This window comes from Vipera berus (genome assembly GCF_964194415.1).
Source record: "Vipera berus genome assembly, chromosome: 2".
Classification (NCBI taxonomy): Eukaryota; Metazoa; Chordata; class Lepidosauria; order Squamata; family Viperidae; genus Vipera; species Vipera berus.
This window is the reverse complement of record NC_138203.1, coordinates 28,038,009-28,326,366: the sequence shown is the minus strand read 5'-3', so window position 1 is coordinate 28,326,366 and position 288,358 is coordinate 28,038,009. Positions and strand designations below refer to the sequence as shown.

The following is a 288,358-nucleotide window of genomic DNA, read 5'->3' as shown; positions in this document are numbered from 1 at the left end:
TGTTCAGCTATTGCTGGCCTGCTCAAAGGGGGCAGCTCCCAGTCAAATTGACTGTGTTGTTGTTGATTAGCTGTGGATGGACTGGTTTGCATTTCTGCTTCCCCACTAACTGGCGGGTTGTTATCCATGAGCCATGATGCAATGTTCCCCCCATGTATACTTTGATCCCCATCAACTGGCATGCAACCAATAGTTCTCTTCCTTAGCTGATCTATATGTCTTTTGCTAACCCTATTCCCTTCCCCCTCAATAGTGTAAGACAAAGGTCCTAATATCTCAGTGACCACCCCCGGGACCCATTTGTCCCCTTGTGCATAATTCCTGGCCCAGACTAGGTCCCCAATTTTGAATGATCTGTTTGGAATGTCCGGTTCCGCACTTGATGGTAGTCTGTCAGGATGTAACCTGTCCAGTTTGGTGGTTAATCTTTTTCCCCACCTCATTTCTGCTGGGCTTTTTCCGGTAGCCGTGCACGGGGTCGTATGTTGGGTCAGCAAGAATTCTGCCAGTCTTTGGTGCCAATCGCCACGGATGATCCTCTTTAATGCATCTTTAGTGGTCCTCACGTTTCGTTCAGCCAAGCCGTTGGTGGACGGGTGGAAGGGTGCTGATGTCGTGTGTTTAATCAAGTTGACCCTGAGGAAATCCTGGAATTCAACAGAGGTGAATTGGGGCCCATTATCTGACACAATTACATCAGGTAACCCGTGAGTGGCAAAGAGGCCCCTTAAAACTTGTATTGTTTTACCAGAAGTCATTGAACTGACGGGTACTACCTCTAGCCATCTAGAGAAACTGTCCACTACTACTAGAAAGGTTAACCCTTGGAAAGGTCCAGCAAAATCAATATGAATCCTGGACCAAGGATTCCTGGCTAACTCCCACTTATGAGTACGTGTGTGTTGCAGCTCAGGTCTAGAACGTTGACACAAATAGCAATTAGAAACACATTCTTCAATGTCCTTGTCAAGTCCTGGCCACCATAAGTGACTCCTAGCCAATGCCTTCATACGTACTATTCCAGGGTGACCCTCGTGTAGTTCTAATAAAATTGTAGGTCTGTGGATTTCAGGAATGACAACGCGGTTTCCCCACAGAACACATCCCAAATGGGATGACAGTTCATCCTTTCTTCTAAAATATGGAATGTACTTGGCATCCGGGTTAGTACTAGGCCACCCACTAAGGACCCAGGCCATAATCCTTTTTAGGATATGGTCATTATTTGTTGCCACAGCTATATCCTTAGCGGTTAAGGGGCAATCAGGAATGTCCTGTAAAGACATTATTTGTCCCGCAGGGGCAGGGTCTTCCTCAGTGTTATTTAATGGCAGTCTGCTAAGGGCGTCTGCATGTCCCATTTCCTTGCCCGGTCTGTGTTGAAGGGAGAATGAATATGCTGAGAGGAAAATTGACCACCTCAGCATTCTGGGTGACATTATTTGGGGTGTCTGTTTATCAGTGGTAAACAGTCCCAATAGTGGTTTATGGTCAGTGAGTATGGTAAAGTTCCTACCATAAAGGTAATCATGGAACTTTTTGACTCCTGCCACGATTGCTAATGCTTCCCTATCAATCTGTGCATAATTCCGCTCTGCTTTAGTAAGCGTCCTGGAATAATATGCGATTGGCTTTTGAACACCATGACTGTCCAAGTGGCTGATAACAGCCCCCACACCATAAGGTGAAGCATCGCAAGCTAAATAAATTGGTTTATTTTCAATAAAATGGGTTACTGTTGATTGGCTAGAAAGAATGTCTTTTAATGTTTGGAAACTAACTCTATGTTTGTTAAGCCACTGCCACGGGGTTTTTTTATCTAAAAGTCTATGAAGAGGTTCTGCTATGGCAGCTTTGTGTGGCACAAATGTGTGGTAAAAATTAACTAAGCCAAGGAAGGCTTGTAATTCAGCCTTGTTTTTAGGTTCTGGTGCCAATTTAATTGCCTTGATTTTATCAGGGGTAGGATGAATTCCATTTTTGTCTATTCTAAATCCTAGAAATTCAGTGGACTTAACCCCAATGCAACATTTTTCCTTTTTTAATTTCAGTCCAGCCCTCCTAAACCTTACCAATACCTGTTCCAGACGCTCTGCTAATATTTCTTCATTTCTTCCAGCTATCAGGACATCATCAAAATAAGGGCATACACCAGGTATGCCCTTTAAGGTTCTCTCCATCACTTCTTGGAAGATGCCTGGAGCTGCTGCAATACCAAATTGCAGTCTATGGACTCGGAACGCCCCCTTGTGGGTAACTATCGTCTGAGCTTCAGCAGCCTCTTCAGAAACAGTTAATTGCAAGTACGCCTGCGCCAAGTCTAACTTGGCAAATATGGCGCCGTCCTGTATCGTGGCGAGGACCTGCTTCACCGTCGGGACCGGGTAAGCGTGTTTTTTCATTCCAAGGTTCAGGGTGGCCTTGTAGTCAGCGCAGATCCTCACATCCCCATTAGGTTTAAGGGGTGTGACGATCGGCGTTTCCCACAAACCACCCTCGACTGGTTCTAGGACGCCTTGGCCTACAAGCTTATCGAGCTCGGCCTCGATTTTTTGCTTCAGGGCGAAAGGCACCCTTTGGGCCTTAAGCCTGATGGGTTTAACCGACGGGTCTAGATTAAATTTAATTGGGGGCCCTTTGTATTTACCTAAAGACCCATCGAATACGTCTGCGAATTCATCGCAGACTGATTCGAGGGTCTTATTTTTAATAACTGTGTTTATTCCCCCTATCCAAATGCCCAGGGCAGGAAACCAGTTAAGGCCTATCAGACTAGTCCTCTGGCCTTCAGTAACTATTAAATCTAAAGCTCCCTTAAACCCCTTAAATTTAACACTAAGGGTAATTTTCCCTTTAATTTTTATTGGGGTTTTTTGGAAGTCGGTCAATTGGATTTTGGTTGAACTAAGGGGAATTTTTCTGCCACTTATTTGTTCAATCTTTTTCAGGGTTTCACTGGATATTATGGACACTGAGGCCCCTGAATCTATTTCCATTTTGCAAGGAACCCCTTGCAATTGGACTATGATTTTTAATTTTCCTTCCGGAAAATTATTAATCTTTCCCTTCCTACTGTGATTAACTCGCGCCACCTCCCCGCGGTTCAGAAATTTAGCCCACAGTCTAGGGGTCTCTTTGCCACTATAGTAAGGGGTTACCTTACCTTCGGGCCAAACGTCGACTTCATGTAGGCGATTGTCGCGTGCACGACCCCTGCAGATGGCTTGGAGGTGGCCGGTCTTCCCACACGATCTACATCTGGCGGTACGAAATCTGCAAGTTGCGCGGGGATGGTTGCCCCCGCAGCTGCCACACCGGTTGTCGTTGTCGCGCAGTCTCGTTGCGGTGTCTCTCCATTGTCGTTGGGTCGCAGTTACTTGTCGTTGTGGTGTTGCGGTTTGGAATCGGCGGTTCGTTTCAGGCCCGTCGCTTCGGGATGGTTTTGGCGCCATTTTCCCAAATCGTCTGGAGACTTCGGCGATGTCCTCTTCCCATTGCTGGTCCACCTCCCCGCAGTCCACAAGGCCTTCTTGATTGATTTCGGCAGATGCAGCCATGCTACTATGGGGGGGGTCGCGATACCCGGTGGATTCGTACGTTAATAGTTCGTCCAGTACTTCTTGCAAATCGCCGGTGGGCTTGGCGATTATTCTATTTTGTAGATGCTCGTCTCGCAAGCCCAGTACTACTCGGTCCCGAATTCTGATTTCCAAGTTGTCATACTTGCATCGTACTGCGGCTTCTCTGACTGCAGCAACGAACTTTTGAATTGATTCGCCCGGCCTCTGGTTTCTTTTTTCGAAAATACGACGCCAAAAGAGTTCGGATCTCCTTGGCGTGAAATGTACTTTTAGTTTAGCTAACAGATCGGCATACGGAACACTTGAGACCGGCTGTGGTTGACAAAGTCCTACAGCGATCCGATATACTGGTGTGCCGCAAATTGTCAGTAACGCTGCCGCCTTTTTCCGGTCGTCCGTTATCCCGTTAACAAGCAGGAATCCTTCGACCTGCCCTACATATTCTTCCCAGTCCTCTGGGAAACTTGGGTCGAATTCTTTTAAGGACCCGATTTGCGCCATTCAGAGGATTGTTGAATTCCGCCGCGGCCGCTTGTGGTTGACTATGACTTCTTTTCAAATTTGCCACCTTTGCGCAGCTGTTCCGACGAACCTTCTCTGGTCTGCCGTCTATCCCACCTTCGTCGCCAGTTGTTTGGTTCAGGTAGACAATGACTCAGAGTGGTTCACAATGAAAAGAGTTTATTCAATACACATAAGTCAACTGTCAACTGTCAAATGTTTCAAGCTTTTATAGTGGAACTGTTCAAACTGTAACCAATCATCAATCGCTATTTTCCCGCTTCTTTGCAACTTTAACCAATGGTTGCACCAGAATCTCCCACTTAAAGAACCTTCTTTTGCAACCTGCTATTTGCATGTTTGCAACTATTTACAGACACAACAGTGGGGTTTGCTTTATTTCAAACTATTGTGCTCCTTTGGATCTGTTCTCTAAGACCTTGTAGTAGTCCTACTCTTTCAAAGACGTTTTAGGGTTCTCCTGAGACTTTTCTCTCCATGAAGGCCTGAAAACACATCCACAGGGCTGGCTCTTCATTTGATAGTGCTTGAATATTTTGCACACAAATAAATACAAAATATACACAACTCTGCTGTTGGAATTTTTGAAACTTATTAGGTTTTAAAGAAATGCAAGGAGTGTCCTCTTTGGCATCCAATGACCTGGAGAGTCATGTTGCAAGGGGGTGCCAGAAAAGGTCTTCTTTTCTGTACCATGCAGGATTTAGAATTCCAGAGTTTGAGGATGTTTGTCCATCTTTTGTTTACCATTACTTGCTTATCATTTAGTGTTTGAAATGGTGTGTCTACAGCCAATTTATTTTTTAATTTATTTGATTTTATGATTTCACCCTCTTTTTTATGATTTCACCTTGAGATTGTAACCCTCCATGGGATCCTGTAGGAAATGGCTGGACTATCAGTGTTATAAACAAACAAACAAACAAACCAGCAATTGTCCCATTCATACCAAATGTAGCTTGACTGTCTGTTTTACAACAGCACACAAATTATTTATGGAGTATTATGAGGACATTTGTAGATACAACATATTTATCACTGAAGTTAGAGACCTTTGTGCTGAATGCAGTTCTTCCTAGTTTTTATATACTTACCAGGTATGATTATTGAAGTGTTTAAAGCCAAGAGAAAGAATGCAACCTCTGGCAATAATTGAAAAGTATACAGATTTTACAATCGGAAAGAAAAGAAGAAAGTACAGTACAGTAATTGGGTACTATTGGGAATATATGTAATGGTATGTGAGAACGACCTTGGGAGATGGGTGAAGAGATACTGCCTAGGGAACGCTCAGATAAGAGGGAACATAGTACATAGCTGCATAATGGGAGGACAAGAGGCTCAGGAGGGATCCTCCCTAAGTTATTGGGCTGTAAAGGAGATGGCAGGAGAACTGTACTTTGAGATTTGGAAGATTGAGGCCAGCCTTCCCAGATAGGCCAGACAGGAAACACGATCAGATGAGCTAATTCTACTTTATTGTAAGGCTACTTTAACATAATATTGCCTGACAATTCTCAGGCAGAATATCAATATCAGTCTTCCTGGCATCCCTCAGATGAGATTGCAGCTCCTAGCATTCCCACCCAACTCTCTTGCAGTCTCGAGAGACTTGCAGATTGCCAGATTGGGAAAGGCTTATGCATTCTTAAACAGAGAGCAAAGAAACAGCACAGAAACAGCTTGATTACAAAACATCTACTGACAAAGACCAGTGAGATACAATATAAAATACAACTTTGGATAAGAGCAATGGAATAGAAACTGGTTCTTGCCATTATGCAGAAAGCTCTGCCATAACCTGCACCATTTCATCATGGCACACACTAACCGAGAATGGCACTACTGCAGCCAGAGGGCAGTGGAAGGGTAAAACAGGTTTGCCATGTGAAATTTGACTGCCAAATCTTCAGGGAACAATTAAGAGCAAACAGCAGTCAAGATAAAGAGGATGGCAAAAAAAAAAATCCTTCAGTATGAAAATGCATGACACAAGAGTTGCTCAATGTATCAGATAATACTTCTGAAATATGAAAGAATACATGTCAGCAAATATACTATGTTCTAATCAATTGTCAAGCTTCTGCTATTGATTAGCATGTTTCTATACCTATAGTTTGGTGTAATAAAATTAACCAGTGTAACTCAATAAACACAGTCTTTGCCAACGGTATTCACTTTTCCTATAAATATATAAATAAATATACAAGAGGAATTTACCACCAGGCACTTTCACCATGCTCAATGGAGCACCAAGGATTTGGAGTTTAGGACAAATACTCAGGACCCCATGGCCAATAAGAATGGCAGATGATCAGGGCAGTAGCAAACAGATCCACTGCCCTAGGCTGATATAATGATGCCATAGCATATGCATACCTTCTCCTTCTCGTTCTCGTTCTCTTCTTCTTCCTCCTTCTTCCCACTCCCCTTCTCCCACAGTTAATAAAAGGAACATCTTGTGAAGCATGTGCATAATTATTGATGCTTGTTTTATAATTTTAATTTAAGATTACAATAAATATTAATAATAAACATTGTACATAGTGTAAATATTGTCTTTATATAATAAATGTTTATCAGTATTATGAATTATAAATATAATAAATAAAATAATAGTATTATAATAAGAATGTTCTCTTTCTTAAAGAATAGTTTTATTTAAGAATAACATAAGGGTGAGGAGAGAAGTATGATCCTGTGCCACTTTATTTTCATCTATTCATGAAAGGGAGATTGGGATGCAGTTAAGGTGACATAAATGCAGATGAGAGGGTCAAGTCTCCTCAGAATTTGTGGAGACAAATCAACTTCTTTGTTGGTGACTGACATTTTTCCCCTTTAAAAGTGTAGTGTGAGGATGCGCTTTCCTCCATTTTTAATGTTAATAGTGATCACATTTCATGGTCACTTCATTTGTTCATGATCAGAGGGAGGGAGGAAAGAAGAAAGAGAGAAAGAGAAAGAGAAAGAGAGAAAAAGAAAGAAAGAAAGAAAGAAAGAAAGAAAGAAAGAAAGAAAGAAAGAAAGAAAGAAAGAAAAAGGAAGGAAGGAAGGAAGGAAGGAAGGAAGGAAGGGAGGGAGGGAGGGAGGGAGGGTTACATTGCTGAAGTATATACTTAATAATAATAATAAAAAGAAAAGGATCAACAGCATATATCAGCTGATGATCTCCCATTCCTCACTGAATTAGTTCTGATAGTTGAGTACTGCCTCTAGTCTAGAAGAGTCAAGAAAAACATTTAGAGGGAATTACTTGGCATTGGTTTACGGTATATTATTTCCCTCATTGCCTCAGCTTTAGACTTATATATGCTAGAAGCTGCTCAGGTGATCAAAAGGTCTCAGTTGCACAATTGCCCCATCCTCCATGTGATTCCTACAGGTAAGCAAGAAAGGTCTTTTACAACTATTGACTTGGTACAATAAATATGCTCTTGCTGTTCACTTGCATTTTACTGTAGACAGTACTTATGTTACAGAGTCCTGCATTTACCTCAAATTGCAATTTTCTGTTGTTTGGAAGAACTCATGTCGTAGTTGTCATTATAATCCCCACCATCATGTTCTCTATGTTCCTCAAGTTTCTTTACCTTCACTATGTTCTCTCCAGAAAGGAATTTATCAGCAAAAGAAATCAAAGATCACTTCAGACACACCAAGAATAACCTTAGGTAAAAACAGCTTTATTGTGATCAATATAAAATGGTCCCAACTCTTTTTTTATACCAATTCAATACAAACATTAACTAATGCCTGGTATATTCAGGGATAAACAGTCGTTGTGAAGAGACTCTTTTAATTTCATCTGATGGTTGTCCATATTTTTTGCAGCCCTGTTCAGATATCCCTAATGCATATTCCAATTATTCAGCTTTTTAGTTCCAAAAGCAGAATCTAAGTTCAGTCCAGCTAGATTATCAATGCCTAAGGGAAACTGTAGCCTAAAGTTAAGAGCAAGTAGCAAGACTCTGGCTGTGTTAGCAAAACATCTTAATCCTTCTTTTACAAAATAAATCCAATTTCTTAGCTTTGCAGAACATACTATATCTACTGTAATCACAGTGCCTGGATTCATATACTGATCCACACACCAGCCAACAATGTTTACACTTGGTTCACCTATTCTCCTGCCCTGTTTGCATGACTCAGTTATAGCAAACTTGGGGGTTGGTATGCTTGCAACACCCTCTAACCCTTTTAATCAACCCCTAGTTTGGTGGCATAGGGTAGTTGAAACATACACATTTTAGAAGTTCAGTTCCTGAAGTTTCTTTGCTAGTTTAAAAATCTCTTCTTTTATGAACCTATTTTCCATTACAGCAGAAACAGCTCAAGCCACAGACAAGCCAAACCAGGAGCAATGTGTATTGAAATTAATAAGTGCCAGGGAGCAAAATGCCAAGGCCCAGTTTAATAACCTCATGCCATGTGCTGTCAAAAGGGAAATGTGGTTTCCATTAGTCTCCTTGGGTTATTTGCTTTAAGACTACAAGCTTCATGAAGGTAATCATCATAGGTCTCCAGGGGAAACTGCAATTCACAAAGGCTCTTTTGCACCCAGCCTCTGCAATGCTTCAGCATATACTTTCACTCTTTAAAGCCTGATTCTTTACTGATGCAGGGATAGAAAGCAGGGAGATTGGATTAAATGGAGAAAAGTGTTGAAAAATGACTCTCCTAGGACCAAAGAGCTTTCAACACTGGAATGCCTTATCTGAGAAGTTAAAGAGAGAAAATTGGTTTGTTTCTCTTACTTAGAGCTTATCCACAGAACCAACAATTTGCTTGCTGAGAATCTGAGTTGAATAGAGTTATGCTTATCTGCTCAATCATGCCAAAATCTTTTTCATTTAATATTCCTAGACAGAAGCATCAATGCAGCTATTTAGACACCAGACAACATGCAGCAATATCTGCAGCTTCCTTGGAAAGTTATAAAAGATGTTAGGGAAGACCTTTCTGAAAACACTTTATAATCTCAGGGGCACAATCAGCAAAATAGCTGCAAATTAGTCTTGTTTCCATAAAGTTGTACAGTAGCTTTTCTGGGTATGTATTTTACAAGCAATTCATCATTCTAGGTATCCTAATCTGTGTCCAATGTTATGTTGGAATTCAGTACCTGTCTGTTCCAACTAGCAGGGTCATGAGACTATCAGGTTAGGAAACAGTCATATCACTGTTACAGAATTTGTATGCTAGTGTGCAGAGTTAGATATACATCAAATGTCCTCCTGAATGTAAATTAATTCAAGTAATTGTTCAAGAAGGCATCAAAATGACAGGTGACATTGACAACTGAGATCTAGAGGAAGCATAATTTTGCCACTGATGTTCTGTTAAGAGACTGGGTTGGATTAGTCACTGGACTAGCTGGACATTTTATGTTATCCAGAATAGTTCTTTGTGTATTTTATGAATGTTGCTGACATGGATTGGAAATAGCAGTAACACCCAGATTTATATACGGCTTCACAGTGTTTTACAGCCCTCTCTAACCAGTTTACAGAGTCAGCATGAGGGAGAAATCATTGTGTAATGTCTCTACTACTTGATGAATTCTAATGGAAGATGTTGAGCACTTACTTTGTATTCAAACAGGAGCGTGTTCAATTTCATCTGGCAACTCAAATTCCAAGAAGACAATGTAGGCAGTGCTGAACTAAATGGTCCAGAGCTCTGACAGGGTAACTCATTAAAGTGACATCAAGCTGTTGCTTGAACTGAAGAAGTAAATGTTGGCTACAAATTTACATTTCTAAATCTACAATGGGATGCAATTTATTTATTTCTACAATATGTATTTAAGTTTAATTATTTTATTTTTGTATTATTTTAAAATATCTTTTCTATTTGCAGAATAAATCATTTCTCACTATTTTATATGTGAATGTCTCTGTCTATGTCTGTAAAATATTGTTTGCATCTAAAAACAGTATATTAGTTACTGTATGAAACCCTGTTTATATTATCATTATACACTTATCTTGCCCTTTTTCCAAATTAAACTCTGAACCTACTTTGAGGGGTTTGCCCATTTCCACACAGCAAAATCTTAAGTAAATAGGTGGGAAAGAAGTCAGCTCTCAAAAGAAACCAGCATGGCTGCGTAAAGAACTCTCTGATAAATTGAAAGATAAAAAGGACAAGTATAAAAAGTGGAAAGAGGGACACATAACTAAGGCACAATATCAGCAAATAGCCCGAGCCTGCAAAGATGAAGTGAGGAAAGCTAAGGCTCAAAATGAACTAAGCCTTGCAACCAAAGTCATAAATAACAAAAAAGCTTCTTTCAACATGTAAGAAACAAGAAAAAAGTTAAGGAAATTATTGGTCCATTAGTGGGGGAAAGGGCAAGAAGGTGACAAGCAACAGGGAGAAAGCAGAACTATTTAACTCGTTTTTTGCATCTGTCTTTACACAAAGGGTAAAACAGCCCAACCTATCAAAACCAGTGCCATAAAAAACAGAACAGAAACACAAGTTAAGATAGGCAAGAAAATGGTAAGTGAGCACCTGTCCAGCCTAGATGAGTTCAAATCACCAGGACCAGATGGATTACACCCCAACGTTCTCAAGGAACTGGCAGTTGTGATCTCAGAACTACTGAACTATATTTTTAAAGATCCTGGAGCACTGGGGAACTACCAGAGAACTGGAAAAGACCTGATGTAGTTCCCATCTTCAGAAAAGGGAAAAAAATAGATCCAGGAAACTACAAACCTATCAGCCTGACCTCAATAGGACAGGATTATGGGGAGGCTGAGCTCTACCACCTGTTTATTGGACCCGTGCCCCTCCTGGCTGGTTTATTCAGCTCGGGAGGAGACACGAGGCTGGTTCCAGGCAGTGATATCTGCTTCTTTGAGTGAGGGTGTCTTCCCTGCCGCCTTGAAGGAAGCGGTGGTGAGACCCCTTCTCAAGAAGCCTGCCCTGGATCCAGCTATTCTGAATAACTATCATCCAGTCTCCAACCTTCGCTTTTTGGCGAAGGTTGTTGAGAGTGTGGTAGCACATCAGCTTCCTCTGTTCCTGGAGGAAACTGATTATCTTGACCTGTACCAATCGTGCTTCAGGCCCGGGTACAGCACGGAGAAAGCATTGGTCGTACTGATGAATGATGTCTGGCGGGCTCGGGACAGGGGTTGTTCCTCTGTCCTAGTCCTATTAGATCTCTCAGTGGCTTTTGATACCATCAACCATGGTATCCTGCTGCAACGTCTCAGGGGGTTGGGAGGGGGGGCACTGTTTTACGGTGGTTCTCCTCCTACCTCCAAGGCCGTTCGCAGTCGGTGTTGATGGGAGGGCAGAGGTCCGCCCCGAGGCCTCTCGTTTGTGGAGTTCCTCAGGGGTCGGTCCTCTCTCCCCTCCTGTTCAACATCTATATGAAGCCGCTGGGTGAGATCATTCGTGGTTTTGGGGTGGGGTATCATCAGTACGCTGATGATACCCAACTTTTTCTTTCCACCCCGAACCAATTCAGTGATGCCCTCGACATGATGTCCCGTTGCCTGGAGGCGGTTCGGGTTTGGATGGGGAGAAACAGGCTCCGACTCAATCCTGCCAAGACTGAGTGGCTGTGCATACTGGCATCTCAAGTGAACCATTCTTCTCCATCTTTAATGATGAGGGGGTGAGGTGTTACCCCCTGTCGATAGGGCTCGTAACTTGGGTGTCCTCCTGGATTCACGGCTCAGTTTGGAAGATCATATAGGAGCCGTGACCAGGGGGGCTTTTGCCCAGGTTTGCCTGGTGCGCCAGTTGCGGCCCTATCTGGACCGAGATGCCCTACGCACAGTCACTCATGTGCTTGTGACCTCCCTGTTAGACTACTGCAATGCTCTCTACATGGGGCTGCCCTTGAGGACCACTCGGAGGCTTCAGCTGGTGCAGAATGCAGCTGTGCAAATAGTAATGGGAGTTTCCCAATACTCTCATGTAACACCTCTTCTCCGCGAGCTGCATTGGCTTCCAGTTGCCCTCCGGGTGAGATTCAAGGTGCTGGTGATGACCTATAAAGCCCTAAATGGCATGGGTCCGGATTACCTTAGGGAGCACCTAAGCATCAGCTTCCCATTGTCCTGTGCACGCCCACAGGGAGGGCTTCCTCAGGGTTCCGCTGGTTAGAGATTCCCAGCGGGTGATTCCCAGGGGGAGGGTGTTCTCTGTGGGTGCGCCTGCCCTTTGGAATGAACTGCCGATGGAACTTCAGACTGCCCCCGACCTTCGCTCGTTTCGCCGGGACTTAAAAACCTGGTTGTTTGAATTGTCTGGCCTGGACTGAGGGATTTTAAATTATATTATTAAATTAAATTAAATTAAATTAAATTAAATTAAATTAAATTAAATTAAATTAAATTAAATTAAATTAAATTAAATTTAAATTTCAATTTTAATGTTATCTTAATTTTGTGGGCTTGTATTAATTTAATCTTATTTTATTCTCTCTTTTTGTATTGTTTTTAACTTGCCCTGTGAACCGCCCTGAGTCCTTCGGGAATAGGGCGGTATATAAATTCAATAAATAAATAAATAAATACCTGAGAAGATTCTGGAAAAGATAATCAAACAACAAATGAGCGAACACCGAGAGGCAAACAAAGTCATTACTAAAAGCCAATATGGGTTTGTCAAAAACAGATCATGCCAGACAAATCTTATTGCATTCTTTGACCAGGTGACAAAATTAGCAGACCAGATGAATGCTGTGGATATAATTTACTTGGAATTCACCAACAAACTCGGAGTGCTTGTGTATGGTTAGGAGGGCACTTACTTTTCTAGGCTGCCCTATCTATGTTTCCTGGTAAAATGCATGTTAAAATCCCATTGGAGGAAAATTCCACTTAGGGTTAGGTTTAGGTCACCATGAACTCATAGAGCAAAATGGACATTGCTATCAAACCCGGAGTCCTTGGGTACGGTTAGGGGGACACTTACTTTTCTACGCTGCCCTATCTATGTTTCCTGGTAAAATGCATGGGGAAATCCCATTGGAGGAAAATTCCACTTTGGGTTAGGGTTAGGTCACCATGAACTCATAGAGCAAAATGGACATCGCCAACAAACTCAGAGTGCGTGGGGATGGTTAGGAGGGCACTTACTTTTCTAGGCTGCTCTATCTATGTTTCCTGGTAAAATACATAGGAAAATCCCATTTGAGGAAAATCCCATTTACCTTCTAACCCTAAGTCCATGATGGTGAACCTATGGGACATGTGCCACAGGTGGCTCTCAGAGCCCTCTCTGTGTGCATGCGCACCATCGCCCCAGTCCTAGGCCTTCAGCTGGCTTTTATAAAACCTTTTCACTTTAGGCCTCCGTCGCCGTGTGCAAAAAAAAGAAATGTTCAATCAATCAATTTTGACTTCTCGCTGGGAAAAAAAAATATCTCGCAATGTTGGAATTAATTGATTGAACTTTTTAGTCCCACCAGGTTTGCCTTTACCACCGCAACCACACCCACCCAATGGGCCAGGCCCACCTGGCACCCCACGATACATAAGTGGGTTTTGTGTTGCAGTTTGGGCACTCGGTCTCTAAAAGGTTTGCAATGATTGGTATAGGGTTTACTGCCTGAGCAGGGGCTTGGACTAGATGACCTCCAAGTTCCCTTCCATCATCATCATCATCATCATCATCATCATCATCATCATCATCATCATCATCATCATTATTATTATTATTATTATTATTATTATTATTATTATTATTATTATTATTATTATTATTAGTCTTTCTGGTTGGAAAATGCTCTCTATGGCATCATAAAAAGGAACAACTTTGAAGTGCAGTCTCTCTTTATTTAATTGGGTGTTTATTACATGATACTAGTAGAATTTGCATTTCTTTATGCCGTGATGGCAGCTGTGATTTACAACGTACCAACTTTGATAGATTCACTTAAAGCTTTGGGCTACATGTCCAGGAAATGAATATTTTGATAGCAAATAACTTTTAGTTAACAAAAACTTTGAACTTATGTGCTCTTGACTGGCACAAGCAGTTCTAAGTTCAAAAACTCTTGAGATATGTCAATAGGTATTTGATCCAAGTAGCGATTGATAGCTTCTCCTTCTCCTCCTTCTGTCATATTATTTTAGTATCCCAACTTTTTCTGGATCTTCAGATGGCACATGTAGTAATCTCTTACATTTGATTCCTTCTGTGACAGTGTTTTAAGGCAGATTGAATAGAAAAATATGTGACTGGCCCAAAGACACCAAGTGAGCTCCATGGTTCTTCTGGGATCAGTCCTACCAATTATTAACTCCAACTCTGCACTAATTCTCTAACATTTGACACTAAGAGGCACATCTTTTTTGGTACAACAGGGAAGAGCTACCTGAAATAAAAAGAAAAATACAATAACATTTCTCTATTTTCTACAATAATAAAAATGCTAATGCTATGATTATGCAAATCACTAAAGAAATGAACAAAAAAAAACCCATACAGAATCACGTTTTCCATTCTTAATGTTGCCACTGATAGAGAGCCAGTTCTGGTTGGCGTTTTGGCTTACTTCATAAGCCAACATGCACATATCCTTCCAGGAATACATAATCACATTTTTTGTAACAGTGATTCCAAGCACAATTTATCTGAATGTCTTCATAACTGAATGAGTTCCAAATTTGGGGAAAATAATTTAACAATATTATACCATCTTCAAGCCTTCAGTTCCTTCTATTACGTGGTTCACCACTGTAGTTCCTGAGCAAAATGGAACTACTAGTGGACTTAAGCATTGCAAACAATTAATATTCTTTTAAACTTTTTTACCTTTTCATCCTGGCAAGGATGATAACCAACCTTTTTCAAATACCCATTGAGGAATCCAGCAAGCATCACAGGACCAAAAGATCTTAACCTAGTCTACTTCTTAAATCCTAAGAACCTTGCTTAATGTGCCTTAAAGCCTCAGTCCATTGATTTTATAATGTAGGTTTGAACAATAAAGTAGCTAAAAAATATGGCTAGCTACTTTGTGCCCCAGCCACTTTGGTAAATTTGGGGTTTGATACATTATCCTGAGAATGGGTTAAATCAGTAACCAGGGTTATTGTATGAATGTAGCCAGTTGCTGTGCAAATGGAATCAGTTTTATTAATTCCTTAAGTGCAGTTAATAATAGAGTTAGCATGCACCATGAATACAGCCTATTGCGTGCTTCTGTGCATAATGGCTAATTTAACCAAGTTGCTACAATTTGTTAAACAGAAGCAATGAATTTCTCTGTTCACCCATTTGTTCTCCCCTCCAACTTATTTTCCTTTTTAAAAGGTCGCTGGGTAGATGGATGAACTTCTAGAAATGTTCTTTAAATGTGATTAGGCTAAAAGTGTTTAATAACAGATGGTTTGAAAAAGAAATAAGCACCATTTCACATTTCTTGTTGGTGTACATCCTAGCAGTAATTGCAAGTACGTGCTGTACGCTGGCACTTTACTCAGCCAAAATTCCAGTGGATCTAATATGAAAAGAAAGCTAGCAAGTTTATACTTAACAAAAATACAAGAACCCTAGTTATAAGATTTTAGCATGCCTTATGGTGTGTTGAATGGAAGAAAAGGGTTTTATAATGCTTTTATGCTGCAAATTTTATACCCACAAGCTTCAGAGTAACATTAAATTCAGTGTGACTTCTGCCTGGATACATTTAGTAGTGCTACCATATTTGGAAAGTTAAACTCCAGATAGCCACTCAATATTTTTTCTTTTTGTTGTCATCACATTTTTTTTTTGCAGTCCAGATCAGGTAGCACAAGCCTTTATGTGTATAATTATTTGTATAATTGTATAATTATTTGCCAGTGCTGAAAAATTTTGTGTTTATGTGTTTATTTTGGCTATGGACAAAAGTTAAAGACTTCCTCCCTTCTGAATTACTTATGTAAGTTGGTTAGGTAGGTAGGTTAATCATTTATTAAAATTCTGAATGGTTACTTTTCACTTTCCTTGGTTTGAATAATGAATAGCAACACCAAATCAAATTTAGTCTGCTTTCTTTCTAACCAGGAAATGGAAATCTATCTCACGGAGTTTCATATTACACAGGAATATCCAATAGTTGCTGAGTATTTTCAGCAGGATTGTCTACATCATTCTCAAATGTGCAGTTAATAGTTAATATCAACAGGGAGAAAATAGTGAAAAACGGAAGTAATCAAATGCCCTATAGAAATAACATCAAGAATCTGGATGAATTTCACTACAAATACTTGGGCACCCCTCACATCCAGCACACTGAAGTCAAAAGAAAGTTAGCAGTGGAAACATCAAGAGAGTGAAGTTCCAAGTCCAAACTCAGTGGAGTAAATGCCAACAAGGCAATTAACACCCAGGCAATTCCAATCATTAGCTACACAGCCAGTATAATAGACTAAACTCAAGCTGAGATATAAGCCCTAGATAGGAAGACCAGGAAAATAATGACAATCATGCCCTTCATCCACACCCCAAGAAGAATAGGTTAGTGTGAAAGTTGCAAGTACACCAGAAAGCTGAAGAAGAAAAAAGGGCATTTGAAGAAGGAAAGTGAACTGGTCTACAAGAAAGACCAAATGAAGTACAGAAAAAAGACATGGTGAGGCAAAGTATTACACAGTCAGTACACAAAAAAAACCTAGTAGGCAAAGCAGTTAACAAAAAGACCTGGCAATGGCTAAGAGCAGGAAACTTGAAGAAAGAGCCAGAGGGACTAATTTTGGCTCTACAAGACCAGGCCTTAAGGGCAAATATATACAGAGCCAGAATTGAGAAGAGAACAATAAACAGCAAATTCTGCCTCTGCAAAAAAGCTAAATAAATAATGGACCACCAAGTTAGCTGCTGCAAGAAGATCACAGGGACTGGCCACAAACAATGGCCATGACATAGTAGCAATAGTGATGCATTGGACTACTTGCAAGAATTATCACTTGCCTGCAAGAACATAGTTTGGGATTTTAGATTTCAAACAGACAAGCATCTGCCACATAACACTGGACTTAACAACTGTTGTAAGAAAGATAAAAAAGCCTGAATAGTGGACATTGCAATGCAAGTAGTCCTTGACTTAGAACAGTTTATTTAGGGACCATTCAAAGTTACAACTGCACTTAAAAAAATGACTTATGCAGCCTCCCCATGGTCACATGATCAAAATTCAGACGCTTAGCAATTAACTCATATTTATGAAGGTTGCAGTGTTCCAGGTCATATGATCACCTTTTGTGACCTTCTGACAAGCAAAGTCAATGGGAAAGCTAGATTCACTTAACAGCTAAGTTACCAAGTTACTACCAGCATTGTGGCAAGAAATGTAAAATGGGGCAACTCACAACTGTCTCACTTAGCAAGCAAAATTTTGGGTGCAATTATGGTCATAAGTTGAGGACCACCTGTACCCGGAGATAGCAAAATAGAAGAGAAAGAACTGGAGAAAAACATAAAATATACTAGCATTACAATACTGTGGCAAAAGAAAGCAAAGGTAGTACCAAATGTAATAGGTGCCTTGGATGAAATATCAAAATTCTACCAAGAGCCTTGGTGGAGCAGTGGGCTAATGCCTCCTTAAGTAACACCAGCTGCCTGCAATTAGTGCAGGTTCGAGTCCCACCAGGCTCAAGGTTGACTCAGCCTTCCATCCTTCCGAGGTAGGTAAAATGAGGACCCAGATTGTTGGGGGCAATAAGCTGTCTTTGTAATAATGCCACTGGGGGGGAGTGAAAGCCCTAATAAGCAGGCATATACATAGAATGAAGGCTATTGCTAAGCACATTGATTTGTGCTTTAGACTGTAAGCCGCCCTGAGTCTTCGGAGAAGGGCGGGATATAAATGGGATTTTTTAAAAATGATTGGAGCAGTACTTGGACACCACCAGCATTGACGAAATCACCATCAGTCAATTGCAAAAGGCAGCTTTACTTGGAACAGCTTACAACTTGTGACGATACCTTTAAGGCCATCAAACAATGACATCTGCCTATCCCAGGGCCTTGGGAAGGACTCGATAGGTAGATAAAATTGCCAAATCCAGTCTAATGATCTTGCTGACTATGTGATCAACCATAATAATAATACCTTAAGCATACAGAGCAGTGTTTTTCAAATTTGGCCACCTGGAGATATGTAGACTTCAACCAGCAGAACTCTGAGAGGACTTCTGGGAGATGAAATCCACCTTCAAGTGGCCAAGCTTGAAAAACACTGATGTAGAGGAATGATCAGCACCTTTATATTCTACCTTGCCTGCATCCTCAACTGTCTGGAGACTTTTTACTGTGTCAGTAGGCATATGAGTAGAGGTAATAGTATAATTGGAGTCAGGAAAAATATTTTAAATTATATACAGCTTGTGAAAATCAATCTAAAATAAACATGATTCGACTTCCGGTGGCGATGCGACGCTGAAAGACAGCCGTTTTTGGGCTGCCCGCTCCGCAGCTGTGTTTTTCCATCGTAAACAGTGTCGATCAGCTGTTTAGATGGATTTGAAGCCCCCTCCTCGGGAGAAGAGGAGGGGGTGAGGCCCCAGGTAGGGGTTGAGCTCTCCGGGGCCGCCTGAGATGAGAGCTTGGGCGGCTGAAGGATGAGCCCCCCCGAAGCCTGGGTTGCTCCGAGCTGCGCAGTGCCTCTGCTCTGGGATTTTTGGAGCAGAGCCAGGCGTTAGCAACCACCCCTGCCAAAAGGAAATACTTTTGATTATCAAGATGCAGGCAGAGCGGTACAGGAGGTCAAGGTGAAGTGGACTCTTTATTTTTACTCTCTAGCTCAATGGATTTTATAGCTTTAAAGTGAAAGTGCGTAATAAGTGAAAGTGGGGGAAGATGGCGGCTAAAACTTCTAAAGCTCTTCGGAATGCGGGGTCTTCCCTGGTGCAAGAGACCTCATTGCAAGCTTTGCTTCCTCCTGCATCTCCCCCGGTATTGACGCTTAAGGATTTACAAGACGCTCTTGGAAAGCATGCACAATTGATGTCTGATATGATGGATGAAAAGTTGAAAAAGCTGGAGGAGAAAATGGAGGAGAAAATGGAGAAATTGGAGAAGAAGATGGAAGAGAAGCTGAGAGCAATGAGGGTGGACATCTTGTCTATGGTTGAATCCGTAGCTGAATGTGTGCTACAGCTGGATATAAAAGTGGAGGACCTCAGGCAAAAGAACTCTATATTAGAAGCAAAGGTATTAGAAAATGAAAATATAAGGGATAAAATGGACGAAGAATTGAGCCTTGTTCAGTATAATCAGATGCAGTATGCTATTAGAATTAGGGGTTTAAAGGAGAATGGTAAAGAAGATTTAAAGCAGCTGATTTCTGAGGCTCTGGAAGGGGTACTGGGCCAGTCAGCATCTGAAATTGAGGGAAATATGGACAAAGTTTTTCGTGTAAATTCATGGATTGCAAGACAGAGGAAGTTACCCAGAGATGTGGTGGTCTATTTTACAAAGAGAGTAATTAGAGATGAAGTCATTCAAGCTGCTTATGATACTAATTTGGTAGTGGCTGAGCAAGAAGTTTTGGTTTTAAAAGAGATCCCTCCGAAGATCCTAAGGAGAAGGAAAGATTTTGCATTTCTAGTACAGGAACTTAAGAAACGTGATATTAAGTTTAGATGGGAGATTCCAGTTGGATTGGTGGCGACGCACGAAGGTAAAAGACATCGTTTGGTTACTGTGGCTCAGGCACGTGATTTTTATAGTAATGTGTTAAAAGCAACCCCCCTATCATTTTTGGAAGCTGCAAAAGGATACGGTGTGGGAAAGCTTCAAGATGTTGCAGATAGACAGACAGAGGACAAATGGTTTTGGAGGGGATCAAGTCACAGTCTCATCGGTTGCTGCAGGAGGCCAGAAGATGACGCGTGCCGCCCTAAGAAGAGCGAGACGAGAGCAAGAGCAAGACCAGCAGAAAGTTATGGAATCTTCAAAGTGCTTACAGTGAAGATGTAGGAGAAGAGCGGTCTAAAGAAGTTTTGGGGGTCATGACAGAGGTGCTCCAAAAGTTTTGGGGCATTAAGATTGCTGATTAAATTTTTAGATTAGAATGTCAATGGAGTAAAATTATTATAGAGGAGAAAGAAAGTTTTTTTTTAAAATATTTTACACAATTTAAGATTGATGTTATTTGCTTGCTAGAAAAGTATATTAAGGTTATGGACTTAAAGTATGTGTTGAACTAAGAATGGGTATGTAAGCTCCTAATTAACAACAAGTTGTCTTAGAGATTGCCTAAATCTTTTTTTATATACTCTTTTTATTTGAACTTTTATTTGAACTTAAGGATGATTTGGAACTGCGAGACATTTGGCGTGATACATGCAAGAACTATTTTTGATCATAGTTTAGTTTGGTCGGAGATTATTAAGATTAACAGAGATAGGCGCTTTTGGCGCGTAACTGAGAATTTGTTTGGAAATTAGAGAAAGGTGGGAGAATGCAAATAGCAGGTGAAAGTTTTTTTTTCTTTTTTTTTTTGAAATTAATATGAATAAGGACTGGGATTAAGAAAATTTATTTTGAGTAAAGCTCCTTTTCTGTTTTCCTCTTTTTCTTTTCTACTTTATTTGTAATATTAATATTGTTTGTACTCATTTTATATGAGCTAGAGAGAGATAGAATTTATAGTTTATTGTTGATAACATAGGGGTGTTTATGTTTGTTTTTCGATTTTATGCCCTGTATTTAGCTCTGGGAAGTCGGGGGGGGAGGGAGTGGGGGAGAGGGATAGGGAGGGTTGGATAGGGGTGGGGGAGGGGGGATTAAAGTTAAAATGTATTGTAAAACTTTTTAAATAAAAAAAAATAAAATAAACATGATTCTTGTTTACTGCTTCCTTCCATTTTTTTTAAAAGAGATAGAAAAAAATGAAAAAGAAAAATTGGCTGAATATCTCATGGCTCATGTGGGATGTTTCTGCATGTATTTAGTGGTAAAGGGGCTGGTATGAATATCCTATTTTTCCACTGGACAATAATATTGCCAACTGTCTGCTGCCTCAAAGTACTGTCCAAGGCACAAACTAGCCAGGCCTTCATAGCTGACTAATTACTATCGGTATTACATTGCTACTATTATGGACTACATCCATAACTACTATAGCACAATAAAATTGTTGTATTTCAGAAATATGACAATAAAAAATCCTTCACAAAATGAAGCTAGCAAGCATTACAGTATTGGCTTCCTTAGAAAGATAAGAGTAACTACCATGGCCAGAAGCAGAAACAGGGTGAAGTTCATTGATTTCAGTCAATGGGATTTATCATGCTCTAATTTTATAAGGGTTTGTGGAAATCCATTTCTGATGATGTGATAGGAAAAACAACACTTTTTGTATGAAACAAAGCAAAAAGTGTGGGGTGGAAAGGGTAGCAGAGCTAATCCTGTCATGATTGCCTACGGGTATTACATTTGGAAGTTAGTGGAAAATTTCAAATTGAGTTTGAAACTTTCCCATCCAGGAATTAAATATACACAGCCTAAAGGGAGTGTTGCTTGAAATTTCAAATCATACCAGACATAATGAAGGGCTATATTTGATCCATGGGAAAAGGTCAGAAATGCTGTAAATGTTTATTTCAACCAGGATCAAGAGAAAGCTTTCAATCCTTAATTTACAGTTCCATGTATATATCCTATTTCAGGCAGGGCACTGGGAACATTTTTAATTCAGTTCTGTTTCTGAAAGAGCAGTCATGATGTACACATAATTGGAAGAAAACCTACTGGAACCTGCCCTCTGAAAGGCTTAGATAAGAGTCTGCTTTGAAGGTAAAAGGATCTGATTAACTCTTTCAGGTCAGGGGCCATGAGATTATCATTGGCTTAGATGGCTTATAAAAGGATTATTGCATCCACTCAGGAATGAATAATATAATCTGGTGCACATTCACTTGGAGGTCAGCCCCCATAGATGTCAATGAAGCATCTTTCCAGGTAAGTGTATATTTGTTTGATCATCAGTATTCGCCAACATGGTGCAATATTTCTTAATTATTGCATTTATATTTTACTTTTCCTTGGAAAATCTAGGAGCACTTACACAAGTATTTTCTCTAATTTTATATCTACATTGATAAATTGGATACTTAGACTCAGATATAATTGAAGTCATTCAGGAAGATTTTATGAGTGAGGACAGATTTGATCCTAGGAATCTAAGGCCTTAACTATTATTCTATATTAATGTTTCTCAACCTTAGAGAGATCAGTGGACCAGCTCCCAGACTTCTCCAGCCAGCATGGGGAAATATCTTAAAGTTGCTAAGGTTGAGAAACATTGTTCTATGCCATCAGTAGTAAAGACGAAGGAGTTTTTTTAACAATTAATTACAATACTTTGGGAATAACATTGAAGCAATGTTATTCCAGTAGTCCCTTGGTTCAAATATTGAATGTCAGTGATCCTGGGAGGTTTCTCAGCCTTATCTGTAAATACCAAGGATTATTGTTGCCATCTTTGATATAAAGATGGCTCTTTCTATATCATGGGTGTCAAACTCGATCGCGTCACATGATATATCTTGACGTATCGTGACCTTTTTTTGCCTTTGTGGAACTGGGATGGGCATGGCCTGTGAGCCGCCAGTTTGACACCCCTGTTCTAGATTAAAACACAATCTAATCATTTGGATTTACCAGATGATTGGATTGGGGTTGGACTAGAAGAGCTCAAGGTCTTCTAGTCCAACCCCCTGCTCAAGCAGGAGAACCTATACTCAGGGCTTTTTTTCCTCATAGAACGCTCAGAACGGAGTTCCGGCACCTTTTTTGGATGGAACCTTGTAGGGTAGGCAAGGCAGGTTGTGTGACATGTGTGTTTCTTTTTTAAAAATTGCAGTGATGAAGCATCCACAATGTCTAAAGGCAAGCTGTTCCACTGGTTAATTGTTCTCACAGTTAGGAAGTTTCTCTTTAATTACAGGTTGCTTCTCTCCTTGATTAGTTTCCATCCATTGTTTCTTGTCCTGCCCTCTGGTGCTTTGGAAAATATGTTGACCCCCTCCTCTTTGTGGCAATGTCTCAAATACCAGAATACTGCTATCATGAAACCCTTAGTCCTCTTTTCTCTAGATTAGCCAAACCTAAATCCTGCAAACGTTCTTCATATGTTTTAGTCTCTAGGCCTTTAATCGTCTTAGTTGCTCTTCTTTTCTTCTTTCTCTTCTCTACCAATTGAACACGAAGTGCATGAGGTGATCTTGAGCCGGTCAGTTTCTCTTACACACCAGGGCGGAGGTGTGTGTGGGGGGGAGAGATTAAAATATCTGAAAAAACAGAAGCCATGCTTGGAATAATTTTTGGCAAATCATTGCATTACCATAATGACTCTTTTCCCCATAAATAAAATGAAAATTTAAGAACAAATGAAATGGTTTTTTTTTATTTTATTATTATTATTATTATTATTATTATTATTATTATTATTATTATTATTATTATTATTATTATTATTATTATTATTATTATTATTATTATTATTATTATTATTATTATTATTTTAAAAAGCCCTCTTTTGAAATTAGGAGAAATTCACACTTTTGACTGTGGGCAGATTAAAAACATCTGACATTATGATGAACTGCTTTTTTCCATTTTTCCAACTGTCCATAGTAAAGGAAAGATGAAAATTATATTCCTACAGTAAAGCTTGTGAAGGAATTCAGCTTCAGAAAAACTATCCTATTCCAGGATTTCTTGAAATAAAGCTATGAGGTGAATTTTAATTAATGTAGGATTAAAAGGTATGCCATAGATCAGTTCAAAACTAAATGCAATGATTTCAATGAAACTAGATACAAAGAATGGGGTAGTAGTTATGGGCATATACAAATGTTCCATCAAAAAACTATATTTCTGAATGGCCATTGTAATACAGAGAAGGCTTATCATCCCTGCCTTCAGACTCTTGCATTTAAAATGGTTGTGCTGCTCCTTTAGTTTGGTGTTTTAAGGGTCTATGAACTTTGGTATTTATAATCTAAAAATGGAGGCAGACTTGCTGTACTTGAGCATAGCTCTACTCTCTTGACATCTAACATCAAACAGTGCCATTTTTCAAAAGGAAAATTCAGGTCCAACATTTGCCTCTGTGTGTATTTTATCTTAATCCAACTGCTTGCAGAACAAAGAGTAAACCTTCCTTGGGGTATGTTGCTATTTGACTTTATATTTCTCTCAGTGCTTCCAATAAATCATGAAGTGCTTCGGAGATATCTGAGGGCATCCCTTTTCTTCAACTACAGTGACACATTATTAATAATAAATAGTGCCAGTCTCTCTCTCTCTCTCTCTCTCTCTCTCTCTCTCTCTCTCTCTCTCTCTCTCTCTCTCTCTCTCTCTCTCTGTGTGTGTGTGTGTGTCATTCTCCATAACTGATCAAATGGATAGTTAATAGAACATGCTCTGTCTTTGAAGACTTTCATTAGCATGGTGTCATGTTGTTTTTAGCATCTTCAAATATATATTTTCAGGAGAGATTACATTACTGGGAACTTTCCACTAACCAAAACAGGTGATATATGATTGAGAAAAGAAGAAATATGCAATGCTTAAGTTGGACAACAAGCAGGATACAAACCACAGTTCTAACCAAGAAAATAGAAGAGATGGACCATGTCTTTGTAATACTAGACTGGGAGAAGCAAGATGCCTTGGTAATGAATTAGCTAATTGTTGTGTTCATTGTCTGTGGCCCATAAATAATCATTCTGAAACTTCAGCAACAAGGTTTGCATGTTACACTAGGTGAAATCAAAACAAACAACACCCCCTTCAAAAAAATACATATATGTTTTATGGCTTAGTTTTATTATGTTTTATGCTCGACTCAGGCTACCTTGTAGATCACTCAACCTCAGCCACTTGAAGATATGTGGACTTCAATTCCCAGAATACTCCAGTCAGCTGTACTCGATAGGGAATTCTGAGAGTTGAAGTCCACATTTCTTAAAGTGGCTGAGGTTGAGAAACACTGTTGTAGATTATTAAGAATTCTGACAAATCTGAAAAGCATCAGTTTAGGGAAAACTATTTCCAGCTTATTTTTTTCTAATTCTTAGGACAAGCAACCAGAACTCAGTGTACAGAGCAAAGTAGCTTTCCTTATTGTTGACCACCTATTTACAAGAATCTCACCAGACTGTCTGCCTTTCCTTGGGAAATGGTAGATATAGACCTAGTGGTTTGATTTCTTCCCCAAATGGAATCCAAGCTGGAGTGTCTTTTTACTCCCCCAGATGGTGCCTCCTCTATTTCAGCTGGTGGTTCCACCACACTTTTCTAGCTAGAAAGCCAAATAAAACATGATTTGAATAGATTACTAATGTCTGTCAATTAAAGATTGACCACTGTTCATATCTCAGTAATGCATCATCTACTTAGAGTCATTTGAGTAGGTAACATGCAAATGCTGTTGCTGCTGTTGTTGATGAAGATAAGCAAGCAGCAATTTCCAGGAATTTCCAGTTTAAAAAGGTCAGGTGGCAGGTGATGAGTGGAATCCCAATGCCCTAGATTGTTACTGTCAGCTGTGAGTTAGATACACAATCCTAGGCATCCAAAAGCCACAGTGATGACATGTGTATCAGGATGTTACTGTATAAGTGTCACAAACTATAATTTGTATCATTTGCATGATGGTCTCAACACAACAAGACGTCACTTGTCACCGCTGCTAATGCTCATGTAGACTAAACTGGGCTAGATATGTCAATAATTTAACACTTTCTATATGCCAATTAGCTTAGTACAAGAAGATGTTTGCATGAATTGGATTTTCTACATTATAAGATCCATGTCCAAACAACAATAAAGTAAGCTAAAGCAGATAAATCTCTCCTGGTTTTGAACTCATCCCATTTTTCTATGGTTGTCCTTGCCAACTTATATTCTAATGTTGGCCTTTGTGAAGATGGAGCAGGATGAGCTATGTTAAATAGATGCCTTGCAGTAGCTCAGACTCACAATAAATGACTAGGACAGTCATGTGGAAAAAGAAAGATTCTGGGCAGCTGCATCTGGAAAAGGAAGGTAGATGTGTTATTTAGGCTATAATTCTCTGGTGACTTTTTATGTAACATTTGGATACTGCAAAAAAGGAGGGAAATGACGACTTGAGAATTTGCCAAGGAGCTGTTGCAAGATTTGTTGGTTTATATGTGTGTGTGTGTGTATGCACACCCTGTGTCAGCCTTCCAAAGATCTTTTCCGCAGAAGCACAATGGAAGTGACAGGCATTTTGAAATCCTAAAAGAAATATTTTGACAGAAGTTAAATACAGAAAACCTCAATAGCTTCATCCAAAGTCACAAGATTGCCAAAGTCTAGCTTAGATCAGCAGAACTTCAGTCTACAAAAATGCATACAACTCATTTGGCCAAGGACTACTTAAATTTAAACAAATTTGAGCTTCACGTTTTCAGATTGTATGGATTATGTTTTTTCCTGTCAATATATTCTGTGATAACCCAGTACAGATTTTGGCTTTTACCTTGGCTTCTGTATTGGAAGGGATACAAACCAACCTCTACCCCCACACACACACACACCCAAAGTAGTTAAGCTGACTTAAATGCCATAAGGAAAAACACCAGCTTCCAGAATCTTTTTTTTTTACAATAATGAATCTAGATCTCATAAATACATGCTTTGTGCCTGGTTGCCTATGTGCCCTTGGTCGATATTGTGTGAACTGCCAAGCCTCTTCTCAGCAATTATTTTGCAAGACCACTCTTCTGTTCCCAACATTTCAAGTGTGCCAAGCAGCCCAAGATGTCTCCCCAGCTGGGGAATTCTAAGCCCTTCTTCCAAGAATTGCTCTCTTCAGCTGAGTTCTAAGAAAAATAGAAAGAGAAATGCTTTAGATTTTTCTGCTTAGAGTCCAGAACTTAGTAAGTCTTGTAATATGTTAGGAAGAGCTGGTGAGATGTGGCAGAAGAGGGCTGCCTGAAGGTTCAGCATTGCTTGCTGCTCCTCAACTTCTTTTCTGTAGCCTCCAGTGCTATCTCCAAACACATCTTCAGAAAAATTGTATGGTTTCCCACCATTTTGAGACAGGAAGGATAAAAACAGAAGCCAAGGAGTTCCAATAAGATAAAGAAATTTCTAAACCTCTCACAAACCACAAAGAAAACTGGTCTGGGACCTGCCCGGATGTGCTTGCTCTGTCAGTGCTTCTTTCGTTTTTATGTAGCTACATAACAGCTAATATCATGCCCTGGCTTCCCAAGAGTCTTCACTTTGGACTTTCCTTTACTGAAGATTTAAAAGTTTATTTTCTAACTCTATTTCATTTCTTTCTTGTCATTTCTGAACATTTCTCTGCTGGGGTCTTTGTAAAATATGCTCTGTCAGAAACTGGAACTTTCTCTGGTAAGAGTTTGCTTTTACTCATCAGCTGTCGTGCATAGAGGCTCACCTAGTTTTAAAGTGATCAAAGGAAGCTTTTTCCTAAGTATGAATCATAAATCTAGATTCCAGCACATCTAACAGTTATTATCCATTGTACAAATGATGGTCATGCTGGAATATACCACAAAAGATGCATATTCGATCTAAAAAGATTGGAGATCTAGATACCTGCTTGTCACATAAATTCTAGAAGAACAAACCCAACTTTTCTTCCCATTTTTCTTTCTCAGTGTGAGAGTACACACTACTCACATTAAATTAAACTAAAAGTCAGAGAAATATTTCCCAAATCAAGGACCCCAATAGGTCCTTTTGAAATAATTACTACAAAGAGAGCTGGAATGCAAAAATCTGGATCACCAATAGATTGTAGCCAAGAGACACAGAATGCAGGCCAGATCTGGCTGACCTTGAGTAAGGTTCAGCCAAAAGAAGGAGATGGAAAAGGATTTATAAAATCCTTTGAACAAATCCCACTGCAAAAATTATAGTGTGGGAGAGGGGGAAAAACAAAGGGGCTTTATAACAAAGTAAAGGTTAAGCAGCATGACTGGAAAGATAAGAGGGAAGTGAAATGAAGTAAAGTGTTCTGGGAGAAAGTTGCAATTATAAAAAAAAAGACCCAGGGGGAAATAGGTGAAGTTGCTAAAGGCAGGAAAAGAGTTGAAAGTGAATTAAAGTTGATTGAGTTAAAAGAGAGGAGACAAAGGTAGTGAGAGAAATGCTGATAGGATAGGATATTATTAAAATTTTCCACCCACCCCATCCTAAAGGTAGACAGGCACTATTTCTTAAAGTGACATACATTAGGTGTGAAGCAATGCCATTAGGATCCTTGAATAAAATCCATGGGAAGAAACAAGTTGATACTTGATAGCAACCACTATAGGGTGGATGCAGGAGAGCAATTTGCATCTCTTGGGGTTGGAATTATGAATAGTAGCGCTCAAGGATAGAAAGTCAAAGAATGCAGGAAGATGGAACAGTAAGAAACCCTAGGCACAAATGCCAAGAGATGACACTGCATATATTCACTCCAAAATTGAATGGGCCAAAGTGCAGCCTGAAATATTTTAGTCACTGGAAAAACTGCAGTAGTTTGTGGGATTATGAGGTACAGAATGTGTGCAATGTCCAGCTGAGTAATACAATACTTATGGGTACCTATTTATCCAGGGAGATGTTCTGTACTTCTTAATAGTCTTCTTGCTCTACCTTACTTTACTTTTTTAAAATGTTCATTAAAATCAGTTAAATGAGAAGCCAACATACTGCATTGCAGAGCACCAGCCATCTGCCTCTGGTATCACTTTTATATGTCAAATGTCTTTGTAACCATTAATTAGAAATCTAACAATAATGGGTGTATACTCCTCAATCTTATGAAAATATGCTCAAAAAAGTTGTGGTGAAACAGAGCCTGCTGGAGGGTTGGGGGTACTGGATGGCAGCAAGCCATTTCAGCAATTTACCTTGGAATAAACAGTTGTTTTGTGGTTATTCAAGGCTCCATTCTGTACTTTCACTATATCTGGCCTTTGAGATCCCATCTTACATGCAGGACGGTTATTGAACTTCCTTGCTCTTCTAGTAGGTTTGGTGCTGGTTCTCTTCAGTCATCAGTTTCAATCCAATTGCAGCCCCAGGTCAAATTACTCTCACCACCTTGATGTAGGTCTACTGGATTTGCCTGAAGAGCTTGTGGGAGGAGGCACATGGGCAACTTTTACTGATGCAGCCAAGGTTGGGGGTTGTCATGTGTCTAGACCAGGGCTATCAAACTTGCAACATCACATGACATGTCGCGACATATCATGACTTTTTTCCATTGCCAGCAATGGTGTGGGTGCGGTTTTGGCATGACGCATTTGGCCCAGAGGCCAGCAGTTTGACACCCCTGGTCTAGACTATTGGGAAGTGTTTTCTTTTAAAAACCACCACACCCAATCCTCCTACTGCTCTGTTACTATTACAGTTCATCAGCTAGCATCAAGAAACTAGTTGGTCAGATTGTCCGCCTGCTGACTCCCAAACATTTTTAATTATGCAAAAGAACTGGCCAAGCAAAGTTTAAAGAACTTAAATGGAGGGCATGTCTGGGAAAAACTAGGTATGACATAACCATATTACTGCAACGATTATGGAGAGTGCTACAATAACAGAATAACACAGTTGGAAGGGACCTTGAAGTCTTCTAATCCAACCCACTGCTCAAGCAGTAGACCTTATACCATTTCAGACAAATGGCTGTCCAATCTTTTCTAAAATATCTCCTGTAATGGAGCACCCACAACTTCTGAAGGCAAGTGATTCGTTGTTCTGTCAGGAAATTTCTCCTTATTTCAAGGTTAGTTCTTTCATTCATTAGTTTCCATCCAGGAATTTTGCAGAATAGGATGACCCCTGCCCCTCTTCTTTGTGGCAGCCCCTCAAATAGTGGAACATTGCTATCATGTCACCCCTAATCCTTCTTTTGATTAGAATAGACATACCCAGTTCCTGCAACCATTCTTCATGTTTTTACCTCCAGTCCCCTAATCATCTTTGTTGTTTTCAGAAATCCAAATATGCACGACAGCCCCAATAATTTGTTTTTACTTGATCTAAATTTCCCCAAACCAATGCCTTCCAAACATACAGCCAATGCAATTCACAGAATTCCCAACTAGTATGTAGATAATCTCATGATCTTGATCTACTGGACAATATGGGAGTTTGCAATATTCAAATTTTCCAGTATTGGGTTTCTTTAGCTGAGGTCAGGAAATGTTTACCTAAGCTTTGACTACCTAAGTATGCAAAAGCTGGTGGGCAAAAGTGATGGTGATATATTCTGGGGAAGTGTCTAGCAGACATCTAGGGGAAAAACAATGATTGAATCTGGCCAGCACTCAAGTCCCATAGAAGCAAACATGAATCAAAAGGTTCATTCAAGAATCAAAACAAAGAAGAATTTAGTTACAGAGCAGGAAAGAATTCATGTCCCTGATTAATGGCACTGTTCTGTTCCTGGAGTTCTTTTACAAATCAGCTTTCAGCTAGATTAGTAAACATTTTGCACATGCATAAATGGTAGCTTTTTTCTGCATGGATGAATGTGGACTAGCTGCCATATTGGCATGTTTCCAAAAAAGGAAATCACAATTTATAGAAATACATTGCTGCCACTGTGTGTTATATTCCTTGTATACAATTGAATTCACATGATGTATCTTGCATGACTAAGGGACCACCTGCTTTTTATTAAAAGATCAGATGGGATTCAAGATCTTAAGCTGTAATTGCAGCTTGAAACAACTTTTTAAAAAACACCTAGAAAACTATGGGGCCACCCATATTTTCTGTGATTATGGAAAATATTTTCTTTTAGAAAACAGAAAAGTTGTTTGGGAACTGTCATTATTGACATCAAGTAGTCCTTCACTGGAGACATTGTAGAACAGGGGTGTCGAACTGCCGGACCGTGGACCAGATGCGTCATGCCGAAACCACGCCCACCCCATTGCTGGCAATGGGAAAAAAGTCACGATACATCACGCCACATCATGTGACGTTGTGAGTTTGACACCCCTGTTGTAGAAGATCAAAATGGCAGCTCCCAATACTGAACTAAGCACTGCTGCTGGCCATTACTAAGGAATACTAATGGGGATCACTCATATAAAGGGGGATGGGTAGGGGACACTGACCTTAAAATAAACATTTTGCCAAAAGTCTCTTGAAAAGTGAATGCACCTTGAGGAATGGGCTTTTAGCAATGTTCTTCCTTCACTTAGTCTTGACTCAGCCTTCCATCCTTCCGAGGTAGGTAAAATGAGGACCCAGATTGTTGGGGGCAATTAAGCTGACTTTGTAATAATGCCGCTTGGGGTGTGTGTGAAAGCCCTAATAAGCAGGCATATACATAGAATGAAGGCTACTGCTAAGCTTGTAAGCCGCCCTGAGTCTTCGGAGAAGGGCGGGATATAAATGAAAATAAAATAAAAAATAAAAAATAAAAAAATAAAACTGATCAATAAACTCTGCAGCAAGAACTTTATAGCTTTTGGTGGACAGAGACTGGTCCTTGAGGCTCAGCTGACTAAATGGCCTTGGAGTAAAAAGCTTAGCCTCTCAAGGAGCTTGCAGAATCCACCTAGAACAAGCAACAACAGTCCGGTCCCAAAAGAGGACTTCAATTTAAGGATTATTTGTTGACTCCTACCATCCCATCAGTTCCATATACTCAGGGCAGAAAAGACTGCCTTACCCAGCGGCATCTTGGACATTGATTGATTTATTTATATTATTTCTCTTTCATATTGATATTCTCATATTGGTATTCTCAAGGTGGATAGCAAAATACATTTTTTATAAAGCAATTACAACAAATCAGGCAAAAATAGCCAGATCAGGAAATTGACCACAACTTTCCACTTGATTACTATATGCAGCACTGTTTATATTATTTAAATTTTAATTGAGTTTTAACAATTTATAATATTGAACTGTTCCCCCCCCCACCTAACAATTTATAAAGGGGAACAAATGAAAGCCTTTTGATGTGTGTAGTGCTAAAATGAAAAGAAACCCTTAAAAAACAAGTCTAGATTGGCTTTCCCTCATCTGGCAGCCACTGGATATGGTAGATTACAACTTTGATCATCCTTATTTATAACAGCCACCAGGTTGGAGGGTCAGGATCAGGATACAATGTTATACATAGTTTTGATTTATTGATGAAACTCTTACTTGTTTTCTCAAATTCTCTTTGTTCTTCTAAATCCTGTTATGATAAATGTGTCAACTCTATGAAGAGCTTTTTCTGCTGTGGAACCTACCCTCTGGAACATCACCCCCTCAAGATGAAGCATGCCCCTATACTAATGACCTTTAAAAAAGCTTCAAATTGTGTGTGTTTTTCCCCCCAATGGGCCTGGGAATCCCACATGCTAGTTGCACCTTGTGCAATTTTCTGATGCACTCTCGCCCTCCCTGATTGCTTTTATCTGTGTTTGTTGTTAAGTGGTTTTAATTGCTGGTTTTATATATGCCACTCAGAATCACTTTGTGTGAGATCGGAAGCCATATAGAATTGAGAAATAAATGAATAAATAATAAGCAATAACAATACGATCTTCCATATGCATGGGGATCTAGCAACATTAAATTTCTTTGAGGAGTTAATGTATCAAAAAAGTTAGTTTCTAGTCTACAACACCATATGCAAGGTAACTTCTATCAACTTCATCAGGGAGACCACTGGATGAAAGAATAATTAAAATATTCTATGGAGCCATTGAAGGGGATGATATTTCAGTAGATTGTCAACCAAGGCTTGCTCTACCATTACCGGTAGTCAGGGCTTTTTTTCTCATAGAACGCTCAGAACGGAGTTCCAGCACCTTTTTTGGGTGGAACCTTGTAGGGTAGGCAAGGTGGGTTGTATGACATGTGTGAGTTCCGGCACCTTTTTCTTTTACAAAAAAAGCACTGCCGGTAGTCCTTGACATATGACAAAAACTGAATCCAAAATTACAGGTATAAGCCATTAAATGGGTCACTGTATAACCATGCCCCATTTTATAACCTGTTTTACAGCAGCCGTTAAGCAAACACCATTGTCATTAAGCAAATCTATTATCTGCAATGGGTGTTTTTTGCCAGAAACCAAAAGTAAATGCTGTTTTACAACAAAAAACATTGTTACAATCATGTGGCCACAGGATACTACAAAACACCATAAATGCAAACCAGTTGCTGAGTATCCAAAATGCAATCAAATGACTCCCAGTGGCTTCTCACTCTGGGGAGGTCCATCATCAGTTTGAATGGGTGCTAAGTTACCGTTTATAAGTTGAGGAGTACCTGTCCAGTCACAAACACATAGAGGTAGAGAGGCTAACACACTGGTGATTGAGGTAGATTCCCAGTTGTTTCTCCCAAGTTACCATGTGTTCTTCATTTTGGAGGGCAAAACTATATATGGCACTTAGCCTATCTAGTACCTTTTAACTCAGAGGTGGGGAACTGTGGTCCCTTTATGACATGTATTTCAACTCCTAGAATTCCGGAGCCAGCATGGGAGTTGAAGTCCGCAAGTCATAAAAAGGCCATATTTCCCCACCCCTGCTTTAACTTCTGTGCTGCTACCAAGGGGAGTAGAAAACAATGTCCAGTTTGCTAACATTGCCTTTACATGATTTCATCCTTTAAAAATAATATATTAAAGAAAACTATGGAAGAACAAAGTAATTTTTAAAAGGCATGTCCTGGCAAGGATAGCATTAGACAAAATCACTTCTCCATTCTGAATTGGGAATGCTCACCATTCTACTGGCAATTTATTTTTCACATGAAGATGCAAAACAATGTTTGTCTGGCTGAAGCCTAACACTAAGTGAAATCATTATAACACATTAGTAGTGAGGTTCTGTGCATTAATCACATGCTGTATAAGTTGGCTGAAATGCTGTGCTCCCTTGGTAAATATTGCTAGGCAGCAGGCAAAAACTATTCAAAAGGAAGTATTGCTGATAGATACGTCAAAGCAGGAAGAACAATAAATGGAGGAAAGATGAATTACCATAGTCGATGATCCATTTTTTGGCCAGATGTTTATAAGGGAGGGGGCAAATGACAACATGTACATTGTAGTGCTGTTTGTGTGAGTCACATAGTCATATCATTTGCACAATGATGTCATTGTGGTTTCTATTAGATGCTGCTGCCATTGACTGGTATACTGAGAATCATACTCCAGAAAGTTGGTAAGTCTGAACCAATTTAATTTTAATTTCACTGGCATGAAAACTACAACAAATAATTAAGCCAATGAAAAGTAGCATTGCCCATAGATATTATATATTTTAGTTATAAGTGAAAATGATAGGGGGGAAAAACCCCTCCAAACTTTTATTTTTTCTAAACAAATATCCTCTTATATACCATGACTTTCTGAACTGGGGCTGTGCACACTTTGAGAAAGTTTCAGAAGAATTACTTCAGATTTCATGTGAACACAGCACCTCTCTGCTTTTTGTTGGAACAACTTGATTTTCTGTCAAGACTTCTGGGCAAGTCTTTTTTTTAAAAAAAATGAGGTGCTGCTGCTTTAAGAATTAAATTAATTTAAATGAACTGCATTCATTGATTCCTAAAAACTTTTTTTTACATAGACTCTAATTTAGCATAAGTTGAATTATTTTATGTCCACAGAATCCCATACAGAAGCCCTTTTAAAAATGACTTGTTCCTTGTAGGGAGAGAACAGCCGCAGAGCCATCTGTATGGCTGTTGTGAGGGATAGTCTCTAGATGAATGAAACTAAGTTGGAGGACCTCTTTGCCATAACATCTGCCCTTTGGAGTAATATCTCCCCAGAGCTTCATAAGTTCCCACCACGATCTTGTTGGAAAAAGACTTACAACTTGGCTCTGTCTATAGACCTAGATTGTGGGTTTTTTCCCCATATGTTTGATTTTATTTTTATTTTGTCTTTTAATTTTTTTACTACTTGTATGCTACCCAGAGTCATGATGAAATCAGACAGCCTTTGCCAAGTAGTGGGAGGTGGGAAAAGATTTGGGTGAGGAATGTAAAATTTATATAAGTTTGAAATCTAAGAGAGAATTTTTACAAAATGTTTTATAGATGGTATTTAGACTTTAAAAAGCTAAGCATGTATCTGAATTATTAGCCTAAATGTTGGAGGTGCGGTGATAAAGACGTAATATATTTTCATATTTTCATATATGGTAGACTTGTAAAAAGGTTAAGGCTTTTTGGATAAAAGTCTGATGGAATATACTAAGTTGATGTTGAATTTAATTACGGCAGCAAGACTTTTGATAGGATAGTACTGGAAAGAGGAACTGCCGACCATAGAAGAGTGGATTTTAAAGGTTTCTGACCTGGTCGAAATGGTGAAGATTTCGGCCTATTTGAAAGATTACTCGCAGGAACGCTATATTATGGAAGGGAGAAAATGGCTTGAGATTATTCAGAATAAGTATAGGGTTAAGAAGTTTTATATTTGAATATCCTATATAAGCTAGAGAGTGATAGATTTTAGAGTTTATGGTTGTTAGTATATGGTTGTTTATGATTGTTTTTTTTATATATACCTTGTATTTAGCTCTGGGAAGTCGGGGGGGAGGGGGGGAGGGGGGAGAGGAAGGGGGGGAGGGAGAAGGGGGGGAGGGGGATTTTTTAAGGGAAAAATTGTATGTTAAAACTTTTTAATAAAAAAAAAGAAATCAGACAGCCTACAAATTTAATAAATAATAAATAAACAAATAGTAAAAAATGTTACTTTTCTTCCATCATAATACCACATGCCTATATTTCATGGTCCAGTGTTATATTTTGAGCTGCACAGGTCCAGTTAACTCACCAATTTCTTCTTAAACAGAATGCATGAATGTTCAGTAAAAACCTAATGCATAAATATTCAGTAAAATAATAACTGTATTGAATTAGTCACAAATCTGAATCTGTAAAAATGTGGTAAATAGATTCCCTTGGTTTCCCCCCCCCCATAAATTCTATATGCAATATTAAATGCAGTTTTAGTTTCTTTCAAAAGGGGCAATGGGGCAAAAGATGATTATTTGCTTGTTACACTTCTATCCCACCTTCTCTACAAAAGCTTAAAATTGCACAAATAGTTTTCTCTTCTCCAATTTTATTCCCACAACTATTCTGTGAGCCTGCATAGCTTGAGAGAGAGGGATTTGTCAAAAGTCATCTAAGGAAGTTTTTCTCTTGGTGAGGATCCATGCTAATCAGACAACATAACACCATCCTTTTGATGTTAGCAATATTTGTCCCTTTTGCCCTTTTTCACACGTGGGGAAGGTGTTTACTTTCTTTATTCTTACTCATTTAACATGGCACTTTGAGACAAGTTGATGATACAAACCAAGGAATTTAGGCTGCTGCTTGCTTAGATGAGAAAAGTTTACTAACAACTTTTCAGAGAAAAAGCTTCTGTAACATACATACTCATTTATGACATACATACATACATACATACATACATACAGTGCTTTTTTGTAAAAAAAAACCCAAAACAAAACAGTGCCGGAACTCACACATGTCATACAACCTGTCTTGCCTACCCTACAAGTTTCCATCAAAAAAGGTGCTGGAACTCCATTCTGGGCATTCTATGACAAAAAAGCCCTACATACATACATACATACATACATACATACATACATACATACGCCAAATCTTCTTCCACCTTCAGAAAAATATAATTCTAATGCTTGAGAAAAGGCAAGGATGCATAATAATGCATGATGGGCTTAATCATTGTCAAGGAAAACACTATATAAACAGCTTTACTGCATTGTGTGGGATTAACAGAGGGATAGAATCAATTCCACTTTATAATGCCTTGGTAAGGCCACAGTTGGAATACTGCATTCAGTTTTGGTCATCACAATGTAAAAAAGATGTTGAGACTCTAGAAAGAGTGCAGAGAAGAGCAACAAAATGATTAGGGGACTGGAGGCTAAAACATACAAGGAACGGTTGCTTGAATTGGGTATCGCTGGTTTAATGAAAAGAAGAACTAAGGGTGACATGATAGCAGTGTTCCAATATCTCAGGGGTTGCCACAAAGAAGAAGGAGTCAAGCTATTCTCCAAAGCACCTGAAGGCAGGACAAGAAACAATGGATGGAAACTAATCAAAGAGATAAGCAACCTAGAACAAAGGAGAAATTTCCTGAGAGTTAAAACAACCTGCCTCCAGAAGTTGTGAATGCTCCAACACTGGAAGTTTCTAAGAAGAGGCTGGACAGCCATTTGTCTGAAATGGTATAGAGTTTTCTGCCTGAGCAGGGGGTTAGACTAGAAAACCTCTAAGGTCCCTTCCAACTCTATTATTGTTAATGTTATTGCAATATAAATTTGAGCTTCATGCAGCAGTCAGAGAACTATAATTTAAAAAAGAGAGACAATATTATTTGTGAACCAAACTTAGCAAAAATGATGCAAGATAGACTGAAAACAGATGAATGCAAAACTGGCTGGCTCTGCTGCAGCCTCCTATCCACTTCTGCTGGGACAATCCATTTATTTCTCCCTGTCAAACGAGGACAAAGTGGCAGGAGTCCCAAGTATCAGAACTAGTGCAATAGGCTAAAACCAAATGTCTTCTGCCAGTATTGGGTCACTTGGTATCTGTGGTTCAGACCAAACCAGATCAGGTGACTCCCATGATCATGTCTACTGATCATTGTCTTCATCATATTAGGTATGCTGCAAAAGTAAACTCCAGCTTGTCCATGTGTGTCTGGCTAATTAGAAAATACTTTACAATTCTGAAGACCACTTTCATATTCACTCCATGCAGCTTAGGTAGAAGATAACACTGTGAAAGTGCTTATGGAAGCTAAGAATGGTTTGCAATGAATAATTTAGTCAAAAAATTGAGTCCTTTTTAATGAATTAGCCATTTGATTTCCAACTATATTACCATTTCTCAATATCTTTACCTGGGGGCATCATTATGCCAATGACTGCTTAGAGACAAGATCCACCCAAGATAGAATTCCTGCTTGAAAGATTGCATTCTCCCCTCAGAGCAACAGCCTATGGGAATGGAGCTGGAAGACCAAGGAAATAATTTTCCTAAGGCCAGAGAAATGAAACATGACATGCTGATTATATTCAGAACAGTATTTCCTGACATATTGATTTATTTGTGATGTCTTGACCTCTTTGAGTACTGAATAATTTTTGCATCAGTGACTGCCAAATATTAGTGTTTCATGCTTCAATTCAAATGGGGCATTGGCCAGTTAACCCGCATAGTGGTTTATCTCTGAGTAATATTGCATAACAATGACCTGCATAATAATTAAAATAGGTCTTAACCTCATATTTAATAGTTTACATGAAAAACACTGAACAAATAACATGAACAAATAACCAATTGGTTATTCTGTCCTGCCAGCACCATATTATTAGATACTATGACCCCCCTCCCCCCACCCATGAATTGTCTTCTGTAGGGGAGGCACAACAGGCTGAGATTGATCCCAAAATGTCAGAATACAACACTAACCTTATGACAGAAGCAATTTCCACCCCCTTTAATTCCATGGTTTTGTACTTCAGCTCTAGTTGAACTTACATCTTACTAGGGCATCAGCAATATTGAATTGCTAACCAAAGAAAAGTAAAACAGAACACCAGGTTTCAATATCTATGGAGATTCTCAGTCATCCAGGTCATAGTTATCCCAAAGGTGCTTTTTCACGAGACAACTGGACTTTCTTGTTTTTCTTTGAAGACATTTCGTTTCTTATCCAAGAAGCATCTTCAGCTCTGACTGGATGGTGGGGAATGGAAGGATTTATATTCCTTGCAGAAAGATGGTCATTTGCATTCCTTTAGAACATTGTTGAGGCCAGCTGGAGGTTTATCTGTGTCTACAAGGTCAACTGAGTAGTGCAAATGGGTGTGGAGCCTTCTTGGAACTGCTGAAAGGACTGTGTTATAGACTGGAGATAGATGATGTCTTATTTCTCCCTCTGTTGAGAGAGGGCTGTTCAGTTTTGAGATAGGTGGTCTCTTTCACCCCTCTTTCAAACTAGTTATCCTTGTCCAAAATGTGGACTTTGCTGTCTTCGAAAGAGTGGCCTTTGTCTTTTAAATGCAGATGGACTGCTGAATATGGTCCTGATGGTTTTATTCTCCTATGTTATGTCATGCATTTATGAAGTGGTTGTTTTGTTTCCCCAATGTACAGATCTGCACATGACTCACTGCACTGTATTGCATATACCACATTGTTCAGTTTATGTCTGAGTGTTTTATCCTTGGGGTGGTCAAGCTTCTGCCTTAGTGTATTCATGAGCTTGAAGTGTGCAGGTTGGCTGAAGATTCTCCTGAGCTGTTCTGATATTCCTGCTACATATGGAATGATAATTTTGCTTCATTTATTGTTTTCTTCTTTGTCTGTTATGGAGGAGCTGGGTCTTTTTTGGGATCTGATGAAGACCCACTTGGGATAGCCACATGTTCTGAGGGTTCCTTTAATGTGTTTTAGTTCTTTTTCTTTCCTGTCTTTGCTAGTAGGCAGACCTTCAGCTCGGTGGTGTAGGGTTCTGATAACTCCCATTTTGCTCCAGTGGGTGATGAGAATAAAAATGTAAGTTTCAGTGTTAAGGCTTCTGTCTTCCTTAATGTGTATTGCACAATCCAGGAAGGCCAGACTATTTTCCTTAACATCTTCCTGTGTGAATTTGATGCGTCTGTCTACAGAGTTGATGTGTTTGGTGAACACTTCCAATTCCTGTATTTTGATCTTGACCCAAGTATCGTCCACATATATATACCAGTGAATGAGTGGAATTCCTGTGAAGGAGTTTAGAGCTTTGGTTTCTACCTCTCCCATGTAGAGATTGGCCACAATGGGTGAAACAGGTGAACCCATGGTACTGCCGTGTTTCTGTCTGTAGAAACCTTCATTGTATTTAAAATATGTAGTGGTCAGGCAGAGGTCCAGCATGGCACATATGTGTTCTGGGCTGAGGTTGGTTCTGTCACCTAAGGTGCTGTCTTGTAGTAGTCATTTCTTTACTACTGTGTCAGCTTCAGTTGTTGGAATGCAGGTGAAGACGGACGTCAAATCATAGGAAACCATAATCTCATCCAGGTCTAGGTTTCAAGAAAGAAAGCATTGAATGTAACACTGTATTTGGGATTTTAGAGTTTCTTTTAATTTGTGCTGTATCCTGATCCATAATATGTAATACCACTGGATGCAGGTAGAAGCTAAATAAAAAAAACAAATAAATGCCAAAACAATATCAGTAACAACCTTGGACCCTGTTACTGATCCTGGACAGCCTGCACTTCTGTATTGTTATTGTGCCTTATTGTTCTGTTCCAAGCCTACAACCGGCCCTGTTTGAATGTCAGGGACAACCCCTTTTTATAATTAACAGGCTGGAAAAACCAAACCAAATTTATTTACAAAGAAATCAAAAATTCAAACAAGAGTTAAACCAAAAGTTCAAACAAGAGTTAAATAGGAATAATAGACCAGGACTCTAGCAGAAGATCTTCAAACAGTTGCCTTCAGCAACCTCCCACACCTTCCCCTTTTATCAGCAGTCCTAAGGTGTGGCTTCTCATTGCCTTCTCCTCGTCTCATCGAATTGCCTCATGGCCTTTCTCTGTTCTACTCTGTTGGATTGCCTCCTGCTCCTAGCATCCCTGAATAGATCCAGCTGTGAATCATCTATGTCCAATACCTCGTGCTCACATGGCTGAGTCTGATGAGGAACATGATGGGAGGGGCCAGGCTGAGAGTCCTGCAGTGCATCAGAGCCTCCCTCTGACACCAAAGGCTCTCCAAACCCATCCTCCTCCTCCTCTTCAGAATCAATCATCAGACTCAGCTGCTGGTATCGCAGGCTGACACTGAATCACAACACATATATTCTATTTTATCTGCATAGTATAAATAATATAAACTTTAGAGTGTTTCTTGTTCACATCTGAAATTCACTCTCAAAAAACTACCTCAGTTAGACTAAACTGACTTTATTTCTTTATTTGCCCTTATTATGACTGGTTGTTCATTATAAAGGTATATTTTGGGTAATACTATAAAACCATGCAAAAAAAGACAAAAAAGTAAGATCAGTGAGCCAACATCAAAATAAAAGTTACAATTAAAAGCATACCACCAAAATGTAAAAGAAAGATTAGATCCAAGGAAATTTTAAAATGATTGTGTATAGTACCTAAATGTATTTATATTTCACAAGTGGGATGCCCCAACCCCAAAGCCTGTTCTTCCAGTTATTACCCTTCTCATTTCAGATAAGATGCCTTGAAGATTATCTTAGTACAGGATAGTTACATATTCAACATTACATGGATTTCCTGTGTTTGAAGACATTTTCAAGACTGCTTTGAAGCCAAAGTAGGGAAAATAGCTCGTATTAAAGTTATCCATCATCAAGTTGTACCTTGATGACAGAATGAGCAGTGTACAGCCCACCTGGTCATACTCTTCCTTATTACAGTGTATTGCACTTCTACTTAAATTATTTTAGTTTCTTCTAATTATGCATCTCCACACATTCATTAGGTATGCTAATTGAATGCAAAATGCTGTCACTTTTGCCCTTAATTTTTTTAGTCATGTGTCAAATGGCCCTTCTATGTAGAGTGCAGATGGGCTCATGTGGATGTTAGTAAGCCTTCTGGGATTTAAATCCATTTAAGCACTAACACTTGTTATACATAAAACAGAGCCAGGGACATATTTAACCAAACTTTGCCTGCTCCCATAACTATTTAACATTTCTCCTTTTCATTTTAAAAAGAATGTATCCATTGATTTATACATTCATTCATTTTTATTAGGAGCACTTGATCTTTGATACTCATTGCCTGTCTAGATTCAAATGAATCAGTCCATTCTTCTCTTTGCCTGAAAATGCATCCTTTATTTTCAAGCTTTCTCTTAATATGCTGAGTTTTAAGATGATCTCTCTTCCTTTTCAATTTTCCTTTAGCCTACCCTAAGGTAGCTGTTCATTTTCACTGGAAGTCTACAGTGGGAAGAATATTATATGCAGGAAAGTGCCACATATAAGATATTTGAGATATATTGTGTTCATTATATTCCATTACAGATTGGCCAGCCTGAAATACATTCCAGATAAATTATGGGATATGTACTGCTATTTTCATGCCTTAGGGTTGTGGGTTTTTTTTCTTGTTCAACAATCGCCATCCTAAGGCCTTTTCCCCACCCACTATCATGACTTCTGAACTGAAGATGGCCTTTCCTATTTGCAGTAATTGATCACTGCCAGGGCTAAAATTATCTCATGCTGTTGGCCTTCCCTCCCCTTGATCTGAATCATCCATTCATCCATTTTATTCTCTGTGGCTTTGTGAATTAGGTTAGACATAGAGAAATGACTTACCCCTACCTGAATGGCTGAAAAGAACTTCCACAAGCTTACTTGAATGCCCAAACCCTGTCTTCCAGAATCAGGTGCTCTTCTTAGGCATTTACAGTTGTAATCTCTACCCAACACAGCAATAGCAATAGCACATAGACTTATATACCACCCCATAGTGCTTTTCAGCACTCTCTGGGCAGTTTACAATGTCAACATATTGCCCCCAACAATCTGAGTCCTCATTTTACCAAGTTTGGAAGGATGAAAGGCTGACCCAAAGGTGCTTTTTCAAAAGGCTACTGGACTTTCTTTGTTTTTCCTGGAAGATGTTCACTTCTCATCCAAGAAGCTTCTTCAGTTCTGACTGAATGGTGGGAATGGAAGGATTTGAAAAACAAAGAAAGTCCAATTGCCTTTTGAAAAAAGCACTATTGGGATAACCATGACTTAGGTGACTGAGAATCTTCATAGACAGGTGGAAAGCTGAGTCAACCTTGAACCACATCAGGATCAAACTCCAGGCTGTGGGAAGAGTTTGCCTGCAATATTGCATTCTAACCACTGAGCCACCAGGGTCATGACTGTTGAGATAATGAGAGTTGATTTCCAATATATCCAAAAGATATGCAAAGTGTTTGACAATTACATCTGGTTGAAGTTGTTCATTGAGAACTCCTACAATATTTTGATATACTGTAACAGACAAAGAATCTGAAAACATGTAGTGATTAGGATTAAACAATATCTTAATCTAAGCTACCATTGTCTTAGTCTCTTGTGTTGAACCACTCTGATAAGCAGTATAATGGTTTAGTTTTTTGATCAAGCATATGTGAGCACAGCAATTTTGATTTGCTAAGCCAAGTAGAGAAGGCTGAGAATTTTGAAGAACCAAGTGGGAGACCATTACAAAGAAAATCATGAACTACAAAAAAAACCAATAAAAGATCCAGTAAAGATTGACTGTTTCATTGAGGCAGCGATCAAGTAGCAGAAACATTCTCTTTGCTTATTTCATCATCTTTCCAAACTTTTTTTTCAGTTGCAGTACAAAACACACTACAGAAATATTCTTCCAGTTTCCTTTTAATGGATCCAAAGGTTCTCTTAAGTTGCTTCCATTGTTGTTGTTAGCTGCAAAGTCGTGTCCGACCCATCGCGACCCTATGGACGTTCCTCCAGGCCTTCCTGTCCTCTACCATCTCCTGGAGTCCATTTAAGCTCACGCCTACTGCTTCAGTGACTCCATCCAGCCACCTCATTCTCTGTCGTCCCCTTCTTCTCTTGCCCTCAATCTTTCCCAGCATTAGGCTCTTCTCCAGTGAGTCCTTCCTTCTCATTAGGTGGCCAAAGTATTTGAGTTTTAGCTTCAGGATCTGGCCTTCTAAAGAGCAGTCAGGGTTGATCTCCTCTAAGACTGACCGGTTTGATCGTCTTGCAGTCCAAGGGACTCGCAGGAGTCTTCTCCAGCACCATAGTTCAAAGGCCTCAATTCTTTGGCACTCAGCCTTTCTTATGGTCCAGCTTTCACTGCCATACATTGCAACTGGGAAGACCATAGCCTTGACTATACACACTTTTGTTGACAGGGTGATGTCTCTGCTTTTTAGTGTGCTGTCTAGATTTGCCATGGCTTTCCTCCCCAGGAGCAAGCATCTTTTAATTTCTTGGCTACAGTCCCCATCTGCAGTGATCTTGGAGCCCAGGAAAATAAAATCTGTCACTACCTCCATTTCTTCCCCATCTATTTGCCCGGAATTGAGAGGGCTGGATGTCATGATCTTGGTTTTCTTAATGTTAAGTTTCAACCCAACTTTTGCACTCTCCTTCTTTACCCGCAACACGAGGCTCTTTAGTTCTTCTTCACTTTCTGCCATTAGAGTGGTATCATCTGCATATCTTAGGTGGTTGATATTTCTTCCGGCAATCTTAATTCCAACTTTTGATTCATCTAACCCTGCCTTTCTCATGATGTGCTCTGCATATAAGTTAAATAGGCAGGGTGACAGTATACAGCCTTGCCGGACTCCTTTCCCAATTTTGAACCAATCAGTGGTTCCGTGTCCAGTTCTCACTGTTGCTTCTTGGCCCACATATAGGTTTCTCAAGAGACAAATAAGATGGTCTGGTATGCCCATCTCTTTAAGGACTTGCCAGAGTTTGTTATGATCCACACAATCAAAGGCTTTAGCATAGTCAATGAAGCAGAAGTAGATGTTTTTCTGGAACTCTCTAGCTTTCTCCATGATCCAGCGTATGTTAGCAATTTGATCTCTAGTTCCTCTGCCTCTTCAAAATCCTGCCTGTACTTCTGGTAGTTCTCGATCCACATACTGCTGGAGTCTAGCTTGTAGAATTTTAAGCATAACTTTACTAGCATGAGAAATGAGTGCAATGGTGCGATAGTTTGAACATTCTTTGGCACTGCCTTTCTTTGGAATTGGAATGTAAACTGATCTTTTCCAATCCTGTGGCCACTGTTGAGTTTTCCAAATTTGCTGGCAGATTGAGTGTAGCACTTTTACTGCATCATCTTTTAAGATTTTGAATAGCTCAGCTGGAATACTGTCACCTCCACTAGCTTTGTTGTTGCTCAGCTTTTCTAAGGCCCACTTCACTTCACATTCTAGGATGCCTGGCTCGAGGTCAGTGACCACCTCATTGTGATTATCAGGGACATTAAGCTCATTCTTGTATAGTTCTTCTGTGTAATTTTGCCATCTCTTTTTAATCTCTTCTGCCTCTGTTAGGTCCCTGCCATTTTGGTCCTTTATCATGCCCATTTTTGCATGAAACGTTCCCTTCATCTCACCAATTTTCTTGAAAAGATCTCTGATCCTCCCTATTCTATTGTTTTCTTCTATTTCTTTGCACTGTTCATTTAAGAAGGCATTCTTATCTTTTCTAGCTATTCTCTGGAATTCTGCATTCATTTGGGGGTATCTTTCTTTTTCTCCCTTGCCTTTTGCTTCCCTCCATTCCTCAGCTATTTGCAAAGCTTCCTCAGACAGCCATTTTGCTTTCTTGCATTTCTTTTTCTTTGGGATGGTTTTAGTTGCTACCTCTTGTACAATGTTGCGAACCTCTGTCCATAGTTCTTCAGGCACTCTGTCTATCAGATCTAATTCCTTAAATCTATTTGTCACCTCTACTGTATATTCAACAGGGATATGATTTAATTCATACCTAGAGATCAAATTGCCAACATACGCTGGATCATAGAGAAAGCTAGAGAGTTCCAGAAAAAAATCTACTTTTGCTTCATTGACTATGCTAAAGCATTTGATTGTGTGGATCATAACAAACTGTGGCAAGTTCTTAAAGAGATGGGCGTACCAGACCATCTTATTTGTCTCTTGAGAAACCTATGTGTGGGCCAAGAAGCAACAGTGAGAACTGGACACGGAACCACTGAGGTTTCAACAATTATTGAAGCTTTGGTGGTTGTTACAGCTCCTGCTTTGTATCTTTTAATGCGATCCATTAGTTTCTTTTATTTTTTAATTTGCTTTTATGAAAAAAGCTAAAAGTTTTATCATTACTGTAACAGGCAGTGGTTTTTAAGGTATGTTAAAACTTTTTATATGATATGTTTGAATTTTTGTATTCTGCTATGCCCATAAAAATTTGCATGGGATCTATGCTTCTTTATTAATTATATTTATTTACAGAATTTATATACGACTAGTTCCCACAAGGATTCCCAGTGGTTTACAAAAAGCTGAGTGTACAAACTATAACAAATTTTTCACAGCCCCAAATCAATTGTTCGAAAGCAACTTCCTGAATATCTCTATTTCATTAAAAACTCTGTGGAGTGTTCTGAAAAACTATTTGGGAGGGCACTTTGCTAATCTCTGGAGGTAAGCAATTCCATAGTAAAAATACATATCTGGAGACACTTAGGCTTGTGAATTTCTAGATGACCTACACAACATAGATCATGACTTATTTTCCTTAGTTGTAAATGTTGTTTGCACAGTCTCTTCAAGGGCTCCCTATTTAACTGCTGTATTTTAAGATTATAACTAAAGCAACCTATTTTCCACATAATTTTCTGAAGGCAAATCCAAACAGCATTCTTACCATAGTGTGAGAACACTCCAGCCATCATAATCTATCTAAGGGAACACCTGCTGCCGGCATCATCTTCCCATCGTCCTGTGCGCTCCCACAGGGAGGGCCTTCTCAGGGTATTGCCGGTTAATGAACGCCTACGGGTCATTCCCAGGGGAAGGGTGTTCTCTGTGGGTGCGCCTGCCCTATGGAACCAACTACCTACGCAACTTAGGACTGCCCCCGACCTTCGCTCATTTCGCCGGGACCTGAAAACTTGGCACTTTGAGCTGTTTGGCCCAGACTGAGGGGTTTTTAATTTTAATTGGGTTTTAGATTTACTTTTGGGGCTTAAATTTAATTACCGGTAATTGTTTTAATTTATTTTAATTTTTGTATTTTATGGTTTTTAACTGCCCTGCAAACCGCCCTGAGTCCTACGGGAATAGGGCAGTATACAAATTCAATAAATAAATAAATAAATAAATAAATAAATAAATAAATAAATAAATAAATAAATAATCTGGCCACCTGTCTGGACGTTCTCACCTATACCTTGAGACAAATCAGAGTCTGAGGCAACCTCAGGTTAAGTTTAGGTGTTCCACAACTCAGGTAGTGTTTTTCAATTTATTGTAGCTTAAGTGGCTACATGTAGTCAACTTGGGGTACATAGATGTCATGGGAGATCATATTGTCTGTGTCAACCTCTATGCCAATAGCTCCTGCACTTCTGTGCTTCTACTCTCGTGTCCTTGGTAACTCTGCCTGTTGCTCATTCTTTTTTTTTTTCTCAGTTTTAACAATATTTTGGATAAAGTGAGTGACTGGTCAAATCTATGATGAGAAGTTTCTGGATAAGATCTTATATGATGCAAGGCAGAACTGAGGAGCACATTTATTGTCATTATTATTAATAATTAGATCATCAAGGAATATAGATCACCAAATCCCAAGGATTCTTGGAACTGTACAATATACAAAAAATAAATAAATTAGAAGCATAAGAAATGAAATATACAATAAACAAGAAGCCTATAAATACATGACAAATAGGAATACAACAGGAATCTATTATAAAAATGCTCTTAGTTACTCCTAGTCTCTTTTGACTCAGAAACCTCTTAGGCCTCCTCTCAAAGATTAATGAATAATCTTTTGAAAACTGTAGGACAGAGTCATCTGTAGTACCTTCAGTATAGACAACCATTAAAACATTTAACATCTGTCTTTAACAGTATAAGCTTGGCACAGTTAACAAACATAAAGAAAGTTCTTTGGAAATTCATTTTATGCAGGATCATATAATTAATTGAAGCATTGGAAGTGACCATAAAGGTCAACACCTGCTCAGTGCAAGAGTCTTAGAGCATCTCTGAGAGACGATCATCTAGCTTCTGTATGAAAATCTTCAACAAAAGGGAATTCACCAATTCATGACTTCCTGATGTCTAATCTGAACCTACAGTCTTGTAATTTTAACCTACTGGCTCTGGTCTTGCCTTCTAGGGTATTGTAGAAACACTCAATTTCCTCTTGCGTCTGACAACCTTCATTTGAATTTGAAAGACTTCTATAATATTCCCCTTTAATAACCATTTCTGTAGATGAGATATACCTAGTTCCTTTTACCATTTCTTACAGGGTTTGCTTTCCAGATCACTCACTTGTCTGAATATCCTCCTTGTCACTATCCTTTTGGAACTGTGTTGCCCTGAACAGGACACAATATTCTATGCGGTTTTTATCCAGGTCAGAGGAACAATTATTTCTTGTGATTTAGACATTATGCTTCCATTAATTTACCAAATATAGCATTTGCCTTTTTAGCAGTTGCATCATACTCCTGGCCGATGTATAACTTGTGCTCAACTTTAAAGGACACCCAGATTATTTCACATGTGCTATTGCTAAATCAGGTCTCCCCCCCCACATCTTATATTTTTGCCTTTTATTTTTCATACTTAGATGCAGAGTTTTATATTCATCTCTGTTTAATTCTATCCTAGGTTTTAAAGTTGACCATGGAAACGTTATATCACTGATGGCTAAATAGTTCACTATATATCCGTGGGAGACGAGTATAATAGTTTTGGTACCTAGCAAATTATTATGTCTTATTTTGAATCCATTGCAACTTTTATTGCAAATCTTAAAGAGATCATACCTACCCTTTCCCCATACATTTTTTTAAACTCTTTCCCTGTTTTTAAGCTGTGTTGGCCAGAGTCGTTAGTTTCTTTTTCATCAGTTAAATTCACTGGAAGATTAAAAAGAGTGCTATTATCCAAACTAATATGTTCCTCCTAGCACCCAAATTATATTTGGTATGTTTTTGAGATATTGAAAGTAATGTAAGGTAACTTACAATTTAGCAATTAACAAGAAAAAAGGACTCCTTGTTGGAAGGAAGATCATTAACATTTTCTTCTTCATTCAGTATTATAGCTTTGTTCAAATTACATACACAACAGTTCTCACTCCATGACAACAGGATAACAACAAACTAATTTTAGTGGCAAGATCAGCAGTTAGTAGCTACTGGCATAACACACTTCAATAGCTTTAGCAGAAGAATAGTACACATTTAATGTGCAAGATAGCCAATTAGCATCTAACCCTGGAGATTTCAGTGACTACTTGCTGACTGAAGAAGTTTTACCACTCTCTTTCTCTGTTTTCCTACCCCCACTTTCTTTCTTTTAATGTGATAGTTGCTTTGCATAAGAATAATGGTCAGGAAATCCATAACTCTTTATTTAAAAAAAAAGGATGAGGGCATTAGGAAGGCACCATTCATTTTTCTCCAGTGTGGAATAAATTATAGCCAGATTTACCTATTCTCAATTGAACATAATGATTAAAACTGTAAAATCTTTAAAAACAAAACTGTGAGCAAAAACTGGGGTGGCGAAGAAAGAAGAATGAAGGGAATTCATAAGGCTTCTACATCTAAAGGTTCAATGGATTTATTACAGGGAGATGAACTGAGGTCCCAGGATGTTTGATTTGGCCTCCCAAGTCCCTTGTTTGCTTGCAGCCTTTGGACATCCTCTCCTTTACAACTAATATTCATGAACTTGGCAAATATATAGGTCCCTGACATTTGAACTAGGAAACACACAAAAAAATTAATATAGACCATAAAATATGCTTTTAAAACAAATATTTTTTTCTATTTTCCCACCCAACAACCAGAAAAGTTATTATTTCCACCCACATAATTTGTGTCATTATTTCAATAGTTCTATAGCCCCAACCATCAAATAATGAAACAAAATGGAAATATGAAATGCAGCAACTGTGAACCTTTCTGTACTTGCCTTTAATCCAGCTACGTCTTTTCTCTGTCACATTCTCATCATGTTGTCTTCATCTTCTTCCCAGCCCATACCTGAGGCAGCCTTAAGTCTTAGCTGTTCCAGTTTTGAAGTTGTCTTTTTCCCCTTAAGCAGCCAACAAGCCAAGGCAGCTTTACTGTTTGTTTAATCTGATATGCTTCATTAACTATTCTCTTGGTGGCACAATAAAGGGATTGCTAGGGAATGAGATCGATCCAGGTTCTCTCAAGGAGACTGGGGAATCTTTAGCTGGTGGGGCATTCCCTGCCCATTCAAGTCCCTAGACAGTATCCTCCAGGATGACCTCCAGTATCCAGGGACCTCAAACCACCTGAATGACAGCTGACCAACACTGAGGAATACTCAGGGCTTTTTTTGTCATAGAACGCTCAGAACGGAGTTCCGGCACCTTTTTTGGATGGAACCTTTTATGGTAGGCAAGGTGGGTTGTATGACATGTGTGAGTTCCAGCACCTTTTCCTTTTACAAAAAAAGCACTGGGAATACTGCAGGAGTGGGAGAAAGGTAGTTGACTCTCTCTCTCTCTCTCTCTCTCTCCATATGGAAACAACATCTACTGTACTTGTCAATTTTTACTATTTGATCTGCTTTTGAACATAGGCTTAGGACTCTTCAGAAAAACTGCTGAAGTCATATCCAGCTTTTTAAATAACATGAATATAATACTACAGAAGAATGCTATAACCTTTTCACTCCTTTTGAACATAGTGCAACTCCCACCACTCCCACCATCAACAAAAGAAGTCTAACTATCAACCAATGTCAGCTGGTAGTAGGTCTCTCTTTGAATACAAAATGCTTGGGTGACAACAGCATGAATTCTGACAGATAGAAGGTCTAGGAGGTTGCAGACAACTGGAGAGCATATCACCCAATGAAAAAAGGGACATTCATACACACAAAACTAATTTCAGTAGGACTACATTCCACCTACAAGAATGTCTCTGAAATTTGTTTTCCTTTTGAAATATTTCTTTTTAAAAATGAGTGTTCTTCCTTCAAATTGAATGAGATCTGTTACATAAAAATGCAGGAACATTAATGCCATACAGTTAATACCCCTGATACTCTTCAAATTACCACACATCTCTTTGTTGTTTACTCTTTATCTTTCCATCTTCCCTAAGCTCTTGATACTATATGCATACTAAAATTGTTAGATCTACAGCTGAGACTATGTGAGTAGGAGTTCCACTCATTTTTGAGACTTTCTGCTGTCCTCTTATCCTAGAGTTACCAGATATCTGGACAGATAAAGGAGGAAATGGAGAGAAAAGGAGGAGACATTTTTTAACTTTCTTGGCATCCATGACAAAAATTACAGCAAAAAACAGCAAAGCCATGTACTTGGGTCAACATGTAATTTCCAGCATCAGAAAAAACTGGTTTTTCAATTGAAATATTTTCCAACAGGTCTGTATGTTCAAGAACATATGCCAGTGATAATACAAAACTGACAACAATGCTCTTTTCAAATTTTACCATAGAAATAAATGATGGGTCATATGGTCTACAGAACACAGCGCTGCTAGATTTCAAGGTGCTGGGTTGAAGCCAATTGCTGGAATCAGGAAATAAACAACATAAATCTAGTCTGTTGATGGGTGTGGAAAAGAATGAAGCAGACTATTTACAAGATCACATTACACAAAAATGTAAATGGCTACTGTTGTAAAAAAACAGTCCAAAATAATAATTAAAAAATAGTGGAAAAGCCAGACAATATATGCCTGGCAGTTTGAGATCATGAGGAAGAAAAGGTCATGACCTCCTTTTCCCAGACATTTAGTAATTCTAACTTATTCTCTTCACCTCTCTGCATATCCTCCAGCTTTGCTCTAGAAAACCTTCAAATATTTGTCTAGTGCACGGGTCGGCAAACCACAGCTCTGGAGCCGCATGCGGCTCTTTCAGCCTTCTACTGCAGTTCTAGTCCTCCTCCACCATTTACAGAGACAGAGAGAGGAACTTGCCCTTTGCTTTCCCCCCCTCTCTCTCTCTCTGTTCCTGATTGGCCCTGAGCCTGGGCGCCCCACCCCACCAGGAAGTCCCTTTCCTGGGCTGGCATCATACAAGGTGCATGTGGCCGGGGAGCCATGTGGGGCAGCCCCGGGATCCCCCCTGGGAGTGGCCCACTGGAGCCTTCGCTGATTGGGCCAGCCCTCCCGCAAGCCACAGCCCTGAGGGAGTGCAGCCCCTGCGATCCCCAGCCAGTGCTACCATTGGCCCTACTGGCTGGGAAGGCACGCTGGAGTCCTGGCTGCTGGGAAAGCAATTGGCCTGCTCCTCTCCCATCGCCCGGAAAAGGTGAACAACTAGTCCCCAATGGTGGGTTTTCCTTGCATACAGGGCTTACATTGTGGCGGAGAAGCAGCAAGGGAGGGAGGGGGAGAGAGAGAGGGAGAGGGGAGAGAGAGAGAGAGGCTCCTTTGGACTAACAGACTGCCTGCTAGCTAAGCACTTGAAGCTGGCAGCCTGGCGAGCAAGTCTGACTGCCACCCCCATTTCTCCTCTGCTGCTTGCAGCAGAGCTGCCTTCTGCTACTGGCGCAATGCCCATGGCACCTGCTCCCTCCTCGGCCTGCTTGCCTTTCCCTTGTTTCCCCTCACCCAGGTCCCGCTTCTTCAGCAGCGCCTCCATCTCCCGCAGTCGGGACACCACTGCCTCATCTGGAAGAGGCAAGTGAGAGAGCTCATGAGGCTGTCCTGGGAAGGGCAAGTGGCAGGCTAGGAGAGTGAGCCCTGCCTGCTCCATCCGCTGCCTCTGTTTGCCTTCAATGCCAGCGTAACACTGCTTTATCTGCATATTCCGATTGCAGCTATTTTGGCTACAGCCCGGGGACCTCAGCAAGATACAGAGCATTTGATTGGAAAGAGAGAGAGAGAGAGAGAGAGAGAGAGAGAGAGAGAGAGAGAGAGAGAGAGAGAGAGAGAGAGAGAGAGAGAGAGAGAGAGAGAGAGAGAGAGAGAGAGAGAGAGAGAGAGAGAGAGAGAGAGAGAGAGAGAGAGAGAGAGAGACAAAGGCACTGAGTGGGGGAAGAGGACTGGCAGACCAAGGGCAGAAAGAGAGAGAGGGAGAGGGAGGGAGAGGGAAGGAGGGAGAGAGAAAGGAAGAGAGGGAGAGAGAGAGAAAAATATATATGAATATATGTGGTTGTCCTTACTGGACTTTTAGTAAAGAAGGTTTAATGAAATATTTTGATGTTGTTTTTTTTTTTAAATTAAGAAATGAGATATGTGGATAATTATGCTGTATTTAAAGATGGTAGATAAGCTACTAAAATTGTTTTCACCTGTTGAGATGAAGGATAAAGGGTTTTTTCCCTCTTTCTCCTGCATAAAAATTTGTTTTCTTTGTAGCAGATCATTGATTTTATAAATGCAACACACTATAGTTTTTTTTTTTATTGAAAAGTTTTAAAAATACAGTTTTCCTTTAAAAAACCCCCTTCCCCCTCCCTCCTCCCCTCCCTACCTCCCCCCTTCCCCCCCTCCCCCCCTCCCTCCTCCCCCCCTCCCTCCTCCCCCCCCACCTCCCCCTAACCCCCCTCCCCCCCCGGACTTCCCAGAGCTAAATACAAGGTATATATATATAAAAAAGCAATCATAAACAACCATATACTAACAACTATAAATTCTAAAATCCATCACTCTCTAACTTATATAGGATCAAACAAAACTTAGCATTATTAAATATATATAGAAGACAAAATAAAAAAAGAAAAAAGAAAACGAAAGAAGACTTATTCAAATGCTAGATAAAACTTCTTGACCCTATACTTATTCTGGATAAACTCAATCCATTTTCTCCATTCCATAATATAATGTTCTTGCGAGTAATCTTTCAAATAGGCCGAAATCTTCGCCATCTCTGCCAAGTCGGAAACCTTTAAAATCCACTCTTGTATAGTCGGCAGTTCCTCTTTCTTCCAATATTGACCTATCAAAAGTCTTGCTGCCGTAACTAAATTCAACATCAACTTAGAGTCCACAACTGTAGCGTCAACAATTATTCCCAACAAAAAAAATTGCGGACAAAACTTTATCCTCCGTTTAAAAATCTTCTGCATATTCCACCAGACTTTTATCCAAAAAGCCTTGACCTTTTTACATGTCCACCATATGTGAAAATATGTTGCCTCTTCATCACCACACCTCCAACATTTAGGCTGATAATTCGGATACATACTTGCAAGCTTTTTAGGATCTAGATGCCATCTATAAAACATTTTGTAAAAGTTCTCTCTTAAACTTTGAGCTTGAGTGAATTTTACATTCCTCACCCAGATCTTTTCCCACATGTCCATTGTAATAACTTCCTGAATGTTTTGGGCCCATTTTATCATACAATCCTTAACAAGCTCTGTTTCTGAATCGATCTCTATCAATGCAAGATATATCCGTTTAATATGTGCTGGTCCTTGATTTCTAATTTGCTTTATCAAATTTTCATCAGTCGTTGCAAATCCATTTTTTTGGTCTTCTTTCCACCTGGCCTGTAACTGAATATATTGAAACCAAGTCTGAACAACCTTCTCTTCTCGCAAGAAACTATATGATTTCAAGCACCAAATATTCCTTTCCAAACTTAAAATTTCCTTGTAAGTAGTCTCATCATGTTTGAAACCAGCATGTATATTTTCTATTGCGTGTTTTGGGATTGCCCACAATGGTATCTTGCTGCTTAACTTATGTCTATACCTCTTCCAAACTCTCAGCAATGCCTGTCTTAAAATATGCATCCTAAACACAGTATCTACCTTCTTATCATACAACAAATATGCATGCCAGCCAAACAACAGATCATGGCCCTCAAGATTTAATAACCTCGATTGTGTCAAATTAATCCAATCACTTATTCCTACTAGTGCAGCAGCTTCATAATATAATTTAAAATTAGGCATTTTAAGGCCACCTCTCTCACGAGTATCCTGCATAATCTTAAGTTTAACTCGTGGCTTTTTCCCTGCCCACACAGATTTATTGATACCACGCTGCCATTCCTCCAAGTTAGAGTCTTTCTTAAGAATCGGTATCATTTGAAATAAGAATAAAAATTTGGGCAGGACATTCATTTTCACTGCTGCAATCCGTCCCAACAAAGACAATTGCAATTTTTCCCAACTCTCCAGTTCTTTTTGAATTTTCCCCCATAACTTTTCATAATTATTTTTATATAGCTTTGTATTAGAGGGCGACAAAATCACCCCCAAATATTTAACCCTTTTAACAATCTCAAATCCAGTTAATCCTTCTAGGAGAGCCTTCTGCGAAACTGTCATATTTCTAGCCAAAATTTTAGTTTTCTGTATATTTACTTTAAATCCAGAAACCTTCCCATATTGTGTTATTATCTCCATCAGGTCCACAACAGAGTTCTCTGGCTGGGTCACTGTAACAACCAGATCATCTGCAAATGCTCTCAATCTGTAATCCTGATCTCCAACTTGTATCCCCTTAATTTTTTCCGAATTCCGAATCTTAACCAATAATATCTCTAATGTTAATATAAATAACAAGGGCGATAGCGGACAGCCTTGCCTTGTGCCCTTCTCAATATTACATACTGTTGTCAAACTATTGTTAACTATAATTCGGGCAGTTTGTTTTTGGTATAATGCCCTAATCGGTTGTAAAAATTTTTCCCCAAAATCCATTTTGTCTAAAACTTTCAACAAAAATTGCCAGTTCAATTGATCAAAAGCCTTTTCAGCATCTAAAAAGATTAGCGCAGCAGAGATCTGGTTGTGCCTTTCCAAAAACTCTAACACATCAACTATATGTCTCACATTAGTTTTCATTTGTCTTCCACTAATAAACCCCGTTTGATCCCCATGAATCACCTGTTGCAGAACCCTCATCAGTCTATTAGCCAAAACCTTAGCAAATATCTTATAATCTGTATTTAAAAGCGATATCGGTCTGTAATTTTTAACTAAAGTAGCATCCTGGTCTTCCTTCGGAATCAAAGAGATAAAAGCTGTTCTCCAAGACGGGGGCACCTTTCCCCCCCTCTGGATTGTCTGGAACAGTTCCTTTAACGGTTTTATCATCTCTAATTGTAAGTTTTTATAATAGGCCGCAGTCAAGCCATCAGTGCCTGGTGATTTATCCACCTTCAGTTCCTTAATAGCTGTAAAAATTTCTTCTTCTGTAATCAGTTGGTTAATCCCCTCTTTTTGTACTTGCGTAAGAACCGGGATGCTAGCCTTCTCCAAATACGTATCAATATCTTTTGCATTAATGTCCTCTTTAGTATATAATTTCGAATAAAAATCCACAAAGGCATCCTTAATAAGATTCTGTTGATACACAACCCTTCCTTTATGCTCAATCTTATCTATATTAGATGCCCTTTGTTTTTTCCTCAGTCTATAAGCCAACCATCTGCCTGGCTTATTAGCATTGCAAAAAGTATTATGCCTAGCAAACCGCAGATTGGTCGCCACTTGATCAGCCATTAATTTATCAAATTGTCCTCGTAACAGTCTAATAGCCTCCTTGATCTTCACCTCCTCTGGGTTCAAAATCAAAGCCTTTTCTTTTTCCTTTATTTCATTCTCCAGTTCTTTCCTTCTAGTTTCCACTGCACGTCTATGTCTATTATTCATATATATCAACACCCCTCTCATATAGGCCTTGCTAGCATCCCAAACCATATCCATAGAGGTACCCTTATTCATATTCATCTCAAAAAAATCCTTCATCCGCTGTTTGCATTCTTCCACATTTCTCTGATTTCTAAACAAATTCTCATTTACGCGCCATGAGCGTCTATCTCCTCTTTCCTTATCAATCTCCAACCACACTGGACTGTGATCAGAGATAATTCTTGCGCAGATTTTCACCTTTTTAGTTCTCAAAAGAAGATCATTAGTCAACAAAATAAAATCAATCCTCGAAAAAGATTGGTGTCTATCAGAATAAAATGTATAATCCTTCTCCCGCAAATGTCTCTCACGCCAAATATCTCGCAATTCCAGGTCATCCTTCATTTCAAAAAAAGATTTAGGCAGTCTAGCGTGACTTGGAATGCGTTTAAAGGCTCCAGCCTTATCCAACTGTACATCCATAACTCCATTCCAGTCCCCCATAAAAATAAAGGATTTATAATCCAACTGGGTAAGCTTTGTATGAAGTAAACTAAAAAAGTCAGCTTGTTGTTGATTTGGAGCATATAATCCAACTAAAAGCGTCTTTTTACCTTCAAACAACAGCTCGATCATAACATATCTTCCATGCTTATCTGCTTCAATTAGGTCCGCTGTTAAGGCACTTTTAACATAAACAACCACTCCATTTTTCTTATTCTCTGCAGAAGCAACAAATTGCGTACCCAGCCTCGAGTTCAATAAATACTTTTGATCCAAAACTCTAATATGCGTTTCTTGCAGGCATATAACATCTATCTTAAATTGTTTTAAATATTGAAAAACTTTCTTCCTCTTCTGCGGTGAGTTTAGTCCATTAACATTCCAGGTTAAAAATTTAGTTGCCATGTATATCCTCGAGAAGCTCTTGGACCACAGCTTTGATAGGACTGGTTACTTTAGGCCGTGCTCCTCCCACAGCTTGGCTATGAATGCGATGTGAAGAATCTGAAGACTTTTGCTGATCTTGTTCTTTTATTTTCTTTGCTCGTTTTAAAGCAGCACGCGTCACTCTTTGCTCTCTAGGATCATCCAAAGAGATTGTAGCTTGATCTCCTCCAGCACCATTTTCCTCTGTTTCCTCCTCTTGTTGTTCTTCTTCTCCAGATCCCTTTCCAGCTTCCAGGAGCGTTAATGGGGTTGCTTTTAAGACATTATTGTAGAAATCACGTGCTTGTTTCACAGTAATCAGCCTATACCTTTTACCTTCATACATCACCATCAGCCCCTCTGGAATCTCCCATCTAAACCTTATATCTCTTTGCTTGAGCTCTTGCACAAGAAATGTATAGTCCTTTCTTCCCCTTAAAATCCTTGGAGGAATTTCTTTTAAAACCAAGACTTCTTGTTCAGCAATCACAACCTTAGCATCATAGGCAGCTTGTATAACTTGATCTCTAATTTCTCTTTTTGCAAAATAAACCACCACATCTCTAGGCAACTTTCTCTGTCTGGCAATCCATGAATTCACCCGAAACACTTTATCCATAGCTGCTCTTATTTCAGATGCTGGCTGGTTCAATACCCCTTCGAGAGCCTCAGAGATCAGCTGCTTTAAATCTTCTTTAACATTCTCTTTTAAGCCTCTAATTCTGACAGCAAACTGCATCTGGTAATATTGGGCATGGCTTAACTCCCTTTCCAACTTGCCTCTTTCAATTTCATTCTCCCGTGCTTTTACTTCTAGTATAGCATTCCTTTGAGCCAAATCATCCACTTTTTCATCTAAATCTTCCACACATTCCGCCACTTTATGCACTGAAGTCAAAATGTCTACCTTCATCACGCTGTACTTCTGTTCCATCCTCTCTTCCATTCTTTCCTCAAATTTCTCCAATTTCTCCTCCATCTGTGCAAATTTATCAGCAATTGATTGATTAATTGATTCCAAAAGTACCTGGGCATGTTTATCCAAGGCATCTCGCAAATCCTTCGATGTCAGCACTTCAGGAGGGTGCAATGCCTGTAGTGATGATTGTTGCACCGGCGAGGATCCTCCACTCCGAAGAGTTTTAGAGGGAGGTTTAGCCGCCATCTTTTAATCCTCAATTATGACGCACTTTCAATTAAAGTTTAAAAAGTCCAACAAGTTAGAGAGTACAGTAAAATAGTCCTCTTCACCTTTTCCTCTTGTACCGCTCTGCCTGCTCCTTTAAATCATAGTCCTTTCTTCAGGCAGGGATGGTTCGCAGACGCCTGGCTCTGCTCCAAGAAGTTCGGAGCAGAGACGACGGCCAGCTGGGAGCAACCCAGGCTTCGGGGGAGTTCGATCCTTCAGCCGCCCAAGCTCGAAGCTCAGGCGGCCTCGGAGAACTCTACCCCTACCTGGGGCCTCACCCCCTCCTCTTCTCCCGAGGAGGGGGCTTCAATTTCGCCCGAACAGCTGATCGGCGCTGTTTCGGGCGAAAAAACAAACAGCTGAGCCGCGGGCAGCCAGGGGAGGCTGTCTTCAGCGCCGCGCCACCAGCGGAAGTCAACACACTATAGTTTTTTATACACAGCATAAAGGTAAAAAAGGATAAGTGCAGTGTTATCTTCATTGTAGATGTCAAAAGGGTTTTGCGGCTCCCAGTGTTTTCTTTTCTGTGGGAAACGGGTCCAAGTGGCTCTTTGAGTGTTTAAGGTTGCCGACCCCTGGTCTAGTGGAACAAGAAAGAAGGAACTTGGTGGCTATCAGAAGATATTCTTAGTCTTTAAGGGACTACTGAGAATTTTTGCTGGTTTGAAATAATATTTCCTTTCAGAATTATAGCAAATCTGTTATTCCCATTTTAAAAAAAGAAATGATGAAAAGAAATTGCCAATAAAATTGCTTCAAATTTACTGGCCCTATCTAAATCTTTTATTTTGCCCAGGAAAGCAGAAAATATAAATTAGAAATCAATCCATTGGGAAAGCAGAAAGAAAAAATATATATACTTGAACTGAATATAGTTGTAAAGGAAGGCTGGGCAACATTCTGCATTCCAAGGTGTTTAACCACAACTGTATTCCATCATCATTATTGATACCAATAAAGGTGCAGGCCGCTAATAAATCTAGAGAAAGTATAAAGAAGCAGTGTCATAATTCAGCTACAGTTCTTTTGCTACTACTGGGCCAAAGTAATAATAATAATAATAATAATAATAATAATAATAATAATAATAATAATAATAATAATAATAATAATAATAATAATAATAATAAGTTGGAAGGGACCTTGGAGGTCATCTAGTCCAACCCTCTGCTCAGGCAGGAAACCCTATACCATTTCAGACAAGTGGCTGGCCACTCTCTTCTTAAAAACTTCCAGTGTTGGAGCATTCACCACTTCTGGAGGCAGGTTGTTCCACTGGTTAATTGTTCTAACTGTCAGGAAGTTTCTCCTTAGTTCTAGGTTGCTTCTCTCCTTGACTAGTTTCCATCCGTTGCTTCTTGTCCTGCCTTCAGGCACTTTGGAGAATAGCTTGACTCCCTCTTCTTTGTGGCAGCCCCTGAGATATTGGAACACTGCTATCATGTCACCCCTTACCCTTCTCTTCGTTAAACTACACATACCCAATTCCAGCAACCGTTCCCTATATGTTTTAGCCTCCAGTCCCCCAATCATCTTTGTTGCTCTTCTCTGTACTCTTTCTAGAGTCTCAACATCTTTTTTCCATCGTGGTGACCAAAACTGGATGCAGTTTTCCAGGTGTGGCCTTACCAAGGCATTGTAAAGTGGTATTAGTACTTCACGCGATCTTGATTCTATCCCTCTGTTAATGCAGCCTAGCACTGTGTTGGCTTTTTTGGCAGCTGCAGCACACTGCTGGCTCATATTTAACTGATTGTCCACTAAGACTCCGAGATCTCTCTCACAGTTGCTACTATTGATCAAGGTACCTCTTATACTATACCTGTGCATTTGATTTTTCCTGCCTAAATGTAGAACCTTACTTTTTTCACCATTGAATTTCATTTTGTTAGATAGTGCCCAGTGTTCGAGTCTGTCCAGATCCTCCTGTATCTTAAGCCTATCTTCTGGAGTATTGGCTATTCCTGCCAACTTGGTGTTGTCTGCAAATTTGATGAGTTCCCCATCTATCCCCTAATCCAAATCATTGATGAAGATGTTGAAGAGCACTGGGCCCAGAACAGAGCCCTGGGGCACCCCACTACACACTCCCTTCCATGTAGATGCAGTTCCATTGAGGACCACACACTGAGTACGGCCTGTCAGCCAGCTACGAATCCATCTGGTGGTGATGCTATCTAACCCACATTTTTTCTATCTTATCAAGTAGTAGGTTGTGATCTACTTTATCAAATGCCTTACTGAAGTCCAAGTAAATTATATCTACAGCATTCCTCTGGTCCACTAGTTTTGTCACTTGGTCAAAGAATGCAATAAGATTTGTCTGGCATGATCTGTTTTTGACAAACCCATGTTGGCTTTTAGTGATAACTTTGTTCGCATCAAGGTGTTCGCTGATTTGTTGTTTGATTATCTTTTCCAGAATCTTCCCAGGTATTGAGGTCAGGCTGATAGGTCTGTAGTTTCCTGGATCTATTTTTTCCCTTTTTTGAAGATGGGAACTACATCAGCTCTCTTCCAGTCCTCTGGTAGTTCCCCAGTGCTCCAGGATCTTTGAAAAATATAGTTCAGTGGTTCTGAGATCACGTCTGCCACCACCCTTCTTGAGTCAGCACAAAACAGGGGCAGCATTGCCAATCTCTACCCTGCCTCTATTGACATCACTTCCAAATACTGTATGTGATGTCCTCATTTGTTTGTGTGTTAATGGATTGTCACTGCAGTTTTGCAGCTACAGTACTCCTTTTCAGCCTGATATCAGCCTCTTGAAAGAATGTGAAGCAATGGGGAGGGGTGTATGTGTGTCAATTTGAAGGAGATGGGTGTGATTTCACAAACCTGACCTGCGTTCATTCCGCCGGGACCTGAAGACTTGGCTCTTTGAGCTCTCTGGCCCAGGCTGAGAATTTTAACTGGGGTTTTATTTTCAGGGATAATTTAATCTTTTTAATTGTCTTTTAACTTTTGTATTTTGTATTGGTGTGATTTTAAAATGCCCTGTAAACCGCCCTGAGTCCTTCGGGAAAGGGCGGTATATAAATCTAATAAAATTAAATTAAAATTAAAATTAAACCCATGCTTTTCTAGAGTGATTAGTCTGGCCTTTCTCTACACCCATTTTCACATCTTTAAATGATTAAAATGATATAAAATAAAGAAATTTTGAGAAAAACTACATCAGAAATAGCCCCAGAGAGGAGAGAAGGTGATCTTGTCAGGATTTTGCAACTAAATAACCACTTCTTTTTGCATTCAAATCAGTCTTGACTCCTGACATCCTGTCTGAACTAGTCCCTGCAGTTTTCTTGGCAAAATTTTCAGAAGTGGTTTGCCTTTGTTTTCTTCCTAGGGCTAAGAGAAAGTGACTGTCCCAAAACCATTTAGCTATTTTCATACCTAATTCCTGGTTTCTATTCCCATGTCTTAACATCAAACTGGCTTTCTGATGGCTACTCTAAAGCCAGAGAAAATTGTACCTGACTAGCTGCTGAACAATCGCTTCTTGCATTCTTTGACTAAAGCTTTCTTTTTATTTTCTACTTCAGGGCACTCAAAAAGTGTACACTGAACATCATGTGCTGCTCTTTGAAGACTAATGGAATAGTTTCAGATAAATGCCTCCTGCATGAAAAGGGAGTCCTGTTTAAACATCTCTTTGCTCACACCTATAGCAGTTTTATTTTCCTGATAATACTGACTATGTTATATTACCTGAAGAGAGGAATAGTTTTGTGCCAATGGGCACATCTAGAATTTTGAATTGATGTTATGGGCTTTATCACAAAATGGCTGCCATGGTATGTCAATCCAGTTACAGAACATGTTGAGGGAATGCTCTCTATCACAAGCATTAATTTAGGCGAGGAGGTATCAAAAAGTTCAAAGCAATAATCACAACATTTTTTAAAAATGCATTGTACATGTAACACAAGTAGAAAAGAGATTGGGTTTCAGCCATTCCAATCCTCTAGCTTCCCAGGATACCTGCTACTCCACTTATTCTGTTGTGTTGTTTTTTTCTGAAGAAGGGGCCACTCTTTTAAACAAAGGCCCTGGCCTGTAATCATGCAGCATATTTATTTTTAATACTATTGGCTAATATGGGACCCAGATGCATTCTCAGAAATCAGGATGATAAGCCAGGTTGGTGCTGTGGCCCTCTTTGCAGGATACTCATTTCTAATTTGAAAAGAAATTAAAGGATATAAAGTAAATTAATGTCAAGCATAGGCAGGAATGTGTAGATAATGGAAAGTATCTGCAGACATCACACTGCTTAACCCTAGTATTTAAAAATGGCCTACGAAATGGCAGTGCTGGGGACAAATGGAGATTAGCTGACATCTGGTACAGTTGTTCTCCACTGATGAGATTCCACATAACAGACGAGACTTGCACAATAGCATTTCCTTTGCAGATGTCTTCTTTTGCTGTGTCATTCACTGGTGAGATGTGACAGTGGTGATTGAACACTGAGGACAGGGACAGAAGGTTCTACTGCACTTACCCATCCATCAAATTGTTAATTGTACATGGTTTCTGTATGTTCCTATAATGAAGGTAACATTTATCAAGAACATTGCTGCCCCAAGAAACTGCCTTTGTTTGCCCGCTCTGATTTCATCACCTAAGAGTCCCTCCATGTGCAAGGAACACAGTCTGGAATTGGTACAGCCTTTGCATGTCCCGTAATGCTGTATGGCTTGTGGCAGTTTTTACATGTGGAGTCAATTAATCTTAGAAGTTAATGAGCTGTACAACTGCTCCATAGAAAATTCAGCAAGGACAAATTGACTTCATGAAGGGGTCATTCTGCCATCATAGGGGGCAATCCACAGGGGAGACGTCATAAAAGATGATAAGGCAGTCATATCGCCACACAATCATTTCTCTGTCCCTTTTATATATATATTGACAGGGCTTTTTTTCTAAAAAAAAAAAAGGTGCCGGAACTCTCATCTTGGTGGGTGCAGGAGGCGGGGGGGGGGCAGCGCTGCTGCGGTCATGGGCATGAGGGGTGTTGGCGGCGGACTATCCCCTGGGGCCAGAGCCGGCGTGGCTGGTGCAGTGGGAGCAGCGGAGCCTGCTCTATATGGTGGGGCTGCGCGGGGCGGGTGGCGGAGGCGTGGCAGGCCAGGCAATGCAGGGTGGCCACAGGCACGCAGGGCGAGGCGATGGTGGCGCAGGTCCAGCACTGGGTAGGCCACCAGCCTGGCTGACACAGGTGAGCACAAGGAAGGAGTGCACATGGACTCCGCAGAACCCACCTCCCAATTCTTGTCCTCTCTTACTTACCTACTTGAGATGGTGTAGTTGGGCAGCAGGGAGGGATGCAAACTTCCTGCCAACTCACCTTCGCTGCAGACAACTTGCCGGTGCAATGTTTGCCGGCTGGGTCTTTGGGCGATCTCAGCAGCAATTCCTATTGGCTTTCGAGTAGCATAGCTTGTGGGAGGGAGGGAGTAGCATAGCTTGTGGAAAGGTTTTTTTTTTTGTGCAAAAAAAAAAGGTGCCGGAATGCCATTCAGAGCGTTCAATGAGAAAAAAAGCCCTGCTTTTATGTTTTAATCTTATGGTTTTAAAAATATTTTTTTTCTATTGTAAGTTGCCCCAAACCTCGCCATGTGGATTGCATACAAATGTTATATAATCGGTAAATAAAGGTAGAACATATGTTAAATATACATCAAATGATAATATGCTTCCCTACAAAGTCAATTCTTGCTCAGTGACAAACCAAGGAGTTAACTCGGAAAGGCAAGAGGGAAATCTAGAAGAGGTCTGTGCAACTTGTAGAAGGGAAAGGCCCACACTGATAAATGAAAAATCTTTGTGGTCTGCAAAGGAATGCTGGTTGGCTAATCAATGATTTGGTGACTAGAGGAGCATCTACAGTGTTGGAGCTCGTGGTCATGGTAAGCCATGGAGACACTAGGCAACATGACTTTTAGGGCAGTGGTGGTGATTTTATTACTTTAAAAAAAAAGTCTGTGCTCTGTCCAAGGGTGCTTTGTAGGCTGCATGTACAGGCCTGGTCTAGAATTTATTTTGGAGCATTCAACTATCTAGAGCAGGCATGTCAAACTCATTTTGTTTGAGGCAACTTCTTATAAAAGAATTGCCATTAATTTGTTTTAATAAACTAATTTAAATCAATTTTTCACTTGATTTGAAATTAAATGAATTATATTCATTGACAATGAGGGGTTTTTTAGTACAATTGCCAAATGCAATAAACTGGTTTTAGGTATATGTTACTGGAAGGAAAAAGCAATCCCTGCTGCGTTACTGATCCCAGAGAAGCATTTGCATGTATGCAGGTATCCTTAGGGTGCCATAGTTATGGATGAGAAATATTGGTTGCAAAGTTGGCATTTCTGGATGTAATACAGATATTTTGGACTTATTTTTGTTTCTTTGCATGTTTGATATTTTTAAAAAGGCATATGCTACTGATTTGATATTTTTTAAAAGGCATATGCTACTGACTATGCATATGCACATATGTAACATCTTTTGCTAGAATACATGACCACTGCTTTTCCAGAATGTGAAAAGTGAAAGATTGTGACTAAACAAAATTTTAATGTACAGATAATACCATCAGAAATTATTTTAGCCTTTTTAATAAATGTTGTTATTGATGTTAAGCTCACCATGGAAAACATCATATATTGTTATGTACATACTAGGTTAATTATTTAATGACTGAAGTGCAACATAACTAGATTCTAAATAATCTGTTTTTCAAAATACACAACAGTCCAAACAGTAAAAGTAAAGTCCAAATTAAGAATATTTCATTGTTAAGAATTGTTTAATTTAAAGTAGTTTAGTTGTAATAGATGGTTAGATTCAAAATAGTTTTCAACAGTACAAAATAGTACAAAAGATACTATTTTTTTCTAGCATCAGCTAAATTAGACATATTAAATTGAGAAAAATGTTTCTCATTTCTTTCCTGTTAACTTTATGAAATCATCATTGCAGAGATGTTAACATAGGAAATAGATTATTTTGTTATCTAATTTTACCTTCCAAAAGACAGAAGCAGATGAAAAATCTGAGGTTCTTTCCTGTTGGCTTTTTTGAATTAGCTGCTTTAGATTCTAAAAGTTTAGTTCCTAAAGAAGTAACCCTGTAAATAATTTTAATGTCCTCCTCTAGTGCAGGGGTAAGCAATCTTGGCTCTTTTATGACTCGTGGACTTCAACTCCCAGAATTCTTGAGCCAGCATGGCTCAGCTTGGAAACCTCCTCCTTTCCCCTCAGCGTGGCTGGCTCAGGATTTCTGGGAGTTGAAGTCCACGAGTCATAAAAAAGAGCCAAAATTGCCTAGCCCTGCAATAGGCTTAGGAAAGCCAATAGAGGGAGCCTTTTTTATTGCAAAAAAAGGTGCCAGAACGCCGTTCTGAGCATTCTATGAGAAAAAAAGCCCTGTATATTGAATTTCCAGTCATGTAACACAGGGATAGGGTTTCAACCACACAGTTGTGGCTGCTGTCATGGTTCCAACAGATGAAACTCTTTAAAAGAAATTTGAGGCATTGTTTACTTTAAAGAATCTTTTATTCCAGAAAACAAAGTATCGGCACTACATAGTTAAAGCCAAAAACTGAATTCCCCTCCCCTGGGCACAAAGCAGCAAAGCACAATTCTCTCCTCCAATTAACAGTCATAAATCACATTCCCCAATTAGCTTGAAGTGCAGGCTTTCTCCCCAGCTCTCCAGCCCGCCAAATCTTTATCAGCTCTGGGTACAATAACCTTGATTCCCACGGCTGAGTTACTGTTGTTATGACTAATTGGAGTCTCATCCCCCTCCCCCCTCCCAGCATCATCTAACTCTAAAAGTGAAAGAGAAAAGATGGCTACATTTCCATCTGTTGTCAAAGCAAGAACATCCGATGTTAGCAGCGTTGACATACGCCCCTCCCTTACAAAAAGGACAAATCCTGTAATGTAAACAAAAGCACAGGTTAGGGGTTGCCTCTTGGTTTATTAGGGTGTTTCTTATAGAACCTATCTGTCAGCCTTTACATCACTAGACTTCACCCAGGTGGCCTCAGAGAACAAATATCCCTTCCATTGCACTAAGTAATGCAATTTTCCCTTAAAAATTCTAGAATCAAGAATACGCTTTACTTCATATTGAGTCTGTCCTGCCATCACAAGGGGTCCAGTTGCCTTCTTTGGGGGAGGTCTTAAAGTGGAAACCCAAAAAAGTTTCAACAGGCTACAATGGAAAACAGGGTGAACTTTTCCTAAGAGCCTAGGAAGTTTTAATTCCACTGTGACCAGGTTAATGTTCTTTACAATGGGCAAGGGTCCTAAGTACTTCGGTCCTAACTTCTTACTAGGTAACTTAAGCTGTAAATATTTAGTTGACAGTTAAACCTTTTCCACAACTTGGAATGTTCTTTGAGGAGCCCTTTTTTATCTACCTGTTTTTTGTATGTCTCAGAAGCCTTTTTCAAAGCAGTTTTTGTGGTTTTCCAAACTTTTTCCCACCCCCTTTTACCATTGATCAAGAGTCTGGGAAGTGGAGGGTGCTTGGGAGTATTCAGGTATTGGGCTGAACTCTTTTCCTGTGGCCACTTTAAAAGGCGTGAAGCCGGTGCTGCTGTGAACAGAGTTATTGTAAGCACCTCTGCGAAAGGGAGGAGGTCAGTCCAATTCATTTGTTGATAATCAACATAGCATCTGAGATACTGCTGGACCATTGAGTTCGTGGATTCAGCCACCCCATTAGTAAACGGGTGGAAAGCAGATGATAGTTCTTGAGATGAGCCAATTAGTTTAAGAAAACTCCTCCAAAACTTAGCTGTGAACTGCACCTCCCTGTCAGAGATTGTTTAGGTGTGCCATGCAGTCTGTAGATGTGTTTCAGGAATATTTTGGTTAGTCATTGGGCAGACAGGAGCCCTTTGCAGGCAATGAAGTGAGCCTGCTTTGAGAACAGATCTATCACAGTCCAGATGACTGTATTTCCCCTACTTTCAGGTAGATCTACTAAAAAATCCATAGTAATTTCTTCCCATGGTTGGGAAGGGTCTACCACTGGTTGCAATAACCAGAGGGTTTCCCCAGAATTCTTTTCATGTGGCACATACAGCACAACTCCGGACATAGTTTTCCATGTCCTGTTTCAATCCCAGCCACCAGAATTGACGGTGGATGAGGCGTAGTGTTTTTAAATATCCAAAGTGCTCAGCCTGTTTTAATACTTGGCCATTTTGGAGCACATGAAGGTGGAGGGTCTCTGGCAAATATAGTTTTCCATCTTTGTAAGCCAATCCATCCCCGCATGTTAGGGAGGTTTAACTGTCCTTGAACCAGTGGTTGGTGAGGAGCTCTTGTTTTATTTTCTTTGCCCCAGGTTCATTGGGATTAGGGGCTCTTGGAGGTGCGACTCTGTGCGGCGTAAGGTTTATTTATTTATTTTTATTTTTCTATTTCTTCCACAAACAAGTCAACACATATACCGCAATACATAAATACATACCGTACTCGTAAGTTTGGGTGCTGCTCACCCATTTCCCCTTTCATTGTATCTACCCTCCATCTCTCTCTTTCCTCTTCTCTACTTTCTTTTTCCCTTTCTCCTTTCTTTCCTACTTCCCTCTTCTTCCTCTCCTCTCCTCTTTCCTTCACCACTCCCCTCCCATTTCTCCCCACTTCTCCTCTTTTCCTCTAACCTTTCTACTTCCTTCCCCCTCCTCTACTCTCTTCCCTCTCTCCTCTCCTTTCTTCCCTCCCATTCCTCTTCCGATACAATTCAGGGGTGATGTTCGAGCAGCTCCTCTCCTTAGATTTCCAATATCTATATTAGATATGATAACATTAATTTTCTATTACATCAATATTTCTATAAATCTGGCCTTCTCGGTATATACTTATATAAATTTTTATACTACCTCTGGTTATGGAATACAGTGTTGCCTGGGTCTCCCTCCTTATCTCCTCCTTTTTCTTCCATCTAAATTAGTATTAGCCATCTTTTAGGCATATTCTCTTTTTCACCCACTCATAAAAATTTCCCCAGATTTCATAATACTCTGACTCTGTCTTATCTTTAATTATCATTGTTAATCTGTTCATTTCTGCACATTCCATTATTTTCCCAATCACCTCTTCTTCTGGAGGAGCTTTCAGTGCCTTCCAGTTTTGTGCAAACACAATCCTAGCTGCAGTGGCTATATGAATAATCAAATATGTGTTCTCTTTACTATATTTCTCCGGTAAAATACCCAACAGGAATATTTCTGGTCTTAGTTCTATACGTTGTTTTATCATCTTTTCTATCCATGTTCTAATTATATTCCAATAGGTTTTAGCTTCTACACACATCCACCAGATATAATAGAAAGAGCCTGGTATTTGATGACATTTCCAACATTTCATAGATCTGTCCTTGAACATTTTAGCTAGTCTTTCTGGGGACATATGCCATCTGTAGAACATCTTGTACATATTTTCTTTATACGCTGTTGCCATTGTCAGTTTATAATTTCTTTCCCATAATTGCTGCCATCTATCTAATTCAATCGTATATCCAAAGTTTCTTGTCCATTTTATCATTGACTCCTTAACTTGCTCCTCTTCTAATTCCCTATATAGTAAGTAGCTATACATTTTTAATCCATTTTTCTTCAGTTCCCATAAGTATTTCACCTAACTCTGTTCTCCCCAAATTAAAACCATCTATTTTAGCATCTTTTTCATATCTAGATTGTATTTGTGTTCTCATGTACCTGTCCATCTTTATTCCTTGTTCCTCTAATTTTTGTTTGGTTTTCAGCTCCCCTGTGTCTGTTAGTAGGTCTTTATATCTTATAATGTTTCCCATGTTAAACATGTTGGGGTGTATTAATGCTTCCATAGTTGAGAGCCAATCTGGAATCTTCAAGTAATGCTTTCTCTTTATTTTCTCCCAAACCATCAATAAAGAATTCCTAATATGATGTCTCTGGAAATAGCTGTGTATTCTATTTTTCCCATACCATATGAAAACATGCCATCCCAACTGTAAGTCATGTCCCTCTAATGTCAATAATCTAGAATTCCTCAGTAAGATCCATTCTCTCATCCACGATAATGCTGCAGCCTGATAATATAGTTCCCAAGTAGGTAAACCAAATCCACCTCTGAGTCTTGCACCCTGTAACATTTTTAAATTAATCCTTGCTTTTTCCCCCTGCCAAATATATTTCAAAAGTATTTTATTTAGCCCCTCAAAATATTTCTTTTCCAATCTTATTGGTATTGTTGAAAACAAAAACAACAATCGTGGTAGTATATTCATTTTGATTATTGCAATCCTACCCATTAATGATAATTGTACTTTTTTCCATTTATCTAAATCTACTTCAATTTGTCTTTTCAATTTGTAATAGTTATCTTCTTTAATTGTTATACATCTTGCTGTCAGGTGAATTCCCAGATATTTTACCTTCTTTACAATCTGTATATCTAACTTTCCCATCAATTCTTTTTTTGTTTTTCAGTCATATTTTCAGTCAACATTTTTGTTTTGTGTATCCTTCTTTAATTCTTTCTCAAGTGTCTTATATTCTTCTTCCAGTTTTTTCCTATTTTGTCTTTTCTGTTTATTCTTTTTCCACAAATAAGTTATAGCAAGTCCTTTCATGTACGCTTTCACCGTGTCCCAGACATTTTGAAGTGAGGTATCTTCTTTTTTGTTTTCCTTAAAGAAAAAAATATATTGCTGAAAGTCTTTTTCATTCAATACGGTTTGGTTTAATGTCCATCTTGTTCTTTTTTTTTTGTCCTTTCCATATAATTGTGACTGGGTTGTGGTCCGCCCATGTGTTTGTTTCTATGGTTATATTTTGTGTATTTATGAATAAGTCTATTGACGTCCATATCATATCTATTCTCAACCAGGACAGGTGTCTGTTAGAATAGAATGTCTATTGCTTCTTTTCTGGGTATTTTTCTCTCCAAACATCTAATATATTTAATTCGTCCACCATATTATGAAAAGATTTTGGAAGTGTTCTCCTTAGAGTCTTTTTTGTTTTTGTTTTTTTTTTGTCGTATTATAATCCAGCTCAGCCTTTATGATAGCATTGAAATCTCCAATCATACATATGCTTTCAAATTCCATTTCTACTATTTTCTGGTGTAATTTTGAATAGAAATTTTCTTGGTTTTGATTTGGGGTGTAAATCGCTACCAATAAAGTTTTTTTTACAATTCATACTTATTTCCACCATTAGAATTCGCCCTTCTTCATCTGAATATATCAGTGTAAATTGTATTGCTTTTTGAATATATAATACCACACCTCTTTTACTCTGATCTGCAAGTGAGGTATATAATTCTCCCAATTTTGGATATTCTAATAGATTTTTATGTTGTTTTCTAATATGAACTTCTTGCAAGCAAATTATGTCCATTTTTAATTTCCCTAATTTATTTAGTGTTCTTTTTCTTTTTATAGCCGAATTTAGTCCATTTACATTTATCGAAATTGCTTTTATCTCTTCCTCCATGATTATTTATTCAGTTTTACTTGCTCTCGTTATTCTCATCTCTCTTTGCTCTTTTGCCTCTTTTGCTCTTGTTCCTTCTCTCAACACCTTTTCCTCCTGTTCTATACTATACCTACTCCGTTGCTTCTCTGTCTCGTCTCCCTGCTGTCTGATTACTCTTTCCCCTCTCAGCCTTTCTTCTTCTTGCTGCCCAAAGTATTGATCATAGAAAAGTTCTGCTTTCTCTAATGTGTCCAGTCTATGTTTCTGTTCTTGCCAATTTATCATTACTCCTTCTGGTATTAACCATCTAAAATTTATCCTTTTTTTAATTAAGCATTTTGTCAAAAATTGATACTCCTTTCTCAGGTCTCTCACTCTTCTTGGGATCTGTTTTAATATCACTATCTCTCTTCCTTTGTATTTTATTGTAGCATTTCTTAGCTTCTGTAATATATCTGCCCTTAATGCTTTTTCAGTAAATCTTATATGCACCTCTCTGGGGAGAGTATTTCTCGTTGCATATCTAGTATGTATTCTAAATATCTCATCTATATCATTAATTACCTTTTCCTTGCTTTCCTCCAATGCTTCTGCTAATATTCTCGCCATTACATCTGCTAGGTTCTCTCCCTTTTCTTCTTCAACATTTTGGAATCTTAAATAATAATCAGCTCTATCCATCTCTAAGGAGATAATCATTTTTTCCTGATTCCTGTCTGTTGATGTAAGTCGGTTCTCAATCTCCTCTAATCTCTTATCTGTTAGTTCAATTCTTTCTTCAGCTTGTTGCAATCTTTGTTCATTTTTCTCCATCAGATCTTTGACCTCTTTTAAGTCCTCTTCTAGTTTGCCTATCTCTTCCTTGAAGTCTGTGTGTAGAGCCAGTATCATATTTTTCAATTCCATGTTAGATCTATCTTGCTGCGTTATAGTGTCCAGTGTTTTCTGTGCCACCGGACTCTGTGATATTGGGGCAGCTGTTGCTGTGTGTATTGTAGTCTTCTTCATTTCCTCCAATAATTTGTAATCCAAATGTCAATGGAGTATTATAATCCGAATGTGCTCCAAAAAAAAAAGGTGCGAAGGATTTCAATGACAAGAAAAGGGGAGAGCAAATGAAGAAGGGGAAAAAAAGAAAAGGAAAAAGCCAAATATCCTTATATCAGAAAAAAGAGGGGGAAAAATTAATCCATACAGGTTACACTCTTTATTCATTTCAAGTTCTCCGTGCCTTAATCCAAAAGAAGAGAAAACCCAAAAATATTGTCTCCAAAGTAGAAAAACAATCCACCATTCAGCAAACCAAAAGACAGACTCTGTAAGCTTCTTATCAGTGAGTCCAGCAGATATCATTCAAGGTCACTTACTCTCCATTATTTTTTATAATAGCTTCAAGAGTATTCTCAGCTGAGATACTTAATTCATTGCCTTCTTTTGCCTTCCATTGTTTTCTGCTGCTACAATTCTGGAGGAGGAGCAGTTTGAACGTCCACTCCCCCCCTACACACTTCTCCACGACTTCAAAATCTTCTTATTTTGCCCCCACAATTTCCAGTATTTAAGGTCTCTCAATTGTCTCACCCAGACAATCCTCCAAACTTACTTTCCAGATCTTCCAACTGGCCGCCCCAGCTTGTGATGGCTCGCAATGGCCATCTGACAGCTGCTGGTCCGGGAAGCTTCCATCGGCTCTCCAGGAGGTTGCGATCCCTCCTGTGTTTCCAAACTGTGCTTCCCCTCTTCACCGTCCCTACAGGATGGCTCTGATCTGTCTGGAACTCAGACAGACCCCCCCAAACAGCTGAAAAGCGACAATCCTTCAGGAGCTCCCAAGGGATGTGTTGTCCCACCACGGTGCTGGCCTCCTGTGCGGCATAAGTTGAGAAGCAGTTTATGGATTGGAGATAATTGCCTCATTAACCTCTTCATGCTGGCCTTTGTACTGGGGCAGTCTGGATAATCAGCTAAGACCATTTTTCCTCCCGGTATGTACTTTAAGGTGAAGTTAAAATGGTTAAAGTACTGCACCCATTGTACTTGTTTTGGGGACAATTTGTGGGGAGTCTTTAGTGCTTCTAGGTTTTTGTGATCAGTCCATACCTCGAAAGGCACCTTACTCCCCTCTAGTGTCACCAGTTTAATAGAGCCCAGAGGATTGCGAAAGCTTCCTTTTCCCACACAGCCCACCTCCTCTCACAGTCAGTGAACTTTTTTAAGGTGTAGGTGCAGGGTTGTAGGATCCCACTCTGGTTCTTTTGCAGTAGCACACCTTCGATGGCCATATCTCTGGCATCGGCTTGAATCACAAAGGGCTTCCCTGGGCAAGGATGTTTTAAGAGCAGTTTGAGTGCAAATAGTCTTTTAAAATTTTCAAAAGCAGTTTGACAATTCGTAGTCCATGCTAGTGGTTGGCCTGGATGCAGCTTTCCTCCCCCTTTACCTGTTTTTAGTAATTCCATAAGGGGCAGGGCAATTTCAGCAAATAAAGGGATGAATTGATGGTAGAAGTTGGCAAATCCCAGAAAGCTCTGGAGCTGTTTGTGAGTCTTTGGGGTTGCCATTCAATTATGGCTTTTACTTTGGTCAGGTCCATTTCAATGCCCTCACTGGAAATTCTGTAGCCAAGATAATCCAGTTGGGTCTGGTGAAACTCACACTTTGATAGTTTAACATAAAGTTTGGCATTAAACAGTTTCTTTAGCACTTCTCTCACTAGTTTTATGTGGTCAGCCATATTCATGCTGTATATCAGGATGTCATCAAGGTACACCAAAACCCTTTTGTACAAATGGTCATGTAGTACCTGATTAATCAGCTGCATGAAGACAGCTGGATCCCCTTGCAGTCCAAAAGGCATGACTTTAAATTGACTATATGCTCAGCAGCCAAAGATGGAGAAGCTCTATACAGTCAGTAAAAACAAGACCAGGAGCTGACTGTGGCTCAGACCATGAGCTTCTCATTGAAAAGTTTAGGCTTAAACTGAAGAAAGTAGGGAAAAGCACTAAGCCACTCAGGTATGAATTAAATCATATCCCTATTGAATATACAGTAGAGGTGACAAATAGATTTAAGGAATTAGATCTGATAGACAGAGTGCCTGAAGAACTATGGACAGAGGTTTGCAACATTGTACAAGAGGTAGCAACCAAAACCATCCCAAAGAAAAAGAAATGCAAGAAAGCAAAATGGCTGTCTGAGGAAGCTTTGCAAATAGCTGAGGAAAGGAGGGAAGCACAAGGCAAGGGAGAAAAAGAAAGATACGCCCAAATGAATGCAGAATTCCAGAGAATAGCTAGAAAAGATAAGAATGCCTTCTTAAATGAACAATGCAAAGAAATAGAAGAAAACAATAGAATAGGCAGGACCAGAGATCTTTTCAAGAAAATTGGAGAGATGAAGGGAACATTTCATGCAAAAATGGGCATGATAAAGGACCAAAATGGCAGGGACCTAACAGAGGCAGAAGAGATTAAGAAGAGGTGGCAAAATTACACAGAAGAACTATACAAGAATGAGCTTAATGTCCCTGATAATCACAATGAGGTGCTCACTGACCTCGAGCCAGACATCCTAGAATGTGAAGTGAAGTGGGCCTTAGAAAAGCTGAGCAAAAACAAAGCTAGTGGAGGTGACAGTATTCTAGCTGAGCTATTCAAAATCTTAAAAGACAATGCAGTAAAAGTGCTACACTCAATTTGCCAGCAAATTTGGAAAACTCAACAGTGGCCACAGGATTGGAAAAGATCAGTTTACATTCCAATTCCAAAGAAAGGCAGTGCCAAAGAATGTTCAAACTATCGTACCATTGCACTCATTTCTCATGCTAGTAAAGTTATGCTTAAAATCCTACAAGCTAGACTCCAGCAATATGTGGATCGAGAACTACCAGAAGTACAGGCAGGATTTCGAAGAGGCAGAGGAACTAGAGATCAAATTGCCAACATACGCTGGATCATGGAGAAAGCTAGAGAGTTCCAGAAAAACATCTACTTCTGCTTCATTGGCTATGCTAAAGCCTTTGGTTGTGTGGATCATAACAAACTGTGGCAAATTCTTAAAGAGATGGGCGTACCAGACCATCTTATTTGTCTCTTGAGAAACCTATATGTGGGCCAAGAAGCAACAGTGAGAACTGGACACAGAACCACTGATTGGTTCAAAATTGGGAAATGAGTCCGGCAAGGCTGTATACTGTCGCCCTGCCTATTTAACTTATATGCAGAGCACATCATGAGAAAGGCAGGGCTAGATGAATCAAAAGTTGGAATTAAGATTGCCGGAAGAAATATCAACAACCTAAGATATGCAGATGATACCCTCAGGGCTTTTTTTCTCATAGAATGCTCAGAACGGAGTTCCAGCACCTTTTTTGGATGGAACCTTGTAGGGTAGCCAAGGCGGGTTGTATGACATGTGTGAGTTCCGGCACCTTTTTCTCTTACAAAAAAAGCACTGGATACCGTCTAATGACAGAAAGTGAAGAAGAACTAAAGAGCCTCTTGTTGCGGGTGAAGAAGGAGAGTGCAAAAGTTGGGTTGAAACTTAACATTAAGAAAACCAAGATCATGGCATCCAGCCCTCTCAATTCCTGGCTAATAGATGGGGAAGAAATGGAGGTAGTGACAGATTTTATTTTCCTGGGCTCCAAGATCACCACAGATGGGGACTGTAGCCAAGTAATCAAAAGACGCTTGCTCCTTGGGAGGAAAGCCATGGCAAATCTAGACAGCACAATAAAAAGCAGAGACATCACCCTGTCAACAAAAGTGCGTATAGTCAAGGCTATGGTCTTCCCAGCTGCAATGTATGGCAGTGAAAGCTGGACCATAAAAAAGGCAGAGCGCCAAAGAATGGAGGCCTTTGAACTATGGTGCTGGAGAAGACTCCTGCGAGTCCCTTGGACTGCAAGCTGATCAAACCGGTCAGTCCTAGAGGAGATCAACCCTGACTGCTCTTTAGAAGGCCAGATCCTGATGCTAAAACTCAAATACTTTGGCCACCTAATGAGGAGGAAGGACTCACTGGAGAAGAGCCTAATGCTGGGAAAGATTGAGGGCAATAGAAGAAGGGGACGACAGAGAATGAGGTTGCTGGATGGAGTCACTGAAGCAGTAGGCGTGAGCTTAAATGGACTCCAGAAGATGGTAGAGGACAGGAAGGCCTGGAGGAACGTTGTCCATGGGGTCACGATGGGTCACACACGACTTCACAGCTAACAACAACAACAAAGTTTAATAGAGCAATCATTGGGTTGGTGAGGAGGCAGGATGTCTCATTCCTTCTCACTAAATGCCTCCACTAGGTCCCAGTATTCAGTGGGGATGAGTGGCATATGTGCTAGCTCATTGGGTGGGCTAAAATCTCCTGTAACATCCGTCAAGTTAAGGGGGGGCTTGGGTCCTATAGGTAACCTCACAGACCTCATTCCCTTCTCCCACGAGATAAACAGCTTCCATTTGTCCAACCAGGCTAGCCCTAGGATCACAGCCTCATTCATCTTTTGAGCCACCATGAAACAAATGAACTCCCAGTACTCACCTATTTCTAAGTGTAGGGGTTCAGTCAATTGCATGACTAAAGTTCCTCCCATTAGGGAGCCATCAGCTTGCTCAAACCTCACGGGTTTGGAGAGTAGCCTTGCTTGTATGACCATCTTCAGAGCACGTGACAAGCTAATAATGCACCAGGAGCATCCGGAATCAACTACTACTTTTAAATCTACCTGTGCCCTCATCTTAGGGATTATGAGTTTGGCAGGTAGTGAGAAAGGTGGAACACGTCAACTCACCATTGGGTCATTCTTTCCTTCGTCATCGCTGTCATAGGAAGGTAGAACAGAGGCAAGTCCGGCTGGGGACGTGACTTGGGCAATGGGTTTCTGCATGATCCAGTTGGATTTCTCTTATGTTGACTGCTGGGCTGGTTTCTTTCTCGCTGGTGGTCCCGGTCTATTCTGCTGCTGTGGGTAAGGGACTGGGCAATTCACTGCTCAATGTCTCTGTTGTCCACATCTGAAACACTTCATCAGTGGGCCAGCAGGCGGTCTGGGATTTTCAGTAGCCACAGCGGTTGGAGTCTTTCAGGGGGGTGGCTGTCATTTGGGTTGCTTTGGCCTCAACTTGGCTTCCTGTGGGGGTGGCTTCTTATAGCGGGCAAGCTGAACATCTAGTTTTACTGTTACATGGTACCACTCTTGCTGCTGATCAGGGACTGCTCGATAGATACAAGCCTGGGAGAGGTGGTCATCTAGTCCCTCCTTGAAGTGATGGGCTAGGGATTGCTCAGGCCACCTCTGTATTCAGCTGGCTATTTTGCAAAACTCTTGTATGTATTCCAGTGCAGGCCTGCCGGCTTGTTTTATTTTGTGGACTTGCTCCTCCACTTTGAGGGCAATGGATGGGTCCTCAAACCTTGCTCTCAGTCCTAGGAGGAAGATATGGGGGTCCTCTAACTTGGGTACTTGCTTGTTATATAAATTGTTCAGCCACTCAGATGCTTCTCCTTTCAAGCTGGATGCAATCACGTTGACTATAGCGGCTGAGTTCGGATAGAAATAGGCACAGCGGTTCAAGTGAGAGTGCACCTGATTGAGGAAAAAGATTAGCTTCTCCGGGTCTCCATCGAAGGTGGCTCTAAGAGGTGGCACCATCAGTGGTTGCTGGCCTCCCCACTGTGGATGTTGCATCCCCAACTGTTGCTGGCCCACCCATGGTGGCTGCCACATCCCCAGTTGCTGAAAGCCTCCCAGCGGTTGTTGCGCACCCAGGGGCTGTTGCCACCCCCACGGCTGTTGTTGCATTGCCAGCAGCTGTGGCACCCCCAATTGCTGTATGACCCCACTGGTCTCAGCAGCTGCTGTAATGGCACCCCCAGCTGCTGTGCATGGATGGGGGCTGCTGCCATCCCCACTGCTGCTGGCCTGCAGGGGGTTGTGGTGACCCCAGTTGCTGCAGGCCCCCCTGCAGCCCCGGAGGCGGTTGTTGCTGGATCCCCATCGATTGCAGGCCCCTCAGCAGTTGCTACACATTTGGAGGCAGCAGTCAGCCCCACTGCTGCTGCAGTGTTTGTATTTATATACCAGCTTTATCTCCATAAATAACTTCAAGCAACAGATATACACAATACTCCTTCCTCCTCCTATTTTTCCCACAGCAACAACCCTGTAAGATGAATTGGGCTGAGAGAGAGAATGACCCAGCTGGTTTTCATGCCTAGAACTAGAACTCACAGTCTCTTGATTTCTATCCTGGTTCCATAATTCCTGGACCAGACTTGGCTCTCTTTGTAATAGTAGTAATTGTTCCCTTTTTATTATTGTTTATTTCCCTTGTTCATGTGAAAAGAGGAAAAAAAATAAGGAAGGAAAAGTCATGCCCACTCCATCACTCCCAAATTTGTCAGCTAGTGAGAATTTTATTTATTTATTTATTTATTTGTTCTTATATACCGCCCTTCTCCCGAGGGACTCGGGGCGGTGTACAGAGTAAGGTAGGTATACAGATTGAACAATAGTGAAAAACAATAGTAAAAACAACTGAGACCCCAAGAGCTATCAGGCCAGGCCGGACTGCTGGAACAGGTAAGTTTTTAAATCGCGCCGGAAGGTGCGGAGGTCGGGGGCCATCCGGATTTCAGTAGGCAAGCAGTTCCAGAGGGCTGGCGCACCCACTGAGAATGCCCTCCCCCTGGGGGCCACCAGCCGACATTCCTTGAGCGGTGGCACCCTGAGGAGGCCCTCTCTGTGGGAGCGCACAGGACGGAGGGGTGTTGACGTTGGCAGAAGGTGCTCCCGTAGGTAGTCCGGACCCATGCCATGTAGGGTTTTGTATGTCATTGTTAGCACCTTGAATTTCACTCGGAAGGCAACCGGAAGCCAGTGCAGCTCACGGAGGAGAGGTGTGATATGGGAGTATCGGGAGGCCCCCAAAAGTGTCCGTGCAGCTGCACTTTGCACCAGTTGAAGCTTCCGAGTGGCTCTCAAGGGCAGCCCCATGTAGAGAGCGTTACAGTAGTCTAGGCGAGAGGTCACAAGTGCATGGGTGACTGTATGTAAGGCATCCAGGTCCAGATAAGGTCGTAGTTGGCGCACTAGTCGAACCCAGGAGAAGGCCCCCTTGGTCACAGCTCCTATGTGATCTTCCAGGGAGAGCTGCGAGTCTAGGAGGACACCCAGGTTGAAGGCCCTATCAACAGGGGGTAATAACTCATCCCCGATGTTAAGGGATGGAATGATCTGAGTATTCTGGCTTGCCGGTACGTACAGCCATTCAGTCTTGTCCGGGTTGAGTTGAAGCCTGTTCCTCCCCATCCATTCCCGGACCGCTTTCAGGCAGCGGGACATCACGTCGAGGGCATCACTGATGCTGTTTGGAGTTGAGATGAAAAGCTGGGTGTCATCAGCATACTGATGGTACCCTACTCCAAAACCACGAATGATCTCACCCAGCGGTTTCATGTAGATGTTGAACAGGAGAGGCGAGAGGACCGACCCCTGAGGGACTCCGCAAATGAGAGGCCTCGGGGTCGACCTCTGTCCCCCTGCCAGCACCGACTGCGAGTGACCCTGGAGAAAGGAGGAGAACCACCGCAGAACCGTGCCTCCCACTCCCAGTCCCCTGAGGCGCCGCAGCAAGATACCATGGTCGATGGTATCGAAAGCCGCCGAAAGGTCTAATAAGACTAGGACAGAGGAATGGCCCCTGTCCCGGGCTCTCCAGAGATCATTCATCAGAGCGACCAATGCCGTCTCCGTGCTGTAGCCCGGCCTGAAGCCCGATTGGCACGGGTCTAGATAAACCGCTTCATCCAGGACCTGAGGAAGTTGATGCGCCACCACGCTCTCAACAACCTTCGCAAGGAAGCGAAGGTTGGAGACTGGACAAAAGTTATTCAATGAGGTTGGGTCCAAGGTGGGCTTCTTGAGGAGAGGTCTCACCACCGCCTCCTTCAAGGCGGTGGGGAAGTGACCCTCACTCAGAGAAGCAGAGATGACCGCCAGAAACCAGCCTCGTGTCCCCTCTCGAGCTGCATAAGCCAGCCAGGAAGGGCACGAGTCCAGTAAGCATGTGGAGGAGCTCAACCTCCTCATAATCCTGTCCACTTCCTTCGGAGTCACAGGATCAAATTCCTCCCAGACGACGTCGACAAGACTGTCCATGTTCTGTTCCTCCAACTCTGCCCAGTTGGAGTCCAGGCCGGTTCGAATCCGAGCGATTTTATCCAACAGATATTGACCGAATTCCTCGGCTCGTCCCTGTAAGGGTTCCTCCCTCACCTCTTGGTTCAGTAGGGAGCGAGTCACTCTGAACAAGGCAGCCGGGTGATTATCTGCGGACGCGATGAGGGTGGAAAAGTAGTTGGATTTCGCCACCCTTATCGCTGCGAGATAAGACCTGGTGAGGATTCTTAGTCGCAATCGGTCGGATTCGGATCGACTGGATCTCCAACGGCTCTCTAGGCCCCGTCTCCGACGCTTCATCTCCCGGAGCTCCGCAGTGAACCATGGGGCTCGCTGGGATCTGCGCCGGGTCAGGGGCCGCAGGGGTACAACTCGGTCCAGAGCCTCCATGGCTGCCCTTTCCCAGGCTTCCACTAAGGCGTCTGCCGAGCTGTGAGCAGGGAGTGCATGTGGGTTCCCAAGCGCTGCCTGGAACCTATCAGGGTCCATTAGGCGCCTGGGGCGGTACCATCTGGTTGGCACCGTGCACCCATGGCGGGGGGTGGCAAAGGGGAAGTCTAGCTGTAGGAGGTGATGATCAGTCCATGACAGGGGCGTAACGGTCGTGGCGCCCCCACCGATATCATCACGCCACCGTCCAGACAAGAACACCAAGTCGGGGGTGTGGCCTCCCTCATGAGTCGGTCCAGAAATTATTTGCGACAGGTCCATGGCCGCCATGGAAGCCATGAACTCCCGAGCTAGTTCGGACAATCCTCCCAGGGACGGTAGGTTAAAGTCGCCCAAGACCATGAGTTTTGGGAATTCAACCACCAACCCTGAGAGGACATCGAGTAGCTTGGGCAGGGCTGCCGCTGCACGATTAGGTGGTAGGTACGCCAGCAGCAGGCCCAACTGCGCCCCTGGGCCGTATCTCAGAAGGAGAGACTCACACCCGGCTATCTGAGGGACGGTGGTCTCTCGCGGGCTAAGGGTCTCCCTGATGATTACTGCCACTCCTCCGCCCCTCCCATGGGCCCGAGGCTGGTGCAGCACCTGGAAACCTGGCGGGCAGAGGTCAACCAGAGGGACACCACCCTCTGGGCCCAGCCAGGTTTCCGTGATGCAAGCCAGGTCCGCGTGCTCACTCTCCACTAGGTCACGAACAAGGTGAGCCTTGTTAGCTATGGACCTGGCATTTAGGTAGACCAGCCTGAGCATAGGAGGCTGCACACCTTCGTTCCCGGGTCCTCGGGGGAAGTACAGAGGGTCGGAGCGTCTCACCGCTTGTACAGAGTGGAGATGACTCTCCCGGTGACGATACGGCCCTCTGCTTGTGCACCTTCTGCCGTTCCCCACCATCCTGGGAATTGGCTGTTCGTCAGCTCGCCACTGGGCTTTGTCGGCGACTGGTCCTCGTTCTTCACCTTCGTGAACGGTCGTAGACCTGGCCTGCGCTATGGTAGTTGGAAGGCCCCCCTTCGCCGAACAACCATAGTCTTTTCCCGCCCCCCTCCCTAACCCGACAAAGAACTTAGCTAGGAACGTAACCAGGGGCCTCTTGTTGGACTTGTGCTGGAGGCCCCTGACCCTGCCTGGCCATCTCTCAGAGGCCCAATGGTTGGGCCCGTCATCGAGATTCGATGTATTGTAGGCGGGACGCACCCAGGAGAGGGGGGAACTCCTGAGGGCGTGTAGGTCTGTGCTCGAATATTGGAGAAGCATAGAGTCACAGGGTTTTTTTTGGGAAAGCGGTCCCCTGGGTGGAGAATTGGAAGGAGGGTCGAGTTGGGTAGGTGGGTATCTGGACCGTCACCCAGCCACTGCCACTTGGCTGGGTGAACCCCAGAAGCAGGCCACTCCCCATCCTCTCACGATGGGTTGTGACTCTGTTTCCGGGGGTGGTCCAGGACCCACTCTGGGTGAAGCATACCCCATAGAGCTCTCACCTCTATGGGGCTGCAGGTGTAAGGTCAAGCCACTCTGCCACCGTGGCTTGCACCCAGGCCCATCATGTCCTGTGGGGTGAGGGTGGGCAGGGGGGTTGAGAGTTGGTAGAGGCAAGATGATGATGGCCTCGGTGGTCCAGTCGCCGCTGTCTCCACTGATCAGCTGCATCGTGGCGTCTTTTGGTTGAAGATCGGCACGGAGACATCGTCGGCACCCAGGGTGCGGGCCGGAGACGCCACGCCGCGTCTAGTAGTGCTGCCGTCGAGGGTTCTTGGCAAAGGTGGTCGACCGGGGTCTGGAGAAGCTTTCGCTGATGACGCTTTCTCTGCTGCTCCGTTGCATAGCTGCTCCCCTGATCCGCTGGTCCGCGGCGCCTCCTTGGTGTAGATCGGAAGTGCCACCGCCTAGGGCTAGGTCAAGGTGGTCGAGGAAGGACGAGGCGCTGGCCCTCACTCAAGATGGCTGCAGCGGTTCAGGGGGTGGGCTGGAGACGCCAGGCCATTGCTGCTAGCGCCGCTGTCAAAGGCCCCTCGGAGGTGGTCGATCGGGCCCGCATAGCCGGTCTGCGGCGTCTCCTTGATCCCATGGAGACGCCGCCGCTATTTAGGAGCAGGCCAGGAGGCCGAGGCAGAGCAGCGACTCCGGTCCTGCTCAGGGTAGCTGCAACGGCTGCCACTTCCGCCGCCCAGCTGATCCAGCTGATCCGTGGCGCCTTTCTTGATCTTCGGAGACGCCGCCATTGCCCAGGGGCATATCAGGGAGCCGAGGAAGGGCGGAGACGCCGGCCTCACTCCAGATGGCTGCAGCAGCTGCAGCGGCTCAGGGGCGGGTCGGAGGCGCCACACCGCCACTGCCTCCGCTGGTGTTCAGGCCCGTGGGGAGACGTCCGACTAGGGCCCCGTGGAGCTCTCACCGTCGCCATTGTTGCCGCTGCCGCTGCCTCTGCCACCCAGCTGGTCCGCGGCACCTCCGTTGATCGCTCGGAGATGCCGCCGTTGCCCGGAGTCGATCAGGGGGCCGGGGCAGAGCAGAGCTGCCGGCCCCTCTCGGATGGCTGCAATGGCTGTAGTGGCTTAGGGGGCGGGCCGGAGACGCCTCGCCGCCACTGCCACCATCGCTGTTAGGCTCCTGGGAGAGATGATCCGACTGGGGGCTGGAGAGCTGTCGCCGCCGATGTTGTTGTCCACGTTGTCGGCGCCTCCGCCACACAGCTGATCTGCGGAGACGCCGCCCTCACCTGGCAGTAGATCAAGCGGTTGAGGCAGGGCGGAGGCGTTGGCCCCATTTACAACGGCCGCCAACGGCCCAGGCGGCGGGGCGGAGATGTCCCGGCGCCCCTACAGCTGATTCGGGAGGCAGCGGGCGGCACAATTGCCCAGCTCATCTGCCCAAACTTCTGACCCCACCCCAGGGGTCAGATGACATCCCTGGGGGGCTCCTGGGGGGACGCCTTACCACTGGGGGCTACGGAGCTCTCCCCAGCACGTCCGCCATCTTTGGAGCCGGCAAAAAAAAAAAAAGCTAAATTGCTCAAGGGGAAGAAATGTGAATACATTCAAAGAGCATCACAGTTGTGCAAAAACTGTTACTGGGAGACAAAAGTAGCAACCATATGGAAACAGCCTGGATTTCTTTAGCAATGAAAGTGTCGGGCCTCGGGAGCCCGACACTCAAAGGGGGGTCCCTCCACCCCCTCGGCACACCCTGCCTCCCTCCCGCCGATCCTACCCGGCACCAAAACGGCTCGGAAGGCCCCGGGATCCACGCCGCCACTCCCGCCGCCTCCGGACGCGCCGCGGCTGCTGGCCTCGCCCGGCGGCGCGTCAGCTCACGGCTCCCCGGCTTGGAGGGCTCCGAGATCCGCGCCGCCTCTTCTGCCGCCTCCGGACGCGCCGCGGCTGCTGGCTTCGCTCGGCGGCGCGTCGGCGCAGGGTTCCCCGGCTTCGGAGGCTCCGGGGCCCGCGCCGCCTCATCTACCGCCTCCGGACGCGCCGCGGCTGCTGCCCTCGCCCGGCGGCGCGTCGGCGCAGGGTTCCCTGGCCTGCGGCCTGCCCGGTGGAGGCTCGGGCCGGCTCAGCGTCCCAGCGGCCTGGGAGGCTTCGGGAGCCTCGGCCTCGCGGCGGATTGTTACAGAGGCTCCGCCGTTGCAGTCGCCTTCTCTGGCCGACGTCATGCCTGCACGGGACTGTGTGGATTGGGAGCCGGCGCTGCCATTAGGGGATGGGACCTTCCCCGCTGCGGTGACCGGGTGGCTGGGGGCCTCGGGCGTGAACAACGACAGGGGGGCACGGAGTTGGGCGCGGCAGGGAGTGGGTGAGGGGGAGGAGCACGGTGGCGGAAACACACGGGAGGGGGCTTACCTGTCAGGCCGACGGGCGAAAGGCCTTGTAGGGGAGGGGTGGGGAAGATATAGAGAGTGGGAGGGCGGGGGCGTGTTTGGGTGGAGTATGGGTGGGGTTTTTGGGTGTGTATATAGTAGCGTTGGCTGCAAGTAGCGGCCAACGCTGGCTTTGTTCCCTGTTGTGGCTGCTGCCTTGAAGAATAAAGTGTTTGCAGATCGCATCGGTTGTCTCCCGTTCCTGTGTTCAGCATACTGCCCTGCTTGCTGCAGGACGGGTTTTGACAGAAAGCCAGCGTTTTCCCCTTAGCATCGTGGCCTGACTGCCCTTCTGCTGTGTTCCGTTAATGCGCCATGGCAGAGGGCACGCAAGGGGCTGCTTTGGAGACTGTATCGGAGGAGGCTGGCGTGGCCGGGGCGGAGGCGACAGCCCCTGCGGAGAGGGGCGTGGAGGACGTCCAGCCTGCTGTGAGGCCTAAAGTGCGGGATGTACCACCAGCAGACCCCGTGGTGGAATCCCTGGGTGCTGGTAGCCAGTCCCAGGGGGGGGAGTGGTGGCTGAGCTCGATCCTGGGGCGCACAGGGGTCGAGCAAGGACGAACGGGCCGGCCCAGTGGGGCTCCACTGGGCTGGAGGGAGCGTCGGCTGACTGACGAAGACGGAGAGGATTACAGTTATTCAACCGCACCCGGGAGCCAAACCATGGACATGCTGCGCGATAGGTTCGGAGAAGTCGGGGCTCGTGACGGCGGTTCCTGGGTGGCCATGGGCCCCGACGATGACACGGGACAGTGGTCTCTTGGGGGGGCTCCCAGTCAGCCAGCAACGTCCCGTTTCCGACTGGCCAGCCCAAAGTTCAAGGTGCCTGGGGAGGGTGGCGTTCGGGCCCCATCCACACGAGCACAAGGAGGGCGTGATGTCTGGCCAACGCCTGATCGAGGCCCTGGCCGTCCGGCACCCAGATCGGTGGGGGTGTCCCAGGCTCAGACCCGTCCACCTGTTGGACATTGGGGTCCGGGTGTGGTGTGGGGACCCCCACCGCTTACCACAACCTATGACGGGCATCCCGACCGCCTGGCCATGTTCCTAGGGCAGGTGATTAACCATCTGGACGGGTATGCCCATGCCTATCCATCACAGTGGGCGATGGTGGTGGCGGTCACCGCGTGCCTTCAGGGAGAGGCTGCAACCTGGGCAGCGGACCTTTACAGTGACCACGCCCGTGAACTCGGGGACGTGGGGCTGTTCTTGGAAGCTCTGCGCGTCCGCTTTGAAGATGTGTCCCGCTTACATCGCGCGGAGGCTGAAGTGTTAGCCATCAGGCAGCGAGGACGACCGGCAGAGGAGTATGTGCTCGAGTTCCGAAGGGTTGCGGGCAGGTTACGCTCGTGGCCCGAGCGCTTGTTGGTGCACCACTTCCGGGCCGGTCTGGATGGGGCTCTCCGACGGGCATGTGTGGTGCGGGGGGTTCCTGCACGGCTTCAGGATTGGTTCCGGGTGGCGGTGGAGCTAGATATTGGGTTGCAGGACACCCGGGGCAGGCCAGTAGTGGGTCCTGGAACCTGGAGGGCCCCGGAGGGGCCGAAGACCGGGAGCCGGAAGCCCGAGCCGGTGGCGACACAACCCGGCCCCCTACCAGCATCCCGTCCAACGATCCGCTGTTTCCGCTGTGACCAACCGGGCCATCGGGCGGTGGACTGCCCGTTACCTCCGCTACGACCAAGCTCCAACCCTCCGGTGGCGCGGGTCCCGACCCCCAGGAGGGCTGCGGAACGCTCCAGAACGGCGTACCAGGTGGCCGACAAGACACCCCGAACATCAACACCGGTGCGTCCAGTGGGCCCGGCGGACGGACGGACTGACACATCCGATGGGTCTGAGGATCACGAGTACGAAGAGGACCCGATGGTAAGCGCTCCGGTGTGCCCTTTTGTGCTGCCTGTGGTGTTGATAAGCCCACGAACGGGTGAGAGGAGGGAGTGTAAGGCCTTGGTTGATACAGGCAGCACGCGCTGCCTCATTAGCCTGGTGATGGCAAGGGAGGCCGGTATCCCCCTTCAACGGCTCCCCAAACCTATCCGATTTCAGCAGGTAGACGGGTCCCTTTTGGGTGGAGCACCTATTACGCATGTAACGGCACCGGTGAGAATGGAATTGGGTACACACTGGGAGACTCTCCGGTTTGTCGTGGTGCCGTCTATGACGGAGGCGGTTATCTTGGGGCTCACGTGGTTGGACAGGTGGGGCCCCACGGTTTGGTGGGAGGGGGGATGCCGACACCTCCGTCTCGGGACAGGGCCCCAGCCTCCTGCAAAGCATTCCTTCATGGGTCCGGAGGGGATTGGTGGGCCAGAGGGGGCCGCTGGGGTGGGGACTGAGTTTGAGACACAGGTGCCACGGGAGTACAGCGATCTCGCAGATGTGTTCAACGAGAAGGAGTGCGATGTTTTGCCACCCCACCGCCCGACGGACTGCGCTATTGAACTGGAGCCGGGGGCAAAACTGCCGAAACCCCGTATGTACGCAATGGCACCCCGGGAGATGCAGGAGCTCCGTCAATACATTGACAAGAACCTGCGGAGGGGGTTCATCCAGCCCGCTCGGTCTAAGATGGCGGCCCCTGTCTTGTTCAGGGAGAAGAAAGATGGGACTCTAAGACTGTGTGTTGATTATCGGGGGGTCAACGCGGTATGTGTAGAGCACTTGTACCCCCTCCCTTTGGTGAAGGACCTTTTAGCTCATTTGGCTACGGGCCGGGTGTTCACCAAGTTAGACCTCAGAGAGGCGTACTACCGTGTTCGGATTAAAGCTGGTGACGAATGGAAGACGGCTTTCAACTGCCCGCTGGGGAGCTTTCAGTTTAGGGTAATGCCGTTTGGACTGCAAGGAGCCCCCGCGGTCTTCATGCAGTTGATCAACCAAGTCCTGCATGACCATTTGTACCGGGGGGTCCTAGTTTATCTTGACGACATCCTCATATATTCGTCAACGTTGGAGGAGCATGTCGCCTTAGTCCGGAGTGTGCTGACCAAGCTGAGGGACGCCCAGTTATATGTGAAGCTCTCTAAATGTGAGTTTCACAAACCCCGGCTGGACTATTTGGGATATCGGGTGTCCTCCAACGGGGTGGAGATGGACCCGGGGAAGGTGGAGGCTATCCAACAGTGGCAGGCCCCACGGACCCGGAAACAATTGCAGAGCTTTCTAGGCTTTGCTAACTTTTATCGACAATTTATTCCACACTTCGCTTCCATCGCCCTACCGCTCACGGATCTACTACGGACTAAACAGTTGGCAACGTTGCCGCGGCCAGGGCAGAAGCTTGTATGGACCACTACATGCCAGCGGGCTTTCGAGGCGCTCAAGGCGCAATTTGCTAAGGAGCCCGTCCTACAACACCCGAACCCTGACCTGCCCTACGTAGTACAGGCTGACGCAAGCGATGTGGCTGTTGGAGCTGTCCTTTTGCAACGGCATGCAATGGGAGGATTACGGCCCTGCGCTTACGCCTCCAAGAAGCTAACAACCGCGGAGAGGGCTTGGGCTATCTGGGAGAAAGAAGCCTTCGCGGTCCGCTGGGCCTTGGGGACTTGGAGACATCTTCTGGAGGGGGCTAGTCAGGAGTTCGAGGTTTGGACGGACCATAAAAACTTAGAAGCCCTGCAGACACCCCGCCGTCTGTCTCCGAAACACGTACGGTGGGCCCAATATTTCCACCGCTTCCGGTTCCGCCTCAAGTATGTGCCCGGGGGTAGAAATTTTCTGGCGGATGCCTTATCTCGGCTACCACAGTACGATTGTCGAAAAGAGGAGGTAGTACAGGCACTGGTACCACCGCCCCGCCCGGTAGAGGAAACGGAGCACAAGGCCAATGTTGTGACAGACGGGTTTCTGCGGACCTGTAAGGGGGTTTTGGCGACTGATGAATGGGCACAGGCGCACCCCGACACCCTCTCGTTGCGGGATGGCTTAGCTTGGCACGGGGCCAGGCTGTATGTGCCTGCGGCGGCACGGGACCAGGCGCTCTATCAATGCCATGATGCCAGGCAGGCGGGTCATTACGGGTTCGTGAAGACCCTGCATCTGGCCCGCCGCCAGTTCTGGTGGCCGACCATGAGACGAGACATCGAGAGCTATGTGCAGAAGTGCCGCATTTGCGCAACCACCAAGCCCTCTACTAAGAAACCGGCGGGCCTGCTACAACAGGTGGCAGATCCCGTACGACCTTGGCAGGACATCGCCATGGACTTTGTGGTCGAGCTACCGGAAAGCAGGGGATATAACGTTTTGTGGACGGTAGTGGACCTGTTCTCGAAACAAGCCCACTTTATCCCGTGCAAGGGATTGCCTTCAGCCCGTCGGCTGGCCTGGTTGTTTGTTCAACACATTTATCGTCTCCACGGGGTGCCACGACGTATCATCTCCGACCGTGGAGTACAGTTCACGGCCCGGTTCTGGAGGGACTTCGTGCGTTGTATCGGAGCAACACAGGGCCTGAGCTCGGCGTACCACCCAAGCACAAATGGAGCCGCGGAACGTGCAAATGCGGCGGTGGAGCGATACCTGCGTTGTTATGTTTCATACCAACAGTCTGAATGGGTAGACCTGCTATCCCTCGCGGAAGTAGCCTACAACAACGCAGTGCATAGCAGTACCGGGTTCTCCCCCTTTAAAGTGGTCTCTGGTTACGAGTTCGTTCCTATCGCGGGATGTGACCAGGGGGCCCCGGCTTCCTGCACACCTGGGGAGTGGATGCACCGGTTGGAGGGGGTGTGGGGGATAGCTAAGAAGGCGCTAGAGCGAGCTGCAGGGTCATACAAAGAGCAGGCGGACAGGAAGAGACGGCCGTTTGCACCTCCCAAAGTAGGTGATCTTGTCTACCTCTCCACGAAATACCTGCGGCTACAGGTGCCGTGTAGAAAGCTAGGGCCCAAATACCTCGGGCCCTTCCGGGTTATACAGGTAATAAATCCTGTCACCGTCAGACTTCGGCTACCCCCCCTACTTGGAAAGATACACCCCGTCTTCCACAGTAGCCTGCTGAAGCCTGCTACAACCGCCTCTGTGGCGGTGGGGGAGGGCGGCCCGGGGCCTATACACGGCAACCACTATGAGATACAGGAGATCCTGGACTCCCGGAAACGGAGGGGGCGGGTGCAATACTTGGTGCTCTGGAAGGGGTACCCCATGGAGGAGGCCACCTGGGTACGGGATGGGGATGTGTGCGCACCACGCCTTCTCCGTGCTTTCCACCGGAAACACCCGGGGAAGCCGGGGGGGACCCAGGGGGGGATTGCTGGTCATGTTACAGACTGCTCACCTCTCTCTCCTTGCATTCCAGGTGGACCCCTGGTAGAGGGGGCAGCATGTCGGGCCTCGGGAGCCCGACACTCAAAGGGGGGTCCCTCCACCCCCTCGGCACACCCTGCCTCCCTCCCGCCGATCCTACCCGGCACCAAAACGGCTCGGAAGGCCCCGGGATCCACGCCGCCACTCCCGCCGCCTCCGGACGCGCCGCGGCTGCTGGCCTCGCCCGGCGGCGCGTCAGCTCACGGCTCCCCGGCTTGGAGGGCTCCGAGATCCGCGCCGCCTCTTCTGCCGCCTCCGGACGCGCCGCGGCTGCTGGCTTCGCTCGGCGGCGCGTCGGCGCAGGGTTCCCCGGCTTCGGAGGCTCCGGGGCCCGCGCCGCCTCATCTACCGCCTCCGGACGCGCCGCGGCTGCTGCCCTCGCCCGGCGGCGCGTCGGCGCAGGGTTCCCTGGCCTGCGGCCTGCCCGGTGGAGGCTCGGGCCGGCTCAGCGTCCCAGCGGCCTGGGAGGCTTCGGGAGCCTCGGCCTCGCGGCGGATTGTTACAGAGGCTCCGCCGTTGCAGTCGCCTTCTCTGGCCGACGTCATGCCTGCACGGGACTGTGTGGATTGGGAGCCGGCGCTGCCATTAGGGGATGGGACCTTCCCCGCTGCGGTGACCGGGTGGCTGGGGGCCTCGGGCGTGAACAACGACAGGGGGGCACGGAGTTGGGCGCGGCAGGGAGTGGGTGAGGGGGAGGAGCACGGTGGCGGAAACACACGGGAGGGGGCTTACCTGTCAGGCCGACGGGCGAAAGGCCTTGTAGGGGAGGGGTGGGGAAGATATAGAGAGTGGGAGGGCGGGGGCGTGTTTGGGTGGAGTATGGGTGGGGTTTTTGGGTGTGTATATAGTAGCGTTGGCTGCAAGTAGCGGCCAACGCTGGCTTTGTTCCCTGTTGTGGCTGCTGCCTTGAAGAATAAAGTGTTTGCAGATCGCATCGGTTGTCTCCCGTTCCTGTGTTCAGCATACTGCCCTGCTTGCTGCAGGACGGGTTTTGACAGAAAGTTTACTATTAGTGGAATATAAAACAATTTCCTTGAATTACAAGTGCAAAACAAACTATGTAAAAAAAATCCTTGCAAAATAAGAAAATAAGCAGCAAGTGTGCTGTCTACATTTCAGAAAATGTTTTTCTTATTATTGTTACTTTAATTCATTTTTAGAATGCATAGTTGCAACATAAATATTTCATCCCATTCTGCCTACACTTCAGATACACCATGTAGAGCAGACATGTCAAACACAAGGCCCGTGGTTTCATGTGGCCCGCGAAGCCATCCTGGAAACAGTGAGGGAACGGCCCCCACTGCCTTGGCCCTGGCCCAGAGACCCTCCTTCTGCCAGAGACCCTCAGATCTGTCCCTCTCCTGCCCAGGCCTCCATAGGCACCCTTGATGCGAACGATGTAGAGCTGGCCACGCCCACCCAGTAGGCCATACGCACTCTAGCCACGCCCACCCAGTAAGCCACGCCCACCCTGGCCATACCCACCCGGCCCCCTGAGGGCAACCACAATGCTGATGCGGCCCTCAATGAAATTGAGTTTGACACCCCTGATGTAGAGAATGCCAACATAAAGCTAAAAAAAAACCTCAACTATTACAAATAGATGAAAATTCAGAACAGGCTTGTTTGACAGCCAAGCAATTCATCTAACAAAACTTGTTTTCGTATGCAGCTTTGATTGCCATACAGGAAAGTAAGATAACAAATTCCACACATACACATACTCCTCCCATAAAATAAGAGAAAGAAAATGTCTATGTTAATCAGCAGGTTTTTCCCACCTTGTATATCTTTTGTGCATATTTAGATAACACAGACAACCATTGTTGTCATCTCTGCCAAAATGCATCTGTAAGAGATATGTGATTTTATATTGTTCATTCATTTATTCAATTTAGAGGCTGTAGAACATTAAAAGCAAGAAGACAATAAAACCAAAGGGAATAAAGATCATGTGAAAGCAGAAGAAAGAAGATAGTGAAACTGATAAAATTCTATAGCAGCTTGATGCCACTATATCCCCAGGTTGGGGGAACAGCTAAGGTTTCAAGATCTTTTGAACATCACTGGGATGGGTGGTCTGTGGGGAGATGCTGTTCCACAGGCAGCCACTGTAACAAAGAAGACATGCTATCTAGGTCCAGAGAGATGATGCTGTTTGATTGAAAGGAACTGGGGCACACCTACTATGCTCAGTCTTACAGAACAGGCAGAAACTATCAGAGAAGCAGTTCTTAAGAGGGCTTGATCCTACGCCATGAAGAGCTTTGAAGATAATAAATACTTTTGATTGCACCCAGCAACCAACCTGCAAAAAATGCAACATGTGGAGCAGTAGTATCCTATGGGCATCCTGAGACATGCCCATTATTCTCTGTGCAACTGCACTCTTCTAGTAGCCATGATATAGTTGTTGTTAGTTGTTCTAACAACTATCTGATAGTTGTTCTTCCCTGTGCACATCAATTGGAAATGCTCAGGAAGGAGAGCAACTCTTGTAGAGCAGTCTTTCCCTGCCCCAACTGTTATGGACTTGTCTGATAAATCAGACTCTGGATTGGAGGAGCAGGGATTAACAGTTTCTAACCTTGCAGCTCAGAGATGTTAGGCTCTTGGATACCTCCAAATGAACATCAGAAAGAGTAGGTCTTGTTGTAGGATGAGTTTGCAGGGCTGGAACCAACTGTTACATCAGGCTAGATCAATTGACCTGAAGTCTGAGAAAGAAAATATTCTAAGCCCTCATTAAATAAAAAGAAAAATCAAATAAATAGTTTTAATGAGGCTATGCAAAATAAAGATGCATCATCAGAAAAGTTAGAGCAATAAGTTGAGAGTCAGTTACAAACAACTTATAACCTTGGACCTGATTTCTTCAATCTGTTCCTCTTCTGATTCCATGACTGATTTTTGGAATGATACATTATTTCTAGATCTTGGAATGAATTTCATGGAACTTTGGCTTTTGAAATAAGCTTGTCTGTTTTTCCTTAGCTCTCATATTCCAGCACTGTGATAAGATTTATAGCTACTATGGAAAAGTCTTATCTTTGTCTGGCCTCCTGCACTTGTAATTGTTGGCACGGAACATCAACACTTGTGGACAATCCCTAAAGGTACCTTGACTGATGACACTGAAGGTCCAAAAACACCAAGAAGCATGCACCAGATTCCAATGAATGTCATCCAGAGTGACCAAAGCCGTATCTGTCTGTATTCAGTTCTGAATCTGGACTGCAAGAATTTAGGAAATCCTTTTCAACTAATATCTTTTACAGTAGATTTCCTACCATCTTTCCTACTCCCCTGGCCTTTCAGAAGATGTGAAAACCTGGCTCGGCCAACTTCTGTGGGTTACAGAGTGTTATGCAATTCTGTGGGTGGTTAGCTCTCTCCATATTTTAATTTTTAACTTATTCTGTTCTTGCTTTTACATGGATAATGATGATGATGATGGAAGGGACCTTGGAGGTCATCTAGTCTTGCTCAGGCAGGAAACCCTATACCATTTCAGAAAAATGGCTGTCCAGTCTCTTCTCAAAAACTTCCAGTGTTGGAACATTCACCGCTTCTGGAGGCAGGTTGTTCCACTGGTTAATTGTTCTAACTGTCAGGAAGTTTCTCCTTAGTTCTAAGTTGCTTCTCTTCTTGATTAGTTTCTATCCATAGGCTCTTGTCCTGCCTTCAGGTGCTTTGGAAAATAGCTTGACTCCCTCTTCTTTGTGGCAGCCCCTGAGATATTGGAATACTGCTATCATTTCACCCCTCACCCTTCTTTTCTTTAAACTAGACAAACCCAATTCCAGCAACTGTTCCTTATATGTTTTAGCCTCCAGTCCCCTAGTCATCTTTGTTGCTCTTCTCTGTACTCTTTCTAGACTCTCAACATCTTTTTTACATCATGATGACCATTTTACTTATGTATTGTTTTTATATACTTTTAAGCTTTTAGCCATAAACTACATATTGTCACTTGATGGGCAGATAGATAGGTAGATGGTTAGATCAATTGATCGATTGGTAGGTAGGTAGGTAAGTAGGTATGTATGTATGTAGATAGATAGATAGATAGATAGATAGATAGATAGATAGATAGATAGATAGATAGATAGATAGATACATAGAGACATAGAGACATAGAGACATAGAGACATAGAGATATACAAATAGGTATCGATAGAATCTCATCTACAACCTTTTCTCAAAAGGAGAAATTGAAGATCAACCAATATTTGACTTGAATGGCTTGACTGAGAGGTGGATCGTCCTTGTCCTTCAAGGCCCCTTGGCACATTACTGCTTTAATAAAGCATTGATCATTTCCCAAATTAGGCAATATGTGCCCCTCACAGTTATCTCAATGAGCTAGGTGAGATATAGATCAATCTTACAGGTTGCAGATATCATGCCAAAGACAGTCCTTTAACCTTGCAAAACATTGTACCATTCATTTTGTCAAATTCTGCCCAAGTGAAGTCAACCTCAGAGCAAATGTGAATGACTTTATTTGTAAAACCTTCATTACATTTGGCAGAATGATGCAAACAGACATGATAAGAGAATAATCAATATTTTTCTTGGTTTCTCAAATATAAGAAGAATAGTATGGGCATCTTGGTTTGTTTTAATTAGGAGACATCATGCTGGGTCCAACCCCGAATGGACAAATGCTTGACATTTCAATTTATCTCAAAAGATAATTCATGTATCCTGTTAAGATAAATTGCAGCCTTTCCACTGGTCATCTTGATCCTATCAATCCTTTATCCATTAACCTTCCCTTCTACTTCCCTCAACTCTATCAAGGTTAGTTGCGGTAGATAGAGATGGGGATGGGGTTTCTAGTCCATCATCTGCTTATCCAGGACCTCAGAGTTTAAGTCAGTCATTACGTTTTCCAGGATTCATTGGATCACCTCGAAATCCATGGAACTTTCAAAATTCATAATTTGATGGTATTTCCAGAACTGCATTTTTTCCCACAAAGGTACTTTTTCACACACAACCCCCCTGTTCCCCTTATTTATTTATTTATATGTTTATGAACCTGGCTAATCTTCCTCTCTAAAATTAACCTGATTTTTATTCGAGGGTGCTATCACAAATTACAGAATTCCAATTGCACAAAGGTCTGGAATGCATGGAAATCTTTGCTGTAATGGTAACCTCTGTTAATGCTTTTATTCATGTTCCATCCACACACACACACACACACACACAAAAACAGGGGTATAAGAACATATTGTACATGCATGTGTCCACTATTAAATTTAGCTGACTCTTTTGTACTGGTAGTCTCTTCTATTATTACCTGAAGCAGTTTATGGGACTCTTGTATCTTCAGAGTTACATATTTGGAGATTTCCAGGAGATCTGTTAATCTTTTATTTAGGCTCTCTCATTCAGCTTTAGATGCCTAGGTTTCAGCTCTCTGATTTTTGTCCTATTTGTGTATCAGTTTTTCCCCATCCTATTTCATTCATGCATATTCCTGTCCCAAATTTCACTACTTGCAACACTTTTCATTCTCCTTTGCTGCACTTGATCCATGACTCAATAGATGTGCAGACCGTTGGCCTGGCGTCATGTATCTAACATGCTTAGACAAATACTGCTTGTAGCCCCTTTGCTGACATCTGCTGTTTTAAGATTACTCTCTCTGGTTATTTTGCCATTGCATATAGGTGGGTTTTGTTGTTGTTTTTTGTTTTTTTGCTATCCTTGCAGAATGTCTTTTTGATCTTACATAGTTTGGTATTCTATCATGATATTGCTAAATTTTAGATAGGATTCATTCTTCTGTTCCAGGGGAAGCTAGCTGAAAAAGATGTTCCTGACAGGCATTGTCTTCTGTGTGTCTTCTCTCTGTAATTATTTGGGGAAAGAGGATTGTACATCATAAGAGTATAGCATAATAAGATAGCATGTATTTGTGTTTGCATTAACTGAAACTTTGGGGCTCAGACATCCTGATATAGATTTATATAGAGCAATCCATAGGATGGGTTGCATAATAGAAAATGCTGTAGGGAATGTCATTGCCAGGAAGCCTGGGGCTGGACTTTTTCTATTGCTGCCCCCCTTTTCTAGAATAATAACGTTCCCCCAATATCAGACAGACCTGGCAGTTCCAGGAGGCCTTTTGGGGGGGGGCTAAGGGATTCGTGATAGCCTCTCCCAATGAGAATGGTATTATGATTTTCTTGGTACATGCTATGCTAATTGTTATTTTATTCTGTATCTACTGTTCTGTGTATTTTTAATTTTATAGCTACTATGGAGGCCTATAAGCTGCTCAGGATTAAACACTGGCATATAAACCTAGTAAACAAGTAAATAAATGTGCTGTGGAACTTCACCCTTCATATATGAAACAAAATGGCCTTTTTTGTGAACTTTTTTCTAAATCCCATTTATATCCTGCCCTTCTCCGAAGACTCAGGGTGGCTTACAATCTAAGCACAAATCAATGTGCTTAGCAATAGCCTTCATTCTATGTATATGCCTGCTTATTAGGGCTTTCGCCCCCCCCCCCAAAGCGGCATTATTACAAAGTCAGCTTAATTGCCCCCAACAATCTGGGTCCTCATTTTACCTACCTCGGAAGGATGGAAGGCTGAGTCAACCTTGAGCCTGGTGGGATGTGAACCTGCACTAATTGCAGGCAGCTGGTGTTACTTAAGGAGGCATTAGCCCATTGCTCCACCAAGGCTACTTCCCTGCAGAGTTTTGTGACTTTGTGCAATCTGGATACTTGTCAACAAAATCCAAGGGGAGACAAATTCTTGAGAGGCAGACCAACCTATAAGTTTGCCCATGCCAGAAGCTAGAGTTTACAGACCTTCCTTTTCCTGAATAGCAAAACTACATACTTAAATGTTTTATTTGACAAATCTGGATAATGGAGTGTTAATAACTGTCTGAATTAGTAAGACAACCCATGCCAACACTTTAAAAGTTTATGCTATGGTTTGCATTGTTGAGGTCTTACTCTTAGTCCCCCTCATCCCCAAAACATTGACAACTGAACTATAAAAATTGCATGCCAAAGTTTCATAACTGCTGGAGCAGAGTAATGTTCTTTTTTCCAGCCCATACCTTCCAACTGCTGGCAGACTGAGTTTCTTTTTAAAAACAATCCATTTATAACTTATTGCTCTTCTAATCTACAGTGGCTGCCTTAAATGTGGTAGCCTCCAGATTGAAGGCATGAAATTGGAGAAAAAGTGATCTAGGTGGACAGTTCATAAATCCCAAATACATGAGTAGAACAGTTAGCCCTTCAATATTTTCCTTTCAGGTGTTCCTTCATGTTATGAATTCCCAATAGCAGGTTAAATTGTGCAATTGGGAAAATGAAAAAAAAGTACTCATAGGATGAATTTGGGCAGTATTGGGCAGTGATACAAGAGACGATTGTATCTCTCACCTCTTTTATGAGTTTATGAGAATCGTTTGGAACAGCCATGTGAAGAAAACCCATAGCTGGTTTTCTTCATCCATTCCCATTTCATATTAATAAAGCTGATTGCCAACCCTGATTAAAAACAGGTTTCACTTGTGCAGTTTTCATTTGAATTCCTTTAGATCATTAATACCACCTTCTGCTATTAATGATCTAAAGGATCTTTCTTTTCATCAGGAAGAAGTATTGGTTGTAGAAAAAAGATGAAGAAGTTGTGGGTGCTCCAGCACTGAGGATTTTAAAGAAGAGATTAGACAATCATTTGTCTGAAATGAGCAGGGGGTTGGACTAGAAGACCTCCAAGGTCTCTCCCAACTCTGTTATTATGTTAATTTATATTTTTAATACATACCCAGGTATTCCATGCCTATAAAATACTGTACATCATTTTAAAGGATGTTGTAGTAGGACAACGGCACCACTGATTTCTAGCCTACTCATATCAGCTGAAAAAGAACTATTGTTACCTATTTCTCCTCCCCACCCCACCCCCTTTTTTCGGTCTTTCTTAAATGCAGGACGTGAAATTCAGTCCTAGCTGGATACTGAAAGCAGCCAGTGGGGCAAGAACCATTTTCCCCTTCAAAACAAAAGCAACAGACATTTCAAGGAGGGATCACTGCTTCCCAATTTGGCTGCTGCTTAAACAAGTTTGGCATGGGCTTTCAAAACCCTGCACTGTTTTAAATGCTTGCAAAACCAGTTTGCATAGGATGACACCATGACTAAAGGTATACAGTATGTAGCCACAGTAATGGAAGCTCTTGCAGACAACTTGGATTCTCAATCTTTCCCCATTTCAAGTAGTAAAAGATCTACAAGGTCTGGTTAAACATAGCGTAAAAGAAAATAATCTTTCCTTTCACATGTCCTTTCTTAATTCCGAGTTTATTTAGCTTAAAGTAGCAACTTTAAGATGTGTGGACTTCAATTTCTAGAATGCTCACTGGGAAATTCTGAGAATTGAAGCCCACACTTCTTTAAAGTTGCCACTTTTGAAAAACACTGTTTTAGACTGAAAGTCTGGACCCAGTCCTTGCCTTTGCTCTGGAATGCAATGCACAGCTCCAGGTTTCTTTGGAGCATTGATGTCATCTGCAAACTTCTCTACCACTAAAATTGGTTAATAAAAACTCTTGATATTTGATACCTTGTAAATTTCTTGTGTTAACGTTTTGTACTGGATTGTCACTGTGGTCTTACAATTAAGAAGCCAAACTCAGATGTATATTGTGGGGTGGGATGGTAACATGTTTGTGATTAACAAAACAACAAAATACTACTCCAGAATGGTATATGCTCCATCCCCAGTACTATTTTCAAACATAATACTGCCATTTTCATTCAAAATTTATCCATGCATGGAAACTATTTTGATCTACAATTCAATTCTCTGGATCTGGATTTTAAGGGACTTCCAATGTGTCACTTTGGAGCACCCATGAACCTGCAGAAATTTTGCTTGGCATTTGCTGACTTCTTTCCTCTTCTGACATGTGACAGGTAATGTTAATTAAGAAAATCAGGAACTATATGAGGTAACAGACCAAGCAAAACAGCAGCTAGCATCATTATTTTCCATAATGCCCCTGTGCAGCTAAGTTTTCTTAGGAAATATAATGAAGAACACTACTGCAGCTGAATGTTTATTTGGAAATATGTCTATCATTCCAGAAAGGATAAAATAGGTGTAGAAGTAAGCATCCTTTGGAATGGGAGTAAAGGGAATATCTGGGAACATTTTGATAAATTGATGCTTTATAAACAGCGTTCCGTGCGCCTTTGGCGTCTAGTCATGCCGGCCACATGACCACGGAGACGTCCTCGGAAAAGCGCTGGCTCTTCGGCTTTGAAACGGAGATGAGCACCGGCCCCTAGAGTTGGAAACGACTAGCATGCATGTGTGGGGGAACCTTTAAACCAATAGAAAATTGAAGAGAGAATCCATAACATATTCCAGTGGGCTCATGAAAGAAACTGCTTCAGGATTCTTAGTTATCTTCACCTCTTCTCTGTAATGTAACCCATTTGTCCCACTATCCATCAATGTTGAAAAATGTGAAAGTGATCTTTTGCAATGCATGGGAGCTTGTACAAAGTACCACTTCTTTTGTACAGCTGCTTTAGAAGCCATTTAGGCCTGTTGCTGTGTAAATGCATGCACATCTGGATTGCAAACTGGGAAAGAAAATCCAAGGGCAGAACCTTAAGAGCTATTGCAAAAGTACTGCACAGCTTTAAACTGGAAGGCTTTTGGTAGCAGATTTCCCAACTAACAATTTTTATTATGAGCTTTTGTGAGCTGAGCTTACTTCATGAAAGCTTATGCATTTTAATAACAATGGTTGGAGGAGCTGCTACCACAAACTAATGTTTTTTTCTCCTACAATGGCTGCATAACGCTATGCAGTTGTAGAGAGCTGACAAAGATTATTGGCCTCTGGGAGTTCCAAAACTCCCAGATGAAGATAAAAAACAGTTAAGATTATTTTATCATAAGGAATTTGAACTTTTCTCAAAGTCTAAATAAAGAAGTGCATTTATAGCAATGGTTGTTTTATTGATTTAATGATGGCGTTTCTATAGAGCGTATCTATAGAGATAAGTGAAAGGGTTGGATTTAATGTTTGCATATCCATAAAGGAGAATAGTTGTAGCTCAGGATTGAAATGATGGGTCCTTGGTGCTCTCTAAGCTTGGATGTTTTCTTGCAGATGTTTCATTACCAGAACTAGGTAACATCATCAATGTGGAAAACAACTTATTTTCAGAAGTTATAGATGCCAACTCTATTTCCATTGGATATTCGTCTTTTCTTTTAAATCCTCCCAGAATTCAATGGCATGAGATAGGAAAAGAGATCCAAAAAAGGAAAAGTAATATACAATACAGTATGTCTGTATCATTTCAGGCTCTTTTCTATATCTGATGTTAAATTGTAGTTTCCATTGGTTTAAATGGGATCAAGATACATCAATATTCATCCTCAGCTGTTGTTTTATATTGATTTTCAGATAAACATAGTTTTCATGGACATTTTTATACTTTTTTTATAATTCTTGTAAAATGGAGTGAAATCCACATCAGTGGGTATATTTGTGTAGTCCAGTAAAATAGTAGGAACACAATAATGTTGTTCTGCAATATTGTTCTAGGGTTCCTCACCTACAACTGAGAATCAGTCAAAAACTTGCAACTAAAAGTAGAGTACATATAGGAAAAGCAGTACAACGTTTTGGTGTAGGTTTGGAGAAAAACTTCACATTGCAGGTTCTGTTACAGTGTTGTAGAGGAGAATGAGAAGGAAATTGAAGAGTTCCATTCTAGGTGGATAAAGTTATAAAAATTGTCTGCAAAGGACTTGTTCCAGGAAGACAGGGCTGGTAACATAAAGTGTAAAAAGTGCAGACAAAAGGCAAAAAGTCTGAAAGTTTGCCCAACAGAAAGCACTTCAAAGCAGATGACAAAATGGCTATATTTTGGATTAGCAACCAAGAAAACAAGATAGAGCCAATAGTGAAATTGCATCTTAGAATTCATGGTAAGCAATGAAGTCAGATATATTATGGACCAGAGTCCCTTGTTACTAAAGAGTGTAAAAAGTACCTTTCATAAAGTATGGGAAACAACATCAGTATGAAACACAAAGAAGATTGCCAAGCTACTATTTGTCTCCTAATCTGTTTTTCACATCCATTTATCTAATTTTCCTGCTACCATTATAATATTTATTTCAAGTATTTTGTCTGTGTGAAAATATGGGCATCCTTGAAATCAGTCTTGACTCCTGGAGACTGCCTGGACAATTCCCTGCAGTTTTCTTGGCAAGGTTTTTCAGAAGTGGTTCTTGATTTACCCCTTCCTAAGGCTGAGAGACAGAAACTGGTCCAAGGTCACTCAGCTGGCTTCCTGCCTAAGGTGAGAGAGAACTCATAGTCTCACGGCTCTTAACCTAACATCTTTAACCACTGCACAAAACTGGCTGTCAACATATTATTTTAGATTTGTCCAAATCATGGTTGGTGACATTTTTTTATTAGAAACAATCAAATTAACCCAGAAGACTGTACCATATTTCAGGTTACTCGGAATTATACTTTTTATTTATACTTTCAAAGTTGGAGGGTACTAATATTACCTTTATCCTTTGCAATCAGGTATAATCTTACAAGGACACCAAATCAACGTCGTGTTCAATCTACTGTCTCCATTTCAGCACTTATAAATAGCATGGTTTTAAGTATCCGAATTTATTTTTTTTCTTCACTATATTGCATAATATTGTGGGCTATTAAATAATGCTTGAGAATCGAAAGCCTACCCACCCTTTAAAAAAACAAACAAAACTGAACTATTTTCTGCTGAGGCACTGTCAACACAAAACATTTGGCAATGTAAACTCCTCCAAAGATTTACAAGAGTATTGGTTGTTAATTGGCAGAAAATAAGTGATTTTTTTTCCAATAAAAAAACATTTTGTTTCCATATACTGTACAGAGGTTTGCAGGTAAACAGAAGTTTTTACTACATTGCTGCATCTTTCTTGTCATTTTAATTATAAGCATGTTTATCTCATCAATTAAAGTAGGGAAATCTGGGCGAGATTTGTGGGTGCTTAAAATTTCACAAAATTAAATTGGAATAATAGATGTCTCTTGCTCCACTCCATGAAAAAAACAAACACTTTTTTTTCTTTTCCTAATCACTATAGTACATAGAAAAAGCCACATCATTTAACTGATTTTTTTAAAAATGATACAGCAATTGATGAAAACCTGAGGTTTTGATCCTCAATGTTTCACATGATAAAGCTGTTTTAATGCTTAACTGCATCAAAATATTCAAAAATTTGGAAGCTCCATTGATGTGCTTATTCTTGAATTAAGATGCTGTACATTGAATTTTGCATTATCAATAAAAAAAATTCTTGTGTCTTTGTATCAGTGTTGACTCCTGGTGATGGTGTGTGGTCAAGGCACCTAGTTCGGTTTTTGCCTAAGACAGGACTAGAACTCAAGTCTCCCACTTTGTAGCCTGATGCCTTACCCACTAGACCCCTGCACTAGACTATACTGCTGATATTGTTCTACTGCACTTGTTTTTATATTTACCTCTATATGTCTGTGTCAGTTATATAATTCCAAATGAATTTGTATTTGAATAAAAAGGTGTACATGTAAAGTACTGACTGCAAAATAAATTAATCATGGATCTTGTGTTTGTCCAATACAGATTTTATTGATAAATGAATGGATTATGTCTCCAAACAATTTGCTAGTGCATTTGTTATGCACTAGCTCTACTTGTAATGCATGAGAAGACTACAGAAACCATGATTCAGGTAAAATATGGTTTCTATCCTATAAACCCTGTGCTAGCAGCTTACGTGTGTGTGTGTGTGTGTGTGCTTGCATGTGCGCATGTATTTCACATATGTACAAAAAAAGCACTGAGCATTAACTATGAAATATCTCATTGGTGATAAGGCTGTACTTACATGTTACACTTAGCAACAGTTTATGGAACCATGACTTACACAAGTCATTTTTTTTCTGGCTTTCCAAGACATAGTCAAAATAAACCACACTAAGTTCATACAACATACTAAGTCAAAATGCATGTTACTAATTTGTGGTTATAGCTTCTAAGTTAGGAAAATAAAGTGTCTATTCAGAAAAATGTTTTCAGTATCCATTCCCAAGCAACAGACACATAAAGGAGTCTAAAATCAACTTTCAAAAAACTAATTTTAATCAAAACAAAAGAATCATTGATCATTAACAAGTTTATAAAACAGTGATTTAGTTACATAAATAAATTGATATCAGTGTATCAAATCTTAATTACTTTCAACTTCATGAGGATGTTTACATGGGTGAGGAAGTACAACCTTTTTTCCTAGTATAATAAATAAAATGGAGAGCATGGAACATTTTTTTCCCTCTAAATAAAAAAAAAATCTACAAACATACTCTAGCATGTTCTCTAGTGAAAAGAACAAGAGACACGGGACAACTTTTGCACCAAAACGTTTAAAAAAAATGTATTAAATGCACAAAGGTACAGAACCATCAGCTAAAGTAAAAGACACTATACTGTAACCAAAATGGTAATAAGAATATAATGAACAGTTTGGTAGTTAGATCTCCAGTTTGGTTATTTTAAAGCATTAAGACAAGGCAAAGATAGAAGGCTGCTTTTCTTCAGAAGTAATTCTAGAGGAAATAAAAATACTTCGTTGGTTTTGTTTGTTTAAAAAAAAAAGCTAACTGAAAAGTAGAACAGTCATACCAACTTTCTGTCCTGCACAAAGTCAAATACCTATGCAGAATAAAATGAGCTTATTAATAGCTCCTGCAAAGGCGTAATGTATCATGTCAATCATTTGGAAAACACTGCAGGTAGCTACAGACAAGGATGTACTACACGGCTACCACCAACGACGGAAGGGCAACGCACACAAATCACGTGGGATAACCAGGTCCTTGCAACAACTGGCTAGATGCTGCAGCCATTTTCACTATACTGTTGCTTCTGGAATATACTTTATGAGAAGTGGTTAAATAAATTGTTTCAACAAAATAGCCAGGCGTTTCAGGGACTGGAATCCAATATAATTTGCACGCACACTGCTAAGTTTAGAAGTAGTAACAATGTGGTCCATTATTATCCATAGCCATCCCATGATATGAAAAAAAGGGATATTTTAAGTTTTCTAGGCTAGGAGGCACAAACCCCAAATCTGGCATACTGTATTCTTAATGCTAAGGCTTGCTGCTCTGGCTGTGTTGTCCCCTCTTTACTAGAGTGCCTGTTACAAGTGCACAAGTGTGTATACATATACATATGCATACACGCATCTGTATAAATATATATATATATACGTATAGTTTTCCCCTAATTTCCATCCAAGAATGCAATCCAAAAGGTGGCTCTGCATAGATGCCCAGCATATTCAGTTCGTCACCTGAGCCAACCCTTGAAGCTAGGCGCACTTGAGTCTTTTTAACGTTTCCTTATTGTTTGTTTAAAACCAAGCTACTGCAGCTTCAAGTATTTCGCATTATAGATTTTTTAAATAAATTAGTTAACGTTATATTTTTTCAATATTCCGACATATACTATAATATATATATATACAGTACAATAAATGCTCTCATTCTTTAATTTTATTTCATTTTTTTCAGATAAATCCCTGAGAATGTATGTTGACAGTCGCTAAGTTTCCACATGCGCAAGCGTTGTGTGTGCCATGCTTCTGGATGAACAAGCACTGCAAAGCCACGTGGGTCAGCCTTAAGAACTATTAGTTATTTGGGAGGTTGGTTCATTTAAATAAGCTGAAATGTCAGGATGAGTTACAAAAGAGTAAAGCTGGAGCCATTCGAGGTACTTATCACAGGATGGAGGTGTTTTTGTTTGGTTTTTTTTTAAAGCCATTGCAATATATTTTTTTTTCTTTTTTCTCTCTTTCTCTCTCTCTCTCTCTCTCTCTTTGATTTGAGGCTGTGAATTAGACAGAAAGAATGGGAGAGCTTGGTGGACTTTTGCCACTTGACAACATAGACTCAGTGTAAACCAAACTTCTCTTTTAAGCCTCTCAATCTTTCATACAAAACAGAAAAGGAAAGGGCGGGGGGAACACACATACTTTCACAATGTGACATTTTAGTTTTGCAAACTTAGTATAGAACTATACACAAATAATACCAGCGTGGCTCTGTTTAAGTTAAAAAGGATACAAAGGCAGGCTCAAGTAAAAATGTATTGCCCTCCCACCCCCTTCCCTATCCATTCACACTTTTTCTCTTTTTGTCAACCAAATCGTTCACGAACCAACATCATCAGTTTCTTTTTGCCTTTGTAGATTTGTTTTAGGTTGTCAATGAACTGGGTAAACTGAATGTGTCCATCATGAGCCATCAAAAAAGTCTCACGGGCCTTACTCAGGAATTCTATAAACTCGCTGTAATGCCGTGGACTGATGTGCGTGAGCCGAGAGTGTGTTGTGTTAATATATGCTCCAATTGTGGCATCTAGGAGTTGCCTTAATGGGGCTTTGTCCAAGGACATGAGCTTACCAGAGTTCCTCCTTCCATGAAGTCCCACCATTCCAGGAGTGGTCAAAGTACATCTACGCAAGATATCGGACAGTACTGTTGCACATTTGACACTTTTGACCACCAGAGGTATTATAGCCGCCAATTCATTCTTTCCAAGAGAGTGACTGAGTGCACAAGCCCATAAAACATCATTAATGGCAGGGTGTGTATCCTGATTGTAACTCAGGTTGAGATGTGTCATGGCCAATGTGGCCAGTTTATAGGCCCGCACAGGGTAACCTCGATGTTCCATGTATCGTGCTATGGTGAAAAGCTGTGTATAGCTCATGCCAGTTGCAGCGGCGTCAAGAACAATTTGGTAAGCAGTCTCAAAAGCTATGTGATCCTTTTCACATAAGGTCAGTGCAGAGAGGGCACAGTTCTGAGGATCCTTCATGGCACACTGTAGAGCAAGCGTCCTAGCACTGCTGGCCAGTTTCTCCTGCTGATGGCAGTCTAGATGCAAGCGGACTATAGTGCTGTTGGACATTACTGTGGTAGCAACAATACTAGTAGCTTCAGTTGGAGTGAAAAGTGTAAACCAGCTTTGCATGATGCTGTCCAGTGCATACACACCTATAAGACACAGAAAAATATTTGTCACACAGAGGGATGCAAACAGAAGACTGAAGAAAGAGCCAGATACTTGGGAGAACCACTTAGAGGCTTCCAAAGGTACCTGCACTTTGAAAACACAGTGTGCTCTGCACCAAAGATTGAATTCAGCATCAGAGTATCTTATCTTTCTTCTTTAAAACAGAAATATCCTGTTTTTTTCACAAAGGTCCTTTCGGAATATGTTGGCAAACCCAACTAGCTTCATTAAACATCCCCGAGCCTGCTCTAAATCAAATAATAAGCTGAAATAGGATATTTCTATCAAATTCATGGCTGTCTGAAGCAAAGCAGAGTTAACTTGAATGGAAAACTTTATGAGCGATTTGGTACTTTTGGGTCCTAAAGAGACACAAATGCTGCACCATCAAAATAAACATTCTTTTTTTTCCTTTCTCTATAAAAAGCCAATTTGAAAAGAGCAATGGGACCAAGTGGCCAACAGAACTACCTGTTAATAACAGGAAGTGGTTTGCCCAGCAACTGCTTCTGGCATCTGTGGCAGCAGATACAGCAACACCCTGCATATCACAAGGCCAATAGCACTGTCTTTTATGCACTGTACAGCTCTCTCCAATATACTATAGTATTTGATAAACTTGCCATCTCTCCCACCTTCTACTCATCTCCAAGAGCTTAGCTGCCTTCTGTTGCCTTAATGGATAGGACACAGCTGAAAAAATTCTGTAAAGATTCCCATTGCACAAAACTCCTTTACCTATTTGTCTGAAGGGTTTATCCTGCAATTTGTTTAGAAAGTGGTACCTGCAATTCTAATCTAATTCTGCCTAAAACATAAAAGGGAAATCCACTTTAAAAATCAGAACTCAAAAGAGCCTTGCTCTAAAACCCTTTCACCTATTTCTGTGTAATAATTTTCATCATTATTCATTTCCTTTCATAATTTTCTTGCAATTTTCATTTTATACTGTTGAAAAACAAAATTACAGCATTCTGCTTTTCCCTCCTATAGTAGTAATATGGGAGTACAAAAAAAATCACATTCAAAAGAAATGTTTTGATCATTCTGCAAATGTTTCCTTGACACAGCTATGAATTGGAAACAGGAATTTTCAGCTTCCAAAGGGACTGTTCAAGAGTGAAACATTTCTAAAATGATTTGAACAACCTGTTTTGCACATCCCTGCATGCTGATCAATGGAAGGTATAAATCAGTCTCAAAGTTGAAGTGGATAATCTCCCTGGCTCCCTTTCGCCCATCCCATACTCTCTGTCCCATTATTATGTGTATTCCACACAGGCATTAATACAGAAGCAGGATTGTAGGTATTCTTGCATAGTTTATGCAGGTTAAAAAACTTGATTGCTTGAAGGTGAACTGTATTCTCAGTGTGACACACACAGAATCTGGATATTTAAGAATGGATAGTGATGTGTCAGTATATCTTCAGAAGACCCAGGAGGAAGTGAATTATGCAGACTACTCCAGTTGGTATTCAGACTGGGGAACAGTATTGAGAATTCTGTATCTCTTCATGGCTTTTGATACCATCCACCATAGCATTCGTCTATGCTGGCTGAGGGTGCTGGGTATGAAGGGCACAGCTTTGTAGTGCCTCTCTTCCACCAAGGCCACTTCCAGGGAGGTGTCAAGTCGCAGTCACTGCTTCATAGGCCTCCCCCCCACCCCCAGGTATCACAGGTAGAGGCTGTGAGGGCCTGAATGGGGAAAAATAGGGTTATGGGTCCAGGAAATGGAGTGTTTACATCTTTGGTTTTGATGGAACAGCACTGCCCCATTCAGAACTTATGAGCAACCTGGGAGTGAGTCCTCCTGGATTCACAGCTCCTGCTCAACAAGCAGATGGCAGCTGTGGCCAGGAGGCTGTTGTAAAACAACCTCTTCATGCCATTTGTGCTTATTTCTGGACCAGGAGGCCATGCTCATATTTAACCTTGCTTTAAATACTACTAAACTGGACTATTGCATGGGGCTGCCCTTCAGGTTTCAGTTGGTCCAGAATTCAGTCATGTGGACTGGAGTTATGGCCACATCATGTTAAGCCTGTGTCACTGCTACTCTATGGCAGTATTTTCATGTGAGACTCAAGGCACTGGTTATCATCTTCATAGCCCTCATGTCATAGGCTGGGTTATTTGCAGGATTGCCTTTTTACAAGTAATTTGTGTGTCCCGTTTGCTCCCATATAGAAAATATGCTCCAGTTTTCTTCAGTTAAACCCTACCATCTTATGAGACCTAGGAAGTTGCTTTTTTGTAGCTGCCCTTATGCTCTAAACACACCCACACTTCCTCCCTTCCAATATATTGCAGAGCTCAACTCTGCTTGCTATTAGAAAAGCTATTAAGGCCTGCTTTTCCCAAAATATTTGGGTCCGCTTGAGTGGAGTCCCCCTTTGATTGTTTAATTATTGTGTTCAGTTACCATGTAACATGATGGGTTTGGGTCTTTTAATATAAGGTGGCTATTGTGATGGTTTATTATTTGTTTTTTGTTGTTCGCTGTCTTGAGTCACTTTATTTGAGTTGGCAGCGCCCATAAATCCATAAAATAAAACAATAAAAATAAGGGAACTTGTGACCCTCTAGATTCTGCCAAATGACAACTACCAGCAACATAATCAATGGACTTTTATGATTTTCACTGAATTCAGGCAATTGGCATTAACATGTAAAGCCACAGTACCTGAAGAAATAAGTCTATGGAAATTCTCACTCATGCAGGTCACAGTTGTCTCAAAAAGGTACTTTTTCAAAAGGCAACTGAACTGATTTTCCTTGAGGAAGAAGAAGGTGTTTCACTTCTAATCCAAGAAGCTTCATCAGTTATGGCTGAATGGGGGGAGAGAGAATCTATAGGAGTACCTATCCTTCCATCCCCCATTATCTAGTCACAACTGATGAAGCTTCTTGGATGAGAAGCAAAATATCTTCTTCTTTTTCCTCAAGGAGACAGTCCAGCTACCTTTTGAAAAAGTACCTTTGAGACATCTGAAGAAATACTCCACCTATATCTTCCTAAACATTTCTTAAGTTAACCTTTGGCGGCCCTACTCTGGCTGCTCCCCCTCCCCAATGCTGAGGTGCAGAAAATGGCTTCACAGTAATGAGTCTTTTCAGTGATAGTCTTGTCAGCCCTTCAAGATAGGCAAGGTCAAATAATATGGCATGGCAGAAATTTCAAGAATAATCTCTATTTTGTGGGATAGAATAACAGAATCTTGACAGAGTTTCTATCTAACCTTGTGTGTAGCAAAGAAAATCAAGGTTGAATTATTTTAACTTTCTTTCCTACCTTTTTCTCTTTCTCAGGACTTTTTCTCTGAAATTCTCCCCTTAACAGCTCACTTAGTCCTTCCCCATTTCTGAGACCAAGTCTACATTCCTTCATACCACCTATTGTGGAATATTCTTCCTGATAAGTGTGCCTGCTGCACTTCTTGATGGCAAGCAAGATATGTTTTCTTCTGCCAGACATTTTAATCAATTTATCAGTATCCATCTATTGCTCTTAAGTGCTTCACCACTGGTATACTAGGTAGCTTATATGAGCCTATTATTTATTTTACCTCATTACATTGCCTTTGGTTGTTTCTATGGATTGTGAAGTGTTTCTCTTCCAAATTTTTATCATGTAATTTCCATGTGCTATCCTGAAAAAACTTGATTTTGAAGGGTGGCTAATAATTGTAAAAATAATTTAATTAATCCAGCAATCTCAACAGTGACTAGCTATCCCCCTCTGTTCAAACCTGAAGATGTTTCAAAATGTTTGAATTCTCTAAGCAGATATGGCAGCTCTTTCCCGATTGCCCTCAATAGAAAAAAAGCAATTTACAGCCTCAGTCTCCTTGATTTGTCACAGATTGTTGCTTGTTGCTACTTTAGCCTATACCCCATTTGAAGATGAAGGCTTCATGTAGATATGAATGGCTACAGATTAAAAAAAAACCACCTCAAGACTATAATAAACTCTCAATCTAGCACTGCACATTTCTACAAACAAGTCCTAGCATCCAACATATTCCCCAAGGAACGGGCATCCTTTTACACCATTCCATCCCCCAAATAAGATAGAAGATGTCTATATAGCGCTGAATATAAGCTCAGCAGGAAAATAGAAATTTGTGTCTTGACTGAAATACCTTCGCCTATAGTCACAGCCAGATTCCCTGTTTGAAATGAGCTGGTTTCTTTAGTGCCCTTTTGTTGTTCATATGAGGTCAAACAATGACTGATAGGGTCTATAAACCGAAACTTACAGGCAGCTTGAGTGCCTCATTATTGCTTGAAATAATTTGCACACATCTGTGCGCTCAGCTAACCACACCCAAACGTCCTCATTTTACTCATCTGGGTCCTGTTGTACTATGCGCTTGCATATACATGTACACCTTTCTCCTGCACCATTCAATGCTTTCCTTCATTTACATAAACAAACACATCCTCATTTATTTATAAGCTTATGTATGTCTCAAAAGTGATCTTTGCATTGCATCATAGTTTTCTTATGGAAGTGACACATACACACACAAATGTACCACAAACAAAAAAAGCAATTTGCTTAGCAATGGGATACTATTAAATCACCAGATATACCTCCTTTGGTATGAAGATTAGGAAAGGTAAATCTTAGAAAGGAGAAAGTGAAATCCTAACAAGCTACTGTTTTTCAGCCACAGATTAGTCAATAAGAGCAATTCATTTTAGGGAAAGTTTACAGTTACAATTAAAAATTTACAGACCAAATGAAATGTGGACTGATTTGGGTTTCTTAGAAATTACTTGCAGCTGATGAGTCTAAACTTTTATGGCCATTAACAAATTTTAAATATTTCAAGAAAAGCAACTGTAAGTTTTGGATACATTAATACTATGTTCAGGGGTTTGGACTAGTTAGAAACTTCAGCAGAATTTGTGGAGAATGCAAATCCTTTCTCAAATTAAATTTACTTTGAGAACTTGCCTATTCTTGGGAACACTTCTTTTACATTAGAACATCAGAGACCTATCATAAATTCCTCTGTATTAACACCCTGGTTCTTATAGCAAATCCAAACATTATCTTTTAGGTGTTGTTTTCAAACAAATTATAACAAATAAGTTCTCCTTATAACTATAAATGCACTGTGGATAAAATTCTATACAGTGGTACCTCAGTCTTTGTCCTTAGTTGGTCCCAGGAGATGCGATGAGTACCAAAAACTATAAGTATCAAACTATTTTTTCCCCATAAGGAATAACATAGTGAGTCAAGGCAGCTGACACTGACACGTTCTAGCTTATGCGTTGATTACCAAACAAACGATGAGTACCAGGACAAAATTTTCACATCAAAATGTGTTGAGTAACAAATGTGATGAGTTTCAAAACAGTTGAATACCAAGGTACCACTGCAGTCTCATGAACTGCATTCTTAGCAATTTGTGCTATCTTAAATAGAAAAGGTAGTGAATAAATTTCCTTCACATAATTAAAAAAAGACTAGGGTTACATTTCTGTATAAAATGCTACCATTTTGTACCCCCAATTTATGTGACATTACTGGACAGAGCCCAAAATATCAAACCAGCATATTGTTTTATGTACGGCTGCTACAATTTTCAGGAAATCTATATGGCAATCAGGAGAAAATACCATGCAAATTCTTGTGTACCAGAACTGATTATATTGTTTACCACACAAATTAAATCAGGATTCTGCAGAGATCAGTGACAACACATACCTACTTCTGTTGCACATGTCACCAACCACCTCACCATTTCCCGCCGCCGCCAATTTAATGTTGACAATGTCATGCGCATCACCTATTAAAAAAGAGAAATATTCCCTTGAGACATTTGTGTTGTTTTAAGATAGGTTAGCTCTGAATAGCCAAACACACTGTGGTGAGTATGTAAAAATATTTATCCAGATCAGCTGCAAAAATTATATCTGTAATCAATGTATCTTATGTCATGCATCAGCACTGCAAAAGAAATGAGAGGAAGGAAATAATACCCTAATATTTGTACCTCTTTGTGCTGTATTCTTTCACCTGAGTTGTGTAATATTACCTCATACTCATTTTCTAGTTATTTCCTGAAACGGAATCAAAGTAAATCTTACAATTCAGTTTCTAGAATGAATGAGATGGGGATATACCACAAAATTTCACATTCCTTTCTCTTTGACACAATCATACCTTTTCTAAAGCAATTAAATATCGTCCAGAGTGGGAAAGACTCAGAAAAGGTAAATCACACCCTACAGCAGTCAATTTTATATTTTGTTATATCACACATTCTGTTTTAATTTGCTTGTTCTTCCCAGATGCCATTTTTATGGCTGCTAGGTGAATAGCTTCTGAGTATTTTCCACATTCTGGTATTATCTGTAAACCCATTAAAAACATTCTCTTATTTATGAACTGAAATTACAAAATACACATAACTTTATTAATGTCCATTGCTATCCACCTATGTTCTTTGTATTAAGAAGAAATAGTCCTCGATTTATGACCACAATTGAGCCCAACATTTCCATTGCTAAACAAGACAGTTGTTAAGTGAGGTTTGCCCCATTTTTAGGACCTTTCTTGCCACCGTTAAGTAAATTCTTGCCGTTGTTAATTCAATAACATTGTTGTTAAATGAATCTGGCTTTCCCATTGACTTTGCTTGTGAGAAGATCACAAAAGACAATCACATGACCCTGGGACACTGCAACTATCGTAAGTACATGCCAGTTGTCAAGTGTCTGAATTTTCATCACGTGACCACGAGATGCTGCAACGATGGTAAGTGTGAAAAACTGTCATACATCACTTTTTTCAGTCTGTTGCAACTCTGAACGGTTTCTAAACAAATGACTGTAGGTCAGGAACTACCCGTACAGTGTCACTTGAATGTCCAAAAGGTGGCATTCAATAAAGCCCATTCATCAGCAAAAATCCATCCATGACCATTTTCCTCCTGTATTTCTTCAAACTCTGAACACGACAGTTGTGTGGAAACTGTCCCATTCCTCCAATGCAGTGTTTCTCAACCTCAGCAACATTAAGATGTGTGGGCTTCAAGTCCCAGAATCACTAGGTAGCATCTGGGAACATTGCTCCAATGGGAGACGGTGACCAACTAATCTCATTCATTTCTAGGTTTAATTCTATTTTACTCTATTGCAAGCAGCAACTTATTGATCCCACACAGATTAAGACAATTTCAATTCCAAAGTAGATGTGTGTGTGTGTGTGTGTTTATATGTACATATGTATATATGTAAATATATGCCAAAGATTAATCCAAGCAGCTATAATTCTTGCTGCAATATCAGCCAATTATGCCTGGCCTCAAAAGATAAGCAGTTTTGGACTTTGGACACTAGACAGCACCAGGAAACCCCAAAGTTGTAGAAAAATTGAAAAAAAGCCCACATATTAGAAGAAAGCAATAGCAAACCAGATCTGAATACGTATAAGTATTTTGTTTTCTAATTACAGCATTAAAATGCCATTATAGAAAAATACCTGAAGACCCAGCTCCAGAGAGACTTTTAGAAGGGTAATATCTGGCAAACTGTCCATTAGTGTTGCTATTTTAAAAGCATCTTGGGCAAGCTTGAAAATATGTGATGAGGAGTGAATATTTTTCTGAATAGATTCTAACACTGTTTCAAGCCTTCGAACATCACCTGCAAGAACAGCAAAAGCAAGATGAAATGAAATAACTGTGAATGCTACTTTTATGGCATGAAAATAAATAAAGCTGACAGATACTGTAATGTATATTTTATGTACTTATTTCAGGGATTCTGCATATAATGTATCACTGGTAAATAAGATAGTTCATAATGTGCAGCCAGTGTATCCAGTCCGGAAAAGGGAAATGAAATTAGTAATGAGGGAAGCATGTGTATGAATAAAAAAGGCAACTAATAGATCTTTTAAAAATATTTTTTATGAATAGATATAAAAGCTTAAATAATCTAGATTTATATTTGCAGTTTCTAAACATATATCTATATAAATGTTGTGATATATGGTGGAAGGGTTACAGATAATTGTGACAAAAAGGCTTCCTAACATATTTGCTAAAGTATGGTTCAATGAAAACAAATTCAGCCATTTTACAAAGGATACAATAAACCCAGCTGTACTGTAGTGGATCAGTATCTGCACTACGTACAGGCGTGCTATCATTAGCAAATAAAAGGAAAATTTAAGGCTAAGCTGAAGTTAACAAATCAAAACCTTTCTTCATTCATAAGGTCAGTGGACTAGCATACTTCTTCCTTAATCAAACTTCCTGTATAGAATCTGAAGAGAAGAATTCTGAGGGTATACACTTTAATGTAAAGAAATTTATACTAAAATACGAAAGGAATGGAGAAATTAATAATGTGCTAAGTAGGTAGATTTGATTATTGTTTCACAGCCTCAGAGATATTAGTGCAAAGAACTAGTCTGTTTGCTTTTAACTATGTATCTGTGATTGATCATCTATGTCAGGGGTGTCAAACTCAATTTCATTGAGGGCCACATCAGCATTGCGGTTGCCCTCAGGGGGCCGGGTGGGTATGGCCATGGTGGGTGTGGCCTACTGGGTGTGGCTAGAGTGCGTATGGCCTACTGGGTGGGCGTGGCCAGCTCTACATCGTTCACATCAAGGGTGCCTATGGGGGCCTGGGCAGGAGTGGGACAGATCTGAGGGTCTCTGGCAGGAGGAGGGTCTCTGGGCCAGGGCCAAGGCAGTGGGGGCCGTTCCCTCACTGTTTCCAGGATGGCTTCGCGGGCTGCATGAAACCACTTCGCGGGCCGGATCTGGCCCCCGGGCCTTGTGTTTGACATGTCTGATCTATGCACTCAAACATATCCCTCTTTGAGGGAGATGGGGCGTTCAGAAATGTGAAAAATAAATAAATATACATTCTACCCTGCATGGAAGTAGCATTTGGGAATTTCCTAATCTGAACCTTTTGACTGGAATCCTCTTCCACCCTATTAAACAGATTGAGAAGGCGTGGTATCCTTGTTAGTTGGCAAAATTCAGTGCAGAGGCCAGCAGGAAAGATCTCTATAAACACTAAAAGAAGTGATAATGTATTAGGTGAATATAGTTGCTTCCTGGTCAAGCAACAATTTCCAACAAAATAATTTCATCCTTTCTCAATGGACTTCATGGATTAACAAGCACATTTTTTGGCAGTTAAGCTGTGTCTTACAATAATGAGAAATGAACAGTATGCTCAAGAAAGGTGGATATACTTTTATATGAAATGTGGGGAAAGAATGTGGACTGCATTTATTTGTGCAAAATATTATTCTAGTGTTGCCTGATAAATACTAAAACAGCTCAGTAAGAGAGAAGAGTTTTTCATTGTGGTTAGCTAATATACAATTTCCATGTTTTAAGGATTCCATTTTTCATATCCGAAAAGTGATTTCTGAAGGTGTTTACAGCAGTAATCCTAGTTTACCAGGGACACATTGTCAGTCGATTGATATATTGGTAGAACACTGGTGCTCTTAAGGAGGTAAATATGATTAATCCATCACTGAAAACCCATGCTTTCTGAAGCATCCTTTGAATGATTGCCACAGCCTTGGTAAGGACAATGTAAGACAGCCAACTGCTAAATAAAATACATTGTATTCAGGCATGTGTTTGCCTTTTAAGTTGGCGTATCTGCTGATGTTGGTCTTAACTAAATATACTTTTTTAAAATTCATGTGTCAGTTAGCCTAAACTATGCTTACAGAGATTTCCAAATTATAGAAGCAACTATCCTGAAGGCTCCCCATGTGTTCCTATCAAGATGATATGTAGACATGTGACTCTTGGGAGTCCAGGTTATATTAAAACTGGGCGGACTCATATAAGGGAATTGGTTTTTTTAATAGCCCATACCCAAGTTGTGAAGTGATTAATTATAAACAACAATGAATGATGGCCAAAAATAGAGCTAATAGCTTTGAAATAAATGGAGGTGTGTAACCCTATATACAATCTTGTTTAATAATCCAACTGATTATTGTTTGACTAGTTTCAACTAGCTGAATTTTTTAATTACTATTCTAAGGCAGTCAGTCCCATTTACAGTGCTTTAGAAAACTCCAAAAATGGATTGTAACTAAGGCAGGTGTTACCACAGTAAGATCTAACACCTTTAGGATAGAACAGACTTGGTGCACTAAAAAGACTGTACAAAAATAATTCAGGGTTGAAGTTCAGAATACATTCAAACTGCAACTTTGAATTTTATAGGGAAAAGTAATCTCATCCAAGATGGTTCTGCTTCTATTCTGAGCTACCATTGTATTGACCAAGTACCCGGCAATCTTGCTTTGATAAGCTGTGCTGCTTTTTACTAGAAAAAAGAAAGAATTGGTTTCCTCAACGTATCGATCTTTTGACATGCCTCTAAACATGCCTTCCTTCAGCTTTGATTGTGTTTTAATAGTTGGGCTTTTTTCTGGCATTTGGTTGTTGTCATTGTTTTTAAAAAATTGCATTTTATGATTGTTTTTACTCTATGCTGCCCAGAGTTGTTGTAGAGTTTGGCAGCCTTATATATTTTTAAAACAAACAACCTGTCAAAAAACTATGTTCCTTTTGTTTTAAATATATATGGTCTGGCTTGGACGTTGTGCAAACTCTCACAACTTTCTTTCCCTTGTCAGAAATTTCTACTTTAACTTTTTGCTGAGTGTATCTCTTGTCCTGAATTTACTCCTACCAACTATGGCCCTCGTTTTGAGCTCTGTGATCTGGGAAGAGGAAACTGAAGCCAGGAGCTACTCATCTTGGTTTAAGGAAACAAGGCAGTTACATCATTTACATACTGCCCTATATGGTTAAAACATAAAATGTGTCTAAACTCATATAAACCTTCTAATCTCTCTGGGGATGCAACAGAAGAAGAGGGAAATTGACAAACTGAAAAAAAATACACTTATCAACTAAATTTGTTACACTGATCAACTAAACACAAATTAAATTTTAGTAAACTAAAATTTCAAATTGCTTCATTGTCAGGATTGTACCTTTGGCTGCTGTTAGCATAGTTGATGCTAACTCACACTGCTGAGATTCAATGTGACTCAGAGTGAACCAACGGGGATACCGGTTTGGAACAACTGATGCTATGTGATGAGGACGAGTCATATCTCCTGCCGGAGCTGTTGATTCCAATACCAGTAACCTGCAAGTAAAAAATATATACTCTTACTGATCATGCAAACCTGTAGCCTAGTTGATCACAAGTACGATTTTCCTTCTACAGAAACTCAATATCCAAAAGCCACATAGTTTGACCATTTCAACCTTCTTTAAAATTTACCACAGTTAAAATAGCATGGTTTCTCCCAACATATGGGAAGGGAAAAGTGAGTGCCTAATGTAAGGGTCTTCAAACTTGGCCCTTTTATGACTTGTGGACTTCAACTCCCAGAATTCCTCAGCCAGCATGCCTAGATCATGTAGATCATCAAAGTACAACATTTATTTTTCCTCTACAACTAATCAATTCATTCACTTTAGACAGAAAAACCTTGAACTTCTATATATGTAATTTTCCTTAATATGATTTTGAACAGCAAGTTTCTGCAAATGTGAACGTAAACAAGTGACAAACCAGAGAAACAGTAGAATTGTAGTACAGGTGGTCCTTGGTTAAATGATCATTCATTCAGTTACCATTCACAATTACAATGGTACTTACAACTACTTTTCAAATGCCTGTGCAGCATTCTCATGGTCATGTGATCACCATTTGTGAGCTTACTGCCAGCTTCGAACTAATAAAGTCAATGGGGAAACCGCTGAGTCATTTTTCAGAGTGAGAAGGCAGCATGTAAATTTAATAAATAAATGATGATGACATGACATTGCAAATAAAAACTGCATGGGATTTGCCTAATGGCTGCACCTGGAACTGCAATTGTAAGTCAGCAGTCACATGGCATCACACTTTATGATTGCTTTACTTAGTGACAGAATTTCCAGTCTCACTTACCATTGTTAACCAAGGACAATGCTACTATAAGCCTTTCTTCATATGTGCAGTATAAACAGGCCTTGGCAACTTCTTTTTTCTACTGAGTCCTGATAACACTGCCTTCATATCACCCTCTGAAGTAGGGTAGCACCATCATTAGATTTTCCTAATTAATTTCCTAATTAAATAGCATTTTCTCCTCCATCTCCAAAAAAGTTCTGGTCTGGAAACCATTTAATACACCTCACTGACCAGTTTGCTCGTGGGTGATCAAATGACCATTCCCCCCATGATGGTGGCATCAGTCTTGCATTTATTGGCTATGATCGCTTGGTGTAGGCATTATCTTTGGCTTCTGGGCATAGCCTTCCATGATCATTCTATTCTTGAGCAGCAGGACAGTCCATTTCTTTAAAACCAGGCTGCCCCCCCACCCCACTGTAATTCTGGGACTTCAAGCCAATCCCTAGTTCAGTATGACAATCTGTTGAAAAGGAAGAGAGAATGAAGTGAGAGACAGAAAAGAGTCTCCCTCTCTGTTCTGCTCCATGGTGCATCTCTCCCTGGTTTTTCCAGCTCTTGATCAGGCTGGATCAACAGTCAATCTTTGGAACAGCCATGACCTAAGGAAACCTTGTTATCAGTTGAGAATGGGGCTTCTTTGGAACATGAATTGGACATTATGGCACTATTCCCAAAAAGCCCCATTCTGAAAGAACACAAGTTTGAAACAAAGCTATATCTACCATTCTGAACATCTGACCAACCTTGCCTCCTCCTCAGCATATGTATGAAGACTGACAGGTCAACATTCTTCCACTGGTGTATGATATTTGATGGGAGGGAAGGGAACAAAGTTGGAGGGGTTCTCTAACCTCTGCTTAATTTGCCCTATAACCTAAAGATTCACCAATAGGGACATCACATTTTATACTACCAACTTTTTCTGCCAACTCAAGGGTGAGTGGGCCATGAGGAAGAACCCCATACTGAGCAAGCTATATATGTTAAAATTCAATGTAACCATAACATTGTGGTAAGGTCCTTATATAATATATTCTCTGAATTATTTTGTTTCTCCTGTGCTTCCTATTCATATTGCACACTAAGAAAAGCTGATAATTATCAACACACACAGACACACACATATGCTTATGGTATGTAAAGGTAAACGTGGCATCCCATTCTAAATGGGATTATTATTAGAGATTTGGACTGTGAATTATACTCTTAATAATTAATGATATATTGACCCAGTTCTGTGTTTCTATTTTTCTGTACAGTTACTATGACATTTGCAACCAGATTCTCTGCATTATTTTTAAAAAAGCAAGCATCACTAAATATAACGGGGTTCATTCCCAATGAAATGTGCATAAGATTGCAACCTGTAAAGATTGACACACTTACTGTGTCTGTTTACAATAGTATGCTGATATTATTTCTATAAATTACACACACACACATATATCATAAATATAATATATATAATATATGTTTCATAAATCAATATATTAGCTTCTATCTCAGACTTTTCCATGCAAATGGTACAGCATCTCTGAAATAATATGCACTCAGCACTGGATTTTAAGAGACATGGGCGGACAATGTATATATAAAATCATCTCACAGTATGCAAAGAAGTTATCTCAATAACCTTTGCATTCCACCATAGCTATTATTAGAGATATCAATCCCACCAATTGCACTGGAATGTTAACAGCTATTTAGTAAAAAGAGTTGAGATGCCAAACAATACTGTCATATTAAACAAATGCTGGTTTAAAATCTCAAAATATAGACTATTGTAATAGAGCAAGCAGCCGTTCATTTGCTTCATTATACTTGCAGAGGCAAGTCTATCAAAAGTAATTCCATGCAAGATAAAAAAATAAATATGAGACCAAGCCTACATTCAAACAGTGGTTTAAAGAGATACTACAGCTGTACAGAAATAGTTGCTTTTTTGCTGATAAGTTATTTCTATCCCTCCTACAGGGCTATTATTAGAAGAGACTACACTGTAATCTACTTGAATGAAAATAGGATGGTTGATTTTGTTTTTGTTTTTTTGCATATGAGCTTCGTACCATGATGATTCAGAGCAGCTTCAGCATTTGAAAGGTCAAAAGTGATGATACAGGGCATTTCCATACAACCAGCCTCCCCATTGCTCAAGTTCTCTGATTTCACAATGAACATTCAGAAAGGCTTGACTGGTTTTTCCCCTACTATTTAATATCACTAGTACATCACAAGAGCAGGCATGTTTACTTTGTGAACTGTGAGATGAGCAGTATATAAATTAGATAAAAGTTGGATGGATGGATGGATGGATGGATGGATGGATGGAAGGAAAGAGAAAGAAAGAAAGAAAGAAAGAGAGAGAGAGAGAGAGAGAGAGAGAGAGAGAGAGAGAGAGAGAGAGAAAGAAAGAAAGAAAGAAAGAAAGAAAGAAAGAAAGAAAGAAAGAAAGAAAGAAAGAAAGAAAGAAAGAAAGAAAGAAAGAAAACCTATCATACTCACTGAAAACTGCCAGCCTATCTCAGCTTACCCTTTCTAGCAGGGTGATTAAAAAAAGCTTAACCCACCCCCAGGGTTTCTTTCCTTCTTTAAAATAAGTTTTAAAAATTGCAGGCATTTTTGATATTCATCAGGGTGGCAAATTCCAGATGCCTTATTCTGTTTCCGCAGTTCTTCTACTAGCCCTGACTTCCTGACACAGGGCTGAGACACTGGGAGTTAGAAGCTGGGACAAGCTGAGCATCCTTGCCAATCACTGTCCTGTCAACATAATCCCATACAATCGCGCTGCTTCTGCAGTGACCCACAATGCCTAAAAAGAGAAGGACTGTACCCGGTTTACAACAAGCCTCATAACTGCAGCTGGAAGAAACTCAGAAAAAGGCAATCAGCAAGTACTGAGCAAAAAAATCAGCTAATCAGCAGGGGATTCCATTCACATTAAACTTGTCTCTACAACTCTATCTGGAAAAACCCATTGAAAATCAGCTGGAAAAGGAATTTATAAGCTTTTTGTGTTTGTTTGGGGAGGACATCACTGTCATTTGTATTGATCTCTACAACTAACAATGGAACTTTTACAGTCATTCAGATAACAGATTTGAAAAATAGTCACCACACTTAGATGGAGGCAAGCCTCTCCATTCTGAAATTATCAGAGAAACTTTGGAAGATCTTTCTCCATCAAGTCAATCCAGATGTCTCTTTTATGAATTTCATCATATCATATATATAGCATGGCAACTAAAACACCGAAATATGATTTGTATAGCGCTGAGTTGGAATCTCAGTTCTGATAGCCCTTCCAAATTTGGAAAAGCTCTTTGTGATGGCAATAGAGAACAAGACCTCTTCTGTAATACTGGTAGGACCTTTTTCCAATCTTATATGTTGAACTGCACTTTCCATAAACTTGCTGGGTGAAGATCAAAGAAAAGTGTGTACTTCAAACGATCCAGACATTACCAGGTTGAGGAAGGCTGCGCTAAATAGTCTAAATAGACCTCTCCAAAAATCAATACCTTAATCCACCCAGTAGCAAAAGTTTTCAAAGCAAATGATATTCTTGATCTGCCTCCTTCTATATCCCTCTGCACATGCATGCAAAGAGAACACTTTGTATTCTATCTTCAAAACATCTGTTATTGGGTGAAAATATAAAAAATGAGAAGCAAGGAATAAAAGACAAAATAATTATGCACAGGGAAGAAACATGAATATGCAAAAGCAGCTATCTCAACACTGTGCAGTGCTTAAAAATTCAACTCTTACAAATTCAAAATGTCTGGAAGAGATAAGTGTGGCACTAAAAATATAGCAGCAAGTATCCTTTGGGAGGAGAAATTTCATCAACCACTTTGGAGGATACCTAACAATCAGAAAAATTGAAATCTGATTTTACCTGAAAAGAAGCTTACATATAAGCTGGAAGGCAAGAGAAGATCTCACTGCATAAAAAGCTAACCAACTGCTCTTTTGTCTTTTCCTCTCTCTCTCTCTTTAGTTTTGGGCGAATGGCAATTTTATCTAATCATATCAATGCAGAAGAAAAAAAAACTGGACATAAGGTTATAGCCATTAATTGGACAATTCTATATACTAGGACTGTGCAAAACATTCCAATGGATGGGGGAGGCTTCACTAATTATATGAGTGTGTAGTAGTACCCCCTTCAAGGCATTAAAGCAACTGCTTTAATTTTGTGTGTACATGCATAAACTTTCCTGCAGAGACTGCCAATCAAGCCAAGTAGCTGTGCATTTGCGCTCAAATGCAGCCAGTCATGAAAAGCTTTCTAGAGGACAGGACAATTTCAGTGCTTTAAAATGCTTGTCACAGCCTGTCTGTACCACTGTCATCAGGTAACATTTCTATGTCTCCTTTCAGTTGCAACTAATACTTAAATTTGGTAGATTTATGCTACCTCAAATATTTTGAAAGCTATATACAAACTCTAGAACAGGGATGTCAAACTCAATTTCATTGAGGGCCGCATCAGCATTGCGGTTGCCATCAGGGGGCCGGGTGGGTGTGGCCAGGGTGGGCGCAGCCTACTGGGTGGGCGTGGCTGGAGTGTGTGCGGCCTACTGGGTGGGCATGGCCAGCTATACATCTTTCATGTCAAGGGTGCCTTTGGGGGCCTGGGCAGGAGTGGGGCAGATCTGAGGGTTTCTGGCAGAAGGAGATGGGACCGGGTCAAGTGCCAAGTCATGGTCCACTGGAGGAGCCTCACTGTTCCTCTCAGGACATGGGGGGGTTGGACGGTGGCGTGGAGGTCAAATGCCCAGCCCAGTCCTCAAACACCCACAGCACTAAGCCCAGCCCCACTTCCCCAAGGGGGTGCCCAGGTGCACTTATTCTTCAAGGTTGCTGCTGCTGTGCTTGCTCTCCTTAGCCAGATTGCTCATGGGTACGAGGGCAAAATCAAGAGGGAGTCCCACTCCCTCTCCATGTGAGGAGACCTGGCTTTGTATCCAAAGGTTCCTTAGCAATAGGATGGGAGACACCCCAGGATAGGCTAGCAGGAGGGGGCAAGGGGATGGTGAAAGGGCAACAGGGAAGGACTAAGGCAGGACTTCCCTCAGACCCTCCCCTCCCTCCCTCCCTCCCTCCCTTCCTTCCTTCCTTCCTTCCTTCCTTCCTTCCTTCCTTCCTTCCTTCCTTCCTTCCTTCCTTCCTTCCTTCCTTCCTTCCTAAGAGTAGTGGGAAAATATTTGAGATGAGGGAGGGAGAAAAACAGGCAAGAAACACAGCTGGTGAAGTGTCATCCTTCGTGAGGAATGAAGAAAATGCACCATTGCCTGGAAGTGGCCAGCACATGGCCCTCGCCTTCTTCACATATCCGGCTTGGTGGGCTCTGGGGGAGGGGATGCCATGAGCAGCACGAGAGTCAATGTTACCTGTGCAGTGCTGCCCAGCCCCCAGCTTTCTGGGTTTTGGCAGGCAGCAGGGTGCTCTCCTCACAGTGCTGAGAGGCTGAGCCGGGTGGCATGAATCTGAAGAGAAGTGCAATGCTGCCCATCCCCTAGCCTGCCTGAAGTAGGCAGGGCCATGTGCTGGCCACTTCCAGGCAATGGTGCATTTCTTCATTCCTCACAAAGGGTGATACCTCCCCAGCACGTGCCCAGTGGGTGGGGCCGACACGGCAGGGGCTGGTCCCTTGCTGTTTCCAGACGGCCTTGTGGAGCTAAGACTGAATGCGTTTCAGCATAGATGGCCACCACAAAATTGTACATTGGCTCCCAGCTGGCCTGGGTCAGGGCCAAGGCACCGGGGGCTGTTCCCTCACTGTTTCCAGGATGGGTTCTCGGGCCACATGAAACCACTTCACGGGCTGGATCTGTCCCCCGGGCCTTGTGTTTGACATGTCTGCTCTAGAAGAATGCAGAAAGCAGTAGAGGTAGTTCTCAATTTACAGGTGTAACTGAGTCTAGCAATTTGGTCGTTAAGTCATGATGGTTCTAAAATGCGTCATCACATGACCAGAACCAATATTATGATCTTTGTGGTGATCATTAGGTGGACCCATTGCTTGCTGTAGGATGTTTTCTTTTTCCTGGATACTGACTGTGGGGCGCTGCAAATGGCCGTAAATGCAAACTTGTTGCAAGGGTCCAAAATGTGGTCATGTGACCATGGGGGGAAGAGTCATCATAACTTCAGAACTGGGTTCAGTCATAAGTCAAGGACTATCTATGTTAGACACTGTAAAAATAGTCTTCAACTCACAACCCATGACAATTTGAATTAATGACAGCCTCTAAAAATTCTATTATGACCTAAAATTGAACTTATGATCATCACCCTGCCTCCATGGACATATGATTGCATTTAGAGTTAGGGTGGCAACAGGCTCATTGTTTTTAATGTCACTTTTGTTTTTATAAATAATTCAAGGTGGCAATCATATCTAATAATAAAACTCCTTAATCTCACAACACATAGACAGGCTCAACCACAGTTTCATCCAGGATACTCTGAGCATCCTAGAGTAAACTAAATCCAAAAACTCTAGCCAATTTCTGGAAGCTTGGCATTTAGACAAATCTGCCATCAATACAAACATAGAGATAAACCACATTTGCACATCATTTAAAAGAGACAATAAAAAACAAAAAAGAAACAAAAGGTCCAGACCACATTCTCCTCAGCAGTTAACAACCAGGTAAGCAGAGATTAACACCAGACAAACATGCAGAACTACCAAAGAGAAAACTATCCCCTCACCAACATTGGCAGGGGAAGGGTATATAAACAAAGAGCAAGCCCCACACTCTTTAGCACATGATATTACACAGTTGGCTAATGAAATGTCTGCAAGTAAACAAAGCTCAGAGAGTACCAAGGACTCCTCAGTTCAACTCCGAGCTACATATATTTTCTTCTATTCTGAAAGCTCTGCAGTGTCCTACACAGAACTGATTTCTTCCCAATTTGTATAAACAGACTGTTTCATGAAGAATTATAAAGTATGACACAGTTTGGTTAGCCTAATCACATGATGGCAATGGGGAAATGGGTTTATATTTGTGTGCACTCTCTCTGTCAACACATAAACCTTATGTTGTGCAAAACTTTGGAATCCAACTAAGAAATGTTATTTTGTACCCCCGTAACATCTGCTGGAGACACTTTAAAGCATCTGTGACTTCCCTCCTCCTCCCCCCAGCTTGTACGGCTGCTCTTCACAGCTGCAACTTTATCCTGGAAAAGATGCATTTGGTTTAAGGCATTTCCAACAAGTTCTCTGTGCATGCCTATGGAAACTCCAAATCACATTTCTCCCTTTGATTCTGAAGTGCACTTCAGCCCTAACAGACATGAATGAAGACCTAAACTTTCAATGAATGTATTATGAAATTCTTCCTCTTTGATATAAACCTGTATTATACCGATCACTGCTTCACTCCAGTGAAGTTGACTCTGGTAATGCTTTCTAATTTATTTCTAGAAATCATCCACTGAAGCCAAGAATGTGCACAAGATTGGGGGGAGGGGGGGGGAGAGAGTTCAAGAAGGCAATCACAACCATGGGGTCAAAGCCCTGTTTTACATGCAATATCCATAAAAAGGGACAGGGCTTTAATCCCATGGTTACAGGTGCCATCTTGCTTTTTTGCACACACCCTTGCACTCCCTTGGTTCCAGTGGATGATTTTCTGAAATAAATTATAAAGCATTAGAGAAGGCAACCTTCCCCAACTCAGCACTCAGTTATGTTGGAAATCACCTAGAAATCACCTAGACAATATTGGTTCTCCCTTGCTTTTCCAAGAGGACAGATTTTTTTCACACTAGATATACTGAACTAGTTGTACCCACAGTTGCCTGCATGAGTAAAGCTCAACTGAGATTATGGATTCCCTTGGGGGCAGTTGAACTCCCAAGTGCTGAAAGAAGGAGGGGGGTCAATCAGCTGTGTTAACAGCATGACACACCTCATTTATTTCCAATTTTCTATCCTGGTTGTCCTATGATGACAGGTAATGAGGCAGACATAAGAACTGGACTGACTTGTACAGTAGCACAGAAGCAATTGCCTTGAAAATGAAAGGGAAAAGAAACTATGGCGGGACAAAAAATCAGTTTAGACAGCACAGCAGAACAGAGTATAGTTTGAGGATTTATTTCCAGTGCTTGAGAGAATATTCTGAAAAAAACCCCTTAATTCTGTATTCCCAACATTATAGCGTATGCTTCAGTCAACATACATAGGCAACCCTCTCAAGAGTCAGATATAATTTCCACCAGGAAGTATGTCAAGCATCTTTTAGAGAGGGACCAAACTCAGAGCTCCTTCTGAAATGATTGAATCTTCTGATGGGGAATTAAAATGAAAGGCTTGGGTCAGAAAGGGTGTGTGTTAGACAAACATAAGTCTTGCAACTCTTGCAGGTTATTCATTCACCCAGATATCACACCTCGTGATCAGACTTCCAGGATGGCACGCTTCAAATACAAACTTTTATTTCCTCAATTTGATAGTTTCTAAAGGTGTTGAGTTTGTAACTTGCATAAATCCCAGGGGGCAAGCAGTGCTTCTTACTTGGGCACTCTCCAATCATGCTGGAATTGCAGGTCCCAGAATTCCCTAGAGCAGCACATCTAGCATAGGGAGGGTTGTACTATAATACATATAAAAATCAATTGTATACTATGTACTATCAAAACCACTCTGGCAGTGGTTTTCCAAAATTGAAGTTATGGTCCACTTTTCTAAAAGACAAGGTTCTTATCTGATAAGAAGAGGCCACCCACAGAAAAGGTCTTATTTCCCCTCCACCATGTTTTTAACCTCTGAAGGACCACATGTTTGGAGCGAGGCCTCTGCGGTGACTTTAAGGATTTGAAGGGAAAACCGGGCTGGCAATTGGAATTGGGCTTCCTTTACAAATGAGTTTAAAAATACGTACCGCATTGCTCTCAGTGCAGTTTTGTATGCTAGTTCAGCATCATGAGGTAGGAGAGAGGTGAAAAGATACTTGGCAAAGGTATGCATTGGAATACTCTCCCGATGGATGATTTCACCTAGACCGCTATAGGGTCCAGCTATTGGAGAGGGGAGGCAAAAGAACAGAAAATCTTATAATGAACACTATAATGTTATTGAACATAAAATTAAAAACTTATCAAAATGCCAGACATTTTGCATTAATCTTTGCCAAAAAAAGAAAACACCCACTGTAAAGTAAAAACTGTCTCTGGTGAGGAGCCCTCTCCAAAAACTGCAAGAATACCAAGTAGAAAATATTGTATTGAAGCAAAGAACTGAATCTTGTATAGATTTTTGAATCGTATTTTAAAATACGTTTTAGCAGAATAGAGTTTGCAGCTCAAGAAAGTATTTGAAAGCGAGCAATATTCCAACGCAGATCTCTCAATCTATATGCAGTCACCGAAAATGTGTATTTTTCCCTAGAGTGTCGTGCATGTTAAGGCAGGTCACTGTAAGAAATGCTTGTATCCTTGGATCACTCACCCAAATTCACAATAAGTGCAAATACAGGAACAGAACATTTTAGGTGTGGCATACCAAGTCAGCCTACTCAAGGAACTATATCCTTGGAAGCAGCTTTCCATGACTCTGTAGGATCTGTATATAATGAAGATCTTCTCAAGATCTGAACATATATGACACTAGATATATGATCTACTACTACAATAATGATAGTGCATAGTTGCCCTTAAATATAAACTTTTATATACCGGAAAGCATCTCTGGTATCTTTGAGTATTTTTTTAGGAAAAGATCTCTCTCTTAAATCCTGGGGAACTATTGTCAGTGAGTGCAGTTGAGCTCCCCAAACTGCTAGTATAAATCAGTATAAGCTACTTTTCTATAAATCTTATTTTAAAAAGAAAAGGGAGATAATCACTCTTAGAATTGGATTTCGTAGAATACATCAGTCATGCAAGTTTTTATCAGTTTTTACCTATTAATCCCATTACATTTTTCCTGACTTAGGTGAACCTGAATAGCCTTCTAAAAGAAGCTTGTGACCACAGTATACTGAAAAACTGTAGCAGAAAAATACGAATGATTGTGCTTGAAAGATCCTTAATGAAAATAAACTATCTTTTATTTTTTTTCTCAATGAAATCTCCAGAACTATTACTTTACACAAATTAACAAACATTTTGCATTTGAACCATTTCAAGGAGTTTCCTTTCAGTACGTATTTAACTGCTTCTACTCTTAGCCAATGAAATAATGGAAAGTGTTTTCAGATGTTACAGTTTTAATCATTTAAACCTTTGTCATTATAACTGAGGGCTACAGTATTGCAGAGAGATAATATCTTGTAAAATTATCTGGGACTTATGAAGTGGGTAGGTTCTTCGGTGGAATAAGTTTGGTCATCTGCATTTTAAATCTGTGCACAGTTGAATCCCAGAAAGACAAAGCTGCTGTTAAAAAGGGCTTTCTGGATCCATAAAGATTCATTCCACCAGTCCTGATGGAGTTGTGCTGCCCATGACAAAGCAGGAATATTAACAAATTTTGGGGGCTCATAATTCTTGCTGGAGTGTGCATTTAAACTAAGACAAGAGCAACGAGCAGTTCTCTTGGATTAAAAAGGTAAAGGTTCCCCTGCACATGCGTGCTAGTCGTTTCCAACTCTAGGGGCCAGTGCTCATCTCCGTTTCAAAGCCGAAGAGCCAGCGCTTGTCCGAGGACGTCTCCGTGGTCATGTGGCCAGCATGACTAGACGCCAAAGGCGCACAGAACGCTGTTACCTTCCCACCGGAGTGGTCCCTATTTTTCTACTTGCATTTTTACGTGCTTTCGAACTGCTAGGTTGGCAGAAGCTGGGACGAGTAACAGACGCTCACTCTCTTGGATTAGGAAGCATTAAAAACATACCACTATAATCTTACAGTTAGACTACCGCAATTTGATCTATGGGTTGGGGAAACGTACTTGAACACAATCCTGAAGCTATAGCTGCCCCAAAACACAGCTACCTGACTACTGAATGGATAGTAGAACAATATCATTGGTTGGCAATAGCTCCTCAGCCCAATACAAAGTGCTGATGATTACTTCTAAAGCTCTGTATGGTTTGGGCTTTTGATATCTTTGGGACAGTCTGGTCCTCATAGAATCTGCCTGCCCACTGGGAGGGGTACTTTGAGTTTCCTTCCTCCAAAAGATCAAACAAGCAGTAGCAAAAACTTGCAAGGATGATCTTCTTGGCAACAGCTGCCTCACTTTGGAATACTCTATCCACTTTGATCCCCAGAATGGCATCAAAGTGAAAACTAACCTCTTTTGCAAGGCTCTTCAAAGCTCCTCAATCCTGAAGTTAGTTTTGATGTGGAAAATAAATTTTATCTTGATTTTATTCAGTGTACTGAATTTTTATCACTTCTATCTTTTTATTATTTATAAATTGCCTAGCAATTTTGTAAATATACAAGCCCCAAAAGGATAGAAACCTTGAAAGGTGTGACTACAGTCTAATTCAATAAGATTCATTATATCATTAATGATTTTAATGCACAACTGTATTTTTTGATATTCATCAGTATAAAAATACTCACGCAACAAGCCTAAACAGAATAAATACAGTTCTCAGGGCTCTGCCCTACATTTAGGCAATACTAAGTTTAGGTCAGAGGTCTCTAAAAATTGATACAACCCTATCCTTGTTACTGCACCAGGTTCCTCAAAGAAAACTCAATACCTGAGTTTTGATTCTTGTACTTATCTACAGAAAGTGCTTTTCCTTGGAAAGGTAAGAAAGATGCCCACTCTTATATTTACTTGACTTGAATTTTTGTATTTGTTGTTGTATCCATGAAGGGACAATGCATTTTAATTCTGCCCTCACAAAGTTTCAAGTATTATCCATCCTTCTTAATTTAGGTAATATTTGCTTCCAGAAAAACTTCATTAATAAAAGTTATTTCAATCATTACAAAAATCTCCATACACTTCTGGGTGAAGTTCCACATAAGATGGTCATAGAAAAGCACGACTAGAGAAAGAAACTTCTTGTATAAGAAGCAAAATCTTTTCAAAGGAAAAAAACACCCAGAAAGTCCAGTTGCCTTTTGGAAAAAGCATCTTTAGGATAACCATGACTTGGATCAGTGGTGGGATTCAGATATGTGAATAACCAGTTCTCTATGTGGATGCATCTTCCGCAAATCCATTTTGGGCCTGGGCAACAAAAATTTAGCTACTGGTTCTGCTGAAGTGGTGCGAACTGTCTGAATCCCACCACTGACTTGGATGATTGAGAATCTCCATGACTAGAGAAAGCTTAACTGTATGTGTTTTAAGTTTCATCTGAAAGCGATAGTGATGACTATAAGAATTTCATAATTTCACAATGTGAGATTGAAATTTTCCATGCTCGCTTCAAATAGTTAGAATTACAACAAAATAAACAAACTATTTTAATTTCCATTCTGTAGAATCAAGGATAACTATCTCTTCATATGTGCAATATTTAAATTTGTAGATTGGGAATAGTTAGAAGCTCTCCAAACAGTCATTAGATTTGTAAGAGCTTGTTGATTATGAAATGAACCTACTTAGGAACCTGCCTCCTATTTTTGTTAAAAGCTGTTAAGAAAGAAAGTTATCGTCAGTAATCAGCTACCTTCTAACAGGAAGACTGCTTGCTTTTGGAAAATCTTCACCAGAGTGTCATCCAATTCTATTTCATGTAGCTTGGAAATTAGCTGTTCCTCATTTCGACAAACCTTCTCTTGCGCATACAAGCCATCAGGCATTATCCTCTGCTGACCCAATCCTATCAATGCCACTTCCACTGCTAGCGTTAAGTAAGATTCTCCTTCTTCTAAGAATTTGTGGGTAGGCAAGTGATAGTATTCCAGAGATTTGCATGGGCCCATGTTCTCTAGAACAAAAAGTTACAAAATAAAAACAATAAAGCCACTGAAAATGGTTTCTCTGAAATTATATGCCTTATTTATTCCTATTCTTTATCATTCATAAGCTTCCTATAAATGTAGCAAAAACTGGGATAGTTACATTTTAAGTCTCTTTTGTACATCACACTAAGCCAAATATTTGTTTTTGCTTCAGCATTTTCTATGAATATAGCAATGTAGTTTGTAAATCATGGCTTATGTCATATAATGTAACATTAACCAAGTCAATTATGTTTTATCCAATAAACCATAGATAAATAAAATATGGTTGAGGTGTGATATGAGAATCCTGTCTTACAATAAGCCAATCAGAACACAAAATTTCAAAACATACAAAACAGCATTTTTGTAAAATGTATTAATAGCAATTTGAAAGGAGTCAAATGCTGTCTACTCAAAGCTTAAATAAAAACAGCAAAAGACTGAACAATGAATTAAGAAATCCTTACTTCTGTCATGAGCTCACTATATATGGTTGTAAGGAAATCTCTGTTTCCTATTCTTTGTCATCCTTCATCTGCAATATGCACGATAACAATACTGACTAAATCATAGCAAAGTAGTAAAATCATTTTGGGAGCCACCCAGATTTCAATATAAGATGGGCAGTTATGTAAATGTTTAATATAAATAAATTATATTAAATAATTTAAAATAAAAATAAATTATAATTAAATTATTTACAATATGAACAGATAAACATGCAATGCAATATTAATATTCTTAATATCGTCAAGTAATAAAGACCACTTGCTCTGAATTCAGAAAAGATCTCAAATTCAGTCCAACATCCTAAACTAAAAAAGGATTAGCTAGATACATTTTTCCTTAAATTGGTATTCTACAGATTTGCTGGGGTTATAACTCTCTGAAATCTTTTCAGCCATGTTGGCTGGGTACCAACACATTTGGAAGGCATCAGTTGGGTGAACTTATACCTCTCTTGCTATCAGACAGCTTGATACATTCAGTCAGTAAGATAAGGCACTGATTACTCAGAACAATCTTCTATTTCCTGAATTTCCCTTTCCTAAGCATTTTCAATATCCCGTTTCAAGGAATGTTTTAATTATGAAATATTTTGGCTCAAATTGACTAACAGTTCCAGATCTAGTTCTTTCGTTAACATGCAATAAATAATAAAATGAAACTTGTCTGAAAATGCTGAATCCACATACACAGCTAGTATAAGATCAGATTTTACCTGTGAAATCTGAGAACACATGGAAGCTTTCATCATCCACCCTGCAGGCTTCCATAAGGCTACTGAAAAGAGTGCCAATTGGATCCAATGGATGCCCAACCCAACCTTCTAGATTTGTAATAGAGGTAACACCTTTGTGAAGAAGTTCTACATAAAAAAACAAGCACACATATTGATTATATGATAATAATTGTACTGATATTGTTTACAGCATTTTAAAATGCAGAACACACGTTTCTTTTTCTTATCAGTTAGACTTTTCCAAATCAGTAAAGTAAATACTAGGAACTACTGGTCATAAATGAGCTAGAAGCTAAATTCAGATCTCTAAAATGCCCATCAGAGGTTCGCAATGGATGAATTGTGACAATGCCAGTAGCCGAAATTTTGATTAACTACAACACTGCTTAGCTTTTTCAAACTCCAGCAATGAAGAGGAATCCTGGTCAGTTGGAAATCATCAAGATCAAGCAATGTCTCATTTCCTAGGAATCAAAAATGTTGACTCTACTAACAACAGCAACAAAAACTGTCTAACGTTTTTACAGTTGTTGTTGTTAATAGTCTATCCAAACTATCTTTAGGGCTATTTCTACAGAATTTATAAACAGGAAGCATATTTATACTATTCACAGAAGAGATATTTATTTTAGTTTCTGCATTTAAAAAATGTTCTCTATTTTAATTAAGAATTCTTTAGAACTGAAACCAAGAATGGATAACTTCCAAGAGAATTTGTGTCGCATGGAATAGAAGAGGTACATTATGGATAGTTCACTGACAGTAAATGACAAAAACCACTTCCTGAGCCCCCAACAATCTGCAAAGGGTTGACTATCTACTCAAGATTCCAGAAAATACTAAAATAAAATTTGATTTTACATAAAGGGAAGAAAACTAGAACTGGAGGCAATAGCAGCAAATGGAACAGTAATATGGGATACTACAGATAAGTTACTCAGCTCAAGCAGCTCCTATAAATTTTTTGCTTCAGGCTCACAGCAATCTGCAGAACATTTTAGGTGGAAAAGAATGAAGCCCATAAACACAGCTCCAGCCTCACTGTCTGAATACCTCCATGTATTCAGGTGGGAAGTCTGAGAGGCAGATGAACTTGTGTTCAGTTTTCTACATGAGCTAGGTCTGGAATAAAGCTGGGCTCTTGATCACACTGCCATATGAACTTATTACAAGTCAACATTAATACAGATCATTCAGACCTCTCACCTGAATGAGTGGAGGCTGGAGAAAGACAGAAGAGTGGCTATGTGGTCGGTTAGTACTCTCCCCACTTTTAGCTTTCTAGACATTCAAGCAAATGTCTGAATGAGCAGCAGGTGTTCTATCACTAATGTCTTCAAGCAAATTCTTAAAAGAATAAACTCACAAACAGATTTCCAAAATTTTATTAAACAAAATATTAGAGTGTGGGCATCATGCCTGTGTTCTCAGTAAGGGAAAAACAACATTAAAGTAACTCAGATGGGTTAAAGAAACAAAGGGCAAATGGAGAAAAGTCATCCTGCCCCAAACCCTTAACTGTAGTTGGTGAAATTCTTTGGCCATGGTTTCCTACTTTCTCTAATAATTTTTCTGTAGTTCTTGCATTTCTCATGATCTGCCTATATAGTTCATTTGTGACTGGGAAAGTGGGTGAAGTCTAGTGCATGATTATAAGGGGAAAAATGCACAAGCAAGGCTGGGTGCATTGGATTCTATCTTATGTCTCCAAGCAGTTCCACCCAATGCTGTCCACATTAGGGAGAGGGGGGGCTGTCATCCCAAAAGTGAACAGGTCTACAGAAACCAATCCTACAGCCCTAATCTTCTGCAGACATGTAAAAATGTATAGATGGAAGTAGAGGAAGGGCTCATCATATACATCTCCCTATTTTTTCTCTGTACCATATTAATAGCATTATACACACCCTCTTCAATTTTAAAAGACAGCTTTATTTCCATTTTCCCTATAAACAAGAATCCTTACTTGGTAGATTTCTGATCTTGTAGATAGGGTGTTATTCAAAACTGGGTTAGAGCCCATCTCTTGGACTTACTAGGCAGGACCTCACCCAGTGCTGATTGATAAGAAAGAAAGAAAGAAAGAAAGAAAGAAAGAAAGAAAGAAAGAAAGAAAGAAAGAAAGAAAGAAAGAAAGAAAGAAAGAAAGAAAGAAAGAAAGAAAGAAAGAAAGAAAGAAAGAAAGAAAGAAAGAAAGAAAGAAAGAAAGTGTACATCTAAACTACAATAAGTATAGAAGCATGGGAATGAGCTTCATAGTTACACATACATACTTTCAGTGAGAGGGCAGAGATCTTATCTTTTTATCCAAGGACATTCATATATTATTTCACTTATGAGCAAGTGAGCAATGTACTAACAAAGAGGGTAAACTGACCATGGTTTCACAAACCCAATTTTTTTGCTCAGCTTACGTGAGGCAACTTTTCCGGAACTCATGCGAGAATCTGTCTGATTTATGGATACAGCCGCTTCCCACAATCACATTTTTAAACTGTTAAATGAATAATCTTAACTACCCACCTAAATAAATCAGTATTTAAAAAGCCCTGAATAAAAGTGCAGATGATGGTTCTGCTATTAATTAGCTTGTTTCAGGAATATTTTCTATATAACGTTTTTCACCTTAAATTTAAGATTAAGAGAAGAGAATGAAAGAGCTCTTTGTACCGTTGTTTTACTAAGAGATACAGAGAAGCAGCTTTATTCCTATCAGACATTTGACAGTGAACTGGCTCTTAACACACACACACACACACACACACACACACACACACACACACACACACACAGAGCTACAGTCACTGCAAACCTGCAGTGCTATACGTTCAACCAGCACTTGCTTATTCTTAGTCTCATTCCAGATTTTTTCTCACCATGCTGTGTCCTTTGGCCTTTCCTCCTGCCCACATTTACCTTTCTTCTGGAACCGGAACATTTCCTGCTGCTTCTGCTGCTGCCTCCTTAGAGTATTAACAATAGCAATTGCCAGCTGCAGTGCTTCTCTTGGGTAGCCATGAGATCGGAGTGCATCTACTCGCGCACAAGCTGTAGGCACATGCTCTGACAAAGGGAAAGGGAAGGCATTGTTAAGTCCATCTGGGTCTGGAATAAGACCATTAAATAATTTTAGGAATCTACAGGAAAAAACCAATCGAGCAGCCCATCTGAAAGGAAGCTCTGTTGGTCTCTCCAGATGTTTCTGTCTTTTCTCTTCAACAACAACAACAAAAGCATTGAAATCAGGGACACGTATTTCCTGCTAAGCCACTTACCATGCCAGAGGGGCCACCCATGAGAATCAAAGAGTGAGTTTTGAGCTTCTTCATGGTAACAGTAGTTGATATACAGATCACTGTTAATAATGTGCTGTAAGTGACTGTCCTGCCAATGGAGATCGCATGCCTCAATAGCTCGTGTGAACACTGTTCGATGAGACCTGTTTGATGAATCTGCCAGCCCAAAGAGTTCAAAGAATTATATATTTTTAAATGTTCATATGGCCCCAATCCTCCACATTCATCCCCTACTTTCCATTTTCTCTTATTACCATCATTTTCACATATATTCCATAATTTTGGATGGAACTGAAGTTCCCCTACATCAGCTTTCCCCAAACTGGTTTCCTCTAATGACTTAACTCTCACAATTCCCAGTCAACATCTGGGGATCATGAAGTTTGGAATAGTTGCTTTATACACTCAGTTCACCAAGTTCGGTTAAGACTGAGGAGACAATATTCCACTTTTATGATTCTACTACAAGTTAGTCCACCAATGATTAGTTTGCAGCATAGCTTCAAATCACACACACAAACAATGTATATTTAATATTCAGTTTCAAACAGGAACAATTATAGATATACAAGAATAATCATTTCTTTGATAGAGGAGAGGTTGAAGATTCATACCAAGGATACACAGATTTAAATTAATACAAAAGCTGCTGAGGTACTGAGTTTTCTTTTTACTGTACAATGCCAACTTGGCATTCAAATGCTAACTTGGCATTTAACTACACCCCTTCAAACCACACAACCAGGAATTTGCAATGTGGTTTTAAGTAGCTGGAAGATGCACTCTCTGCAATTATAATTTTAATCTGTTAGAAAGTGCAGCAGTACTGTCAACATCCTAAAGTAATTTTCGTTGGGGGTGTCACACAGCAGGAAAGGTTGGTAAATTAAATGAAATAGTATGAGTGATCTGAGAAAAATATATTAAAGGAATTATGGACTGAATGCTTCAACCCAAATACTAGTATTGGGAGAAGCTGGGAAGCAGGGCTGCTTTGTATAACATTTGAACAAAAAAATGAACTATAGGCATTAGCCTCAAATTAATTACTTTCATCTGTTTTATAAGGCACCAACATATACATCACGATATAAAAATACTGATATTTTATATATTGATTTTGGGGAAAATGTTTGATTTAAAACATTTCCGTGATACTGCAACACCAGCAACTAAAATACACATAGTTCCTATTTAGTACAGCATACTGTGTTTACATTGGAAGGACATCTACACAATGAAAAGCAATTCAGAACTAAATGTCAACCCAACATTCTATTAGCTGAAATATAGTCCTTGAAATGACCAAAAGAAAATAACATGACTCACATTACTGAAAATGGCTTGAGGTGTTGTCAGTGACTATACATATAGCCAGCAAAACCTGTACACTTCACAAACAAACCATCTTTTAGTTAATCTTTTTTACCAAAGGCTTGAAAAATCCAGAAAAACAGCATTAAAATATTATTATGCTTTTACAAAATGGTAAAGGCACAGCAGCTTCAATTAAACCAAACCAAAGTTCACCTTGTATTCCATTTGCACCCTGAGGCAGAGCATTGGTTAGACTTGGCAGGTCATTTCCATGGTTCCCATCTTCCCAGGGACACACATCAACACTATTCCATTTCTTAAGCTGTTTCAGCCAACTGGCCTTTTGTTCCAACTTGCAATGGGGATTTAATACTATGCACATCCAAAGAGCACCTACAGAGAGACAGACAATATCCAGTTGGGCTGGATACCTTGAAAGTAATGAAAAGAACTATACATACATGTTTTTTAAATGGATGCAATAACAAAGCTCTGTAGCAGGTCATGCAAAATGCACCTTTGAGAGCTTGCATGAAATTTTACCTTATTTATCTAATTTATATAACTACTCCCCCCATCTTACAAACCAGTGACTCTTGCCAGCTTTCAACAAAAACCAAACAAATTAACCAAAAGAATCACCTTGAAAATAGGCCCCCAATCTGATTAAAATCTCTGAAAATGTTTGATTCCCACTATTAATTTATATTGATCTTTATTTTATATAAATTCTATACTGATCTTTATTTTCAAATCTAAAAGTATTTGAATGTGCAGATGTTCTGTACTTCTCTGCATAACATGAGGGAGAATAAGCAACTTCTGATTTTTTGCAAGTATTTTTTGCCTTTTGTTAACCAAGGACAGAAGTATACTTCATAAATATTGCTGCAATTATATATGAGAAATCCTTCATTGAAATTTACAGATCTAATTTTCTGCTGACATTTAAGTCTGAACCAATCCAGGACCTCTATCTCTGACACTGCATGCTAATCGAGACATGAATAAATCAGGCACTGTTGGAACATTTTTAAATATAAAGATATTGCTCTTAAAATCGGCTGTTGCAGACTCTTGACAAGCACAGAGAAGACGTCTACAAGTACTATTTAGCAACACTTCATTTGTTCATCAAGGAAGAGTTTTACATAGACTTTTACAGAGGCCTTCAGAATCTGTTAAAATGAATGACAGCCTTTCAGAAAAGACATGCAACTGAATATGACTGATAAAGAATGCAAATGGGAGTTGGCAACTAAGCCACAATCTATGCCGTACTGTACCAATCTTTGAAAGCAGTTCAAATGATTTTATTTCTCAACAATTTGGAAAGTATCATTTTTTAGTAGCAGCAAAATGAAGCAAGCCAAAAGCTCATGCTAGCCTTCCTTATATATCTTTATTTTACAAAATGTACAGCATTTGGTTCCAAGAGAAGCTGGTAGATGTTTAACACACAAAATACCTACTATTGTTTCACAGTTGAGGGAGAAACATATTTACTGAAATATGCATTCAGAGAGCTGCACTAAGACAGACTGGTTTTGTGCACTGCATGAAATCATAGTTTTTGCTTAACATTTTCTATGACCATGGCATTGCAGTGGTGAGCAATGAGTGGGTCTAAAATCTGGCTTCTGGAGCTCTCTCTTGCCATTTTGAGTTGAGAATCCCATAAATGAGTGTAAACCCTAAAGTAGCCATATAATTAAAACAAAGAAAGCTCTCCCATTCACTACCAACTCCAAAACAATCCTGTCCAAATATGCAATGTGGCCACACTCATTCTGTGATCAGATCAGTTTTACATTAAATACTACAGTCCATGAATTCAAGATGATTCGGTCTATTGACAGTTTAAAAGGTTTTTTTTCCCCTCTTCCTGGCAACTGGTAAATTCAGTCCATGTATTCTTTCTTCAATAAATAATAGATGTTCAATTTCAGTGCATTTTGACATTTTTAACATACAAGGGTTCAGTGACAAAGCTAAAATGGTAATTCCTTCTTAATCTTAATATAACTGTAAAAAATTTCAAGAGCACAGAAATTTATTGTGGGCTCAAGCTTGGTTATATAAGGTACAGACACATATACAGTATGTATAGATTTTTTTCCCTTAATATTGCTGCAACTCACCCTGCTAAGAGATTTTCCTGGTACAAAGATAAACACATATCATAAATCAATATGCAAATTCCATATTTCCCTGAAGATAATTAGAAGACTCATCATGCTGCAACTGCAATTTGGTATTAATTTCACACAAGAGAAAGAATATTAAAACTGTCACATCTTCGTGAGGCATTGTCAATTCTAGTTTCACAATTATTATCTTGCTCTGAATTAGAGGTGGCTTTACTTCATCAAATCTTGTTTCAATACAGACATTACAAAACCTATTGGACACTAGTGTTTTATCCCCATCAGATAAACAGAATATAATCAGTAATCAGAAATTACTTAAACAAATATTATTAAAGTCCTGCATTATATTGCAGTAGGTGCTGTTATGCGTACATTTCTCCACCACATATAAGCTATTAAGCATATATGCAGTTCCTGTTTTATGATTGTTTCCCATAAATATTAGGATATCCCAAAGGAGCTATTTCCAAAAGGCAACTGGAATTTCTTGGCTATTTCCTTTGAAAACATTTCACTTCTCACCCCAAAAGTTTCTTCAGTTCTGAACTGAAGAAGCTTCTCAGATGAGAAGCAAAATATTTTCAAAGGAAATAATTTTCAAAGTCCAGTTGCCTTTTTGAGACAACCGTCACCTGGATGATTGAGAATTTCCACAGACACAGATTAAGATATTTGGCTTGTCATAAAAGAGTATTATCTAAGTTAATTTACATCTTCTCCTCCCATCCAAAGATAACCAATGGAGTTACTGAGAAAAAATAAAAGATTTACTTAGATTAAAGAATAAATGAAACAAAGCATTAATTGAAAAAAAAAATGAGATAAACAAAGATTTGGCTCTTAGATACTCCCAGGACCCCTTCTTCCATATGGAGCTTAGTCCATCCTGTTTTCTAATTTCAGATGGATAGGCTAGGTGACAGGAGGGATAAATCAAGCATAACATTTCTCCATGACAAACTCCCTTAGAAGGTGATTGGCACCTATTCTGACATTTTTTCTGGAATTGCTTTTTTAATTGGTCAGCCTTACAAATTCAACATTTTTCCATAGACCATACTTTCTGGAATGAAATCCCGCTGAATCCATATCTGTTTGTGGAACTGCCTCTCCCCGAGGGCATCTGCACATCCTATTAATTTAGATAAGACTAGATACACTCCAGGTCCCGTTCTTTAAATGTTACCACCTGATGGGACCTCAGAGGTCAGCTTCTTGGTGACCATCCCAGCCCTTTGGAAAAGCTTCTTACCCGAGATCTGAGGGATCCCTATACTTTTAGCCTTCTGAAGAGCCATGAAGATCTGGCTCTTTTCCCCCAAAATTGCTATGAGATTGAGATTGATCTAGGAGGCTGTTTGGTCTTGCACCTCAGGGTAAGGATACTTTTCTTTGTATCATTATTTTTATGGATTATTTTGAGCTTCCTAGAGTCATTATATGAGATAGGTGGCCACATAAGTCCAGAAAGTCAGTCAGTCAGTCAATCAATCCATCAGTCTCTCACTCTGTTGACATTCTTTAAGGCTGAACACTTGGCTATTCTTTTAGGGGATGGGTTAGGTATGAACCTCCTCACTTAATATGGGTTTTTTTCCATGTTTTTGTACAAAGTGACTGAATCCCATCTTGTTTTATTCTGTAATGTGTTTTTATGGTTTATTATATTGTGAGGTACCCTAGAGTTTGGTTTGAAGTGTTTTTCTAATTATTAATCAAATTAAACTAATTTAAATTAAAAATAAATAAATAAGGCTTTTGAGGATTAGCTATTCCCGGTTGTTTGATATTTAGGTTAGGTGCCAATGATTTTTTTTATTACTATTTTTTAATTTAGTGCGTGTTTATACTGTTTATGCTATGCTGTACACTGCTAGGACTTAGAGCTTATAATAATAAGCTTCCCCTCTGGAATAATATCCCACAAGAGATCTGGATAGCTCCCAGTCCGATGATGTTACGGAAACTATTAAACATTTTCTGTTCTTCCAGCTTTGGAGCAGGGTGATGGTGAACCCTTGTCAGATATAGTATGGTTTACGTGTTTATCATTGGGCTGCTCATGAGTTGTCTCTTTTGTTATACTGTTCCTAGTTTTTTAATTGAAAGCTGCCCAGAGTCAGGTGACCTCTAAATTGTAAATCTAATCTAATCTAATCTAATCTAATCTAATCTAATCTAATCTAATCTAATCTAATCTAATCTATCTAATCTAATCTAATCTAATCTAACGTAATCTAATCTTTTTTTAAAAAAAAACTGCTACTGGAACAGAAACATCATCCAAAAAAAAGCAAATATTCCATAAACTCACCTCCATGTAATCCAACAATCTTAAAGGGGCTCTTTACACATTAGGGACAAGAAGTAGTAGAAAATTATTATTCTGCAATATGGAGCATGATGCAGTCAGTATGCATCCTAAAATCCTATATTAATGGGGGGAAATATTAATAATGAAATGCCAAGTTAAGTTTAATACAGCATTTTTAAAAAAAATTCTATAAAGCACAGACTTTTTCATAAGTCCAAAACACAATTTATTCAAACTACAACTTTTGTTATGGCAGATTTTTTTTTCAAAATGTTATTTTACCACAGCCTGTTATAGAGGTAGATACTAGAAAAGTATCAAGAAGGTGAATATTTGTTCATGTAGACACCTGATGACCCAAGCTTTAAACCGGTCTAGATCTTTTAACACCATCATGGTAATACTGACAACTAATTTGGTATAGTGGTTAAAGGGACCAAACTAGAAACCAGAAACTGTGAATCAATGTCTTGAAAGCACCAAAAAAAAGTATTTTTGGTGTTCTGAAATATAGATGACATTTCTGAAAATAAGGAAATATTGCTATTATAAGGCAGATCTTATTCAATAAATCCCTTCCTCCTTCAAAGATGAATACTCACAATTGTTACCAAAACAAATTCAGCCCATTAGAGATGCATTAGTGCTAAAAGTAAATCCAAGGTCCCAATGGCTAACAATCTAATTAGATCAGTATTATCATGAACAGAATATATAAGTACTCTTGTACTGTTTAATTCATAAAATCTCTCTAGGATATGAGCATACAGTGGGGAAAAATTATTTGATCCCCTGCTGATTTGTACGTTTGCCCACTGACAAAGAAATGATCAGTCTATAATTTTAAAGGTAGGTTTATTTTAACAGTGAGAGACAGAATAACAACAAAAAATCCAGAAAAACGCATTTATAAACTGATTTGCATTTTAATGAGTGAAATAAGTATTTGACTTAGTACTTGGTGGCAAACCCCTTGTTGGGAATCACAGAGGTCAGAAATTTCCTGTAGTTGGCCACTAGGTTTGTACACTTCTTAGGAGGGATTTTGTCCCACTACTCGTTTCAGATCCTCTTTAAGTCATTAAGGTTTTGGGGCTGACATTTGACAGTTCGAACCTTCAGCTCCCTCCATAGATTTTCTATGGGATTAAGGTCTGGAGATTGGCTAGCCACTCCAGGACCTTAATGTGCTTCTTATTGAGCCACTCATTTGTTGCTTTGGCTGTGTGTTTTGGGTCATTGCCATGCTGGAATACCCATTCATGACCCATTTTCAATGCCCTGGCTGAGGGAAGGAGGTTCTCACTCAAGATTTGACAGTACATGGCCCCGTCCATGGTCCCTTTAATGTGGTTAAGTTGTCCTATCCCCTTAGCAGAAAAACACCCCCAAGCATAATGTTTCCACCTCCATGTTTGATGGTGGGGATGGTGTTCTTGGGGTCATAGGCAGCATTCCTCCTCCTCCAAACACGGCGAGGTGAGTTGATGCCAAAGAGCTTGATTTTGATCTCATCTGACCACAACACTTTCACTCAGTTCTCCTCTGAATCATTCAGATGTTCACTGGCAAATATCAGATGGGCCTGTAGATGTGCTTTCTTGAGCAGGGGGACCTTGCAGGTGCTGCAGGATTTCAGTCCTTCACATTGTAGTGTGTTACCAATTGTTTTCTTGGTGACTATGGTTCCAGCTGCCTTGAGATCATAGACAAGATCCTTCCATGTAGTTCTGGACTGATTCCTCACCATTCTCATGATCATTGAAACTCCACGAGGTGAGATTTTGTATGGAGCCCCAGACTGAGGGAGATTGACAGTTATTTTGTGTTTCTCCCATTTGTGAATAATCGCACCAACTGTTGTCACCTTCTCATCAATCTGCTTGGCGATAGTCTTGTAGCCCATTCAAGCCTTGTGTAGGTCTACAAACATGTCCCTGACATCCTTGGACAGCTCTTTGGTCTTGGCCATGGTGGAGAGTTTGGAATCTGATTGATTGATTGCTTCTGTAGACAGGTATCTTTTATACAGGTAACAAGTTGTGATTAGGAGCACTCCCTTTAAGAAAGGGCTCCTAATCTCAGCTCAGTACCTGTATAAAAGATACCTGGGAGCCTGAAATCTTGCTGAATGATAGGGGATCAAATACTTATTTCACTCATTAAAATGCAAATCAATTTATAACTTTTTTAAAATGTGTTTTTCTGGATTGTTTTGTTGTTATTCTGTCTCTCAGTGTTAAAATAAACTTACCTTTAAAATTATAGACTGATCATTTCTTTGTCAGTGGGCAACATACAAAATCAGCAGGGGATCAAATAATGTTTCCCCCCCCCCACTGTATATTACCAAGTTTGAGGGCTCCAGCTTTTATTCATGAACATAGTCTCAGTAAAATCCAAATCACTTACACAGTATCAACTTCTCATAGTACTGAAGTTCTTGGATTACTGAATGCTTTATCTTGTTCTAATTCATTCTGTTACTGATTCAAACTTTGATATATTGGTTTTGACAAGTGCTTCACTGTGTATGATAGTATAATCACTCCCTGTGCATTTCATACTAGATGGCTGATTAATGTAATAGATTACTTGCAGTAGTTATGGAAAAGGAAAATGATGTAGTTTCCATAAACTATATTCTGTATAAGGTGATAGAGGAAAGATATGACAAAGGGACACAAGTATAAAGACTTCCTTGAAGAATTTTGAAGAATTATGAAGATTTTTTTTTCTTTCACGAGAAAACATTCCATTTCAACTTAGACAGTTATGTCAAGAGATTTAATAAGGCCATGAAAACTAGTACTTAGGTGGTATATAGGTGTCTATGAAATGCAAAGGCAAATAAAGAATTAAAACTTCAAAATTCTATTTTCTAGACTTGAGGTATCTTTCTTGTACAAATTGTGAACCAGAAATGCTCTAAATTTGATGGTGTGTTGACTCAAGTGACATTTTTTTCATTATTCAGGCCAATGCAATGTCATTTCAATTTTATTCTGCCTCACATCAAATTATTCACAATACAATAAGGCTACAATGACATCCCGTTTGGTCTTGTGGTAAAGCCATTGGCTAAAAACCAGGAGACTGAGATATAGTCCTGCCTTAGGCATGAAAGCCAGCTGGATGGCTTTTGGCCACTCACTCTTTTTCCCCATGCAATGTCAGACTCAGACAACAAACTAGTGGGTCAATTTCTGTTGCAACAATCAATCAATACTTGGTTGATCCAGGAAAAAAAGATCCTGCATTTGCAGGAAAATGCTAGGAAGGGAGGAAAAAAACAATAAGACTATAATGAAAGCAAGTCTTCAGGTTATTTATCATGCTGTATCTTAGCTCATTTGCTTAGTGTAGAAGGACTGGATGCTACCATTCTGTAAAGCTCAATAACAATGTCAAAAGCAACATGGATACTCAGATTTTGCTTTAGTTACAAGTATTTTAATGATTGCAGATATACCATTATTGGAAAAGGGGCTTTGAAGTTTAATCCAGACACCAGGGAGTAATGCTTTGTGCATGGGTTGATTACTTCAGCTTTGTAAACAATCAACCAACAATAGGAAATACTTAGGGAAACTGTTTCAGACAAGCCTAGAATAAGCAACTGCAAATATATAAAAGGCAAAAAAATAAAGGGAACAATAATGGGTCAAGAAATTATGATATATGGGATAAGAGTTTATGGTCTAATTCCCAAAGGAATAATCTTCACTAACTCAAAATACAATCTGAACAGTCCACTTATCATTGTCATTAGAGTTCAACATATATTTTCTTTTTCCTTTTTTTAATTCCATTTAATTCCATTTATATCCTGCCCTTCTCCAAAGACTCAGGGCGGCTTACAAGCTTAGCAGTAGCCTTCATTCTATGTATATGCCTGCTTATTAGGGCTTTCATACACCCCCCAAGCGGCATTATTACAAAGTTAGCTTAATTGCCCCAACAATCTGGGTCCTCATTTTACCTACCTCGGAAGGATGGAAGGCTGAGTCAACCTTGAGCCTGGTGGGATGCAAACCTGCACTAATTTTTGAACCTCAAGGCAATGTAGAAAATAGACTAGTTATTAATTAGACTGCAAAAAAACCAATCAAGTTCAGAGAGCACCAAGGACCCCAGTTCCTGTACAAGGTGACAGTTTTGAATCTTGTCCTGGCTTTTTGTTCTATAATCCCCTCCCCCTTCCCACTACCAATCTAAGACCTTTATATATTTTGAAGTAGAGTGTGCAGCCTGTGTGGCATATTGTCATTTGACAAAATGTATTTCTAGATATGACTGTAACAAAGAACCAAAACTGACTATAGATCCCTACCATAAACACAGCTCAGCAAAAATGAGATTAGTACTCTTTGATGAACAGCAGCTCTCTGCCCTTTGGCTTCAAGCTTTCCCTGCATTTCTAGATTTGTGTGCGTGGCTCAGAACAACAAATCTGTATAATGCTAGAAGCCCAGAGCTTTCAGAAATGATCAGCACATACTCACACACAAATATACATATTCCCAAAACACATTGTTCTATTCATTTTTCAAAATATTTTAAATGGGTTTAAAGAGGGGAATCTCTTAAGGTTCAGTAGGTACAAAAGACAATAATATTCAAAGCTCGAAACTGAAGCCACTGTTTTATATTGTTTTTAAAATAAGGTGTGTGTGTGTGTGTGTGTGTGTGTGTGTGTGTGTGTGTGTGTGTGTCCTAAGGGTTAGAACAATTGCCTAATGTGCAATCAGCCCAGGTTCGAATCTCAGAAGGGTGTGGTTGACTGATGAAAACAAATAAGTTTGAAATAGCTATATCAGTCTCCCTTTAATTCTTTGTTAGCAATCCAAAAAAACCAAACAAATTTACACACACACACACACACACACACACATATATATATATAGTTAACATATGACACATATCTCTCCCCTTGCAGAAAGCTAACAGAGCGAGAGAGAACCTGTAGCTCAAGAGGTAAATACACTGCCTAATGTGCAATCAGCCCAGGTTCGAATCTCAGAAGGGTATGTCTGACTGATGAAGACTAATGAGTCAGAAATGCATCTCAGCCTCCCTTAAGTCGATGCTCTGGTGGAGGCCTGGGAAACGGCTGCCACCAGGGCACTTGACTGCGTTGTACCCATGCGACCTCTGACCCGGCGCAGATCCCGTTGGGCCCCATGGTTCTCTGTGGAGCTCCGGGAGATGAAGCGTCGGAGACGAGGTCTAGAGAGCGGTTGGAGATCCAGCCGATCCGAATCCGACCGATTGCAGTTAAGAACCTTTATAAGGTCTTATCTTGCGGCGATAAGGACGGCGAAGTCTAACTACTTTGCCGCCCTTATCGCGTCCGCAGATAATCGCCCGGCCGCCCTGTTTAGGGTGACTCGCTCCCTCCTTAACCAGGAGGTGAGAGAGGATCCGTTGCAGGGACGAGCCGAGGAGTTTAGTCATCATCTGGCGGACAAAATCGCTCGGATCCGGACCGGCCTGGACTCTGACTGGGCAGAGTCTGATGTGGAGGAATCAGGCGGTCTTGAGCACGTTATCTGGACTGAGTTCGACCCTGTTTCCCCTGATGATGTGGACAGGATCATGGGGAGACTGAGCACCACCACCTGTTTGTTGGATCCATGCCCCTCCTGGCTAGCTTATGCGGCTCGGGAGGGAACACGAGGCTGGTTCCATGCAGTAATAACTGCTTCTTTGAAGGAGGGTGTCTTCCCTGCCGCCTTGAAGGAGGCGGTGGTGAGACCCCTTCTCAAGAAGCCTGCTTTGGACCCGGCTGCTTTAAACAACTATCATCCAGTCTCCAACCTTCGCTTTCTGGCGAAGGTTGTTGAGAGTGTGGTGGTGCACCAGCTCCCTCTGTTCCTGGAGGAAACTGATTATCTGGACCCGTACCAATCGGGCTTCAGGCCCGGACACAGCACGGAGACGGCATTGGTCGCGCTGGTGAATGATCTCTGGAGGGCAAGGGACAGGGGTTGCTCCTCTGTCCTGGTCCTATTAGATCTCTCAGCGGCTTTCGATACCATCGACCATGGTATCCTGCTGCGGCGTCTCAGTGGGTTGGGAGTGGGAGGCACCGTTCTACGGTGGTTCTCCTCCTACCTCCAGGGCCGCTCGCAGTCGGTGTTGACAGGAGGGCAGAGATCCGCCCCGAGGCCTCTCATTTGTGGAATTCCTCAGGGGTCGGTTCTCTCGCCTCTCCTGTTCGACATCTATATGAAGCCGCTGGGCGAGATCATTCGTGGTTTCGGGGTGGGGTATCACCAGTACGCTGATGATACCCAACTTTTTCTTTCCACCCCGAACCAACCCAGTGATACCCTCTCCGTGATGTCCCGGTGCCTGGAGGCGGTTCAGGTCTGGATGGGGAGAAACAGGCTTCGTCTCAATCCCGCCAAGACTGAGTGGCTGTGCATATCGGCATCTCGGGTTAACCAGACTATTCCACCTCTAACGATGGGGGGTGAGGTGTTACCCCCCGTTGATAGGGCTCGCAACTTGGGCGTCCTCCTGGATTCACGGCTCAATTTTGAAGATCACATAGGAGCCGTGACCAGGGGGGCTTTTGCACAGGTTCGCCTGGTGCGCCAGTTGCGTCCCTATCTGGACCGAGACGCCCTACGCACAGTTACTCATGCGCTTGTGACCTCCTGTTTGGACTACTGTAACGCTCTCTACATGGGGCTGCCCTTGAAGACCACTCGGAGGCTTCAACTGGTGCAGAATGCGGCCGCGCGAGTTGTAATGGGGGTTTCCCGATACTCCCATGTAACACCTCTACTCCGCGAGCTGCATTGGCTTCCGGTTGCCCTCCGGGTGAAATTCAAGGTGCTGGTTATTACCTATAAAGCCCTACATGGCCTGGGTCCGGGGTATTTGAGGGAACACCTGCTGCCGGCATCAAACGCCCTTCACCCAGTGCGCTCCCACAGGGAGGGTCTGCTCAGGGTTCCGCCGGTAAGAGATTGCCGGCGGGTGACACCCAGGGATAGGGCCTTCTCAGTGGGAGCGCCTGCCCTCTGGAACCAGCTGCCGGTGGAGCTGAGGACTGCCCCGACCTCCGATCATTCCGCCGGGGCCTGAAGACCTGGCTCTTTGAGCTCTCGGGCCCAGGCTGAGGAGAAAATTATTTTAATTGGGGTTTTTAATAGTACAGGGTTGATTTAATATTTTTTAACTTGGTTTTTAACTTTTGTATGTTTGATTTTTAACTCCCTGTAAACCGCCCTGAGTCCTCAGGGAAAGGGCGGTATATAAATGCAATAAAATAAATAAATAAAATAAATAAATAATTCTTTGTTAGTAATTTACACACACACACACTAGTGCGCATGTGCGGGGGAACCTTTACCTTTTACATATATATATATATATATATATATATATATATATATATATATATATATATATATATATATATATATATATATATATATATATATATATATATATATATATATATATATATATATATATATATATATATGTATATATATATATATATATATGTATATATATATATGTAAAAGGTAAAGGTTCCCCCGCACATGCGCACTAGTCGTTTCCAACTCTAGGAGGCGGTGCTCATCTCCGTTTCAAAGCCGAAGAGCCAGCGCTTGTCTGAGGATGTCTCTGTGGTCATGTGGCCGGCATGACTAGACGCCAAAGGATACGCACACACACATACACACACACAAGCAACAATTAAATTTATAAAATTCAGTATTAAAAATAAGTCTTTCTGATCTTGTGGAAGATAACTGCTATCATTCCACAACCACTGATCCTACTGGATAAAGCTCATGGAAACTGAGGTGGGTCAGACTGTCTTAAACAATACATAACCACAGTTTATCCTTGTCTTGACATAAGTATTTGTGGTTAACTAAAAGTGAAATAAAAAGCATTTTATATGATTATACTTAGTGGTGGGATTCAAATATGTGAACAACTGGTTCTCTGTGTGGATGCCACTTCCGGAAATCCATTCTGGGCCTGGATTAGAAAAAATTAGCTACCAGTTCTGCCGAATCAGTGCAAACCAGCTGAATCCCACCACTGTTATACTGGAGAAAGAGGTCATAGAGGAGGCTACATAAATTCATGTTTTGTATATAACATTAACAAACTATTTAGCATTATAGGTGAAGCGGACCTGTCTAAAGAATTATTTTTATTTATTTATTTTTATTTTAATTCCATTTATATCCTGCCCTTCTCCGAAGACTCAGGGCGGCTTACAAGCTTAGCAGTAGCCTTCATTCTATGTATATGCCTGCTTATTAGGGCTTTCACACACACCCCAAGCGGCATTATTACAAAGTCAGCTTAATTGCCCCCAACAATCTGGGTCCTCATTTTACCTACCTCGGAAGGATGGAAGGCTGAGTCAACCTTGAGCCTGGTGGGATGCGAACCTGCACTAATTGCAGGCAGCTGGTGTTACTTAAGGAGGCATTAGCCCACTGCTCCACCAAGGCTACTTGGAGATAGCCAACAGCAATTAATGAGTTTTAAGGATACATTTGTCCCATGCCAACATTCTTCGTCTAACTCCCAAGAAAGTCCATAACTTTGCTCAATTTAATGATTTGCTCTCCTCACTGGTGGAAGGAAACTCCAGCAACAGCTTTGTACAAAAGTAAATTCCTTCCTGTCTATTGTATAATCAGTTTACATGAGCTTTGCACTGCTGTTTTTATATGCCGTGGTGAACTGCATAACTATATTATACTAACTCATAGTTGTGGTACTTAGAAGAGAATGGTCTTCTCTTAGCTGAGAACCTCATAGCTAAATTGTTAAATTGTATTCCACCACTATTTCTGCTTGACCCTGCAATGTGTAGTAACTTTCATGATTTTTGTTATAAATCTGTATTTTTAATTTATTATTTTAGTTTATGCTATTTGGTTCGTATAACATTTTGCTTTGGTTTGGCTTTGGTCTGGCATGGTTTCCCAGTGAGCCTGAATGGGCCATTGTATAAACTGTTGCCAAGTTACATCTTTAAACATGATTCTATTCTGCAGGAACTCCACATTGACTGGGAAACTAAAGCACTAACTACTATATATTATTAACAGTGTCTCCCATCTTCTATAATGAGAAATCAATGAACAATCATTGCAAAGGCCATGGCAATCTAATTAGCTCTTTTTTCTCTGTGCAGGAAAAAAATAAAGTTCCTTGGGAAAGTTGGGAAAACTGGAGTACTTCTATAATACAAAAGGACAAACCTCATGTCAATAATGGGAAACAAAGCTGAGGAATTTTAAATAAGCTGGTCAACAATCCATTTCTGTCTTAGATGCACAAGGACGTTTGTTGTCAATGGTTTCCACTCATTCTTAAGAGAGCTGATTGATGCTGGATGCACATTTTTAATTTTAAAAAGCTCTCTTATAAGTATGTTGAGGGAGTTGACATGAGCATTTTGAAATACAAGATCTATGTGATAATAGCTAGCATAGGAGACATTATAGGATGGGAGAAGATAGGAAGGGGTAATGAAAAACAGAAACTGTGGGGAAACCACGCATACATCTGGACCTGTAATCTATATGTTGACAAGTTGCTGGGCTCCATCACTCTACCAGGCATAGATACTTGTCTCACAGATTCTTCTGCTTGACTGCACTTATCAGATAAAGCCTCAGAAATTTAATTTAATAGTTTCAGCTTTATTAAGCTGTCACAAGAGCAACCCTACTTCGATAACAGTAACTGTGCCAATTACAGTTTGGTTTAGGTTGATACATTTAGTTAGGCTGTTTTGCATTTCAGTTTTTTTATGTAGACTTATTTTCAATTAATTTTGCACTTAGCTTTTGCTAATGGGACATCTAAATTATATTCAAGGGCTTAATTATATTCGGGCTTAGTTTAAAACTGTGATACTTGTATTTAAAACGGTCAGTAATTCAGCTTTTGAATAGGGAACACTATTTGTGTCGCTCCTGATAAGTGATATGTAACAATTGTACTCAGGGCCTGCATCTTTCAAGGTGCCAAAGGGCTTCCAATTCCATATCACAGCCAGGAATAAACAGAAAACACCAATTAACTTGCAGATCCCATGTGCTGACAAAACTTTTCTCTATAACTAGTAGCTCTCGGAATTTAATTCTAAAGCAAGCCTGCAGCAATGTAGTACTTACAGAGGGCCAGAAATGCCCAAGTCATTCAATAATTTTGGATCAAGTAACTGAAAATATACAACACTGATTTAGTAAATCTAAGTGACATACAGCAAACTCACCTAATAGCTCTGCATACACAGCTAACTGACCATTAAAATAAGCCTATAAAGTATAGAAAGGAACAGCAAATACTTTTATAAAAGACTGAAAAGGCTTTATGGACTTTTTGCTGAAAATGGATAAAAATGAAATAGTGATTTTGGGATTTACCAATTAATAAAGGTTGATAGGAAGAGAAGGGAACTACGTTGTATAATTTAGAAGGGGGAAAACAGATTCAGGTATGTTTATAATTGCTGTAAAAAAGATTGAAATCTGATTCTTTAAGGGTTTCTGTTTTTATTTTATTTTGATTTTCTTTCTTTACTTTCCATTTTTAATACTTTTTCTTTATTTCATTTTTATTTTACATTTTTATCATATTTATCTAATTTTGTAAAACATTTCCTTAATAAAAATGTTATACATATGCACCTGTAGTCTTATTCACTGTCCTATTCATAAGACCCAACAACACAATAGGCACAGGAAACAGGAATGTCATAATATAGAACCAGAATATTAGCCTTCTCACTATATATATTACAGTGGGTTTTTAAAGAGCTAGTTATTTAAACATGTTTGCCTAACTAGAACTTTATCCAAGCTCTAAAATGCAAAGTTTTAGAATTATTACTTATTTTAAGTGGTATAAATTGTGCATAAATTGTTCAGACTGTGATTGATATGCAAAATAGTCTCAGTTCCATGCTTAGGCCTGAAACCACATGAAAAATATCCATATAACCTGTTCATCCAGGATCTTCTATAACTGGAGAGATATCACCTTTTCCACTACCTTGGAGTCAGGCTGGTAGTTTTCCAAAACATCTAATCAGGTGATGGCTACTTGAAGAAGAGACTTAACACTGCCTTCTTTAAGCTGGTAGTAAAAGTCCCTACCTAAAGGATGCATTAACTTCCACTCTAATCCAGCTTCCTGTTACTGCCCTGAAGGTGTTCATCAGCACAAGGGGCAGAGATCCAGTCTACAAGCAGTAGATAAAATACAAAAACTCTTCTTACTTCCTCATAATTATATACTGTATTCAAAATCATTCCGGAGTACTTTACAAATCATAACCTTGGTCCCATGTATAGGACATGCTTTATCTTCCAGATGCCTAGTAAATTCTTCACAACTTTAAAGTGGAATATGTATGTTGTTGTTAGCTGCGAAGTCGTGTCCGACCCATCGCGACCCCATGGACAATGTTCCTCCAGGCCTTCCTGTCCTCTACTATCTTCTGGAGCGTGTGAAATAAGTGCAATGGTACGATAGTTTGAACATTCTTTGGCACTGCCTTTCTTTGGAATTGGAATGTAAACTGATCTTTTCCAATCCTGTGGCCACTGTTGAGTTTTCCAAATTTGTTGGCAAATTGAGTGTAGCACTTTTACTGCATCGTCTTTTAAGATTTTGAATAGCTCAGCTGGAATACTGTCACCTCGACTAGCTTTGTTGTTGTTCAGCTTTGTTGCCCACTTCACTTCACATTCTAGGATGTCTGGCTCGAGGTCAGTGACCACCTCATTGTGATTATCAGGGACGTTAAGCTCATTCTTGTATAGTTCTTCTGTGTAATTTTGCCACCTCTTCTTAATCTCTTCTGCCTCTGTTAGGTCCCTGCCATTTTGGTCCTTTATCATGCCCATTTTTGCATGAAACGTTCCCTTCATCTTTCCAATTTTCTTGAAGAGATCTCTGGTCCTCCATATTCTATTGTTTTCTTCTATTTCTTTGCACTGTTCATTTAAGAAGGCATTCTTATCTCTTCTAGCTATTCTCTGGAATTCTGCATTCAGCTGGGTGTATCTTTCTTTTTCTCCCTTGCCTTTCGCTTCCCTCCTTTCCTCAGCTATTTCCAAAGCTTCCTCAGATAGCCATTTTGCTTTCTTGCATTTCTTTTTCTTTGGGATGGTTTTAGTTGCTACTTCTTGTACAATATTGCATACCTTCGCCCATAGTTCTTCAGGCATTCTGTCTATCAGATCTAATTCCTTAAATCTATTTGTCACCTGTACAGTGGATTCGTCAGGGATATGATTTAATTCATACCTGAGTGACCTAGTGTTTTTCCCTACTTTCTTCAGTTTAAGCCTAAATTTTGCAACGAGAAGCTCATGGTCTGAGCCACAGTCAGCTCCTGGTCTTATTTTTACTGACTGTATAGAGCTTCTCCATCTTTGGCTGCAGAGCATATAGTCAATCTGATTTCTTTGTTGACCGTCTGGTGATGTCCATGTGTAGAGCCGTTTCTTGGGTTGTTGGAAAAGAGTGTTTGCTGTGACCATCGTATTCTCTTGACAAAATTCTATCAGCCTGTGCCCTGCTTTATTTTGTACTCCAAGCCCAAACTTGCCTGTTATTCCAGTTATCTTTTGGCTTCCTACTTTAGCATTCCAATTCCCCATGATGATAAGAACATCATTTTTTGGTGTTAGTTCTATATGGTGCTGTAGGGCTTCATAGAACCGGTCAATTTCATCCTCTTCAGCACCGGTGGTTGGGGAATAGACTTGGACTACTGTGATATTGAATGGTTTGCCTTGGATTCAAACTGAGATCATTCTGTCATTTTGGGGATTGTATTCCAGTACTGCTTTTCCTACTCTTTTATTGACTATGAAAGCTATTCCATTTGTTCTGAGGGATTCTTGCCCGCAGTAGTATACCTGATGGTCATCTGAATTCACCCATTCCTGTCCATTTTAGTTCGCTGATACCTAAGATGTTGATGTTCAGTCTTGTCATCTCTTGTTTGACCACGTCCAGCTTTCCTTGATTCATGGATCTTACATTCCAGGTTCCTATGGATAAAAAATCTTTACAGCATTGGACTTTCCTTTCACCACCAGATACATCCACAGCTGAGCATCCTTTCGGCTTTGGCCCAGTCGCTTCATTCTTTCTGGCGCTACTAGTATTAGCTCTCTGCTCTTCCCCAGTAGCATATTGGACACCTTCCAACTGAGGGACTCATCTTCCAGTGTCATATCGTTTTGCCTTTTGGTACTGTCCATGGGGTTTCCATGGCAAAGATAATGAACTGGGTTGCCATTTCCTTCTCCAGTGGATCTTGTTTTCTCAGAACTCTCTGCTATGACCTGTCCGTCTTGGGTGGCCCTGCACGGCATAGCTCATAGCTTCATTGAATTACGCAAGCCCCTTCGCCACGACAAAGCAGTAATCCATGAAGGGGGGAATATCCATATAAAATCTAAATTGAGCCATCATCTGCAAAAGATCCCCCAGTATGTATGAATGCCACACATAAAGCAAATATAACATAGCATCAAAAAGAATCCAATTTTTAAAGAATTTAGAATCTAAATTCAGTTTAATTCACATTAAATTTTAACTTTAACTTTTACTTGCTCTAAAAATGAAAGCAAATTCAGTATCAATGCATATGTCCTTTGACAGAGTATTCAAAAAACTGAGATATTGTGTCTGGTGTTTTGACAGAAAAGCACTTCCATGACCCAAACTCATCTACAAACTAAATTGATTATTAATAAGGGCAAGCTGACCAAATCACATGTTTGCTATATAAACATGTCCTGCCACTTCTAGGAATAATTAATACCCCCTCCCTGGCTTGTTTGGTGATTCAAATGTAAATGTATGTCTCCTGTCAAAATAGCAACTCTTGATTTTTACAGGCCACCCTGCCAGCTAACCTCTTTAGTCTTATAAAGGAAAAGCTGGAAATTCTTTTTACTCATTATTAACATATTAAGTGAATGTTACCTTCAAAAGAAGTATTCTCATAGCCCTCATGACTGTGGGAATCTCGCAAACATTGGCTGAACTTCAATTAGCATCTTGTTACTTTAGCCTTTCTGCAAACATATTGTTCCTACAAGCAGAATACTTCTTTAACATCCTTTTATAAAAGGTGGCCTCTTCCCAAGGGAGGAAAGGCAGTGAAACCTGTCTGATCTTGGGAAATTTCTGCCACCTGAGAACTTGCTTAAGAAAGCTTAGTAGCTAGTTGACTTTAGGGCTAACCTGTAAACAGGTGTAAACCTGCAAATGAAAGTGAGCTTTTATTTCACTTTTTATACGTGCTCAAATTGCCCAATGACTTTCATTCTGCATTTGCAGGAGGGGTAAAAAATGTTTATGATTTTTTATGATTTTAAAACAAAATATTTTCCTTTTTCTTGCAAATACGGATTGAAAACCATTCCCAAACTCAAACATCAAAGCTCAAGTAATGAAGCACAAAGATCAAATTTCAAATATTGGAAGACTTTGCAGGAGTAAGATTATAAGAGAAAATTGAGAAGATTCTGGCATTCAAAGGGTGTTATATCAAATCTTCTTTAGGGATACTCTGAAATAGGTAGGTTCAAAGAACTGGGGACAGCTAAAAGAGCTAAGTGGAGACTAGAGGATTAACTTTTAATGGAAGCCTCATGACTTGCCCTCTCAAAAAGGACTAAATAAAATCAAAATCTCACCTTGAGTAGTTCCATTGCTTAGACAACTAAAATACGTTATGGAAACATAAAACCATAAATCACAATAACATTGAATAACCATGAGCAGAATATTTATACTGATGCTTCCAAAGATTAAGGAATGTTGTAACAGCTTTTCAATGGGAGAAAATCTAACCTGAGTTATTTCCAAATCAAGCCAATACAAAATTAACAAATCTATGTTGGTCACTTTATTTGGCACTCTCTTCTCTTTCAGGTGTTTGAATGGAATCTGACACAAGCAATTATTTGAAAAGCGGGAAAACAGAAATTAAGTAATGAGAAAGCAATTATTTTGAGGATTTTAAGTCCTGGATTGAACAGAAGATTCAGGGCATAATTGAACTTCCATATTCTATTTATTGTGTGGATTGAGCTGTGAGCTACTTACTCTTGATCAGTTTTTTTTTCCAGGCTCAGAGACTCACTGATACAGAAAGCTTCCCATAAGTTTCCTCCGAGGTTTCATGCAGATAAGAATTATACTGGATAATAAATCAAAGCTGTTGGCATACCTCCTGGAGCAGAGTAATTTTTCAACACAACCTGAAACTACCCTGCAAGGGTGGAGAAGCAACACTGGAAATGGTGTTCATATTTACATATACATTCTAGTGGTACAGCAAGGAGCCTGAAGAAGCCAACAGAGATACACATTCTATTTTTCTCCCAATATCAATAATTTCTTAGCCCTGGCCTGAAATCAGGTGAAAAGCTGACCAACAAAATCAGCTTTGTCCAGAAATTCTTGGAATCAATATATCACCTGTTCAGTTTTAAATCAGAAGTAGAAAATCTGTAATTTACCTGCTCCTACTTGTAACTTCCCAGAATAGATTCTACCACAGAGAAATAGCTACTTGCTAATATTAACCAACACAAAATCTAATGGCCTCTTCTGCCTAGTTACACATTGGAAGCTGAATATGGGGTAAGTGGGCAAAGAGAAGGATTAGCAGCTCTAAGCAGCTCTATTTGATCAGATGTCAACACCTGAAAATTAGTTACTAACACGGAAGAGATAATACTACTATAATATAGTGTTTAATTAAGACAGGGAGTTGAGGCTGCTGTGAAATCTAGCAGTATTTGTTAACATTGAAAGCATTAACCTAGGAGTTCTCAATGATACATCAGATCCTTGTTAAATTCAGTCAGAAAGACACTTGTCCCCTTCTGATCCAACAATCCATGTTTAGGTTTACTCACTCAGCATAGATTATTAGGAATATTTGAAGGACATGGAACTTACATGTTGAAAAGTAATTGTTTCCCTGAACTAGCCATTCTTAAGCAATTCCTCTAAGAATGTCAAACTGATACATACTGAGCCAAAATATGGCCCCAGCCCCAGGAAACAGATCTTGGTAATACTGTACACACAAGGTTATTATTAAATATAGTACATCCAGGGAAATGCTGATGGAATTTGTTGCAAAGATTCCCTTACTGACTGCTTGTCTGTAAGAAAGATAAACTGAAATAGCTGCAGCTTGTAATTTGCTCCTTTGGAACTTTCAGTGTTATATTCATTTCATTTGGAGCCATATAGAAATATAGTACTCCTATTCCAAAATACACAACACACCAAAATAACACTGTATGAATTATAACTATGGTGTTTATTTTAGTTTTGGTTTCAATTAAAAGTTGATTAAGATACTCATAAGACCATACTTAAAGGCATGAAACACAGCTTGTTCTCAGCTTGTGTTCTTCTAATTTTCAAACAGAAAACTCTATTTGACCCAGAACAAATTTTAACACAAAGTTCAGCTGCTACGACCAGCTCAAATCAGCAAGTACATACCTCATTCTTCATACAAAAAGTTCCAAATGCACATTCAGTAACTCATATAAACATAGAACCGTAAAGCTTTTGGTTAGGATAGTGAGCTTGCAATGAATTTGATAAATGACCCTAGTTTGGCCAATTATCAGTGTTTCTCCCCCCCCCCGCCCCGCTCATCTTTACAGAGCAGAAACTCAAGTATAGCACCAAAAAGATATGTTAAACTGAGATATACACAGACCACCCACCTGATTAAAAAAATATGTGAGAAGCGTTTTGAACTAACATTATACAATTTTCCACACCAACTGAAAACTGATTAGTGAAGGAGTATGCCCTTTCAAAGACATTTTGGAATCAAAGAGGTGCATAATTATGAAGGTAAACATTTACTATTAATAACTGCAGATCGAGCCCTTGTTAATACAATGGGTTACTTATTACATAGGAAATGTTTATATTCCAGCTTCTACTATTAAACATTTCATGGAGCAGTTATTTTTGGCTGTACATCCTTGGCTTTAGCAAAAATGAACTAATTTTGCCTCTGAAAACAAGTTCCCAGGTTGCCATATGCCCAAAATCTGGCAACAAATACACATTCTATTAACAAGAACTAGGGATACTCAAAACACTTAATATTTCCTCCACTCTGTTAAAAGCTTCTGCAAAATTATTTGGATTTACCTAGTTCATCCCACAGCTGCCTATATTTGTCTGTCATTGCAGTTCCTTGTTGTCTCCAAAGTGACAGCCGTGGGTCAGCCATGAACTGTTCTGTTATCAGTGTCAGCATACGAGCACCATTTGAATCTCTCATCTTTAACATCTCTCGCACCTACAATATAAAAGATGTAGTTTACTACAATTTTTAAAAAAACAAATGAAATAATATATTGCTAGAAGCAAGGGAGAGGTCAGTGGAAACACAGGATTACTACTGAACAATCAAAATTGCCAATTCATACCAACAGTAAGTATTGTAAGTACACAGTTTTAAAAAGTAAATATCTGTAAAATGAAGAGACAGAATTTTTTATTATGAAGTAGCGCAATACTGATCTCATGATTTCATCTCGATTTGTCTCGTCTCATATTAGAAATGTAGGAAGGAGAAATTAATTTAAATTTTAAAATATTTAAAACTTTAATAAAAACATTAAAAAGAAAATAAATACTTTCAAACTGATGTTCCTCTAGCTTAGAGCTGTTGTTCTTGGCATTTAAGGAGAAGGAGAAGGAGAAGGAGGAGAAGGAGAAGGAGAAGGAGAAGGAGAAGGAGAAGAAGGAGAAGGAGAAGTAAATATTAACATGATGGTAGACAAAGGCAGAAGTGGGATAAATGAGTGTACACTGTGTGCACCACATCACCAAACACAGAGTTAATTCACTGGACAGGAGCAGTTGAAAGTATTTAATTCTAAAAAGAAGCTATACTTATAAACATCTGTAATAAAGAGAACAAAAAAGACAGCTCTTGCGTGCCATTTTTTTCTCTTGTCAATAAGTTTGCATGGCTATTATATATTTGCAAATCCCTACATGGTTCAGTATAAATACAAAAGACTAATAAACTAACTTGAAAATTCCACAATTTTGGAGAAAAATAAAGCTTTTCATGGTAGCTCAAATGTACTATGTTGCAAAAATAATTCTTTACAGAATATAATGGTACACTTTGCACTCCTTCAGCATGAGAGGAGTCTATTCTATAGTTCAAAGTTCTTATGAACACTTTGGAAATAAAATTCACACACACTCTGAATAAAAATGCTTAAAACATTTACTTTTCTCCCACCCAAATGGCTATAGATGTTTACTGATCACTCAGTACAAAAGAACAAATTTAAGGAGAAACGCAAGGTAGAAGAACCATCAGCATTATAAAAAGTCAAAGAGGCACAAAACCTATAGTGGTTCCATTGATTGGTATAGTACTTCAACTATAAAGCACAGTTATGATCTTATCAATACAATTATTAGAAACCTTAGCAGGTTGATTGCTTCATGTTTGTTTGATGCTGAAGGTGGCCTGTTTTACTTCCAAGGCACACACTGATTTGGAAACACCAAACACAGAATAAGTCATTATTCTGATATTTTCCAACTTTGCAGTGAATTGGCATTAGCTTTAAATTTCAACATTCCACTTTGAACCATAACATTATACCAGTATAACCCTTGACTACAAACATTCTAATCTTCTATCACAATTTCAGTTTGTTCTATCCTTTTAATGCTCTATGCCAGGGGTGTCAAACTGCCAGCCCACGGGCTGGATGCTTCACGCTGAAACCGCGCCCACCCCATTGCCGGCAATGGAAAAAAATCGTGATACGTCACAACACATCATGTAACGTTGCGAGTTTGACACCCCTGCTTTATGCAGTTTGTGTATAAATCTGATAATAAAGCATGCAAAACAGATCAACCAAATGGTGTCAATTTAGCTCAGATTCCATGCCACTGCCCAAGAAGCAACAGAAGTATTTGCAAAGCAATGTTCTGGTTTTGCTTCATGCTCTATCATTCCTTACATTAAATCAGGGATGTCAAACGGCCATCCCACGGGTCGGACGCGTGATCCAGAAGTCGCACCCACCCCATTGCCGGCAATAGCAAAACAGTCCTGATACGTCTTGCGACATCATGTGACGTCGCGAGTTTGACATATCTGCATTAAATAATCATCTTCCCATGGCAGTACAGATTTCCCAAATTTTTAAACAATTGTAAGATTTATCACATGACCTTAAGTTATAAAAGGATGCCAGTCACTTTTCTTTGTATTTTGAAAGTCCTTTTATATTGGGTGGGGGGTGCATACTATTATCAATATCAAAGCAATGACATTTAAAATTTCAAGAGATTTGTTTGGTTGGGTTTTGGCAAGGTTGAGCTATATTTTTTCCAAAGAAACAGTTTACTACTAAAATCAAGTAGTCCTTCTTCTGTACCTTAAAATCTTCCAAATGGCCGAGAATTCTGAAAAATGTAGCCCAAGAAATCCAGATGGTATCAGCCCAAGAAATGGAGCAGGAACATTACTAAGAGGCTAAATATTATGAAGTCAATATAAAAATGAAGAATAAAAAAGCATTCTGTCAAAATGAAAAAAAACATCCCTTTTTACATACCTTTGCAAAAAGCAAATTGAGCTGTTTCCCTGATCCATGGTATCCACCTTGGGAAAGAAAGAGTTTAACTTGTTCCTGAACTTGCTCTTCATCCAAATGCCAGCAGTTTTCATCATCTATACTTGCTCCTGCTGTGGGATCAGGGGCACCTACACAGCAGAAACAAAGGCTATGATTTAAATCTTTTCACTGATGCATGAGGATCCAGTTGTTCCCACCTAAAAAACAGTTATTGATGATTTATATGATTGTACCTATTATATATACACTGACCTTAAGCACTGATATGGTAGAATTCTGTGCATATTTAGCACTCTAAAGGAACGGAGGTGTGCACAACTTTAGATTATTGTGTCAGTAGCTAAAAGAAAACTTGAGCAATAGCCCTCTATGACTTAGAGATAGGTATCATTACTCACTGGCAAAATATGTGCTTTGCACAAAAATTGCATGCTCAGTTTTCAACTTCTGAAATTAAAAGACTCCCAAGTCTGATAAATCCAAGTCTGCCCCTACTCTGACATCCTGCCCCCAGTGATCTGGCCAATCACTTTCTTGAAGGCCATCAAGACGTGTCTTTACCCAGCACTGCAATAGAGTCATAGGAGCCTATGAGGTGTCCTAGGAGATGATTGGGGCACCAGGATTTGGGATTATTTAAATTTATTTTTTAGTTTTATGGTTTTATAGTCTGCAATTTTATTATTGTTACCAGCTGCCTACATGTTGTCACACAAATATTTTAAATATATAAATGAATAAATAAACTGACCTTGTGTAGTAACTTCTATCTTTCTATCTCCCTTCCTCCCTATGTACTGTAGATGGCTAGAAGCACTGTTCAAGGTGATCAACTCACTTTTTAGGAGGAATAGAAGAACTACACAGAACTTTTTGCATAGCAGCTTACCAATAAAATCACTCAGATTCTCCCAAGCCTTGATTCTTCATAGGCGGGATTTAAAGTAATGACTAAGGCAATGTCTTTAATTATCTGGGGCTTCTTGCAGCTTGAAGATTCCAATAAGGTAGGCATGTTACTCTCTATCCAGGCCCCTTCTTTGAGGCAGAAGAGGTGTGACTTCCTGGATCAGGAAAATAATCAATGCCATTAGTGGAGGGCATCTCCTCCCCAATTTGAAGGCAACTGTAATATACCTTCTCTTCAAGAGGCATTTTCTGGATCCAGCTACACCGAATAACTATCATGCAGTCTTCAATTTCTATTTTTGGAGAAGGCTGTTGAAAAGATGGTGAGGGTCAATTGCAGCACCATCAAGAAAGCAGATTTTTTTTGGAGCCTTTTCAGCCTGGGATCAGGTCCAGACATAGAACCAAAATAGTACTGGTTACTTGGGTCAGTGAGCTATGTCAGAATGGGGAGGAGGTAATATATCCTTCCTATCCTATTAGACTTTTCAACAGCAAGCATTCCTCTGGAGACATTATGAGGGCTGCAGCCACTGTTTTATATTAGCACTGGTCCTTCATTACCAGGTAATTCCAGTCAGGACATAGGGAGGAGAAGGGGAGGTTGGCTTAATAGGGTTTGATCTTTTCCATCTTTCTCTTGAACTATTGGAAGAGATCACTTTGCAGTTTGGAGAAAGGTGACATTTAATTGGGTAAGTTGGAGACAACAGGAAATCTTGACTCAGTATCTGAACACTATTGGGGTTTGGATGGGACAAAACAGGCTAAAATTAAATACTGCTTTGGCAATATCATACTTGGAATACTGTGTCAGTTTGGTCAGCTTGATACAAAAAAGATGCTGAGATTTTAGAAAGAGTGCAGAGAAGAGCAACAAAATAGATTAGTGGGATGGAACTAACACATGATAAAGAAATGGGTATGTCTAGTCTAATGCAAGAGTAACTCATATCCTTATCACTCTCAAAATTCTTGCAGCGTATAATAATAATAATAATAATATAAAGTTGGAAGGGACCTTGGAGGTCATCTAGTCCAACCCCCTGCTCAGGCAGGAAACCCTATACCATTTCAGGCAAATGGCTGTCCAGTCTCTTCTTAAAAACTTCCAGTGTTGGAGCATTCACCACCTCTGGAGGCAGGTTGTTCCACTGGTTAATTGTTCTAACTGTCAGGAAGTTTCTCCTTAGTTCTAGGCTGCTTCTCTCCTTGACTAGTTTCCATCCGTTGCTTCTTGTCCTGCTTTCAGGTGCTTTGGAGAATAGCTTGACTCCTTCTTCTTTGTGGCAGCCCCTGAGATATTAGACGACTACTCTCATGTCACCCCCTAGTCCTTCTCTTCATTAAACTAGACATACCCAATTCCAGCAACCGTTCATTATATGTTTTAGCCTCCAGCCCCCTAATCATCTTTGTTGCTCTTCTCTGTACCCTTTCTAGAGTCTCGACATCTTTTTTACATCGTGGTGACCCAAACTGGATGCAGTATTCCAAGTGTGGCCTTACCAAAGCATTGTAAAGTGGTATTAGTACTTTACTTGATCTTGATTCTATCCCTCAAATACAATATGTATTAAATATACATATTGTATTCATACCTTTGCAGACCACTGAGAAACTGCATCTGATAATAAAATGCAGCAGGATATTTTTTTGTCAATAATCAGCTAATAAAATGCACAGGTTTCCAATATGTTTCAAGTGCATTTTCAAGTGCGCGGTTTCCCACGCAGTTTCTTTTTCTAACTACTTTTTCTAATCAGAATTGAGTCACCGAGTACAAATCTCTCAAGAAAAACTGCTTGTGGTTCACCAGTATTAGGGAATAACAAAGTGGACCTATCCATGGCTATTATTCTAGGCGCTTTACTGTTATTATGTTATTTTGTATTATTTACCATAGTTGTTTTGTTTTGCTGTTTTTATATTTGTTTTGAATCAGGGATGTTTTATTTTGGGGGTTAACCATTAGAAATTCTTCAGAATTACAGCAATATGCAAGTAAACAAATAATGCATATCGTTCAAGATGGTTTACACCATTTTAAATCAAAACTTAAAATGTTAAATAAGCAGGCTAAAATATTTTTTAAAATTAGTAAAAATTAAAGCAGGCAAATACGGGACACAACATTTTCTATAATTTATTTTGCCTGTGGTGTGAATTCTTTCCTAAAAAGGGTATTACTCTTTATAAAAAGGAAACCTGACTATCTGAAAACAGCACTTTTAATTATTTTTTGACAGTGATCTACAATTAAGCAGTGCTTAACTGTGATATTTACAATTCCATTAGCAAAAAGCTGAAGACAATAGCAACTGCACAAAGTGATCCAGTCTCACAAAAGTCATTCCAAGGTGGGACCACCTGCAACACATTCAAGACTGACCATTCAACTTTGGGTTATTTTTTTCTTCTATATGTTTTTCATGCTTAAACTGGAATGGTAGTGTTCTAGAAAATGGTTATGTTCAAACTATCGCACCATTGCACTCATTTCACATGCTAATAAAGTTATGCTTAAAATCCTACAAGCTAGACTCCAGCAGTATGTGGATCAAGAACTACCAGAAGTATAGGCAGGATTTCGAAGAGGCAGAGAAACTAGAGATCAAATTGCCAACATACGCTGGATCATGGAGAAAGCTAAAGAGTTCCAGAAAAACATCTTCTGCTTCATTGACTATGCTAAAGCATTTGATTGTGTGGATCACAACAAATTGTGGCAAGTTCTTAAACAGATGGGAATACCAGACCATCTTATTTGTCTCTTGAGAAACCTATATGTGGGTCTAGAAGCAACAGTGAGAACTGGACACAGAACCACTGATTGGTTCAAAATTGGGAAAGTAGGGGGATGACAGAGAATGAGGTGGCTGGATGGAGTCACTAAAGCAGTAGGCGTGAGCTTAAATGGACTCCAGAAGATGGTAGAGGACAGGAAGGCCTGGAGGAACATTGTCCATGGGGTCGCGATGGGTCGGACACGACTTCTCAACTAACAACAAGAAGAAGAAAATGGTTTTGCTCTATTTTAGTACCTATAAGTATTTCATTATATGTAACATGTTTGGAAGTAGTAAAATGTAGGAAATGTTTAAATATTTGTATAAGTAACTCAAGGTGGCAAACACACAAAGTTTCTTTCTCCTCCTATTTTTCCCCACAATAACAACTCCTGCTGAGAAAGAGTTACTGGCTCAATATAGAAAATTCCATAAAAAATAAATGGTATCAAAAGCATATGCATGCTTTTATCACAGGAAGCATCAAGCTGATGACACTTTCATGAATTTTCTTCTAAGTAAAGAATGAATTTTCTATTATTTTAAACAATAATGTCAAATGATTAGAATCATATAGTTTTGAAAATGGGATAATTAAAACCAAGAGGCTATGAAAGAATATTTTTGGTAGATGACATCAAAAAATTAGTTAACACAACTTCAGTTGATAACCAGGCCAGCCAGCTTATCTCCAAGAAATCTTAAAACAGCTGAAGAGTTGGTAATAATACTGAAAAGTCATCTTCATACTTCCCTGACTTGCTCAGTTTTTCCAAGTTAGCCATCTTAACCACAAGGGAACAAATGTTTCCTAAAAACTAAACAGTGAGCACACAGTCTTAACCTCCAACTTAAGACAACTATTAATACTTTATAATGAAAAATATTAGTTATCCCTCATATGCTAACTGGCTAGCTTTCTAGGTCTGAGATGCTGTGCCATCATAGTTTGTCCAGAATGTTATGAGATTCTAAGCTTTCCATCATGATTTGCTTATATCTACCCATCAAGGTCATGTCAAAACCTCGTCTTCGCCGGGAATAACAAGCACACAGGAAAAACCACGACGAAGCACGGATGACTGCAGAGAGCACCTTTAATATCAGGATCTCCAAGCATTAATAAAGTCAGCGTTGGGAACCACTCGTCCCAACACTTCTTTTAAATGTAACTACTAATTGAGTAACAGCCCCACCCGTCAGCCCCACCCTCCCCCACGCAGACCAGCATCTGCCTGAACCGCGTAAAACCCCACCCCTCTATCCTGTCGCCCCACGCCCCGCTTCCGCCTCTGGCGCCAAAGTCCATACTGCGCGCAGGAAGGTGTAAGTCCAATATCCCCCTCTCTCACCCCCTGGAATCCCTAACGTGCTCCCCTCCACCAACCCGGTGTTTCGGCTCACACCCGTTTCAGGCCGCCGCACAGCTGTTAAGGCTGGCGCGGCTTCCCCATGTGTGATGAGACCCGCTGTTGGCTGCTCAACAACCGTTCGGGCTGGGGCAGGTCCTTTGCCCCGCGCTGCTGGCCGCCGATCAGCTGTGTGAGCAGGCGCGGCCTCGGTGTTAACGCCCGGGGTCTTCGTTAGCCGCCGAGCAGCTGGTCGAGCCGGCCGCCGATCAGCCGTGCGAGCAGGCGCGGCCTCGCCCAGGATCTTCGTCGGCCGCCGAGCAGCTGATCGAGACGTTGCGGCTCCAGCGTGGGCGCCCGGGGCTTTCTTCGGCCGCGGATCAGCTGTTAGGCGCGGCTGCCATACGGGCCTAGCGTGGGCGCCCGGAATCCTCATCGGCTGCTGAGCAGCTGTCGGGCGCGGCTGCGGGCTGCGGGCGGCGACCGGAACCCCCTCCCGGTGAGCATGTCGAGCCCAAGGGGCTCGACAGTCGGACCCTCCTACCAAGGCTCCTCCTGGAAGGCAAGACGTAGAAGTCAAACAAGCACCAAGGAGAGCAGCAGTTTCCCCTCGACCCTCCCCCGAGGGTTTACCAGGGTGCCTCTGGTGGAACGCCTTAACTAGTCTAGGGGCCTGAACATTCGATTCCGCCACCCAGGATGCCTCAGTAATCGGATACCCTTTCCAAAGCACTAGGTATTGCAGTCGCCCTCTCCGCCTCCTGGAGTCTAGAATCTCCTGAATCTCATATTGTCCATCACTCACAGGCCTCGGCCCTACTGGCTCCCCCCGGACAGGAACAGGGGCTGGTTTTAGCAAGCTGCCGTGAAACATGGGATGCACCTTGCCCAGAAACTTAGGCAGCCGGAGGCGCACCGTGACCGGGTTGATGATGTGGGTGACCTGGAAGGGGCCTATATATTTAGGGCCGAGCTTCTTGCTAGGTATTTGTAACCTCAAGTATTTTGTAGATAAGTACACCCAGTCCCCAACCCCTGGAGTGTAAAACGGTTGGCGCTTCTTATCTGCTTGGGCCTTTACGATACTGGCTTGCTTGTTCAGGGCCTTCTTGGTTGCTGCCCATGCCTTTCTGACTTGTAGCATCCACTCCTGGGGTTGACAAGGGGAAGCCGATCCCTGGTCGCACTCGGGAACAGGAGGGAAGTCGTAGCCAGACACCACTGTGTACGGCGGGAGACCAGTACTACTGTGCACAGCGTTGTTGTGGGCGATTTCTGCAAACGCCAATAGGTCAGCCCAGTCTGCCTGCTGGTACGAGACATAACTGCGTAGGTATTGCTCTACTGCCGCGTTGGCCCGTTCAGCAGCACCGTTTGTGCAGGGATGATACCCCGAGCTTAATCCCTGAGATGACCCGACGAACTGGAGGAATTCACGCCAAAACCTGGCGGTAAACTGTACTCCTCGGTCCGAGATAACACGTCTAGGTGCCCCGTGTAAGCGGTACACGTGGGTAATAAAGAGCCAGGCCAGACGCCGGGCCGAGGGCAAGCCCCTCAACGGAACAAAATGGGCCTGTTTAGAAAACAGGTCAACTATGGTCCAGATAACAGTGTACCCCCGGCTCTCCGGTAGGTCTACGATGAAATCCATCCCGATGTCCTGCCATGGCCGGCTGGGGTCCGCCACTGTCTGTAAAAGCCCCGCTGGTTTCCCGGGCTGGGGTTTGGCCATAGCACACGTGCGGCAACGCTGAACATAATCTTTGACCTGCCGCCTCATCCCGGGCCACCAGAACTGACGTCTAGCAAGGTGCAGGGTTTTCAAGAACCCGAGGTGTCCGGCCTGCTTGGAATCATGACACCTATAAAGTACGGTCTCTCGCAGGGTTTGCGGCACGTACATCTTACTCCCATACCAGGCCAGGTCGTCCCGTCGGGTCAGGAGCCGCGGGTGCTGCTGTAGCCAGTCATCTCCCACCAGAGCCTTTTTTAGCCGCTGTACAAGGTCATCCACAACCTTGTTCTGTACAGCCCGTACCATCTCTGGGCCGAGAGGAGGGATAAGAGCTTGCACCACCTCCTCCCGCTGGTTATCATACTGCGGGAGCCGCGAGAGGGCATCCGCCAGGAAATTCTTCCCCCCTGGGACGTATTTCAGGGTAAACCTGAACCGCCTGAAATACAGGGCCCACCGCACATGCTTAGGGGCCAACTTACGTGGGGATTGTAGGGCTTCTAAGTTCCTATGGTCCGTCCATACTTCGAAGGGCTTCTCTGCCCCCTCTAGGAGATGCCGCCACATCTCCAATGCCCACCGAACGGCGTAGGCCTCCTTTTCCCAGATAGCCCAGGCGCGTTCGGTGGTCGATAGCTTTTTGGACGCATAAGCACAAGGTTGCAATGCGCCTTTACTGTTGTGTTGCAATAGAACAGCTCCGACCGCCACGTCGCTAGCATCTGCTTGCACAACATATGGCGCTGCTGGGTCGGGATGCAAAAGTATGGGCTTTCGGGTGAACAAACCTTTCAAGGTCTCGAAGGCCCGTTGACATTCTATGGTCCACGTTACACGCAACCCTGGCCGTGGTTTCACCGCTAATTTCTTGGTTTTTAGTAAGTCTGTTAATGGAAGAGCTACTGCAGCAAAAGATGGTATGAATTGGCGGTAAAAATTGGGAAACCCCAGGAAGCTCTGTAGCTGTCGTCTGGTCCCCGGGGCTTGCCACTGCAATATAGCCTCCACTTTCTTTGGATCCATTGCAATCCCGGCCGCCGAGACCCGATAGCCCAAGTAGTCCAGTCGGGACGCGTGAAATTCACATTTTGATACTTTCACATACAACCGTGCCTCTAGGAGTTTCCGCAGAACCTGGCGCACAAGGGCAACGTGCTGGTCCATTGTCTCCGTATATATAAGGATGTCGTCAAGATACACGAGCACCCCCCTATATAAATGTTCATGCAAAACTTGATTTATTAGTTGCATGAACACGGCGGGGGCCCCCTGGAGTCCGAATGGCATTACACGAAATTGGTAGCTGCCCAATGGGCAGTTAAACACCGTTTTCCACTCGTCTCCTCTCTTGATACGCACCCGATAATAGGCTTCGCGTAAGTCCAAGCGGGTAAACACCCTCCCCTTAGCCAGGTGGGACAACATGTCTTTCATCAAGGGCAGTGGATACAAATGTTCAACACACACTGCGTTGACCCCCCGGTAGTCCACACAAAGACGCAGCCCCCCGTCTTTCTTCTCCCTAAAAAGAACTGGTGCTGCCATCCGCGAGCGAGCTGGTTGTATGAACCCCCGTGCAAGATTCTTGTCGATGTAATTCCGGAGTTCTGTCATCTCCCGCGGGGTCATGGCATACATCCGGGGCTTACGAAGTTTGACCCCTGGCTCCAGCTCAATCGCGCAGTCCGTTGGTCGATGGGGAGGCAGGAGATCGCATTCTTGCTCACTGAAAACCTCGAGGAATTCGGTGTACTCTGGCGGCACGTGTACTTCTGCCCCAGCCCTGCAACTCTCCTCCGGCTTCCCTGGCGGGCCAGACGTGCCTGGCTGCTCATGATCGGGGGGCTGTGGCCCAATCCCTAAACGCAGGTGTCGACAACCCCCCTCCCACCAAATGGTCGGCCCCCACCTGTCTAGCCACGTTAGCCCCAGAATCACCTCCTCCGTCATGGAGGGCACCACGATGAACCGCAACCGTTCCCAGTGCTCCCCCATATCCAGCCGCACGAGTTCTGTGACATGGGTGATAGGCACCCCCCCCAGAAGAGACCCATCCACCTGCTGGAAACGTATTGGATTCCTCAGCCGTACCACCCCAACACCCAGTTTGGCCACCACCTTCCGGCTAATGAGACACCTCGTGCTACCCGAATCAATTAGAGCCTTAAATTCCATCACCTCCCCCGTAGCGGGGTTTGTTAACATAACTGGGACTGAAAATGGGCTAACCGGGGCACTTACCATGGGGTCCTCCTCTGGCCTATCACCATGCTCGTAATACTCCACGTTCACATCGATGGCGCTGTCCCCCTCCATCTGGCCGCTTCCCCCTGGTGTTGACTCCACAGCCTGCCGAGAAGCCCGGGAACGCTCTGCAAAGCGCCCGGGGGTTGTGCTCCTTGCTGGGGTTGCTGCTGCAACCACCCGGGATGCGGGTATAGGGCAGGCGGCCACGCGGTGCCCTGGCTGATCGCACCTGAAGCAACGCAGGATGGCTGGATGGCAGGACCCAGCGACGATGGTGGCGGCTTCTGCACCTGGCCCTGCGGTCTCGGCGGGACCTGACGGGAGTCTCCTACGGGCCGCACACGCCGTTGACAAACCCGTAAGGCCACATCCAGCTCGACCGCGACCCGCAGCCACTCTTGGAGCCTAGGAGGGATCCCCCGGACGATACAAGCTCGTAGGAGATAATCGTCCAGTCCGGCCCGGAAATGGTGAACCAGCATCCTCTCCGGCCAGGAACTGAGCCTGCCGGCCACTTCACGAAAGTCCTGCACATAGGCTGTAACTGGACGGCCATTCTGCCGCAAGCCAACGATCTCAGCCTCCGCTCGGTGCGTGCGCGTCACATCCTCGAATCGTGTACGCAGAGCTTCGAGGAGAAGGCCCACGTCCCCCAGTTCACGGTCACGGTCACCGTAGAGGTTCGCCACCCAGGCCGCTGCCTCCCCTTGTAAGGCCGTTGTGACAGCCATCACCATCCCCCACTGGGATGTATACAAAGGACCGTACTGGTCCAGATGGTGGATGGCTTGTCCGAGGAACAGGGCCAAACGATCAGGGTTGCCGTCAAAGGTCACAGGCAGCGGTGGTGGGCCCCAAACCGCAGGCCCTCCCCAAGGACCCGCCGGGCCTCCCAGCCTCTGTTGTTGCCACCCCAGCACCCCTGCTGGTACAGCACCCCCCCGGCCTTGTTCCACCAGGTCCTGCGGGGCCTAAGTCGGGAGCAGCCGCCGGTTCCGGCGGTGGAAGGCCTGGGACCTGCGGGGTACCAGGGGCCTGCGGGGCCCGGAAGCGGGGACTCGCCAAACGGAACCGGGTTTGACTCCTACGCTCCGGGTCGGTCCTGGTTTGTGTCCATCTACCGGTCTCCAGGTCGGTATCAGTAGGGGTCCACGGCCGGGGTTCTCCAAAATGGTCCCTCAGGACGTCCATAGTGTAACTGCCAGGAGCCGTGGTGTAGCTCCACTCCTCTCCGCCTTCATCGGTGGCACGACACTCTCTCCACTCCCAGAGGGACCCCTTCCCTCTAGATGGTTGGTTTTGTCCAGCCACTGGCTGGCTCAAGACAGGGCTGAGCCACCATTCTCCAGGCTTCTCCTGGACAGCCGGTTCCGAAGCCTCAGCTCCCTTTGGTGCTGGTCCAAGGTCCCGGACCTTAGGCCGAACCACTGGTGGGGCCTCTGCCAATTCCCCCACCTCAAGGGGCACAGCAACCCCAGCTGGTTCCTCCCCTCCTGCCCGGGATCTTCGTCGGCCGCCAAGCAGCTGATCGAGACGTTGCGGCTCCAGCGTGGGCGCCCGGGGCTTTCTTCGGCTGCGGATCAGCTGTTAGGCGCGGCTGCCATACGGGCCTAGCGTGGGCGCCCAGAATCCTCATCGGCCGCTGAGCAGCTGTCGGGCGGGGCTGCGGCTGTGGTTGCGGGCTGCGGGCGGCGACCGGAACCCCCTCCCGGTGAGCATGTCGAGCCCGAGGGGCTCGACAGGTCATAGTAAAGGAGGAGACAGACTTCAGGGTTGATTGAATGTTACCATATAAAGCCAGAACTCTTGATTTTAAGAAAAGTGACCATGGGCAAATACAGATCTTTGACTTCAAAGAAGCAAATTCAAACAAAACCTGCTCTGAGTTGGGGAATGATCCTATGGTGCCTGAAGCCAATAGGAAGAGAAGCTCAAGAAGGGTGTAGGTCCATAACTGAAAGAGGTATTAAAGTTAAAAAATAAACAAAAAATTATAATGAAAGAAAGTGACAGCAAAAGAAGCCAATGTAGCTTCATACATAAAAACGTATACACATACACCTCTCTTTGAAGATTAGATATACAAACAACTGAAGGGCAGAAAGCAAGAAAGGACACAGTACATACAATATAGGAAATGGATATAAGAATAGATCACAAAGGAAGAGTACAGACAGGTAGTCCAGAACAGCACAGGTGTGTCAGGAAAGTAGAATTCATAATGAGCTGAGCTCAGGAAAGGCTGCTGAGAGGGAAGAAAAGCCTTTATACAGGGCTTTATATACGGCAAATGAAAAAAAAATCAGTATACTAGCAGCCAAATAAACATTATAAAATATTAGTAACAAAGAAACACAGATATATTCAACTATTTTGGTTCAGTTCTTCCCCATGCTTGTTATGCTTGTTAGGCATATGGTGTTAGCCTACAATGTTGGGTTGAAAATATATTAACCATGATGTTATGTCTTTAAGATGTTAATTGGCCAATGGGTGTGTAAGTGTTCTCATGGCCATAAGAGGAAGCTAGGAACGTAGCTTCTTTCTCTCTCTGAATTCACTGCTCTCTACTGTTACTGTTTTTGCTCTGTTACCTGAACTGTGTATTGACCTCTGGACCGGTAAGAAGACTTTGTATTTTGGATTGCTACTTGGACTGTTTATTTTTGACTGTGCATTTTTGTTTTTACACCACCTCAAAGTAAAATACTTTTTGCTTTTACAACTCAGTGTACTCTTGTGTGACTCTTACTGCTCTCAGTACCCTTCCTTGTCTGTGCAACTCTTTGGTAGCACAAGGAGACCTCTGCACAACAAATTCCTTAACAATGCTAATACTGCCAAGAAATTTTGGGCAGAACTAAACCCTGAAACTTGGAGAAATCTAGTCAGGGATTACCTCTTTACTTTACTTTCCATGACCAAATTAATTTCAGCCTGGGTCGCTGAAAAACTAGTTATCTGCCAAACCCTTATGTATTATCTCTGAGAAATTCTGGAAAAGAGATGAAGTGCCTGATGACTGGATATTATCCATTATTTTCCAAAAAGAAAAGGAAAAGACCTCGCTAATTAGAAAAATTAGTTTGATTGTACCTAGGAAAATTCTAAAGCAGACTATAAGGAAATGAATCCATAAGCAACTTGAAAAAAATACAGTAATAACCAGGAGTCCACATGGACTTCTCAAGAACAAACCTTATAGAAAAAAATATTGTTCTAGTAATGGTAGAATCAGTTTGTGGGGGTAGTTGGGCTTCCCTTTCTTGATTATTTTAACTGAAGGCTAAAGAGATACTATCTGTGATGCTGGGGTTTGGATTTGATAGTTTAAATGGCATCTTTCAATTTTATAATTCTGTGAAAGTAAATAATTCATTTTTGGGTGCCGTATTAATTTAGTCCCACTTACAATACATGAAATTGGAATTTGCTCTTTACTCAAAACTGTATGCATTCTAAGGACATTTAAACTCTGATGAAATCTGTAGGCATTTCCAAAGATGTATATTAGCATGGCTCATGTCAGTGCTAGTCACAAACCACCAACTTCCTATTTGTAACCAAATATTCATAATGGCAAAGAAACCTCGTCATCTCCTCAAAAAATTGCTAGAGATTATAGGGGATGAGTGGGGAAGGAAGAAGAGACATTAGCCAAATTGGAATTATCACCTATATTTTTCATGTAGTACATCTGAAAAATTAAATGGAATTAAATTAAATTAAATTAAATTAAATTAATCTTTTATGAGCAGGATTGAAGTTTGACAGAAACATGGCTAGAAAGTATCTATTTACTTCATATTAATTGAAATTTTCAGGCCAAATGAACTGCATCCTGGGCTACCAAAGGGACTTGCTGATGGCCTGTCCAAACCCTTATGCATTGTCCTTGAGAACTCCTGGAAAAGTGGTAAAGTCCCTGATAACTGGAGGACAGCAACACTGTGGGACTGGGCAAAACATTCAAAGCAGCATCTTCATCCCATGGCTTTTAAAGTGCACACCCATGCACTTACAGTTACTCCATGCAGTTAGCAATTTATATACACCAATTCACCGGAAAATTGTTAGATGAGATCATAATCATTTACATCTTTTCTCAATGTGGCTGAACCACAGTTGTTCTCCATGGAAAACTGTCATATCCAGGGACATTTACAATGGATGGTCAAAATTAAGACTAGCAACCATCATTTCACAATTGAAGTCTTGCTCCTTTTGCATCTCTCACATTGGAACAACATTAGAAACCAATCCTTATACAAATTATTTCTGACAGCTGTATCCAATCTGCACGTGCTAATTCTGATAATACAAATCTAAGCCTATAACCTATATCTGAAGGCCTCAACAGACCATTTCACTTCATATCTCTCTTTTATTTAACATCACAGCCTAATATTTAGAGGGACAGCACTGCTCAATGTGGTTCACATGCTATAATACATGAATGGAACTCCAATCTTTTCTGCAAGAACAGGCAGCCTTTCCCAGTTTTCAGTTAGCTTTCTGCACATTGCCTAATTAAACTAACAGGCTAAAAGTGTTATTTGTTCTAAACATATTTGGAGAGAGAACATGAAAGGAAGTCCAAAAAGCTTACGGAAATACAGTATCAATAGGATTAAACTGAAGTACTTTCCTAGAAGGAAAAAAAAGAATTCTGGAGCAAGCAGTGGAGGAAAAAAAAACTAACTCACCATGAACTTGATTGATCTCTGAATTCTGAGAAAGGATTTCATCTGCAAGTTTCTGAGCAGTTGGCAAAACTTCAGTATGGTGCACTGTAATCAAATACTGTACAAATTTTTGCAGCTGGTCTCTGTTCATTTGAAAAAGGGTCTCTGAAATGGGAAGATGCAGTTTGACCTGATCTGGCTTGCGGATCCGGTATAAAGAAAGGGCCACAACATGGGCACAGTAAAATATGTCTTTGTTTCCACAGCTACAGGTCACTGAGGTAATCTTGCAACGATCAAAGCTGATAGCCACATTGCAAACAGTTTCTGGCTCGGACTGCATGGCAGGTTCAGTCACAGTACCACTCAGATGGAAACCTATTCATCAGAAGAAAATAGTAATTTTTTTAAAAAACAGCAAAATGTATGTTTGCCATTTTAAGCAAGCAAAGTTTGACAAGCAGAATGCACTTAAACAGAATTCACCCCCTTAGAGAACAACTGTGGTCTTCAGCAGCAGCCACTAAAGTCACCTAAAAAAAACATTTATATATATATAATTCCACATGAATGAAGTGGTAACTATGGTAGATGATGAATACAGAAAAAACAGGAAACGGGCATTCATACACCAAATTACTAAATTTCCATCTCTACTTATTGCAAATGGTAGCTGGAACCTTCCATCAATGGAATCTGGCAACATTTTAGTGCCTTTATTTTTAAACCTAATGCTGTAAGTCACACTTGAAAAATGACAAAACAATAAGGGTAAAAATTATTCAGGAAACTATGCTTTTCTTCTCAACTGTTAGTGTACTATCACAAAGTCTGCATTAAGGCTACACTCTGGAGGAAGCTATATTGATTTCCAAATCCCACTGAGTGTATTCATTTGATGCACACAGATCTAGAATATATAAAACAGACTTCTATATACAACTTTTTAAAGTAAGGTTGCTATGTGACATCCTAGTACTTCTACTCTATGAAACTTTTACTCTTTATTATCACATATTCACTTTTCACAGGCGTTTAGATCCACTTATTTCTGTTAATCTTGCTCCTCTTTCTCAAACTAAAAGCTTGATCACCCAGTGGAGTCATCACAACAACTGCTTCAAGAACAAGCACTTTTGAATGTTTCTAGTTAGGAAAGAAATTGGTTTCATGCAGAGAATAGGTTTGCTGGAATAGTATTATTTTTGCCCATTATTCTATGATGGACATCCAATTCTTACATAGGCAGTCTTCAGATCAACTATGGTAATTGGGACTGGGAAGTCTGTCACTAAGCAATGTGGTTTTAAAGACCAACATCACATGACCAGGCTGACTTACAATGGTAGTTCCAGTTGCTCTTGTCAGGAAAATCCTGTGGGCCTGTTAAGCACAACATCCCATGATCACAATTTGCAACTTCATGCTGGCTTTCCCATTGACTTTGCTTGTTGGAAGCCAGCAGTGAAGATTGTAAATGATGATAATGTGACCACAGGATATTGTGATTCTTGTAATTGCAAGCCATTTGCCAAGAGAGTGATTCATGATCACATGATCGCAGAGTTGCTGCAACAGCTGCAACTACAAGGAATGGTTGTAAGTCTTCTTGTTCACCATAATCATAATTTCAAGTGGTCACTGAATGAGAACTACCTGTAGAATGCTTTAATGTGTTACTGTTTGTGTGTGGAGAAAGCGCTTAAATACGTTGGCCCACCTCTTTCTCAGTATGACATATAAATACCTATGGTGACATGACATACTAAGAAAACTATGGCTGATAAGAGTTTTTTAAAACATTTTTAAAAGATCAACAAAGATCATTAGGAACCAGTTTATGAGCATAAAATACTTTGCATCATTTTTTCCTGCATATTTAATCATTTTTAAAGAATTTCTTTGTAGGTTTGAGACCACAGCTATGCAATAAAATGCATTTCTAATATATCCAGTTATAGTGCCAAGTATCAGAGATTAGACTGCAAATAAATCAGTACAAGTGATTTTGGGAGTGCTTTGTTTGCAAATGGGTATTAGTATTGTGCAAGTCAAGAGAAGTTAAAATGGAAACCAAATGAGACTAGAATAGAACAGAACAGAACAGAATAGAATAATAAAATAAAAAATAAAATATCTTAACATGATAATGACACATAGACTCATTTTTGGAGTGAATACAGTTCTATAAATCAATAAGAATCAACCCATTCCTCCCAACAGGCTTCAACAAAGAATTATTTCTCAAATATAGTCACACTTAATAAAAGCAAAACTATCTTCTACATGTAAACATGTATAATAGTTTAATATATACCATTTTGACAATGAATTAATATTTTTTCAATTACATGTAATCATTTATTTAAAAAACAATTTTGATATGATGTCAGAATTCAGTGGCTTAGGTTTTTTTTAATATCATCTCTGAAAAAAAATATCACTTGTGTGATAATCATGGAATATTCATGGAAAAAAATTCTATTTATGACCAGCTCTTCTCAGTGAGTGTAAAGACTACAATTCATAGGTACACACATAAACAAATACACAAAGAAACACACAATTCTGTCTCTTTCAGCTCCTCATCAACGTTTATGCTTGATTAGATTTGGGGCAGAGAATGGGTGAGTGAGAAGGCAAGGAAAATCAGTAAAGATTTACTTCCATCTTTTACAGCAGGGGAGATTTGTCAGAAAATTCATGGCATCTCCACTGGTTACTATGTTTGAGGTGATTTAACAAAATACAACCAGTATTTTTCACCTCCAGCATAGTAACACTCCACTGCTTGAATGAAAGGATATAAATGGAATCACAGAAGATCTCAAGGTATTCTCAAGAATACAGTGGCTTCCCAGCACCTCCAATAATTACTGCTTTTTAACCAGTGGTACGGGTACCACCTGTTGTACATTGGCACCTGACAGATGGTATGCAACCATCCTAGAAAAGTGGTAGCGGGGGAGGGGAATGAACTGAACCGGTGGCAGCACCTCACAAGCCTGAGCGAGAGATGCCTGGAGCTGCAGGGCTGTCAGGGCTCAGGGGAATCGCCAGGATCAGTGCCAGGCTCCAGCTGGAGCTTGGCGCTGATCCTGGTGCTTCTGAGCCCAGAAGAAGCGCTGATCAGCTGGAATGTTGCAGCATCTCCAGGGTCTTGTAATTTACATTCAGACGCTTGGCAACTGATTCATATTTATGATGGTCACAGTGTCCCAGGGTCATGTGAAGTGACCAAAACCTGCTGCAACCACCCAGCAGATGGGGGGGAATAAAAACCAAATACCCCCCCGCCCCACCCCCACTGCCAATCCTCAAAAGAAATGCTCACAACAATGAAAACCTCAGACAGGAGGTAGAACGCTTCCAGGCAGGCAGGCAGGCATCTTGCTCGGCTGTGGCTTGGGGAGCACTTTTTTCAGTGCCGTTGTAACTTCGAACAGTCACTAAGTGAACTGTTGTAAGTCGAGGACTACCTGTACTTCATCACTTTTTTCCTTTTTTTGGTCACCAAGTTTGCTAGGCAACTGGTGGTACTCGGATGTTGCCATATCCTAAAAGTGGTACAATGGGTGAAAAGGTTGAAAAGCCCTGCCCTAAGACACGGGTGTCAAACTTGTGATGTCACACGACATATCGTGACTTTTTTCCCATCGCCGGCGGGGTCCAGCAATTTGATACCCCTGCAGGGAACAGAAATGCTGAAGACCAGAAAGAAAAAACAATTTTGTCATAAATAATGCAGGGAATTTTTTAATTCTAACAATTACCCTTTTTTACTTTGGACGAATGTATTGTTTACTGCAATCTCCTCTAACAAATACTTAAATTTCCAGTCAAGACAGCAGCAAAGTTTTGCCAAAACCCACAGCAGGAAAGGACTCCAAAAAGAGAAGCAAGGAAAAGTGCCTCTTACCTCAACTTCAAGATCCAGACTGACCCAGATGACTCCTTCACATATATATGTTGACTGGGGGATTCTGGGAAATGAAGTCTACATATCTTAAAATTGCTGAGGTTAAGAAGCCCTGCTCTAGGGTATCCCCTCCTATGCCTGAGACTGAACCAGAAACATTTTGCTTCCAAAGTATGTTTTGCCACAAATCTTACTACCTCATTTGAACATGTGTATATTTTGAAAAAACAAGGCAAACCCATATTGTTTTCCAGCAATCCCAAACAGAGCAATTAAGGTTTTCGGATTAGATCATATATATATATTTTAAAGCATATCATGATGCACTCACCAAATGGCTACCATGAAAGACTTGCCTACTCATAAAATGACTGTGTGGTAGGCATTCCCCGTCATAAAATACTAATTTGCTATAAAGTAAACTAGCATTTGCCACCCTTATACAAGAAAGAGGACCAAGGTGGATGGAGCCTCTTTATCCAGGAGGGCTCTACAATATATATTAAAGTTAATTAAGAATCATATTTTGCTCTACCTGCTATGTCTTTGGCCTCATGGACCAAAAACCTGGAATGTAATCCCAGTTAACTCTTTCAGACTATAGTTTTAAAAGTTTCCTTTTAAAAGTGGCCTTTAATTAATAGTTGTAAAAGAGAGACAGATTTCCCCTTCAAGGGTTTTCCAGTTATTCCCATCATGCATATCCTGTTCAAGCTGTGATCCGTTTTAGCAAGATACTAACAGTCTTCTGTAGATAGCAAATCTGAACAATTTATATTACCTTACCCCTCAAGCAATATCAGGGGCAAAACTGGAGAGAAATGATCAGCCACCTCAATAAATGAATCATACACGTAACAGACATATCAAAGGCACTCAGAACTTTTTTTCCCTTAAATTCACATTCAAATGTATCCCTTTTACTTCTTCGTGTATCTGGAATAATCAAGGGCTAAATCCCTTTTTTTTAGCATTTTTAGATTACATATGCTATTTCCTTAAAAAATAATTATAATTCTCAAATAGTACTTTATCTAGGCAATGGAGATGAAGATAAGGAATTTCACATGTGGGGGCATTCGATGTGTTTTACTTCCAGTACAGTCTTGCTGTAAAATTAAATATTTGTTAGCTCCATAAAAACTAGGCTACATGCCAGCGTGGTACCTGCTGCTTTTCATTGTTACCAGCACCATGTGAATGAAGGGAACAATTATGTGTACAATATAGGATTTATTTGAATCCCACCTTTCCTCAGAGTAGTAATCTACTAATTTTATTTCTACAACAATCCTGTAAGTGGATTAGGACCAGCAAAAGTAACCTATCCTAAATCATGCAATAAATTCCATGGTTGCATAAGAATTCAAATTTATTAATTTAGTATTTATTTATTATTTGGATTTATATACCGCCCCTCTCCCGAAGGACTCAGGGCGGTGTACAGGGCAATTAAAACACTATATACAACACATAATATACAAAAATTAAAATAAATTAAACCAAGTAGCCCTAAACAATAAAACACATTCTAAAATTAAAATTTAAAATATAAAATCTAAAACCCCAGTCCCTCAGTCCAGGCCGGCAAGTTCAAATAGCCAAGTCTTCAGGTCGCAGCGAAAAGAGCGAAGGTCGGGAGCCATCCGGAGCTCAACAGGGAGCTGATTCCAGAGGGCAGGCGCGCCCGCAGAGAATGCTCTCCCCCTGGGGGCCACCAGTCGACATTCCCTGACCGATGGCACCCTGAGGAGGCCCTGTCTGTGGGAGCGCACAGGACGATGGGAAGTTAACGCCGGCAAAAGGTACTCCCGTAAATAATCCAGGCCCATGCCATTTTTGGCTTTGTAGGTCATCACCAGCACCTTGAATCTCACCTGGAAGACAACTGGAAGCCAATGCAGCTCGCGGAGCAGAGGTGTTACATGGGAGTATCGGGAGACCTCCCCATCACAACTCGCGCGGCCGCATTCTGCACCAGCTGGAGCCTCCGAGTGGTGTTCAAGGGCAGCCCCATGTAGAGAGCGTTGCAGTAGTCTATCCAAGATGTCACGAGCATGTGAGTGACTGTGCGTAGGGCATCTCGGTCCAAATAGGGCCGCAACTGGCGCACCAGGCGAACCTAGGCAAAAGCCCCCCTGGTCACAGCTCCTATATGATCTTCTAAACTGAGCTGTGAGTCAAGGAGGACACCCAAGTTGCGAGCCCTATCTACGGGGGGTAACACCTCACCCCCTATAGATAAAGATGGAATAGACTGGACAACCCAAGATGCCGGTATGCACAGCCACTCGGTCTTGTTGGGATTTAGTCGAAGCCTGTTCCTCCCCATCCAGACCCTCACCACCTCCAGGCAACAGGACATCACGGCGAGGGCATCACCGGGTTGATCTGGGGTGGAAATAAAAAGCTGGGTATCATCAGCGTACTGATGATAAAGGTAAAGGTAAAGGTTCACCCGCACATGCGTGCTAGTCGTTTCCGACTCTAAGGGCCGGTGCTCATCTCCGTTTCAAAGCCGAAGAGCCAGCGCTTGTCCGAGGACGTCTCTGTGGTCATGTGGCCAGCATGACTAGACGCCAAAGGCGCACGGAATGCTGTTACCTTCCCACCGTAGTGGTCCCTATTTTTCTACTTGCATTTTTACGTGCTTTCGAACTGCTAGGTTGGCAGAAGCTGGGACGAGTAACAGGCGCTCACTCTGTTACGCGGCACTTGGGATTCGACCCGCCAAACTGCCGACCTTCAGATCGACAGGTTCAGCGTCCTAACCCACTGAGCCACCGCGTCCCTGTACTGATGATACCCCACCCCAAAACCACGAATGATCTCACCCAGCGGCTTTATATAGATGTTGAACAGAAGGGGCGAGAGGACCGACCCCTGAGGGACTCCACAAACGAGAGGCCTCGAGGCCGACCTCTGCCCCCCTGCCAACACCGACTGTGAACGACCCAGGAGGTAGGAGGAGAACCACTGTAAAACAGTGCCACCCACTCCCAAACCCCTGAGGCGCCGCAGTAAGATACCATTGTCAATGGCATCAAAAGTCGCTGAGAGGTCTAATAGGACTAGGACAGAGGAGAAACCCCTGTCCCAAGCCCGCCAGAGATCATTCACCAGTGCGACCAATGCCATCTCCGTGCTGTACCCGGGCCTAAAGCCCGATTGGTAGGGGTCCAGATAATCCGTTTCCTCCAGGAACAGAGGAAGCTGATGTGCCACCACACTCTCAACAACCTTCGCTAAAAAGCGAAGGTTGGAGACCGGACGATAGTTGTTCAAAATGGCCAGGTCCAGGGCAGGCTTCTTGAGGAGAGGCTTCATCACCCCCTCCTTCAAGGCGGCAGGGAAGCTACCCTCTCTCAGACAAGCAGTTATTACCGCCTGGAGCCAGCCTCGTGTCCCCTCCCGAACTGCATAAACCAGCCAGGAGGGGCACGGGTCCAATAAGCACGTGGTGAAACTCAGCCTCCCCATGATCCTGTCCACTTCTTCCAGAGTCACAGGATCAAATTCTTCCCAAGTAATGTTCTCAAGACCGCTCGATTCCTCATTGTCAGACTCTGCCCAATCGGAGTCCAGACCGGCCCGAATCTGAGCAATTTTATCCGCCAGATATTGACTAAACTCCTTGGCACAACCCTGCAGGGGCTCCTCCCTCACCTCCTGATTCAGGAGGGAGCGAGTCACCCCAAACAGGGCGGCCGGACGATTATCTGCGGACGCCATGAGGGCAGCGAAGTAATTAGACTTCGCTGCCTCCATCACTGCGAGATAAGACCTCGTGAAGGTTCTTAACTGCAATCGATCAGACTCAGACCGGCTGGACCTCCAACAGCTCTCTAGGCTCCGTCTCCGACGCTTCATCTCCTGGAGCTCCATGGAGAACCATGGTGCCCGCTGGGATCTGCGCCGGGTCAGGGTCCGCATGGGAACAATGTGGTCGAGTGCCTCTGTGGCCGCCCTTTCCCAGGCTTCCACTAAGGCATCGACCGGGCTGTGAGCGAAGATGGCAGGCACAGATCCAAGCGCCTCCGGGAACCATTCAGGGTCCATTAGGCGCCTGGGATGGAACCACCTGGTCATTTCCGTAACCCCATGACAGGGGGGGCAAAATGGAAGGCCAGCCGCAGGAGGTGATGATCAGTCCATGACAAGGGTGTAATAGCTGGAGATCCCCCTCCCAGATCATCAAGCCACCGTCCAGATAGAAAAATAAGATCGAGTGTGTGACCCTGAATTACTTGGGTCAGGTCCATGGCCATCATGGAGGCCATAAACTCCCAAGCCAACCCTGACGAACCTCCTAGGGATGGCAGGTTAAAGTCCCCTAGAACCATAAGTCTGGGGAGCTCAACTGCCAACCCAGAGAGGGTGCCGAGGAGCTTGGGCAGGGCTGCTGCTACACAGGTAGGCGAAAGATATGCCAGCAACAAACCCAACTGAGCCCCAGGGCCAAATCTCAGGAGGAGCGACTCACACCCGAATATCTGAGTAACGGTAGCCTCCTGCGGACACAAGGTCTCCCTTACAACCACCGCAACACCCCTACCCCTTCCCTGAGCCCGAGGCTGGTGAAGCACACGGAAACTTGGTGGGCAAAGTTCAGTCAGAGGGACACCTCCCTCTGGGCCCAACCAGGTCTCAGTAATGCAAGCCAGATCGGTACGTCCTCCTCAACCAACTCTCGGATAAGGGGAGCCTTATTAACTACTGATTTGGCATTAAAGTACACCAGCCTGAGCTCCGGGACCTGCTCATCCCCACTCCCGGGAATACAGGGTAAATCCGGGGGGGTCGGAGCGCGCCACCTCTTGAAGATAGCGGGGGTGCGCTCCTGAATATTGATGCGCCCCCCCGTGCAACCATCTGTTGCCATTCCCAATCGTCGTGGGGATCCACAACCCCACCCCCCATTCCGGAGACCCGAAGGCGCCCAACCCAAGCCCGATCCCACCGCGACCTGTCACAAGCCTGGACTGAACCTCGGTTGGTGGAAGCTCTTTAGCTCTTTAGGGACTTCAAGCAACACTTTAATCCCTACCTTACACTGTGTGTGTCAGAGTGACAGAGGAAAAATGTCATCAGTAAGCATGAAAGGTATGTGCCAAACTTTTTCTCTCTGGCAATGCCTCTCTCCAACAGCCATTTTGTGATTATCAGTAAAGGTTTTATTAACATGCTACTGTAAATGAGCTCTTGTGCCTCAAAAGCTCACAGATCCCAACAAACCCAAAGCAAAGTTTGGGATTTAAATTACTACAAACCCTTATTCACTTTTCCTGTTTATGGAGTAATCAAAGCCTGTCTTTACTGATAAGAATTGTGGAAACCATCAAGAGCCTCAAACATTTCCTTTGTTTGTTTAGTTCTGTCCAGGGTCACCATTTGGTTACATAGTTTAAACACATGTCTGTTAAACTACATTACTCTTTAGAATTGGGGAGGGGGTGCTTTCTGCGAAATGTTTATTTGAAACTACAAATATGCCATTTGTTTTCTCATGATAAATAGATCAGCCTCTCCCAGTCGGAAAGGTTGGAGGAGGGGAGATAAAAAACTACCTAATAGCTATTTTCTCTCACTAGATAACACTCTGCTTGAAAAGTAGAGGTTTTTTTGACAAATGGACATTGACTAGTCATGGCAGTGATGCTAGACAGTAGCTTTATAATCTAGTCACTGAATGAGAGGACTGAAAAGTGTAAATTACACTAGAGATTCCTTCCTTGCATGAAGAGATGGTTAGAAACTGCCTGCCGGTATTTTTTATTGCAACAGGAACAAATGTCTGCTTGTCCTTTGGAGTAATTTAAATTTAATACAATGTAACAGATAGCAATCTGCTTTATAAACTAGTTCCAACCTTCCTGCTTCCCACCCCTCAAACATTCTTGGATATGCTTCCATTAAGAGCATATCTCAGCACATCCTGCTGGCTCTGGTAGTCAAAATGCCCCCCCCCACTTTTCATCTCTCTCCAGTCTCTTGTGGACCATGCACCATAAATTAGCTATTCATTATGTGTGAGGGAGTTACAGATAAAGGTGCACCCTGTTGCGAAAGACTGCCATTTTACATGTCACTTTTAGAATGAAAGCATCCGCTACCTTACTAACATGTATATTTAAAGCCACCACAGATAATACACTCTTCATTGCTTGTTTATTCAGATATTATGAATACCTAGCATTATTCAAAATGATCTCTGTGTCTTCCCTTTCCCACTACTCCTTGCAATCTGCCCTACACCCCAAAGTGGCTTGCTTGTCAGTTTTGTTTCAAGATGGTGTTCAGCATATATGAGCACTATAGATCAAAATTAAAACTTTCTGGCTTGCTATTTGAGTATGATCTCAAATAATAAGAAAGTAACACTCAGAACAAAAACAGCATTACAAACAGTGCCTAAAAATATTACTTGTATCTAATTCAAAAATGTACTATACAAACACATTCCTTTCCCAATGCCAGACCTGGAAAATTACTAATTCATTTGAGAAGCTTCTACCACACGCCCTTGAAGTCTGTAAAGTATCTACTCTTAGATTTTTTTTTAGGCACTGACTGAAGACTAATTTTTTCACCTGGAGCTGGTTTGGTTTTCCTTCCCTTCCCTTCCTTCCTTTTTCTTGATTGAATCCCCATCTGCCTAAAGTGGGAAGTAAACAGAATAAGAAACGCAGACTCTAGAGAGACAGAGAGACAGCAAATGAGTTAAATTTTTGGGCTATTGGGCATGAATTAAGAAAAAAAGCCAGATTATCACCAATTACAACTGACTGAACTAACCAAAAAGCTATGCAAAAAATCATTTTAAAGCTTTAGAACAGAACACAAGAGAACAGAACTTAATAACAGAGTTGGAAGGAACCTTGGAGGTCTTCTAGTCCAACCCCTTGCTCAGGCAGGAAACCCTATACCAGTGATGGCAAACCTTTTAGAGATCCAGTGCCCAAACTGCAACCCAAAACCCACTTATCTATCACCGGGTGCCAGGTGGGCGTGGCCGCAGTGGTCTTGGCAGACTGGGTGGCCGGGGCCAGGGCAGCGGGGCCCAGTCCCTCGCCATCTCCATGGCACGGCTCGCGTGCCCACAGAGAGGGCTCTGAGTGCCGCCTCTGGCACGTGTGCCATAGGTTTGCCACCACTGCCCTATACCATTTCAGACAAAAGGTTATCCAATCTCTTTTTAAAACCTTCCAGGAGATACCAGGCTAGAGATGAGTGTAATATTGGTTAAAAAATAAAAGCACTCAAAAGAAGGACATTTTCATGAAATGAAGTAAATGGATAGTATTTATACTTCTATTTTTCCCTCATCCAGTTTCATGGACTATCACTGATGTCTGGAACTGTTCCCTGGATAAGAAATGAACTCAGCTACACAAAACATATGGTATTTTAAAGACTGTGACTAGGAGAAAGGAGGGAGAGATGAGTCTCTCATGCAGACAACAGAATATGGATTGCAAGTGCCTTTAATATCATCGCATAATACTGCCACTATCTTCCTCTGCTGGCTCAGAACAAACCATTTCTAAGCACATTGATTTGTGCTTTAGATCGTAAGCCGCCCTGAGTTTTCGGAGAAGGGCGGGATATAAATGGGATTAAAAAAAAAAGTTCAACATCAAGAAACATTCCCATCAGTTCTCTGTTTCAGTTACTCCCAATACTGTTGGTGGAGGCAAATTGTGTAACATACACAATTACATATGTTTCACTTATGTAAGTGTGTGCCTTCAGTTTTTTAGTCCTGGAGACTGCCTGGACTAGTTCCTGCAGTTTCTTGGCAAGGTTTTTCAAAGTGGTTTGCCACTGTCTCCTTCCTAGTTAGAACTGAGAGAATGGCTAGCCCAAGGTCAAACAGTTGGCTTTCTGCCCAAGACAGGAGTGAATTTACAGTCTCCTAATTACTAGCCCAATGCCTTAACCATTAAACCAAACTAGTTCTCATGTCTGCCTTAATGTCTGGTTAATATACCAGATCAGGTATACATTTTCCTTCATCAGCTTATAGATTCATTAAAATATTTACAGATAGAAATTTTTCTGGTGTTGCAGCAGTTAATAACTGGACCTTTCACACCAGAAAAACTAATGTACAAATTTACCATTACTTATTTTTCACATTTTTGAACTGACCACCTCCCTCAGACTTCATGGTGATCATCTACCAAGATCTCACGTCTCCTTCAAAAAGACAATATTCATGCATCTTCATTAAGCCAAACATATTTAAAACAAAATTCCTGCCAATGTTTATATCCTCACAGATATTTTACATACATGCACACAAACACAGCCCAAATTATCTTAATTATAACCAAAATAATACCTATTTGCCTTCCAGTAAATACATGACAGCAATTAGATTCACTGATCAGAAAGTATCAACTATAAATTAAATAAGCATTATTTCCATTCTTCATAACAGTGTATTTCTTATTACAATCCATACAGTAATAATTCAAATATATGACCTTTAAACATGTTATTTGACGGTGTGCAAATATTTTATTATTAGGCTCTATCACATGGTCTGTTTTTGAAGCAATTCCTATCTTTTAAGAATTTTAACAAAAAGGAAGAAAATTAATTTATCTTGGACAGCACATTTCTTCCAGAGCTATTTCTGACATGACACAGGAAAACCTTTACCTGCTTATGCACTCCCTCTTCTAGTATTTCTCCATAACAATTCTGTGAAGTAAGTAGAAGTAAGAGACACTATCCCACTACATAATTATCCAAAATGACTGTACAATGGCTTTTACAAGGAAAATAACGGGGCAATTGACTATTCCCCCTCATCCTCTCAAAGCTATGTTACCTCCTTGGAGGATTTCTCTGACAAAGCTTAGTAACTGGTCACAGAAGTCAAAAACTATATAAGGTATTGATATAATCCACATTTCCTCAATTTGTTACTTTCCAGAGGGACTTGGGAGTTGCAATTCTATCACTTTTAGAAGCCATCAGATTGGGAAGGTTATTGTGACCTAAATCTTGAGAACAATTTGTTTTATCTTGGCATTATTGAAAATGTTCATTTATTTACCTCAAAAATATTTTGGAATTGCACTACAAAATGCCATCTTGACTAGGCATGGATCAATGCATTGTTATCTCCAAGATTTCTAGGTTGGACCCTCTGGCTCAATTTGCCCAGTAGGTCTGGAGTCATCACTGTCTAAGCAATGATGCACAGATGGCCAACTTCTTTTCCTAAACTCCAAGCACAGCACACGCCAAATTTCCTTTAAAGTTGTTGAGAAATAGGGGGCAGGGGATGGCATCCTTGTCTTGAAATTCTCTCACAGAAGCAGACTGTTGTTTAAGAACAAACAGCAGCTTGTTTCTATCGCTCCTTTATTTAACAAGTTTGAGCTGGCTAGAAAGGTCATTTATGCCTCAAAGCACCAAATTAACATTTGGAGGACATGAATTTAAAAAATGGGTATTTGATTCTGCTTTCTGAATTGCTAATGCATTTTCTTTACAAAGGAAAAAAAACATATCCACAATCTAAAAGGAAAGCAAGTAGTCTTTCCTCAAGCTAAGTAAGCATTGATTTTATGTCTATGTCAGCACATGCTGAGTATATCTTAATTAAACTTCATTTTTAAAACAAGATTTAAGCCAGTAGGCTAGAATGATATAAAACTCATTGAACATGATGGAAAGGAAATTACTGTTTAATTACATAGGAGGAGTCTTATGGAATTTCACAGAAATATTAATAAAAGGTTTTCTGGCCCTTTCTTTTAATATTGATAACATGTGCAATCTATATGCAACATGTGCAATCTATATGCAATATGTGCAATCTATATGCAATCAACATATCCTTGGGCAATTAAAATACGGAATACTAAGCCAGCCTGTTCTTACATTAAGCAAGGGAATGGACTTGATGGCCTAAACCAGCATTTTTCAAATGTGGCAAGTTTAAAATGTGTGGACTTCAACTCCCAGAATTCCCTAGCTACATTGGTCAAGACCCATGGAGTTGGATAAGATTAAAGAAGCAAGATTTCTGGAAGGTATTCTTAACATTAATCCAGAATAAATATGGAATCTTGGAAACTATAACAGGAATTTCCCACCTTTTTCATAGTGAATTAACTACAGTAGGATGGAGTTTCTGAAAGGTTTGAAATGCTTCTTCCCAGGTTTTCTGCCAACCAGGCTACACTGATGTTCATCAGATTCACTGCCAACATTGCTTGATTCTTCATGTCTATTTTCATTTCTTTCCCACCTTCCTCACAATCTTCCACATTTGGGTTGCACACACTGTACATACCCAAACATTATGGTTATAAACCACGCTTTAGCTTAGTATCTAGGTGAAACCACGCATGTAGTTTATTTGATAAAACCTACAGAAATGAACCATAACTTATCACACAAGGGGCATATCCTTGCCTTAACAAATCAGCACCTGGTTTCCTGCTTCGTGATAAGCCAAAATGAAACAAACCCCATTATGGCTTACTTATACCATGGGAATCCACCTGAAGAGAAAGGCCCTGATCTTACTCTACCTGATGATTAAAATCCACAAAGAAATACGTCATCACACAGGAAGCAGAATAACCGAGCAAATGTATCCGCACAGGACAACATAATGCATCATGTCTGCCCACCAATCTTGGTTTCCATAAATATGGCATGAAATAAAGCCTTACAAAAATGTCTACAAATAGTATTTGCTTGAACAATTCTATTCCAGTTCTTTTCTATTTGTGATAAATTTGGCAAACTTTAAAAAAATACTTCATAATATATACTCCTGCCCAAAGGCAAGACAACTCTTTTTTCTCAAACATCATTGAAATAGCTGCTGCCAAACTTCTTCAGTCAGATGCTGGTCCCTTTGCCTTCATTATCAAGTACTCAAGTAATCTTTAAATTCTAGTCAAAATTCATACTCATACTACAATGGAATCGGTTAATTTTTTATGTTATCTTTTATCCTACTGTCTTCATTTCCTCCTTTTTCTCTCTTAAAGAGAAAGGAAGTTTATTTTAAATTACAACATAGAATCATAGGACTGGAAGGGATTTCAGAGGTCTTCTAGTCCAACCCCCTGCTCAAGGCAGGAGACCTTATACCAAGGGTGTCAAATTTGATCGCATCACGTGACGTATCGTGACATATTGCGACATTTTTTGTCTTTGCAGAGCCGGGATGGGTGTGGTCTGCGCATGATGCATCCTGCCTTATATCATCCTGGTCAAATGTTTGTCCAGTATATTTTTGAAAACCATCCCTGGTGGAGTCCTCACAACTCTGGAAGGCAAGCTATTCCATTGATTAGATCTATCCAATTAGAGATGAGGTTGGAATATAGCCTCTCAACTTTACCCATGTTCTTTAGATGAGTTTTGTTCTTTAAAAATAAGTGGAGCCTAAATTAAATAATTTTTTTGCTTGGCTGGGCTCTAGGTGGGCAAAATAGCAATGTATAGTGGGCTGAACCATGTTTTATGGGGCTTTCATAGGTTTTTGAGGGGACTGTTTATTTTAATTGTATCATGCCAATTTTGGAGCATATAGCATAGTTTGAAAATAGCAGGAAAAGATTGCTACCAATTGTGGTATATATATCCATTCATCCATCAATTATATTCTGTCTTCTTCCAGATACAGACTTTTTCCTCCACATTTGCTTTTTTCCTCCACATTTATTTGCTTTAATTTATCCAAGCCTAAGAAAATAGAAGCTTTGGTGGTCCTACTTTGAATTTAAGTTTGAAACCACACAAAATAAGAAATCCCACTATGCAGGTATAAACATAATTACTTGATACCTGCCACTAGTACACAATACTTTTAGTAGGTATTTCAACGTAAAGATCCATGCCTCTTCTAAAAAAATTCAAGTACAATATGTGCATTGAATATTAATATAGGCAAAGAACTTATGTGCCACACTGATTTAATTAGTGATATGCATGGAACTGTTTGTTGCAAATAACATGCTGTTCAGGCATTTGCACTGCACAAAATTCCTACAGATTGCAGAATCAGAAAGTATTTCAATGTACTGAAAAAAACAATTGTTTCAGTATGTATATTCATCTTCATCTTTTTAGTGAGGAAAGCAAGGTCACTGATGTGTTCTGATATAACATGAACTGATTAGTCAAAGCTTACCTTCCACGTCCTTGTTAGGAATAACTCTGAGAAAAAGGAAAGATAGCTTATTCAATGCCAATTTTTCTAGATGATAGGAGTTTCATTTCAAATCAACTGAAAGGCATGCTTATCTGTTGGGTTAAAGAGACTTTACTTTCTTACTGTAAGACCCTATTATTCTAGTGCAGACATGTCAAACACAAGGCCCGGGGGCTGGATCCGGCCCGCAAAGTGTTTTCATGTGGCCCACGAACCCATCCTGGAAGCAGTGAGGGAACGGCCCCCGCTGCCTTGGCCTTGGCCCAGGCTGGCCGGGAGCCAATGTACAATTTCGTGGTGGCCATCTATGCTGAAACACATTCAGTCTTAGCTCTACAAGGCCGTCTGGAAACAGTGAGGGACCAGCCGCTGCCACGTCGACCCCGCCCACTGGGCGCATGCTGGGGAGGTATCACCCTTTGTGAGGAATGAAGAAATGCACCATTGCCCTGAAGTGGCCAGCACATGGCCCTCCCTACTTCGGGAAGGCTAGGGGCTGGGCAGCATTGCACTTTTTTTCAGATTCATGCCACCCAGTTCAGTCTCTCAGCACTGTGAGGAGAGCACCCCGCTGCCTGCCAAAACCGGGCAGGCTGGGGGCTGGGCAGCATTGTGCAGGTAACATCAACTCTCATGCTGCTCATGGCATCCCCTCCCCTAGAGCCGACCAAGCCAGATATGTGAAGTAGGCAAGGGCCATGTGCTGGCCACTTCCAGGCGATGGTTCATTTCTTCATTCCTCACGAGGGCAACCGCAATGCTGATGCGGCCCTCAATGAAATTGAGTTTGACACCCCTGTTCTAGTATTACCAAATTTACATGGATTACCACTTAACTTCTCAGATGTTTTAAAGCAAAGCTTTAGTGCCTCAGTGTTAGGGACAAAAATTTCCAATCTCTTTTCTGAAGGTTTAGTCATACATCATCCACCCAGCTAAGATATTTTGAATGACTTGCTACTATACAAGATTACATTAGATCAAAAGACAGTGGTAATCTGCCAACTCAAAATCATTAGTTGGAGAAGAATTTGCTCTACAAATTTCAGCATGTTCTTAACTCTGTACAAATCATACCAGGAAGACAGCATGACCTAAGTCTTTCCAAAAGGATATAATGCTCACAACCAATAGGTTGTCAGAAACAGCATGACAATGATAGTATTTGATTTCCCCCCTTCTAGAACTTATCCAATAAGGTTTCCTATTTCTAGAAACGGAAAATATTGTTAAGGAGCTCATGAACAAAAACAAATAAATCAAGACTTAACAAAACTAACCTGCTTAAGTCAGCCTGTACTTAGATTAAACACTGAGTACATCGCACACAGAGAAATCTCTCTGTGTCTGCTCCCATTAATTCTATGCAGGCCTGGAGAGAGACCTAATGGTAAGGATATATAATAGCTGGTTAGTATACCAAAGTGGCACTTGTGGGACCTTTCCTCCAATTAAATCTGATCTGTTAGACCTACATAAATTTCTTTTACGCTTTCTGCCCTGATATATTTTAAGATCTATGTAACAATTCTGGAAATCATGGGATAGCTCATCTACTCTCTTTCCCACATTCTTAAGCAATCTTTATTCTGAAACAGGGATGAACGTAGCGTACTGAATTGTAGAAATAGCTACAGCTAAGAAAATCCTTGATATTACTCTCTATTACTCAGTAGTCAAAACAGCTTTAAGGTCTGTATCTTATTGGTTTCAATTATATAGAACTCAATCACTATTCAACCTATCTTCATACAATTCACCAGATGGTATTTGTAACGTACTATACTGTATATATAACATACATTTCATAATGTCCATGAAAGAGAAAAAAAAATTGGGCTCTTGGATGCAGAATTATATTTCTATACAATGGATATTAATTTGGAATAACTGGTTCTCAGCTATATCTCATTAATTCTTGACATTACTCACTACTGTTATTTTAGCATACTACAACAATACTAGCTCATGTCAGTTGATCTTGTCTACCTTTCTGAAATCTTGTGTTTTCTGGATTGGCTGAATTGCAATTTTAGTCACCTCTAGCAAATATCTGTCTGGAAACCAGGGGAAATTTAATATAGTTTTGAAACACATCAGGCCGTCAAAGACTTATCTTGCCTATCTGCTGGTGAAAAAGCAGGTTCAATGTCATGGGAAATGGAATTACTGAGCTACACCTATGTTTTTTCTAAGTATTATTAGAACATTTCTTTGTTATTCCCCTAGGAAGAACTCAGTTGCTTTCTATATATATATATGTATGAACTTAAAGTGGTGATACATAAGGAATTATTATTCTTATTAGTTGCAACATGCACAGCAATTGACACTATATCCTAGCTATGTACAAACCTGATTCTGCCAGAATTTGCCTCATCTTTTTAATGAAATTAACCACAAAACATAATAAAAATTGTTATAATGAATCACATTAAAAACTTGCAGAGTAATATTCCAATTCTTTGACCTGCATTAAAAAATACTATTCTTCTATCTCTTCCCTTAAATCACTTACTGTTCTGAAAATATGAACATTTAAATATCATAGTATTTAAAATGCTGCATTTTCTTCCTATATTGATATGTTATTATCTTAAACTTGCATTTTTCCCTTCTGTTCAATTGTGTCTGATTCTCAGAGAGTGCCTGAACAATTCCCTGAACAGTGTTTCTCGCAAGATTTCAGAAGTGGTTTGCCATTGCCTCCTTCCTAGGGCTGAGAGAGAGTGACTTCCCCAAGGCTACCCAGTATCTATCCCATGTCTAGTCTAGTGTTTTGACCACCACACAAAACTGGCTCTCTACCCTAAGACTATTTCAGTTCATTTATTTCAGTAATGCAACTTAAAAGGGGAAACTAATATATGAGATAGACTCATTACATGCAAAGCAAGATAGTTCAAGCCGTGATTTGTCGTAATTGTGATAATTATGGCTTACAGCTCATGAAAACCCCAAATCCACAATCTCAGAAAATTAGAATATTGTGAAAAGGTGCAATATTCTAGGCTCAGTGTCCCACTCTAATCAGCTAATTAAGCCATAACACTTGCAAAGGGTTCCTGAGCCTTTAAATGGTCTATCAGTCTGGTTCAGTAGGAATCACAATCATGGGGAAGACTGCTGACCTGACAGTTGTGCAGAAAACCATCATTGACACCCTCCATAAGGAGGGAAAGTCTCAAAAGGTAATTGCAAAAGAAGTTGGATGTTCCCAAAGTGCTGTATCAAAGCACATTAATAGAAAGTTATGTGGAAGGGAAAAGTGTGGAAGAAAAAGGTGCACAAGCAGCAGGGATGACCGCAGCCTGGAGAGGATTGTCAGGAAAAGGCCATTCAAAAGTGTTGGGGACTTTCACAAGGAGTGGACTGAAGCTGGAGTCAGTGCATCAAGAGCCACCACACACAGACGGATCCTGGACATGGGCTTCAAATGTCATATTCCTCTTGTCAAGCCGCTCCTGAACAACAAACAACGTCAGAAGCGTCTTACCTGGGCTAAAGAAAAACAGACCTGGTCTGTTGCTCAGTGGTCCAAAGTCCTCTTTTCTGATGAGAGCAACTTTTGCATATCATTTGGAAACCAAGGACCCAGAGTCTGGAGGAAGAATGGAGAGGCACACACTGCAAGATGCTTGAAGTCCAGTGTGAAGTTTCCACAGTCTGTGTTGATTTGGGTAGCCATGTCATCTGCTGGTGTTGGTCCACTGTGCTTCATTAAGTCCAGGGTCAACGCAGCCGTCTACCAGGAGATTTTGGAGCACTTCATGCTTCCTTCCGCAGATGAGCTTTATGGGGATGCTGAGTTCATTTTCCAGCAGGACCTGGCACCTGCCCACACTGCCAAAAGCACCAAAACCTGGTTCAATGACCGTGGGGTTACTGTGCTTGATTGGCCAGCAAACTCGCCTGACCTGAACCCCATAGAGAATCTATGGGGCATTGCCAAGAGATAGATCAGAGACATGAGACTGAACAATGCAGAAGACATGAGACTGAACAATGCAGAAGAGCTGAAGGCTGCTATTGAAGCATCCTGGTCTTCCATAACACCTCTGCAGTGCCACAGGCTGATAGCTTCCATACCACGCCGCATTGAGGCAGTAATTGCTGCAAAAGGGGCCCAAACCAAGTACTGAGTACATATGCATGCTTATACTTTTCAGAGGTCCGATATTGTTCTATGTACACTCCTTGTTTTATTGATTGCATGTAATATTCTAATTTTCTGAGATTGTGGATTTGGGGTTTTCATGAGCTATACGCCATAATCATCACAATTATGACAAATCACGGCTTGAACTATCTTGCTTTGCATGTAATGAGTCTAACTCATATATTAGTTTCCCCTTTTAAGTTGCATTACTGAAATAAATGAACTTTTGCATGACATTCTAATTTTTCGAGTTTCACCTGTAATATGAGGCAAATTCTAAGAAGATATAGTTTCCACATAGCCACAACTGCTTTCAATAGGTACCTATAGAGATGCAAAATTTTATAATGTACTGTGTAACCCATCTTTAAATTTTGTTCCTTCAGTTACTGGCTTCACAGGTTAAAAATTACAAACTATGCTGATTATTGGTAACTATTCTGTGTTAATTTCAGGAACTTTGACCACCTTGGGTTCAATATACACAAAGTACTGACATTTTAGCAGGAAAATGTCAGCATTACAAAATGTGGCTCAAACTGTTCTGCTTGTGTTTTAAAATGCAGATGTGTTTCCCATTTATGAACATATGAACATTTGTTAAGAGTAATAAACATCACTTAACATTTCTTCCCTACATTTTAATAGGCTTAACAGAGATTTTCTGTTGTGAAGAATTCCTGTGCAAATTTGTATTTAAGCAATGAGCTTTCCAGTGCTCAAAGAAAAAAAAAGACACCTGTTTCCTCAACAGTTTGAAAGATCATTGAGTCATTACAACAATAAGACTTTATGTTTTGGGAAAAGATACCTGATACTACAAGAAGTGACTGTCCTTCATATATAAACAGCTTTAAAAATGAGGAATTTGTACTTTGCTATCTTGCCAAATTATATCCTAGAATAATCAGCTATTACATGAGGTATAAAGAAAAATGGGTGAATAGTCAGAAAGGCTTTAAGAGAGGACCTAAAACTATATCTCATTCAGTGCTTCCAATGCATTTAGAGAAACAAAGCTTTAAAAATCATCTTTTACCATGTCAAAATTTATGGTGACTGCTCCAAATTGGCTTCTAATGTAAGTTTAATATTTTAAATATTGTGACAGAAATATTAGATAACAAGTTGCCCAATTTTAAGATTTGTCCAAGGGTTTTTTTGCAATGACTTTTACTAGGGAAAAAATACTTATTTTTTCTCATTGAATTTGATTTTAAAAGTTCAATTAAAAGCAACTGGAAGTACATTCCCTAGCATAGTCTTTTTGACAAAGTATAGCATTGTGAATTAAACAGATTTAATTACACACATATAAAATAATGGGGATAGGTTTTGCACTGATCAAATGAACTCCACTGTTACTCTTGGAAAGCAAATAGCATTTTATTTCTGATTGTTTATCATGAATGTTTTTAGACATTCTGCATTCCTGCAACAACTTATACAGCCTGGAGCTTGGACTCTTTGAAGCAAGTTTCCTCCCTGGTATTTGCAAAGAAATTTTTGTATGTTTTTCATATGCCCCACAATTCTCAACAGATTGTAGAAATTACAGATTTTATGATCTGGACTATGTGCTGGGAAAAGCAGGGAACCTGAAAAGATAACCATAAAATACACAGGAATCCCCTGAATGAGGCTTTGTAATAGATACAAGATACATCTATGTCTTAATTTGAATACCATATGGCTAATTCCCAGGAGAAAATGTATAAACTTGAACAACCAGGCCTGCGCTAAGAAAGGTATTACATATCAGGCCTTTATTCAAAGTTGCTTAGCATTCCTAAATGACATTATCAGTACTGATTGGATATGCATATTACTGATTAAAAATTGTATAGTGCTGGCCTATATACAAACCCCAGTTCAAATATCTCCATTTCTATTGATGCTGACTTGTCATTCGAAGCTTTAATTCACTTTCCTAAATGAACAAACAGATCATCCCTCCCTTACAATTGTGTCAACCTTGGACCAACCAGAAAAAAACAGGGGCACATCAAATTCCAGTGGATAAATATTATTGAGGAACAGACATCCATCCTAAGGGGTTTCAGTGAAACAATGCAAGCAAAATGGAATGAAAACTAGTATAATTACTTAACCCACGGCTATTTTGCAGACAAATGCTTACAATTCCATTTCAGAATGGGCAAAGTACAACTTCCCAGTTTCAATCACTCTTTCCTCTTCCCTTTTGCAACTGTTTTCGAATGGAAATCCTTCAAAGAATAAAAAACCAGTATTGCTTTCAAACGTTTTTGTGAGATCATAGTGACCATGATGTAGAACAACACAACTAAAGCATAGTGGTAAAAAGGTAAAGGTTTCCCCTGCCAGTCATATCCAACTCTAGAGGGCAGTGCTCATCTCCCATTCACAGCCGAAGACACTTCCATGGTCATGTGGCTGCCATGACTATGCACCCAAAGTGAATGGAACAGTTTTACCATCCCATCAAAGTGAAATCTATTATCTTCTTGCATTTACTTGCTTTCGAACTTTTCAGTCAGCAGAAACTGGGGCAAATAATGGAAGCTTACTCCGTCATGCGGTACTCAGGACTCAAACTGCCAACCTTCTGGTCAACAAGACCAATATCTTAACCTCTCAGCCACCATGCCCTATGAAAAATATATAGTGACCATGGTGGAAACCAACACAACTAAAACATTTCATTCTTCTGACCTAAAATGAAAGATGTTCATTAATCTATGTGAAACATCTTGATATATGTATTACATTTTACAGGATGGCAGCCTCACAGCATTCCTTTAATTGTGAAGAACTTGCTGCAAATCCAACCATATGTTTTATAGCTAATATTTCCAATTCATGTTTTCATTATATAGACATAAAGCTATTTGTAAATAATTTAAAAATAAGGCTTTATAAATAAGGCTTTGTTTATAAAGCCTTATTTTTCATCAACTGCCCTAGCTTTCTGAATGCTGGGCAATAGAGCATGAGTACGAATCTGGGTCATAATGACTCAATTAACTATTCATTTCTGAAATCAGCAAGGAAAGCAAACTTTGTTTCAATAGTAAAGCGAATTCTGATTTTGGAGACTCCACTTTTATACCAGGTTTTTCTCATCCAGTTATAAAACAAGAGGAGCCCAGGCTATGACAGCACACAAATATTTTGATTGTAATGGGTGGCATTAATTTTCTAAGATATACATTTAGAAGAGGACTGCCTTATCCCCTTGCCGAACAGTACTTAAAAATCTGGGTGTCAAGTTTCCGACGTATGGGCTTTTCAAGTGACTCTGAGGCATTGTTTACCTTAAAAGTCCTTTATTAGCCTAATACACCGGCTAATGCTTGCTCGAAGGAAACTGGAATCTGAAATCTCCACCCCCTTGCACAATATATTAAAACACAATTCTCCACCTTTCTAATTTTGTCATTAATCATATTCTCCAATTAATTTAAAGAATCAGTTTCCCTTCTGTTAGAAAACCTGCCAAGCTCTTATCTTCTTTAATTTCAGATGGCCTTGAGGAACAATGCTCCTCTTCCCCCCTCCCAACCTTAATCCAATCTCTTAAAGCAGGGCTTTTCAACCAGTGGTACGTGTACCACTGGTGGTACGTGAGCACCTGGCTGGTGGTACACGGCGTTGCCTTCCTCCCCCCCGCCTCCTCCCCCCCCGCTCCTTACCACCTTACCAGCTCACTTGCTACCAGAAAATATGCTGCTTGCCGGCAGTCTGCAGGCGAAGAGCGCAGGCGCAGAGTGAGGCCCCGCCCTCCCCTTGGACTCATTGTCAGCAACCTTCCCCCAGAAGCAAGCCTGAGCCTGAAGGGGACAGAGACATCCTCGGCAGGTAGGTGTTCATTTTCTTTTCCTCCCCTCCCTTCTTCCCCGTTCTTTATGGAGGGGAAAGCAAAGCGGCAATGAGTCCCCAGGACTCATCCTGCAGCAGCAGGTGGGAATCAAGGCCCATGTTTTTTTTTCTGATCCACGCCAAGGTAGGTGAAGTCATCAGAATGTGGAGGGAAAAATGCACCTGCCTGACTCCCTCCCCCCTCCACTGCTGGTGACTCTGTACAGCTGGCCCCGACCACTGGTGACTGGAGCCTGTCAGTGGAGGTCGGGGCCGGTGGTACAGAGTCGTCAGCTGATCAGTGGCCCTGTGTATGCATCCTCCCAGGCCCACGGGAACTCTGGCGACTCCGTAAGGCCAGCCCCGACCTTCACAAGTGGAAATCGAGGGAGATTGCCAGGAGCACGAGATCGGCATTTCTCAGCCTGTGCTGATCTCGCGTTCTTGACAGTCTCCCTCTCTTTGTTTCAGTTTGCTTTCTGCAACAGAAAGCAAGCTGCAACCAAGCAGGAGAGTTTGCAGGAGATCTCACGCTCCTGACAGTCTCCCTCTCTTTGTTTCAGCTTGCTTTCTGTTGATCAACGCATGCTGAGAAACGCCAATTCCCTCTGCTGCACCGTCCCAATTGCTTTCCTTGCAGCAAGGCAAGCAGTTGGGACGAAGACTCGAGATCCGGCGTTTCTCCGCGCGGGCTGATCAGCGCGCGTGGAGAAACACCAATTCCCTCTGCTGCGCCGTCCCAATTGCTTTCCTTGCAGCAAGTATTTACTGGCCTCACTTAGCAACCTCAAGCTCCCAGAGAAGGGAGGGAGGGAGTAGGGAAGGGGCAGAGTGAGGGGGAGATGGGAGGGAAGGAAGGAAGGGACAAAGAAGGAGGTAAGAAAGGAAGGAAAGAAGGACAATGGGAGAGAGGGAGGGAAGGAGGGCACCCACCCCAGTCCCACCCCCCTCCACCAGAGACCCATGGATTCCCCCCGCACACACACACACACAGGCACCCTGTAACCTGAGGGAGGGAGGGAGGGACAATGGAAGGAAGGGAAGGAGGAAGGGACAAAGAAGGAGGTAAGAAAGGATGGAAAGAAGGGACAATGGGAGAGAGGTAGGGAAGGAGGGCACCCACCCCAGTCCTACCCCCTCCACAAGAGACCCATGGATTCCCCCCACACAGGCACCCTGCAACCTGAGTGATGAGCTACCCACCCCCCCCAGCCATTGACTTTGCTTGTCAAAAAGTTGCAAAAGGTGATCACATGACTCTGGGACACTGACCGTCATAAGTATGAATCAGTTGCCAAGCATCCGAATGTAAATCACATGACCCTGGGGATGCTGCAACAGTCATAAGTGTGAAAAATGGTCATAAGTCACTTTTTTCAGTGCCATCGTAACTTCGAACAGTCACTAAGCGAAATGTTGTAAGTCGAGGACTACCTGTACTTTATCATTTTTTTCCTTTTTTGGGGGGTGGTCACATTTTTGACACCTTGCTGGGCGACTGGTGGTACTCGGAGAGTGCCTTATCCTAAAAGTGGTACAACGGGTGAAAAGGTTGAAAAGCCCTGTCTTAAAGCAATACACAAGTTTAACATATGAAATGGCTACTTCTTCATCTCTTGTCAAGCCATAACATTCGATGTTAGCAGTGTTGATACTGGGGAGTTCATTTTCTACAGCAGGAGTTTCTACAGTGGAGTTTCCTGTAGAAAAGCTACAGAGAAAGTAAAACCCGTTGTTTCAGCTGCAGTTCTCCTCCTCCAGCCATGTCCAGCAAAAGTGCATGTTCATATATAAGCATCTGCTTGTGCGCACACACAAACATCCAGCCAGCCGGCCAGCCTACGCGACGCCTCTCCCCTTTTCACCGTCAGCCTGGCCTGGCCCTGAGCTGAACTGCTGCTGCTGACGTCAGCTGGCGACTCAGGCAGCATTCCTAAACAGTTCAGATAAACCCACTGGTGGAAAGCTTAGAAAGCCCTCAGCTGTAGTGAAGAAAGCAAGCTTTGGCAGTGGGCCAGTCGACTGAGCTCAGCATTTTGTAATGCACTTCCTTTTTGCTTAACAGCTTGCATAATGCCTCAGCCCATGCCACCTTTAACCCTCTCTTTACCTGATCTCCCAAATGGCATTGAGACAGAACAACTGACAGGGTGTGAAGACAGATAAGGTTAGAGGAGAGAGGGAGAGAGAGAGAGAGAGAGAGAGAGAGAGAGAGAGAGAGAGAGAGAGAGAGAGAGAGAGAGAGAGAGAGAGAGAGAGAGAGAGAGATTAAGTAGCCCGCTTAACTTTCCCATTTAAAAGCTGAGGAGAGTTTGAGGCTTCTAGAGCATGCATGATTCCAAAGTTAAAGACCTTCTAGGTGATTTTTCTTAAAAAAAAAAACAACCTCAAAGGTTTCCAAAACTTACATACAAAAAGCTTTTTGAGGAAGTTATCTGTAAAGCCAAGGATATCATTAGGGACATACTAGCAATTGCACTGTAAGATTAAGAAACGTTCACTAAAACTAGGTTGAAAAGTTAACTCAAGTGTTTTCAAACTCGGCAACTTTAAAATGTGTAGATTTCAACACCCAGAATTCCTTAGCCATGTTACCCATGCTCTTTGGGGAATTCTGGGAATTGAAGTCCACACATCTTAAAATTGCCAAGTTTGAAAAACATTAATTTAATTGATGTAGTATGGCAAGGGTTCCCAACTTCTTTAAAAATAAAATAAAATAAATAATAAAATAAAATAATAAATAATAAAATAAAATAAAATGTCTGCTGAACACATTTAAAGTCTTGGTAATATTTTGTGGATGCTCCCACAAAATGGTTACTGGGAGCTTGCTCATTCCTGAGAGAAATTCATTTACTGAAATTCATTTTTTTTTTTTTTTGCCCAAGATGGCGACGGCCGCAACTTAAGCTTCGGGCGCTCTTCGAGGGCCCCAAAGGAATTTGCTCCGGGAAGCCCTAGGTATGTTGAGGCGATTCTGGGGGTGGGGGAGCTAAAAACAGCTGCTACGTGCTGTCTTCGGTGGCACTGAGCCCCCCCCCCCTTTGAATTAGCGGCGTTTTAACATCTGCCGTCTGCCGATCTGCCGGCCTCACGATGGCGCCGAGCGCAGCTATACTGTGAATCCTGGATGTCTGCCTTGCTTCTTTTCATCTGCTGCTGGCTGAGCTGATTTCATGCTGTTGCTGGCCGAGGCGACTTTGGGATTGGGGGTTTTTCAAAACAGCTGCTGGGCGCTGCTTTTCGTAGCGCTGAGCCCCCCCCTCCGGAATAGCAGCTTGTTGATTCAATCGAGCGGCGCTGAGAACTGAGAACTGCCTGCCGAACTGCTGAGCTCTATTATGGCGCTGAGCGCTGCTTCGCTGTGAAACTCGGGACGTCTGCCTGTTTTTTATCTGCTTGCGGATTGAGGCGACTTTAGGGATTGGGGGATCTTTGAAACGGCTCCTGGACGCTACTTTTCATGACGCTGAGCCTCCCCCCCCGAGCTAGCGGCCTGTTGATCTGAATGAGCAGCGCTGACAATCTCTGCTGACCTGTTGAGCTCTGTTATGGCGTCAATCACCTCTACAGCGCCGTGCAGCCCAGGACGCCTCACCTGCCTTCTTTCCTCTGCCTGTTCGCCGTGGATACCCTCTGCTTGTCGGAGGGGCAGCGGCGACGACCCCACCGGATGGAGATCCTTCTTACGACCATCTGCTGACCGACACCGTTCTTTGGTGGCGAGGAGCCTCCTTCTTCTCTCGGATGGTGGTTGCAGATTGTGGGCCTGGTCATCGGCCCCGGCGGACATGTTAGTGAATTCCAGGACCCAACATGACTGCTGGGATCACTTCTTTCCGCCGTTGAAGGATGGCTTGGACTGGTGGATGGACATTGGGGAGAGAATGTTTTGTTCTCCCCCCCCCAGATTGGCGGTGCGGGCTGGCGTTGTGAGGATTGACAGAGGCCTGGCCTGCCTGTTTCTTACTTCTTTTGTTGACAGGCAGGCATTACGGCTAGCTCCATACCTGATGGGAACTAAGATCCCCCTATGGATAATCCAGTGTGGACGGGACCGAACCGTGGTGGGAGGACGGTTCTGGACTGGTCAGCGACCACCTCTCTGGTGTGGGAGACCAGTTGGGGTGGGCCTGGCTTAGGACTCCCCTTTTCTCTCTCTGTTCCAGCTAGACTCCTCAGCCGGAGTGAGAGGACGGCTGAGGTTGTCCCTTGGAACTCCATCTCGGGTGAGAGCCGAGATGGCTTTGCAGATTGAGAGATATGCCCACTGGACCTGTTCTTTTTCCATCTTCGTACCATCAATGAACAATCCTTCAGCCATATTTTCAACATCGGCCCCAAGAGACTAATTGAGTGCTATATGATCCATCGTTATTCCGAAGCGGACTTGTATGCCCTTAGGGCGGTTCCTGCCTCATGGGCGCGACCTGTCGCCTGTTTTCATACTCCCCTTAATGACGGGCCCAAGCCTTGGGACTCCGAGAGGTGGTTGGGCTTGGATAGGGGCCTCGAGTTAAGACGCGCTAAGAGGCCCCTGATCAGATTTTTAGCCGGTTATTTTAGGAGGTTAGGGAGGGGGAGGGAGGGGGGGATGGGGAGGGAACTTGTAACCGGCACTCAGTCTGGTCCTGTTAGAGGTCCTGGTGGGACGGGGTTGGGGGAGGTGGCTGCTGGCGCTGGGAATGTGGGGGTGGGGTATCGAATCCCCACGGCGATAGGGTATGGCAGCAGGTGTTTGCGAGGAGGGTCATATCAACATCTGGGATCGCGCCCCCGCTATCTTCGAGCGGTGGCGCGCTCCGACCCTCCGGTTAGCACCCTCTTACCCGGGGATGAGGGTGATCAGGCCCCTGAGCTCAGGCTGGTCTATTTTAACGCTAGATCCGTAGTTAATAAAGCTCCCCTCATCCGTGATCGGATTGAGGAGGAATGTGCGGATCTAGCGTGCATCACGGAAACTTGGCTGGGCTCGGAGGGAGGGGTGCCTCTCACCGAGTTATGCCCGCCGGGTTTCCGGGTGCTGCACCAGCCACGGGCTCAGGGCAGGGGTGGTGGGGTGGCAGTGGTTATTCGGGAGACATTGTGTCCCCGGGAGGCCACCATTGTCCAGATGGCCGGGAGTGAGACCCTCCTCTTGAGGTGTGGTCCTCGGGTTCAGTTGGGCTTGTTGCTTACATACCTGGCGCCCAGCTGTGTGGCAACAGCCCTGCCCGAGCTGCTCGACACCCTCTCAGGGTTGGCGGTGGAGTTCCCCAGGCTCGTAGTCCTGGGTGACTTCAACCTGCCATCACTGGGAGGGTCGTCGGAGTTAGCTCGGGAGTTCATGGCTTCCATGACAGCCATGGGCCTGACCCAGGTTATTGAGGGCCCGACTCATGAGGGGGGTCACACTCTTGACCTGGTGTTTCTGTCTGGACAGTGGTTGGATGATCTGGGAGGGGGTTCTCCGTCCATCACCCCTCTGTCATGGTCAGACCATTACCTCCTGAGGCTAGTTTTCCGTCATGCCATCCCCCGCCGCTGGGCGGCGGAGCCGACCAGGTGGTTCCGCCCCAGGCGCCTAATGGACCCAGATCGGTTCCAGAGGGCGCTTGGGCCTATACCTATCACCCTTACCCACAGCCCAGTCGATGCCCTGGTGGAGGCCTGGGAAACGGCAGCCACCAGGGCACTCGACTGCGTTGTACCCATGCGACCTCTGACCCGACGCAGATCCCGTTGGGCCCCATGGTTCTCTGTGGAGCTCCGGGAGATGAAGCGGCGGAGACGAGGTCTAGAGAGTGGTTGGAGATCCAGCCGATCTGAATCCGACCGATTGCAGTTAAGAACCTTTATAAGGTCTTATCTTGCGGCGATAAGGACGGCGAAGTCTAACTACTTTGCCGCCCTTATCGCGTCCGCAGATAATCGCCCGGCCGCCCTGTTTAGGGTGACTCGCTCCCTCCTTAATCAGGAGGTGAGAGAGGATCCCTTGCAGGGACGAGCCGAGGAGTTTAGTCATCATCTGGCGGACAAAATCGCTCGGATCCGGACCGGCTTGGACTCTGACTGGGCAGAGTCTAATGTGGAGGAATCAGGCGGTCTTGAGCACGTTATCTGGACTGAGTTCGACCCTGTTTCCCCTGATGATGTGGACAGGATCATGGGGAGACTGAGCACCACCACCTGTTTGTTGGATCCGTGCCCCTCCTGGCTAGCTTATGCGGCTCGGGAAGGAACACGAGGCTGGTTCCATGCAGTAATAACTGCTTCCTTGAAGGAGGGTGTCTTTCCTGCCGCCTTGAAGGAGGCGGTGGTGAGACCCCTTCTCAAGAAGCCTGCTTTGGACCCGGCTGTTTTAAACAACTACCGTCCAGTCTCCAACCTTCGCTTTCTGGCGAAGGTTGTTGAGAGTGTGGTGGCGCATCAGCTCCCTCTGTTCCTGGAGGAAACTGATTATCTGGACCCGTACCAATCGGGCTTCAGGCCCGGACACAGCACGGAGACGGCATTGGTCGCGCTGGTGAATGATCTCTGGAGGGCTAGGGACAGGGGTTGCTCCTCTGTCCTGGTCCTATTAGATCTCTCAGCGGCGTTCGATACCATCGACCATGGTATCTTACTGCGGCGTCTCAGGGGGCTGGGAGTGGGAGGCACCGTTTTACGGTGGTTCTCCTCCTACCTCCAGGGCCGCTCGCAGTCGGTGTTGACAGGAGGGCAGAGATCCGCCCCGAGGTCTCTCATTTGTGGAGTCCCTCAGGGGTCGGTTCTCTCGCCTCTCCTGTTCAACATCTATATGAAGCCGCTGGGCGAGATCATTCGTGGTTTTGGGGTGGGGTATCATCAGTACGCTGATGATACCCAACTTTTTCTTTCCACCCTGAACCAACCCAGTGATGCCCTCTCCGTGATGTCCCGGTGCCTGGAGGCGGTTCAGGTCTGGATGGGGAGAAACAGGCTTCGTCTCAATCCCGCCAAGACTGAGTGGCTGTGCATATCGGCATCTCGGGTTAACCAAGTTATTCCATCCTTAATGATGGGGGGTGAGGTGTTACCCCCCGTCGATAGGGCTCGCAACTTGGGCGTCCTCCTGGATTCACGGCTCAATTTCGAAGATCATATAGGAGCCGTGACCAGGGGGGCTTTTGCCCAGGTTCGCCTGGTGCGCCAGTTGCGTCCCTATCTGGACCGAGACGCCCTACGCACAGTTACTCATGCGCTTGTGACCTCCCGTTTGGACTACTGTAACGCTCTCTACATGGGGCTGCCCTTGAAGACCACTCGGAGGCTTCAACTGGTGCAGAATGCGGCCGCGCGAGTTGTAATGGGGGTTTCCCGATACTCCCATGTAACACCTCTACTCCGCGAGCTGCATTGGCTTCCGGTTGCCCTCCGGGTGAAATTCAAGGTGCTGGTTATCACCTATAAAGCCCTACATGGCCTGGGTCCGGGATATCTGAGGGAACACCTGCTGCCGGCATCAAATGCCCTTCGCCCAGTGCGCTCCCACAGGGAGGGTCTGCTCAGGGTCCCGCCGGTAAGAGACTGCCGGCGGGTGACACCCAGGGATAGGGCCTTCTCGGTGGGAGCGCCTGCCCTCTGGAACCAGCTGCCGGTGGAGCTGAGAACTGCCCCCGACCTTCGATCATTCCGCCGGGGCCTGAAGACCTGGCTCTTCGAGCTCTCGGGCCCAGACTGAGGAGGAATTTTTAATTTGGGGTTCTTTTTAACTGACTACAGGGTTAATTTAATATTTTTTAATTTGGTTCTTAATTTTTGTATTTTGGATTTTTAATTCCCTGTAAACCGCCCTGAGTCCTCAGGGAATAGGGCGGTATATAAATATAATTAAATAAATATCCAAATATCACCGTCTCACCACCTTTTAGCCTCTTTCCACAAAAGACAAACCTACAATTCTTCTTTACTTGGTTTGGTCTTGGACATTAATAATAATTAATAATAATTCTGCTTCTCTTTGGGCAGTCAATTAAACCTCTGCCTGCAGTTATTCTGCTACTGTGGTTTTTCCTGTTTTTCCTTTACTAGATTTCTATTTTTTAGCTAAATAAACACTTTTAAAAATTTATAGAATCAGGTGGAACCAGGAATTTGACAGGCAAGAAGACTTTTGTGGGAATATTAGAAGCCCTGGGCACCATGTTGAGGACCCAGCTTGGCACTATAAAAAAGTAAAGAGCTTTAGTCATTGACCAGATCAATTCTTCTTTGGAAATCAGACAGCAGAGATTGTTCTAAAATCATTTTATCTTCTTAGCAACAGAGAAGAAAGGCCAGGATAAAAGACAGTGATTGACCAAAGAGGAATGAATATTTGGAGAAAACAACATTCTAGTAAGGAAAAGTTTAATTTAAAATTTGGCTAGAAACCAATAGACTATGAAATCTGGTCCTGCCTTAAGCACAAAGCTGGCTGGGTGACCTTGGGCCTGTCACTCTCCCTTACTCTAGGAAGCAGACAATGGCACACCACTTCCAAAAACTTAGCAAAAAACCTGCAGAGATTTATCCAAGTGGTCACCAAGTGTTAACACTAGCCTGGAGTATGTGCACACAAACACCAGTCTGGAAGGTATGGCTCATTATTACCAGACACATCTGAAATTAATCTGGCCAGGAAAACATCCTGATGAAGGAGAATATTTGTAGCTCAGGGTTGAAATGAGGGGTCCTTGGTGCTCTCTGAGCTTGGGTTGTTTTACCCAAACTAGGTAACATGATCAGTGCTGGTCGAAAGAAAACAGACAAGCTCAGAGAACACCAAGGACCCCCCCCCTCAAAACTTTCTGAATTGTTTAACAATACAGGTAGTCCTTGACTTACAAACACAATTGAGCCCAAAATGTCTATTGTTAAATGAGACATTTTACGACTTTTCTTGCTTGAGTTGTTAAGAGAATAACTATAACTGCTAAGTCAGTAACTTGGTTGTTAAGTGAATCTGGCTTCCCCATTGACTTTGCTTGTCACAAGATCACAAAAAGTGATCACATGACCCCGGGTCACAGCAAGAGTCATAAATATGAACCAGTTGCCACTCATATGAATTTTGATCATATGATTATGCTGCAAAGATTGTAACTGTGAAAAATGTTCATAAATCACTTTTTCCAGTGCCTTTGTAATTATGAATGCTCACTAAATGAACTTTTCTAAGTTGAGGACTACCTGCAAAGGAGGCAACCATCTGCAAAATATTCAGCTCTTTTCTTTTCCATCTGATTGTTATCCTGCCATCTCCCTTCTCTAGCCCTCATACTGCATTTCCTTATGGAGAACTGCATCACAGGAAGCTTCAAAAAGAGCTTTTACTAAGCTCTTGCATCTAAGCTGATCTATTATTAGTTAGAATCTAAACTGCGATGGAGATAATATAGGCTTAGCCTTACCGTGTTGTTTTAATATAGCAAGATAATGCTTTTGAAATGGTCTGAATGCCTGAAAGTGTCATACAAATATTCTTGCTTGTTTGAATAATCATCTTGTCTGATTTCCTTTTTGGACATTATACAGTATTCTTGCCTTGAAAAGTTATTATTATGGTTGATTGCACAGTCAGCCAGATCTTCAGACTGGATGTGGCATTTTTATCCATCTATTGAATCCTTTCCACAGTCATTCTACTTGTATTTGCAGATCTTTGTGTTTTGTAATTTTCTCCTGCTCTTTCTCTTCTATTCTGCTGATTCCTCTCTTGATAGTAACCTCTCCCAGTCTATCACTACTGACCACAACTGCATCTTCCACTCTGCTATTGAACTTTGCACAAAGCTTCTATGTTTCTATGACTCCTGTTATTTCTGGGCACTTGGTTATTCAGTCACGTAGCAAGGAGTTGAGTGCCTTCTTGTAATCAATCCAAACTACATTCAAAATGGTTTTTCTTCTTCTGCAGTTGTCCAAAATTATCCTGTGAGTTAGGAGCTGATCTTTTGTTCCTCTGCTGTTTGGGCAGTTTCCTTACTGCTCAGATGGAAAGAGTTTATTTTCAACTAGGTGCTGTTGGACCACATCAACTATTATGCAGGTGGGGATTGGCATATGATTCAAAGTATTTATTTTAATTTCATACAGAAAAGTTTTCTGACTGACTAATTAATAAAAATGAGATGTTATTTTCGGGTCTGTGGTCAAAGAAACCCAATATAAAAGAAAAAAAGGGAAAGAAAAAGAAAATTAAATTAAAAATATGTTATTATTGAGTCTCAGTCTTTTAACTGAGCCAATGGAATGTTTCAGCTTTGCTGTCTACCACTTCCATCCATATACCTTCACAAGAACCATTATGGTTTTTTATACCATTATATTCTTTTTAGCTGCTGCAAGATTAGATTGCAGATATATAAAAAAGAAATTAGGTTGTCTCACCAAATGCTGACAGGGAGGTCAGTTGAAGTTCAGCTGAAGCTTCTTGAGGGGCATCTTGACCATAGAACAACAGAATATTGTACAAAGGTAGCAGTTTAAGCTTAGAGTCAGTGTGATGGGCTATAACCAAACATAGTTTTGATATCATCCATACACACTTCTCTATAATTTATAACTCTCACCAACAATAGCAAGATATTAACTGCATGTAATATTTCACCTATGTGACAGGCAATATTAATATTCTCATAGCTTGTGACATATCTCCCAGCTACAGGAACATCCCTGCAGTTACATTTCACCCAATCCCCTAATATTCTCTGCAACCTCAGATGTCAGCCCATCTAGCATTCCTGATCTAGAATCCCAACTCCAGCTTTAGCTAATTAATGATCTTTTGTTATCCTAATATGTTTGCCATGAACATAAAGCTGCTCTTAAAGTGAATACAATGGTTTTATAATAGGCAATATGAAGAAAACAGCCAGCTGAATGTTTTACACTTTAACATCATACTGTTAAAATCATTTTTGAGACCGATGCAACTAAAAACAAGAGATTTTTGTTTTTGCCAGCTTATTGATGGAATTTGTTCTTGTTCCCCTTTTGGCTGCCCTCTTTTATTACTTCTCGGCACCAGTTAAAGATACTATTTACTGTTCACCAAACCTTTTAAGGAAATGGGTTTTTATCTCAAAGACTTATTAAATAGCAACAGAGCATTTGTATAATAATTACAGGGACATCTGTTTTAGTATTTATACTTTGTTGCAATTTTGAAGCAGTATAATGTTTAAGAGATGAGGAACTTATAAGATATATAACATAAACTAAATATCAGGAGTAGCACATCATGGTTAAAACTTCCGGAAAAGCATTCACATTTTAAACAATGTTCCTTACCAGAAGAACTACGTGTCTCACTGCTCTTGGATTTCAAAATGCTTTGCTGCTTCATTTTTAAATAGTGTTTGAATTGTTTACAAAATGTTAACTGTAAAAGAAACAGCTTAGAGATTTATTTTCCCTTCTAGTTTTTGGGATATGAAAACAATTCATTTTTATTCAAACTACCCAGGTTCATAAAATAATCTGGGTAGGCTCCTAGAAAGCTTATAATACCTTTAAATCAGTTTAAAGAAACTGAATTAACCCAATATTTCTCAAAAAAATGAATGAGTTTAACGCTTCCAAATGCTCTGAGCCATTTATCTGAATGGGTTTTTCCTATAGATACCAGAACATACATGTATTATTCCAACATTTCAGAATGTTAATACATATACATACAGAGCAGACTTAAAGTCACACAGTAAACACAACCTTCAGATTTTGACTTGTGGTTTCTAATTTATAATTAGCTGATCCTTTTATATTTAACTAGAGGAGGAAGCAGTAAGTTGCCAATTCATCTACATCGGGGTGTCAAACTGGCGGCCCATGTACCAGATGCGTCATGAGCAGACCATGCCCACCCCGGCTCTGCAAAGGCAAAAACTGTCACAATATGTCACGATGCGTCACGTGACACAATCGAGTTTGACACCCATGATCTACTTACTTGTGTCAGGAGAAAAAAGAGGATTCCCCATCTAATCCCTACGTATTTTCAAGACAGAGCAATTTGGGAGGATTTTTTGCCCTAGTCAACTCATGCAAATGAAGAGAACTCAGGAAGCCAATAGCCTATATTTAGGTTCTTTTTTGTGAGTGGGAATTGATTCTTACTGCTGAATCATATATTTCATTTTTGGCTAACGCATTATAGAGGAAATATTTACCCCACCCTGTGTCCTCCAAATTTATTGGAATTACACTTTCACTATTCATTACCAACATCACAAGTCTGAGTAAGGCTAATTTAGTGGAGAATTAGAGAGAACTCATTTGTATACCAAGCAATATTTCTTCAAGGGGACTTTTACCTGAATTAATCAAAAAGTAATTGGTAATATCTAAGAAGCCATTAGATAATTATATGACTAGCCTTTCATGTTTTTTTCCAGCTGTAGTTTATTATGTTTACAGAGATAAAATCTTAGATTCCTATGCGCTCATGATTTCTTATAAAAAGTGTTTAGTAACAGACAAATGGCTCCTTCAATTTTCAGTTTCAAAATGTATCATGTAGTTTTATGCCTGCAAGTAAAAGCGGAAGCATTTATCTAACTGGACAGACCTTCCGAGTAGATTTACCTTTTTCTGAACCTAGTTTCCTTCCAAGAAATCCAGGAACCTAAACCCAGAAGGTCGGATTGGGACGAAGAAATATGTCTACCTTCTAATGATGAATCACCTGCATTTCTGTAACCGCAAAGTTAAAAATGTAAATCTTACTATGGATTTTTGAATTTTAGAATTAGGCCATGTAGAAGTCATGGATAGACAGGAATTACCTATGCTAAGTTCTAAAAAATGGAAAACTGTAAGGCAGGCTATGTATGCATTGGAGAAGAGGAATGTGTGAAAAGACTACTCACAGGTGTAAAGAAAACCACTTTATCTCCATTACTCAATGATTGCCCTTACATAATTTGTACTGTAAAAGGTAGGCTGGTGACATGTTTTGTACTGTAAGCATTTTTATATCACAACCCTTCAATCCTTACCAACATCTTAATACTTAATTCTGTTTTGAAATGAATTTGTGAGAACTCTAATATTACGTTGTATTAGTACCAAGCAGACACTAGCAACAGCCTCTCCCATTTGCTTTATGTGGTAATGCTATAATCTTAATTCAAAGTTGGCTAGATCTCAGCGAATCAGCTAGAATATTAGGCTAGGATTTATCTTATTAAAATATTGTTTCAAGCTGTAGATAACAACAGTGAGTTTTAAGAATGGTAAGATCAGCTCCTGCTCTGGATTCAATCCAATTTACTGACTGATATTTTTCAGACTAAATTAGGAACAGACCTATTGAAATCAAGGGAAATTAAATTAGTCAAAACTAATGCCAGGCATGCTGTCAAAGGGCAAAATCTAAGATTGAGAGAGAAGAGTTCTACTCAAGGAATATGACTCTCACCCACTTTCTTTAAATCTATAGCCTCTCTCATGTCCCAGATATCTTTTGAAATAAATTATGAAAATGTAGGGATACTAAGGAGGTAAAAATGCCCCCTTTGCTGTTCTGTTACAAGAGACTATTACATCATCACAACAGGTTCACTGGCGCTCATCAGGGTCAGACACAGTAGAGAACATGTGCAATATGCAAGAGCACAAATGAACCACCTCTCTTCAAGCAGCCACCTCTTTTGTACAATTCTTGCAGCTGTTCTCAGTTGACTCCATATGCAAACACATGAAAAAACAAGCAAAAAACTGTCCTATAAGCACTCAAAAATTGTAGCTATTCTAACAATTCAAAGACAAATGTTTCATTAATGGTCTCCTGTGTGCAAAGAATGTCTTTTGAATTCTGACTAACCTCATAGACTACCACTCGTTATGATAAAGTCTGGATTCATCCTAATGTAACATAACCTGTTTATGGAGAAATAGACTTCTGGCCCTAACCCAAACTTTGAAACACTTTTGTGGAACACCATTTTATTTTATACTCGAGCAAAAACATTTCATATCTTTATTCACTGCCTTCTGCTAAATTACAAAAATATAAAGTTCATCTGGAATTACTTTTACTCTAAAAAATAATAATTAATGAAGGACAAGGATTTCTTTTTGGGGGAAAAACCTATTAAAGATGGGATTAATTTGACTCCTTAAAAATAAAAGTATATGTGAAATTGAGCGATCCAGGGCTAGGTAGCCAACCTGTAAGTTTCTAAGTATTAAGACAGCTCAAGCCAAATCTAAGCCTTTGGACGGTTTAATGCTAAATAATATTTCTGGATCAAAATTGAGCTTCATGTAAGAAAGATTGGAACAGAAGAACCTCTGATCATAAAGTTCACCAAGTACAGACGTTATTTTATAGAAGATTAGAATCTCAAATCGCTAAAACATTTATATTTATATACATGACAATTGAAAACCTGTTTTGAAAAGCTGAAGTTAGAGAACAACTGGGCTCACCAGACATTTTAACTAATTTTCAATCCGGATCATTTCATCACATGTGTTTGGGAAGCATGTCACTTAGAAACTCGCATCTAATATTAGAAACCATAACATAGCTAATTCTACCAGACTCATCAACTCAAACTGAGTTAAATATACAAAGATCAGACTTTGTTTTTTTAAAATAATGACATTAAACATAATAAAAATCTTATTTTAATGTTCATTAGGAACTTTATTCCAGGAACACAAGGCAGCTAATCAAGAACATTTTTGCAACTTCTAAGAAGTTTCTGGGCTAAGCTAACCTTGACAAATGAATACAATAATCATTATTGCTGTAGCTTCGGAGCTAGTCACTCAAAAATTTATATAGATAGTATTTCTTCTATGCCATGATCTAGTACAGACATGTCAAACACAAGGCCCGGGGGCCGGATCTGGCCCGCGAAGTGATTTCATGTGGCCCACAAAGCCATCCTGTAAACAGTGAGGGAACGGCCCCCACTGCCTTGGCCCCAGCCCAGGCCAGCCAGAAGCCAATGTACAATTTTGTGGTGGTCATCTATGCTGAAATACATCCAGTCTTAGCTCCACAAGGCCGTCTGGAAACAGTGTGGGACCGGCCCATGCTGTGTCAGCACTGCCCCTTGGGCGCACGCTGGGGAGATATCACCCTTTGTGAGGAATGAAGAAATGCACCATCGCCTGAAAGTGGCCAGGATATGACCCTGCCTACTTTGGGCAGGCTAGGGCCTGGGCAGCGTTGCGCTTCTCTTCAGATTCATGCCACCCGGCTCATCCTCTCGGCACTGTCAGGAAAGTGCCCCACTGCCTGCCAAAACCGGGCAGGCTGGGGGCTGGGCAGCATTGTGAAGGTAACATCGACTCATGCTGCTCATGGCATCCCCTCCCCCAGAGCCCACCAAGCTGGATATGTGAAGTAGGCGAGGGCCAAGTGCTGGTCACTTCCAGGCGATGGTGCATTTCTTCATTCCTCACGAAGGATGACACTTCCCCAGCTGCATTTCTTGCCTATTTTTCTCCCTCCCTCATCTCAAATATTTTCCTACCACTCTGTTCTAGGAAGGAAGGAAGGAAGGAAGGAAGGAAGGAAGGAAGGAAGGAAGGAAGGAAGGAGAGGGAGGGTCTAAGGGAAGTCCTGCCCTGTTGCCCTTTCACCATCCCTTGCCCCCTCCTCCTGGCCTATCCTGGGGGGTCTCCGATCCTATTGCTAAGGAAGCTTTGGATACAAAGCCAGGTCTCCTCACATGGAGAGGGAGTGGGCCTCCCTCTTGACTTTGCCCTCATACCCATCATGAGTAACCTGGCTAAGGAGAGCAAGCACAGCAGCAGCAGCCTTGAGGAGGAGGTAAGTGCACCTGGGCACCACCTTGAGGAAGTGGAGCTGGGCTTAGTGCTGTGGGTGCTTGAGGGCTGGGCTGCGCATTTGACCTCCATGCCACTGTCCAACCCCCCCCAAGGCCTGAGAGGAACAGCGAGGCTCCTCCAGTGGACCATGCCTTGGCACTTGCCCCGGTCCCATCCTCTTCTACCAGAGACCCTCAGATCTGTCCCATTCCTGCCCAGGCCCCCATAGGTACCCTTGACGCGAATGATGTAGAGCTGGCCACGCCCACCCAGTAGGCCACGCCCACCCAGTAGGCCACGCCCACCCGGCCCACCAAGGGCAACTGCAATGCTGATGCGGCCCTCAATGAAATTGAGTTTGACACCCCTGATCTAGTATGTCGTCCTTGATTTACAACCATTCATTTAGCAACAGCACCGAAAAAAGTGACTTATGACCAGTCTTCACAATTACAACCATTTCAGATACCACAGTCATGTGATCAAAATTTGGGCAATTGGCAACCAGCATATGTTTACAATGGTTGCAGAATCCTGGAGTCATGTGATCATCATTTGCAACCTTCCCAGCTGGCTTCCAACAAACAAAGTCAACAAGAGAGGCCAGACTCAGTTAATAACTGAGTGATTTCCTTAACAACTACTATGATTAGCTGAAGAAGTGTGGCAAAAAAGATAGTAAAATCTGGTGCAATTCACTTAACAATCATCTTGTTTAGCAATGGAAAATTGACCCCAAACGTGATAAGTTAAGGACTGTCTGTAAATATTATGTCATATTAATTATATCAGATAAAGTTCATGTAATTATACATTATTTTAAAAGCTATTTTTAATAAAACTATATTAAAAAATAAAATTTCTGACTAAAAAAAACCTTACAGCTGTCCCAGGCTTTTAGACGGATCTTAATAATGTAGACAGAACACGTGATATTTAAATCATTTCCTGAGGACAAAATAATTCCAAATAACGCTGGGCTGGTATAATCCAGAAGGAAAAAGTGAAGCACTCATTTGGAAGTATTGACATTAGTATATATTTGTATTTTCTAAAGTAGAAAACCCATAACTTTATTTTTGCCATAACTGGTTTGGAGACCTTAGCCCTTTATGAAAATGATTTTTTTCCATGAAGATCTATTACTAATGAATATTAAAGGAAAAATCAAGAATCAAATGTCAAAATGTTCTACTCTTGGAAAGGGCACGTAAAAGGAAATGTCTAGCTAAGTTTCCCTCCTTCATATGTAACCAATTGACAACAAGATGTGGTGTTTATGGGGAGACAAGCCATTGCTATATTTCTCTTGTCATCTGCCACTGTCAAATCATACTACATAACATCACTTATTATCTGTTTAGTTGACTGAGAAAGCCATAACTTACTTAATAATGGCCCACAAGGGTTATTCTTCTTACTCAGTATCTTCCTTGTTTATTCAATAGAAAAGTGATCACAGAAGATGCTGCACAAGGAAGATTTAAATGTCTCCCTTCAGGCATCAGTCAGCACATCCAATGCATTCTGGCTTGAACCACAATCAACAAAACACACTTCTAAAGTCACTTAGCTTTAAAGGTAAGGTAAAGGTTCCCCCGCACATGCGTGCTAGTCGTTTCCAACTCTAGGGGCCGGTGCTCATCTCCGTTTCAAAGCCGAAGAGCCAGCGCTTGTCCGAGGACATCTCCGTGGTCATGTGGCCGGCATGACTAGACGCCAAAGGCGCACGGAACGCTGTTACCTTCCCACCGTAGTGGTCCCTATTTTTCTACTTGCATTTTTATGTGCTTTCGAACTGTAGGTTGGCAGAAGCTGGGACGAGTAACAGGTGCTCACTCCGTTACGCGGCACTCAGGATTCGATCTGCCAAACTGCCGACCTTCTGAACGACAAGCTCAGCCTCCTAACCCACTGAGCCACTGTGTCCCTCACTTAGCTTTATATAAGTGCATACAAATGTATACAATTTTATCTACTCTCAATGCTCATAAAGGCCATTAATAAACACATAATACATGCTAAGAAAAGTCAAAATTATGAGGTAGTAGACACACTAGATTGGAAAGAAAGCAATACTGGTGTTGTCTTATTCCTACCACCTTTGAAAATTAAATTTATCTTCCAAATGAAACACAATCTTAAATGCTTTTCAACAATTTTAAAATTATAACTGGAATAATATTTTGGTTACTTTGCTATTAATTTACATATGTATTTCATATATCTACAATCTACAAAATAGACTGCAAACAGTATTTGATCATGCCAATCAAGAAGACCTGCATCAGGGTTTTAATAACCTATGCATGTTTTTTTAACTTGATGTTACTCCACCAACATTGATTAACAGATGATGTCATCAACACAGTCTATGATCATTAAAAATGATGAACACTATTGATCACCCTCATCAGGTAAAGGACTACAAACTGTCCATTCCTGATCTACAATAACTGTCTTATATTTCTTCTTATCATTTCCTTCACAATGCTCTGGGTTTTTTGGGAGGGGTGTCAGAAGTTGTTATATAAACAATGGATTGCTTTCAAATTTTAATTCATATTGGCGATTTCTGCTGATTAAAATAAGAGGAGGTGATTTTTGCTGATTTTCTCCCACACCTTAAAAAGTGCTCAGCGGGACTGTGGAACAACAATAGAAGTAATTCTTCAGAGCTGCAGAAAGAAATGGAAAAAAGAAAGAAGAAAACTGGCTTCCTTGTTACCTGGAGGATCCCAAAAGAAATTATATCCAATTCATTATTAAAGAGGGAAGCACCGGGGGGGAGGGGGAAGGAGGTTATATTTTGAAAAAGTAAAATTTTTCCTTACCAGAAGAAAAATTTATATGGCAATGTGTCTTAGATATTTGTGGTTATCAGGACAAATCATCTTCCCCATCTCCCCTTCAAATTATTAACTAAGACGTATTAATTGTATCTTAGAATTATGGTCTTATATCCTCAGCTGGATGAGTGTGTATATGTGTGTGTATATGTATGTGTATGTGTATATGTATATGTATGTAGGTAGGTAGGTAGGTTCGAATCTCAGAAGGGTATGGCTGACTGATGAGAACAAATGAGTTTGAAATGGCCATATCAGTCTCCCTTTAATTCTTTGTTAGCAATCCAAAAAAATTACACAAATAATGAGTTGTCACAGTTGTGACTACAGCTTGTTGATGGCCTTAGGTTAGGCTGATACAGGCAATAAGATTTGGCCTGTATTTGGGCCTTGTAAATGTCCTGATAAACTCTGGAATTCATTTTCCCATCAATGACAACAATCTGTCCAGGCCCTGAGGCAGCAAAGCAGCCCCAAACCATGATGCTCCCTCCACCATGTTTTACAGTGGGGATGGTTTTGATGTTGGTGTGCTGTGCCTTTTTTTCTCCACACATAGTGTTGTGTGTTTTTCCCAAACAACTCAATTTTGGTTTCATCTGTCCACAGTATATTTTGCCAGTAGTGCTGTGGAACATCCAGGTACTCTTTTGCAAACTTCAAATGTGCTGCAATATTTTTTTTGGACAGCAATGGCTTCCTCCATGGTGTCCTCCCATGTACTCCATTCTTGTTTAATGTTTTCCTTATTGTAGATGTGTCAACAAAAATGTTAGCATGTGCCAGAGATTTCTGTAGGTCTTTAGCTGACACTCTAGGATTCTTCTTTACCTCATTAAGCATTATGCGCTGTGCTCTTGCAGTCATTTTTACAGGACGACCATGCCTAGGGAGAGTAGCAACAGTGCTAAACTTTCTCCATTTGTAGACAGTCTGTCTTACCGTGGACACATGAACATCAAGGCTTTTGGAGATACTTTTGTAACCCTTTCCAGCTTCATGCAAGTCAACAATTCTTGATCGTAGGTCTTCTGAGAGCTCTTTTCTGCGAGGCATGGTTCACATCAGACAGTGCTTCTTGAGACCAGTAAACCCAAAACAGGTGTGTGTTTATAAAGGGCAGGACAGCTGTCAGCAACACATCCAATATCATCACACTGATTGGAGTCAAGGTTGGCTCACTCCTGGCTCCACAATTAGCTCTTGGAGAAGTCATTAGGCTAGGGGTTCACATACTTTTTCCACCCTGCACTGTGAATGTTTCCATCTTATGTTCAATTAAAACATGACAACAGCTAATGTTTGTGTAGTATTATTTTAAGCAGACTGTGTTTTTCTATTGTTGTGACTTACATGACGTTTAGAGCGCATTTTATGGCCAATTCATGCAAAACTCCATGTAATCCCAAAGGGTTCACATACTTTTTCTTGCAACTGTATATATATGTAAAAAAAAATTTGGCTTGCTAACAAGCCAAAAAAAAAATTTACACAAATATGAGCTGCCACTGCTGTGGCTACTGCCTGTAGATGGCCTTGGGCTAGGCTGAAACAGGAAATAAGATTTGTCCCATGTCTAGGACTAAGGAAGTGTATTCTGAATGCTTAACAAACATTTAACATATATATATATATATATATATATATATATATTATTTATTTAGTTGCATTTATATACCGCCCTATTCCCTGAGGACTCAGGGCGGTTTACAGGGAATTAAAAATCCACCATACAAAAGTTAAAAAACCAATTAAAAAATATTAAATTACCCTGTATACATTAAAACCCGAATTAAAAATTTCTCCTCAGCCTGGGCCTGAGAGCTCAAAGAGCCAGGTCTTCAGGCCCCGGCGGAATGATCGGAGGTCGGGGGCAGTCCTCAGCTCCACCGGCAGCTGGTTCCAGAGGGCAGGCGCTCCCACAGAGAAGGCCCTATCCCTGGGTGTCACCCGCCGGCAATCTCTCACCGGCGGCACCCTGAGCAGACCCTCCCTGTGGGAGCGCACTGGGCGAAGGGCGTTTGATGCCGGCAGCAGGTGTTCCCTCAAATAGCCCGGACCCAGGCCATGTAGGGCTTTATAGGTAATAACCAGCACCTTGAATTTCACCCGGAGGGCAACCGGAAGCCAATGCAGCTCGCGGAGTAGAGGTGTTACATGGGAGTATCGGGAAACCCCCATTACAACTCGCGCGGCCGCATTCTGCACCAGTTGAAGCCTCCGAGTGGTCTTCAAGGGCAGCCCCATGTAGAGAGCGTTACAGTAGTCCAAACGGGAGGTCACAAGCGCATGAGTAACTGTGCGTAGGGCGTCTCGGTCCAGATAGGGACGCAACTGGCGCACCAGGCGAACCTGTGCAAAAGCCCCCCTGGTCACGGCTCCTATGTGATCTTCAAAATTGAGCCGTGAATCCAGGAGGACGCCCAGGTTGCGAGCCCTATCAACGGGGGGTAACACCTCACCCCCCATCGTTAGAGGTGGAATAACTTGGTTAACCCGAGATGCCGATATGCACAGCCACTCAGTCTTGGCGGGATTGAGACAGAGCCTGTTTCTCCCCATCCAGACCTGAACCGCCTCCAGGCACCGGGACATCACGGAGAGGGCATCGCTGGGTTGGTTCGGGGTGGAAAGAAAAAGTTGGGTATCATCAGCGTACTGGTGATACCCCACCCCGAAACCACGAATGATCTCGCCCAGCGGCTTCATATAGATGTTGAACAGGAGAGGTGAGAGGACCGACCCCTGAGGAACTCCACAAATGAGAGACCTCGGGGTGGATCTCTGCCCTCCTGTCAACACCGACTGCGAGCGGCCCTGGAGGTAGGAGGAGAACCACCGTAAAACGGTGCCTCCCACTCCCAACCCCCTGAGACGCCGCAGCAGGATACCATGGTCGATGGTATCGAAAGCCGCTGAGAGATCTAATAGGACCAGGACAGAGGAGCAACCCCTGTCCCTAGCCCTCCAGAGATCATTCACCAGCGCGACCAATGCCGTCTCCGTGCTGTATATATATATGTAGGTCTAGAGTCTCGGGTTTCTTCCCGCGTTCCTTTCATCTTCAGAAAGTTGTGGCGACGTTTCGACGAAATCCCTTCCGTCATCATCAGGCCGGAGTGTTCCTCCTGCTGCTTTCAATGAAAGCAGCAGGAGGAACACTCCGGCCTGATGATGACGGATGGGATTTCGTCGAAACGTCGCCACAACTTTCTGAAGATGAAAGGAACGCGGGAAGAAACCCAAGACTCTAGACCTACACATACAGACACCCGTGAGAATCTACGAAAACATACATATATATATATATATATATATATATATATATATATATATATATATATATATATATATATATATATATATATATATATATATATATCAGATGGAATCAGCATATCTACAGAAGAAAAATAATCTGTAAAACTTCCTTACATTTAAACTGAACTGCTACTATTTAACTACTCATATCTCAAGTTTTGCTATTATTATCTAGAAATAAATCGCTGTTTACAAGCTTTAGTTTTAATCATACGGGAAATTACCAAAATTACCTTCTACCAATCATTGTGATTATTCAGGAGGCAAAATGTAAGAGAGAAAAGTGGGGGAAAAAATCCATTCCTTGGATACTTAGGTTGTTTCTCAAAGCCTGGAATCTATCCAAACCTGCCTAAAGGACAAGCTCATTTTACCCTTTGAGCCTGAAACTATGAAATTTTGTCAGCTGTTCTCAAGTAAACAGCTGACTACTTTAACAGAAAATCTTTTTCATGCTGACTCAAGTGGGAAACACATTTTGCTCAAAAAACAGCACTGTTATCAAGTGCAGAAGAGCAACAATTTAAAAGTGTTCAATAAAATGATTCAGACCTGAAATTAACTGCAGCCCAGCAGCAAGCAAAAATTCCTACAGTTAAAGAGTTAGAAAAGTGGGGTGGTGGGAGAGGGGAATTCAAACATTTAGAAAATATAATACAGCCATCAGACATGTAGTTGATATTTAATATATCTGAGAATCTAGATGTTAAATAAGTATCAGTGAACTTGCATTAGAGACATTTTCCCTGCCAGCCAACATCCTGAGTAGACAAGCTATTTGCATAATTATTTAAAAAGCTGAAGCTCAATCCAGAGGCCAGTCAGGTATCTGGCACTTCCTATGCCAGATGATCTTCATCACTAGCTTAACTGCCACTATTTAATCTAGTCCAGTGTTTCTCAATCTCAGCGGGTTTAAGATATGTGGACTTCAGCTCCGAGAATTCCTCAGCCAGCATGGCTTGAATTCTGGAAGTTGAAGTCCATACAACATAAACGGTGAAGTTGAGAAAGACTGCTCTTGCCTATATGAAGTGTCCTGTGTTCACATAAGAATTTCTTATTATCACTTTGTCTTATTAGGATTTGAAATACAATTAAATTCTATTTTAATATTAGACACTATATTTAATAGCTCTTGAATGTAAAGTTTATTCTATTTTTACCTGGCTAGATATTAACATGATTATTTTCATAGTTTTTTTTATTTCTTCACAGAAGATATAAATACATCTAGCTTTACACCATGAGCTATGTAGTGCCACCAGGTTTCATAAATGGATATAAACGAAGTAAACAGGGTTACTTTGATGGTTGAAAGCTCAAAGTTGCTTGACTCCAAATGCAGACATCTAGTTTTTAAAAATATTTTTTAAAAAAATTCCCTTCAAACATACTATATTTTTTACAAGTTTTCTATTTGTTACTCTAATCATCTTGATTTAGCAAAAGTAAAATATTTTAAAAAAATAAAAATGATTTCAGTTTACAAAATAACATTACCAGTGAGGATAGGAATGGTCACACAGCAAATTTAACATATTCATATATTCTCATTTCTCATGTGCTTAACACCTTTCCATTCAGATCAATGGGACTTCAAAGTACACAACTTGGCTGGACCGCTCTAATTTCTAAATTACATTATTCCATGTAATGATTTTCTACTCAGAAATACATCCCGTAAGATTTAGAGGTATTACAGCTTAATACATAATGCAGGGCTCAACTGTTCTAATAATAAATCATGTTCCAGTTACTTAGCCACTATATAGAAGTATTCTAAACATTTCAAGATGGTAACCATGATCATATATAGTTCAAGTTCTGTACTATGTTTTAAGAATTTCCTGTGGAATACAGATGCTAAAATATTTAGATGTTGCTGTTGTTAGTTGCGAAGTCATGTCCAACCCATCATGACCCCATGGACAACGTTCCTCCAGGCCTTCCTGTCCTCTACCATCTTCTGGAGTCCATTTAGGCTCACGCCTACTGCTTCAGTGACTCCATCCAGCTACCTCATTCTCTGTTGTCCCCTTAGATTAGATGTTCTAATCTTTAATCTAATATCTACAAATGCATAATTTAATAAAGCAATTATTGCACAATGTTATCTAAACTAGACAACCAGTTTTGTCTGCAATAACTGGTTTTGCCTTGTCTCCTCCTCCTCCTCCCTCTTGGTCAATCTGCTGGACTTTAACCTTGGATCTTACCTTGGGGCTGTAGAGGAAACAGCCAATGAAGGCACAGACTACTGGTCCTGCTCAGCAGCCATGAGTAATCTGGACCTACTGTAAGAGAATCTGAGTGCTCTACCTAGCCGGTACCTCACCAATCCCTGGTTTCAAATCCACAGTCTAACTGCCCACACATGAAAGTTTATTAACACGCTCTGTTACTGAAATATTTAGGATTTTAATAATATATTATGGAATTTATTTCTTTAAATAACTTATAGACTGCCCCAATCTCTCATGGCTCTCGGCATCTTAAAATATAGCAATTAAAACAGAAGATTAAAAATAAAGAAACCACATCACTCAAAACACAGAAAAAAAGGCAAGAATCATTCATAAGATCAAAATACCTCACAAGGGTCCCATCATCCTATTTTTCCACAAGAAACTAAAGACTTGGCTTTGCCAGCTGGCCAGGAGATCAAATGGGGGACTTCTACACTGGAGGTGGCCACTAGACTGGTGACAAACTCCACATCCCCCACCCCTTGGTCTCTTCTCTCCACCTACCCATCTTTCTGGTTATCATACTGTTGTATTATTCTCATTGTGTTTCTTTATCATTGTTAATTTTATTGTTCCATTATTTTTTTACTTCTCTTCTGTTTGCACTCCTTTTCTTCCTTATTATTGTAAGCCACCTAGAGTAGCCCCAAGATGAGAGAGGCTGCAAATAAAAATAAATTTAGCGAATAAATAAATCATCCACTCTCATACAGGGCGTAGGGTAGAGACAAGTTTAAAGGGCTTATTTAAATAGGGCCAAAAATTACTAGCATGTTAAAATTAGCAAGGACCTTATGCCTAAAAATCCAAACATTTCCTAGTTTCAGGCTTCATGGAATAAGAGAACCCTTGGAATTTATGCCTAATGATTCGCCTCCCTTCAACCTGACCTTCCATTTCCGCTGAGTCTTCCATGAATTTCTTTATTATCATCAATGGATCTGACACCAATTAACAATAAAAGAGGAACTTATAAAAACAGACAAGCTGCTAAAACAAGACAAGAGGTAAATCACCTAGATTTCCAACATGTTAATTTTTTAAATGAGCTTCCAGCATATCTGATCAGCTAAGTCCAGAAGGGAGAATTTAAATTTATTGACAAGTTCTACAGCATTGTTCCAATTAATGTCAGACTTCTTCAGCCACTGCCCAAACACAATTTCCAGCTATTTCAAAGACTGCTACACACTTGCAACAAGGTCTTTTATTTATTTATATTTATATTATTTATATTTATATTTATATAAATAAAATTCTTGGTTGTTTTTTTTAAAGGCCCAATTTAGTTAGAGACCTTAACAGGAGTTGAGAGTTAGGAACCTTAACAGGCAGGAATTGGAGACACAGTAAATGGGTTGTTATAAAGCAATAAAGTACTATTGGGCTCATCTTTAAAAAAACAAACCTACAGATGAGACTAGAAAAGTATTTCAGTAGGGATATAAAATTCTTACAAAGATTTTTAAAAATTATACATTGTTTTTTCTATGGAAAAACATGTAAATCATGCTTCACACACTACAGTGATTATTTTCACAGAAGAGATTAAAATAAAATCAGATACGCTGCATTATGGTTTATCAGCTGTGTGAACCAGAACAATGGCACAACCATATCCTCCAGCCAGTCTTTGTATTGTCTTTCAAAAAACAGTGATATTAAAATATAGCAACTAGAGAAGACAATCTGATTATTTATATGCCATCTGCATTTAGTACTAAAATTCAGCTGGCTTTGGAATGCCTAGGTACAATCTATCAGATGGCTTTGATGAAAAAAAAATCAAACAAATACACCCACTTTTGTACTTATAAGTATACACAATGTACAGGTGTTGTACTGCATGAACACCCGATAGGCTTTTTGGCATCAAAACTGGATTAACTAGGTGAAATTCTAACCTGCTTACCCTCTAGAAGTATTTTAAGTTGTGCAATATAAAATGTTTTAGCTATTTTTGTTTTACTACTGACTTCACACATGCTTAGGGGGTGTGGGTTATACACACCATAGTTAGTGCCAAAATGTGCAAAATTTAACACAGAGTCATCAAGTATGCAGATTTAAAATTTTCCCTAGAAATGAGGTAATAATCAAGTAAATCTAACTTCATTTCAAAAGCCATTTGATTTCTAATATCCCAACACATTACTTTTTTTTATTTTTTATATGAACTGGAAGTGGACAGAAAACAGGTACTGCTAAAAAAAACAACCTTCAAATTTCTGTATATAGAAGTTACAGAGACAGACTACATTTAAAAAGGTAACCTTTAGAAACATATTAATGGACAGAAGTATTGACTCATAAAAAATAACTATAAACTAATTTTCAAAGTTAACTATGCAATAATTATGTAAATATGCTCTGATTGGAAACAGAATTTAATAATAATAATAATAATAATAACAACAACAACAACAATGTTGGAAGGGACCTTGGAGGTCATCTAGTCCAACCCCCTGCTCAGGCAGGAAACCCTATACCATTTCAGACAAATGGCTCTCCAGTCTCTTCTTAAAAACGTCCAGTGTCGGAGCATTCAGAGTTTCTGGAGGCAGGTTGTTCCACCTTTCTCAGGCCTAAAGTCATAAGAAGATTAACCATGCCAACATTTTAGAAAACAAATCGTTTATTAGTTCCTGACCTAGGGGTGTTGGAATCTTATACAAAGAACCTCTTGGAGAATAAGAAGTCCTCATGAATGAGAAGAGGCAGGAAAAAATCTGCAACAGAACTTGCTCAAGCTATAGTTTTATCCACACTTCCTTGTTACAATTTTTTTCTCCAAAATATGCCAAGCTCCTTTAAATTTCATAGCATCAGCTATGAAGCAATTATTACACATGTGTACAAATGAAACTACAACTGGAATTATCACATATCAATCTACAGCTCTGCTGGCATGATTTATTCATCTCAAATATATCATGCCAACTAGCAAAGACAGATGCTGATATCTGAAAGAGCAATCAGAAAACTAAATTATCTACTTAAACAAACCAAGCTATAGACACAGCTGAATGAAAATTCCTAATAAATATGTAGTACATTATTAGAACTACCAAACTTTAAAATCCAAAATCGGATGTTTAGATGCTCCAAATTCCATCAATGTAGTTAAGGCTTTTATGTCCAGGTTACTTCATTAATAATTTTCAATTATTTTTATTGACTGAAAACATCAGCAAGGAGAAAAGTGTATCTCTAGACAAAGGGTTGAGCTTCAAAAGGAACTATATCTTTTTGTAAGCTTTTTTTTAATGTGACTGTAAGGCTTCTCGTTACAAAGAATGCCATGCAATTGCTTATCTACTGTAAACATAAGAAAATGCTTATTCTTAGTAGCCTTGCAAATTAGAGTGCAAATCTTGCTATCTTAAAAGTAGCAAAATCTGGGGTTGCTAAATTGTTTTGCAGATCAAATCCAGCCAGTGACAAAGCCAGATTAATCTCTTATTAAAAATAATAAAAATATGTAGATTTCCAATAAACATACCATATGTATTATGTTCCCATTTCTTTCATTCTAAACATTAACACTATAGTTAAAAAATAATTCCCATAGATTTTACGCAAATATATAATATGCAACTATGGCTATACAATAGAAGTATTTAGTAATAGCTGTGATATGCTCTCTATGCACTAGATTCAAGGAACTAAAGAACTAAGAATGTACACACACACACACAAACAAATCGGCATATAACCTTGACCGCAGTTTGACAAACATATCTTTTATTTTAAAAATTCTAGCTATGGAACTTTAGACAACAATAATATGGAAGCATAGGATATTTCATATGAGGCATAATTCTAGCCTATTAAAACATTTTAAAACCTGTTCCATGTGCTTATTTATAATGTAGGTTTTTAGCAATAAGATTGACTATAGGACTATATATTAATGTTTTTCATAGCAGAGGTGTCATATAAACTCTCATTTAAAACAATTCCAAATAATATTTATTTTGATTAGGGAAAGGGCCTTAGTTCAGTGACAGAGTTCCTACCTAGCACTAGAAAAGTTCTAGGTTTAATACTTAGAATTTGCAGGCAGGTTGTAGAAAGAGTCTAGGCTGTGCTGACAATACTAAGTTGTAAGAGGCAACAATCCGAACTTCCTATATTGTGTTTTTGTTAAATTTCAGATAACAAAACTGAATGACTAACACAAAGTATTAGTCACTATTGTTAAATTCTTTAACACTGAAGACATATTAACCAGCACTATAAATGTTTACATAGAAATTATGCCAATCTGCAGAACAGTATTTTAACAGGTTACTATGCCAACAGATGACCCTGGTGGATTGGTCATACACTGTACACATTTGAACAATATGACAGGAGAATGGTTTTTTTATACAGACATTTTATTAATCAAAGGGCTGTGTTAAAGCAGCTTCAAAGGCAGCTTCCCATTAATCTAAACAAGAATAATTATTTAAACCAATTTAAAAGATAACATCTAAAATGATAATAGTATTCAGCATCTTAAGGAAAAGGACCATTTATAAAAGTCTGCTAAACTTTTTCATTTATTTTGCTTGTCTTATATAAAACTTTTTTTACCAATCCTACTAAGCCCAGCGTTTACTGCAGGGAATTTTTTACTGTATGTTGTTCCTGTTAGCTCTCAGAGCCCTTGGGAATGAACAGCATGCAAATACAGTAATGCATATTCATGATTTGGGAAACCTCCGGATTTGTTATATTTTTTCTCACCACACCCATATAAAGTCACATTTTAAATAATGCTGTAAAAGGCAAAGTTTCCATTACTAACCTGGAGGTTTTCCAAACAGATCATGTAAAGAAGAAAATGAAAGTACATTTTTAGCATGAAGTATTTACTAGATGTTCCAAAAGCAGCAGTGGGCACAAGTTGTATTAATGCATATGGCCTTGCATTGGCCTTTGACAACATCATTCAAGACCCTTTCTCTTCTCCTGTTGATGTTTCACAAGGGTTCCCCCTCCTCTTTTCACGATTTCTTAATGAGGCCTCTTCTAAATGCTGAAAGCAAGCAAAGCTAAGCCCATGCTGGGTGTCTGTCTCTCAGAGAAGATTGCATCTTTTATTTATCACCTCTTGGCTTTATTTTCACAGTGAATTCCAAGCTTAAATGTAATCAGCCAAGAAACCCTCACTACATACACTACTGTCATTTCTCATCCTTTACAAGTGGAATCAAGGGGGGGGAGGGGAGAGCGGGGGAACTCTCAGAAAGACCAGCCAAACCAGAAGAGGCTCTGTTCTAGTGGTGGCACCACAAATGGAGAGGTGCCTCCAACTTCTGCTAGAGGGATAGAAACAGAAGTCTTGAGGAATGTTAATTAGAACTTAGAGGAGTGCCCAAAGCTAAACCATTTGCAGTAAAAGCAGAAAGGCAATATGGGGAGAATGTGGTCTGCCTCACAATTCAACAATTCCATTTTGACTCAGGCTGGCCTTAACCTTTTAGCTTGCATACAGATATAAATCCCATAGTAACACAGCTGGCAATTTTAACTGAAATAGTCACGTTTTTAAATACCAAGAAAACACAGATCTACGTAGTGGAGGGTTAGAAAGTGGGGGAGAATAAACCCACAAAACTCATAGATCGCATTTACATTCCCAACAGAGGAAGCTGAGCAAATCTGCACAGAGGACAAATAGAGTTGTGCAGCTTTAACATCTCCAGATTGCCTTCCCCATTGTCAGCTCCTTGCTATTTTGCAGACAGTGAAAAGCAATGAAAGAAGCTCTTTTGTTTGGCTTCTCCTTTTCATGGAGAAAAAAAAAAGTCTCTCTGAAAAAGACACAAACATGAAAATGAAGGATGGTAGCTTCTTCAAGGGGGAATTTCCAAAAAGCCATCACAGATGTACTGCCAAAATATAACTCTCTTGAAAAATCAACAAAAAAGGCTGAGCACCACAGAGAGCCTCGCCTTGCCCTGAGCAGGAAGTTTTTAAAAGGGAACCATCTGTCCATTTTGTCCTTCAAGCAGAGGCAAAGGGAAGTCATCCTACAGACTTAGCACCCCCTTAACTGGAAGAAGTAACCACTCCCCACCTTCACCTCCTTGAAGGACAGAAATAGGATGGAAATCCACCTACAAAGCTCCATGACTGAAAGAAAGCAAGAGTTAAAGAGGAATGGGAAGAACAGTCCATGTACTGCGGAGAAAGTACAGTATTAGTTCAGGAAGAAATCAGCAGTCTCCCCTGCTCTGCAGCAAGGTAGAATGAGAGATAAAGAAACCAACTACATCCTCTATCTATTTGGCAGCACTTGAGGCAGGCTTTGCCTTCCTGCACAACAGTTCCTCCTTGGCAGCCCATTTTCCCCGCCCCTGCATAGCATCGCAGACAGACCTTCCTTGTTTCATCAGCATTCTGACAGCTTTATGACCCAATGACCTACCCTCACTGCCATCGATAACAAAAACCTGGAGATGCAGGCTGGACACAAAAGCACTCTAGGACTCTGTGCCAAACCAAGACTAGATGTTATTTCCTTCTCAAGTGCTGCTGTCCTAGAAATGTCTTTGTTTAAAGGCTCACAGTCTCCCTTGGCAAATCCCAAAGATACTCTTCCCCTCTCTCCCTTCCTCCATCTCTCCCTGCCAAGCTTCCCAGAGGATTTCTCTTGCTGATTCATTGCCATTCATACTCCCGGATATTTGGGAGAGGAAAATGAGGAGAATAAAGAGAAAAATAAAAGTAACAGTTATGGATTTTGTACGGATGGGTGATTTTGTATAGGATAAAAGATGGGAAATGTGAGGTTCTGGAAGGTGTTGGGACAGCAAAAATAAGCTACTGGCAGAACGTTCTAGGATTAGTAATGTCTTTTTAACAAATATATAAAGGAATCCCAAGAAATATGAGGGCGGTTGCTTGACTGGGTGCAAGAGACAAATTGGAATTAGGAGAAGCCTCAAGACAGGAGATTTAAAAGAGAAGCTACCGGGAAGGGGAGGGCGGGTGTGGGGAGAAGGAAGGTGCCCGGGCAGTCTGCATTCTTAGGGAACTGACGGGGGGGGGATGAGAATAAAGAAAACTTAAGAGAAAAAAAGGTTCGGGGGGGGCTGTGTTTCGGGCGGCTGGAGCAAGAGGACGGCGCCCGAGCGTACAGGTGAATGAGGCAAGAGAGTCAGCTTGAAGAATGCGTGCGGGAGGGAGGACTCCGACGAGACCGTGACCCGAAGCAAAGACCGTGGGACGGGAAGCAAAGCCGGGCGGGGGGAGCGAAACGATGGCATCACCCTCCCGCCGCCGCCGCCGCTTCCACCCACCGAAGCCCGAATGACTCACCGACTTGCAGAACGTTGTCGACGCAGCCGCCCTCAAGCAAAGCAATGCCCCTGCGGAAGGGCAGGCGGTTCTCGTCGGCAGCGGGGTCTGTCCCGCCGCCGCCGCCGGGCGCGGCGTTGTTGGTCCCCCCGCTTCCGCCGCTGTTGTTGGAGACGGCGCTGGCGAGAGAGGCGCCACCGCCGGCGGTACCCGTGGAAGCCACGGAGGCGGCACCCCCGCCCGAGGAAGCGGCTGAAACGCTGCTGGCGGAGGAATCCTCGGCGGCGGCGCCGGTGTTGAAGGAAGAATACATGCAGATCTCTCTCTCGCTGCGTGGGAAGGACCAGTACACGATGCGGCGCTGCACGGGCTCCGGGATGCGCTCGAACCGTTCCTCCACCCGTTGGAAGGGCCACTTCTCCGCTACCCGCCGCGCCGCGATGTCCAGCAGGGACTCCGGGCTCTGCGTCTTGCCCAATGGAAGCACTCCGAAGGCGGCATAAGCCGCGGCGAGGGCAGAGGGGAAAGCGACGGCGGCGGAGGAAGCGGCAGCGGCGGCCGACGAGGGTCCCGCGACGCAAAGTGCCCCGCCGCCGCCGAGGCCGACATCCACGCCGCCGCCGCTGCCGCCGCCGCCCGCCCGCTGCCCCGGCCTGCAACCAGCACCATACCCAGGTCTGCAGCAAAGGCGCTTGGCGGGGATAGGGAGCTGTCCGCGCTCCGCCATGATCGCGCCGCTTCTAAGCAGACAGCGGAAGTGGTTTTACTCTATAAACGGCACCAGGAAGGCAGCGAGAGACAGCCGGAGCGGCAGGTCCCGCCTACCAGAGCTATATACGGGCAAAAGGGGAGGGACCCTTCCGCCTGGCCCACAAAAGGAGAGGAGGAGCAAGGGGCGGGCATATGCAAAAATTAGCGGCCACAAACATAAATAGAACGCGCCCTGCGGCCGTGTGCTCGCCGCGTCAGCCGTGACGGGTTGGCGGCGGCTGTGTTCAAACGTGGTAGGGTGGAGCTCCGAGCCGGAGGCCTGTATTCGGCCGATCCCAAATGGGCGAGGGGGCGGGGTTCCGAGCGCGGCTCTCTGAAGCACGTAACGAGTTGATAGGGAGGTAAAAGGAGACACGCCAGGGGCGCGCGAGCGTTACGCAGCGACCTCGCCCAAGACTACCTTCCCGGGGGGGGGGGGAATGCCGCTTCCCGCGCGCTGTCCTTGGTGGGCGGAGTGGGCGGGGCTCCGGGGCTTACTCTTCTGGCGCCGTTTACGGAAAGGAATGAATGAGGCGGCGTTGGGCGGGCCCAGCGCGTTACTCTTACCCCGCCGGGTACTCTTCGCCTCTCCCCGGAGCCGGGGAGAAAGTCGCGGGCGGGAAGGCGGAACCCGCCCTAGGCGAAAACCTCTTATCCGCGTGCCGAGGAAATATAAGGCTAGCCGCCGCTGTCCCCGACGCGCGGCTCGGCGTCCGGCCGCTCTCCTTTAGTCCGCGGCGCTGCACCTGAGCGGAAACGGGAGGTCAAGCGAATGACCAGCCGTGCTGAAGGGAGGCTGCGGGCATTTTCCAGTCGCTTTCCAGTGTGTTTATTTCTTGGGCACGGAAACTCGGAATGATGAGGATGTTCCTCCCGGGGGTGGACGCTATAAAGTTGGAAGAACTCGCTTTTCGTTTTGTGGATTTCGAGGGGGGTTTGAGCTTCGTAGAGGTGGCTGTTTCTGGTGGTTCCGACGTTCTTGTGTGTTTGCCTTGTTCCCCCGACAGTTAGAAGCCTCATCTCGGGGGGGGGGGGAAGCGGGGGGGGGTTTTCTGGGGAACGGATGGGGCCATAGAGATATCTGAGATTGGGCCTGAAATGTGGCGGAAAGCTTCACGGAGGGCCGATTCGGTTGTGGCGTGGCGTTTCCAAAGGAGGTAGGCGAGTTAAGCCCAAAGAAATTTGTCGTGCACAAAGACTAGCACAGGGGTCTTCAAACTTGGCCCTTTTATGACTTGTGGACTTCAACTCCCAGAATTCCTCAGCCAGCAAAGCTGGCTGAGGAATTCTGGGAGTTGAAGTCCACAAGTCATAAAAGGGCCAAGTTTGAAGACCCCTGGACTAGCAGAATTTGTTATAATGTAAGTTTCTGTGGCTCATTAGAGGGTGTAAATTTCTCTTGACAGAATTTTATAATCTCGGTGAATGGCAGCATCTGGCTGCCCTTGATTGATGTTGGATAGCGTTTGGATAGATAGAGCATTTGGAATTTCATGCGTTTGGGCTGATATAGAATATTGAAGGGAAGAAAAGGGCAAAATCATTTCTAGAACGTGGCCAAGGGCCATCAAACTTTCATGGCTCTAAAGCTAGGCTTTTCTTGATGGTACTTTAACTTGTTAGGTTATGCAATGAAGGAAAAGGAATTTATTTTTTAAAAAGTGAGAATAAGCAAAAATATTTAGAAGTTCAGATGTGGAAAAAGATAAAGTGTGGTGGTTTATTTTCCTCTGGGCCTATGCAATAAAATCATCAAAACATTGCACCCTATGGTACACCAAAGACCAACAACTCCCTCATGAGATTTATAGACTTAACAGTTTGTTTATGCCTCAGTGCTGGTTCAGAAGAAAGAAAAATGAGGAAAGCTTGCTTTGAAAATGACCAAATAAAAAAGTCACTGTATTTGGTATACAATTCTAATAATTGGATCTGTGTTGGTTCTTCTTTTGTATAGAGATTGACTGATTCGGGTGATATAAAGTATACCAGGTCATTACTGACAGATGTTGATATATTCATATTTGATGTACTTTATGGATCTTATAAATAAATTTCAGTCAAAGCTTAATCTTTCAATGTTTGATAGACAATTGCTCTCTCCAACTGCATCATAGATGGGTAGTGCTGTTATTTCTTTTGAATTTCTGAAGATTTCTCCAAGGCTTTAGGCTGGAATGGTCGTTGAGCCACTTTTGTCTTTGGTTTTCTCGTCAGCTGCATTCTTTTTCTTTGATACAGTAGTCCTTGACTTACAGTTGTAGTGACTGTAACAGCACTCAAAGTGACTTACACTGTCACAGCATCTCCATAATCATGTGATCAAAATTTGGACTTGGCAGCCAGCATATATTTATGATAGTTACGGCATGATAGCAGGGGTGTCAGACTGCCGGCCCACGGGCCAGACGGGAAACATCATCATCGGGAAACAACGCCCACCCATTGCTGGCAATGGCGAAAAAGCTCCAATACGTTGTGTGACATGTGATGTTGCAAGTTTGACATGTCTGTGCTAGAGCCATGTGATTGTTATTTGTGACCTTCCCAGTTGGCTTCCGACAAGCAAAGCCAATTTGCTTAACCACCACATGATTTACTTAACTGCAGTGATTCCCTTAACCATGACAAAAAAGCTTGTAAAATTGGGTGTAACTCCCTTAACAACCACCTTGCTTAGCAACCAAAATTCTGGTCTCGGTTGTGGTTGTTACTTGAGATGTACCTATATATGTTGTTTTCTTTAACATTTTTAAGTTTTCAGCCACCCAGCATCATTGTGGAGTCAGGCAGCCTAGGAATTGGAGTAGTAAAATAGATATTCATCTTAAATACATTAATAAATGAAGTAATATATTTCTTATTCAGTTTCTGCTTTTTTAGTGTTCTTGTACCAGGGAGAGTATAAGAAATTCATAGCTGATACAAGAGATCCATAGCTGATATATTTTCTTAAATAAAAATTAAGTATGAAAATCTGTTTGGCCTTTAAAGAATTCTTATTTGTACAGTATAAAATGTTGTTTTAAATGCTGTTTTAAATACTTTCCGGAAATTAGTAGTTTGTCAAGTATACGATGAGGTTGCAATGATGCCCAATATAAACTATTAGTCATACTGCATTGGAATTTCTTATTAATGCAATAGAAATAACCAAGGTTTTTTTCTAAGAAATCATTTATAAAGGCTGTTTGTTTATTCAATATTATCTTCCCATTTCCTCATTTTTTCTCCAGTTAGCTTTTTAGATGATACAGGCTTAAATTAAACTGAAATACTGTATGCCTATTTTTTTCTTTTTCAGATATGATGAATAATGATCCACGTCTATCGCTTGCAAATTATTTTAAGCTAAGCATTCTAACAGGTATTTTGATAAACCTGTTAGCTTTTCATTTACATTGCTGAAAAGATGTAATAAAGAGACATGCTATTGATACTGGGTTTGCATTATACAAGAAATCCATTTGTACGACTTAGCATTTGAATAAGTTTTCTTTTCTTTTTTTTCTTTTTTTCTATGTAATATTAGTATTGCTTGTAGTCATTTCATATGAGCTAGAGTGCAATAGACTTAATAGTTTATTGTTGTTAGCATATGGTTGTTTATGATTGTTCTTTGTTTTTATACCTTTTACTTAGCTCTGGGAAGTGGGGGGAGGGGGGAAGGGGGGAGGGATAGGGAGGGTTAGGTAGGGGTGGGTGGAGGGAGGGGGGGATTGTTAAAGATAAAATGTATTGTAAAACTTTTCAATAAAAAAAAGAAATCCATTTGTACGCTGAAAAAAGCCGCATATATTTTATAGTACTGAACCGAATATTCCTTACATCAGTAAAGTTGACTGATATAAAATATACCAGGTCATCGCCAATATATTTTTTCTTCCTTCAAGCTTATGATAGCATGGAGGCAGAAAAGGAATTTTTAATGGAATGCATATGTACTTCAAGTATACCATTAGACTGAAAATCTACATTTAGGTTTGTCAATTATTTAAAAAATATTAGCCAGCAAGCTCTGTAAGGTAAAACTTAACTCATTTTTTGCTTGAGCTTGAAAAAACAAACTTCCCAACATTTCCTAATCTTAGAAATAAACCTGGATTACAAATCAGAAGCAAATGTGTAATATTTGTTTTGGGGCTGGGTAAGGTATTTTAGTACAATTAACTTACGAAAAGAAAATGTTAGAAAGTACCCACAGCTCCTTATAGATGTACAAAAAGTCTCACACATGTCTGTAATGTGCCCCCAGGGAGAAATTAGGGTAGCAGCAGTTATATAGTTAATATAATTTTTCCATATTATAGACAAATAAGATACTGAAAAGAGGATAGGCAAGAAGCATCATGGAGGCTGAACTCATCAGTAGAATGCTATTTTAACACTACAGAGAACTATTATCTAAAATTAGGTTGCTCAGTAAATGATAATTTTGTATAAAGTTAAGTATAAATTAAGTTGTCAAAAAATTATTAGTATTTCTCAAATTTTAAAAATATACATAAACTGGAGATTTAAATTGTCAGAAATAAATGATGCATTCTTTTCAGCTACATTCTTCTTTGTTTTACAAACAACATTGTGCTGTCTTTCCCACCCAATTGTCTGAGACAGCCTGATTATCTCTGCTAGTTGTACTTCTGTGAGATTATCTTACCCCTTTGTTTATCGTCACTTGAATGTCCTGAAGATGAATTACTTGAAAGGTTAATGATTTATTTCAGAGCAAATATCAATGTTTATCTGCTGAAAAGTAGGTGTTTTAGTAGTTTCCTGTTCTTAAATTTAAGATACCTTTGATTAAAGTTAGTATTGTCTCAATATTAAAAGTACATTGTGGAATTCAAGAAAATAAACTGCATCAGATGAAGAGAATGAGAAAGTCCAATCTTTAACATTAAAGTTGTACTAAGAACAATTATTTGATTTTTTTATAACTGCTTACAGAAATCTTACTGAACCTACAAGATTTCCAAACACATTTAGGAATGTTGTCTAATACTATGATCATAACCTTCCACACTCTGACCTCAGTGCAGTTAACTTTATTATGGCTTCTTTTGCTATAAACCCAGTGCTTGCTTTTGTTAGCTGTAATAATGTTTTTAGGAAACTCAGGATTTATTTTAGTAGTAAAGCTTGTTTTTATACACAATATGTAGATTGACAAGTTATTAAAATATTAAAAGTAAATTATTTTTATAGAAAAATAAGTTGTTTCCTTACTAAGACTTAACTAGACATTATTTTATAATTATTCAAACTAAGCTGGTATGAATAGATCTGAAAATATTGGGATGACTACCTTTTCTTCATAAATGCATATTGCCTTAATTTTAAAAGCTCTTTTTGACATGCAGTAGAGCAGAAAAGCTATGAAAGTCACTTTAGTGTTTACAATCCACTCACGACTTTTCTGTGCCTCAGTGAATTTTTTCTTTGGAGTTTTCTTTATTTATGTTTGAAACAGCATATACATGGAAAATAGATTGAAGTGTGTTTCCTCCCAGATTTCCCTGCTTCTAGATGACCTTCCCTGAATGATTTATAAAATAATTGTAGAAAAGTGTACTAAGTTCTAACTAGAATTGGCTGGTGATCGTTAAGATTAGTGAAACAAAAAGGAGTCAAGGACAATCCTGTTAGAAAAGAAACATATTAAAATTGATAACTAAATCTAGTTTGCTTCCCATTTTTTTAAATCTATCTTGAACCCCACATTATTTACTGTTCATTTTCCTGTCTTGTACAAAGTAAAGTAGGCATTTGATTCAAAACTCCAAGCTCATGCTTATATGAAAAGAAAAACTACATGGTTTAAAAAGAGCATATTATTTAAATATTATATTCCGTGTTTAAATTGTTAGAAAATTATTTTCTAAAAGTATGACGGAGTTATTAAACCATCAAACCTAATTTTTATAAAATGGAACGTGATCATCAATAGATAAAATAGATTCCCATCTAGATCTGAGATGGGTGAATAAGACATACTTAATGTATGTGTTGTAACAGATTTGTGCTTTTATGACTTGAGGGTTCATATTTTTATCATCTAATTCAGTGTAAGGGCTGCACTTCTTTTTGCAAAACTATTGCCTGCTAATCTTTTAGAGGTAGCAAAGTTCGTACATACTTCACGGAGTAAAAGAATTGGAAGAGATCTTGGAGTTCATCTAATCTAACTATGCCAGTGTAGAATCCACTGCTACAGCATCTCTGGCAAACAACGAACCAACATCTATAGCAAAGGAGAAAGCGCCAATTTTTTCCATTACAAAATAGTTCTTATTATTCAGAAATACTTTTTGATGTGCAATCAAAATCTACTTTGTAATATAAACCCATTTTGTGCTGTCTTCTGGAAGAACACTCAGCAACTCTGCCCTTTCTCCTACCGTACCTGACAAACCTTCAAGTATTTGAACAGAGCTATTACATCTCCCCACAGTCTTTGCTTCATGATAAGCACACCCCACCATTCCAATATTAGTATGGGAATATGTACGATACAAGGAAACATTTTAGGTGACACCTGTCTATCAAGCAGTTCTTAGGTAGCTATAGATTGTCAAAGGAGCATTATTTCTACAAACAGATATCGCATAAATTTAGGTGAAGAAAGTAGCATAAGTTCATTTAACATATGGTCCAACTTAAATATGGGCAGCCTATGGTGAAAAGCTTAATTCCACAATGCTAACAAACTGGATGAAATTAAAGCATTTAGTGTTTAAAGAAAACTACATTGGTATTAACCATCTGCTCTGGTTAATGATTACTGAACAATTTCAACTTAACGGACACTTCTCGTAGGTAACATTAAGTGGTATCCAGACAGCCTCATCTGCGCAATAGAGTTTTTGTTTATGAAAGCAATGGAACCTGTTGCTGACAGTTGCCTTTCAGTAGATTCAAGCTGGAATAACTAAATCCTTTTTCAATTGAAAGAAATTGTGATTTCAAAAGTACTTTTGGTGTTGATTGAGGGTTTGAAGTCTACATTTCATGCAGTTCTTTGAATTGAAACCTACGTTAACTTAGAGATAAATCCATTAAGATCACATTTTTCTTTATCTGAAGCAACTGGTACCACTTTTCATGCAGTTATAGTGGGTCTGACACTATCCACATCAGCTTTCTTTGGGAGATGGGGGATGCAGAGAGAAGGAAAACTTGCCATTTTAACATCTTAATCCAGTATGAGAAGGAACTCCACAGAGTGCAAGTATGGGTTTAAATCAGAACAAGTCTAAATTACTCTCGTTTAAATAATTTCCTGCTGTAGTCATGCAGTTGGTGAGAATTTTAGCCAAATTATATATCTGAGAATATAAACTTATGGTTGAGATCATTTTCAGAGTTCTTTTTAATTCCTTCATAGGCAATCTAATAATAATAATGTTGGAAGGGACCTTGGAGGTCATCTAGTCCAACCCCCTGCTCAGGCAGGAAACCCTATACCATTTCAGACAAATGGCTGTCCAATCTCTTCTTAAGACTTTCAGTGTTGGAGCATTTATATCTTCTGGAGGCAGGTTATTCCACTGATTAATTGTTCTAACTGTCAGGAAGTTTCTCCTTAGTTCTAGGTTGCTTCTCTCTCTGATTAGTTTCCATCTGTTACTTCTTGTCCTGCCTTCAGGTGCTTTGGAGAATAGTTTGACTCCCTCTTCTTTGTGGCAACCCCTGAGATATTAGGCGACTACTCTCATGTCCCCCCCTAGTCCTTCTCTTCATTAAACTAGACATACCCAATTCCAGCAACCGTTCATTATCTGTTTTAGCCTCCAGTTCCCCAATCAACTTTGTTGCTCTTCTCTGTACTCTTTCTAGAGTCTCAACATCTTTTTTACATCGTGGTGACCAAAACTGGATGCAGTATTCCAGGTGTGGCCTTACCAAGGCATTATAAAGTGGTATTAGTATTTCACGTGACCTTGATTCTATCCCTCTGTTAATGCAGCCTAGCACTGTGTTGCCTTTTTTGGCAGCTGCGGCACACTTCTGGCTCATATTTAAGTGATTGTCCACTAGGACTCCAAGATCCCTCTCACAGTTACTACTATTGATCAAGGTACCTGTTAAGGAATTTGTTGTGCAGAGGTCTCCTTGTGCTAACAAAGAGTTGCACAGACAAGGAAGGGTACTGAGAGCAGCAAGAGTCACACAGTAAGAGTACACTGAGTTGTTAAAACAAAAAGTATTTTACTTTGAGGTGGTGTAAAAACAAAAATGCACAGTCAAAAATAAACAGTCCAGGTCATACACAATAGCAGCAGTCCAAGTAGCAATCCAAACTACAAAGTCTTCTTACCGGTCCAGAGGTCAATACACAGTTCAGGTTTACAACAGTAGTAAACCAACAGCAGAGCAAAAACAGTAGTAGTAGAGAGCAGTGAGTTCAGAGAGAGAAAGAAGCTACGTTCCTAGCTTCCTCTTATGGCCATGAGAACACTTACACACCCATTGGCCAATTAACATCTTAAAGCCATAGCATTATGGTTAATATATTTTCAACCCAACATTGTAGGCTAACACCATATGCCTAACATTCTCCCCTTTGGGTAGAATAATATATAACTCTTACAATCTTATGCACATGCTTTCACAATTAGCATTGTGTTTCACAGCACTTTGTACCTTCGTAAAATGATCTGCAATATTAACATCAGATGGACAATACTCTAACTGTATTAATTTATCTTTGACACATTGTCTGACATTTAAATAACGAAGATCAGTATGTTTGGATCTTGTTCTTACTGCAGCATTATTAGCCATCTTTATCGCAGCTTGATTGTCCTCATACACAATAAATGGATCATTTACATTTAAACCCATATCTAACAATAATTGTTTGTACACTAGCAGTTCTGTACATAACACTGATAGACATGAAAATTCAGCCTCCATTGTAGATAAGCTTATGTGTTTTTGTCTAATAGACTTCCATCCAATTAAAGAATCACCCAACATTATAGCCAACCCTGAGGTAGATTTACGAGTGCTTGTATCAGAGGCAAAACTCGCATCTGCATATGCAGTAAGGATTAACTCATGATTTGGCTCTAGATATAACGAGTAGTGAATAGTCTGCTTCAAATACCTTAATACTCGTTTAGCTGATTGCCAGTGTCTAACAGTTGGATTATTGTTGTACCTAGCCAATTGGTTTACACAGTAAGAAATATCAGGTCTAGACCAATTACTAAGATACATAAGACTTCCTATCAAAGATTGGTACATAGTCTTATCAAATACAGGACTCTCAACATTAGTGTCCTTAAAATCCATAGCCATCGGAGTTTTTGCTGGTTTACACATTTCCATATTGTATCTTTTTAATAACAGATATTTTACTGGCTTGCGACGCCTTAAAACCCCTATTCGTTTTCACAATATCTAACCCCAAATAGTGGCTTATTTCCCCAAGATTTTTAATTGTGAATTTATTTTGCAATCTTGAAATGATAGTTTGTGCTTCTAACTCAGTTTTTGTTATTATTGCAATATCATCTGTGAATAATAAAATAAAAGATAATGCTCCGTTGTGTTCTCTTCTAAACAAACAAGGATCAGCATTACTGGCTACAAAACCTATTGCACTTAACTCATTTACTATACATTTGTTCCACTCATAGCCTGATTGTTTCAATCCATAGAGGCTTTTCTTTAACTCCCAACAATCATGGTCTCTATCATTGGTCAATCCTGGTGGTAGTCTTAAATAGTATGTTGCAATGGAGCATGTAAATATGCAGTTTCAACATCTACATGGTTAACCATATATTGGTTTTTAGCCGCCCATACTAAAGCTGCTCTTAAAGTAGTTGCCCTCAGACTGGGTGCAAACACCTCGTCATAATCCTCAGTAGTTTGGGCAAAACCTTGTGCAACCAAACGTGCCTTATGGGTTACGGTCCCATCTACACCCTTCTTTATTTTATATATCCATTTGCAACCTATAGCTTGCTCACCAGGTGGCAGTTTAGCTTTCTCATAGACCTTAAGATCCTGCAAAGACTTTAACTCCCTGTGCATTGCAGCTTTCCATGATGCCTGTTCCTTTTCAGGATACATCCTGATCTCATCATAGTTAGATGGCTCTACACTAACTTGACATATTACACTTGCTTCATAGCGATCAGGTGGACATCTGTTACGCGTTGAACGCCAAGGAATTACAGGGCTTTGAATTTCTGTCTCCTTTCCTTCCTCTGATTCATCTATTATCTCCCCTATCTCCTCTTCATCTTTTATATTTACAGGAGATGTATTATCATTACTAGTTACGTTATCAGAGGAGTCCTCAAACACTAGAGGATCAGTATTAACAGTTCCTTGCTCTAACCTATCCCAACCAACGTGCTCAAGGAATTTTGCACTCGCACTGTTATATACATTAGTTGTGCCTCGTTCCCAGAAACGATATGATCTGTGGTTAGCTTCGTAACCTACAAAATATAATTGCCTAGCCCTATGTTGGCCTTTACTCCTGAGTTGTGCAGGAATGTGGACCCAAGCTGGGGTGCCAAACGTGTGCAGGTAATCAAGGTTTGGTCTTCTACCATGCCATATATTATATGGTATTTTACCAGTAGAAGTATTAACAACTAAATTCAAAACATGGTTTGCACATTTTGCTGCCTCCCCCCACAGTCTATCTGTTAAGCCTGAATCTCTTAACATGGTTCTCATCATGGCTTGTAACGTTTGCCCACGTCTCTCAACAAATGCATTATGTTGAGGTCTATAAGGGGCTGAACGTTTATGCTCAATGCCAGCTGATTCTAGCATATCAACAAAGCGCTTGTTTGTAAATTCAGTACCATTATCAGTAATTATGCACTGAACCTTTCTCTTTGTTTTTCTTTCCACGAACTTCAGCCAGTTTGCAAATTGTTGGAAAGTGTCTGCCTTTGACTTAAGCAGATAACAAAATCCATATCGAGAGTAGTGGTCAAGTATACTTAAAATATAACATGACCCTCCTAAACTTGGTTTCATGGGTCCAATTAAATCAGCAAACACAACTTCCAAAGGAACAGTTGTTTTGAAGCCGTTTAACCTGTTTGCAGGAGTTGCCTTACTCTTTTCCTGATTACAGGCATTGCAATTCAAATACTACATGGCTTCAATTTAATTCCTTCTACTAACTCAACTGTTTTACGTAGTGAGTTAAAGTTTACATGCCCTAACCGCCTATGCAATAAATGTATACATTCATCATGTGGCTTCTTGTTCTCACATATCGAGTTAGCTTTAACTGTACTAACCTGGTTACTTGTGAGAACGAATAAACCATCTTTCAAATTTGCAGTTACACAGGTTCCATTCCTCTCAATAGTGCATTGCTCCCCTCTGAATGTTACCACAAACCCAACCTTAACCAATTCCCTTACAGATAACAGGTTGAATCTTAGCTTAGGTATATATAACATAGGTAACTGTTCATCAATGCATGGACAATAGGAATTACCTTCACCAGAGGCCTTCATCTTCCAACCGTTGGCTAGTGAAACATATTGGCTGCTGTTTTTCATATTAACGAACCTCTTTTTCACTTTAGTAATGCATTGTGAAGCCCCACTATCAACAACCCACAATTCAAGATCCCTCTCACAGTTACTACTATTGATCAAGGTACCTCTTATATTATACCTGTGCATTTGGTTTTTCTTGCCTAGTTAAGGAAATCACCAGTTTCCACTTCAAAATGTTTTAAAAATATTTCAAATGAAAAGTCAGCTAAAATTGAAAATATAAATTCAATTTCCCATAATTAATCTTGTTAAGAACCTAAATCTTAACAACTGAAGGCAGCTTGCAATAAATGCCAGTTTTAGACTACAGCATGGAAAAGTTAATCTTGAATCTTACCAGCATGAAAACAAAGGACATTTCCTAATAAAAAATATATCTGTAAAGGGTGGCATCCCCCAGAGAAATTGAAAATTCAAGCTAATCCTTTGTTAACCCTGTGTTAATACAATAACATATTCTCTAGGCCATTCTATCTTTTACATTCTACTTTAGCTTACATGGACGTTAGGTGATACCTATAGTGCTTACCTGGAGTTAGAGAGTAGAAGATAAAGCTTCAAATATGGAGCAGTGTAAGTTTGGATTTTTTTTCCAGTGTTGTGATGTTCTGGTGTTTGGGGAAGTTGTCATAGATTTTGAGGTCAATTTGTTATTTTTCTGCCTAAAAGTCATTAAATATTACCTGATTAAATACTACCCAGTTTGATTTAATGGGGAAGTTAATAAAGAACTGAAATTCCAAGGCTGTAGACCAGAGTGAGCCAAAAAACTTCCTAAAATAAAATAATGGCAAACTGCTTATTATATTTGTCAAGAAAACCACATGAATATGCTAATTTATTTATATGGAATCAAATTTAAAATTAACATTCTTTATAATGCTGATTTCATTTTAGGCAATGTACTTCAATACTTTTTAGTCTATTGAAAGAAGAAACTACAGACTTCATAGAACATCAGATAGAGTTAATAATCAAGAATTAAAAAATGTGAAATAGAGGCTCCTAATAAATTGCACCATTCTTTATGGCAAGAACTTTTTTGGGGGGAACACTGTTTTCATGAGGGTTATTTTATAAATGAGCAGCTGACATATGTTTCCTTTATAACTTATTTGGGAAAAAGCAGCTCCTGAATTTTGGCTAAAATTGCAGTTTCCTTTTGTATTTTTTAAAAATGAAACATAATCCTTCATCCTATATATACTATATTTACTTAACAATCTCATTTAGCTCTACATGGTCCAGAATGAGAAAAATACCCTAATTCCTCTTCTATAATCTGATTTTCACTAGCTTTTCATTTCATTAGTCAATTGACAAAGTAGCTTCGAGATTCTTGCACCTTTTTTCTCATTACGCCTGCCTTGTTTTATGTAATTGGAAAATACTATATTTTATGGAACCTCTCAAATTATAAAAATTACAATGATATGAGATATAATACTGTATTGGATATGGAATATTCATTTCCCAGCTCCACTTTAAAAGGTTTTGTAGTACACTATTAAAGTCTACCTCACCTGATACAGAAATTAGAAAAATCATTAAAGAAAGTTATTTGTAATACCCCAAATTGCCAATCATACAAATGGGTGTTGAAATACGTACCAGGCTCCTTCAGAGAAGATTGAAGTTAAGTGGAATCTGTTTTTCCTGGAAAAAGGTCAGAGCTTATAAGGGACTGAAATCTGCAATTTAAATTATTTATTGCAGGTATCTTGGTAGATTATATTAGTATCAGTGGCAGGATAAATCAGGAAATGTAACACAGCACTGATTTGCATCTTTCTAATATACTGACATGAAATGAAAAGTACTATCAAAAACATGCTTAGAATTTAACACAACTATTATATAACATAACTACTACAAGAAAATATGTAAGAAGCAGTTATGAAGCAGATGGTTTGTTGATTTTAATCTTTGGGCTTTTTCTTATTTGAAGGGAAAAAACGTGTTATAAGAAGGACAGTAATGATGCTCTCAACATACATAAGATGAAATATACAAGTTGGTAAATGTACAACATGCATGAATGCTTTTATGTTACGTTTAGAAAGATTTTCATAAAGTCTCCACTATGTAAAGATATCTTGAGATAAAGAAGCACATTCTATCTTATCCTTCAGTTCAGAAAATGATGAAATATGTATCACTTGTCTTCTTGTGTCATGTTTTTAGAACAGCCTTGTACATATAAGGACAAATTCTGGAGAATAACTTGCAACTAAACTACATATGACATGTAAAAGTAAAGAATAGCAAAGTGATGGATATCTGGACTCCATCATTTTACCATCAATTTATCTCTTGGCTTTGACATTGGCATTCATTTAAATTATAATCTGACCTTTGTAATTTCCTGTTAATTTGAAGAAAATGAGTCTGACTTAATCTGTTACAGAATGAACAGAAATCTAAAGTAAAGTACATCTAAAATAAAGTAGTAAATGGGAAGATTGTAAAATACATTTACTATATGCACATACTTGCACACAGAAAAGCACAGATTGATTTCCTTTATTGTTAACAAAAGATGCACTGCATGTGTATGGCAGTTCTATTCAATTCAAGCCAACAGACCCATTGGATCTTAAAAACAATTCTTGACACAGAAGAGCACATCCTGAAAGCAAAGGTAATAAAATATATTTTTATTATTCATTAGTTCTTTTTGACTAGGTAATGTATTGTTTCTTTTTTTAATACAAGTTTTATTGATTTTTTAGTTTTACATCCAGGTATTTATGAAGCAATACGGTGGTTGGGTAGTTAAAAGTAAAGAATAGTAAATAACAAAGTCATTTGTAGATAGGTCAAGTTACATCAACAAGAATTCCCTCTCGAATTCCCTTAGTTATGATAGCTTAGTCAAATTAATCAAATTAATACATTTCTAATTATAACACAGTCAATTATTGAACAATTTTCAATATATTTTCACACATACATATCCATGTCCTGTTTTTAAGTTTTACCTAATTGGAATAAGATATTCTGAACTAGCCTATAATATATAAAAGAAAACTTAATTTTCGGGTAGCCCCCATTTCCCCCATTTCATTATATAGTAATTATCCTGTCTAAAATACATATATCGTTCATTTCAGTGTATTCTTATGTTATACAAATTTATTCTATTTAACATCTTAATAGTTCACCAATTATTGAAAACATATGTTGTATCCTTCCAAATTCTGTAATATAAGTCAATTCAAATAGCTAACCTTCCTTTCCTTTAAAGGTCTAAAAGTTAAGTATAAAATCAATATGTATCTTTTAAAGATTCCCCTTAGCCCATTAAGAAATTTTTTTTAGCTCTATCATTACAACAGATATATTCAATTTATCATCTTAGTAGTTCATCAATTTTTAAAATAATCTTTTATTATATCATTGCAAATTCTATAGTATAATTCAAAGTTATGTTCTGATAGCTAATCTATTTCATTATATAGTAATTATATCTGAAATACATACATATTCTATATGTCATCCTTACAATTCATCTATAGTTAACAAAGTATGTTTTATTGTTTGTAGCTAATTTTCATTCCCTTAAAAATCTAGATCCTAAATATAGACTCAGTTTATATCTTTTAACAGTTCTTTTTGGCCCATTGAGAGAAGAATTTAAGTCTTATTATTGCAAGTCCTAACACTTACAACAGAAAAATAAGAAAAATTCATTTATTTTTTTTAAAATCTAATTCTAGCTTTCTTCTTGTGCCAGACAGGCTTCTATATCATTGCCTTTAGCTTTTCAAATGTGTCTCCCTCTCTTCCTATGCACGTCGTTTGAATCCAGGGAGACCATCCAGTTATCAATTTTTCATAGAGAGTGACCCCTTTATAGTCATTAAATTTTTGTTCCAGTAAATCCAATCTCCATGTTTGGCGTAGGGCAGTTGTCGTTAATTCAATCTGGTCTTCTTTCAAATCCATCTGGCCTAGGTAAGAGGTCATGTCTGGTATTGTAGTTATTGTTTGATTGGTTGAAGTCTTGGTGTACTGTATTTGAAGGCCTTTGGCATCCTCCATCTTAGTATTGCTTTCTTTAGCTTCTGTTGCTTGTTGGATTGTAGGTTTTATAGTTGAAATCAAAGTTTGGGCATCAAGGCTCTCAGTGGATTGTACTTGTTGTACTTTAAAGTCCCCTGTTGTTAAATTCCTCATCCTCTGTTTGTTTTTGGATTGTCAGTTCATCAGTTGAAGTAAGAATCTAATTTGGTGGGTTTGTGCTGTCAGATTTGTCTTTAACTCTGGTTTTTATTTCTGCAGTCATTGCCAAAATTGTATCAAGTATGAGTTTAGTCAAGTGGTGGCATATATTCTTCCATTTCTTTAGTATTTTACAAATAGGCCTTTAGTGGAGACTATTTTAATAAAAGTCAATAAATGTCCACCTCCACTATTCCTAAAGGTTGTTTTCAGTGCCAAGTGTTCCCACTTTTTATCTTTAAAGATAACGTCAAGGACAAATCTGTTAGAGCCAGATCTCAGAGTAAAAAAAAAGGTTTACTGGCTATACCAGGTTTCGCCACAAGATATCCTCAATAACATGTACAATCCTTTTGCAGACTAATATAAGTCTTTTATCCAATTAATTCATTTTAGTAATAAATAGCGTAGTAGGTCCCCGTAAAAATAAGCAATAAAAAGCTTTTTAGTGGCCCAAAAATTTCAGAGGTACAGATAGGGTTGCTTAGTTATTTAGCTTAGTTGTTTGATTTCTTTTGAGGCTTTAAGGTTGTAAATTCCCAAGTAAGCAGTCGCCGATCTTTCAAGAAGGGGGAAAAAGATTTTCAAGAAAGTCCCACAGGAAAGTAATTCGGGAAGGAAGGGTAAGGTCCCCTTTGTGCTTAATAGTGATTTTGGCTTTCGGCAGGGAACAGCTTAGTGATCGGCCAGAGTAGCTCCGGATCAAATGGAGGGCTGCTGCCCTTCTGCGATCGCAGAGAGATAGCCTCCTCACGGCGGTTGCCCCTGCAGGGCGACGTTTAACCCTTTGCAGGGTCCTCCGAGGAAGAAAGACCGGACGGCAGGGGGGGAGCTTCTCCTGACACGTCCGCCAGCACCGGGCATGCAAACCAGAAGCTGAGGTATTGTTTCTATATTGCAAAAATATTTAGGAAAAATATTTTGGGAACAAAGCACCCAAAGTAATTAGTTTGTACCAAAGTAATTAGTTTGTATTGAAAGTAAAAATTGTTTTAGCACAGGGGAGAATAACATCTTTTGGCCAGTGGCGTATTTGAAGTTACCAGAACATGGCAGGTAAACTTATAAAATAATTGCTCTGGTAGACTGCTGTTGTAAATGGATACCATGATAGTATAGCTGATTATGAACTATGCATTTAACAGAAAATGGACAAGCCCACAAGATACACTCTCCCATGTTTATAGGGTCTTTTTGAAGTCACAAGACATTGCTGCAAATAAATACAGTTGTATTGACTGATACATATTACCCAGCAGGAAAAATTGCTTGTCCTTATATCCTTATATCCCTAACCCTTATATCCACAAGTAAAGCAGGGCACAGGCTGATAGAATTTTGTCAAGAGAATAAGATGGTCATAGCAAACACTCTTTTCCAACAACCCAAGAGACGGCTCTACACATGGACATCACCAGATGGTCAACACAGAAATCAGATTGACTATATGCTCTGCAACCAAAAATGGAGAAGCTCTATACAGTCAGTAAAAACAAGACCAGGAGCTGACTGTGGCTCAGACCATGAGCTTCTCGTTGCAAAGTTTAGGCTTAAACTGAAGAAAGTAGGGAAAAGCACTAGGCCAGTCAGGTATGAATTAAATCATATCCCTGTTGAATATACAGTAGAGGTGACAAATAGATTTAAGGAATTAGATCTGATAGACAGAGTGCCTGAAGAACTATGGACAGAGGTTCGCAACATTGTACAAGAGGTAGCAACCAAAACCATCCCAAAGAAAAAGAAATGCAAGAAAGCAAAATGGCTGTCTGAGGAAGCTTTGCAAATAGCTGAAGAAAGGAGGGAAGCGAAAGGCAAGGGTGAAAAAGAAAGATACGCCCAATTGAATGCAGAATTCCAGAGAATAGCTAGAAGAGATAAGAATGTCTTCTTAAATGAACAGTGCAAAGAAATAGAAGAAAACAATAGAATAGGGAGGATCAGAGATCTTTTCAAGAAAATTGGAGAGATGAAGGGAACGTTCAATGCAAAAATGGGCATGATAAAGGACCAAAATGGCAGGGACCTAACAGAGGCAGAAGAGATTAAGAAGAGATGGCAAAAGTACACAGAACTATACAAGAATGAGCTTAACGTCCCTGATAACCACGATGAGGTGGTCACTGACCTCGAGCCAGACATCCTAGAATGTGAAGTGAAGTGGGCCTTAGAAAAGCTGAGCAACAACAAAGCTAGTGGAGGTGACAGTATTCCAGCTGAGCTATTCAAAATCTTTTTTTTTATTGAAAAGTTTTATCATACATTTTATCTTTGACAGTCCCCCCTACCCCTCCCCTGTCCCTCCCTCCTTACCCCTCCCCCCCTCCCCACCCCCCCGACTTCCCAGAGCTAAGTACAAGGTATAAAAAAACAAAGAAAGAATCATAAACAACCATATGCTAACAACCATAGACTCTAAAATCTATCACTCTCTAGCTCACATAGGATAACTACAAACACTATTAATATAGAATATATAAAAAAAACAGAAAAAAAAGAAAGAAAGGAAGACTTATTCAAATACTACATGAAACTTCTTAGTCCCATATTTGTTCTGGATATACTCAATCCATTCCTCTTAACAGTTTAATAGCCTCCTTAGACTTCACAACCTCTAAATTCAAAATCAAAGCCTTTTCTTTTCCTTTATTTCATTCTCCAATTCTTCCCTCCTAGCTTCCACAGCACATCTATGTTTATTGTTCATATATATCAACACCCCTCTCAAATAGGCCTTGCTAGCATCCCAAACCATATCCATAGAGGTGCCCTTATTCATATAAATTTCAAAAAAAAAACAACCCTTCATCCGCTGTTTACATTCTTCCACATTTCTCTGGTTTCTAAACAAATTCTCATTTACGCGCCACGAGCGCCTATCTCTATTCTCCTTATAAATCTCTAGCCAAACTGGGCTATGATCAGAAATAGTTCTTGCACATATCTTCACCTTCTTAATCCTTAAAAAAAAGTCATTAGTCAACAAAATAAAATCGATCCTGAAAAAAGTCAGAAAAAAAAAGTATAATCCTTTTCATGCGAATGTCTTTCACGCCAAATATCTCGCAGTTCCAAGTCATCCTTCATTTCAAAATAGGATTTAGACAATCTAGCATGACTTGGGCCACGCTTAAAAGCTCCAGCCTTGTCCATCTGTACATCCAAAACACCATTCCAATCCCCCATAAAATTTTTAAAAATAAAAATTTTATAATCCAACTAGGTAAACTTTGTATGAAATAAACTAAAAAAGTCAACTTGTTGTTGATTAGGAGCATATAATCCAACTAAAAGCATCTTTTGCTTAAATAGGACTATCTGTTTTAGGCCGTGCTCCTCCCACTACTTGGCTGTAAATACATTTTAGAAATTCCATAGACTTCTGCTGATCTTATTCTTTTATTTTTATTTTTATCGTTTTAAAGCAGCACGCGTCTCCCTCTGTTCTCTAGAATCATCCAAAGAAGTTGTAGCTTGATCTCCTCCAGCACCATTCTCCTCTGTCTGTCCATCTTCAGCCTCTTGGTGTTCTCCTTCTCCAAATCCCTTTGCAGCTTCCAAAAGTGATAGTGGGGTTGCTTTTAAAACGTTATTGTAAAAATCACGCGCCTGCATCACAGTAGCCAAACGGTACCTTTTACCTTCATGCATCACCATCAACCCAACTGGAATCTCCCATCTGAACCTTATATCTCGTTGCTTGAGCTCTTGCACTACAAATGTAAAATCCTTCCTTCTCCTTAAAATCTTTGGAGGAATTTCTTTTAAAACCAAAACTTCTTGATCAGCAATCACGACTTTAGTACCATAAGCAGCTTGAATAACTTCGTCTCTAATTTCCCTCTTTGCAAAATAAACCACCACATCTCTAGGTAGCTTTCTCTGTCTGGCAATCCATGAATTCACACGAAACACTTTATCCATGCCTCCCTTTATTTCAGATGCTGGCTGCCTCAATACTACTTCCAAAGCCTCAGAAATCAGCTGCTTTAGATCTTCCTTAATATTCTCTTTTAAACCTCTGATTCTAACAGTGTACTGCATCTGGTAATATTGAGCAAGACTCAATTCTTTGTCCATTTTGTCTCTTAAATCTTCATTTTCCAGTACTTTTGCTTCTAATATGGCATTTTTTTGAGTCAAGTCTTCCACTTTTTCATCCAAATCTTCCACACATTCAGCCACTCTATACACTGAAGATAAAATGTCTACCTTCATCACTCTGAACTTCTCTTCCATCCTCTCTTCTATTCTCTCCTCCAATTTCTCCAACTTCTCCTCCATCTTTGCAAATTTATCACCCATTGCTTCCAGAATTACCTGGGCAAATTTTCCAAGAGCATCTTGTAAATCCTTCGGTGTCAATACATCAGGAAGAAGCAACGCTTGCAATGATGACTGCTGCACCGGAGAAGTTCCAGCACTCCAAAGAGCTTTTGGGAGAGATTTAGCCGCCATCTTTACTTTCACTTACTACGCACTTTCACTTTTAAATTTATAAAATCCATTAAGCTAGAAAGCAGCAATAAAAATCCTCTTCACCTTTTCCTCCTGTACCGCTCTGCCTGCTCCTTTTATTCCATGGTCTTTCCTTCTGGCAGGGGTGGTCGCAAATGCCTGGCTCCGCTCCAGAAATCACGGAGCAGAGATGCTGACCAGCTGGGAGCAGCCCAGGCTACGGGGGAGTTCGATCCTTCAGCCGCCCAAGCTTTAAACTCAGGCGGCCCCGGAGAACTCAACCCCTACCTGGGGGCTCACCCCCTCCTCTTCTCCCGAGGAGGGGGCTTCAAATCCACCCGAACAGCTGATCGGCGCTGTTTCGGGTGGAAATAACACAGCTGAGCCGCGGGCAGCCCGAAAGGGCTGTCTCCGGCGCCGCACCGCCACCGGAAGCTATTCAAAATCTTAAAAGACGATGCAGTAAAAGTGCTACACTCAATTTGCCAGCAAATTTGGAAAACTCAACAGTGGCCACAGGATTGGAAAAGGTCAGTTTACATTCCAATTCCAAAGAAAGGCAGTGCCAAAGAATGTTCAAACTATCGCACCATTGCACTCATTTCTCATGCTAGTAAAGTTATGCTTAAAATCCTACAAGCTAGACTTCAGCAGTATGTGGATCGAGCACTACCAGAAGTACAGGCAGGATTTCGAAGAGGCAGAGGAACTAGAGATCAAATTGCCAACATACGCTGGATCATGGAGAAAGCTAGAGAGTTCCAGAAAAACATCTACTTCTGCTTCATTGACTATGCTAAAGCCTTTGATTGTGTGGATCATTTATTTATTTATTTATTTGTTTGTTTTTATAAACCGCCCTTCTCCCGAGGGACTCGGGGCGGTGTACAGAATAAGGTAGGCATACAGAATGAACAATAGTGAAAAAAAAACAATAGTAAAATACAAACTGGGACCCCAATTAGAGCTATCAGGCCAGGCCGGACTGCTGGAACAGGTAAGTTTTTAATTCGCGTCGGAAGGTGCGGAGGTCGGGGGCCATCCGGATTTCGGTTGGTAAGCTGTTCCAGAGGGCTGGCGCACCCACTGAGAATGCCCTCCCCCTGGGGGCCACCAGCCGACATTCCTTGAGCGGTGGCACCCTGAGGAGGCCCTCTCTGTGGGAGCGCACAGGACGGTGGGGTGCTGACATTGGCAGAAGGTGCTCCCGTAGGTAGTCCGGACCCATGCCATGTAGGGCTTTGTATGTCATTGTTAGCACCTTGAACTTCACACGGAAGGCAACTGGAAGCCAGTGCAGCGCACGGAGGAGTGGTGTGATATGGGAGTATCGGGAGGCTCCCAAGAGTGTCCGTGCCGCTGCACTTTGCACCAGTTGAAGCTTCCGAGTGGATCTCAAGGGCAGCCCCATGTAGAGAGCGTTACAATAGTCTAGGCGAGAGGTCACGAGAGCATGGGTGACTGTACGTAAGGCATCCAGGTCCAGATAAGGCCGTAATTGGCGAACTAGTCGAACCCGGGAGAAGGCCCCCTTGGTCACAGCTCCTATGTGATCTTCCAGGGAGAGCTGCGAGTCAAGGAGGACACCCAGGTTGCGGGCCCTATCAACAGGGGGTAGTAACTTGTCTCCGATGTTAAGGGATGGGATGTTCTGAGTATCCTGGCTTGCCGGTACGTACAGCCATTCAGTCTTGTCCGGGTTCAGTTGAAGCCTGTTCCTCCCCATCCATTCCCGGACCGCTTTCAGGCAGCGGGACATCACGTCGAGGGCATCACTGATGTTGTTTGGAGTTGAGATGAAAAGCTGGGTGTCATCAGCATACTGATGGTACCCTACTCCAAAGCTGCGAATGATCTCGCCCAGCGGTTTCATGTAGATGTTGAACAGGAGAGGCGAGAGGACCGACCCCTGAGGGACTCCGCAAGCGAGAGGCCTCGGGGTCGACCTCTGTCCCCCTGCCAACACCGACTGCGAGCGACCCTGGAGAAAGGAGGAGAACCAACGCAGAACCGTGCCTCCCACTCCCAGTCCCCTGAGGCGTCGCAGTAAGATACCATGGTCGATGGTATCGAAAGCCGCTGAGAGGTCTAATAAGACTAGGACAGAGGAATGGCCCCTGTCCCAGGCTCTCCAGAGATCATTTATCAGAGTGACCAATGCCGTCTCCGTGCTGTAGCCCGGCCTGAAGCCCGATTGGTACGGGTCTAGATAAACTGCTTCATCCAGGATCTGAGGGAGTTGGTGCGCCACCACGCTCTCAACAACCTTCGCAAGGAAGCGAAGATTGGAGACTGGACGAAAGTTATTCAATGAGGATGGGTCCAAGGTGGGCTTCTTGAGGAGAGGTCTCACCACCGCCTCCTTCAAGGCGGTGGGGAAGTGACCCTCACTCAGAGAAGCGGAGATGACCGCCAGGAACCAGCCTCGTGTCCCCTCTCAAGCTGCATATGCCAGCCAGGAAGGGCACGGGTCCAGTAAGCATGTGGAGGAGCTCAACCTCCTCATAATCCTGTCCACTTCCTTAGGAGTCACAGGATCAAATTCCTCCCAGATGACGTCGACAAGACTGTCCATGCCTTGTTCTTCCAGCTCAGCCCAGTTGGAGTCCAGGCCGGTTCGGATCCGAGCAATTTTATCCAGCAGATATTGACCGAATTCCTCGGCTCGACCCTGCAAGGGTTCCTCCCTCACCTCTTGGTTCAGCAGGGAGCGAGTCACCCTGAACAAGGCAGCCGGGCGATTATCTGCGGACGCGATGAGGGTGGAAAAGTAGTTGGATTTTGCCACCCTTATCGCAGCGAGATAAGACCTGGTGAGGATTCTTAATCGCAATCGGTCGGATTCGGATCGACTGGATCTCCAACGGCTCTCTAGGCCCCGTCTCCGATGCTTCATCTCCCGGAGCTCCGCGGTGAACCATGGGGCTCGCTGGGATCTGCGCCGGGTCAGAGGCCGCAAGGGTACAACTCGGTCCAGAGCCTCCGTGGCTGCCTTTTCCCAGGCTTCCACTAAGGCATCCGCCGAGCTGTGAGCAGGGAGTGCATGTGCGTCCCCAAGCGCTGCCTGGAACCTATCAGGATCCATTAGGCGCCTAGGGCGGTACCATCTGGTTGGCACCGCGCACCCACGGCGGGGGGTGGCAAAGGGGAAGTCTAGCCGCACGAGGTGATGATCGGTCCATGACAGGGGCATAACAGTCGTGGCACCCCCACCGATATCATCGCGCCACCGTCCAGACAAGGACACTAAGTCTGGGGTGTGGCCTCTCTCATGAGTCGGTCCAGAAATTATTTGCGACAGGTCCATGGCCGCCATGAAAGCCATGAACTCCCGAGCCAGATCGGACGATCCTCCCAGGGACGGTAGGTTAAAGTCGCCCAAGACCATGAGTCTTGGGAATTCAACCACCAACCCTGAGAGGACATCGAGTAGCTCGGGCAGGGCTGCCGCTGTACGATTAGGTGGTAGGTATGCCAGCAGCAGGCCCAACTGCACCCCCGGGCCGTATCTCAGTAGGAGAGACTCACACCCGACCATCTGAGGGACGGTGATCTCTCGCGGGCTAAGGGATCATAACAAACTGTGGCAAGTCCTTAAAGAGATGGGTGTACCAGACCATCTTACTTGTCTCTTGAGAAACCTATATGTGGGCCAAGAAGCAACAGTGAGAACTGGACACGGAACCACTGATTGGTTCAAAATTGGACAAGGAGTCCGGCAAGGCTGTATACTGTCGCCTTGCCTATTTAACTTATATGCAGAGCACATCATGAGAAAGGCAGGGCTAGATGAATCAAAAGTTGGAATTAAGATTGCCGGAAGAAACATGAACAACCTAAGATATGCAGATGATACCACTCTAATGGCAGAAAGTGAAGAGGAACTAAAGAGCCTCTTGTTGCGAGTGAAGAAGGAGAGTGCAAAACTTGGGTTGAAACTAAACATTAAGAAAACCAAGATCATGGCATCCGGTCCTCTCAATTCCTGGCAAATAGATGGTGAAGAAATGGAGGTAGTGACAGATTTTATTTTCCTGGGCTACAAGATCACTGCAGATGGGGACTGTAGCCAAGAAATTAAAAGACGCTTGCTCCTCGGGAGGAAAGCCATGGCAAATCTAGACAGCACAATAAAAAGCAGAGACATCACCCTGTCAACAAAAGTGCGTATAGTCAAGGCTATGGTCTTCCCAGTTGCAATGTATGGCAGTGAAAGCTGGACCATAAAAAAGGCTGAGCGCAAAGAATTGAGGCCTTTGAACTCTGGTGCTGGAGAAGACTCCTGCGAGTCCTTTGGACTGCAAGGCGATCAAACCAGTCAGTCCTAGAGGAGATCAACCCTACAATAAATATGCATGCCATCCAAATAACAAATCATAACCCTCAAGATTTAATAATCTCGCTTGTGTTAAATTAAACCAGTTACTTATCGCTGATAAAGCAGCAGCCTCATAATATAATTTGAGAGATCAACCCTGACTGCTCTTTAGAAGGCCAGATCCTGAAGCTAAAACTCAAATACTTTGGCCACCTAATGAGAAGGAAGGACTCACTGGAGAAGAGCCTAATGCTGGGACAGATTGAGGGCAATAGAAGAAGGGGACGACAGAGAATGAGGTGGCTGGATGGAGTCACTGAAGCAGTAGGCGTGAGCTTAAATGGACTCCAGAAGATGGTAGAGGACAGGAAAGCCTGGAGGAACGTTGTCCATAGGGTCGCGATGGGTCGGACACGACTTCGCAACTAACAACAACAACAACAAATTTCCTAACTTTAATATTAAATTTTTGAATTCATGATTTGGCTATTTATTATTTATTTAATTTCTGTAGCCCCCCTCCTCAACCAAATGCCTGGGTGGCTTACAATTTTAAAATTATAAAACAATTAAAAAATTTACAAAAGCATTAAAACAATACAAACATCCACAAAATATATTGTACACTTTTATACATTTTTCAACATGGTTCCACTTTTTTCATTCTTTTTACATAAGGTATATTGATTATATTGAAATTCTAATGCATCAACTACCAAAAGTATTCTTTTGCCTTCAGTTAGATATGCTCTCCCCTTCATGGATTACTGCCTTGTCGTGGCGAAGGGGCTTGCGTAATTCAATGAAGCTATGAGCTATGCCGTGCAGGGCCACCCAAGACGGACAGGTCATAGCCGAGAGTTCTGACAAAACGTGATCCACTGGAGAAGGAAATGGCAACCCACTCCAGTATCTTTGCCATGAAAACCCTATGGACAGTACCAAAAGGCAAAACGATATGACGCTGGAAGATGAGCCCCTCAGATCGGAAGGCGTCCAATATGCTACTGGGGAAGAGCAGAGGGCTAGTACTAGTAGCGCCAGAAAGAATGAAGCGACTGGGCCAAAGCCGAAAGGACGCTCAGCTGTGGATGTGTCTGGTGGTGAAAGGAAAGTCCGATGCTGTAAAGATTTTTTCTCCATAGGAACCTGGAATGTAAGATCCATGAATCAAGGAAAGCTGGACGTGGTCAAACAAGAGATGACAAGACTGAACATCGACATCTTAGGTATCAGCAAACTAAAATGGACAGGAAAGGGTGAATTTAATTCAGATGACCACCAGGTATACTACTGCGGGCAAGAATCCCTCAGAAGAAATGGAGTAGCCTTCATAGTCAATAAAAGAGTAGGAAAAGCAATACTGGGATACAACCCTCAAAATGACAGAATGATCTCAGTTCGAATCCAAGGCAAACCATTCAATATCACAGTAGTCCAAGTCTATGCCCCAACCACCAGTGCTGAAGAGGATGAAATTGACCGGTTCTATGAAGCCCTACAGCACCTTATAGAACTAACACCAAAAAATGATGTCCTTATCATCATGGGGGATTGGAATGCTAAAGTAGGAAGCCAAAAGATAACCGGAATAACAGGCAAGTTTGGCCTTGGAGTACAAAATGAAGCAGGGCACAGGCTGATAGAATTTTGTCAAGAGAATACGATGGTCATAGCAAACACTCTTTTCCAACAACCCAAGAGACGGCTCTACACATGGACATCACCAGACGGTCATCACAGAAATCAGATTGACTATATGCTCTGCAGCCAAAGATGGAGAAGCTCTATACAGTCAGTAAAAACAAGACCAGGAGCTGACTGTGGCTCAGACCATGAGCTTCTCCTTGCAAAGTTTAAGCTTAAACTGAAGAAAGTAGGGAAAAGCACTAGGCCACTCAGGTATGAATTAAATCATATCCCTGTTGAATATACAGTAGAGGTGACAAATAGATTTAAGGAATTAGATCTGATAGACAGAGTGCCTGAAGCACTATGGACAGAGGTTCGCGACATTGTACAACAGGTAGCAACCAAAACCATCCCAAAGAAAAAGAAATGCAAGAAAGCAAAATGGCTGTCTGAGGAAGCTTTGCAAATAGCTAAGGAAAGGAGGGAAGCGAAAGGCAATGGAGAAAATCATAGATATGCCCAATTGAATGCAGAATTCCAGAGAATAGCTAGAAGAGATAAGAATGTCTTCTTAAATGAACAGTGCAAAGAAATAGAAGAAAACAATAGAATAGGGAGGACCAGAGATCTTTTCAAGAAAATTGGAGAGATGAAGGGAACGTTTAATGCAAAAATGGGCATGATAAAGGACCAAAATGGCAGGGGCCTAACAGAGGCAGAAGAGATTAAGAAGAGGTGGCAAAATTACACAGAAGAACTATACAAGAATGAGCTTAATGTCCCTGATAATCACAATGAGGTGGTCACTGACCTCGAGCCAGACATCCTAGAATGTGAAGTGAAGTGGGCCTTAGAAAAGCTGAGCAACAACAAAGCTAGTGGAGGTGACAGTATTCCAGCTGAGCTATTCAAAATCTTAAAAGACAGTGCAGTAAAAGTGCTACACTCAATTTGCCAGCAAATTTGGAAAACTCAACAGTGGCCACAGGATTGGAAAAGATCAGTTTACATTCCAATTCCAAAGAAAGGCAGTGCCAAAGAATGTTCAAACTATCGCACCATTGCACTCATTTCTCATGCTAGTAAAGTCATGCTTAAAATCCTACAAGCTAGACTTCAGCAGTATGTGGATCGAGAACTACCAGAAGTACAGGCAGGATTTCGAAGAGGCAGAGGAACTAGAGATCAAATTGCCAACATACGCTGGATCATGGAGAAAGCTAGGGAGTTCCAGAAAAACATCTACTTCTGCTTCATTGACTATGCTAAAGCCTTTGATTGTGTGGATCATAACAAACTGTGGCAAGTTCTTAAAGAGATGGGAGTACCAGACCATCTTATTTGTCTCTTGAGAAACCTATATGCGGGCCAAGAAGCAACAGTGAGAACTGGACACGGAACCACTGATTGGTTCAAAATTGGGAAAGGAGTCCGGCAAGGCTGTATACTGTCGCCCTGCCTATTTAACTTATATGCAGAGCACATCATGAGAAAGGCAGGGCTAGATGAATCAAAAGTTGGAATTAAGATTGCCGGAAGAAATATCAACAACCTAAGATACGCAGATGATACCACTCTAATGGCAGAAAGTGAAGAAGAACTAAAGAGCCTCTTGTTGCGGGTGAAGAAGGAGAGTGCAAAACTTGGGTTGAAACTTAACATTAAGAAAACCAAGATCATGGCATCTGGCCCTCTCAATTCCTGGCAAATAGATGGGGAAGAAATTGAGGTAGTGACAGATTTTATTTTCCTGGGCTCCAAGATCACTGCAGATGGGGACTGTAGCCAAGAAATTAAAAGACGCTTGCTCCTGGGGAGGAAAGCCATGACAAATCTAGACAGCACACTAAAAAGCAGAGACATCACCCTGTCAACAAAAGTGCGTATAGTCAAGGCTATGGTCTTCCCAGTTGCAATGTATGGCAGTGAAAGTTGGACCATAAGAAAGGCTGAGCGCCAAAGAATTGAGGCCTTTGAACTATGGTGCTGGAGAAGACTCCTGCGAGTCCCTTGGACTGCAAGGCGATCAAACCGGTCAGTCCTAGAGGAGATCAATCCTGACTGCTCTTTAGAAGGCCAGATCCTGAAGCTAAAACTCAAATACTTTGGCCACCTAATGAGAAGGAAGGACTCACTGGAGAAAAGCCTAATGCTGGGAAAGATCGAGGGCAATAGAAGAAGGGGACGACAGAGAATGAGGTGGCTGGATGGAGTCACTGAAGCAGTAGGCGTGAGCTTAAATGGACTCCAGAAGATGGTAGAGGACAGAAAGGCCTGGAGGAATGTTGTCCATAGGGTCGCGATGGGTCGGACACGACTTCGCAGCTAACAACAACAACAACAAAGATATGCTCTGCAATCTAATATATCAGCATGTAAAATATTTGGTGCCTTCTGCTCTCTGGCCTAAGCCTTGTGTGATTTACTTCTAAACCCCTATTATTGATTGAGAACTTGATTTGGAAATCTGAGGTTCCAACTGTGCTAAAAACATCACACAAGTTTGTTTCTTGGCTTTGAATATGCTTCTGTAAATTGGCCTTGTTGATTCATGTTACAAGATAGGCCTGATACTTGGTATCTTCTATTCCTAGCAATTTTTATTCTTAGTTTTAACATAATTTAATTATGTAACCTATAATTAAATAGCTCTCTGTAGATTAGTTTTATCACATCATGTTTGTTCTAGTTTGTTACCCTTTTTGGCTTTTTATAAATAACTGCATTTTAAAAAGTGTTTAATAGACCCCCACCGTATTATTTATACTTGGCAATAAATTTTGGCTGTGATTGGCAGTTCACAACTCATTTGTGATTATATAACCAGTTTTAATGAAAAACTATTTCTATGATCCATGTAGTAAAGGAGATATTAAAACGAAATATACTGCTCAAAAAAATAAAGGGAACACTTAAACAACACAATGTACTGTATGTAATAGTAGGAAGTCTTATCTTGTGTTCCCTTTATTTTATTTTTGAGCAGTATATATTTGGAATATTTAAAATTCCTTCAGGTTATAAATATGGTATTAATTAGAGATTTTTTTACCTTGTATTTATTTATTTCTCCTTTCTGATAACATTTCTTAAAAAAATTAAATAATTTGTGAGAACCCAGACAAAGTTTAGGTCCTTTCCAATAATTGTTCCATGTTTATTGAAACCATGGTTTTGTGCTGGTTTTTTTTACAATTTTCTCCACTAGTTTTTCTTCTTTAAATTTCCTGTTTATTTCTGCAAAACTTCCAGCTGCTTTTATGTCTCAAACTGCCTTCCTTGTGGATTCATGAGGTGACTTGGCCACAATGGCAATGGCAGTGATAGCCTAACATTGGAAATTAAGGGAATAATGACAAAAATGTTTTCTTTAAAAGAAGAAAGGCAAGCATAAGCTGAAAGTAAAATACATTTTCTTTGCTTAATTTGTGAATTATACTAATGTGATGAGAACAAATTTAAATGCTTGTTTTCTGCCTATTCACCAGAATGGCACAGCCTGCTGTATAACGCTCAGTTTAATGAAAAACTGAGAATGCAGTTCCAGCTTGGATCCAAAGTTTTATGTGAAACGCTAAGGAGGCCATAAAGTTCTTGCTACTGATGGACAGTGTTGTGTTCAATTCCACTGTATTATTTAATGGCAAGCATTAGTATTAAACAACTATTTCCAGGTCACTGATTAGAAGTATTACATCACAGATTAATACAATCAAAATAAAAACTTAAATAAACCTGAGTAATAATAATAATAATAATAATAATAATAATAATAATAATAATAATAATAATATGATTGTGTCTTCTGCAACAGACTACCCACTTAGAAAATCTAAGAAGTTTATTTTGCCTCTAAGAAAGCTGAACTGCCTTGTTAACAAGTAAAATAGCATTTTTCAAGTATGGATGTTTTGTCCTGGAGCTGGATTTTAAGACACGGAGTCATTAAGCTAAATTGAATGGACCTGAAGATTCTTCCTTCAACTTTTTCTCTAAGTCAGTCTTCCTGGAAAAGGTGGCAATTTGTGTATACGTGTGTGCGTGTATGTGAATGTACACCGATAATTTGCAATAATGGCTTGAATTTATGTATCATCTGAAGTGGCCTAGGTAACTTCCATCCAAATTATCTCTTAATATTGTACCCCATCCCTCCAATCAACCAATATCAATTTATGTTCAATTAATCTACCTTTATTCCATTACAAAAAGGTTAATGATCAATTTATGGTACAGTTGCTGGAAATTGCATATGAGAACTCCTGAAACGTGGAAACTGAGCATCAATTAGTGAAGCAGATTTTCTAACTACAGTATTGGATTTATTTAAGGAAATACCTTCTTGAGAGAGGTAAAGCCTCCCAGGAGAAGAGCCACAGTGCCTATACTTCATGCATCATGCCTGAGAACAAAGGCAGAAGGAAGTGACATGAAATTAACAATATCTTAGACAAAGAGCAAACAGAGTGACAAAAAGGACACAGTAAATTCTTAACTATTTACACCCACTGCCCCCTTGTGGTCAGTAGATTATGACAGGCTGAAGAGTCAATGCCATTGAAATCACACTTCAAACAATAGCAGATATTTAGGTGCATCAAGGCAAGGGAGAGCAGCTTTTTTCCAAGAGAACCTATTAAATACTTGAGTCAGTAGCAAAGAATCACAGAATTTTTTCCTATCTGCCACACTCCAGAACACCCTGAAAAAGAATATGATGCAACAGCTTCAGGAATTGACTTGCTTGCCCAATAGATGACTCCCTATAATCAAACTGTAGAAAAGGCAGATTGACTACATGCCTTATTCCCTGCATGACCAACATACTCATAGGTTTTGCTAAGTTCAGCTGCAGCACTGCTGCTTTTCAGCTGATTAATAACAAGTTACACTTCAGGCATTGCCATTCCTACCAAAATTTGCAAGATACTGTATTCAAATACGGCTAGGTGCCATGCTACTCTAAGGGTCTTCAGTTCCATTACTGGAAAGTTACCATTTTTAGTTTCAGCTGCCCTGCCAGTTTTTTTAAGAATAGCCCTAATTTTCCTGGGTATGGAAATACACTTTACTGCAACATTTCAAACATTAAGATTTATTGGGCAGATTCCATCCATCCTATATACAGCTGACCCGGAGCATGGGAATTTTTTTCCATCTATGTACAAATGATCATGTAGCTTATTGGTGGCATGAGTCACTTGGTCTTCAAATTCAAGATTCACAAATGGTTTCAACCTATTACCTCCCTTTCATTTATTCCATTTGAGATTGGAAACTAAAAAAGGTTTTGGATTGAGTTTTGAGTTTCTCTGCACTAGATGTGTTCAAGCAGAGGCTGGACAAACATCTTTTAGCTATTTATTCATTTGGGTTTCTGTAATGAACCAGGGATTAAACCTGGTGGCCTAAATGCCTCCCTTAAATTCTACCTGAAAGCAACATGTAGAATGAGGGAGCTTCATGCTGGCTCAACCTCAGTTGACCTTTTTTTTCAAAAGGATGTGTTTATTGTCTGAACTGCTTTGATGCTTCATCTCTTTGTCAATGTGGCGTAACCTGGTAGTTATTTTTGCAAGCTCAGGAATAGGGGAAATAAAGGAAAAATGGTACCCCAGGGCTGCTTTTCCCCCCCACTAAAAGCAGTGTACTGTGTGGATGTGCAAAACATTATCACGTTAATACCATTTTATAACACCTTGGTAAGGCCACCTTAGGGACGCGGTGGCTCAGTGGGTTAGGACGCTGAGCTTGTCGATCAGAAGGTCGGCAGTTTGGCGGGTCGAATCCCGAGTGCCGCGTAACAGAGTGAGCGCCTGTTACTCGTCCCAGCTTCTGCCCACCTAGCAGTTCTAAAGCACGTAAAAATGCAAGTAGAAAAATAGGGACCACTCCGGTGGGAAGGTAACAGCGTTCCGTGTGCCTTTGGCGTCTAGTCATGCCGGCCACATGACCATGGAGACGTCCTCGGACAAACGCTGGCTCTTCGGCTATGAAACGGAGATGAGCACCGGCCCCTAGAGTCGGAAACGACTAGCACGCATGTGCGGGGGAACCTTTACCTTTACCTTAAGGCCACCTTTGGAATACTGCATCCAGTTTTGGCCACCACGAGACACTAGAAAGAGTACAGAGAAGAGCAACAAAGATGATCAGGGGACTGGAGGCTAAAACATAATGAACGGTTGCTGGAATTGGATATGTCTAGTTTAATGAAGAGAAGGAGTAGGGGTGACACGACAGTAGTCTAATATCTCAGGGGTTGCCACAAAGAAGAGGGAGTCAAACTATTCTCCAAAGCACCTGAAGGCAGGACAAGAAGCAACGAATGGCAACAAAGAGAGAAGCAACCTAGAACTAATGAGAAATTTCCTGACAGAACAATTAGTCAGTGGAACAACCTGTCTCTAGAAGTTGTGAATGTTCCAACACTGGAAGTTTTTAAGAGAATGGGCAACCATTTGTCTGAAATGGTAGGGTTTTCTGCCTTAGCAGCAGGTTGGACTAGAAGACTTCCAAGGTCTCTACCAACATTATCATCATCATCATTATATTATTATTATTATTATTATTATTATTATTAGTAGTAGTAGTAGTAGTAGTAGTAGTAGTAGTGGTAGTTTATTATTCTATTTTCAGCCTTAGATGTTAATCATTAAAACCAAATTATTTTCCTACTTCTCTATAAAGAGAATAATTGAAAAGACGGCATTTAAAAAATAAAAAGTAAGAGTCTGAAAACCTTTTTGCTCCTTATCTGACAAATGAATCTACCCTTGAACTGAAAAGAGATTCTATGGCAAATGTGGAGACTTCCATTCTGGATTCTAAACTTTTTACAATAAACTTGTAAATCAAATGAAATTATGTCATTACAGTCCAAGGTGCTTTCCATACACTCCTTACTATATACAGATTCTAGCATCGCTGAACATTGGAAAATGCCAACAGGAAAAATGCTTTTTATCTGTAAGAGTTTCTATAGGGAACTGACATTTCAGCTCGAGTGTGTGTAGAGACATATGCAGTCTGGTTTCTCGATGGCATCACTACTGGTGAAGCCTCTGGCTCCTTTTTATAGGAGAAGCTAACACAAATGTTATAATGTAGTAGTAGCAGTAGTAATACTGTAGCAGATTTCAGTAATTTCCCATGCAAGATGAATACAGATCCATGCAGATATGCTGTATTTTGATTTATATACTAAACACAAGTACTATAGAACTGCAAGAACCTCTAAAAGCTTGGAACTGGCATCCATAACTATTTGTTGCATATTACTGATTGTGTGATATTGAATGGTTTTATTTCAAAAGTAAAGTTGTCAACTGTGAGTGTTGTATTTGCATGATCAGAACATGGTAAATGGTCAAGATGATATTGACAAGTTCTTCAGAGGAATGTGATTCTGTTTTACTTTAAATAAAATTGCAAAAATTGTGTGTCACATTACTGTAATTTTCCTTGGTGGCAATTCTGTCCTAGTTAAACATTCATTTTAAAGCTGTTTAAATCTTATGTAACTTGCCTGTAGGAATTGAGCTGTATATTAGTACCATTTCCCAAAATTAATAAATATCAGCCATGCATCACTTTTAAGTTTAAGTTTATTATATTTGTATACCGCCCTTCTCCCGAAGGACTCAGGGCGGTGAACAGGGCACATATAAAATACAAAGTACAAAAGTTAAAAGAGAATTAAATATAAGCCCGAGCTAAAACAATAAATAATAGTGTAAAAAACCGCAATAAATACCCCAACACATCCCCCATCAGGCCAGGCCGGCTTGTTCAAATAAATAGGTCTTCAGATCGCGTCGGAAGGAGCGAAGGTCAGGCGCCGTCCGGAGCTCAACCGGCAACTGATTCCATAAGTCCGGGGCGCCCACAGAGATGCATTCCCACACTAATTATACAATATATTTATACTGATATCACATTCGGCTTAGACAAGCAAAAAAAAATGGTTGGGAAACAAAGGTACAGTACATATGATCTTCACAATATGTGTATCCAAGAGATAATTACTTGTTTGGTTTGTGATGAGAATGAATGCATTCAGCTCAGTGAGAATGCCTCTTACTCATCTATAATTTGTATTTTGTATACCTGTTACCACCCCAGGACTTTGTTTTTTCTACACTGTTGCTCTGAGAGAAACTGGATAAACATGAGCCTTAGGGCAGCTAGAAAAAAAGGATCCTGATGCTTCTACCTGGTTGTTGTGTACTTTATAGTTTATTCTCCTGCCTGTTCTGCAGTGTAACATAAAGGAATTGCTTTGTAGCAACTGTGCAGAACTTGGAAACTACATTCCAAGTAGTGTGTTTGCAACCAAACTTCAAAATACTTTTGGCAGCTATTCAGTCCCTTCATTTCCTTGAACTCAACACTTCTTTATTTAGTTGTTTCTTGGCAACCTGGTACTCAGGGATGTCCAACCACTCAGGATAATACTCTGGAATGAAACTCATCTTCCAAGTATCTGTGATAAACTACCAACTTGGCTCCTTTGAATTCCCTTTATTCTGAAATGATGTAAATATACCTCCTTTGAATCTAATGATTATTTTTTATCTTAAAAATGTACGCAACACAGTTTTTGTAGTTATTTCGTCCATCATGTTGACTGTGTTTCATTAAAGTACAAAGCATAAAGCTATTCAAGCTTTGCCTCATTATTCTTTAATGTCCTCTTGAATCATAATTGGGAAAGTTCTAATACCTTATATTTAATACCACTGTTCCTGTTATTGATTTTTAGAATAGTATCCTATTCTTTATTAGGGAAATGATAATCAAGATTTTTTCTTCCATAAGATACTTTTTATGCTTCACTTTACTTTAAAAAAAAGAATGCACGGTTAGTATCACAACTCTGGGAAAAAGCATTTGGGATTCATTTGAAGTACACATACAAAATCATGTTTATCTCAAACTTAAGTTATGCATTTTCCCCTTTTCTCCATTGTAGAAAGTGAAATTCTATTTTAAGTAAATTTGAAGCATTCTTCTTGGATTTACTGCAGTTTGTTTTTCATTCAATGTAACAGATTGAGAATAAAACACTTTTGGTGGAACAAATGAAATTCATGCTATGGGTTAAGATTACTTGACTTCATGAATTCATTCAATAGTACTTTATTTATCTGATGTATCATAGACATATCAGGATAGACTGAAGCTCACCCTGTTCATTTTACTATTACTTCTTTCTTTCTATCCAGAATAGTCTGGAGGGAAGAGTATAATTACCCACTTTATTTTGGGTTCTCTTTGTTCTCCAGTACTTGAGATTACTGATCCTCAATTGTATGTTCTGAGCAAATTTGATTTTATAAACAATTTTCTGAACTGCATAAATGCAATACTATGAAGGCAATTGGTAGTGATTTCTCTGGGGCAAAATTTCTGTATACAGGTCCATAGCTCTGCAGTGCAATCACAAAATGGAAGTGTCAAGGAAGAAAGAAAAATCAAGAGAAATGATAGATTAGTGGGGGAAGTTGTTGAGGCCACTAAAAGGCATTTTACCCAATACCCCTAATATTATTGAAAAATATAACATTGTAGTAACATAATCAATCTACAGTGTGTTGTTAACTCCAAGCTATGCACATATAGTAATTTTATAGCACATTTATTTAAAACAAGACTAACCAGTGTATCTTTTGTACTTTCATTATAACTCCAGGCTGTCATTTATCTGAAGTGATACAGACATCATTTCTGGTGACAATGTTACCTTCTTACCTAGAAGAGATACACCAGTTATTTTTGTAGCTATGTCAATATATTGCTAAAACAACTTTATAAACACTGAGGAGGTTTTCCCTCTATTTTTTGCTTATTTTTCTTACAGGCATTTTTGAAACCTTTATCACACCTTGTAAGACTCCTAAAACTTGCTGTGCCAGTTTTCTTTAATTTTGCTATCATACCCCACATTCAACTCAATTATTGTCTACAAAGGGTGGAGGCTATTCAGGCTGTGTTACAGGCAAAATGTTTGCTTTCATTTCTAATAAGTCATTTCAGTTAATTTCTAAGGGGATTAATCTGTGATACACGCATGCATTGCTGAGCCAGATTGCCTCTTAGTTTGGCAGATGAACTGAAAGCAAAGTAAACCAAATGTTACTGTAATTAATAAATAATGCAGGCTTTAAAAATAGTTCTCTTAAAATCCTGACAAAGAAAATAAATCTAGAATCTGATTATATTGTTGTCTAAAAAAATTGATCTAGCATTTTTTCAAAAGAGCGCTAAACCCATATATATGTTGGAGAAAAGTAATAGCATAAGCAATTTAAAAGTGGGGTACAAAAATATTTGTGGAATGTTTAAAAGAGAGATAATGGGTCCCTTTTATGCAACATGATTACATATTGTATTATTCACATATCTTTGTCATTCCGTTTGAGTCATATCATTTTGGCTGCTTTACCTTGTTGAAGCAGAAATTCATTTCATAAAATTCTAAGATTATAGGATCATCTAGTACAACTCTCTGTTAAGTGCAGAAATCAATTATTACAGCATCTACGACAGATGACCATCCAGCCTCTGTTTAAGTACCTTCCAAAACCATATGTTCTCCTGTTGAACTGCTTTTCCTGTTAGTTTTTTTTTTCTGATGCTCAACTAAAATCAGCTTTCTTACACTTTAAATCTATTGTTTCTTGTCCTTTCTCCTGTTCTGTCTTCTAAATGATAGTCCTTCACATATTTGAAGACCACTATCACACAAGCCAGTACAAATTCATTTGCATGTTTATTAAACCAGTTTGTGTGCCATCAAGTTAGTGTCAACCCTTAGAGACAATGTCTTTTTCCTTGTCAACCTGTCCCCAGCCTTCAGGTCTTCCAGCTGTGCATCCATCACCACTTGAATTAACACCCCTTACCTTGCTGCTCATCCCTTTTTCCTTGCACCTTTCCCAGCATTATGGACTTCTCCAGAAAGCTAGGTTGTCACATAATGTGTCAAAAATTATAATTTGAGTGTGGTCATTCCTGCCTTGAGTGAGAAATCTGGGTTGGTTTGTTGGTTATCTATGATATTCTCAGTTTTCTCCAGCAATAAACTTCAAAAGTGCCAATATTCTTTCTGTGCTGCTTCTTGAAAGTCCAATTTTCACTCCTATAGACGGTAATAGCAAAAGTCAATGCTTCCACCATTTTGATCTTCGTAGATAGACACATCACAGCATTTGAATCTCCTTTCCAAAGTCTTCACGACTCCTCTACCAAGTGACATATTTTTTGACAATTGTTTCCTTTATTATTGATAGTTGATTCTAATAGGCAGAACCTGTCTTATCACTTCAATATTTTCATTTCAATTATAAGGCTGGTGGCTGTACCTGTTATCATGAGTTTGATCTTTATATTTTACCCTAGTGCCATTTTTTTTCATTTACTTCCATTACTAGAGCTTGCAAATTATTTTCAGCTATATCTTTCTCCCTCCATTTTTCAAATTATGCTCAACTTCTTTCAGTCCAGCTTTCTTCAATATGCATTCAGCATGTTGGATGTGGATAGATCCACTGCATTCTTGACTCATCCTTTCCAGGATCATCCTCCAATCATGATGAGGCAGCACAGCAAAACTTCAGGAAACCAGATCCAGTGTACTTCCTTCTACACTGCTGTTTTTACATATAGAAGGCTTCCTGCTTAGCTTGCACTTAATTATCCATGCTCCTTTGTGGTAAAGTACTGACGTTCAAATGGATCAAGCTTCTCAGAACGCAAAAGGGTATACATCCATTATAGAGAAAATCCAGTTTGCAACATGAATGAGTATAGATCAGTAAAGGAAAGTTTACTCTTGACTAATCAAAAGAAGATTGCTGACAAAGAAACCTGACCAGTGAGGCATTGCGGAGCAAAATGAATCACTGAGAAGTTGGATGACTAGCAAATTAAGGATCATTCCTCATTTGCATCTAACTGCAGCAGAAATACATCTTAGCAATTTTCATTTTTTGTTTTGCAGGGACCTCATGATACCTTCATCTTATCCCTAGCCAATTCCTAAGTCAAACTTAAATTCTACTGGTGACAAATGTTTTCCTCTGCACATAGCAATGTGATATGTTTTACCAACCACGTGATACAATCAGGTGGCCCCCCTAGGTGGTAGAACAGCCCAGCATCAGTTGGCTATTCTTGCCTGGACATGCTCCTTCCCTCCAGTTCCTATCACCATCTTCCAGAGCATCCTGCTTTAGATGGCAGGTAGTGTCTAGAATGTATCTTTCAGACTGGGCTCTGCCTCTGATCATCCAATCTCTGAATCAATCCCCTGGATAGAAACACTGGCCAATAATAGTAGTGGAAGGACTACATGGTAATGCAAGGCAGAAAAAATCCTTCCTTTCTCCCACTTCACTGCACAGCTATCTCCACAGCTGTTAGGCTGATTTTGAACCTGGCTTTAGCCCTCTCTTCTGGAAAAGCAGTAAACCAGGATGCGAAAGGAGACTAGTGATAGCACTACTCTGTGCATCACGTATTAAGGAGAGTGACTGATGGATGCTTTTCCATCAGTGGTGAGGTTGAGTGGGAAGGTAAGGAAACCAGTAGGGAACAATCAATCTGGAATAATCGAACCTCTGTCCCAGCCTGCATACCATAAAGAAGGTGCCAGCATTGTGCCTGCAAGTAATAGAGATTTGCTAGAGGCTGTAGTATTTTTATGCCAGCATAGTTTTCTTCTGGCTCAAGGACTATTGGATAGTCAGCCACAAGGAAGAGTCCCAGAATCTGAAAGGTTTGCTCGTTTTGTAAGATGACGTTCCCTGCTTCAGGGAAGAAACTTAGTAAAACAAAAGGAACATTAAGGAGCCAGTAACAAAGACAGGAAGGAAAAAGCAGAGTGGTAGCTTGAGCCTTTCATTGCTGGTGTATTATTTGTGTAGTTTTTATTTGAAAGCTTCATGGTTTTCTTTTTTATTTATTTACATTGAACTATTTTTAAAAAATTAATATTTAACTTCAATTATTTTTCTGTTTAGTCACATTGGCTGTCTTACTAATTAGTATAGTGCAGTTTATATAGCATAAAGATAAAAATTACAAAAACTAGTATGCTAGTTGAAAATAAAATAGATGTCATATCCCCATTAAAATGTTACAGTTGACTAACCTGAAATACATTTATCTAGTGACTATAATGACTATCTAACACTAGAAGTGTTATTTCTTGCTTTATGCAACAGATATATGGACTTTACTGTGTTTTAATTGCTAAACTTTAACATCTCGTGCATATTTTAAAATCAATACAGTGTATCAGATTTTACCCAGATTCACTTTCATTTGAATAAAGCATGTTATATTAGAGGGGTATCAATCAGCTTAACAACAAAGGACAGCATGTTGATGAATTATGTATTTTAGTTGAATTTTCTGCTAGCTGATAATTGACAGGTATCATGCCTCTTTCAACATTTTTTTTCTAATTATGGATCACATATCAAAGGTAATATACACTGTCTGTCCTGATATACATACATCTCTCATATGTGATTTCATGTTTTATTTAAAACTGAAAATATTTCATGCACATAATTCTAAACTGATTTAGCATTTTTGAGTTCGTAGAACTTCCCCAGTAGATATTTATTGAGTCTATTTTTTGTTTTTGGCTCTGTGGTGCAGGACATGAACAACAGCTATATGTAATTGGGAACTGATCAGAACAGCTTAGTTAAAAAGTTGACAACTAATTGCAAATTTAAATATACAATTAATTTTCAAGGGCTCATATAGCAACATAAATAAAGATGTATAGCTGAGTAAGGGAAGTATACTATACATTAAATACACAATATGTTACTATTTGGCAAGCTGAAGCAATTGTAATACTATCAACGAATCGAAAATACAAATCAAAGAATACAAGAATACAAAGAGTCTGGGTTCAGACTAAAATTAGCAGTTTTCTTTTTTCTAATTGAAATCAAGGGGAGCTAGAGCTAATTAATCTGTACCAACCTTTTGAATGTAGCTAAATAAATAGCTAAAATATGTTACTACTATAAAAACCAGAAATATCAACAGATTGCAAAACAGTACTATTAGGTATTATGATTTGATCCAGATGCAGCATCTGTTAGATAGTAATGTGCATTCCTTTATGGCCCTGGCTATATTTCAGTTTTACTTTCAGGTTTTCTTCATTATTCTTTTATTTTGTTAATCATGGGAGTCTCCTCCAGCTCTGCTTTTGCTTCCTGATAAATCACTCAATTTAAGGATAAACAAAACAACTACAAATAACAATCAAGCATCTGCTTCTAACTGGCTCCATGCAATAACACAATTCACTTACCTACAAAAATATTTGTAAAAAGTCCAGTGACTGGATGAAAAGGAAACATCAGGAAATAGGTTGTTTGTCAGATTTATATCCTACTTTTCCTTCAGGACTTGAAGACAGCAAGCATAGTACTTCCTCTTTCCATTTTTCCAACCACCATTCTATGAGGTAGGTAGGACGGAATTCATAAATAATGACTGGGTCATAGTCACTCAGTGCACCTCCATGGATGAGAGTGAACTTGAACCTAAAACTTTCCAGTGCCAGTCTGAGACCTTAACCCGAGGTTTCCCAACCTTGATGACTAAGACCCGTGCAATTCAATTTCCAGAATTCCCTAGCCAAAATGGTTGGAAAATCCTGGGAGTTGAAGTCGACAAGTCTTAAAGTTGCCAAGGCTGGTAAACCCTGACTTAACCCCTACATATCACTGGCTCTCTGAAAATAATTGTTCATGTATTTCTCCTGTGAAGAATGTCTAAATAATAATTTTCTCTTCCCCTTGGGTAATATGGAATTCTAATTTAAACAAAAACCAGCCTGGATGGGTAGCTCAGCTTTCAGAGGACACCAAAAGGACAACAACAACAAGCTCTTTATTGATGTTTGGGAGACAGCATTCTAGAATCCAGATGCCATCTCTGAATAAGACAAAGATGACACTGTGGGTTAATAAACTTAGCAGGAAAGGCTGTGTATACGTTATATCAGATTGAATTAATAATACTGTTTTTTGCTTTCTGTTCTAAAACAAAGATTGATTTACAGTTCTTTGTAATTTACTCATTTTCTAATCCTTTGATCCTCTAATTTTAACTAAATGGATTTATTGGCAACTAGACAACTCGTGCCTCACTGAGTCATTGTTTCAGAGGTATTTCCTCATTTCTACAATGACAGACTTCTAATAGACTGCCTTCACTGAAAAAAATGGGATTACATTCAGAGTTGTATCTGCCTTGAAAATAGTCCATATTGAGCTATATAGCAGAGTCACACATCAGCACAGGAGATATTTGATGACACTTTTGTAGTGTGTCATAAACTGCTTTATGAGAATGTTTATGTCATAAAATGTTTTATAAAATTTGCAGATTTCAATTCCATGGAGTCATGGACCTGGATTTTGGAGGCATTTTGTAAGCCCATTTAAGGTATCTTGATTCAAAAGGTTTTGCTCTGGGGTGTATCCTTTTGCCCAGTTAAAAGTTACAGGAATCCTACTTTTAGTATCTAGATAGGGAAACAAAACAAGGCAGCATCCAGTAGGGTGAACTGACAAGTCAATTCATGACTATGGTCAATGGACTATGGATAGACTATGGACTATCTTGAAAATTTGTGAGATAGTAGCAAAACAGGAGTCAAACGTCAGATGTAGGTATTCTCATATCACAGTTGTGATATATCCAGGTAAACTTTACATTGCTTCCTGCAACTAAATGGTTGTGGATTTCATCAGAGCAATAGTTTGATCATCAGAAACAAAATGGTTTTGAAATTTAAAAAAACCTGGAATAAATGCAGAGTGCTCAGAGTTGTGATGAATTTGACTGACCTATAAAAAATAAACAAATGTGATAAATAAATAAGTAAATAAAGCAGGTAAATGTAGTCATTTCTCTATAAATCCTCATTTGTCACTGCTTGAGCACTGGTGGATTAAGAGGATGTGAGGAAGAAAAGGCAATCTGTTTATTATTGAGCCCAAAATTTTTGCACTCTTTTAAGACTCTCTTGCATGGATGCGGGGAGTCCTTGTCTTGCTTTGTATTATGAAAATGAGACAAAGGCAAAGAAATGGCACACAATCAGTTCATTACGTTCCTTGAATCCATCTTACAAGGAAGAGGACATGATGATCTGTCCAGCTGTTCTGTTTTAGCTTTCAGGCAGAACAGGTGCAAAGGTTTGCTGGGGTTAGCCAAGACAAAAAAGATGCCACCCATGCTGCAGGCATTGTTTAGCTACATTTACCCATAGCAGTTACCTTTTCTGTTTATTTTTTACATCAAAGATTATTTGAAAAATAGCCTCACTCTGCCAAACTAGCCTAGCATGGAACAGAGTTGCAGAGCTTGTTCTGTGTTTCATACTGAACCCAGAACTTTGTCCAGTTTAACTCAAGTACAAAAAGTTAGAAATGTTAATAAGTCATCCATCCTAGCAAAAGGATCAGCAAACAGTGTCGTCTTATCTAAATTGAATCAGCTTTGTGGAATAAAATTCTAAGAATCTAAAAAAACTTTCCTTTGCTATAAAAACAGCTGTGCTTCATTTGAGTTTCTGGTTTCTCTTTTGGGAAAAAACTTGGTTGTGTCATCTCAGGGTAATGAGCACCTCTGCGATGGAGACACTTCAATCAAATCAGTCAAAGCATCACTTTCTTTTTTATTTTTAACAAGGCAGGCAGGTTTGTGCTTGTTTATTACAAGTTTCTAATTTATTAGTAGTAGAATGTATTAAATGTAGGTGCAGATAGCTACAAACACATAACCCGTATCCTGATAGACTTGTGGCAACATCCTATTTACTGCTGTGTGTGCTCTTTTTGAGTACTTGGGATTTATAAAGAGCATGGAGATGATTTATTAAACCTTGTCTGAATACTATATTTCGTTCCTCACATCCCTATGTGAATTCTTGAATCAATTGTCCTGCTCTTCTCAGAGATCAGTCGTCATTAAGAAATCCCTCTACCAAACTTTAAGGTGCATGACAGCTTGTAACAAACAAGATGTTTTGTGATTGAGATCTCTTCTTTCCAATTCCTTCTATAGTCAGCAATTATTTTTGCATAGTGTATTCTTCAGAATACAGTTGCTGCCATGATTTCATCCTTTAAAATATGTGAAGCTCAAATGTGACAAGGTATATAAGGCAAAAATACACAACTTGTAACTAAAACTGGTAATTTTTCCAGATAGCTAACACATTTAAAAGGGACTTTAAAATTTTTTAATGCTACTAAGAACATGAATCTGTCAGCTATGAAATTACAGGATATGCTACAGTTTACCACTCAGAGTGAACAATGCAGCAGACCTACTTGTGAATGTCACTAAATTAATTAGAATGATGAAAAAATGAAGTACAGAAGAACCAGGCAAGTGAGATAAAAATATTAGGAATATAAAGTGTTGTACAATGTGCTAAAAAGAATTTTAAAAGATATACGACTTCTGGTTTGTCACGCAGCTGCTATGGACGGCTGGGAGACTTGCTCCCCCCCATCCAGTTTCGCATTGCTGGGGGTCCTGAAAAGGGCCAAAAGTTGCCCCGAAAAGGCAACCAGTAAGGAGGGGTGCTCGCTGGATCGCAGGAGAGCCACAATTCTCCTGTGAGACCTGGTGATCCCTCCAAACCGGCGGACGAAAGGATCGGCCATTATGGCTCGTCCCTAGGCTGTGAACAGCTGAAGTCACATTTTCCACCAGGCAACTCTTAAAGCAGCGCAGAAGAGACTGGGTGAGATTTACCTCTTTTATACCCTAATTACTTTCTGTACCTCCTTAAGCTGCTATGTATTTTTCCCCCTGTGGTGAGGGAAGGGGAACTCTTGTCCTCACTCCAGAAAGAGCAGCAACTAAATACCCAGGGGCGTTTTAAACATTGAAAAAGTAACTGAATCCCAATTGGAACTTTATTTCTCAAAGCATGTGGATTGAAAGATCTTTTATTTCCTATATTTCATTGTCTACTTGTGTTGGAAATCTGGATTCTTTCTTATGAAAAAAAAGAAAAGAAAAACTGAAAAGATTAAGACAACTTTGGGACCCAAAGGGAAACTTTAAAAGGGGCCTGGCTGACTGCCCAGGGAAATAGATAAGATACATAACCTTGAGAACTTTGAAACAACAGCTGTGGCAGGCTTTGTGTTTCCTACCTAGGAAAAAAAATCTCTCTTTTGGATTTTCTAAGTGTAAAGCCTTTAGCTTAAAATACCAATATGGAAGAAGACCAGGAACAAAATTTATTTATGGATGAAGATCAACAAACTCTCGCTATGTTAAAAACATTAATCCAAATTCTTACCACAACCAATGAAATACTAAGAGGCTATGTGAAGGAAAAAGAAGACAGCCCAGATATGAAAGCCCAAACTTTGACTACAACTAATGAATCATCTATACAAAATACAATAGAAAAAATGAAACATTCAAGTACGATGGCAGAAGAATCTACTATTAAACAAATATTGATATTTGAAAATCCAGAAAAGACATTGACAACTTGGAAAAAGGAAAAGGTTTCTTATATAACTCAGAAGGAACTAGAGGATTTAGAAAAAGAACAGTTGGAACAATTCAGAACAACTACGTCGGTATGGAAGAATAAAGAGACGACCCACTAGACCTACAAGTCCTCTCAAAAAAATGGCAATCAGATAGTTTTGCCAATATCAATTAATATACATGATATTACAAGGAGATTGGTTTGATGACCCAAAAACAAGGACATGGAAGATGATTTGGCAAAGGAAAAAAGCCAGAATAAGACTCAAGAAGAATGGAGTTTCGACCATCTTATTGAAATCTGAAACAGAATGTACTTAAATAGATAAGATATGTATGTTGAACACACGACATTGTTATGAACCGAGATAAAGAAAAAAAAATGGTGATTAAAATTTAGCAGTATAAATATTAATAGCTAATTTGAATATTGATTTGTGCATAAAGGTCATGTAAAGGTGAATAATGTAGACAAGCTAAAAACCTATTGTTGAAAGTAATAAATAGGTCTATATGAAATGTTAAAAATGAAAATTTATCAGTTTAAGCAAGAGATAGCAGATACAAAGAAGAAGAAAGGAAGTATTAAACATTGAAATAAAAAGAAATTTTTATTACTACTTAAAAAAACAATTGGAAATTAGCAAAAAGGAAGGATATCATATTGTATCCTTAATTTGTTGACATAGAGGGTGAGAAGTTAAGTAAACGGGATGTGTATTTTGAATATTAGATTTTGTGAGAAATGGTGATAGATGAATTGGGAGTATATTAAAAATCTTGGGAATGATAAATATCAAACGTTAAATCTAAATGTTAGTGGAAATTAAAATTGAAAAATCTATTAGGTCATTGATTGTCTAAAAGATTGTATGTTAAAACAATTAGAATATGTGTAAACTAAAAACTATGGATATATGTGAGAAAGTTATTTTCTATGTGATTGATAGGATGAAACTTGTCTTTAAATCTACAAATAGTATATATGAAGGGAAAAAGAGAGGTAATGTTTATGGTAGCAATTTGAAATCTGTACTAATGATATCTGTATGTAATTGAGTTACTACTACCCAGCCACCACATTGCTTTTCAAATATGTAAATGTAATATCAGAAAATCAATAAAATTTGTAAAAAAAAAAAGAATTTGAAAAGATATACATCTTCAGGTCTGATTGGGCAGTAATACAGCAATTAGATGTAGGAAATCTATTATCAGTCAATCAGTTAATCTAACAAGAATCAGATTGTGGTTATGATTCATGGTATATATAAGGTAGGTAGGTAAGAAGATAACAGCTTTCCTAAGTGCTTCTTTAGTGGTAACTCTGCCCAAAAAAGTTAAGTCAATTCAAACTAAATTTGAAAAATGGTTTTGTGAACACAAATGTACACAGGACTTTTGACCCTGGGCAAAACCAATTTCTACTTATTTGCAAGAGCATACCTTATAGTCAGTAGACTTGAATCAGGAACTTATGAGCACTTCAGGAATTCCACTGTATTTTTTAAAATATTCATTATAAAATTGAAAAATCAAGCTGACAAATGTCCTGAAATGCTTTTCCCTTTTCTTGAAGGTCCTAGGCTTTGAAAGCTACTCCCTATAGTGGCCTCCAATAAAAGAATTTTCTCTGCTTTGAGAACTTAAGGGAAGGTGGACTGTACTGTATATATACCGTTCTGATAGATTCGCAATCATGTGGGAATAGATTAGATTTTCTCAGCTCCATTTTCAGATTAGGTTGTTATTTTGGACATTGCTGTCATTTTCCAAGAGAAATAACTCCCAAAGACAGTTTGCAACTCTAGTGAAAATAGACTTTGAATAGATGCAATATTGCCAAGAAATTCTCTGCCATTAGTAGTATCATTAGGCTCAGAAATAGACTCTAGAGCAGTGATGGAGAACCTTTTAGAGACCGAGTGCCCAAACTGCAACCCAAAACCCACATGTATCATCGGGTGCTGGGTGGGCGTGGCCCATTGGGTGAGCGTGGCCCAATGGGTGGGCATGGCCCATTGGAAGGGCATGGCTGTGGTGGACATGGCAGACTAGGTGGGCATGGCCGGGGTGGATGTGGCCACCTCAATGTTGCTCGTGGGGAGGAACGCTTACGGGGGCCTGGCAGGGTTGGGGGAGATCCAGGGGGTCTCTGGTGGGTGGGACAGTGGGCAGGAGGCTTGTCCTGCGGGGTGAGGCAAGGCGAGGCAGGGGCCAGAGCAGCTGCTGCCTGACACCATTGGTCCCTGCACACAGCGAGCACATGGGGGCCAACTGTGTCCATCAGCAGCCACAGCCTGCTGGCCCCTCAGTTTCAGTGCGAGGTGGCTGTTTGTCACCACACGTGTTGCACCCAATGTGACTCCCATGAGGCTGCCAGTATACCAGTTTCTTACCGCCACCCTGCTTGTTCTGCGGCCTCATGGCAGCGGCATTCTGCAGGAGGAGACAAACGGCCAGTTTCGGCGTGACACAGCTGTTTGCCACCTCATGTATTGCGCCCAATGGTACTGCAATGCAGCTTGGCTGAAAGCAGCCATGGAACAAGTGGGGCAGGTATCCCCCTCACCTGCCCATTCAGCTACAGCTTTGGTGGCTCTGTAGGCAGAGCTGCAAAGTTCTTTTCTCTGACTCAACCCTTGGACAGCGCCCTTCTCCCACCGCCCCAACCCAACCCAACCCTCACACAGCGCCCTTCTCCTGCCGCCCCAACCCAACCCTCGCACAGCGCCCTTCTCCCACTGCCTGGACCCAACCCTCGTAGAGCACCCTTCTCCTGCCGCCCCGCCCCAACCCTCGCAGAACGTCCTTCTCCCACCGCCCCTACCCAACCCTTGCAGAGCACTCTTCTCCCGCCGCCACTTCTCCTTTACGATCTGCCACCGCTGCCACATGCAAGGAAACTAAGTTTTTTTTGGGGGGAAAGGTCAGTCAATCAATTCCAACTTCGAGATCTTTCACGAGAAGTTGCAATTGATTGACCTTTTTTCCCCAAAAAAACCTTCCTTTGTTTTCTTGCATGCGGCAATGGCGGCAGATCGCAAAGGAGAAACAGCATGGGGCTGAGAGTCAGGTAAGGAAAGAAAGGCAATTTCTGGGGGAAGCGATTTCTTTCCTTACTTGCCCCACTTGTTCTGAGGCCACTTTCCTCTTAGACGCATTGCTCTTGCCAATGGCCCAACTGCCCACTTCAGCGCCCTCCCTTCCCAAGCCTCTGGCACTCCACCTGCGGCTTTGGTCAGCCTGCTGGCCCCCACCTCAACACCCTGCCCACCGCCACCCAGCAAGGCTGCCCAGAGGCTGCAGGGGCTGGCCTGGCATGGGAAGGGCACGCGCCCCACCCTCCTGCCACTATGCAGGGTAAGGTTGCCATGCCCACCATGGCCAGATGGCCTCGCCTCCCCCAAGCGTTTTTTTTACTAACCTGTCTTTCAGCTGTATTCCATTTCTCCATTCGCTTCTCAGCCTTCACCGTAGGTTTGTGGGATTATGGGTAAAAAAGAAATGTTCCATCAGACTTTCTAACTTCTTGAGATCTTGAGAGAAGTTAGAAAGTCTGATGGAACTTTTTTTTTACCGATAGTCCCACAAATATGCGGCGAAGGCTGAGAAGTGAACAGAGAAACAGAATGCAGCTGAAAGGCAGGTTAGTAAAAAAAAAAACACTTGAGGAGCCCGGGTCAGGCGCGGCAACCTTGCCCTTCGCTGGTATTGATGCAGGTTGCTCATGGACGGGATTGAAGGCCTAGGACTGGGGCGATGGCATGCATGCCCACAGAGAGGGCTCTGCGTGCCACCTGTGGCACTCGTGCCATAGGTTTGCCACCCCGGTATTAGGGTATATTAATATGGTCTTAGAGAAACCCATTTTTTCTTGTAAACTACAGACCATGAATTATTTTTTAAAAGCGTTTCAAAATTCCATTTCCTAAAGCAGTCTTCGGCAGCCATACCTGGTTAGAAAAACAGAATTACAATGCACCATTATTTTATCCCCTTGAAAACTTGAGAGACAAAACTTAACAGCAATTAACATAGAGATCCCACCATTTAAATAATTTTCTGTATCAAGCAAAGGATTCAATGTTGCTTTTGTGGATACCAGAAATTCCAATGAACTGAAGAAAGAGGGATCTACTTTTTAAGAGAGAGAAAAAAAGCTCTGGGCACAGACTCCCTTTTGTCAAAACAGAAATAGCACTTTTTAACCATTAGAGGACACATTTCGGGCAACCAGAATGCCTAACAATTCAAATCTACCTTATTTCACCTTTTTATTCCATTTATCCTAGCTTTGAGTTTTATTTGAAGAAATGCAAAACTATGTTAAAGATCATTTCATAATTACCAAAAACAGGAGTTATCTTCTTTTCTTTTTTTTCTTTTTGCTGAATTATGCATGCAGCTAACTTTCTCCATATAATATCCCCCCAATTTAACTAGTTTGTACACCTTTCTGGATCTCAGCTGCACATCCAACTCTGCCACACCTAATTTAGGGGAGTTTTAATTATTCCCCATCTCAAGGGCAGGGAATGGGGCTGGGATGAGAAGAGAGGCACTGTCAGCCAGATAGCTGGAGGGAATCAGAATACATATTACCTAAGGGAGTGGTATCCTCAATCTTCATCTACTTTAATTCCTCCACCAGACACATCAAACAATAATGCTGTAGGGCTTGAAAAAATTGGAACAAGGCAGTAAGGGGCAGTGGGGTGCAGGAAATGACAGCCTGTCTTCATACCTGAGTGGCAGGCAACTGCAGGCAAATAACTTTCCTGTGTGGCTACTGGAGAAAAGTTCCCCGTGGCTTTTTATTTTTTTGAGTCTTGCTTTGTAAGCAAAAAAGAATAAAAGTTCGAAATTTGGATTACACTGCCATTGAGCATTTAGCGAGCTCAAGGAGAATTTCATAAGTGAAAGGATTTCTAAAGTTGAGAAAAATCACTTTGCTCCCTGATAATAATTGGTCTCTTGGCCAGCTCTTCCAGCTTGGCACCCTCCAGGGGTGTCCTCAAGGTATGGTTAAAAAATATCAAGATGGTGACTATAATCAGAGCTTTGATCACATTGTTGCAGTTGCGATCTTGACTTTTTCACCATACTCTGTGGACACCCATGGCACCCTCAATATGTCCAGACTATTGTTCCCCAAACTCACAACCTGTATAATCATTACTAATTGGGAATTCTGGGAAATGTAGTTCTAATAAATCCAGACTATCAGATACCCTGGTGATACAGATAGCTGTTCTAAGCAAAGGACATATTCTTTTCAGGACTGGTGACTGAAAACTCTAGTTGGTGTAGAGGAAGATACTGCATTTTTAAATAGTTTCTGGATATCCATGTTTGTTCAAGAAAGCTCATTTCAGAATCTCAAATGGGAAATATTGTAAATCGGTTCTTCAAATACTCTTGGGGATTAAATCAGAGAATTTAAATTATTTGGCTTTAAATTAGTTCATTTTGCAGGGAATTAAAAACAAATGTTTAAAATAAAAAAGTCACATAAAAATAAAGGGAACATTTTTTTAATCTGCTTTTAGAATAAAAGAACAAAAAAGGTAGAACCAGCATGGTTGGTTTAGACCTAGCCACATAAACTTTTTCTAGAAATCCATCTGAACTTGGAAGAGGGATTTCCAGTCACCACCATTATCCCTTTAACTGCTGACAGAGGAAATGTTACCTGTCTGTAGTAGCCATACTTTGCATACAATTTTTAAATAGAAACAATAAAACTGCAATACCAGATATTACCTGTTAATGCATGTACTAGACTACATTTTGAACTAAATAGATATATCAGCTTTTTAAAGTTTTTAAATAAAAATGTATTTTAATTATCTAATTCTATTACTTATTGACCCAGCAGGCTTAGACAATCTTAGCTGATCTTGGTAAATTTGAATTGGATCAGAATTGGTTAGTATTGGGATCGGAAACTATTCATAATTCTTGGGCTGTAAACTAGAAAGGAAGCTGCAAAACTATCCAAAGAGATTATGATGATGTGCCATCAAGTCATTATTCTTAGCAACCACATAGATTGTCTCTGTGATGATTTGTCCCTAACCTGGTCCTTCAGGTCGTCCAAAGGTACACTCATTGCCACTGTGACTGGATCCATCCATATTATTGCTAGTTGTCTTCTACTTCTTCCCTCCCTCCCAGCTTTCCTAGCATTTGAATCTGCTAAACATTTGAATCCTCTAAACTAGCAGCCTCCAATCTTTTCAGCACCAGGGACCAGTTCTGTGGAGAAAAGTTTTTCCGTGGATTGGAGGGGCATGGTTTTGCATACTGCCTGCATCCCATGGATGGGACTTTGGTTATTTTGTGTAGCCTGGTTGCTGGTATGCCATGGACCAGTGCCGGCCCACAGACCAGGGGTTGGTGACCCCTGTTCTAAGCATTATAATTTTCTAAACTTTAGAACCAGAGAACTAAGTCTTTCTATTTCCATGGAAGCAAATGATGTTAGCTCAACTTGCAGAAGACTTTATTATATTTCTAGAAGAAATAGTTTTTTTATTGCCTGAAAATATGCTCTTCCTAAAATTCTACAGAAAGGCAGTAAAAAAGGTCAAACTAATGTATCATTTCCAAAAGCTCGGCTAAAGCCACTGCAATTCCTCATATCACTCATACCACTAAGTGTTGCTTTATCTATTCTTCTGGCCAAGGCAGCGAGGTAATTTTTTCCCTTTTAAAAAGTGAAATCTCACTTTAAAAAAAAACCAAAACACAACTCTGCATTGATACTCTCTTGCTTTTATTGAATAGAGTTCTACAAGACTATTCTATACCTGAGTTTTGTGAAATCATGAAAATGATCATTTAGGAAATCTTAAATTATTCAATATATTTATTTCTGTTTTTGTTGCTGTAGCCTTGCAGAAGAATCAATTTCCAATTAAAGGTCAACAGGATAATGATGAGGCATGTTGCTCTCAGTTGAAACTATGTGTATCTTCATTGCAAATGGAGAGGCAGTAACAATGAAGCATGACTCACAGTGAAGACCAAAGGAGAATTACATTGAGTTAGCCAAGTCAGTATGGGTGAGAGTATCTGTTGTCCCATGCCTAAAGAGGAAGCAAACATCTTCTGCTCTTAAAAAAAACAAAACATAAGGATCATAGGAGCAGCCTCTGGCATTGTAAAACTTCTGAACTACATCTCCTGAACATCATGCCCCATGGTGACTAGTACCTGATCCAAAAGATGCTTTTCTCCACTCCATATGCTCAGCCAGGAGACTTTTAGCATGTGGTTTGACCTCTCGTGGAGACAATGGAAGATGTAACAGCTAATTGATGCCTGTTGAACAACTGGTAACAACCCAGGATGTGACCCTTAAGAGAGAGGCTGTCCGTCCTAAATTTCTGCTTCTGGAGAAGATCTCAAGAAGAGAAGCCAGCTTATCAGATGTGTTTATTTAAATTATAGCAATTAAAATTGACTAGGGAAAAAAAGGTGTGGGAAGCAGTGAGGAGGCCAATTTAAATCATTGTTTTATATTGAAATTTTCCATTTTTACTTAGGTACATACTAAATAAAATACCTACTAATGGTTCCTATAACCATAAAAACATATTGAATAATAATTAAGGTGCTGACTGTGAGGCAGTTGCAGAGCATAGGTAATTACAAGACATAAAACAGAAATAACTGATCGATCTCTGGCCCCACTATTAAACAAGAATATAAATTCACAAACTATTATGCTATTTCCTAACTGACAAATAGTTTCTTTCATAAAGAGCAGCAGGTAAAAGCTGTTCTGTACCAGCCTGCTACCGGCCCTGCAGAAAAGGCAGGGACAACCCCTTTTACAAGAAGGCAAGAGGCTGGAACTAAGCCTGCCAAATTTATGGATACAAAAGCAAACAGAACAAGACACGAACCATGAAACAGGAGCTATTCAAGCGGTTGCCTTCAGCAAACCAGCCCTCCCACGCATTCCCCTTTTATACAGTTCAGGGCGTGGCTTCTCTCTGCCTCCTTCCGAGGTGCCCCATTGCCTTCCTCTGTTTACTCCTGATTGACTGCCTCCTGCGTCGGGCGTCCTTGAACAGGGCCAGCTGTGGGTCATCAGCAAGCTCTCCAACCCCCTCAGCAACCTCTCCAACACCCCCCTCCTCCTCCTCCTCTGAATTGTCCGACCCAACTGCCGAACCCACAGGCTGACCCTGAATCACAACAAAAGCTTTCCAAAGAGAGAGATTTACAATAAAACCAGGCAGTATAGCTAATTTTTCAAGAGAAATGGACTTGGAAAGCCAAATCTTGTTGAAAATAAAGTGAAATATTTTCTTTTAAGTTTTTGTTGTTCTGATTTATCATGTTAAATCTCTATTCAAAAATTGGTATATATTATTACAAATCATGTTTACACGTTTCTAGTATTTAGGGTTGCACATTGGTATGATGTGGTTTACCTGTCACTTCTGCAAAGCAGGTTCATGTGGCTTAAACTGATTCCCATTTTCAGTCTTACAGCTCATTTCCAAAGCATGTACTGTTTTTAGAAATCACTCTGATTTCGCTCAAACTTAATTTTCATTAACTTTAACTTTATTATGGATGAATCATGGGCAGTACCAAATCAAGGGTAAGTGGATCTCCTATTTGATCATACTGACTGATTGTGCCACTTCTCCCCAATGCATTTTTAGGATGATTTGGAAGGACAGGTAATCGTGGTGCCCCCTCAGAATTGGCACAAGAGAGGGGAGAGCTCCCAATGGATGAAGTATCAAGAGGAAATAACTTAGGAAGTACTTGTCCTAACTGAGTGGTGGTGAAAAGTGATAGAGGGAAGTTTGAACCTTCAGACTCGCAAGATTGATGATAACCCTCCTGTGTAATTCAGACAAGATACACATCTAGATGAACTTTATTGTGAGGCTACATTAACAGAAAATGCAAGGGAGAGGTGGAGTCAGCTAATTAGTCCAGTAGCCACCTCCAGTGATGTACTTCCCCATTGGGAATCCTATTTTATTTATTCAGTTTCTATACATCTTTGTTCTTCATCCTCCAAGGTTATCCACTTATTCAAGTGAACTAGGCCACTGCCTACTTGCCCTTAGTCTGAAGTCAAGACTAAGGAATGAAGGGCCGAAGAAAACATGTGCAGACTTGAACTTCAGCTTCTCTGGAGATGATATTCTCACCCTCATCGCTTCTACCATATTACCAGTTCTTCTGGTCCTGATTTCAGAATCCCACTCCCTTCCCTGTATATATTAATATCCACATCTGCTCTTTATTAAAGTGGATTATTGAAATAGTGTGGTTTATGCTAAATAGGATTTGAATACATATTCAAATAGAAGATAAATTTACATTAACTTTTCTTTTGCAGAAACAGAAGTCCATTGGCTTTAAATATAGACTTCATCTAATCAGGAATATATATAATTGCAAGTATGCCCTTTATCTCTTCTTTTTTTAAAAATTCTCTGGGCTACTTTTATTGTAACCAGAAGACCAAACCTGTGCACTTTGTTTTCTTAATTAGCTCATTCAAATAATTAACAACCTGTATCATTTGAAAAAAATCTACAGAGACACAAATCTACTCTGACTGCGCAAATACTGAATTCTCTTAACTAGCTGTTTACTCTTCTAAGTAAAGTTTTGTTCCTGCTGAGACTCTTTTCTGCTACCAATTAATTTTACTTAGCTCCCATTCTGAAAAGTATAGTAAATATGGATTAAATAGTATGAGTAAAATATGAGTATATTTCTACTCATATTTGTTTTTAAGTATACTTTTTTCTTTTTAAATATGGAGTGTTTATTAATAAGGGACTGCCAAATATAACAGTATGAATGTCATGTATTTCTCAGTATGCAGAAGCAGTCAGAATCTAGCAAATATTCTTTATTCCATTATCAAGTGAACTTGATAGCGTATCTCAACTGAATGGAAATATAGTCTAAAATGAAACAGACAATAATCATGTGATGTAGTAAAGACTTCTCAATGTATGTGAAGCGCATTTATTTCAGTCAGGGGTCTTGACATCTAAAGTTAGAGCCAGCGGGGGGGGGGGGGGCTTGTGAATTTTCTTGATGAGTTCAATCCACTTAATTCCTTTCTAGCAATTACAAACACAGCCAGGATATTTGAACAGAATCTCCTTCTATTGACACAAATCTGCCTGTTAAAATCCTTTATACCTTTCACCAAGGCAGTTGCAGTTTCAGTCTTGGCACCCTAATTGTAAGCCTTCCCCCATGGGAGATTAGAATGGGCCTATCCTTGAATAGATGCATAAATTTAACATTTCATCAGGCTCTTAATATTTGTCATTTTCCCCCAATGACATTTTTCAGATAATCTGAATGCCAAAATCAGTGGTGTGGTTTTTTTTTCTTCTTCCTCATGATCTATGAACTAGGTTTCCCTCTTTGGAAAAAGAACATTCTTTCCCATTCAACCCAGCAGGTAATTCAGAGGGAGGCTTTGCAGATTTTAAAAAGAAAAGAGACTCATTATTTTAGTCATCTAGAAAATGGCCACCAGGGAACAATCTCTCTTGATGCCACCAGCAACCGAAGGAAAGACCCTGCAGTACTTTTGACCACAATTTGTTCTAGTCTGTTGCTCCTCATTAACTGGTATTAAGGTGATCCAGGCCACAGTGAAAGAATGTTTCTACCAGCAGTGACTCTTCATCCACTCAACCTTGGGTATAGGGATCAGGGCAAAATGGCCTTAATTATAAAACATCCAAGATCAGTAAGAAGTTGTTATTGTGCAACTATTTACGGACTAAGGGCAGATAACAGCTTTGTCCTCTTTTAGGAAATTAAAATACAGAGAAGGGTCACCCTTTCCATGTGGCCTGGAGGAAATCTGAGCCTAATTTATTAGCTGATATAAATAACAAAAATACCCTTATTATTTCTTGTTCCTCTTCCACCTTGCAAATGGGACAGACATTCTCTGAATTTTTAAGATTGGATAGAAAGTCAGTCTAAGTCTTCACTTTGTTTTTATTTTTTAAGAAACAATGGAAAAACATTTTCATTCTTATAGTTTCAATTGTCACGTACAACTAATTGTTGTGCATCCCATTGCAAATTCCTGACTCCTCTCAAACTTTAGTTGATCAGCAGTCAAAACTGCTAGGCAAGAGCATAGGTTTAACACTTTAAGCATATATATATATATATGTCCAGATGATGGCACCATCTTAATTTATTTGCAGTACTCTATTCCTAATATTACCTTACCTTGCCTAATTTAGCACTAAGGCTGGTTGCAATTTCCTTTCAGTTAGGTTGGTAGCTGGCTGTTTTCTGACTTGTAAAACCTTTTATCTTTTCTTCCATTTCTTTTTGTTCCATCTAGATCAGGGGTCCTTAACCTTGGAAAATTTAAGACTTGTGGACTTCCACTCCCAGAATTCCTCAGGAAGCTGGCTGAGGAATTCTGGGAGTGGAAGTCCACAAGTCTTAAAGTTGCCAAGGTTGAGGACCCCTGATCTAGAGCCTTTGGCTTTAGATAGATACATATCTATAATACTTCCTCTCCTTTTAGGGTTCAGCACATTTCTCCAGATCATCACCAACAACTCTCTCTTGCAAGCTTCTCCAGAACTGCCCTTGAACTAACAACCAAGCAGTGCAAACACTGCCCAATGCAATGTAGGTTTACCAGCCACACAGTTGTTTTTCCTAAAATTGTACATTTTCCACAGCCAGAGCCAAGTCCTTCTGAATTGCTGTCTATTACCTTCATTGAAGTTCTCCTACCTTCCTTCTTCCCTTCTTCTTAAGACATACCCCAAAAGCCAGCCCTTCTGCATTTTTTTTCATTCTCTGTTAGAGAACATTTCCTATGAAATCTAAAACATCTCTACTCTCTTTTTCAAGCAAAGATAGCACATACTATAGGTATGTTTTCTCATGCTATCATCCAGCTTTTAGAAATTCTCATCAATAAAATGAAGTCCAGTTAGAATTTAGGAAATAAAGACCTTCTATTTTGATATCCAAATATTAATAGACCTTTTCAAAATATGGTTTTGTACCATCGGGTTAGGACGCCAAGCTTGTCGATCAGAAGGTCGGCAGTTTGGCAGGTCAAATCCCGAGTGCCACGTAACAGAGTGAGCACCTGTTACTCGTCCCAGCTTCTGCCAACCTAGCAGTTTGAAAGCATGTAAACAAATGCAAGTAGAAAAATAGGGACCACTCCGGTGGGAAGGTAACAGCGTTCCGTGCGCCTTTGGCGTCTAGTCATGCTGGCCTCATGACCACGGAGACGTCCTCGGACAAACGCTGGCTCTTCGGCTTTGAAATGGAGATGAGCACCGGCTCCTAGAGTTGGAAAACGACTAGCACGCATGTGCGGGGGAACCTTTACCTTTACCTTTTTACCATCCATATGTGTATGTTAGATTGTACGCAAAGTGGCAAAATATGAGGCAAGCTACAATTTTGCCACTCCTTTTGGTCAAGTGAGTCTGCCCACAATCACCTGAAATCATGAGATCTACATTCAGCCTAGAGTTAAAGAATCTCCAGTCGATAAGCAGCAAGTTTCCCACTCTTTTAAAGCAATAATTCCCTAAAAATGAATAACAGTATTGTTT

At 41.0% G+C, this 288,358-nt stretch overlaps 1 protein-coding gene across 1 annotated transcript; it reads right to left on the bottom strand.

The window, feature by feature from the left end:
- Positions 1-103,052: 103,052 nt before the first annotated feature.
- On the bottom strand, positions 103,053-230,979 carry ZSWIM6 (zinc finger SWIM-type containing 6). The gene is made up of 14 exons (XM_081317834.1): positions 230,259-230,979; positions 174,662-175,018; positions 160,903-161,051; positions 158,453-158,603; positions 136,976-137,155; positions 135,425-135,601; positions 135,066-135,212; positions 132,129-132,275; positions 130,630-130,890; positions 126,931-127,066; positions 117,042-117,199; positions 113,526-113,689; positions 111,747-111,828; positions 103,053-106,000 (listed from the first exon to the last, which is right to left on the bottom strand). The coding sequence occupies exons 1-14, from the start codon at positions 230,962-230,964 to the stop codon at positions 105,138-105,140; spliced, it is 3,678 nt and encodes a 1,225-aa protein (XP_081173960.1). The 5' UTR covers positions 230,965-230,979; the 3' UTR covers positions 103,053-105,137.
- Between the last annotated feature and the right edge of the window lie 57,379 nt (positions 230,980-288,358).

Bases quoted from the DNA above. Each gene is read 5' to 3' on its own strand.
- ZSWIM6 (XM_081317834.1), bottom strand. From the start codon at position 230,964: ATGGCGGAGCGCGGACAGCTCCCTATCCCCGCCAAGCGCCTTTGCTGC. The intron at 175,019-230,258 runs GTGAGTCATTCG...TCTGATGAATAG, and splicing joins CGACAACGTTCTGCAAGTCG to GTTTCCATCTGAGTGGTACT. The intron at 161,052-174,661 runs GTGAGTTAGTTT...TCTGCTGTGTAG, and splicing joins AGAGATCAATCAAGTTCATG to GTGCCCCTGATCCCACAGCA.